At 39.6% G+C, this 271,754-nt stretch overlaps 17 protein-coding genes and 3 long non-coding RNA genes across 44 annotated transcripts; 15 read left to right on the top strand and 5 right to left on the bottom strand.

The window, feature by feature from the left end:
• Positions 1 to 24,589: 24,589 nt before the first annotated feature.
• Positions 24,590 to 42,941, top strand: LOC140358798 (hemicentin-2). Its single transcript, XM_072443846.1, has 20 exons — positions 24,590 to 24,808; positions 26,314 to 26,571; positions 26,688 to 27,002; positions 27,085 to 27,306; positions 27,427 to 27,657; positions 27,730 to 27,996; positions 30,160 to 30,414; positions 30,491 to 30,646; positions 30,888 to 31,076; positions 31,155 to 31,397; positions 32,115 to 32,319; positions 35,079 to 35,098; positions 35,579 to 35,851; positions 36,822 to 37,142; positions 37,691 to 37,936; positions 38,014 to 38,108; positions 40,683 to 40,965; positions 41,540 to 41,872; positions 42,231 to 42,482; positions 42,555 to 42,941. Exons 1-20 carry the CDS (start codon positions 24,745 to 24,747, stop codon positions 42,560 to 42,562), a joined length of 4,236 nt encoding a protein of 1,411 aa, XP_072299947.1. The 5' UTR covers positions 24,590 to 24,744; the 3' UTR covers positions 42,563 to 42,941.
• Positions 42,942 to 43,041: 100 nt separating this feature from the next.
• cmc4 (C-x(9)-C motif containing 4 homolog (S. cerevisiae)) lies at positions 43,042 to 43,623 on the top strand. Its single transcript, XM_072443155.1, has 3 exons — positions 43,042 to 43,140; positions 43,208 to 43,273; positions 43,354 to 43,623. The coding sequence occupies exons 2-3, from the start codon at positions 43,213 to 43,215 to the stop codon at positions 43,488 to 43,490; spliced, it is 198 nt and encodes a 65-aa protein (XP_072299256.1). The 5' UTR covers positions 43,042 to 43,140; positions 43,208 to 43,212; the 3' UTR covers positions 43,491 to 43,623.
• A 4,636-nt stretch (positions 43,624 to 48,259) lies between these two features.
• On the top strand, positions 48,260 to 51,268 carry LOC140358350 (hsp90 co-chaperone Cdc37). Its single transcript, XM_072443134.1, has 8 exons — positions 48,260 to 48,518; positions 49,324 to 49,605; positions 49,726 to 49,828; positions 49,899 to 50,014; positions 50,103 to 50,225; positions 50,391 to 50,573; positions 50,646 to 50,717; positions 50,957 to 51,268. The coding sequence occupies exons 1-8, from the start codon at positions 48,411 to 48,413 to the stop codon at positions 51,092 to 51,094; spliced, it is 1,125 nt and encodes a 374-aa protein (XP_072299235.1). The 5' UTR covers positions 48,260 to 48,410; the 3' UTR covers positions 51,095 to 51,268.
• Positions 51,269 to 52,029: 761 nt separating this feature from the next.
• On the top strand, positions 52,030 to 59,457 carry tyk2 (tyrosine kinase 2). The gene is made up of 24 exons (XM_072443119.1): positions 52,030 to 52,110; positions 52,735 to 52,931; positions 53,014 to 53,137; positions 53,213 to 53,345; positions 53,432 to 53,595; positions 53,688 to 54,063; positions 54,139 to 54,315; positions 55,007 to 55,164; positions 55,232 to 55,349; positions 55,435 to 55,618; positions 55,692 to 55,798; positions 56,108 to 56,260; positions 56,339 to 56,426; positions 56,553 to 56,674; positions 56,837 to 56,972; positions 57,206 to 57,357; positions 57,627 to 57,771; positions 57,849 to 57,940; positions 58,005 to 58,194; positions 58,268 to 58,386; positions 58,496 to 58,668; positions 58,825 to 58,942; positions 59,017 to 59,127; positions 59,206 to 59,457. Exons 2-24 carry the CDS (start codon positions 52,751 to 52,753, stop codon positions 59,341 to 59,343), a joined length of 3,459 nt encoding a protein of 1,152 aa, XP_072299220.1. The 5' UTR covers positions 52,030 to 52,110; positions 52,735 to 52,750; the 3' UTR covers positions 59,344 to 59,457.
• A 484-nt stretch (positions 59,458 to 59,941) lies between these two features.
• On the top strand, positions 59,942 to 67,071 carry raver1 (ribonucleoprotein, PTB-binding 1). 2 transcript variants are annotated; one of them, XM_072443125.1, is made up of 15 exons: positions 59,942 to 60,367; positions 61,148 to 61,214; positions 61,561 to 62,030; positions 62,717 to 62,908; positions 62,991 to 63,111; positions 63,183 to 63,283; positions 63,365 to 63,397; positions 63,640 to 63,721; positions 64,576 to 64,754; positions 64,838 to 64,913; positions 64,984 to 65,126; positions 65,200 to 65,265; positions 65,826 to 65,945; positions 66,449 to 66,511; positions 66,583 to 67,071. In XM_072443125.1, the coding sequence occupies exons 1-15, from the start codon at positions 60,038 to 60,040 to the stop codon at positions 66,727 to 66,729; spliced, it is 2,190 nt and encodes a 729-aa protein (XP_072299226.1). In that variant the 5' UTR covers positions 59,942 to 60,037; the 3' UTR covers positions 66,730 to 67,071. The 2 variants fall into 2 exon arrangements, with proteins under 2 accessions (XP_072299226.1, XP_072299227.1); XM_072443126.1 differs by lacking the exon at positions 63,365 to 63,397 and having other exon boundaries at positions 66,583 to 67,070.
• A 19,726-nt stretch (positions 67,072 to 86,797) lies between these two features.
• Positions 86,798 to 156,113, top strand: pde4a (phosphodiesterase 4A, cAMP-specific). Of its 3 annotated transcripts, none has more exons than XM_072443122.1 (15): positions 86,798 to 87,115; positions 138,674 to 138,853; positions 139,461 to 139,497; positions 139,660 to 139,730; positions 140,446 to 140,495; positions 141,612 to 141,724; positions 145,778 to 145,871; positions 145,981 to 146,144; positions 146,225 to 146,323; positions 146,398 to 146,562; positions 146,649 to 146,748; positions 147,561 to 147,715; positions 147,796 to 147,918; positions 151,638 to 151,820; positions 152,536 to 156,113. In XM_072443122.1, the coding sequence occupies exons 1-15, from the start codon at positions 86,826 to 86,828 to the stop codon at positions 153,013 to 153,015; spliced, it is 2,304 nt and encodes a 767-aa protein (XP_072299223.1). In that variant the 5' UTR covers positions 86,798 to 86,825; the 3' UTR covers positions 153,016 to 156,113. The 3 variants fall into 3 exon arrangements, with proteins under 3 accessions (XP_072299223.1, XP_072299224.1, XP_072299225.1); XM_072443123.1 differs by lacking the exon at positions 86,798 to 87,115 and adding an exon at positions 134,087 to 134,427; XM_072443124.1 differs by lacking the exons at positions 86,798 to 87,115; positions 138,674 to 138,853; positions 139,461 to 139,497; ... (1 more) ...; positions 140,446 to 140,495; positions 141,612 to 141,724 and adding an exon at positions 142,333 to 143,938.
• Positions 115,218 to 139,920, bottom strand: LOC140358358 (uncharacterized). Its single transcript, XR_011926706.1, has 3 exons — positions 139,439 to 139,920; positions 138,660 to 138,837; positions 115,218 to 115,271 (listed from the first exon to the last, which is right to left on the bottom strand). It is a non-coding gene; the product is annotated as an uncharacterized lncRNA (long non-coding RNA).
• LOC140358357 (uncharacterized) lies at positions 140,442 to 145,317 on the bottom strand. The gene is made up of 3 exons (XR_011926705.1): positions 145,113 to 145,317; positions 141,609 to 141,732; positions 140,442 to 140,492 (listed from the first exon to the last, which is right to left on the bottom strand). It is a non-coding gene; the product is annotated as an uncharacterized lncRNA (long non-coding RNA).
• Positions 156,114 to 156,681: 568 nt separating the features above from the next.
• Positions 156,682 to 161,260, top strand: prkcsh (PRKCSH beta subunit of glucosidase II). Its single transcript, XM_072443130.1, has 17 exons — positions 156,682 to 156,804; positions 157,249 to 157,365; positions 157,446 to 157,541; positions 157,621 to 157,678; positions 157,752 to 157,869; positions 157,942 to 158,071; positions 158,236 to 158,320; positions 158,444 to 158,522; positions 158,609 to 158,684; positions 158,767 to 158,924; positions 159,012 to 159,108; positions 159,329 to 159,398; positions 159,593 to 159,682; positions 160,046 to 160,120; positions 160,198 to 160,297; positions 160,378 to 160,525; positions 161,071 to 161,260. Exons 1-16 carry the CDS (start codon positions 156,711 to 156,713, stop codon positions 160,510 to 160,512), a joined length of 1,578 nt encoding a protein of 525 aa, XP_072299231.1. The 5' UTR covers positions 156,682 to 156,710; the 3' UTR covers positions 160,513 to 160,525; positions 161,071 to 161,260.
• A 220-nt stretch (positions 161,261 to 161,480) lies between these two features.
• On the bottom strand, positions 161,481 to 175,995 carry elavl3 (ELAV like neuron-specific RNA binding protein 3). Of its 17 annotated transcripts, none has more exons than XM_072443135.1 (7): positions 175,511 to 175,995; positions 170,479 to 170,698; positions 170,110 to 170,231; positions 168,063 to 168,215; positions 167,735 to 167,967; positions 167,081 to 167,119; positions 161,481 to 166,457 (listed from the first exon to the last, which is right to left on the bottom strand). In XM_072443135.1, exons 1-7 carry the CDS (start codon positions 175,517 to 175,519, stop codon positions 166,109 to 166,111), a joined length of 1,125 nt encoding a protein of 374 aa, XP_072299236.1. In that variant the 5' UTR covers positions 175,520 to 175,995; the 3' UTR covers positions 161,481 to 166,108. The 17 variants fall into 17 exon arrangements, with proteins under 17 accessions (XP_072299236.1, XP_072299242.1, XP_072299237.1 ...); XM_072443141.1 differs by having other exon boundaries at positions 161,481 to 166,436; positions 175,511 to 175,992; XM_072443136.1 differs by having other exon boundaries at positions 170,479 to 170,695; positions 175,511 to 175,983.
• Positions 175,996 to 184,850: 8,855 nt separating this feature from the next.
• On the top strand, positions 184,851 to 214,811 carry dock6 (dedicator of cytokinesis 6). Its single transcript, XM_072443074.1, has 50 exons — positions 184,851 to 185,041; positions 186,819 to 186,906; positions 187,708 to 187,886; positions 188,066 to 188,134; positions 188,273 to 188,399; positions 189,052 to 189,264; positions 189,986 to 190,071; positions 190,164 to 190,230; positions 190,470 to 190,619; positions 190,707 to 190,784; positions 191,391 to 191,547; positions 191,668 to 191,798; positions 191,936 to 192,029; positions 192,107 to 192,269; positions 196,845 to 196,962; positions 197,512 to 197,582; positions 197,695 to 197,833; positions 197,978 to 198,079; positions 198,163 to 198,249; positions 198,922 to 199,153; positions 199,338 to 199,502; positions 199,634 to 199,803; positions 200,427 to 200,528; positions 200,845 to 200,931; positions 201,196 to 201,291; positions 201,375 to 201,515; positions 201,585 to 201,698; positions 201,792 to 201,962; positions 202,619 to 202,758; positions 202,911 to 203,080; positions 203,586 to 203,734; positions 204,484 to 204,666; positions 204,982 to 205,108; positions 205,199 to 205,283; positions 205,354 to 205,450; positions 205,517 to 205,651; positions 206,211 to 206,363; positions 206,443 to 206,601; positions 206,679 to 206,779; positions 206,853 to 207,045; positions 207,427 to 207,570; positions 207,714 to 207,845; positions 208,140 to 208,154; positions 208,380 to 208,505; positions 208,604 to 208,693; positions 209,438 to 209,674; positions 210,324 to 210,467; positions 211,429 to 211,535; positions 211,635 to 211,808; positions 213,008 to 214,811. Exons 1-50 carry the CDS (start codon positions 184,992 to 184,994, stop codon positions 213,048 to 213,050), a joined length of 6,351 nt encoding a protein of 2,116 aa, XP_072299175.1. The 5' UTR covers positions 184,851 to 184,991; the 3' UTR covers positions 213,051 to 214,811.
• Positions 193,484 to 195,385, bottom strand: angptl8 (angiopoietin like 8). Its single transcript, XM_072442173.1, has 4 exons — positions 194,920 to 195,385; positions 194,032 to 194,181; positions 193,862 to 193,972; positions 193,484 to 193,783 (listed from the first exon to the last, which is right to left on the bottom strand). Exons 1-4 carry the CDS (start codon positions 195,223 to 195,225, stop codon positions 193,763 to 193,765), a joined length of 588 nt encoding a protein of 195 aa, XP_072298274.1. The 5' UTR covers positions 195,226 to 195,385; the 3' UTR covers positions 193,484 to 193,762.
• A 1,905-nt stretch (positions 214,812 to 216,716) lies between the features above and the next one.
• Positions 216,717 to 239,086, top strand: kank2 (KN motif and ankyrin repeat domains 2). Of its 3 annotated transcripts, XM_072443071.1 has the most exons (13): positions 216,717 to 216,867; positions 226,952 to 227,021; positions 230,526 to 230,608; positions 230,814 to 232,163; positions 232,309 to 232,518; positions 232,601 to 232,706; positions 232,783 to 233,373; positions 234,318 to 234,405; positions 234,487 to 234,706; positions 235,943 to 236,085; positions 236,832 to 237,032; positions 237,107 to 237,205; positions 237,920 to 239,086. In XM_072443071.1, the coding sequence occupies exons 3-13, from the start codon at positions 230,572 to 230,574 to the stop codon at positions 237,974 to 237,976; spliced, it is 3,102 nt and encodes a 1,033-aa protein (XP_072299172.1). In that variant the 5' UTR covers positions 216,717 to 216,867; positions 226,952 to 227,021; positions 230,526 to 230,571; the 3' UTR covers positions 237,977 to 239,086. The 3 variants fall into 3 exon arrangements, with proteins under 3 accessions (XP_072299172.1, XP_072299173.1, XP_072299174.1); XM_072443072.1 differs by lacking the exon at positions 226,952 to 227,021 and having other exon boundaries at positions 216,845 to 216,867; XM_072443073.1 differs by lacking the exons at positions 216,717 to 216,867; positions 226,952 to 227,021 and adding an exon at positions 227,809 to 227,831.
• An 845-nt stretch (positions 239,087 to 239,931) lies between these two features.
• LOC140358311 (hemoglobin subunit alpha-1-like) lies at positions 239,932 to 240,668 on the top strand. Its single transcript, XM_072443069.1, has 3 exons — positions 239,932 to 240,091; positions 240,181 to 240,388; positions 240,500 to 240,668. The coding sequence occupies exons 1-3, from the start codon at positions 239,994 to 239,996 to the stop codon at positions 240,626 to 240,628; spliced, it is 435 nt and encodes a 144-aa protein (XP_072299170.1). The 5' UTR covers positions 239,932 to 239,993; the 3' UTR covers positions 240,629 to 240,668.
• A 2,068-nt stretch (positions 240,669 to 242,736) lies between these two features.
• Positions 242,737 to 243,438, top strand: LOC140358310 (hemoglobin embryonic subunit alpha-like). Its single transcript, XM_072443068.1, has 3 exons — positions 242,737 to 242,858; positions 242,962 to 243,169; positions 243,244 to 243,438. The coding sequence occupies exons 1-3, from the start codon at positions 242,761 to 242,763 to the stop codon at positions 243,370 to 243,372; spliced, it is 435 nt and encodes a 144-aa protein (XP_072299169.1). The 5' UTR covers positions 242,737 to 242,760; the 3' UTR covers positions 243,373 to 243,438.
• Positions 243,439 to 245,884: 2,446 nt separating this feature from the next.
• On the top strand, positions 245,885 to 252,330 carry LOC140358796 (sperm flagellar protein 2-like). Its single transcript, XM_072443845.1, has 23 exons — positions 245,885 to 245,986; positions 246,357 to 246,459; positions 246,573 to 246,825; positions 246,906 to 247,070; positions 247,545 to 247,609; positions 247,729 to 247,936; positions 248,016 to 248,204; positions 248,350 to 248,537; positions 249,133 to 249,280; positions 249,354 to 249,558; positions 249,628 to 249,701; positions 249,785 to 249,821; positions 249,891 to 249,925; positions 249,994 to 250,097; positions 250,183 to 250,385; positions 250,459 to 250,489; positions 250,569 to 250,720; positions 250,962 to 251,026; positions 251,153 to 251,280; positions 251,368 to 251,494; positions 251,566 to 251,703; positions 251,816 to 251,913; positions 252,276 to 252,330. The coding sequence occupies exons 1-23, from the start codon at positions 245,929 to 245,931 to the stop codon at positions 252,328 to 252,330; spliced, it is 2,829 nt and encodes a 942-aa protein (XP_072299946.1). The 5' UTR covers positions 245,885 to 245,928.
• Positions 252,331 to 252,447: 117 nt separating this feature from the next.
• On the top strand, positions 252,448 to 252,954 carry LOC140358309 (uncharacterized). The gene is made up of 3 exons (XR_011926704.1): positions 252,448 to 252,570; positions 252,633 to 252,771; positions 252,868 to 252,954. It is a non-coding gene; the product is annotated as an uncharacterized lncRNA (long non-coding RNA).
• A 1,486-nt stretch (positions 252,955 to 254,440) lies between these two features.
• LOC140358312 (hemoglobin embryonic subunit alpha-like) lies at positions 254,441 to 256,018 on the top strand. Its single transcript, XM_072443070.1, has 3 exons — positions 254,441 to 254,698; positions 254,779 to 254,986; positions 255,826 to 256,018. The coding sequence occupies exons 1-3, from the start codon at positions 254,604 to 254,606 to the stop codon at positions 255,952 to 255,954; spliced, it is 432 nt and encodes a 143-aa protein (XP_072299171.1). The 5' UTR covers positions 254,441 to 254,603; the 3' UTR covers positions 255,955 to 256,018.
• A 553-nt stretch (positions 256,019 to 256,571) lies between these two features.
• On the top strand, positions 256,572 to 266,528 carry nprl3 (NPR3-like, GATOR1 complex subunit). 4 transcript variants are annotated; one of them, XM_072443063.1, is made up of 14 exons: positions 256,572 to 256,975; positions 257,182 to 257,251; positions 257,617 to 257,655; positions 258,211 to 258,343; positions 259,342 to 259,416; positions 260,132 to 260,285; positions 260,387 to 260,465; positions 260,539 to 260,676; positions 262,591 to 262,747; positions 262,964 to 263,070; positions 263,192 to 263,321; positions 264,044 to 264,233; positions 265,121 to 265,313; positions 266,214 to 266,528. In XM_072443063.1, exons 1-14 carry the CDS (start codon positions 256,792 to 256,794, stop codon positions 266,380 to 266,382), a joined length of 1,818 nt encoding a protein of 605 aa, XP_072299164.1. In that variant the 5' UTR covers positions 256,572 to 256,791; the 3' UTR covers positions 266,383 to 266,528. The 4 variants fall into 4 exon arrangements, with proteins under 4 accessions (XP_072299164.1, XP_072299163.1, XP_072299166.1 ...); XM_072443062.1 differs by having other exon boundaries at positions 260,384 to 260,465; XM_072443065.1 differs by lacking the exon at positions 257,617 to 257,655.
• Positions 266,529 to 267,094: 566 nt separating this feature from the next.
• mpg (N-methylpurine DNA glycosylase) lies at positions 267,095 to 269,680 on the bottom strand. The gene is made up of 3 exons (XM_072443067.1): positions 269,415 to 269,680; positions 268,708 to 268,912; positions 267,095 to 267,948 (listed from the first exon to the last, which is right to left on the bottom strand). Exons 1-3 carry the CDS (start codon positions 269,610 to 269,612, stop codon positions 267,545 to 267,547), a joined length of 807 nt encoding a protein of 268 aa, XP_072299168.1. The 5' UTR covers positions 269,613 to 269,680; the 3' UTR covers positions 267,095 to 267,544.
• Positions 269,681 to 271,754: the final 2,074 nt, after the last annotated feature.

Genomic DNA, 271,754 nt, shown 5'->3' with positions numbered 1-271,754 from the left:
TATCACAAAACCGTACGTAGCATAAATGTCTTTGAAGCTGCCTTTCCCAATTTTCAAACCGCAACAAGGAGGCTGTATCTATTTAAAGCTATGAAATCAGTCCTGGCTCTCACAAACCCTTTGGCACAATGTTAATAGTCACGATGCGTGCATAGCTTTAGATCAGTTGCTTATGGCCATATTTCCAGGGTTACAATCACCAAAATAGATTTCTTACTGGATGCAAACAGCGCAAAGCCGTCTGATTTGGGCAACATTTTCTGCTTTTACAATGTACTTTTTGGAGCTAAACACAAAATATACTAATTAACAAGCATAAAGTCAGGTATCCCAACTTTACACCAAACATTTTAAGAGATAAGATATTCCTTTATTGTCCACACATGGGGAAATTTCATTGTTGCAACGCAGGTAGATACAGAGGAAAAGGACAGATAACTTATAGGAAGTTTAAAAATCTTAAAAAAACTTTTGCAAAAACAGAATTTCATCTTTAAGAAATGTACAGTATGCATATTACTTGAAAAATAGTTACTAACACTCTCAAAATCCGCAACCAAAACAGAGGCTTTTTTCTTGGTTTGTTACTGACCTCTTTTGGTTTTGTTGCTGATGAAAAACAAAACAATGTCGGCTAAAATGACTAAGCTTCATGTCAAAAGCGTATGAGTCACAAACAACAGCAGAAGGCCGCAGTGCCCCTCGGCCTTGTGTTTGACATGTGTGCCTCAAACGAACCACTACTTTGGAAAAAACAAAGCATGAAGGCAGACATGACAGGAGGTCAGCAGGTGGGGGGCGTCTCACACGTACCTGATACTGCCCCGGGACAATATCATCATACACTTAGGCTGCACATGACCCAGACTGGTTTATACAGCCAGAGTAGTCATTACAACTTAGGAAGTGGACAAGCAACCGAGAGTTTCTGTAGACGCAAATAGAAAGCTGAGCAAAAACGTATGAACAAGGGCTGACAAGTCTCGGAAATTGATTTAAGTCAATAGTGCGATTTAGGTTTTAAAATCAAGATTTTGCTTGCATTGCACAGTTTCAACTTGTCCAACGAGCACGGAAAATAGACTGAAATATGCCAACAGATTCATTCTAGAACATGTTTTTAGCGGTCTAAACTAAAGGCAAGGCTAGGCAAGTTTATTACCGGTACACAAAGTAATTAAAAATGCTTTACGTGTCAGGAAAAGATGCACTAAAGTTACAATACAAACAGAACAAAACATAAATAAGCAATATAAACATTACTCCACTGTCCAGGGTGTACCCCGCCTAAGGCCCGAAGTCACTGGGATAGGCTCCAGTCACCCGCGACCCCAAAAAGGGAACAAGCGGTAGAAAATGGATGGATGGATGGAAACATTACTTTATAAGAGTTATTCCACAGGAGTAGTAGAGTATTTTTATTATTATACTTCTGTACCTACTCTGTGTTGCAACTCTGGACTTTCCCCATTGTGGGACAAATAAAGGATATCTTATCTTATCTAATCTTAAAAGAGAAGCGTGCAGCCATCTTGGCCAAATATTGTCAGAGTAGAAGCCTGACTCACATCTACAGGAAGAGGGTTTATGCATAACAAAACCTTATGAAGAAAGGATATTGTGTTCTTTGCTGGAAATCACCCAAATAATTACAGCCTTAGGGATTTGCTAATAAATCGTGACCATTAAAATTGGAATATCCCTTGAATCTATGATTAATCTTGCCGCATTCGTTTAAACTGTCGCGAAATGTATCATCTTACAAATAAACAAACGTAATTGGCGCAAATGTCTTTTATAGGAAGTCATTTTGAAGTTGTTTTTATTGCTTGCTTGTAACTGTCAGGTTTATTGAGCAGGCCCAGTTGTTGGTTCTCCCCTGTGGTCAGGCTGCACCCACCACCCGGGATGTGGCGCTTTGATCCTGGCACACACCACACATTTTCCCATCACCCTACCACTTATTTTTCGGAGCAAAGCGTTCATTATTGGCTACAGCTGGAACACCTCTCTCCTCCAAGGTCACGCTGACAACAAACACGACCGACACACTCGCTACAGAGGCACGCAAAACAGATTCGAACCACTTTAGCACACTGCGAATCTAATCGGACACGTTGGTCTCGGTAATCACAAGACGTGGAGTTTGGTAAAGAACTGAAAAGAAAAAAAAAAAGTGCACACCCACATCCTGCTAGTCCAGACCAAAATGAATAGAATGGGTTGGGTCAGGCAAAGCATCTGGCGTAAAAGACAACAACAAAACAATTATGCAAATAACTATGTGGAAGACACATTTTTGGATCCAATAGTTTTAATAGTCATTCATTCATGAGTCAGTAAAATGATGTGGTTTGGAGCAGATTTCAAAATAAAGGGTATTTTTGGTTTTCCACTGATTAAAAGTTTCAATAATTAAACTATTTTGACATATTGCCCAGGACTAGAGCAAAAAGTAATAGATATTTTGCAATACATAAGAACATTTTAACAAACTAACACTAAAACTAGTACCACATCAGTACCACAAACAGTTTTTAATATCACAACTTGATTAAAAGAATTATAAAAATATAAATGCTTTACCCAAAATGTAAATGTTCATGTCGGTTTTTTAGTTTGGTTTGCAGCTGCAGCAGAACACAGCAACTGCCTGAATTTCTCCCCAGTTTTAGAGCAAGACCTCATTTCCTGTAAGAAAATAGACACACCAAAAGTCAGTAGCTTTCACAAAAACATCAGTGTCAACAAAGCAGCTGTATCTAAAAATATACCCAAAAAAACATATTTTTCTAGTCATACATACACATACACATGCACACAATTGACTGACTAACAGATGTGATGGCCTTTATAGTCTTTTGTTTTTCCCTATTTTGTGCAGGCAACAAATCATGGCTTTAAAAGTAAATCTAACATCTTCGATTCAAATTCTACTTATTTTTGTTTCTATAGATTGTTTAAAATGCATTGAAATACTAGCCAATTTGAATAAATGTGGCTGCTAAAGTACCGTTGCTAGCTTATTATCTACAATTGAAGTGAAGTATCCATCTACCTCTGCTTAGATGATTCATTAAAATAACACATTTATGATAATGTTCAACTGGTTCAAAACTGTCCCTCTGGCATTTTGCAAGATCAAATTTCCCTCAATTTGCAATAAAAGTCATCTGCCAGTGTGCTGAAGGAATGATTATGAAACTGTTTTGTTGAACTGTGTAAAATAGTTTTCTTTTGAAGTTTAGGCAACCTCTGCAAAAATATATTTATATTTAGAACTTCAGGAAGTGTGTATGTAAAGTCAGCAATTCCAGCTCTCTTTGGCGCAATTGTACTTATTTCTCTTCCAACTGCAAAGGGTTACGAAGTTGAGGGAATCACTGGGAGTGTTATGGATACAGCGATTACCTCATGAAGTTGCAGGCCACATCCAATCAAATTCAGCATTACCTATGAGCCACTGCCAGGCAATTAAAGCAAAGTTGCTGCAATTTAATCTGTTTCAACACATTAAAAAACCCTTCTGCTCGATCCCCGTGTAAACAGCCAGGGCAAAAATAATAATTAACAAGAGCTACATACCCCAGACTTGGCAGCACATGCACAAGAGTCGATCACTAAATAATCAAGACAGAGCATGTCACTTTTTCCCTTGTTGACGTCCACTGTGAGCAACAATGACTAAAGAGCAACACCCTTCATTTCTCGCTCGTGCATTAGCGCAGTCAGACCATGATAGCATACACCCATAGTATTAGTAACACATGTAGACAATATTTAAGGCATTCGTCTCATTTTTTTTCATTGTAAAAAAAAAAAAAAAAAGATTCAAAACATGTGCCTGGTTTTGTGTCGTTTTGATTAGTTTAGATCATTTATTGTTCAGGCCTTAATCCAAGGGCGTCTTTGGCCTCGGCATTGACGGGTTAAGATCCCTGGCTGTGGGTAAATCCCTATGTTTTAATTCATAATTAATAATAGATTAATAAAAAATAGAGGGAGATTTAAACATATTTTAAAAATGTTCATAGAATGACATTAAGCATAATTCACCATTGATGGCACGATATATTTATAATGATGTTTATTATTATTCCTGATTACTTGATATAGAATAATAACTTGTTCTTTTCAGTGTATCTCTACAAACCTCACTCTCACTTGGCCTGGATGTCCCTTTAGCATAATATGGCAAACAAATGTGCCTATCTCTCTGTGGATAATGCTCAAAAGCATGGAACTTTCTATTCTATGGAATCTTTCATATGTGAAATGAAACCTCCAGAAAGTTATATCTAGCTGCTTTGAGTGAATTGTGAAACTTTACACATATACATCTATATTGTCTATATAACAACATGTGATTGGTTAAGAACAAAGAAAAATTGCCGTTACCTTCAGGGCGTTGGTACAGTGTGCCACGCTTTAACAGGGTCAGGCTAAAACATCAATCCATTCTAAAGCAAAATGAAGAGCTTCATTCTTAAAATCCCCAAAAATGTCTTTGTAAAATGTTCTGTATTCGTGTGTAATGTACTTGTATTGTGTTTACGTGTTTTAATGCAAACATTAATGTGCCAAATATGGTTTGAAAGGCAGTTGGTAGTTGATTCCACAGAATTGAGCATCCAGGAAGAGCAATAGAAGCATTTGGGCTGACTACTAAATCCCGCTGCTTAATGCCAGATGAGTAGGTTGTGCTTCGAGTTCAATGAGTTAAAGTCTGTTTGCGAAGAGAGACTCATTAGCAAAAGGCCAGTAGTTTTGATAGCATCTGCTGCTAACAATCATTGCTTGGAGTAATTATATCCGCTGGAGTCAAGGTAAAATGATGGGAAAGCAAAACCTGAGAGTTCATAGCCAGAGGGAGAACTCCATAGCAGCAAAGTAACTAAAATAACAAATTCTGTGTGATGTAAGGGGTCGTGTAAGGAGCACCGTGTTAAAACTAAATGGTGTTATTTTTCAGTCTGCAGTGTTGTCCTTGAATCTGTTGAAACAAAGTATCATTATGAGCTACCACAAGATTTCAATGATTTCAGGAGGGGTCGTATTTTACATGGGGATAATGTCATTCTCCCTGTTAGTGCACGAATAACTTAACTCGACCTCAGTGTGAAATAGCCGGAGGGACTCGCTTTTACGGCACAACTACCTTTTCCACTTTCACTTCTATTCCTGCTTTGTTAAACTAGATAAACACAAGTCATCCTCTGATTTGCACAGCTACAGCGACTGAACATGTTCCAATAACAGATTTAAAATGGCAGTGCTCCACCTCTCGACCTCCTGGGATCCTGACAGGCCTTGTAAGTCACCGAACCTGGCAAAAGCAAAGGACTCAATGTCCATTAGCCCCATTTAAGAGACGAATTGATTTAACGGCCGTGGTGAAATATAACTCCTATCCTGCCCTCTTGGACCGCTCTTGCCCCCTCACCCTTTTGCTGGACGACCCCACCTCCTCCTTCAGATGTTTCCAGGAAAAGATGTAGCGAGGTTCTGGCTTCCATAAATCACAGCTCCACTCCCTGCAGAGCGTCCAGCGAGACACATCATCCCTATTGGCCAAAAAAACCCCACTTTCCCCCCTCGGCCGTACACTTTTAATGCAGCGCAGAGCAGCCGGGCCACTTCCTCCACGTTTTACCAGACCTGTGTTTCACTTCCAAGTCACTCATTGCGCACTTAGATCTTTACGGCCTTGTCTGTCACACTGTGGTGGCGTCAAAGTCATGCTGCTTCCAACCAGCTCTCCTGCCCATTTACCTGTTACTGCTTCTGCATGTGGTCACGGTTAGGAGGCCTTTATTGCCGTCAATCCACACCAGTGTCTGCCTGTGTCAAGTGACTAGCTGCTGTCTGCTCCCTCCCTAGCTTGGACAACACTCAAGGGGGTTTGCTCAAGTCGCAGAATCAGACAGGAAGAGAGCAATTTATACAGGGAAAATGTTCCATGACACAACGAGAACGAATAGAAAAAAAGTCTTATACAAGTCCGTTTTTTTAATACCAGTGGAAAGCTTTTATTGATAGCCCTGTGATTACGCCTGAAACCAGTGTGCGAGTGCTTAGCTATAGCCCAACCCATGTGAGCTGCAGACCTGTTGTTGCATGCCCATTAGACATAGGCAGAATAATTATTTCAAAAGAACAGACTAGGATTGTCTCGATTATCTTGATAATCGTGTAGTGTTGTCATAATATTAAAAATTCAAACTTGATTTCAGTACCAAGGGATTGAATACTGTGCTACTCCGTACCGATTTCAATACAACAATCATAAACAACAAAAAAGAAAGACAACACGTCTTGTAGTTCTGATAAAGCTCAAGATTATTCTAAAACAGGTCACATTTTGTTCTGTATGTAATTTTTTCATGTTCAGATCAGTGTAAATATCTAGTTTTGATATTAGTTTTAATATTGGTACGTGATTGTTGATACATTTAGCAACCCAATAACAGTGATTCTTAAGGTTACAAGCAGACATAGTTCAATCTGTATTCCAAAAGAGAAAAGATGAATTCACATTTATTTTTAATCAGTCTATTTATGTCATTCAGAAGGTTTGAACAATGACGACATTACATGCTGTGAATTCAATATTTCACTGTTTTTTGGTCATGGTGTCAATCGTAACTAATTGTAAATCTGTGAAAAGTTTCTTCTCACAACATTAACATTTGATACTTTGATACAGCAGACTGACATATGCTTTTAGTTACGTTTATTTTAAAGCAGTGACTGGACCTATCCAAACCAGCACGTAAACAGTGAACATTCGTAAACAGTTTGGACAGAAGGACACTTTTTGCACTTCCAAGACCCCGTGTGGGATGGAGTGAGGACGAGGGTGAAATTCCCGAGATTCTCTGTAAGAAAAAAAGTTGTCCTTTTGGGAGGAGCAACATCAGGCAAGCTGCTCTCCTCTGGGACCTTCTGCCTGTACAAACAAACCGACCGCGGGCCCCTGGTCTAATGGGAACCAGACCTGCTCAAGGACCCAATCTCCTTCCCTCCTTTCTTGTCCACTCGCGCCCGTTCTCTCCTCAGCTCATGACCGAAACACACACCCCATCTACAGGACTCACTTCAATTATCTCCAACCGACCTGAAAATGCTCCCTATTTCTTCTCTGGCGTTTCCCACACAGAACTATACGCGTTGTGACGTACTGCATTTCCAGCACTGACCTTCTGGACTCCAAAGTAGCCAGTCCCCAATGACGCGCACTTATCAGCAGACCACTTTCACACGGGTTTCCTATCAACAACACTTATTCACACAAAAGATCCCTTATGAAAAATAAAGTTTGTATAATCTGCACACTTAATTGCACTCAAATGAAATTACAATTTAAAGCGTTACAGCTAGAGGATGATGGGTAATATCTCAATTGTTGTTCTGGAGATATGCAAACTTAGAATATCACGTATACTGTCTATTATTTAAACTATTAAAATGACAGCAAAAAGAGCTGATTCAAAATGTCTGAAGTAATCTTCCAAACAAGGGTATAAAGTGATATTTTTGCACTTTTGTGTTTCAATTCATTATAAATTCATGATGTTTTATTCTTGGGCTTCAATTAAAGACATTTACAAGCACATTTTTAGCACATTCCTGATGCATTGTTAAAATGCCTGAATATTTTTATATTATTTTTTGTCAGTACCGCTAACCCTGGTTTACAATTATCCAAGTATTTCGATTATATAATGTCCACTGCAAACAATACAAAAGGTTCAATTTTAATGAAAAATACTTGCCAGCACTGTAGTTTAAACCTTGACAAACATGTTTTAGTTAAATGTGCATCGTGAACTGAATTTGAAAACAGAAATCGCAAATCTGATTGCCAAACAGAGACAAAATCACACAGCAAGCTTGTAATTCAATATGGGGCAAACAGCAAAAAACATGTCCACGAAGTTTGAACGTTTTCGATGAGAGGTCACAGTGTATCAGGATCTGTCCTCCCAGCATCGCCGCCGTCTCTGCCAGAATGTTCCACTAATGCATGGATATCTGCACAGACTCAGACAGAATAGAAGACGCTTTTACACATCCCCCACAGCCTTCGGTGACTGTCTGATATGACCAGTGGGTGTTTTCTGTAAAGGCAAGTCTACAAATGTTAAAACCCAGTTGCACCAGCTTAACTTGCGAAATACATTGAGCATACACCCATTACAGTAATACTTAGTTTCAACTTTGAGAAGTTTTTGTGGATTGAGTGCGGGAAATGTCTTACAGAAAGAATGAAAACATGAATTATTGGCAATTGCTGTATTTTTACAGTTTTGTTCTCAAATTGACTGAACCCATTTTATCAAGTACAGAGTTTGCCTTAGACTTACTTAAATACTGATCTGAAAATGCATAACTGGCCTGATGAACTAATGTAAGTCACATGTACCACACGACGACATGGATATTATGTGAAACTGCCTCCCTGGGGTCAGTAATGGTTTAGTACTTCTATATTTACATTGAGGATATTCTATGACACGGTTGTGACTTTATATGAGCATTCAGATAAATACAAGCAGCACATCTCATGGCCTGTTTCAAAAATGTTGAAATAGTTGAAGTTGATTTCAGATTTATTTTAAACTTTCTTGAAAAGCATGTGAATTGAAGTAATAATGCTACGGTTAATGGAATGAAATACTGATGTTTTCATTTATCATACAGATATGTTATGTGATAAATTTGTAAATTTGACACCAGTTCACTATTAGGTTTGAAGAACTTCTCCAAAATGGTCTTTTTTGTGACTGCGATTCCCTCTCACTCAGCGTGCTGGACATATCAGTGGTGTCGTTTTCCTGAGAGATAAAACTGAGATAAAAATACATGTTAACACTTCCTCCTGTTCCCCTACTGCCAATGCGCTGTGCAAACAGCTCATTAATTGTGCGTGACAGAATAAGCGATCAAGTCACTGATGGCAAGAGCCTGGAAGTATGGCAGATTTATTGAGGAGAATGGACTGCCCCTGATGAGTTGGAGCACTGTGTTTGTCCCACACATCTGGGCACAATGTCCCCTTCGGCAAAAGTTTAAGTTCTGCCCAGTTCAACATTCCGCACCCACTGCTGCTCACATTTCTGTTCAGTCTTGTATTCTGTCCTTTGATTTCTACATAAAATTGCTATGGGCTTTCTGGCAGAGTATGCTTTAACACGTTGGGAGCGGCAGTGCATGACTGAAATAGAAGTGTTTTTTTTCGGCTCATAACTAATGTGCACTCAGTTGAAAAGGTTAACAGTGAAAGAGGGAGTCCCAAAGAGACATAACGAGAGTGTGGTCTTAGTGGAGTTATACTGTACAGGGCGCTCATGCTTTTAGTCCCAAGATTCGTACGAACTGCGTTCACATGATAGCTGCAGGTTACATTTAATTGCTGCTCCATTGATTTAGTGCGAACAAGCTCTCACATGCCAAAGCACTCAGGATACAGCAGCATGAGATCAATAATGTGTGAAAAGAAACATCAGACAGAAAAACGGTTTGTTTAAAAAATAAAATAAAAACTTTATTGCTGGTATTATGAATCATTATAATGATGTGCCAATTTCTACATAATCTTGCAACATAACCACAAACCAAAAACATGTAGTAGAAGTGTCGTCTCCATGTAGGCGTGGCCAGCTAAGAGCTGTATTAGTTTGAGTTTATATTCCCAATGATGTCATTGTTGAGGCAACAGAGCAAAAACAGTTGGGTCATTGACCCTGGCTCAGTGAGAAGTCACCAATCACATGTCCCTGAGGTTTCATTAATGATTATTCCTTTCACTGTATCAGAGACCAATTGTGGTTTTACACACATCATGTGCCCTTTAAATAAACACAAAGTTGAACAAAGTCATTTGTTAAAAGAGTCTTCCTCCTCTCCTCTTAATGTTCTAAATGTGATGCTTTCTGCTCATTGTTCCATTGCCACGTTGCAGTGATTCAGAGCCGGGAAGTAGAAACACCTGGATCGAACTGGAGTTCCACTGGGAATATCCAACTTCCAAATGATGCTCAAATGCCTATAAAAAGGTTTATGGTCATGAGAAAGACAATATGCTGCGGCATGGTCTCAGTGAGAATGGAGCAAAACTCCAGTCTCCACACCCCCGAGGCCCCGAGGCCCCGAGGCCCCTTAGTGCTCTGTCCAGCAGATCTGTGTGGGGTGACTCTCAGGAGGAACTTGAACCCTCCGACTTCCTGCCTGCTGATGAGCTCACTGGTCTAGGCGGGAGGGTCTGTTAAACACTGCTCAATAACAGTGGATTGACAGAAGGAGGACAAATATGAGAAGCTGAAGTTGCACTGAAGAAGGGAGTGAGGATGACAAGGGTGTGTGTGCTGAAGGCACATCGACAGACAAGGGGCGGGGGTGTGAAAGTGTGGCCAGGAAAATATTACAAAATTGCAAGAAATATTTGTTCCAACAACATTCATTATCACATATGTGTTCCGAGAGGTCAGTGATTTGAGGTCCCTTTCCCTCTAATCACACACTGCCGTTCTGGGCCAGGAGACTTTATTTGTCTGGCCTTGTTAAACACAAATGAACCAGATGATTTTTTTTATTTTTACAATGGCTGTTGATTCTTCAGGACCAAAGGATCTGGGCTATATATGGCATAATGGCTGAATATAATATCACATGCTGCTCCCTGTCAGCTGGAGCGTCTGTGCCTCTGGCTGATGTCAGAGCTCTGATTAAAGAGCCACTTGCCTGAAGGTCAAAGTGCTGAGGTAAGCATCTATAGGCTGCAGCACGCAGGGCTGCTGTGAGGCTAATGAGGCACAGCACCTGGTGCATTAGGCCTATAGGTAAGAGGGTTAGGGGAGGAAGGGAGGGGCAGGACACAAAGCCAGTTTGTTTGAGTCCAGCTCAGATGGAGCAGCTCTGTTGCCAAAGGTCCAGGGCTCTACATCCTGCCTCTGAGTCAAAGAAACACGCTTCAAACAAGTCGCATGAACAAAGAGCCATACAGGACCAGTGCTGTGCCACACGCTCTCGCACCCTCACATAAAGCAGACACTGTCCCATTAGCTATCTCTAACTATCAGATACCCATTTATAAAGAAGCAAAAGAGTTTACTGATTCTCACAAAACAATGGAACCAAGTCATCCCATTTTAAAACACACAGAGCTTGTCATGGTCTCCCTGCGTTTCAGCCTGAGGCTGCAGCAGCGTAATGCCTTCCAGATGTTGACATACTCTATTCTCTGGTCCTGCCCAAAACTCCAAACCAATGCCCTTCTCTCATGGTGTTAATGGTGCCCAGGAGGCCGATGTCGGGGGTGTGTGTGTTGGGCTGGCTGGTGGGGGTTAAAATACATTTCAAAGTCTTACTGTGCCCATGAAAAGAGTTTGGCATCCTTTCCCTTTCATAGGGTAATTACCAATCTGTCTTCTGGTGGGTTTCAACACGGGTGTGGTTAGGAAAGACATCCTGGTACGTATTTAGAATAGAAGGTGTGCTACAAATAGTATAGCAAAGTCCTTCTTCAGTCTTCTTGAAGATGTGAGACAGGCTTCTACTCTGACAATGTTCAAATCTAAGCTAAAAACAGTTTTGTTTAGCTGTGCATATGACTGAAAGGATTTTTCTTTGCACTCTTCTCTTTTGTTTGTGATTTTATTAGTTTAGACAATCAGTTGGATTGATAATTTCTAATTCAGTTAATTTTATTGTATTTCTGTTTCTGTAATTTCTTTGTGATTTGAATGCATTTTCCTGCTGTGTGAAGCACTTTGAATTGCCTTGTGTATGAAATGTGCTCTACAAATAAACTTGCCTTGCCTTGCCTTGCCTTGTGCTCTCTCCAAATGGCAGCTTGACAACACAGGTTTAATGCTTTGGTCTGGTCTTGTGGATATCTTAAGTCAGATACATCTTATCAACAATCTCTATCTGCATCCAACAAAAAAAACAATAATACTCTCTGGAGTTATAGTACCATATCCTCCCTTCTCCAATGCTAATGATCCATGTCAGGTTTATATTACTCCAAATAAAGAGCAGTCTTTTAGGCACTATCTAACTCACCACAGGACACTGACAATTACAGCCCTGGGGACATTTGTTTTACATTCTAATCACCTTTAAAAGACTGAAACACAATATTGCTGCAATACTCACCATGTTGCAACTCCTTCTGTAGAAAGTGGTGCATGATTGGTTGATGAAATGCAATCTGAGTGACTTTGAGCTACTCTGTTCATATGGCATCAGCCACACTTAAGGAAAAAAATTGCAAAGGCTAGACGACACAACAACATTGTGCCTGGCATGCGAGTCCGAGACCTCAACATTGCTCACATAATCGAGGGGATAAGAAGGAAAAAAAAGAGTGCTCTGTGAGAAAATGTCCATCTGTCGAATATTTTGGGAAAAGTCCAAAACAAACAACAAAGTTAAAATTAAACCAGAGAAAGGCAGCCAACTTTAGTGTTTAAAGAACTTATAAACAAAGGATTACCGTGAAGAAAATGCCTAAGAATTGTCAGTATTGAGGTTAGTCCAGCCACAAAACAACCAATAATCAGTGTAACTACTACACCGCAGTCGGTGAACGGCGGTGAGGTAATGATACAGTGTGTGAAGACAAACAGGCAAATGTTTTATTATGACAGGTGCTGCATTACAATTAAGACGCACACAGAGCAATATGATTAGGTCTACGTAAAATGATTTGATAAAACTTCAATAGGTTTCTTTGAAAAAGAAGTCTGATCCAGTAAATGTGTTGCTAAATATAAAAGGTACTGTTAAGTTTAAAATATTGTAAAATCTACCACTACAACGAAGATTTATTTTTATTAAAGGGAGGGTATGTAGACTACTACCACTGTTTAAAAAAAAGTCACAATCACAACTGAACCCGGACAGCCAGCACCTGCATATGGGCAGGGGCAATGTGTTTGTCATCCTTATGGACAGGCCATGTTCATGTCAGAACCTCCAGAACACCAGTCTCACTGAGCTGCAGAGGCTGCACTAGCACAGACTCATGATTGTCATTTAGATTTAGAGATCTGAACTGGCACAAATGAGGGACAAGGCGCAAAACCTTATAATTATAATAACGCACCAGAGTTGTTGCTGCTGCTCCAGCTGGTTGCTTTCAACTTGTGACGTCATCGTAAATTGGGGTAAAGTCGAACGCAAACCTACCCAGGGTGCACCGCGGTCTGATCAACGTTGACTGACACCGATCGGATAGACGCAGGTCTTGCTTATCTCCAACGCGCCAACTCCCATTAAGATAGTTCTAATTTCAGATTGGATAATTGTCTTAAGAACCAAAAATAAAATAAAATAAATAATTATAACAAAAATAACTTAATAAAATCACAATAAAAAAAAGCATTTCAATTGTTAACAGAATAAGTTATATTTGAACACAGATAAGTCATGTTTATTATTAAATTCCACCCTACCTTTAAGATAGACATGGCAAACTGTTTGTATTAACATATGATTGGGCAGAGCATAGTGCATACGTGAGACAGTAGAGGCAGACAGTTGGCATCCTGTCAAAGCTGGATTTGAACTTGTAATACAGAGGTGGATGAATGGCTCTTTTTATGGCTCTGCAGCTCTAACACTGATCCACACAATAGTATAATGTTTGCTATAAGCTGGGGAATTGCCCAACGTTCAGGTCACATTTAAGTGGTATAATCCAAATCAGATCGTGTTGCCTTTTTTGTGCGTTTACTTGGCATGTTTTGACTGGTAGGCCGATTTCCTCTACCGAAGAAATCTCTTTTTTTTAAATAGTGAAGAAAAACAAAACATCTTATTTTCATTTAGTTAAATATCGCTGCCAAAATATGAGACATAAACCAAGCCTGTATATCTGGTTCAATAATGTTTTCTTTGACTATAACTTTGTAAACAAACTACTTATTTCTAGAACACAACCTTCTGTTAAAGCAAATATTAAATGCTCGAGACAGTGGCAGTAGCTGGCTCTGACCTGTCTAATTAGATTTCGTTTTAGGCTTTGCTCTGGTCTCAGTGTGAAAGCATGTGGTCAGTGTGGTTACAAAGCTGAGGTTTCCCAAATCCATATGATACTTTCTTGTGAGCAGAAGGCCCCTTACTCCAGATTACCCAGACTAACAAGAGGGACGCATTGCAGACAGTGTTTATCCTACACTGCTCTCTAGTGGTGGCAAATAGATATTTCATACTCGAGAATCAGAATCAGAAAAGGTTTATTGCCATTTTCAACATAGGAACTTGCTCTGATAATTCAGTGCAACATACAATGATGAACAATAATAAAAACAAACATAGAATCAAATAGGGCATGCATTGAAGAAAAACTATTTAAATTTACTATAAGATAAAAATAGGCTTCCTAAGTACACAAAATGTACAGGTAAATTTAAAGTTGTAGTGTAGAAAGTGAACATTGCAGTGAGGGTTAAGGTTAGGTAGAAAGAAACTGTTATTTTGGCGGGAGATTCTGGTCCGGATGGAGTGTAGTCTCCTGCCTGAGGGGAGTGGCCTCCTTTCTGAGGGGAGTGGCCTGTTGCCTGAGGGGAGTGGCTCAAATTGTGTATAAGATTTTCACTAAATTTGACCCATATGAAGCTAAAAAGATGCCACTTAAGGACATCTTGATCAAATTATTTTGATCTCAGCCCAGAAGGACCATAGTATACTATGCATCGTCACTTGCTTTGTATACTATAATCTAATCACAATTAAGATTAGATTAAGAATATTCATTGTTTTAGTAGAATCATTTTTGATCATCGTTTCATGCAGTGTTTACCCCAAAATCTTGGCTCTCATGTTTTCTGTGATTTTTATTTGTTTTGCAGGGGCTCCAGAAATGTCTCAACTGTAGAAGTAGTAGAAGACAACCCAGATCGCCCCCTTTTTTTTGATATAACAGAAAAAGAAGGCAGAGTAAGCATTAGGCCTGCATGATATTGGAAATTATTGCAATATTTACATATTGACTGTTAGGTGCTTCGATATCAACATTGTATTGCAATGTTTGAATATATGTTTGAATGTATATTTAATACAGTTATAACAAAAACAAATATGTTCATGACTTAATGTATTAGGCAAAACTAAACTGTGTCTAAATCAAGGCAAATTTAGACTGAATAAGGAAAATCATTAATAAGAATGTACTTTTTCCAACGTTTTCATTAAAAAAACTGTACATTTCAGGACTATGGTGTTGTTGTGATATATTTAGATTGCATTAACCAATATCTTTATATTCTGATATGTTCTGATTGGTGTGATCGCCCAGAAAAACTCAATGTCTGTTCATGTCACACCAAACATGGCTGTTTACGTGTACAATAATAATAATACATTGACAACAGTTGAAACAGTGCATGTTTCCAAATCCTTCAGCAAAGCTCTAAATGCTATTGACATGAGACAAAAAAGGTTATGGATTTTGTTCTAAATGATACAAGGATATTTCAGAGGAAATGCTTTGATGCTCAAAAATCCATATTGGACCATCCCTAGATTGGACTGCCAAAAACTCGAAACAATTTGATTTCAGTGTGATGAACTGAAAATAGCTACTCAGTGTCTGTTAATTAACTTAACCAAAATATAATTAAAAAAATGTATTATTTTGAATAACTTAATTCTTCAAATGTTCCTTTGAGGAGTTTGTTGTATTTGTATGTATGCACTAATGTTTCCTTCTAAGTGTAAAACGTATTGACCCACAGTAAATTGTGTGAAAGACTTTCCACTATAACGACTTTGTTTCACTAAGCTTGAAATGGTGAAATGTATTAGAATATGCAGTAGACTGCTAAAGGGCAAATAATCACATTTTCCTCGAAATGGTGATTTAGTCGTATCTAATCATTAATGATGTGGTTGGGTCTTTTTAATAGAAAAGTACAATCCTCTGACAGTAAAAGCGTGTGGGGTGCAGCAGAGTTTAGACCTTGGGGGAACTGATTAAATGTCTGTCTTGTTAAGTTTCAGGAAATGAATACTGAAAGCAATTTTAATTAGTTTTTGAAGAGATAAAAGACAATGTAATCCCAAATCGAGATCAAGCAATATGAGAAAAACTATCACGATTATTTATTTATTTTTGGCCATATTACCCAACTCACAATGAACACATTTGTTTAGCTTTTAATTTATTTTCTTTTAATAAGGAGAGACGATTAACAAACTGTCAGTGGCAGAGGAATTACACAATGCTTATGCTACCTCTAAGTGTTTTATATCTTGGCCCTAAGCATCTACGAGATGCTCTATCTGAGCAGATAGTCACACTGGACAATGTCAGTGTAGCCTCCAGTTCTACTGTAAGAAACCTTGGAGTCTTATTTGACCAGGAGCTCTCATTTAAAGCTCATATAAATCAAGCTTGTAAAACAGCCTATTTCCATTTGCGCAACATAGCCAAAATCAGAAGAATTCTGCCTAAAAGTGATGCCGAAAAACTTATCCATGCATTTGTAACGACTAGATTAGACTACTGTAACTCCCTGCTTGCAGCGTGTCCTAAAAGCTCCATAAAAAGCTTTCAACTGGTTCAAAATGCAGCAGCAAGATTACTAACAGGAACAAAAAGAAGAGAGCACATTACGCCAGTGCTGAAGTCTCTTCACTGGCTCCCCGTCGAGTCTAGAATCAAATTCAAAATTCTACTCTTGACCTACAAAGCCATAAATGACATGGCCCCATCCTACCTCAAAGATGCTATAGAACCATATCATCCAAACAGAGCTCTTCGCTCTCAGAATGCCGGCCTTCTGGTGGTGCCAAGAGTCTCTAAAAGTACTGTAGGAGGTAGAGCGTTTAGCTACCAAGCTCCTGTGTTATGGAATCAGCTCCCGACCCATGTTAAATATGCTGACACAGTCTCTTCATTTAAGTCCAGGCTTAAAACGTTCCTCTTCGAAATCGCTTATGGTCAGACTAGTTAGGAACAGAAACATAAACCCACAGCTTTAGCTATGCTGCCCTAGGAGTAACTATGCTGGGGGAAGTATGACAGCTTGAGCACTATCCTCTTCTTCTTCTGACTACTTATGCTATCAAACAATATTTATTTTTTGATTCCACTTGCAAACTGTTCACCGCCTTCTTTTCTTTCTCTCACTCCTGAGGACCTGTGGACCCAGATGCCCCTCCCCTGGTGAAGTGGTCCCTGCCCTGTGTGGACGGTCCCTCATCTGCCTGAGGAGTGGGTCCAGCTCGCCCCCGACGGTCCCTCATCTGCCTGAAGAGTGGGTCCAGCTCGCCTCCGACGGTCCCTCATCTGCCTGAAGAGTGGGTCCAGCTCGCCTCCGACGGTCCCTCTTCTGCCTGAAGAGTGGGTCCTGCTCGACTCAGACGGTCCCTCTTCTGCCTGAAGAGTGGGTCCAGCTCGCCTCAGACGGTCCCTCATCTGCCTGAAGAGTGGGTCCAGCTCCAGTCTCCTCGTGTCCGTCTGTCCGTCTGTGAGAGTCGGATCTCTCCTTCACTGGAACTCCTCCAGGTTTCTACGCTTTTTTCCCAAAGAGGTTTTTTTTGTAGTTTTTCCTGGCCGAGAAGGAGAGTCTAAGGACAGAGGACCCTGGGACATCGTCCCTCGCCACCACAGACATTGTTGATTCATTTCTCCCTGTGGCCCTCAGAGGCAACTGTTGTTGTGATTTTGGGCCTTACAAAAAATAAATTGATTTGATTTGATTTGATATCATATCTAAATCAAATCAGTTCTTAATCTTTTGTGTTGTAGCTCAAAAAGAACAGTTTTAAATCCTCACATATGTTGTTGTGTGCCCTTATCTTAAAAAAGAGACGTGATTTATAAAAAACAAAACATACCGAGATCACTTTCTTGACCGGACTCACGGAGGCGGTAGAGGACGAGTCTCACTGGAGCACTCAAATGAACTCTGGAAGACTTTAAAACATGGCAAAATATTCAAAACTAACACATGCATTCATTATGTCTTCAAATGGAAAAGGACCACACACACATCAAGCCTGAACTGACCCAGATAAATACTGAAATATTTGAGTCACTTTTTTTTTTTTACAGGAAAAGCAATCCAAATGTTTTCAGGAATTAATCTTTCTGTGCCAATTTCAGACATGATTTCAACATCTATGCCTGATGAGTGGCTGCTTTGGTTAAAGTGCCGGTTCCCAAAGTGTGGGTCGGAAACTGAAAGTGGGTCGTTGAAAGTGGGTCATTGTTTCAGCTCAAAACAGTGCAAGAAGCTGTGAGACAGATGTTCACCCTGTGTTTGAACGGTCACAGTAAAATAATTGAAAGACCAGCTGAACTGCACCGTTTTCAAGAATGATTATAAACCCAATATAGCCTGTAGGCTGCATTTTACACACTTTTGAGTGAGAAAAACATGGCATTTCATATATTCTTGCTAAATATGTAGAGGGTTAGTTTATGTGTTTTAAAAAATAAAGCTATATCCAAGCTTTTATTTGCTTCCCCACGACCAGCCCCTAAGTGCTCCCATATGCCTATGATGTCAGCTGCTGAAGGATGATGTTTTTATGGGAACGATGGACCTGGATAATTTACATCTAGAGTAAAATTTTGAAAATACTTGGTTTAAAATCCAGCATCATGATCTTGAATACAAAAACGTAGACGTTATGAGTATACTCTACATGTATTTAATATTTTCTGGATGTATGTGTGATTAAAAGACTTTTCTTTTTCATGCCTGTGTGATTATCAGAGCACAGCAGAGAAAATGTAGTGGGCGGAATACTGTAGGGGCTGTAATGTTCTCAGGGGCCGTCTCCTCTGACTCAGCTGGACAGGAGTAAGACTCTTTGTAGTAACAATAAAACAATACAGTGTAATTACTGTGAAAAGAAGTCTAAACACTCCCTCATTTCCAGTTGAAGAGAGCTGTTGCATTTTAAAAGTGGGCTCTTAAGGGAAAAAAGACAAAGATGCAACAAAGAAGGAGTGTGGTAAAAGATCTCCACTTGCAGATGTAAGATAAGATAAGATAATCCTTTATTGTCCACACATGGGGAAATTTCATTGATACAACGCAGTAGATACAGAGGAAAAGGACAGATCACAGAATATAGGAAGTTTAAAAAACACTCTCAATAGAAGAACTCTTATAAACAAAAACTCCTATAGACAAAACCTCCCATTTCCCAACAAGGGATGGAGGGGAAAAATGAGGATGTCCGCCGGGATAACGTGACGATCTCCGGGTAAGACGATGGTTTTCCGCAGTTTCATGAGTTCCTCCTTTGTATAAACGCACCGGCACCGATCCATACGGCGGCTGTGGCCGAGGAGCGCGGTGGGGCCGGGGGGGCTAGCTCAGCTAGCGCACATCACGACGACACAACGAAAAACACTCAATAATCCAGCCGAACAAAGTCGAAACAAGTTGAATTAAGCGATTCCAGCGCGTGTCCCGATCGTACAACTAAAGTAGAAAAAATATTTACAAAATACAAAAGATAAAGCACATAAGTGTGAAAAAAGAGCGGAGCGTTGCACCGGGCTGCCAGCTGGACCGGCGCCTTTGAACAAGTAGTAAGTAGTAAGTAGTTTATTCCATTCAAATGTGTGTTAAAGCGAAGCTACAGGAGCAGATAGCTTTAGCTGAGATTACAAAAGAACCAGCAATCACAAATGGCCCGGAAAAGATTTAATATAGTTTTTCTGTTTCTTGGGATGCAGCTTCCTGTCTTTAGTCTAAATGACAAAATTGCGGCCCTGCGTAACAGCCTCCTCTAGTGCCATTTCTGTCGTCACATCACACACAGGGAAAACAAAAGGTGAATGAGGCTGCCCAATCTGAGGAATTTGATTCATATTCCCTTTGAAATGATAACACCAGACTACATGCCCCTGACCTGTGGGGGGCCCCAAGGGTCAATCTTGGGAGCCCTTCTGTTCAACCTCTACATGTTGCCGTTAGGTCAGTTGATACGCAGTGAAAATGTGTCTTATCACAATGATGCAGACGACACTCAGATCTATGTTTCACTATCGGCAGGTGACTATGGACCAGTGGATTCACTCTGTCACTGCATCCAACAGATCAGTTTGTGGAGGCAAAACAACTTTCTACAGCTGAACTCAGACAAGACTGAAATAATTGTTTTTGGCACAGAAACAAAGAGAAAGTGATAGCGGTCACCTTCAGAGTCTCGCTCTAAAACCTACAAACCAAGTAAGAAATCTGGGGGTAATAATTGACTCAGACTTGAACTTTAACAGGCACATCAAATCAATAACATCAGCAGCTTTTTACCATCTAGAAAGAGACTTTAAAGCAGTTCTGCTTGTGTACAAGTCTCTCCATGGCCTAGCACCAAAAAACATCTCGGACATGTTAGTGCCATATGAACCATCTCGGACTCTGAGGACCTCAGGAACCGGCCTCCTGCTGGTGCCCAGAGTCAGGACTAAACATGGACCGGCCTCCTGCTGGTGCCAGAGTCAGGACTAAACATGGGGAATCTGCGTTTCAGTTTTATGCAGCTAAAATCTGGAACAGTCTTCGTGAAGATGTGAGACAGGCTTCTACTCTGACAATGTTCAAATCTAAGATAAAAACAGTTTTGTTTAGCTGTGCATATGACTGAAATGATTTTCTTTGCACTCTTCTCTTTCATGTCTTAAACTGTTTTGTGATTTCTGTCATGTATTTGTAATTGTAATGCATTTTGTCCTGTTGTGTGAACTTTGAATTACATTGTGTATCAATTGTGCTCTACAAATAAACGTGCCTTGCCTATGAGCCAAGTAGTGGAGGCTTTCTGTTTCAGAATCAGAGATTACATTAAGTTGCATTCATAATAAGATAAGATATTCCTTTATTGTCCCACATGGGGAAATTTCATAATTATAATAATATTATAATAATTTCATAATATGGTATTTAAGTCAAATACAGTGGGCGGTAATGACTCAGTAGTTATAACTCTCGCCCACCCGGAGAGCTGTCATTGAAATCCATATTTACTTTTCTATTCCAGACAAGTAAATAATCAAATACATATTCCGTGCATCTTAGCTTGTAGTTATCATCCTATATCAACACTAGGGTTGTCAGAAGTATCACCCAAATGCTAATCAATATTAAAACTAGAATCAAATTTTGGATACTTATTTAAACAAGTATCAATAATTACATAAATAGTTGTAGAATGGACTTGATCTATATGAGGAGCACATGGTAATAAACTATCATTTAGTTAAAATATTGTTCTTAATTGTATGCATGCCTAATTTGATATATTTTGCTCTTATTATTATTCCTTTTTGTATGTTGCACTTTAATGCTGAAGCAAGTTCCTAGTTTGTGAAAATTGTGGCAATAAATCTCTATTGTCAAAAAAATAAGGTTTTTAGTGTTGTTTGTATTCATCATTATATTAAGCCAATTGCAACTAACAATTATTTTGCCGATTGATTTGTCTAGTAATTATTATTTCGATTAATCAGATCGAGACCAAGAGGAGGCTAAAGTGATGACGATTGTGGATGTCCTGATGAACTATATATAAAACACAAAATCTACATATTTTCCATGTAATTACAGCTCAAGATGAGTCTTTTTCTCACGGCAGGTTTTGTGGTCTTCGATTGCGGTGAACGATTAATAAATTACTAAACCAGTTAAAACCAATTATTTCAATAATCGATTCGTTGAGAAGAATCAATGAACTTGATGCAGCCTTTTTCTTCATTAGCATCATAGCAACACTAATTCACACGCAGGATTTTAATTTTGTTTGCATAAAGATTGCAGAGACTTACAGAAACCGTTCAGACTGATTGGAGATGATGTACATTTGTCTACAGTTACAGACACAAATGACCTGTGCTCAGTTTGACGAAAAGAATGTAGTGTTTGGCAGACAAATCCATCTTTTTCGGCAGGCGGTATGAGGGGTCTCGCTGAGGGGAGTCAGGGGCCCACCTAAAAAAGTGTGAGGGAAATTGACGCCATGTTTTATTTATTGTCCCTGTGATGCATTGGCAAAGACGGGACGGTAGTTCAGAGTTCACATGGTCTGCCTAATCTCATGATAAATTGCACTTTATGGACCAGACGTAGCACGTACTCTGTCATACACGTTAAAAATCTGCAGCCATTTTAAAAAACTTGCTCAAGATAGGCAGAAGAATAGAAAATGACGCACAAATGCCAGAAGAGAAACAAAGAATCGGCAGACAGAGGGGCCCATTGTGAAACTCATGCATTTTCCATGATCACGTTACAATACGCGCCTTGGTGAGTAAATGAACAACACTGATACTCTCACTGTGTCTGCGTTTTTTCTCTCTGTGTATTTTCAAATGAGTTAAACATTAAATACATGGGAAACACCATCTGGATGTGACGGATATGTAGCATTTTATCTAGCGAGTTCAAGGTCGTTATGTCGATCAAAAGGCTAGTAATCAGTTCCAGAAATGTTCTTTTTAAGTTTATTTTTTTACACTGGATACCTTTTTCTTGCATATCACAACAAACTGTCACTGCCCCCTGTTTTTCATTTGGCAGAGGCAAGAAGTGATTGCGTACACGGGCACCGCTGGGAATGAACTCAGAGGAAACAGGAAAATGCGTGTTTTCACTTTCGAGATTGAAATAAAGGGGAATGCCCAGTAGGAAGCCAGTGGCCGTTATCATTATGCAAATGAAAGTGCAATTCTTTAGTTTAGAAGTTACATTTACTCAGTTACTTTTACTTTCGAAACTTTGATTCTATGTGAGTAATATTTTGTCTGAAGTAACAATACTCCAACCGAAAGTTTTGGGTCACTCTTCTACTGTGAGTGAATCTACAAGTGTCAAAAGTGTGAACAATATCAAATTATTCAAATATTTGTCCCTTCAGATATGATATGTGTGCTCATTCTTTGGGAAATATTTGAATCCGGTTACATTTACTGATAAACCACAAATCTGATTTTACTGTTACTCAGTATTCAAGTGGTAGTTTCTGCAAATACTGTTTTACTCTTATTTATTCCACTAATATCAATTAAAGTAACACTGCGCTTACTTGAGTTCATATTTTAGCTGCCCATTTCCTGTTATAAGGTTATTATTACTGATTAATCTGTAGTGCAAATTGATTCACGGACTTTGTAGAGTTATCTCTGTTGCAAAATGTATTACCCCTATCATAAAAGTAAAAAACGAACAGTAAATACAGGTACATAGATCAAATTCTTACATTTTTACTTGGATTTATAATATGATATTTATTGCTTTATAGGGTGAATTCAAGTTAGCGGAAATACAAACATTTTTATTGCTACTCTTCAATGATTTTTTGGTACATTTTTCTTGCCTTTTATCATTTTACTTATCAAAATTAGCTACATTTACTCACTATGGACAACACTTTACTGTAGTTTCCAGTCAGTATAAATCTGTGCACGCTGCTTTAAGTATTTTGTCCTGCACATGAAGAACTGCTGGGATGTGATAATAGTGACGAGAAAATAGACGATTGAAACAAACTTCAGTCGTGTTTAAAGTAATTTAGTTTTCAGTTTATCTGCTATTGTTGCAATGAAACAAAGGTAGGTCAGTGAAAGTACATACAAGCTGAATATTGGCTTATTACCAATAGGAACAATTAGTGGAAGGAATTGATCTCATTTGATAATGTGCATTTACTTCCTGTTAAAGTGAGAGTTAGACCAGTGCATTTAGCAGTTTTAGCGGTTTTAATGGGGGGTGTAACAGCAACATGACTGGAATCTTAATGCTTGTTTTCCTTACTAAAGCTCCCTGTTTGTCTTTAAAGGCCTCCCTTGTTAAATATCATCGTCTTGCCTCCCCTGTGCTCCCATCTGATGACCTCTGACTCTGAGACAACTTGCTGCGTGCAGCTGTTTATTCTCAGCTGTCCCACTGTCTTTACTGGCACATGGTTGTCTTTATATTTTGTGTGTCACATGACAGCCAGGAAGAATCGGATTACAATGTATGTTTTCAGAAACAGTGAAGTTTCAGAAATGTAAGCACTTAAAATGCTTGTTCTGTGTATTCTGGCAAATCCTTCCTGAATCTATTAAAAACAGGATGCTGACAGCAGGCCCACTGGAAATTTGAGGTCAGTGATGACACAAAAGTATTTGTACTGCTTTTAGTAAAATATTATACACTAAAGTGAATAGTGTATTTGATATAGTAAGTAATAGTTATGTAAATGATCGAGTAAAGACAAGCTGTATAGGTCTATTAAGCAGGTGCAGAAAAGAGTGAGCTGAGAGCTGCAACTAAATAAAGTGTGGGCGTGTATCGGAATCTAGACCAGTGGCAGTAGTCTATTCATGGTATCTTAATATTTTAAAACTGTGAAAAGAGACTAGAAAAGTGATAGGTGTGTATTGGTATGTTTCAAGTTAATAATGTAAACTATTACTTCACTTGTGTCTTTTTATGAAAGACAAACAGACATGCATATTACAGAATCACAAAGTGCATATTTCCTGTAATGGGGGAATTTACAGTAAGAGTCATCCCTCCAAAGCATCTCATGACCGCTTATTCAAGATTTTCCTGAGAATATCTCTGGACAGAGTGTGCACAGTTGACCGGCCCCTCACACACTCCCTCTCTCTCTTACTTCGTCTCTCATCGGTTTACAGCGGACCAAAGCAGCTCAGTATCGGAACACAATCTGATCTGGAATACACCACAAAGGCAGACATTGTATCAGAGCCTGGAGAAAACAAGGCAAATGACCAACACCGGTTTGTTTGTGCAACTTTTCATGGGATTTCTTCTCAATGTGGCACTGGAAGGTTAGTTCTCCTACTTCTTTATGATGATCAACATAAAATCTATGGCACGATAGACTATTTGTTTGAACTGTTTTGACAACACAACAATGTGGTTATAGGTTTCAGCTTGTTGTAAAAACGTTTTCCAGTGAAGTAAATTCCTAACCAGAATGCAGCATCATGTCAGCTGTTGTTAAAATGACTCGAAATCTGTCTTTGTTAGAAAAAAAAAGTTTTTTTTTTAGACGTGTTAATTATTAAAAGTGTTCCAAGGTGAAATGATTTTTAAAAAGATCTGAAAAATACTCCCGTTTTACCAGCATCTGTTGTTGAAGCACTTTTAGCAAATAGCACTTTAAACAAAGTGCGCTCCCTAGTGTCTATCTTTAACTTACACTTTCCTGCCTTTACTTTTTTTAGTAAATAAGAATTTAATTTAAAGTGCACATGACAGGTTTTCACATTCATCCACTTATGACTATATCTAGTGGGTTAGCAACTGTGATCAACCAAGTTGCAAGTTTTTGAAGAAAAGTTGAAAAATACAAAGTTACAAGCTCTGAGTTCTAAAAAAGAGTCCCTTCATATCATTAATACGCAACGTTTCATCCAAAAATGCAGGAGCAATTTAGAAACACATTTTTCTGACAGTTTAATGGGAACATATTGTGTTAAATCAACTTTAATGAGCTTCTAACCTCATTATACCATTGTTTCCTCATAATTATGAAGGAAGGCAATTGTCCTGTTTCTATTATTAGGCCGTTTTAGATTAATACTGTGGTTTACAATGAACAAAATGTAAAACTATATTCTCTATACTTATGTTATAGTGCAATACAAGTACATGAAAAAGTATAATAAGTCTTCTTTAACAAAATCCAGGTGTTGTTGTGTATGTTTGTGCAAATTAGATGAGCTTTGGCCCCTGTTTACAGTATGGTTGCTATGTAACAGTTACGGAATTACCTAGGTTACATCTGCAGCTCCAACCAGGAAGTAAAACTCTGAACTTCATCAAAATTGTAAAATTAGACCAAAGTTGGCAAGATTTTTCGGTAAATCTTCAAATATGATCATGTTGCTGCATTTTAGTGAAATGTGTTGTCTAACTTTAAGCCTAGACCTTATGACCCAGTAGAATTACAACAAACAGGCCAAATTACAGGTCAGATCTGTGGAGAGGTGACTTATCCTCGCTGTAAGAATGTGTATTTTTCTGTGAATTACTTTAGAAATAAAAATGCAGTTGATGAATGCAAGATAGGTTTAATAATGCCATACTGTGGAGCATTTCTTTCAAAGTAATAATATCTTCAAGGGGCAAACAGATGGCGGACTAGAAAACTTTAAGTAGTGCATCTAAAAGCTAATGATAAAAATGAATAGGCCTCAATGAAACTACAACCATATGAAAAAGAAAATAAACAGTTCTGCTCAACATAAAGTCCATATTAATGGTTGCCTCTAACACATTTTTGTGCTCAGTTTGAGATGTTCTGCTTTATTTTGCTGGATTTTTTTAGGTTCCAGTTGTCCAGTGACATTAAACCCGCCTAAGGTTGTAGTGAAATATGGGGACTCGGTAGCCATCAGCTGTACAGCCCAAGCAGAGCATTATGGGATGGGATGGGAAGCTGCACGTGGTGGCACAGGACCCCAGACGGGCAACCATGTGGTGTGGAGAGTGGATAACCTCACAGACATGTCCAGGGAGGTTATGTGCTTCATCAACCCTGTGTCTCAGCCCCAGTGCCATCAAAACGCCGACATTGTTCTGTACAGTATGTGCATTTTTAAAATTTCTACTCAAGTAGTTTATTTTTATTTTATAAACAAAGATGTATTTTTGAAATAAGTCTCTAATCAGTTTCTTCCAAATGTGGTCTTTTATGTTCAGCTGTGCCAGACAAAGTCAATATCACCACCAACAGCAGTGACGGTATCATGAAAGAAGGGAAAGACTATTACTTGACATGTGAAGCGGACGTCATGGCTCCTGCTGAAAGTCTATCAGTGATGTGGTACAAAGATGGCAGACATTTCGAGACTTTTAACCAAGTCGCCCATGAAAACCTGAATGAAAGCAAGATCTATTTTACTCCAACAAAAGAGGACCAGGGAGCCGAGTTCAAATGTGAGGTCCATTTGGATCTCAGACCAGAAGGACCATATATTAATGCATCATCCCAAAATATCAAGATATATGTCTGGTGTAAGTACAACTATTGTAACTTAAGACTTTTGAAAGATTTATGCAATGTTTACTTAAAAATGTGTTTGCTGTTTTTTTGCAGTTGGTCCAGAAATGACGTGTGTCGTTGAAAAAATAGCAGAAGGCGAGACTCTGGACAGTAAATGCCCCGTACATGGAAACCCCACCCCTTTTGTTAAGTGGGTTAAAAATGGACAGGAGATAAATTCAAGTCGGCCCTTAAGACGAGAGGATGCCGGCATTTACAGTCTAAATGCGACAGGATCTGATCATATAGAAAATAATGTTACTGTCTTTGTCTTATGTAAGTTAATAACAGTGAAATTATTAAGTGAATTGATTATGACAAAATGAATGAAAGTTACAGTCCAAAAGCAATATATGAATTTCAACCAAAGCTCACTTTTTGTCTTATTTGCCCCAGATGGACCTGAACTGAATTGTGCGCCAATTCATACTGCTCTTGAACACACCACTATTAAACTCAACTGCACAGCTGGAGGCTATCCTACACCAAATGTGACTCTGTACAAAGAGGGTGAAGAGGTAGACTTGGAAAATACAACAACAACAAGAAATGATGCAGGGAATTACGCGCTTGTTGCTTCAATAGGAACCCACAATGTCACGCAAACATTTGAGGTCATTGTTTATTGTAAGTTACTACCTATTTACTATGTTTGCATTTTGATTTCTGTTCTTTCAACTTTTACTATGTTGATTTTAGATCCTCCATCACAGATAGAAGATGAGCTTCAAGACTCACGTTTCATATTAGGCTCTTCTGTGGATCTGAAGTGCGCTGCCAAAGGAAATCCAAGACCAAAGTACAAATGGATTTATTACAATACTACAAATGTGTCGGAGAAAAATGATGACGGGGTGTCGATTTTGATGATTCATAACGCCACGACATTAAACATAGGCAGCTACACGTGCTACGCATCAAATGTGCACGGAACAGTCTCCAAAACAGCAAGGCTCACTGTGAAAGGTAAGGTCAACACACGGAAGGTCAACACACATCCATTTATAACATTTATGGCTTTTTTTTGTATTGCTGAGGTTAAAGTGCGTAATATGCCAAGTTATAATATACTAATTTCACTCAAATATAGTTGATTATATTTAAGATTTTGGTATAAAACGTGCCTAGTTTTCTCAAGTTTAATAATCAAAAAGTTTATAATTGTACTTCCTGGTTGGACATATTAATTGACATGTAAATAATGATAAAGTTCAACATTTATAGAGTTTTAAGACACAAAATTATGCCTTTTGGAGTTAAGAAAGGCACCACTTTGAGGCTATTTTGAAAAAAAAATATTTCACTTTTGTTTACGGTATTCCTGCTGATAGAGAAGAGGTTGAACTTTGTGCCAGTTTTTGGTTCATGTAGATGGGCCCAGTAATTACAGTTACAGTTAAATAGCAAATTCTACCCGTCTCTATTTCCATCTCTTATGTATGGTAACAATTATTATTATCATCATTGTTATAATTATTATTGTTATAATTAACAACAACAACAACATCAACAACAATAATAATAAGTAAAAGTCAAATTACATATTTGTTTTTGTTAAATGGATGTTTAACCTGGAAGGAAATGTGAGCAAATTGTCCTGCATGTTGTGTTATTTTTAGACGTTTCAACATTTTCTGCAACTTTGACCAAAAACTGCCACTTGGCTGGTGTACAACAGTGATAAATACTAACCACATGTATTATCTCACCTAATATGAAATAATTAGAAATAGACTTAGATGAAGACCTGTGATATGCACTTTAATACGAAGAAGCAGCCTTGCTACATTTGAACTGATTAACTGATTAAAATATACTTTGAGGGAAAGAAAACTCCATTGTACACAATATATATTTGTTTTTGCCTAATATGCTTTCAGAGTTTGAAGTAACAGTTCTCTTAATTGTGTAAATGTTTTGGTTCCTCTTCCCACAGTGAGGAAATCTACAGAAGCTTTATGTTGACAGACAATATATATCCATTTAACGATTTCAACACGGTGTTTCTGGCACCGCTCCTTTAGATATTAAATGCTTTATACTTTGAGCTTTATTCTTTGAAAATACCAGCCATTATTTAATATTCAGTTAGTTGATAAATAGTGTCGCCAGTTTATTTATTTCTAACTCTTGCCCTTACTCTTACGACTACTTTTACTTGAGATTATATTATTTGTAAGTACCAATACTCTCACTGGTCCCTAGCCGAGTACTGCTTTGCTACTCACCTCTAGTTACTTTTAAACAGTAAAAGTATTCATGATGATACATGGGGCAGCTAAGTGGAGAGATTTTGTGATGCCAATGTTTACAGATCGTTTTAGATGATTGTGAATTATTATCAGTATCGTAAACACTGCCACTATAGTTCATAACAGGATGTATAGACAGATATTACACTTTTGCGTCCTGCGCGTCATTGCTGGAGGCGGGACAAGTGCCGCTTCCTCCCGCTGGTGAGGCGCCGTCTGGTGCCCGTTATGTGGCTGAGCTTTTCCCAAAGTTTTCCAGGACTATTTCCGAGCACTTTTGTGACTCTTGTGAGGGAAGGCAGCGCGTCGATTCGATAACAATACAACAATCGTGAACCCGCTCGTGCCCAAATGGATTATTGCGACTTTGTGCGCGTTTGGTTCATGTTTGCGCTGCCGACGCTTATTAACGCGGCATTAATAATGAGTAAGTAAGACGCGCAATTTGAAGTGTGACTACTGTTTGTGCAGTTATTACCGTGACGCCGTTTTTGGGAATGGACTAATGTCTGCTTGAGCGAATGAAACGTGTCTGGTCCTTTTGTGCTGAGTGATAAGAAAGCTATTTTAAACAACGGTGCGTTTGAGTGCCCTGACTTTTGAATGGGACTCTGGGAGCGTGTGGAGCTGGACATTTGTTTAACCTTTTAGTTTGCACAATATCCCTCCAAAGTGTGGTATTAGCTCACTGAAGTAGCAAGTTGTGAAGCCAAAACAGTGGTGTATGGAAATTCTTGAATCATTCTTTCGGTGGGTGTATGGGGTGGGGTATCCTTCCTGAGCCTTTTTCCTGTTAACTCCTGCCTGGGACATAGTTGTTGTTCTAAGCACAAGAAGTTGTTCAACGGTATAATCGAAATTACATCATGTATTGCAGGTTACGAGCCAGAATGTCCTCTTCGAATAACCCCGGCGGAGAGGATGGTGCTGGAATATAAGAGTGAGAGTAAGAGTGCCACATGTGAATCTGCATCTGCAAAAGAAATCTACTGGCAGGACAACGGAGAATATCATACCAGCGGTTTTGAATGGGTTGCTGATACACATAACTGGGATGCAAGGGCTGCTGTTTGTGAAGCAGTATTTCCTGGAATCGGAACATGCTCCAAGAAATTAGACATTATTCTTTACAGTATGTGTGACATAGTTTGTAACTTTATTTCAAATCTTGCTAGAGCAACTACTAACTGTGCATACATTTCCTCCAGAAAAACCCGACAGTGTTTCCATCAGCATCAAAGAAGACAAAGTCACATTAAAAGAATTAAATTTCACACTGGTTTGTGAAATCACAAATGTTGCTCCTGCAAAAAGCGTCAGTGTGCGCTTCTTCAAGGGGAATGAATCTGTCGATACTTCCGCAGGTTTGCAAACACTTTTGTTCACAATCATCTATTTTCACATGTTCATTTACATTTTCACCCATGGGAAATTTTTATTTATTATGGGCCAGCATTAGATATTTTAGGTGATAGAAATAGAATTATATGCTACTGGCACTTTAATTTATAAGTCATGAATATAAATCAGTCAGTAAAGTGTGACAGTAATATCTCAATACAAACAATTGGCAATGTCTGTACTAAATATAAGTTTTTTTTCTAGTTCATATCAGCTGCTACGGGTGTAATATCACCGAGACCAAGAGGAGTGTGAACATGTCGTTTAGCACAAGCATCAGTGCAAGCAGAGAACTCAATGGAGTGGAGTTCTCGTGCGAGGCTAAATTTGACTTACCTGAGATACAAAACATAACTTTACCGCCGTCTAGGCCGCTCAACATCACTGTCAACTGTAAGAACTCACCACAAGACACTGGATATGGTACTTGCAGCATCATTTCTGTATTGTCAATGTTGTCATCACCCACAGATCCGCCCACTATTAACACTACGAAGCTTTCAAGCCTAGTCCCGGTGTTCAGTGGTTATGCCGAAGACCTAAATTGTGAAGCAGACGGAAACCCACGTCCAGAAATCAGATGGAGCTCTAATGTAACTCTGCCACCGCAGCGCTCGGATGCCGTGCTGTCAGTGACGGAAAAGGGAATATACAGATGCACTGCAACTAATTCAATTGGATCAGACTACCATGATGTTGAAGTAGTAGTAAAAGGTAGGACAACGGCCTCATTTTTTTGTTTCATGTAGTAGGACTGAGCAATATGACCAAAAAATGTATGTGATCGATCAAAATCTTATTATTTCAATGTTGTCTTATCAAAAACGATTTTAAATGGCTTTCAATATACATTTTCTGAACGTTAACAAGACTTTTGATAAGTGCCATTTACAACATAAAAATATTTACATTTAATCCTTCAAAGTCTGAACTCTGCTCTAGAGCACATGCTTTTACTGACAAAGGACTGACCGTAGGCCTCGCCTTACACATTTAATGACATGTAGCTTTTGAAATGTTGAATAGCTATTAAAAACATGCCAAGAGGAGTAACAAGCCTGCACTACTAAGTTTTAACCTTATGCTCCAACTCCAAATTAAGAGGACTATAAAGGGCTGTCCATTAGTGATGGGTGAATCGCTTCCAGATATGATATCAATACTGACTGAGGTATCGAAAACTTGTGATTTTCATGCAAAAATATCAATACTGAAAAATTATCCTAAAATGTCAGGTTTTTTTTATAAAATGTTTGCAATACATTGTTAATATTTTAATTATATTTACTCATTGGGATCAGCATTCTTTCCATACTATAACTGGTATTGGATCTCAACAAAAATCACTGGTATCGCCCATCACTACGGACGACATGCACAAAATCCTAGTCTAGTTTCGTCTGTGGTAACGCTTCATGTTTTCTCGTACAGTGGACTACCTGCCGCTGATAGCCGGATTTGTAGCAGTCACTGTGGTCATCATCTCCATTATTTTTGTCTTCATCTACTCCATATACTACAAGAACACCAAGATGCGGCGCTATAATTTAAAAAACCCAAAGCTTGGCGCCGTCAACAATGGAAACGTGGCTAACAACGGATGGGATCTACCGCTACCGATGACCAAACTATCCTAGCATTTTATTAGTGAACATTTTAGGAAGAGTGAAGCTGACCACTGAAGTGTGATTTAATGTTGTCTGTAGATACCAAAGTAATTTCAATCACCAAAACAACCAAATAACTGATTTAATTGTGTATAATATTGTGACATTTAATCATCTTGTGGCACAGTGGAAAGACAAGATCCCTTAGTCTGGAGCTATAATTGCACATGTGTGAGGCACGACTTAGGTAATACTTTGGCACTGAGACTTTTGCACAGTACTGCATATTTGAAATAATGGAAGATTTTGTATTTAACTACTGCATTTTACCAGCTCACTGAATGGCTAAAGTACAAGAGATACATTTTGACATTTATTGTATGTCTAGGTTTACCATGACACACAGTAAGTTGCCAGTCTTGATTTAAACAAATATGCTAGCATGGATGACAGAATCTCTCCTGACATAAGACACAGGCAATAATAGACTTTTTACTATTGTATCTGTCTGTGTTTTGTGATGAGGACAAAATTGTGACTTTGGATGTTGATTATGTGCATAGTATTTATGGTTTTCTCTCCCAGGGCAGGCAGTCGCAACCTAAACATTTCAAAAGACAAAACATAAAAGCTGTGTTTGAAACCGGATCTCAATCTGAAACTACACTGTATTTTTTTTTAACTGTATTGTATTATCGAGTCATTTTATGGCAGTGAATGTGTGAAATATCTCACCTGAAGTGTTTTGTATTGTATGTTTTTCATTGAGCACATTGTATAACCTTTGTTTAGTCAAAATGCACTTTTTGTTTCACTAAATTCCTTTCTCTTGCCACACTTTTTGTGTTGAGCAACTCGTGATTGTTTTTTTTGTTTTTTTGCATTATGAATGATGTAAAGTATTTATTAATAATTTATATTAAATGTAAAACTATACAGGACTGCAAAGGGCTGAGTAACATGCAGTCAAGTGTGTTCATATTGTAGATATTTCTTTTGTAAGTAAACTTTTATATTAAGCTTGACTTGGATTTATTATTACTGTTTATAAACGTGTTTGTGTGAAGTGTCTCTCACCTAAATGCAGAAGGTTAGAACGGACCGGACAAAACCGTCTCCTGGAGATGGGAACAGCCTGATCATGGAGTCAGAGGAGATAAGAGTGTCTTTTTTAATGCCAGTGAAGATTGAGCTGAGGTTTACTTGTGGCATTCCGATGATTGTTTCACTCATCCTGGTGATCTTATTTAGAGGGCCGTTAGTCATGTCACTCGGAGAGCCAAACCATGCCAGCAGGAGCCATTAGCCTCCCACGCATGGGGGTACTGAACACCCAGGGGTAATACAAGTTTGGGAGGGTGCTACGCATTGTTTCTTATCTCTCTGTGGTTCACAAACTATGGTATGCTATCGGTACGTAGATACAGTGCACATGCTTCTTCTGGTGTTGAGCTTTTTGAGTCAAATCTTGCTTTGTCTATGAGCATCGACTATTTTAATCTCCCTAGTCCTCTCCATAGTTTAAACTACTAGTACTACTGCATACAATTAAAACTTTTACAAAACAGTATTCAGAGTCAAATTTGATCATCACTGCTCCTGACTTCCTGACTGTTTCTCTTCTACCGAGTTGAACTAAATATGTGTAAATTAATTGTCTTACCTGAATTCTCTCACTTTTCCCTTGAAGTTATGTTTGGCTGTTGTGTCATTTTATTTCTCTTTTTGTATTCTCAAGAGATAGTAGGTTAAATATGTATAATCAAGCAAATAAATCCAAAGCATATGGTCAAGGGCATTAACATAATTTCACTTTGCTTATACACCATACAATGTTTGATTGTTAATTGCTTATATGTCAGTGACAGGCATAAACAAAAATAGTACAATTTATGGCTTTCAGCTTCATGTTATGACATCTCGCTGACATTTCCCCATTCAAAAGATTGAATATTTTTTGTTTTAAATTGTTAGTATCTGAGGCAATTGATCATACTGAAACCCATAGTTAATTGTTGACAGTGGATCATTTTAACTCCCGCTGTATTAGTAAAGTGTTCCTGTTGATGTGGCTCTGAATCCAGTTCTCCCTCTTTGGTCTAATCCAGACTTCAGCAGTAATTTTTTGGGCCAAACCCTTGATTTAATCATTTAATCATTTGGGTAATAACTATCAAATGCATGTTTTTGTTTTTTATGGTAAGTCCCTAAAAGTGGCCTAGAATCTCCCCTGCCCCTAAAGTAAGAACAGTAGTAGTAGTAGTCTCCATAAATCTCCAAAATGACTCATAATCAAAACAATGGTAACAGGTTTTACCATCTCTCTCGTCCTTGAGCCGCCTTCACGTTCTGTGGTAAACCTCAAAATCCACAGCGTAAACGCCACAACGTTTCTTAAACCTCAAACTATCGCAAGTTAAATTGATTTAGAGCACGCTTACTCCTCATAAACCACATTTCTGTAACATCTCCACCATGAACCCGCCTACTTTACCACCTCTTTAAAAAAAAAAGAAGAGAAATGGGCAAAACAAGACACGCTACTGTAGTTCATGTTGATGTCCTAGCGCACGTGAAAGCAGCGCGGCCACTTCGCTTTCAGGACAATGTTCGGGACTTTCTAAGCAAATATCACGATCACAAGTGGAAGAAGTGAAAGCAACTCTTCAATCAATGCCCGCCGCCGCCACCGCAACACTTTACAATCGGAAGTCCGGATGGTTTCATTGTTCTTTGCGGCCAAATAGTAACCGAGAATGAGCAGGAGCGCGCTGTTCGTCGTGTGCAGCTGTTTACTTGTGTTCAGAGGTACGTAAATCCAAGTAATCGTGCGTTACATTGTGACTGAAGTGTGTTTAGTCTTGTCAGCCTACGCCCTTTGTGCACGATTCCGCTATCAAAGGTGAAGACACGGCGGGAAACGAAAGTGACACCTTTTATGGCGAAAAGTTGGCACAATGTTAGCGTGTGTTTGGAAAGAAAGCAGGTTATTTTGTCAGATATTAAGTGACTTTGTAGCACTAGCGGTGCGAAGGCATTTGCACAGTTCAACTTACATCTGTAAATAGGCAGCAGGCAATAATATATTTTCGGTCTGCCTGCACACAATTTGAAGTACTTGCCTTGACGTAAGCGTGGTTATTATTGTGTAATTGTAGTATTTTTTTCAATTGTAATACTATGAATTGAAAAGCATTGAAAAAAATATTTTATCCAATTTTCTGATTTATTTGTGTTGCCATTCCTGGCGCATTACATTCACTTTATCTGTTATCTGTTTTTTTGCAGGCCATTCTGTCAGTGCCTCCTGTCCCTTAGTAATGACCCCATCCAGAGTTTTGGTACCATATGGAGACCCACTAATAGTCAACTGCAACTCAACAACAAACCAAACTGAGGGAATGGGCTGGGAGTCAACCTACAAAGGCGTTCCGCTCACATCAGCAAACCATGTCCAGTTAAACATCAAGGCAATGGACAGATGGGAAATAGAGTCCAAATGCTACATCAATTTAAAAAACGGTACACAATGCCTTGAGGACCTGCCAGTCATAGTTTACAGTAAGTGGCCCTATTTTAACCCAGGTTGTTGTAATGTCTGGTTTTCAGATGGCGCAGCTCTAAGGAATATTGTTTGAATGCAGCTCGAGTGAGTTATAGGGTTTAGTTATTAATCCATGGGTATGATGAGAAAGACCATTGCCATAGTGATTAACACTTCAAAACTAAATATTGTGTCTTTAGATTGCTGCGTGTAACAAGAAGCTGAACCCGATGAATAAGAGTTTATGATTCATGAGAAAGTAGAATGTAACCGGGACAAACTGGCTCTTGCCTCACCACTTTACTGGAGAATGGGGGCGGGTGAAATTACAATGATTCATATTTAGTTGTTATATAGCGAGTTAGATTATAGAAATTACAATGATTCATATTTAGTTGTTATATAGCGAGTTAGATTATAGAAATTACAATGTTCAATATTTGTGGATTTTATTGGGGCTGGATAATAAAATTGTGATCTCCTCCCTTTGAGGATAAGCTCTTCTGGAGCATTCATGTCAGATCATGAATCACTGCTTTTCAGTAGAATTCAAGTCAAACTCGACTTTTCCCCACCCACTCCTCCTTTGGCTCAGCCTTTGTAAGGTTCTTACTTTAGGTACCTCTAAAGACAAGATAAGTACATGGATTGCAATTGTGATCTGGCTCCAAAAACATTGGGATATTTATTTATTTTGCCTATGGTCCTCCCTTAGTTTATATCAATATAGAAAAACAGCATATATCACTCTAAAGAAGTCTAAATATATTCTTTTCCATCTGGTTATGCCCTAAATGTGTTTATGTATTTTGCATGTATACTTTATTTATTTCACTTGGTAATGATTTGTTTCAATTGCTGTTTACTCCAGCCTGTTTGTTATTCAGTTATCTATGTATTTCACCACTTCAGCTAGCTCTATAATAGTCATCTCCTGTTTTTTGTTCATGTATATCGTTTTCATTTGACCTTTTTACCTTTTTGCAGAAATGGCTGACAGTATCTCTATAGTGTCTGAAAACAAACCCATGATGGAGCATAAAGAGTACAAGATGACGTGTAATGTATCCAATGTGGCACCTGGGAATACGGTGATAACATGGTACAAAGGGGACACGGTGATTAAGCAGGAGAAGCTCGATTCCACACCAGGTCCTCCACCGTACAACCAGTCCTCTACCATCCAACTAACAGCAGACAGACATGATCATGGAAAAACATTATCGTGTCGTGTCAAGTTTGACTTCGGACCGGGATGGTTAGATCTCCCTACATATAGATCGCTCCCACTGGACCTTCAAGTACTATGTAAGTCGTTCAAAAGTGACGCACCGTGTAACTTTTCTGCTTATTGTTTTGACTGAAATGGTTCACAGAAAAGCATTAAACGTATTTATCTCCATGGAGACCAACAGGTAGCAGACTCCCCCAATGGAAAAGTTACATATTATACAACTTCAATGAGCTTTTAACCTTGTTACAACATTGTTACCTCATCTTTAGTTTAGTACAAGTTGTATTTTGATTGATTGCTGCATGTTTTAATAATCCTTGCCACTGAGGCTAAACAAAATCTTGTTTTCACCCACATCCTATCCCCTCCCACAACCCTCTACGCTAGACTCAAGTGACACATGTAGGATTCTGGAATGTCACGTAGCCACTTTTCCAAAATAGAACATGTAAAAACACAATCTGCAGCTTGTTCAGTTCAATATTGATGGACACAATGAACAAAATGTAAAAATATTATATACTAAGTACCTGAAAGAAGCAGATCATGTCTCCTTTAACGTAAAATAAAAATAAAACAATTCTCTCATGCAGGTATTATACAATGTTTCTATTCATTTCAGATAAACCCGTCTTTAACGAGCCCAAAGTGGAAAATGTTGAGGTGCCTGCTAACGGTAAAATAACATTGAATTGCACCGCCCAGGGAAACCCCAAGCCTAATTACCACTGGCAGGTCCCTGTTGACCAGACGTTTGGGCATCCACCCGTTTTGGACCCTCAGGTGGCATTCCCGGGAACTTACAACTGCACTGCGTCTAATTCCCAAGGCTCCAACGTCAAGCAGTTTGTCGTCACAGATGCTCCAAGTAAGATAGTTGTCCCTTTCCCCTTGCCCGTTAATGTTTACTGTTGTATAATGCTTTTTTATACTGTTCTTCATCAGGAAGTGCCCCTGGAACCACTGCTGGAATATTAGTGGCAGTGTTTTTTGTGCTCATTGCGATTTTGGCGTGTGCAGTGTATTACAGACAGAAAAAGGTATCCTGATACACAATGACAATGTACTGCCATTTCCCACAGGAGACAAGACATTGCTAGCAGCTTTGATCGGAATCCCGGCAGCCCTGGGTCTCTTGCTCCTCATCAGTGGACTATTTATTGTGGCTAGCGATGGAACTTTTTCACTCATCAAAGGCGGCTACAGCCCAGGACAGCCATCACAACCTATATGAGGGTTTTCCCCCCTTTTCTCAGAGGACGTGCTCTGTTCTGCGTGTTTATTTGGTGGGGTTCTTTCTTTGTGATGCATGGCTAAGCTCTCATTTTGCATGCGTGATGTTATCAGCTGCCTTTAAAGCACTACTTAACTGCATTGTTTCATCGGCATTACTGTAAACATATTTATGCAGATAACATCTTCAAACCAAAAGCACATTTGGATTGGATTGGTTCCTGTTCCTGATTTTATGTATAAGTGAATTGTTTCTTTTCATATGAATTGATATCATAGGGTAAAACACCAATAGCATAATGTAAATCATCATGATCCAACGGTGCTCCTCACTACATGCAGCTATGGAATATACTGTTACTCGTGGGCCATGTTGTCTTACCATTTTCTTCTTTGTACTACACACAACACTGCAAAAATGTATTGGTAATAATAACGAGACCTACTGTATATCAGGTACATAATGCTTTTTTTACTTGTTGCACTGAAAACTGTGATTGCCTTTGTGTCTCTTGTTTCATTCTCAATGACCTGGAAATGTTTGTGTGAGCCACTAAATCGTGTTCACATCAACTTCAACGTAGAGTAAAAGGTACTATCTAAACTATAACTGTGTGGCTAATGAGGGCAGAACATATGTTGTTTTTACATTTGAATTATTTTGTTTGTAATTAAATAAAGAGCGTTACGTTTGTAACGTCCTGACTCAGAATACTGATTAAGTTAAGCTTAGCAAGGTTCTTTTTAGTCGTTTTCCTGCCGCATTATGTCATCTCAAAGGCCTGGCTTACATATACAGGGCCCGGTCTGCCATACTAATGAGCTCAGAGCACAGTAAATGTAAAGGGGAGCTGCCAATTCAAATGGGCCATTCCTAAAAGTGTGTTCCTTATGTTAGCCCTTGTCATTCCCCGCAGCGGTCCGGCCAGAGGTCTGTTTGTGTATGCTCTGACTGTGCTGCTATGGCAACCACAGGCACATTGCTCAAGTTTCTAATGGAGTTTAAATTTTAGGATTGATACTCACCTCTGTTCTTTTTGTATGAGAACAGATACAGAATATAATGAGTCTTAAGAGTATACACAACAACAGTGTTTGGCTAGTTCACATTCACAGCTGTGCCTTGAATTCGTAAATACCATGAGCATCTGATTACTCAGTACATTGCAGCGAAAGCTTGTAGCCACTTTATATGGATTTGAAGTTCTTCCAGACAAAAAAGTTCACACTCTTCTTGGATTTTGCTCTAAACGAAATGTTTTTTTTTTCTTGCAAAGGCCTACCACCTGCTACATCCCCCTCTTTCACTTCAACCCCCCACCCCCAAAGTCATCTGGGATGAAGGAGGCCCTTTTGTCCCAACATAGTTCCCTGCAGAGTTACTAAGCTTGCTCACGTCGGAACTGACTACTTCGACTTTTTTCCACGGCTAAATAGAATAAGATGGATAACTATACTCTGATTACATTCATTTTGTTTTGCATGTTTTACTCAGGTACGTTTACACAAATTAATCTACTTTCTTGGACTTTATGAAATGTGCTTTGCAATGTTAAGTAATGGATTCTAGAACATTACTGCACTTACAACTGTACGATTCCCTTAATTTTCCTTGATTACTCACTTGGCAGTAATGTAAAAACTTTATTTTAATCTTTGCTCTCTATACTCGCAAACTTATGCTTGCAAACATTCATTATAACCAACTATATCTGTTAGTCCATCATATGTCTAATGTTTATTTACTTTACAACACCACAAATGCCAGATGTGACTGAGATGAGAAGACATTAGTACAGAAGAGCAATGAAGCAATTACAGCCAAGTGGGGATCGAGGTAATGTTCGGTTCGGTTGCAAGATGATTTTAAGATATAATTCTAAAATTAGAGTTGCGCGTTGGTTGCCTGAAAAGTTTGGGAACCCCTGCATTATACACACATTCACTCAGACCACTTTTATTCTTTTGTTTTTTTTAATGCAGTTTTGATAGAGCTAATCTTGGATTAAGTTACATAATCAAATCTCGTGCACACACAAATGGTCCAGGAATGACAACCATGGGTGGGTGAAGTATCTGAAAATGTTTCAAGCGTAAAAGACCAATAACGTGTTATTTGTGCAGAACATGTACTACACAAGTAGTATGCTGTAAGATCTAATTTGTGTTTTAGAGTAATGTGATTAACCAAAAATGTATCAACTCTGGTATTTCAAAATAATAAACAACAAACACAAGGGTAGGTGCAAGGAAGTGTTTAAATTATAGAACTTATGTCAATAATAAGACTTTCTCTATGAATACAGTAACTTTTATTTAAGTCAGAAACTGAGCAGTAAAATGTCCTCTAAATCAAGTAAATGTACTGCCCACCTCTGAAGCTGCTGGATGTCTCAGTTTCAGGTGATGGGTGCTCACTGAGTCTAAAGCCCTCCAGGGTGGTGGTGGGCTTTGGAGAGGCTGTGTCTGTTCGCTGTGAAGCCACTCGGCCGGTGCGTGTCTTGGGATGGGAGTCGGCCATTGGTTCCTCACACACTCAGCAGGAGCAGTCTGTGCAGTGGAAAGTGGACAGCCTTATTGATTGGATAGAGGAACCCATTTGTTATGGAGTGTTTCACTCTGCACCAAGGCAATGTGAGGAGAAACTCAACCTTGTCTTGTACAGTAAGTCAGCTCTTTTTGATCCAGGCATTACGGTCTTTCCATGGAGAAAATATTTTTTTCTCACTAATTTCTTCTTTCAAAAGTTAAAATATATGTTTATTTGTTCAAAACATTGACTTAGTAAAAAGGCTATTTATCTGTGTTATTACATTGAGTCTAACTGAATTGAACAGAATGTAAAAACACAAAACATGCATAATAGGCAAAATCCTCCAGCAGAACAAGCCGAGCTCAAGATTTGGAGATGGGTCCCTGGATGCTGCACTGCAGCGACCACTGCACCCGAGGAGATGCCCCACTGGCTCAATTACAGAGGACAAAAGAGACTAATCTAAAATTAAGAGGATTTAATCAGGGAAGAATAATGTGATATTGTCATTCATTGCACTCAAATATATTTGCCCTTTGAAAACTGAGCCATGCAAAAACTTAAGACTTACAAGCCAGAAGCATCATCTTATGAATGGTACCATACTTTGCTTCTAAATGAAGTCTTCATATCATATTGGCCTTTGTTGATATCGTCGTCATGGACGTTGCATTAAATCTCTACAATAACGTGTTATTTGTGCAGAGACTCCTGATAGCGTCACAATTCGACCTGTAGACCACACTGGGCCCTTGGTGGAGGCAAAGAAATACCAGCTGCTCTGTGAAGTCCAGAACATTGCTGCAGTTCAGTATCTTACCCTGAAATGGTACAAAGGAGACACAATGGTCCATAACCACTCCTTTTCTTACCTCACATCTTCCTCTCCGGTCCAAGTGTCCTCTATTCTTGAGATCTTTCCAACTAGAGCTGAAAATGGTGCCAGCTACAGGTGTGTCGCTGAGCTAGAGCTGGGACCTGAGGGACCACAGCCACTTCCAAGCGTGACATCTGACTTTCTCAATGTCTCTGTCCACTGTGAGTTATTACATTATGCAACTGCACAATTATACAAAAACTCCTAATGACATCATGTAAATTATGATTACTTAAGACAACTATTTATGTACATTTAAAAGTTGACTTGTAGAGAAACAAAAGACAATGTATAGGGTAATATTTTGTGATTCATGTTTAAAAGCCACAGTAGAAAGGAGTGACTTTGCTCTAGGTTTACGGGGCAGAACGGCAGCTCAAATCATTCACATAATAATTAAATTACTGATTTCTACTATTTCTACTTATTATAAGAGCAGTATTTATAATCACCATTAAATTATATGAATTGTACAGCTCAACACTGCATTTGAACTAATTTACTGTATTTATTGTCTAGTTCCACCAACATTCATCGGGTCTGAAACAGAAGTGGTGGAGCTAATATCTGGTGCTGAAATGATGCTAAACTGCACTGCTTTGGGACACCCCTCACCTGTGTACACCTGGCAGTCACCCTCTCCCATGCAACAGACAGGGGATGAAGCAATCCTTATGTCGGCCACACTTGCACCAGGAGCCTATACATGCACTGCATCAAACTCACTGGGAAAAAAGAACAAGACTTTTATGGTGAAAGCAAAGACCAAAGGTAAGGAGAAGCTAAGTCCTGCACTGTGGTCAAATACTCATTACTAATATGTTTTCTCTTGCTTCATTTTAGGTGTTTAATGCAAGCAACTCACAATCGGAACCATACTCACAATATTCCCTTTTCATCAAAGCGGATTTTATTTGGCTGCTGTAATGGCAAATCAGAGACTATTTATGTATTCTTAACTACGTTGTTATCCAACTGAATTAGATTTTTTTTTAAACACACTAATACTATACTATTTTTATATATTAACACATAGGTACTATGGCCATTTCATTTGAGAATACAATTTGTCTTCGCTGAAACGGTCTTTTGAGTTAATTAACAAATAATAAAATAGGGCATTCAAATATATGCCAATGTACATAGACTTTTTGCTGTAGCTTTGAAATGCTATTGTAAATATATATTGCCTGAATTTCACATCTGTATAAATAAATGTGTCTATAATGTATATAACGTATGTATTCTCTCAACTAACCACAAGATGTCCCTGTTGCATTTCCGTGCGTTTCAAATCCCATTGGTTCCCATAAAGTCACGTGACCAAAACAAAGCACATGTCCCGGAAATGGCTTCAGTTTTTGTAGCTTTGTAGTTTTTTCTGCTCTTGTCCTTTTATCTCAATGTCAGCACTTATTTCTCGGCACAGGTAAGCGTAGTAACGTGTCTTTGGCAATACATTTGATGGTTCATTTGTATTAAAACGTCCTTTTCAGATAACATGCCCAAACAGAAGGACCCATGTCAAAAACAAGCGTGTGCAATACAAACATGTTTACAAGGTATTGACACCACCAGTAGTGCCGCAGTGACGCTAAACCAAAATGGAATATATACAAATGATTCTGTGCGCCCTTTGCAGCTAATAAATACCTGGAGAGCATGTGTGAGGATGTGATCAGGGACATGCGCCGCTGCTGCCAAACCCACGCGGCGAACTCCATTTGCTGCTCCGGCTTCAACAGTTCCGCGCCCACGGAAAGTAAAAATAATCCGTGATTCTTCAGAGGGGACTTTTGGTCTTTTGGTGGAGCTCATTTGGTCTTCGATGTGGTCTATTTTCTCTGTCATTTGTGTATTTGCCAGTGGCTATGACTGACATAATTTATTAATAAAAAGTACTGTCTTGTCACTTCTCACAGTTGTCAATATAAACTGTCAAAACTGCACATGTGAATTGTATGCAACGACATTCAAATTCAATTCAACATCGTTCTTGTTATAGATAATGCATGTGTTATGTACTGAATGCTCCAGATTTTATTATACCATGGTTTTATTTACTTTTTAGACCCTTAAAATTCTCTGTCATCGGAATGTCCAAGAGGATGGAGGCAAAATAAAGTGAAGTAGACCCTATGTAAAATATTTTCACTGGATAATTAGATCAAAAGGTTAATGAATTAAGTTCTGATGGACCAAAAATAGCTACAATTTCAAGTTGCAGTGTAGAAATGTAATTTAGTTTGCTTTTAAATTAAGATAACAGGTAGAGAAAAAAGATGAGGCAACAAAAGGTGGTTCTGACAGTGCGGCAAATGGACAGGAATGGGGAAGATATATTTTTATAGCCACAAATGTAATTTGTGGTAAAGTTGGCCGATATATAGCTGTGGATAAAATGGAAAATTATTGTGGGTCAATTTCTGTGTTTTTCTGAGGGGAATCCCAATCTTCTCAATTTAAATCTTCTTTGATGTTTTATGGCGGTTGGCATCCAAGTGTTACATTACCTCCACCTACTGTAGTTGTACGTCTTTAGACTTTATTCTAGACTTGTTGTTGTTGTTGTTTTATGGCGTTTGGCATCCACATATCAGGTTTACAAGAGAAGACGCTAAGGAGAATCGCTTGGCCTTTCTTGATTGTTCCACGATCAGAGGAGAGGACGGGAAACTCCAAATAGAAGTATATAGGAAACCTACACACACGGACCAGTATCTGCTCTTTGGTTCCAACCACCCACTACAGCACAAGCTGGGTGTGATCAGAACCTTACAACACAGAGCTCAAGGTGTGCCCACCAGCTCAGGGCAAGAAGAAAGAGGAAAAACATGTCCGAAATGCCCTCTCAGCCTGTGGTTACCTCGCTTGGGCTCTCAACAGAGTAAAGAGAACCAAGAAGCAGGACAAAAGGGAAACTGAACAGAGAAGGAAGGGTGTTTCTATCCCTTATGTGTCTGGCCTGTCGGAAAAACTGCAGAGAATTTTTAGACAACACGAAGTCCTGTTTATTTTAAACCAGGAAACACTTTAAGACAAAAACTGGTTCATCCTAAGGACAAGTTGCCGACTCAAAAACAGAGCAATGTAGTTTATTCGATCCAATGCAGTGAAGAAAGCTGTAAAGAACGGTACATAGGTGAGACTAAACAGCCTCTACACAAGAGGCTTTATCAGCGCAGAAGAAATACAAGTTCAGGACCTGAGAGTGCCGTGCATCTGCATCTTGAAGCCTCTAATCACTCGTTTGAAGACGGTGAGGTGAAGGTTTTAAGCAGGGAGAAAAGATGGTTTGAAAGAGGAGTCAAGGAAGCTATTTTTGTTAAAAAAGAAAGACCTTCTTTAAACAGAAATGGAGGGCTAAGATTCAATCTCCCTGGTATCTATAATGGAATACTGAACCCCTGGAAAGGTAGAGGACCAGGACCAGGACATTTAAATGCTAATCAGGTACTCAGGGTGGTTGAGCCAGGGTCTCACAAAGACAAAGAGGATTCTAATAGCCCATTAAAATTCTGAATAGGCTAGCTCGGTAGATACAAGGGGGGAGTTTCTGTTGAAACAAACAACTCTTTCTACTTCAGGAAGGCTCCGCCCAATGGGCGGGTCTTACCACAGAACAGTATTAATATCGGAGTTCTTGATCTAAATTCTTTTATTGACAATGACTCTTGGATGAGAGTCGAAACGTCTATTTTTCTAACTGAGTCCAGATGACTACAACTGAAGCTTTTTCTACTATGGAACACACCTGGACGAATGAGGGATTACACCGACGTACCTCTTTAGACTTTATTCTAGACTTGTTGTTGTTGTTTTATGGCGGTTGGCATCCAAGTGTTGCATTACCGCCACCTACTGTAGTTGTACGTCTTTAGACTTTATTCTAGACTTGTTGTTGTTGTTTTATGGCGGTTGGCATCCAAGTGTTGCATTACCGCCAGACTTTATTCTTCAGACTTTGTCGTATTCTTTAGAAGTTCTTCTTCCATTACTTTGGTGTTTCAAAGCCCATGAGTTCATGATATGTTGTGGTTGTTGTTGTTGTTGTTGTTTTATGGCGGTCGTCATCCTATGTGTTGTATTACCGCCAGACTTTATTATTCAGACTTCATTTTCCAGAGTCTTCACTCTGATCTCTCTGGTTCCCCAAAAGTAGATCTCCATCACTCCGACTCCCTTTAACGCCTTTAGCCTGTTTTCTATTTCTGCCCATTCAAGCTCTTTTGTTCCAAGGAATCTTCCTGCAGCTTTAGCAATGATCCTGATCCTTTCAGTTCTGCTTTGAGTTTGAGCAGCACAGTTTATAACATCCACCATAAAGACCATAAAATCTTCTCTATCCACAACCAAGGTATTCTCATTAATTCTGGAACCTCCACACTTTGAAACTTCACACTTCTTGGGAGCAACGCTGGCTTCTCTCACTTCGCTCTGGCTGGGAGCAGTGCTGGCTCCTCTCTGTATTTACTTCAACCTCATTACTTGGAACTTTCTGGACTGCACCCGCATAGGATATACCTTGAGAGACCTTAATTTTCTGCACCTCAGCAGCTCCGTGCTTCTTTCAGCATCAAGACACAAGAATGTCCTTTCCACCCAGACGTGTAGTTCCAATCGCCTTCCTTTGCTGAGCCGCGTCCTTGCACACGACCAGCAGCGAGCCATCCCTAAGAACAGTCGCACGCTTTATCACTCCCACAGCTACATGCAGGCTGTTTGTCAATGCCACTGCATTTCACTCCTTAAAGGACGCATTATTCTGTGCAAGCTTTATGATCACCTTACACACTTTGCGCTCATCCCCGATATCATCAGCTTCATCCTGCTGCTCACTACCAGAACCCTCGGACGAGCTAAGGGACTTCTTACGTTTCCGGGCACCAGCAGCCAGAAAAGGCTGCTCCTCCTCGCCGTCCAGAACGCCACGACCATCGATCCACTCTCCTCCGCCATCTCCTGTGTCTCCAGACTGCCCACAGCGCAGACCCGACTCTTCTTTTTCTTTGTCTTCACCAGGCTGGCCAGGGACACTGGAGCGTATACCCCAAACATCCCAGCGGGCGTTAATGGACCCGCATTTATATAATTCTTCATTGCCTTTGGCATCAGTTGGTATCCCAATGGCGGCTGTCAGTCTATCAAGCTATCTTGTTATTATGGCGGTTGGTATCAAAGTTGTTGTTGTTGTTGTTGTTGTTGTTGTTATGGCGGTTGGCATCCAATTGTTGCATTACCGCCAGACTTTATTCCTCAGACTTTTCGTAGATGTTGTTGTTGTTGTTGTTTTATGGCGGTTGGCATCCAAGTGTTGCATTGTTGTATTCTTTAGAAGTTCTTCTTCCATTACTTTGGTGTTTCAAAGCCCATGAGTTCAAAGCACCTTAGATAATAATACATCCATGCTTAGAACATGTCGGCACAGTCTCCAAGACAACAAAGTCTGAGGAATGTTGTTGTTGTTGTTGTTGTTTTATGGCGGTTGGCATCCAAGTGTTGCATTACCGCCAGACTTTATTCCTCAGACTCTGTCGTAGTCCTCAGCCTCTCCATGTGAGGGTTTCCTTCATTTGGGTCCCTGCGCATGTGGGGGTGGATGGTAACGAAATGGCTGATACACTGGCTAAACGTTCCCTTAGGCAGCCATCAATTGATGTGGCGGTTGAGTTAAGCAAATCTGAAATCAAGCCCGTTATCAAGAGTTATGTGGTCGGCCTTTGGCAGGAATTTTGGAGCCACTGTGTTACTGGACGGCATCTCTATCACAGAATGGGGTCTGGAGGTGGTGCAACACTTGGATGCCAACCGCCATAAAACAACAACAACAACAACAGTACTTTTAAGGACTACGACAGAATCTGAGGAATACGACAAAGTCTGAGGAATAAAGTCTGCCGGTAATGCAACACTTGGATGCCAACCGCCATAAAACAACAACAACAACATCAACAACAACACAGCCCAACTCTATAAACGTTGGAGACTGAGCCGAGAATGAGGAGCAAGAGGATGTTCTAACGCGCTTTGAACTCATGGGCTTAGAAACACCAAAGTGATGGAAGAAGAACTTTTAAGGACTACGACAAAGTCAGAGGAACAAAGTCTGGTGGTAATGCAACACTCGGATGCTAACCGCCATAAAACAACAACAACAACAACAACAACAACAACAACAACATCTATAAACGTTTACCCAACCCTCTGCTATAAGTAAGCAACTACAGCCTCACACAAATTCTGTGACTGGAATGTAAGAACGTTCCGCAGACTAAATTCTCAAGACTTCAATTTAAATCACATTATGTTCCACTTCACTTCTTCCTCCATCCCGGAATGTAGAATTAATTCAAACTTTTTTAAAGGCTCTATTTGATAATAACCGTTCTCTGCCATGTTAGGTACTCACAACGTAATGACGTCAGCGGAAACGCGTAGCAATTCTTTCTAGAACCCTGTAGCTCTTCTGCTAGCTCAAGCTCACGCTCGCTGGGTTGCATCAAAGTTGTTTCCAGTGCAATATCAGCAACATCAGGGGAAAAAAAAACAACAACCCACAGGGCAAATTTTTAAATCGTGCTTTTGCTTCTCCGAGTTTTGCGGATTAACGATTCTGGTAAGCCGCGTTTACCGCAGAAACTTGTCTAGTAAACCCCAGGCTAATATTGTGCTTGGCGTGAGAATCGCACTGGCACTACAATGTCCAGAATAGATTACAGCGTGTGGGACCACATCGAGGTGTCCGACGATGAAGACGAGATCCACCCAAACATCGACACCCCGAGTTTGTTCAGATGGAGACACCAGGCAAGTGCTTTGTGAGCTAACGCGGGTATATTCTCGGTACAGCGGGTTTTGTCAACATGAGGAGGTAGCTTCTTCCTAGTTTTAACGCTAGCTAATATAAATTATGTTTTTGTTTTTTTTGTTCTCGTGTATTTTATATTAAACTATAACATGCAAAGATCATTATTTTTCATTGTGTTCAATAATCGGCAATATTTATTTAAAACGGCTTAAGGATAAAAACCTGTCCACTGACTTCCTGTTCAAAGCTGAAGAACGGATATTAGCTCTCTTATTTAAAGCACTTATCCAGTTATGGTGTTTGATCGTTTAAGTCTTATCTTATAGCACTTTGACATACAAATATTAATGCACTCAACTAAAAATGTAGGTGTCAAAGTGATTCACATGCCATTCAATCGCTTAATGTAACTTATGGTTTTGCTTATCATAACTTTTCATTTATGTATTTCACATTCCAAGTTCAAATAAAACACTTTTTAATGCAATGCTTAAATGTCTTGCTGTATTTGGGGTTTTCATGCACCTCAGTTGTATATCTGCACTTGGGTGACTCAAATTGTAGAAAAAGAGGCACACATTGTTGTGGTGTGATGGACTTGGTGAGGTTAAGATCATAAATAATAACCACAAAATCACCATGTTTTAGCAATTGTAGTAAGGCACAGAGAGAGCTTGGAATTGAAATAGGTGCAAACGTGTTACAACAACCCTAAAAGCCTTTTTGTGAGGGGAAAAAATACATAAATGTGGTCTTATGGAAAACATGTACTTGTATTCAATGTTATTTCCGTGTTTAAAACAGGCACGTGTTGAACGGATGGAAGAATTTCAAAAGAAGGGTGAAGAATTCAGTAAAGGACTCGGTGATTGTCGACGCAAGCTTGCAGATACACAGAAGAAATTAAAGGAGATGAGTATATCAACATCAGATGATGCAAAAGCAGAGCTCAGCAAAGTCCAGACTGAGGAGAAGAAACTTAAAAAAGAGGAGCGGGATTGGGAGAAAAAACTAGATGACTTTAACCGAGAAGAGAAGAAAATGCCCTGGAATGTTGATACACTCAGCAAAGATGGTTTCAGTAAGGTGAGCTAAGACTTTAAAAAAGTGCATGCTTAGTTGCACACTTGCTCATTGTATACATCATTTAACCATACAAGTGAATTGTAAAAAAATGGTCCTGTCTTTTTGCTTTATGTCATCCAGAGCGTTGTAAATGTCAAACCTGACAAGGAAGAAACTGAAGAGGAGAAGGAGCAAAAGCATAAAACCTTTGTTGAGAAGTATGAAAAGGAAATTAAGCATTTTGGTAAGTTTCATGATTTTGCCCTTGATTAAAAGCAGTAAATATTAACTAAATTATACTTTATTTTTCATAGGCATGTTGCGACGTTGGGATGACAGCCAAAAGTATCTGTCTGATAACTCGCATCTAGTGTGTGAGGAAACTGCAAACTACTTAGTTATTATGTGCATTGACCTTGAAGTTGAGGAGGTGAACATTGTATAACAATATCATGGGCTTTGTTTTGAACTATATTTGTACTTTTTAGAAAGAATATTAATTAATTCTGTTTTTTTAGAAACATGCCCTAATGGAGCAAGTGGCTCATCAGACCATTGTAATGCAGTTCATTTTAGAATTGGCCAAGAGTCTTAAGGTGGATCCTCGTGGTTGCTTCCGACAGTTCTTTGCAAAAATTAAGGTATTTTGTTTTTACACTTTATGTATATTTCAAATTTCCCAAGATCGGATGGAGGGGGACTGTTTTTATTTAAATTTGTTACACCCTTTGTTGCAGTTTAATTTGACTTTGAAAATGATCAATAATATAAGATGATAAACATTGGACATTTGTTCTTGTCCTCAGACAGCGGACCAGCAATACCAAGATGCTTTCAATGATGAGCTAGAGTCGTTTAAGGAGCGTGTTCGAGGAAGGGCAAAGATTCGTATTGAAAAGGCCATGAAAGAGTATGAAGAGGAAGAGCGACAAAAACGCTTGGGGCCAGGTGGATTAGACCCTGTCGACGTTTACGAGACTCTTCCAGCTGTAGGTTTTCTTTTTAGATTCCCATTTTTTAATCTGTCAAGGTTATTAAACTTGGCATGCTCTTACTGACAGGAAATGCAGAAATGCTTCGATGAGAAGGATATCCAGATGTTGCAAGAAGTAATAAGCAAAATGGACCCAACAGTAAGTTATACGTAAAACCTCTAGAGTAATACAGACTCTTCTTATTGAAAATGCTTTAATCCAGTAAAATTCTGGAGTAAAAAACACCATTTATTACCTGTGTTTAATCAGCCATTTTGTAGCTATTGCATGTTTACAATTACACAAATGCTACACAATGTGGGTGTTATGTTGCTTGTTTTACACAATGAGGGGAAAAGGTAGCTTAACTAATTAAAAGAAATATGGCATTTTTACAGGAGGCGAAGATTCACATGAAAAAATGCATAGATTCAGGGCTTTGGGTCCCGAATTCAAAAACAGATGGTGAGGAAAAGGAGGAGGAAGCCACATACGAGGAAGTAAAAGCAGAACAAGAAGAATCAAAGAACGAGTGACCAATTGTGCTTGTTTGTAATTGTAATCCAAATGTACTCCGTGCCACCCTCGACCACATGTATGCATATTTTGTCCAACAGTTAAATACGGATGTAGTTAGAGCGTACATATTTACTGCACTGCTCCTTTTAGTCCATATTCTTGTTTTGAAATTAAGCTGCCGCTAATGTTAAGGTCTGGTTCTTTTTGTTTTACTTTTGTCACTTTTTAGTGCATATGACTAAACGTATGCTTCATCTGCCAGTATTTTATGTGTTTGTATTATTTCCTATTCACAAAGAGAATATTCAATTGAGCTGCATTCCTTTTTGAGAAACGCATCTATGATTGGGTTTCTTTTCAGTTATCTCTGATCAACTCTTTAACAAATTCATTTTATTGTCCACTCCTGTGTGTTTCTTACAATATTTCGACAGCGTAAGGACACTTCTCTGTAACGACAGCCAATGCATGGGTTATTTTAAGCATTTAAGACTCCTTACCAATGTTGCATTTGCTTTTAAAGAGTGACAGTTTCACAAATCAACGCAGTGCTGTATGATTGGGGGTTTTGCACTGCAGAAAGGGCTGTTCGCAGGTGTTAAACGTAAAAAATAAAAGTTGAGCCTTGAAGCTAACATGACTGCATTGTATAGTCCTGATTCCAAATGTTTGAGCAATAAAGACAAATGTAAATGTACCGGCATTGAAATGAAAACATGTAAAAGCAGCTGATCAAAAGATAAGACTAAAAACATGGGGCAATTTCCTTGGTATTTTGATAGAAACCGAACGCTCATATAGTGATCGTCTCTGATTGGACGCCCATATAGTGATCGTCGTTATTGGAGCACGGCAACTTGTGCGTCGTGCGTAAGTCTGTCGGGGGCGTGGTCACACTATTTTCGGGAAGTAACCCCCAGATCATGTTGACAACAAGTCAAGAGAAGGGGAATTACGCTCACGAAAAACGATCTCCTTTTTACCGTGTTCGTGCTGATTTTCATGTCACACCGGAAAGTCCCGCAGTAAATGGGTAAGACTTGCCAACTTGTTATTTTTGCTGTACTACAAATATTACGATAAAAGCACTGGCAGAGAGTTTATCCATTACTGACGAAATAGATCCGTTAAAGTCGTTACCATAGTTGAGTTGATTTGTATTAATTACCATGTTATAGTAGGGGCATATAAAGTTATGTTCCTCTGACAAGTTTAGATCAAATATTGCAAAGGCGGCACATGGTGAATTCCCGGAAGTAACGTTAGATCGATAACATTTTCTTTATTACACCAAACAGTAATTATTGAATCATATGTAAACATTTATATACATGGTACACTTGAGATAATATCCAGGTTATAATCTTTATGCCACTGCCAAACACCAAAGCCTATAATGATAAATATACAGTAGTTGTAACGTAGGTTATATATCTGTTGTAACCATCATGTGCAGTAATAACAGTCACTTCACATGTCTTTTTACTCCAGTCCAGATGCTACACTTGTACATACTAGCTTTGTAGCCGTATCTTTTTTTGTTTTTTTTTTGCTCTATTTGTGTCGGTTATGTTTAATTTTTGTTTTTTTTAACAGTATTTTTTATTGCACGTTTGTATTCTCTTATCTTTTTCTCTCTGCTCTCTCTCTCTCGAAGGGATTGTCAGTTCACAATGTTAAGAAATAGACTGTCAAAGAAGCGTTCGAGGTCTTTTCCAGGTGTGAGTGAGCCTCCTCAGGGTCCAGGGCTGCACGTGTACCTGTTCTGGACCCCTGGAGGGGAGCAGTACCTGTCCCACACATCTGGAAAGGTCACTGCAGAGGAGCTGTGCATCTCAGCTGCAAAAGCAATTGGTAAGACAACCATGTAACCGCCTATGCTAGTAGGACATATTGCCTAACGCAGTTGGCCTAAAGCGCTGATTTATTTTTGTAGGGATAACTCCTTTGTGCTGCATGCTGTATGCCCTCTATGAACCACAGTCATGTTGTTGGTATAGCCCAAATCATGTTTTCACTTTGGAGGAAAACACCCAACTAGTACTTTACTATCGGATGAGGTTGGTGTACAATATTTTATAAAGTGCGGAAGATTAATTCACCATTAATAATTTCTTTGTTGTCTTTGTGATAAGGTTTTACTTTCATAACTGGCATGGTCTTAATGAGAATGAGCCAAAAGTATCCCGTTACACTCCCAAATCTGGGACAGGCCAAGGATGTTCCCCTCTGTTTGAAATGTCTTCCTTGGAGTACTTGTTTGCACAGGTTTTATACTTTTATACACAATTACTCATACATTTGTAATTTTTTAAATATCTTTAATAATGGCCAACTTTTGATCTTGTTTAAAGGCAAAACATGAATTTGTGAATGAAGTAATACAAATAGAAGACTTGCAGTCTGAAGAAGAGTTAAGTCGCTTTAAAAATGAGAGTTTGGGAATGGCTGTACTTCACCTCTCTCACTACGCAATACGGACCAACAAAAAATTACAAGACGTTGCAGAAAAAAAGGGGTAATTTCAATTCTTGGGCTTTATTACGTGTAGCAATATGTTGTAAAAGTTGACTTGGTTTAAAACGAGCATACTTTTTTTTTCTTTTGTAGCTTCCATCACTGCATTCCAAGATCTTTTGCCGAAGAAATTTCCAAAGACAACTTCCTGACAAAATATAGAATGAAGCGAATATTTACAGACTTTGTTCTGGGATTCCAACACCAGACTGTGGATAAAGGAAAACTTGGAATGCAAGAAATAATATACAAATACATCTCAACTCTTGAACACTTGGCTCCGCGCTTTGGCACAGAAACTTACTCTGTGTCTCACCTGGACCTGCACAATGATGGGCAGGAAAGTCTTTACCCCAACTCAGATCATGATCAGAATGCTTCAAAAGACAACTACAACGCCCAAGTCAAATATGAAATAAAGATCTGTGGGTTAAAGGGCATTCAGTGGAGAAAGGTGTCCACTCAAATGGTATGCCAAAAGTCCAGACAATAATTTTACAGTCATTACTGTATTTATTTGCATGAAATGTGAAATCTTTCTTAGGCTCAATCCAACCCGTACTTCAGGAAGGATTACACGAGGAAAGCAAAACAATACTCCGGAGAAGTCGATGGAGACACTTCCAACACATGGACCACTTTCTGTGATTTCCCTGAAATCACTCATATCATCCTCACAGAAGATAAAGTGCGCATTAGTACTGAGGACAACAGCTGCATGGTGAGAAGCGTTTTCTTACCACTTTACAAACCACAACGCATTATTTCCCGAGATGCATTAAGCTTTAAGGTAAATAGTCAGTTTTAACCTATGTTTACCAAGTGACGGTTACAGCAAGGATGACTGCCACAAGTAGTAAAAGGGGGAGAAGCTGTGCAATTTGGTAGGCAAAGCTTTTAAATTAAATTTCCTGAGTTGTAGGTTAGGCTTGATACGATATGTGTCCTGATACATAGGTGTCGCTTAAAACCGGCGTTAAAAGTTTGATAAAATTATGTTTTGATTCTGTAGGATAACCAAAAGGAATTGGAATTGGAAAGTATCATCTTCAGCCCTAATTTCACCCTGAATGCAGTAGTCAATAGTTTACCAGAATAAGTGTATAACAGGGCAATTTCTATGACCGTATGTTAGACACAAAGTCTCATCATACGCATCTCTGTATAGATACACGTATAGCCAGGAAGTCCATATTGATATATTGCTGTATCAAATTCAGTTCAGGCTCATATTGAATGTACTTATTTTTCTCAAGCAGAATGGGATAAATATTTTACAACAAATGCCCTTGATTTTATATCAATTTCACGTGATATAATTTCCTGAACACAATGAAAAAATGGGACATTCTCTATATGTTTGGGAAAGGTTGAGTCAAGTAGTTTTAAGGCTGTTATTGTTTCTTATTTAGAAGGTGAACATGAGCTCCAGCCAGGAGGCCCAGTCCTTCGTATCTCTGCTTGATGGGTACTACCGACTGACTGCCGACGCCCACCACTATCTCTGCTGTGAAGTGGCACCCCCAAGAGTAGTGCTGAGTTGGGCTAATGGACTGCATGGACCTATACAGTGAGTTCATATAGACACTTGTGTAGAAGAAGAACTCCATTTTTGGTAATGTCTGGTGTCATTCTAGGGATGAATTCGTACTAATGAAGCTCAAAAAAGAAGTAGCGGAGGAAGGAGTGTTTCTTGTGCGCTGGAGTGTTATCGACTATCATCGCCTCATTCTAGCTGTTCTGAGCAAAGCTGAGGCATGTCATAAAAAGACGTTTTAAACACTGGTGTCTTATCAGGTTTTTTGGTTACATTTGTTTTTATTTGCATTGTCTTTACCAGAATGGATCTTCGCCAACCCACAAGCAGTTTCGGCTTGAACACAAGGGGTCAAGGTTCTGTCTTGAGGGTTGGGACAAAGAATTTCCCAGTATGAAAGAGCTCTTGGACAGCCTCAAAACATTTATTCTTCAATCAGGATCCGAAACTTTTACTGTAAAAAAATGCTGCTTACCCAAGCCACGAGGTATGTTTTTCAAATATATTAGTTAAGATTGTTTTTAAAATGTGTTCTTAAAATCCATATTTCTGTTTTGCAGAGTTATCCAATCTTCTGGTTACAAGGAAACCAGCGGAAAAGGACCCTCAGTTCCCAAACTTATCAGAAGTGAGGTTTATTCAAATCAAGGACAAGGAAATTGTGAAGGTATTTTTATTATGTATACTTAAAGACTATGTAAACTTTCTGGTGGAGGGTCTGCCACTTGCTTTTCTCCATAGAGATTATTGCTTTCTATAGAGGTAAGATATTTAGCAATTAATATCTGTAATTAAAGAAACGCTAGATTGATCATTTGAATGCCATACTGTCGAGTAAAGGAACTTCTCCATGGAGATAAGCAGGTGTCATGCCCTCCAACTGGAATGTTACATAGTGGACCTTTTTAAGTAATTAATTGTAAAAGCTGTGTTGAGTTATCAGAGTTTGTAATTGACTTGTTTCTTAATGCAATAGAAAAAACATCTGGGTCGTGGAACCAGAACTAACATCTACTCTGGCTCTCTGGTGCCGACCAAACAAGCTAAAGCAAAGAATGACTTTAATGACTGCAATGAAATCAAAGTTGTTCTTAAAATTCTCGACGAAATGCACAAAAACATTGCACTTGTAAGTTATACACCTTGTAACATAATAATGATATAATATAACTGTAATATGAGTAATAGAGTTCTTGTTTTTTTAAAGGAATTTTTTGGGACAGCAAGCCTTATGAGACAAGTATCCCACATTCATTTGGTCTTTGTACACGGTGTATCCGTCAAAGGATCTGAAAGTAAGATTAGGAACACTTTCCACGTAGTTTGTTGTTTTGATAAATGTATCTTCATGTTGTTTATTTAACAACATGGTTAGACTCTCGATTGGTTTTAGTACTGATTTCAAGTTTGCCTCTTGACAGACATCCTAGTTGAAGAATATGTGGAGTTTGGGCCCCTGGATGTCTTCCTTCGCAAAGAAAAGGTTTCCTCTCAGTGGAAATTACTTGTTGCAAAACAACTTGCCACTGCCCTCAGTTATCTTGTAAGTTGAAACGTTATCATATATTTCTGTATGATTAAACAAATTGATGCAAAAATAAATATTTTTTTCCAAAATGTGTTTTCTAAGTAGTACCGGTAATTTTTATCTCGCAAATAAATGGTAATGTGCTGTTTGTGCTTTTTTTTTTCTAATAAATTATAGGAGACCAAACAACTGAATCATGGGAATGTTTGTGCTAAGAATATTCTTGTTGCACGTCCTGGGCTGGAGCATGGGACCACTCCTTTTGTGAAGCTGAGTGATCCTGGAATCGCCCTTAATGTTCTTTCAAGAGAAGGTTAGAATGATGTACTTTGTCTCTATTGATGTCTCTTATCTGTTTTCACTTTTCACTTTTTTTTTTCTTTTTTTTTTTTTAAACAGGAAGCTATAATCGACCCACTTCCTTTTAATTAACTTCCTGTTGCATTTAAAGTCCTCCTCTCATTATAAATGTCAAATTGTGTGTAAAATGTGAACTAAATGCATTTCTGAATGTAATTACATTCTCTTTTTTATTTTCTGATGTAGAGCGTGTGGAGCGCATCCCATGGATTGCCCCTGAATGCGTTGAAAGTGGGGCCATTTTTGGCAGTGCCGCTGACCAGTGGAGCTTTGGAGTCACAATTCTTGAAATTTGCTATAATGGCCATCTCCCTATGAGTTCCTGGACATTGTCGGAGGTTTGCCCCCACATTATACATGAACAGTTGGCCCATGGATAGGCAGAGATTAAATAATCTAGTTTGGTTTAGTAATATGCAATCATTTGTGAATAATATAATAATGCAACTGGAATAGGGTTTATTTTATATAGACTTGCACGCTATATAAAAACGCAATTGTAAAAAAAGGTTTTATCAGTTACATTGTGTCATTACCAAACCATAATGTTCAGATACATCTGCTGATATTATACAATTGATTTTAAGATTCTAAATTCTTTAAACAGAAAGAACAATTTTACCAACAAAAAAGCAGTTTAACCCAACCATCCTCAGAGGTGCTGACCAAATTCATCGGGATGTGTTTGAGCTATGACCCTGCAGAGAGACACTGCTTCAGAACTGTGCTCAGAGAGCTCACTAAAATTGGAGGTGGGTGTATTGTTTACATTACTTTATTCTGGTGTTGGTTTAACCAAACACTAATCATTTGATTCTTGTGTGGACAGATTCTGAAATTATTCAGCCTGACCCAATGCCCATGATGGACCCAACTGTGTACCACAAACGTTACCTGAAAGAAATGAGGGAACTGGGAGCGGTATGTGATTGTGTTGATTTACTTTTGACATTTAAAAGTAAAACTTACATCTTTCTGTCACTAGGGCCACTTTGGAAAGGTTTCTCTGTACTTGTATGACCCTTCCAATGATGGGACTGGAGAATTAGTGGCAGTAAAGTCTTTGAAAGAAGATGTCGGCCACGTACCAGTCGGCTGGATGAAGGAGATTGAAACCCTGAAATCTCTCAGTCACAGCAACATTGTCAAGTACAAGGGATGTTGCACTGAACTAGGTAAATCTGTGTTTGAAGAGACTAAATACCAAAGCAAAGTTGTTTTCATATTTTTTTTTTCTGTTTCACATAGGAGGACAAATGGTACAACTAGTGATGGAGTATGTTCCTATGGGAAGTCTAATCAAGTATGTTCGTGAACGTAAGCCCAGTATGCCCAAACGCCTTCTTTTTGCTCAGCAGATCTGTGAGGTAAGAACAAACTACAGACTCTTATCTTATTACTTGCTGATTTAAAAACTTTGACTTATGTTTGGGACCTTTTAGTAATGAAGAATATGTTGTTTAATTATACATTAAGGGTATGGCATACTTACATTCTGAGCGCTACATTCACCGAGACCTTGCTGCCCGTAATGTCCTGGTAGAAAATGACAATTTAGTAAAAATTGGAGACTTTGGCTTGTCAAAATACATCCCTGAAGGGGAGGCCTACTACCGGGTCCGTGAGGATGGAGACAGTCCAGTGTACTGGTATGTTATGATCAGTGCTTTTAAACTTTGTACACATTCTTGAATAATTGAAAATTGCTTTATAAACAAAATGTATTGATAATAGTATTACTGTTAAATATGTATTATTGTATACAAAAATATAAGATATACTAATAATTATTCTGTTTTGTCTAGGTATGCAATTGAATGCTTGAAAGAGGGCATATTTTCTTTTAATTCTGACATCTGGTCCTTTGGTGTTACATTATATGAAATACTGACTCTCTGTGACCCTCGTGAAAGTCCTCCCAGTGTATGTCTTTTACTATAGACATTATAATCTCCATAAAATCCATTGTAATTCTAAATTGTGTCTGTGCTTTTAAGAAATTCAATGAAATGAAGGGACCAGACCATCCCCAGCTGACTGTGATGCTACTCATACAAATGTTGGAGAGACAAATGCGATTGCCTTGTCCCAGAGACTGTCCACATGAGGTAAAAATGCCTATTGAAAATCAACAATCATACAATAGCTGTGTTATTGATGCAAGTTCTCATTTTCATGGTCTACAGGTGAAGCTCATAATGAATCAGTGCTGGTCCACCAATCCCTTGGATCGGCCAGAATTCAGTTCACTTATTAAAAGATTTGAGGATATTGGTAAACCGTACGACTGGCAATCCAATAGCAACTTTTCAGAGATTTGTTGATTTGTGCCAGGCTGTGTTCCAGTCTTGGTAAAAGAGAATATACAGATAAAATGACATGCTGATATTTTGTTCAAAGCTACCAGGTCAACGACTTCTTTCACTATAAATATGGCATTTTTTATGTAGCTTACTATCAACAATATCTTAGTGTTAAAAGTTTTAAACATTATGCTGTATAGTCTATCTCCATATCTATGTCAACGTGTTAATACAAATATCAATTTTGGTACACTGTAATATAAATTAATGAAATGTCCTTGTATAATTTTCTTACTGTTTGAATATACTTTGATATTAAATACTGTAATAAAAAGCAAAACAAAATGATGTCATTGTCATAATTATTACAAGTTACTGTTAACATTTGTGTCGCTATGTTTGAAATGATAACTTCTGAGTTGCCTTCACATGTCGCTGACGCGTGAAAAATAGCGGAGGGTTCAAAACACTGAAATCATTCACATTTAAATGCGTTTCTGACCCCTGTGGCACCCGTGGGTGCCGCTGGCATCTGTGGCCGCTCTGTCATTGGTCAGGCGGGACTTTAACCCCACCTCCACCGTTTTTTACGTCGTCGCCCTGGAGATCGCGTCCTGTTCTCGTCCAATCAGGGGAGGCGCTGTGGGCACGTGTGTATTGTTTAAACTGCTCAAATCCGCCTGCACTTCGGACACAAACTTCCACCGAGCGAGTCATGGCGGCCGTTGTGTCTGTGAGCACCGCTCCCCAAGAAGAAACTACAGACCCCGGGCTCAGATATGCCTCTCGTCCCCAAAAGGAAAACTACGACCATACGCAGACTGAGCGTGAAAAGTGGATGCCCGGTGTAGATAGTCGCCATCCAGAGCCGGAGGCGAAAGAAGAGGACGCCGCAGCGGGACGCGAGTGTCAGCGCAGGAGCGACGAGGTCCTGACATCTCTGAGCCCCGAGGAAGTCGAGTCCCGCTTAGAAAGAACTCGTCGGGAGTTTTATAACCGGAGGAAAATCATCATTAAAAATCTCCCCTCTGACATTAGCAACCAGGTAAGTTTTAAGTTTTTTTTTTTGTTGCTAGAATAAATCTGGCTAATATTAGCATATGTCTGCTACTGCCCCCTGTCTGCCATGCTGCAGGTGTAACGTTTACCAAATATTTGGGTTTTAATTCAAAAGGATCTAAACTGTGCTCTACTTTCCCTTTTTAATCTGAATATTGGTACAAATAACTAATGTATAACTCTAGGAGTTTGGTGGGTTATAAAAGAAGATGCATGTTTTACTGGCTTATATTTTGTGTGTGTCCTTAATTCAAGCCATGGTTCAGGCAATGTTTGAATCATTTACTTTAAGTAATTTAAATCATTTTATGGCCTATCAAAAAGGGTATTTTTGGTATCAAAACTTGTTACATTGTTCGGTAAACTTTAGTTTGCTCCCGATGCCACATTTTGGGAATGTGCCTGACTCGTGGGGAGCTGTGGCCACGCCATTGTTCAGGACGAGCTGTGCAGTTCGAGATGTGAGCCATGTTACAACAAAAGCTGGAAGGCGTGTGGACAAAACATTTCAGAAAATGCTAGACCGCATCACCATTCCGTTTGTGAATGGCTAAAAGCAGCACAGAACAATTTCTCCACAAAGACTCATTCAGGTCCTTCCCCCACAGGTGTCCTGGGTTATCTCATCCACTTAACCCTCATATATATACATGTATACATATACATAAATAATGTCTAAAAGTCAAATGGCCATCACTTTAAATTAATCACAGCGATGTTCCTTTTTTGTTTGTTTTTTTGATCTTGTGTTTAATTGTATCTGCAGGAGGTCCATGAGCTGCTGGCCAACTATGACCTGAAATACTGCTTTGTTGACAAGTACAAGGGCACAGGTTGGTGTTTTGTAACACACACATTGTTGGATTCCTTGACATTTTGCTTAAATTGCTGTAGAGCACAGAGCCTGGAGATGAGCTTTGGATTTGAGTGACTTTCAAACAATAGCTGCTGGCACCAAAGGACAAAGCAACTCTGTAAATGCTCCTACATAGCAGTGTTTGCTTAGTTGTGTCCTAATGCATTTTGCCTTTTGACTTATCTTTTTAAAAGGTCAAATTTATGAAAGATTTGTAGCAAATTATTAAATCGGCAACATTTTGTAATTGGTATTCTTTACACTTTGACTTTTATCAGCAGTCCATACTAACCTATGCTTATGGTCATTTGTGCTTATCGCAGCTTTTGTGACTCTACTTAATGGTGAACAAGCCCAAAGTGCCATTAAAGAGTTCCACCTGCATATCCTACGCGAGCGGGAGATCTCTGTCCAGCTGCAGCCCACTGACTCGTTGTTGTGCATCGCAAATCTGCCCCGTACTTTCACCCAGCAGCAGTTTGAAGAGCTGGTGCGTCCCTTCGGTAACCTTGAGCGCTGCTTCCTGGTATATAGCGTCTCCACCGGACACTCCAAAGGCTATGGCTTTGTGGAATACATGAAGAAGGATTCTGCTGCCAGAGCCAAGTCAGAGCTCCTCGGGAAACAGCTGGGCACCCGCATGCTGTATGTTCACTGGACTGAGGTGGGGTCCCTCACATACCCACTGCTGCACTCAAAGTGTTTGTGTGTGGACCACCTGCCCCAGAGTCTGTTGACTGCACAGGACCTACGCAATGCTCTCTCTGACACACTTGTGCCAGTCTTTTGCCAGGTAAATATATAAAACTCTAAAGCAGTGGTTTAACTTTTTACATCAGGTACACCCAAAAATTAGATGTGGCTTTTTGAGTACTAACAGATCTAAATCGCTTCTATAACCGGATTTGTCTAGGTCTTTAGTAGGACTACACCATTGCCACAGTAAATTAAGTATACACTATAACTGAGTCGCATACCACCAGAAGGAGCTTGTGGGTCACGTACTAGTTGAGAAACACTGGCCTATAATAAACGGGACATGTTTTGGTGTTCGTTCTATAAGCCTTTTTTTTATGAACGTAGTCTCTGCATTCTTGTAACCAAGTCACTGAACACAAATGTTAGAACATCTCCTAAACTATAATTTGCGATCTAATCTTGACAATTTGTTATTGACAAAAAAAATTTAATTGCTTTTTAGCGGTACGTTTTGTTTTAATTTTTACCTTTTTTCTTTATCCTTGTTTCCACACGGGCTCTCATTTCAATAGCAAAGAACATTGTTGGTTTCTATGGCAATGACCACCTGATCCACAGGGCTGTTCTGGAATGAGAGGAGCAGAGAAAAGCACAACACAACCACAAAATGCTGCCATAGTGTTCGCTTTAGGTGTCTCGCTATCATCCTCTCAACGTTTTAAGTGTTTAAAATATTTTTGGTAAATGATAATTGCCACTTGTACTTTTGTCTTGTAATAGTTGGCCCAGGGACAAGATGGCAGCTTTCGACGTTTCGCGGTTCTAGAGTTCTCGACTGCTGAGATGACAGAGGAGGCCCAGCGTTTGTTGGATGGCAGGCTACTCTCTGGCACATACATCCGGGTGTCATTCTGTGCGCCTGGACCTCCTGGTAGAAGCATGTTGGCAGCTTTGATTGCGGCGCAGACAATGGTATTTAAGTCTTTCTGCTTTTATCAGTTTGAATCATGTTTTTACGCTAAGTTATGTTCTATATGACCATGTGACGCTTTAGGCTGTGAACCGAGGTAAAGGCCTCCTTCCAGATCCCACTGCCATGCAGATTCTCACAGGCCTCAGTAATCCTGCAGCGCTTAAAATGCTCCTCAACCCACTACCACAAGGACAAAAACAAGGTTGGAGTGGTTCACTATTTTGTGACAGTATTGAGTTGTCAACATTGAATTAAAGTTGAGCGTCTTTACAGGGATCCTGGGTGCCCCGCCGACAATGCCTCTGCTCCCCAATCCTGCCCTCTCAGTCGCCCTCCTACAGCTGCTCCTACAGAACCAAGCCAAGGCCCAGCAGGTACCGCAGTCAGCCCTATGTTTGCCTGGCACAAATTCAGACTTTATTTAATTATTGAAATGATCTGCTTGTCCACATTAGCAAGTCTTTCTGGGAAATCCTCTTCTTTGGACTGTGAGTGATAATGGGGGTTATGTTCTCCATGTGTGCAGTGAATTTGCTTTAATTCTACCGGTATAACATAACATGGCGTGCGTGCGTGTGTGTGTGGTATTAATGCTGCTGAGTGATGCAGTTAGACTACTCCAACAGCTGCAGCATGATTGCATTTGAGTATTGGCAGCAGCGGTTGGTTGAGTGCTTTTTAAAGTCTTCCCCCCCCAGTGACTGACCTCTGTCCTATGCTCTGGCTGCAGGCACCGGGGCTCATCGGGGAGAATCCTCTTGCATCTTTGCCCGGCCAGCAGGGAGTCCATCTGCTTGGAGACCTGCCCCAAGGTTTGGCATCCTCTTAATTCAGCTCTGCGTTTTAAAACCACAAATGCCACATGATCTTTAATCACTTGTTTGAAGCTTAAAAAGTGCATCTAACAGGTTTTTATTGATTTCACGTTTTGACTTCATTTGGTGTATTTATACCTGTTGTTGTAAATACAAATTAGTTCTACACCAATCCGGGAACAGTTTGTGGAGAAAAGTTAAAATCTGTTAAATTACAGGAAGTGACCTCGCACTAGTGACCATTCCAAGTGTACATCATTTACATAAAACTACTACTTTTTTTTGACCCTCTAAACATTAAGTCAACAAAATTAAAGTGCACTGATATATTTTTATTTGACATTATGAGTTTGGGCCCAGTGGTTGCTAGGTCATTTCCTAGTGTGATGTCATCATTTCAATCAAGGAAGTAAAATTATAAATTAAATGTTAAGAATTTACACAAATTTGATCCAGAATGGCATATTTAAAATGCATTTATCTTTGACTGCATTTTAGTTCAATGAGTAGTCCAGCTGGTCATAGGCATTTGATTAACCACGGTGTTAGTGGAGTGTGCTGTGTAGCTCCAGTGTCATCCAGCTGTGACACTCGTCCAGTGCTCTTGAATACTTATTCAGCTTAGACACTACTGCACAATGACACATTTCTGTAAATTGTAATTGATATATATCTCTTGAACAGACTGTAGTCATTTTCTTGAACGTGATTCAAATGGCTGATTGTTCATTTTGCTAGTTTGGGAAAAGATGGTCTTTTGCTAATCTGTCACTTCACACACATCATTTGGGAAGCAGCCCCTCTGTTGGTAGATGCTCTTAGTTTTAATTTTATCTATGGTACTGTTCCAGGTCTGGGGCTACAGACAGACCCCCTGGCCCTAAAGCCTCTGGGTAGAGCCTTGTCCAGGGAACAGGAATCTCCTACATCTGCTTGCTCTTTCCCTCAGACCCCCTCTCCCACTCTGCAGGGGCTGTCCATGCCTCTGATTGCGGCTGTGATGGGGTCAGACAGCTCCTCGCCACAAGCTGTAAGGGAGAAACAACGTTTTTTGTTTTTGTTAATGTTCTTTGCTGTTTGAAAACCTGTAACAGAGTATGTTTCCCTTTTCAGACCTCTTTACTTGGTGAACCTCCTAACGATGCCCACCTTTCCCAGGGTTCTTTTCTGAACACTGTTTTTCCTGCAGGTGCTTATTGTGTCAATTGTATTTCACTTTACATATTTTCAGTGTCTGATCTTCTGCTTCTGCTTTTTAGGGGGAAATGGCAGGTCCCATCCCTACAGAAAGAGGCCCACATTAACTAATCTATCCAACCAGACGGCTCAACAGAATATGCAGTCAAATTTCAACCTTCATTACCAGGAGCCTTATAACCCTGAATTATCTCATTTACTTGCTGTAAGTGTTCTCGTCTTTGCCCCAGCATTTTTATAATGTAAATGAAATGATTTCATTGTTTTTGCTCCCTTAGGATCCTCTGACATATTTGTATGAACAAGAGAATCTTGATTCTGGGGCATTAGGATTTGGACAACAGGTAAGGCCAGGTCTCACTTGTTGGAAAGTGTACTATGAGGATGTGATTTTTATACCACAATAAAAAAAAGTTTAGTTTAATTTAAAAAAAAATGTTTGTAAACAATTGCTGAGAATTGAGCTAGAATCTTACTATTTTCATTACAGTGATCCTCGCTATAACGCGGTTCACTTTTCGCGGTCTCGCTGATTTTCCATCATGCATTGTGTTCTGCATTCTGATTGGCGAAACAGTCTCGCCGCGTTTTCTCTACCTGTGTCAATAACGTGATGGATTAATATGTACACGTACGTAAAACCGCTTGCCAAATTGAAGTTTGCGAGGGCAGTGAGAGCGCGTGTGAGCTGCGGGACACGTCGGTGAGAGCGGCGCGCGTGAGCTTCAATGAGTATTTCATTGTATAATAACTGTAAAAAAAAATAAAGGTTTCTACTTCGCGGATTTCAACTCCCGCGGGTTCTTCTTGGAACGTAACCCCCGCGATAAACGAGGGATCATTGGGTAACATGAACTGGGCCAATATTCCTAAAGAATCTAACCTTCCTGCTTGTGTTTTGCAGGTTCTACAACACAATAATGAAAGATTTCCCCACTTCGGTTACCCACACAACCCTCCACAGACTTACTTCAGCTCAGGGTCTGATGCTGCCAACATTTGTGGCCTTCCACATTTGAACAGGGTGAGTCTCAAAGCGTATTTAAACTTTAGTGTAAAAGGAACTTTATATGTAAGATTTTGATTCAACTTTTATAAACTTGTCCACTCTGTCAAATCAAATATAGCTTTCTGCGAACATTTTATTACCTAAACATTGGACACGGTTTGTTTGTTATTTCGTGTTTTGTTCTCAAGACTACTATCCAATCAAAGCGGAATGAGCTGTACTGGTCTCATTCGGGTTGCCATTTCCTACACTTAAATCAAAACTCTCCTAAGCCCAACACCTGCAGCATTCAGTCATTCAGTGCTAGTGTAGCCTGAGAAACACTTTGCTGTGTCTCTGTCTGCAGGTTAATGCTCTGGCAACATGGGTTCAGTTGTGACTGTAGTACACTTTTTTTTATTTTTATGTTTTAAACTTGTAGGAATGCAGTCTACACAAGGTTCCATTAAACGCTAAATATTGCACGGTCACAAGTTTACCTAAATTTCACATTAATGGACATGTTTTGTCATCCATAGGCAGTAGGGATGCCTCCGAACAGTCAAAGTAACTACCCTCCGGGTATGGGAGTTGTCCCTAAGGTAACTGCTGACATTGAGATGTTGGAACGCAGCCATCTGTGATTAAGTACTAAACATTTATTTTACCTCAGACTCCCATCGGCAGCCACAAGCGCTTGTTCTCTCGGCTCATCCCATCTCCAGAGCCCAGCCCAGAGGGTAGCTACGTGGGCCAGCACTCCCAGGGACTTGGAGGCCACTACGCTGACTCCTACCTGAAGCGCAAGCGGATTTTCTAAGCTCTTAAGAACCCACTGGTTACAATGATGAACTGTGGGCAGTCAAAGGATTGTTGTGTAACCTGCAGAGGGCACTGTGGAGTCTGGGCTGTAGCTACTTTGACACATTATGTCCTACATCTTTCTGTTTTGTAAATATGATTTTTAGTGTATTGGCTATTTAAGATTTTACTTTTTATTTTTTATTTACTGTTGAAAAATATGTACAGTTGGAAAAAAAAATGTAAACTGGATTAAGTGTTTTCTTAACCTGTTTTATTTTTGTGTTGCGTATGTTCAGAGCAATATTTGGGCCATTTTACAAAAGCAGCTGCTGGTTGCTTTAATTTCAGCCTCTTCACTAAAGTGATCATGTGACTATGACAAGGCAAAAGCACACACGCTTTAGTAGAATAGGTTCTGTTTTCCTTCGGTCTGTCTTATGTAAAAAGTGAATTTGTGTGAAGGTGTCTTTTTGGGTCTTCTTTCGTCCACGGTTTTTGTTTCCTTTTCTAGATGTTAAAAAACATAGCTTTCCATCCTCAAGAGTGAAAGCTATTTATCCTAACCCTAACCCTGTTTTTTTTTTTTAAACATAAAGTCGTAATTTCAAGACTAATTTATTTTTCACTTCGTTTGTCAAATCACAGCATCCTAATGTTAAAGTCAGACACTGGTGAGAAATACACTGGTCACACTCTGTCACCTTGAACAATATACCCTTATGTTTTCCTAAAGTTCAATTTTCTGTGTTCTTGATCACATTTTGAATGTTGGGACACAAAGCCTTGGGTAGGATTAAGAAGGGTTTGTGTGTGTCTTTTTATCTGCCTACAGTGTCAACAAAACTGGGGTGAGTAAATGGCAGCTAAATTGATGGATACTTTCCTATAATTGTCTGTATGGAAGCTACTGGCTCATAATCAGCCAGTTGCATTATGGTCTTTCCCCCTCCTTTTTACTTTAACTGACAGTTTGATTGTGATAACCCATTACCTCCTCGTGCTAGAAAATGCAGCTACGGTTAACAGTATTTTTGTGATTAGTTTCTATTTACAGTATATACTTATTTGCTGTGTAAGTTTGACTGTTGCTGGAGTCTTGAGCTTTTTTTCCCCCCTATTTTCTTGAATCATACCTGCCTCTGGTCTGGTGTTTTGGGATTCATTTTGCTTCTCATTTGTGTGCGTGTTGGCTGTTTTTTGAAGCTCTTTATGAGGGCGATGTGGGGCGTGCCAAAGTAGACTGCTGATGTGTATGGACCAAGAGATGTGTATCCTCTCTCTGTACCACCAGGGTTGTCTCCGTTTGTGTGACGGTGTGCGCAAGTAAATGTTATTTAAACAACCAACAAGTTTGTACTGTTTTATTTATCGCTTTGCTTCTGGGAATTAACACTGAGATGTCATCTTGCACCGTAGTGTAGCCATGGGTCATTATGTGTGGGTCAGTGTTTAGAGGAGGAATAATTTGCTATAATGCACATGGTTTTGAAGTACAACTTAAACACTGTACTCGTGAAATATTTGTACCTTTTTTAATGCAATCAGTTTAAGACTAATTGAAAACATGTCCAGAGGCTGGTAGTTTGGTAAATGTAACTTCAAGCTGAAACTCTTTGCATGCTGTACTTTACTTTAAAGAAAAAGTCATGATCATGAATAGAAAAACTCAAGTACACATGATGCACAACTGGTTGATAGACAAACGTATGCATATGCTTATATCTAGAAGGGCTAAGTCAAAGTAAAGACTTATATCAGGGGCGTCCAAATTTTTTTCACCTAGGGCCGCATTTTGAAACATACAGAGCAGAGGGCCACAAACGACCCGACAATGTCAAACTTGCCGGATGAAATTTTGCATTTGACATAGTTTCGATGCTTCCACACCTTTTGATAAGACATGAGACATCAATATAAGGTTGGTATATCATCAAATTGCTTGAATTTTCCCCAATTTTACAGTAAAATGTACTACTATTTGTTGTTTGGACCAACTTAGCAGGAAGCCGGAGGGCCAACAAAAAATGTTCTAAGGGCTGCATTTGGCCCCGGGGCCGTAGTTTGGACATGCCTGGCTTATACAGTCTGTTCCATTATGTCTTTCCTTTTGTGGAGCAATTACAATCAGGTTTAGGTGCAGCATTTTAACATATAACCTCTACAACCTGCCTACTCAACACAGTACCCCTGACAATTCCTACTACACAAACGTGTCCCTCTAAGCTTTGTTGAGTGTGTGATCGAGAGTGAAGACTGTTGTCTCTCAGCATACTGATGTGGAGAAACAATGCTCAGTGGTTTTACTGGATTCATTAGTCTAATCTGCCAGACTAAAGGTTAGAGGTCACTGCCATGAAGACAATTATATTTCATTTTATTATTCAAGACATTGATGGTTCACTGACATGTAATTTAACTACTACTGCTTTTGAGAAGAGATTTAGCTGCTTACCTGCTTTGCCTCTAGAGTAGACTGTCCAACAATATGGCATTAAGCTTGTACTTTTATGGAGACAAGAAGGTGGCGCCACCAGATCAAGTCCTAGAGGTCAGGAGTTTCATTTATTAAATTGTACATATAGACAGATTTTCTCCTTTTTGAGCTATATTTCTGAAAGCTCACACATGCAAGGTTTATGGGCTGCACAGCTCATTTCCAAAATATGTTATAAGCTCTATAAATAACACCCCAGATCTTTGGAGAGGTGACTTTGCTCAATGTAAGAATGCATGTTTTATCGGCCAAATTAAAAAAAATGAAATTCAGACAATAGCCTATGACGGGGGTGGGCAAACTACGGCCCGCGGGCCAAATCCGGCCTGCAGCGCCTTTCAATCCGGCCCACCAAGCATATCCATGTATCCATAATAAATATGACGTGTAATGAATTAAATAATAGATTCAATCGCCTATATTTGACAGAAAAGTGATATTTTATTTGATATTTAAAGGTGGAATGGACGATTTTTTTCAGCAAATTTTTTATCATATTTTCTCGTGGCGTGGATAAATCATTTGTCCTGCCAAGTATCAATCATAAAACGCACCTATCGCTCACCTGCAGCCGCGTCAGGCTCGTCCCCACGTTTCCGCGTGCCTAAGCGCATGGATCTATCATAATATAGTAGTGTACGCAGAAGTAGACTGAAATCTACGGGAGACGAGAGATGCGATGCGCTCCGTTGCGCTAATAAACAAACGCACGTGTGTGTTGTATCAGTCCGCACGGGGGAGTGCGCATGCGCACTTCCGCCTGCGTTCTCAAATCACTGAAAAATTGTCCATTGCGCCTTTAATTTTTGGGATTTTTTTTTTCACACCAATGATCGCGGGCCGGCCCTCCGCTACTTGCCTGGATTCGAATATGTTCCTCGGACCCACCCCTGGCCTATGAGGTGACATGCCCAAAACTATGTCTGCTTTAAAATATAAAATGTACACTTCTGTCTACTGCCCAATTCATCTACCAAAGAACTAATGCTAAACCAACATCACTGTATGCAAACCAATTGTTTCAAAGCATCTCTGCAGGAAGATATAATTACACCGCTGACTCAAATTGCTTTCCCGTTCCCCCTGACAATAGCAGGTTATGAGGTTTTGTAATCTTTGAATGTCTTCACCTGCAACAGTCTAAGCGGCGCTGCTCAGACAAGGCGCAGAGGGCCAAGTGGCGCTCTTCTGCCTCCGAGCTGCCATCACGATGAAAGCTTTTGATTAGATGTTATTCTTGAGGTCCCAGCGAGCTTTGAAGTGCGCTCGGACTGGCTGATGGAGACTCCCTTGACACCAAAAAACTCTCAAATCATATTGTTTGTGCGAACGTCGTCATTCGCGCACTCTCCTTTTTTTTTTAGTCCAGATTTACTTCAGACACAAACTTTTGTCACGATTCTGCTCGGGGCCATTTAGCCAGCAGCAAATAAAAGCTACATAACCATCCAGTTTCAGACTATTATTTTGTTAGAGCAAAATTGTACTCTAATAAGAATGACCTAACCTATAGCTTACTTTTAGTTTAAAGAACCATGCGTTTAATCACATTTTAGCCAAGACATTTTATATATTTTTTCAATTTTGCCTGTTTTCTCCCCTGAAAAAAAAGAAAAAACATAAATCTTTACTATGAACGAGGCTTACTCGGTCTGGATGAGCTTGTATCCATGGAAATGTTGTCCTTTTGGCAATAATATTCCACAGTATGGCAAAGCGTATCCATCTCCATGGAGAGCCAAAGTATGGTTCTAATTTAGATTTTCATAGAAGCAGGTCATCTACGACGTCCAGAAAGTTACACTGTGTTGCTTTAAAATAAAACAGTCAAATATTACTCATGTAGTCAAAAATAGTCTTCTACTCTTAGTGTGTATAACTTCTGATCTGATTTAGACGCAACAAAAGAAAATAACTTATATTGTCGGCATGAAGCTTTTTTGATACAAATGCCTACTTCTGGTGAGACGAGTGTGGCAGGGCTAGACAAAGTGACATGACATCATAAAGGTCAGGGGTTAAGCATGTCACTTCAGGCCTGAGCACATGGTGGTGACTGGGTCTCAACAGTCCTGTGTTTTTAAAGGCTAAGTGCTGGTTGCCGTTTTGATATAGTTGTTTTATACAGTTTTATGTAGCTTATTTTAAACCTTTTTAATGTGTATTTACTAGTAATTGGTGTCGGTCCTGAGGTTGCTGGGGAGGATTGGGGCACTCCTTAGTGGGTGATTTGATTTATAGTTATTGGTGATGGTGGCACTTGTTTTGGGGTGTTTTCTGTTATGGAAATGGATTTGTTTGCTTTAATCTTGTTTGTCACTTGTAGTATGCCTCTCCCTCCCCAGCTTGGAGTGGAACGACACCAATTCTTAATCAAACCTTTTTATATTTTGTTGTAAATAAAAGCTGCATAAGGCTGTTTGACCCACACTGAGCTCACTACCTAACCAGTGTTACAAGAGTATAGTCACAAAAAAATATACATTTATATATAAAACATACAGAAGGCAATGTTTCTAAAAAGCCACTCAAGCGAAGGTAATGTGGAAATGAACCCATCGCTCCCTGATTCCAATTGCGAACTGCTTCTAGTTGTCAATAACTTCTAGTAGCTGCAAATTCATTAACCTACATTTTGACACAGTATACAAATTCCTTACATTTTAAATTAATACAAGATTTTTTTTAAACTAAACTTTGATTCAGGCCAACGTGCCTAATTGACCTGTAATGTTAGTAGTCTTGGCTTGCCACTTGTATGGAGATTCTTTAGTGGCAGATGTTGTGCTGATTGGTCTATTGTTGTTCATGAATCATGGATACAGAATCTATTTTCTGTTCACAATAGTACATTTTAATCACGCACATGCTTTCTTCCCCTGTTGGGTCAGTGTTTTTATAGGTATTTGGATTTTCTTTTCAGTATTCAGTATTCAAAAACAATGAGTTATTTGATTTGAGTTGCAAAATGGTAAAACAGAAATTAAATACCAGGCAATTTTGTAAATAAATGTACTTTTTGCATATAGTAAATAAAATAAGCAAAATCACAGACCGACAGAAATTAAAAACAAAGTTATTTTGAAATGTTTTGGAATTCTCTGGTGGTCAAAGGAAAGAAGGTTAAAATTGACACGTTTATTCTTTTTGGAGTTTAAAGCTAAGAGAGGTGAAAAGCTATTATGGGTAATATGACAAACCACCTCAAATGCATGGATAATACTTATGCAGTAGATGCACCAGACACAGGCCTCAGAGTACGCAAGAGAAAGCAGTCCAGGTGGTGCTCTTTGTCTCTGCTGCTCGGCTGCGCCTGTCCTCCCATGCCAAAGTATTCACACCTTTGCTCTTTCAATGTGTGGTGGAGTCTTGAGTATTGATCCATGACAAATCTGTCCATAATTTATAGACGCACTGAAATGTACGTGGACTTTAACTGTGTGGGGACCAGTCCAGTTTGCTAAGTTCCTCATGTCTAGCATTGAGTGAGCCATTGTTAGCCTGGGCTGCTTAACTCTCATCTGAGGAAGTGCTGTGACATCTGTCCCATACCTCAGTCTGGCTGGACCACTACACTGCAGCTCATTCCACCTTCTTCCACTGCTCCTGTTATTACTTTTAGAAACAGTTTCTCTTCATTCTACAACTTCTCCCAAAAATATTATCCTCTCCTAACAGAGGTACCTGCAGAGGTAGAAAAGCCCATTCATCCAGAGCATTTCTGTGGTCTGAACACCACTATACTCTATAATACAGAGACAATGCAGCTTCGGGACTTTCCAATACAGTTTATAATTTGGCTTTAACATCTTTTTCCGGACTATTCCGTATTTTTCCGGAGTAGAAGTCGCACCAGCCAAAAAATGGTGCGACTTATACATGTAACTGTACATATAATATCACATATAAATCACTCCGGAGTATAAGTATATAAGTATAAATATAAGTATAAGTTGCACCCCGACCAAATCTATGAAAAAAGTGCGACGTATAATCCGGAAAATACGGGTATCTTTTTGCCATAGATGGTGCTATTTCCCCCTTGACCTAAACAGAATTCGGGCTCTGTGTTTTTGCTTAGCTTGTATGTTGAGTAATAATCTATATTGAAGTTGTTTTTGAAATAATTATATTATCTACTTGAACATTAAAACAAAAAATGTGTAGTGTTTAATTTCTGTTTTTTGGCATTCTGCAATCACATTTTTATCACAAGTCAATAAATGGTTTATTTATGTTTATGGTCACTGATTCCTTTGTGCATAGATGTCTCCGGTCCTACACCGACTACCGGTCACATACTTTTGGGCTAGCGTTACGGCCACGCCCCCTTTTGAGTGAAAATAAACAGACAACAAAATGTTATCCTTTTGACCCAAAATACAACAAAATATTGATTCTGGCGACACAGCAGCCATGGACAGAGAAGTTAGTGAATATTTTAATTCGATTGAGATTGTTATAAGAAAAAACTGCGAGTAATAGTGGTCGAGAGATGTCCATTTAGCTTACCAAAATCCTTTAGGCAAAATGACCCCACTCAGAGGCCGGAGGTGTCATATCCCGCCATCTACAACTACAAATCAATCTTCAGTTAATTTGTTCGACACTATACTCCTCTATCCTTCAGGATTTAATCAAAATATTCACCAACCTTTCTCGCCTGTATCAACATTTTGTAATATTTTGGAGCAAAACGATAACATTTTAACAATTTGTATGTCCCGCCTATCTGTTAACACTTTGTTTTCACCCAAAAGGGGGCGGGGACGTTCTGGTGGCACAGGAAGTGACATTTGACCGGAGACGTCAACATGTTCGTTTGAAAAATGCCCTTGGTCACCTGCAGTCAGTCCCCACAGCGCTCTCTGCTGCATCCACGTAGCACTGACTGAACCCAGTTTCACTTCTTTAGATTTCTGCCTTTCATTCTCCGCCCACACAGTCACCCAACGCACAGTGCCGAAACCTGCAATTCTCCAAAACAGCCTGTGGAAGCAGCAAGAGGAGGAGGACAACACATCACTGCTGCACATTTGTCACATCTCCCACACAGTTAAAATTAAAAAGTACAAAGCCGTTAATGCATTCTAACTAGTGCAATGAGAAACAGTTCTTTGAGTCAAATTGTATCTTTTATTTCAGCACAGAACCAACATAGTGTAACCAAATTGGGTCTGTCACAAGGGCTGTTTATAGCTGGATTAGTCATAGCAGCCCACTCCCCCACAACAAACCATACATAAAATGTCTTGCTAGTCCATGAAATAAAGCTACAGCCTTGAAGCAGTAAAAACAGCCACTGAATTATAATGGCTCCTTCACTGTAAACCTCTCACTGAATTACACTTAACCATTTCTCTTCAGAATAACCAGTACAAACATATCTCCTTTCTCCTTTGTTAAAAATTTGTACTTTATCAATATCAATTTCTAGTAGCCTGTTTTGTTGAAGGTTGAACGTGTTCTTCTTAAACTACATCATTTTAAAAACATTGATTGTTTATTAGTCACTAGTCATTATTGTTATTATAATTTTTTGTATTATTATTATGATTATAAATAAATCGAAAATAAATGAGAATGTGATTTCATTGCGATTAACTGCAGCCCTATTTTAAGTTTAATATAGATTGTATACCATTGCAGGAGAGAGCCAAATAAACAAACTCCAACTTATGTGGGGTTAGTGAGTGTCCACTGACAGTAAAATGTGAGCTCAACACCATTACCTTTGAGCATGAGTAGAAAAAAAACTAAAAATAAATTGATTGTGCTGAAAACCTATCCCAGCCTGCATTGCCATCACGGCTCCACCAATTCATCTGGGATATTTTAGAAGCTCTAAAATCTAGTTACAGTATCATTTGAGGCCTCACTGGTCGTCTGCCTGTCCCAACAGTGAAACATTGCCCGGCTTTCCAGTTTAGCTCCTCCTCTACTTTTGGTGCACAACAATGACCCAATGCTTCGTGAGTAGACAACATTACACTCAAATTAAAACTATGTTACATCAAATTGGAGAAAAAAACATCAAATAAATAAGAGTGGAACTTTGACCCGACTGTAGCCTACATCCGCCAACACCAGGAAACACATGTAAGCCTATCAAATTATTACTCAAGTAGGAAGTATGTAAAAAATAATGTGATAATAATAAAATGTCATAACTGGATGATTGTGACTGTTGTCTAAATCAACAACAAGAAATGTAATAATGTATTTGTGAAATCTGTAAATGAAAAAAAAAAAAAGAAAAGTAACACATGTGTGTATATCTGTGTGTGTATGCATATATCGGTATTTGTGTATGTACTGGATATATATATACTTTCTAATGTATCAAAGTATCAGGATAGATGTGACGCTGTAATAAGCAGTGGCTTCAGCTTTTCACCTTTTCGGTTGATTTTGTCTTATGTAAAGAATAGAGTAATTTGTTTTACTCAACAGAAATAAACTCATATCATATCATTAACCATACGCACAAGGGAAAAACTTAATTAAACAACTTTCTTGCATTAAATAGGCCTGGGTATTGATCAAAATGGAATAGGACAAACTTTGACATCAACATCGGCATCGCAATGAGTATTTTCTTGTCCTCAAATGAAACTATGAAGGCAGCTTCTCGGAGTTGACCTAGAGTTTAATTGCAGGCAATTTTTGGCAAAAATAACACATAAATTGCAGAGGCCCATGTTGTTTTGACGTTTGACATTTCCCTGTTAGCCTGTCTGCTGCTTGCAACTATTTTCATGCAGTTAGCCTCGCTGTCCTTCTAAACGACAGGCTGAGGTATAGGAAGTCTTGCCATTTTGGTTTCACCTACACTTCACCAAGGGTATATTTCCTGGACGCAAATGATTGAACGCGTTGTCAAAATCTGACAAAGGACAAACAGACAAAACAATTGAATCCGTCGTGTAACGTCTTGGATATCACACATCTGAAATTGAAATCTGAAATCAACCTTGCTGCTGTGCATGACTCCCCCCTGCTGGGAATGAAAGCCAAATGAATAATACAGCAGTCATACAAACATTATGATCCCTGACTAGTGAATAAAACAAATGGTCTCTATGTTTTAACATCAGTTGGTGGATGGGATAGAACCAAATTGTAAGTAAGGCAGAACATTTGGTAAAAACACAATTGAGACCTTTCAAATTGCTGTAAATAAATAGTTTGATATCATAACACACACATATTTATCAGGTCAATAATGGAGACTAGGCCCTATCCCTTCTCCTCAAAATTCTCTGGACACATTTTTATTTGTTAATGTGGAAAAAGCAAGGGATTTTTCCAGCGTGTGTCACTCTTTAAACATGGTCAGGAGCGCGGTCCACCCCCACAAACTCACCTCCACAGAAAGAAAAGAGACAACCTAGAGTTATTTTCAGAAGCCAGTTAATTTGGACTCCATAGCCTTCTTATAATCTGTAAGCTTTCACCTCTAATCTTCTCCTGTACTCTTCACACACACACATACACGCACAAGCTGTCGGAACGGCGCAGCGAAAGAGGTGTCAATTAATATTTCATGCACCTTCCACCCGACTCAAAGTAGATCTATTTCCCAGCAGCCCCCCCTCTACGCCGATGGGGAGCCGGCGTAGGGCTGGAGGGCAGACAGGCAGCTGCTGACGGCCAGTGGTCCAGACACGATTCAGCGTTCACAACTTTAACGGCGGCGGTGGCGGGGGGATCAAAACGGAAAATTAACCATTTGCGAAAAGCCCAGTACTGCTCCCACATCCACAAATTACCGTGGCCTGGCATTTCAATTATTCCTCTCGATATATATGTGTGACCCGCAGAGCAGTTTGGCATTGTGCGGAATGATAAATCAGATTGCGTCTATATTAAGTGGACGCAGGGCTGCAGTTACCGGAGGAGTGTGCAGCTGCAGCAGGTGGTAATATTGCACAAGAACATGTGTCTTCGAAGCACAGGTTGTATATTATTTATAGACGACAAAGCAATTCTATGCCTGTAATAAGTTTGTGCATGTTCCACTTCCTGTGTTGAGTCCAAACTACGATCTGATAACAGTTATTTTTCTATTAAAGGTGCACTATTTGTAACTTTTCTGGTGGAGGGTTCGCCGCTTGCTTTGTCTCCGTGGCGATGTTATTGCTGTGTCTGGAATGTCAGACAGTATATGGCGTCAGATACAGGTCACATCTGTGGAGAGGAGATCCCACTCACCGTGTTTATTATTATTTTGAGTAAGAAAAACACCTTTGATAGAATACATATAATGGATGAATAAGTATATGTGGTCATTCTGTAAATCACTCCAGACAAAAGAAACAATGTGCACCTTTAAAATATCAATTTATGCTTTACAACATATACATTTTATATCGCCACTTGGAGACATAAACTTTTTTTTGTTGTGGGATCAAACTTCATCTGGAAGCTTATCATGCACTGAAAACATGTCTATATTATAGGGAATAATTTACAATGGCAATCCAAAAACATTAGAGATAAGTATAGAATGTTACTTTCAATTTGCTCCTTCGAAACAATCCTATAAAGCTTGAGACTGGCACAAAGCGTACACTATATCCATATTAATATAGCAATTGGAGAATATTGGAGAAAACAACAATAGCACATTAAGTACAACATAAGCAGATTTGTCTCTCTGAATATCATTAGTTCTAAACATACAGTAGGCATGTAGATAACAGGACTTGGAGCATGTCTAACACTGAACCCTGACTAAAATGTAAACACGAACTAACCCAAATGAGGACAAAGACACAAACTAAATCTATTCCAAATTAAACAAAGACTAAACCAGCAGAGGACACCGCCCACTGCTCCTGACTGGTTTCCCCAGCTCCAGTGAAGGTTTAATGCAGAGGACCTATTTCCCTATGTTGATCAAAAAAAGTAAACACACCTACTGCCCTAATTTGAACAAAAAGGTTATTTGCAAGGGAAAATTAAATGTCCAAATGTCTGAGGCAGGAGAAGGACCTGGCGACTTGAATACACAACACATTGCGCTAGTATTGTTTATTCATGCCTGACTATGCTTCCACACACAGAGGTTAAAATGACAGATGGAAAATTCTACAACACTTATGTAATGTAATTATAAGTAATCAGCTTTGTCTCCAGTGCAAAGTTCTATGACGTGAACACAGTTTGGGGGTAGTTATTATTCTGCTGGTCAATCCTATTCCCGGAGGGGGCTTCATGTGCTGAGGTGAAACACAGTGCGGCCACAAAGCAATAACAAAATGCAGGGGAGTAGTTTCTTTGGCTACAATCTCACGCCGCAGTGGAGCTCCCCGTGACTCTAGACCAGCTAAATAAGATGTTTAATTGTGCATAAATTCTTGTTGTTGCAGATAAATTCCTTGCAGGGCGTCTCAGCTAAAAATACCTGTTACACGGGAAAACAACCCTCTAATGTGCGATAATGATAAATAGCCTGGGGATGTTTTTTAACTCAAAGGAGCCTTTTAATAAAACAATTTTATTTTATTATTTTTTAAAAAGGGACACTTACGGACAATTGATTTCCGGAGACATACTGTCCATTTTCAAGGATGCCACAAAGGCCCAGGAAAAGCGATGATAGGAGATATTTCTTATGGGCAACTGAAGTGCAGATAACCCAGTATCCAGATCTTAACAAATGCAACACGGGGCCAAGGCAGCAAATGGTATACTAAATTTAAAGTAATGTTCAGTTCTAAAGAGACAGCAATTTTCTTTCACGAAAACTGTGTAAAAGGAAAATTCGTTTTTGGATTTATTCAGATAACGCTCAGAATAATGAGTTACTTTAAATTGCGAGTCATGTTCAAGACTGAATCACAACCACAATGCGTCAGCAAAGAAAGAACATTACTTTCCGAGGCTTTATTACAACTTTGAGGTACTGTGGGTTGCATTTATTGCTAAAAATGTCAATACTTTGGGTTGTGCTTTATTATCTGAATTAAAGGTGGACTTATGCAACATTTCTGGGGAGGGTTTGCTTGTCTTTATGGTGATGTTTATTGCTTACCTCCCGAGAGATCTGACCAGAGCCGCTGCTAGTCATTTGGGAGCCCAAAGCAGAACTTTTAGGTGGTGCCCCGATGCCCCCGCCCCCCTTGAAAGTGTAAATAAAAATACACAGAAAATACACAGGGCTTTGAAGGCTGTAATAACTTAGCCTAGTCATTTCACAAAAGACTTCCTGTATTCTGGTGCATTTTAGACATTATTTTCTGTTCTTTTCTCTTTGCGCTGTAGACAGGGGCTCAAGAAAACACGACTACCGGCTGCAAACTGTTTGTCAGGACATGTTTAAGATTTTTTCAAGAACCACTTTGCCTTCGCATGCGCCGCGGTGTTGGCTCTGCGGTTTGGCTCCACAGTGGGCGCATGGCACAGCTTGTCTTATTTGCTCTTTTTCACTGTCTCTAATTAAATATGAGAAAGATTTTATTTTTTTTAAATATAATTTCTTTTTGTTTTACAGATTTAAAATGTACATGTAGAAAAAAAAGAGAACACAGTGAAACCAAACAGGACCAAAGAGTGAACAGTAGACACAAATCAAAACCAGTAGAGAAAGAAGAGAAAATTAAGGCACAAATGAACTAAACCAAACGTCCCATTTATAGTCTTGTCCATTTTCAAATCAAGTCCAAAGGTAGTATTTTGCAGATGTTTAATAGTATAACGGTCCAGTCCTTGATTGTTGATGCAGTGTGTCATCCATTTTTGGTGAGAGACTTCTTTTTTCAGAGTATTTTCCAGATATAACTGTTTATTGTGTCCATGGCAAGAGTTTTGAGTAATTAGTCCTGAAATCTAGAGGGATGGTGATGTCAAAAACATTCTTCAGTGCAATGTTAATTTTAATATTTTTGAGCAAAAGGACAGTCCAAAAACACGTGACAGTGGTTTGCCTCCAGGCTGCCACACATGTGATGTTGTGGTCTTCCACTGGGACGTACACACATTTTTACACTCTTCGTCTGTTAAAGTGAGATTACCTTCTCTTTACCATTTGTTTTTTATATATTTAGTCGAGTTATTGTCCAGATTAGCATTGCATTAGTATAGTTTAGATATTATTTCCCTTGAAAGTTCTGATTTATAGCCTTAATACACATTTCAGTAAGCAGATTATAATTACTTTGTTTCCCTCTTTCTCTAAGTCAAAAGGATTCTTTCAACATATCAAAGATTTTCATGTGATTATCTTTTACAAACAAACTAGTTTCATACACACACAAAAACCTGTGATATAGCGCAGAATATCATGTGCAATAAATCTATTATCATATCTATCACAACATCATGATATTCTCGTATTGTATTGAACCGCGAGGGACCCTTTCATTCCTAGTCCTACAGTAGGATATGTTTCCTGGTTATTTTCAAAAGAGCAATACATCTGCTGTGCGAATAAGATCCATCATAGGCATTAGGTGTGTAATGGGAGAACTGGATCTCCCCGGTGACCAGCTGCTTGTGTCCTTGGATGGATAAGATAAACGCTATGGAACTTTCATCTGCAATTAAGGTACATTTCTGGCGGCTCTTCCACCAGAAAAGTTACACAGTGCATCTTTTACAGACATCTCTTTCCCATTTCTACTGAATGTCAGACAAGCTATTCATTTTCTTTTAAGGAAAGGGATTAGGTGCAAAAGCAGCTGCTCTGAAAACCCTAATGAATGTTAAAGGAAACTGAGGGATTAGTCACTGGCCTTTTTGAATAGGCGCTAATGGTCGACATATTGTTTGAAGCATCATATTCTCCTACCTGGTTATCTTTTGCTTTTTTTAATAATCAAACTGACAGGTCATGACTAAGAGCTGAGAAAACACTTTTAAAATTAGTGGCTTTAAGGTAAGACAAAATGATTAATGTGCTGGTGTGGAGCCACTGCAACGCGTCATGTGCACCACTTTGCTCCATAGTCAGCAGACAAGCTTTCTAAAAAAATAAAAATAACAACAACTTTGAATAAAAACTCATTATGAACAGTGAATTGCGCAGTGTGAATTTTGAGCTAATGTCTATTCATATAAACCAGGCCCATTATGCAGCATTTGGTAGTGTCCTGAATCGCTGTGAAAGACTGAATTGGGCACAAAACCATCACGCATTGACGAATTTGAAACTCTGCCTTGTACTTATTGAGGTTAAAGTCTGCTTCAAAATCAATTCATCCCATTCATAACACTGTATAGCGACTGTTCTTTCAGGCAGGATTTTATAGCAACTCTACTCTCAGACACGATTTTATTTTGCCATTGATAACGTGGTGACTGACCTTGTAGACCGAAAGCACCCCGTTATTGATTGGCCATTGTAGCTGTCATATTCCTCCTCAATTGGTATGATTAAATAAGACATATTGTGTGCTTTGGGATATTTAGTATTAAAATACAACAAACGTAGAACAGCATTTTACATATTGATCCAAAATGGCTTAACAATAGAAATGGGTCCATTGACTTTGTGTCAAAACTGCAGAACTGTGCCAGATTGTACCAGCCTCTTGTGAAATGGCACCATAGCGGGCAAAAGATTTTCATTTTCAAGTGTTTTAATTGTTGAAAAAATGGCTGAGTGGCAGTTTTGAACCCTGCACATATGACCCTGAGTCTAAATTTTGAAAATAATCGTAGATAAGTACGGAGCACTCAACCCTCAAATCACTAAAATATGCATGAATCAATCCAAAACCTTGAGTAAACTAATGATGAGGTGTTGAAACAAACTCTTGTGAAGAATAACCGAACTCCAGACTTGAGCAGTTTCAATGCAAAATAGTCTTTATTGATGAGCCACACAAGATGACAAAACACCAACAAGACCCGAGCAGTTTCTGCAGGAAAAGCCCCTGCTCTGACAGTTACACGCCATTATATCCCCCCCTTGGTTAAAAAAAATTGGGCCCTGACACTCCCCTCTTAAGATAACCTATAGCCTCCTTAGATATGGGCACGTGTAGGTCACTCCACTGGTCGCTTCATAGTTATTCTGGTTTTCCCCTTGTTAAGTTCCACCTCTGTCGACTGACCTCACCACCCCAGCTGCAGCCCCACAAAATGAACTCTATGTCCCTGTTTCTCTACTACAGTTTAAATTGTGGCCGTGAGTTCACCCTGTTGCACGTGCTCTGTGGCTGCGCTGTCCGTGTCTTTGGACTTTCATCACAGTCTATAACTTTCCCCTTGTGAAATGCCCCAAGTGGCATTTTACGGTAGTTTTCAAACGGTAAGATATTTATCAAGACGTGTCTGTTCTGCATTGAATTTTCTCTGTTAGAAAGAAAATAAATGACCATTGAGGCCAATGCCCAAAGGTTTTAGCATGAACTATAATGCAAAATAACCCTTAATGGTTACACTCTTGCAATTATAATGCTTCCTACAATGTGAGGTTTTTGGAAATGCTTCATTAGTGGGAACACTGATTTAAAAGCTAATTATAATTTACACAATATGCCCTTATTCTTTTGCCTTGTAAAATTAAACATAACAAAATACAACTTGAGCTGTGTTGGCTTTTTTCAAGTCTTATTATGCAGTGAATATCATTGATAGTATTGAATATATGGCAGATGGCCTTCCTTAAACCATTTGTACAGACATGATTAGCACACAAATGTAACCTGAGCAACCTGAGTCTGCTTATTTACTTATTGTGTACATGATATCGTCTTTTTATACATAGTGTATCTAACATTTAATTTGGAATACAACAGACTCATTTTGCAGTACACTTTTATGTCTGTTCACTACAGTTTTAGATTATGAAACAATGTGACAAAGCATCACTAGATTACATTTCTAGCGCAAACTGAACATTGTCAGTTTTTCGAGTTCCTTCACTGAGCCTTGAGGACCTTTCACATCTGCAGATTCTCTTCTTAGAGCATAAGCAATGTTTTGACAAGTTTGAGAGGGCAAGTGGGGAGGAACGAACGCACAGTTTGCTTTTCCATTCCTCCTGGTCATGTCCTTTCACGTCTGTTTAAGTCTCTCTGAGTCTGATTGATGAGAAATGAAACAAGACTGACCTCCAGAGAAAGGTGAAATGTAGTTAATTCCTCTTGTCACAATTGCTGTCTCCATATAAACAACATGGCAGAGAGGTTGATTTTATTAAAGGAGGTGAAAGCGCTTGGATGGTTGCAAGTTTGCAGAGCGTCCAAACATCCGGCTCAGTTTGTCTTTTTTTTAGCTCCTTATCTGTGTCAGGGTCAGCAGATGTCCAGTTTCCAGAAGGAAGGCTTCATTTTCATAATTCTTTATAAGGAAATGCAATTGAAAGAGAGTAATATGTGACCACAAATCTGTGCTGGTGAAAGTCCATTGTAATTGATTCAACAAGGGAGACTCCACTGTCATTGGACACAGACTGGACCAGAGCTATAATCACTGTGTAATAACGTTAGTCACGTTATAAAATGTTATAAAATACCAAGGCCAAGTTGCAAAGAGACAAGTTGGCCATATATTAATATTTGGGGAAAAACACAACAGCTAACGTTACATGAGCCCTCGTTATTTGGTCTTTCACTAGCATAATAGTGATGAAGGATCGATGATGGATAGATGAAGGATCGATGATAAGATAAGATAAGATATTCCTTTATTGTCCACACATGGGGATATTTCATTGTTGCAACGCAGGTAGATACAGAGGAAAAGGACAGATAACATAATTAAGATAACTCTTAATTGAAGAACTCTTATAAACAAAACTCTTGTAAAAACACTCTTAATAGAAGAACTCTTATAATCAAAACTCTTATAAACAAAAACTCTTATAGACAAAACCTCTCATTTCTTAATAAGGAATGGAGGGGGAAAATAAAGATAAAATAAAATAAAAACAGCTAGCGTAAGACAAGATAATACTAATAATAATGGTCAAATAAACACTCTATTTACATCAGTTATATGCACATGAATGTGATGGATCGATGATGGATCGATGATGTATCGATGATGGATCGATGATGGATCGATGATGGAATCGATCGATGATGGAATCGATCGATGATGTATCGATGATGTATCGATGATGTATCGATGATGGATCGATGATGGATCGATGATGGATCGATGATGGATTGATAATGGATTGATAATGGATTGACAATGGATTGATGATAGCTGGGTAGAGACTCGGGATGGGGGCTCCGTCTGGGGTGATCAGCCCAGCCGAGTCCAGCTCCCCTCCTTAGATGGTGATGTGTTAAGGTGAAGATGATAGAGACATGGGGTGGGAGGGTGGGGTCGAGAGAGCAGAGACAACAAGAGATGCTGGGATAGGCCTGTATAAATAGGGCTTCTGGGTAATTAGAGGTGTGGTTAAAGAGTGGAGGTGTGGTTGCTGGAGGAGTAAGAGGTTGGGGCGTGGTCCTGCTCCCGAACCCGATTAACATCGTCAACTACACATATTGAGCCCAGTTTAGTCGTGATAAGACTCTATTTGGAACTTTTCCTTGTTTAGTCCTTATTTAGACCAGGTTTTAGTTTTGATCCTGCTTTAGTCCGGATTGTGGTGAATTGTGGTTAAATCCAAAAAATTACAACAGTATAAATCATTGTCCAGACTTCAAACTCATAGAAGAAAGTCAGTCTGTGTTTAGGCGCTGCACTAATTGAACTGAACCACTGTTTTATGTAATTTTAGGCAACTGTTCCTTTTTTTTTTAAATGTTTCTTGCCATAAAACAATTTGGTTTATTTTAAAAGGACGGATACAAAATGGTCAAATTGTAGCAACATGCCTCATAATGCTTTCCATTATAGCTGCTGCAAAGACAGTAAGATATACATTTACAACAGAATATATTACTAGTTCTTTGAATGCCCTGAGCAACAACCCAAAGATGCTTTTAAAAACGAGTTAATGGTCAACGCAGTGTGATTGATGCAACATCACTTTACAAGCAGCTTCATAAAGAATGTATGAATGCCTGACACTTAGGTTATAAACAACTACAGCATGAAGCATTAGCAACATTAAATGCACATTTCCATTACTTACAAAACACTCGCAGCACCGATGCATTAGCACAGCTCAATACTTTTAGCCCAAGTGACCTTTGAAATAATGCAATATCAATAGAAGATTCATAAACTGAAACTTTGCCTGTAGTTGTTTACATGAAATGTTCAGCATGCCATAAGCAATCCTCTCCAACTAATTACCAATACAAATGTATATGCAAATGTAAATAAAACAGATATAACTGCTGTTAAATTGTTAATCAAATATAAAATAGGGATATTTCATTTAGTGGAAATGTAGTCATTTTTAGTCATTTTTGTCAATACACAATTTTACAAAAGAAAAATAAGAGTCAGTATAATAAGACCTACATTATCAATCAAGTTAATTTACAGCATATTTTAGGACGTATTGAAATCAACAAACCAAGGGTCAGAATGACAGTGATCACTGCCATGCGTCTAGTCAAATAAAGTCACCGCACCCATATTTATATTGGACTGTCAGATTCCCAAAGCTTTATCTATGAGCTCATTTGATCAAATCTTGGATGTCCCAGTTGTGTCACAGTTTAAACATAACGTGTTGCACTGTGCTATTTATATCTGAAATAACCGCACATAAATTGAAATGACGGTCTCTATACATCTTCCACTCCAAGCCAATTGAGCATCATTGTTTATTGAAATAATGCGCAATGAACTCGTGCGCACGGGATAGTTCAAAAGAAGCATTCCGGCGCTGACAAATCAGAGAGGAGAACACGCGCGTCCAACCACAGAGTCGCGTCAAGTTGAGCTGGAGGAGAGGAGAGGAGAGAGAGAGGAACCGGAGAGAGATGCGCTGGAGACGGGCTCCAACTCCAAACGCGAGGATGAGCAGATAATGGCACAAAACATCTGCAATTACAGTGCGCTCCCTCTCCTGGAGATGCATCCCGACAAAACCAAACGGAAGAGCGCGGCGTGCGGAGATCTGGCCATGTCTCACCCTGAGTGATGATGATCTGATTGCAAGGAGTGATGCTTATTGGACCGCGTTTCACCTTTGGACTAAACATGATCACATCTCCATGAAGGGAACACTGAGGAGATGTGCGGAGCGCGGGGAAGCCATACACCCTCACGGACCCGGACACATTGAGTACTTTTATGTCAATTGGTTGGGATTTTCAGTGCGACTGCCGGCAATACTCGCACAGTAGAGAAGAAGAGGCAAGGTAGGATCCGGTACCAGAGCTCTCACAGGTCTCAATAGTAAGGGACTGATCAAAAAAAGCAATAATTACAGGGAGACCGGTCGTGCGCAATGGCCAACGCGGTTCCAAACTTCAGGGGAAGCAGCGCAGGTGCCTCCAGGACTAGAGAGTATGCAAAGTGATGACTATACAACGAGGAGCTTCATGGAAGACATGACGGACAAAAAAACACTGTGACACATTTTAATGCTCTTCGAAACAACTCAAACGTGGGGATTCGGTCACTTTGATTTGGAAAGCTCGGAAAATCAAAGAGACATGAGACGCTGCGCTTTCGGTTGAGGCACATAATAGTCATATAATAGCTGTAAAAAAAAAAAAAAAAGTTGATTTTTTTTTTTTTTTTGCACTATGATGGAACCACAACCATGCCAGAAAAAGAGCCTGTCCCTGGCGCTGACGGTTCCCAGGGAGGGACAGGCGACCCTCAAGCCTCCGCAGCATCTGTGGAGGCAGCCGCGCACACCCATCAAAATCAAACACCGCGGCTACTCCGACACGGACCGGCACCGGCACATGGAGCGCTCGGACGCCATGGACACGAGCGACAGGCCCGGTCTGAAGAAGTCCCGCATGTCCTGGCCCTCCTCGTTCCACGGCACCACAAACACGTCCATTGGGAATTGTGTTGGGCACAAACGGTAAGAGCATCCCGGCAATAAAGGCGAAGTTGAATTCAGATTAAAGTGTAAAATGCAGTGTTCCTTAAAGGGTTAAACACTTTTGTTCTGTGAGGTGGGACGCGTGGGGTGTTTTTTTTTTTTTTTTTTGGTTTGCCTCATGCGTTATGCGTCTTTGGATAGAGTGTGTCAGAAGAAGCGCACAGCATTCCACCCACTCAATCCCCGTACACCGTCAACCCCGTCACTACCGGGCTCTTTCCTTTATTAAACCATAAAAAAAAGAAAATAAAAGGGTTTCTAATGGCACCAAAGGTCTGCCGCGTGCGGTGAAGCGCGCACGTCACTCCATGTCTTTATCTTTATGTTTGGAGAGGGACATCTGTGCCATTAGCGCATTCATGAGCCTCCATTTGAACTTTTACCTCTATGTTAGATTCTCCCACCCCCCTTAAGACCTTATTTGAATTTGATCTGTTGACTGTAAAATTGTGTGAAATGGAAAGCAAGAGAAGTACATCTATAAACTCATAAAACAGCCATAAAATCTGCACATGAACATGAAAGCCTATGTTAGAACAGATGATTTAACCTACATTACATGCTTTTATTATTATTCAAGGCCATTTTAAGGCTACCTGTGATTCAATGTTCTTTCTGCTCAGACTGTGAATGTGAAAGGTTATTGTGGCCTTGCTGGTTTTCGTAACGTCCTGTCCTCGAAATCTGAAATTATTTTAGTTGTCCAAACACTTTTTTTCCCAGGGGCCTCTAGATATGACAAAGATTTATTCCCCTCTCTCCTTTAGGCAGGTGTCACCACTGTCAGATAGATGTCTTTAGACGGGATCTAATTGACCCAGCAGGGCATCCATCTCATCAAATTCGACAAAGGAGGAGGATAACTGAGAACATAGCGCAAACGCACACACACACGCACACATGCACACACACACACACACACACGCACACACACACACGCACACACACACACACGCACACACACACACACACACACGCACACACGCTCACACACGCACACACACACACACACACACAGACTGAAGAGCGCGCTGATAAACCTTAATCTTGTAAAAGTATTTGATTAAGTGAGTCATGGGATGAAACAGTTTTGATAAGATTACATTGTCCTATAACAATGGCGGCATTTATACTTTTAACAAAATGCAGCATGCTCTTCCCAGTGAAAGATAGGGTTGCCATTTACAAAACAGTTTAAACGTAATGGAACTCCTCCAAAATGTATCTCTTTTCCTCCTCAGCCTTTCTGTGACCCGCTGTCCCCAGGTGTTTCTCACAAAGGCTTGGAGTACAACTTTGTGGCTCTCAATCTCACGTAATCCTAATGCACTAATTCATTTGACTGAGGCTAAAGCTAAAACAGAAGAATTATAATAGCTTTGGTCCTCCTCTCCACCCCCAGGATCTGCAGTCCGCCATTACCCGTCTTAAAAAATGAAACACATAACCAGTGAAAAAAAGCTGTGACCGCCACACAAAGCACATCTCAAAATGGTTACAAGCTGGTGCCCAGACCTGGATCGTCTTGTTCTGGGATAAATGTCTGTCACAAATGTCACAAAATATCTGAACCATGTAATAATGATCTCTTCTGATATCATACCTTGAACCTAATAAGCCTAAGCACTGGGAATTGAACCCCAAATTCACTGGTTAGTGGCTGTGTCTCTCATCAGCATCCTGTATCTTTGCCTCTTTAATTATGGTAAATGAATAAATAATACAATAAAAAAAAAGGATTGTAATTGTAATTGTAGGATGTAATTGAGATATGCTAATAGACAAACCAACAGTTAAAATATACAACAATCATGAGCAAGATCTCTAAAAATATCCAGAAGACAGCAAACTTGAGGTTTTATCAAACAAAATACTGGTTGCATTGGAAGAGACACAAAAAGCAAAATGTGCACATTTTGACAGCCCAGCGGCAGCTGAATACCCCCTGTGTAGCATACTTTCACTCTGGTCATTTATATAGAAATGGAATTGTCAAGTCTGTATTCAACTCAATACAGTCTGTGTTGGAATCTTACACCCCAAACACATAGAAAAGAAATTTCACCAGAGATACTGAAATTGAAATAAAAAGCACAGTGTATTTCTTGTTTCCAAGTCAACAGCCAATACCTCATGCAGACAGACTCACTTAAGCATGACCTTAACTCCACCCAGTCCTTCAGTCCACTGCTCATCCATCGGCGAGGGTCAAACGCTCCTTCCACCTTTTCTCCCACATTAACATAAGTGATTAATCAGTGAAAATACATCCCAGAGTGGCTGGTGTGTCCCTGGAGGACTGGTAGGGCTATTCAGCTTTGTCGATTTTCTGCAGAAATCATTTGTTTTTTTCCCCCACAATGCCACAGCCTGCCTTCCACACAAGCCCCTGGGAATGGGTCCAAGTGTAGAGGACTGGAAGAAGCCTGGCAGATTTGTAACATGCTCGCTTTGTGGACACTCCAATGTTTTAGTGCACTTGGAGATCCTCTGCCTGGCCTTTTCCTTTCCGTGGGCGGCAAACCATAAGAGGACACAGAGAGAATGAGGGGAGGGAGAGCAAAAGATAGATAGATAGATAGATATAGATAATTTGATTCTGTCAAGCTCTGAGGATGCACAAAGTTAGATTCAGCTGCACTTGGGGATGCTACACGCTTCTAAAAACGGACGCTTGTTGTTGGCAGTGTTGCTTGTGTTGAGTGAGTGGGATATAGTCTGACCTATCGCCCATTCAGGCTGCAATAGCCTTGTTTTTCATTTTATCAGCTTCAAGCCGGAGGGATCGCCATACTGTGGATTTTCGCTTATTAAACTGGCTATATATTTGTCCCTGACGTTGCTGGCTCACAAGTGTATACACATCATCTTTTCTAGCTTCATGAAGGATCACATTTATGTTGATTCTTTTGAGTGTATACTTGGCTCAAGGCTACCAGTGTTCGCCAAAAGAGATTGTCTTCACACACAACTGACTCTCACATAAACATTCACTACAGTATGGAAGTGTATTTTGAGTGAAGCTCACGGCCGGTCTGAGCCTGCGGTTAGGTTTTACACACCCCAATGATTGTCTCTCATAAAGTACTGGACAATTTGATAAGTTCACAGCTGGAGGGCGTTTAATAGGCCTCATTACCATTTGTGTTGTCCGCTCCAAGAAAAAAATAAACAGAGCTGTGTTCCAAAAGTATCCAACATAATACCAGTCAACGTCATAATCAATGAAAACTAGATGTGTTTCATGACATCTCCAAAAAGTAAAACCTAGAGCGATGCAAAACATGAAATCTACTTAATCGGTGTTTACATTTATTGACTCTTTCTGGCCATAGTTTAAACTGGTTTCTCCATCTTGCAATACTTTATTATATAGAGGTGTGAGAAACTGTGCAGTATCCTTTCTTTCACTTCTTAGACTGCCCGAGGAACACTAACGTAACACACGATCTTTCTTCAAGCATCTAATTCAGTGTTGTGAACTTTAAACCTAAGGTAAATCAATAAGTTTTGTGTTGTGGCTACAAGGCTTGTGTTTGTTAATGGAATTGCTTTTAGACACAGCCCAAAACATGTTCGGTTGAAGAAAACATACAAAAATAACTCGTAAATATGTAGACATCTTTTTGATGTGTTTCAATTACCAAAAGGATAATACTCTAAGTTACTGCACAATGAACCTTTTGTCATTTAGATGTATTGATTACACATTAAAGGACACTGGATCCTTGCTGATGACAATTACGCATCTTAATTCTCAGAGCGAGACACTGATGGATAAAAAGCACCATCATTATTATTACCATTATAAAGAATAGATTGTGTTTCACAGCCATGGGGAAGTGGAGTAGCTGTTGTTGTGCTGAAGAAGTAAGAGTAATTGGTGTTTGATTGGACTGGTGCAGTTTGACCCTGCATGTGACCCTCGCTCAGACAGAGGGGAAGCCACGCGCTCAATCACTGACGTTCAGGACCTCATCCGGGCATCCAAGACATCAATCAGTAATGAGAACGCTACTACAGACAAAAGGAACCAGGATTCACCCTGAAAAAAAGGTTCCCAAATGTGTTTTTTCAGAAAATATCGTGTATTTATGAGTTTCAGCAGTGATAATATTAAAACTAGGCCATTGAGACATTAACACTAAGACAGGATAAACTCTTCAATGTACAATATTGTAAAAAATAATAATAAAAAGGAGTTAAATAGTTAGAGTTAGTTCATAAATAGCACATTGAAACACTTAAGTAGATAGTTAGCATCGATAATGAGGCATAGACGTTAATTACTTGACCCCCCTGCAGCTCTGATCTTATCGTACAACATTAAAGGGTCCTTAGAAGAGCAAAGAAAATGCACACACTATATATATTGAGCCCTAGAATATCATGTTCCATCTATTTTTAATCAAACTAGATCTATGTCTGATATAAGCATGTTTAATAACAGCTCTTAGATCCAACAGAAGAAAAAAAATAAAATCTTGTCTTAATGGCTTGGCCCTTGAAAACCTGACTGAGCTTTTATCATCTAATGTTCCCGGCAGTGAGGTCAGCGAACCATTTGTTATTATAAACGTGTCCAGATCTCGATAAAGAACTTGGGAAGATAAAGCCTTTGCCGTGGCTGTGGAACAGTTTACCCCTGCATATCAGAATTGCTCCGTCACAACAGAGTCTTTTAAATATGCTCTTGAAACACGTGTCTTTGCTTTGGCTTTTAACACAAGCTGCATTTTGCTCAGCCGTGTTTGTATTTCTATTTGCACTCATCTTAATGTATTCTCTCGCACTGGCTTTGTATTGTTCTACCATTCATTGTGCATTTTGTTGTAAATGTGCTAGAGAAATAACATTGACATTAATCTCGGATAAACACGAGCATGACTCATTTAGATCCAAACTAGGCAGCTGAGTGACAAGAACTCTAACCTCGCAGCAGGAAGGTTTCAGGTTTGATTGTTGTGTTTGCATGCTCTGCTCGTGTCTGTGGGAGGGTTCCTATCAACCAAACACGCACAATTGACAAAAACGTACTTCTACCAAGGTCTGTATGCACCGTTGTACAATATTACACAATAGTTATCATTTGACAAATAATAATACCTGATTCATCTTGTTAACTGATTGTTTAAAACTGGCAGAATATTGTGTCCGTTGTGTTGAAATTGAGGGATTTTTAGAACACACTGCCACGTTTTCCACTTTTCTTTTCAACTTTCTTCAACTTCAACTATCTTCACTTTTTTCGTCAAACTGCACTTTGACGTATTAAAAACTGTGATAAATGTATACCACCGTTTTTTCCCCACCAAACCAAGTCATAAACAGAGAAAATATAATGTCAATGTAATGTGCACTTATCAAGGAAAACCAGCACTTATCGAGAAAAAAATTGTTGTGGGTAGAACAGCGCAACTAAAACTGACTTTAAATTACCTCCATTTGAGTGACACATTAACAACCGATGCCATCTGCACGTGTTATCATTCGTTTAGTTTACTTTGTGACGTTCCCATCAAAATGCTAGTTTCATTGGCACACTGGTAAAGCCTGCGTCGCACCCGAACCGTGCCAAGACTCTGCTCGTCTTGCCGCCCCCAGCGTCTTTTGTTCCTCCATCGTGTCATCCCTTTTGTTGTGGAGGGATGCTAATGTGAGCGTATCTGTCATCAGGTCCCATGCCCAAGTGCAAAATCCAAAGACTGGCATTCAATGAGGACTTACCGCTTATCCTCTTCCAGTTATGCTGTTGCCATGGTAACTTGTTTAGTGAATTTGTAGACAAGATAACATTATTTTTATCCCCAAAAGCTTACAGTAACAATGTGATACTTATACAAGGGAGAATGTAATTTGAACATTCGTGACATGTACATTTAATTTTTTACTGTATAGTTCATTGTAAAATATGTTTTTAATAAAGTTTATGACAAAGGTTCAGGTGAAGGTCAAGGTGAATGTTCTTTGTGTTTTGTTTCTCCCCAATCATCTAATGCCAACGCACTCACAATGGATTGTGGGATAACAACATTTGCAATTTACCTAATTTTAGGCTACCGGTACATAGAATAATTAGTTTTTATCCAAGCTAAAAGGGTTCACATTATAATATTCCTTAATTGAACAATTTAGGCTTAATGCTATGATAAAGTTCACTGAAAAAATGTTCTACACATCACATTTTCCCCCTATTAATTGAATTACACATCGTAGCTATGGTTTGGGTTGCACAATAGATAATACAATAACTTAATTGTAAAATGTAAATGTGTGAAGCTAATAATCCTTTAAATGCTCTGTCATCAGAATGCTTAAAATTGCAAAATGGAGGCAAAGTAAAGTTGACCATGAAAAAAGTTGACCATAACACATTTTCAAAGATTAACTGACATCAGATGAAAAATACAAATAGTTTTAAGAATTTCCAGGGTGCAAATGTCTGTTAGTTTACTTTTATATAACAGAAGATAGAACAAGATTGTGTTTGAGCTTCACAAAAAGCACAATTTGTGTTAAAGTATGTAATATATCTGCAGATGAAATAAACACTATTCACAGAGAACATTTCTGTATTTGTCCAGTAAAACCTGAAAATCTGGATTTTGGAGTAATCAAAAATGTGTCTTGCATCATCTCCTTTTACACAAACAGATTATGTAAAAGGCAATAGTAAATGTCTTCAAACCAGGCTCTGATATCACTCTGTATCTGAGTGTTTTTTATTTGTTAGAACCACCTTGATTAATCATATTTTGAGATATTGAGAAGTTAAAGTGAAATCACATCATGTTCCACTTCAATTTTGCCTCAATTTCAGAATTTTAAATGTTTTGTTTACACACTTTTGATGATGGACTTTCTTTGGTGAAAACGGCATCTTTGTCCTCTCACCTTATGTTTACTTTACACCTGTTTTCGCAAAGTGATAGCCCGGGGCTCATTTGTAATCTCCCCATGTGCTTGTCTAACTGGCCCGCTACCGTTATAATCCCATAATGAGCTACATCTCAACTTAATTACTGCAACGGCTCTGTTTTGTTGTCAGTCACATTGCTGTCTTTAATAAACACCATAATAATTCAATAAATGAAAGGGTCTGTACGCAGCCTCTCCCCGCACAAATGCAGTAATAGCAGTAAGTAGGGTGTTTTAACTCATTTGTGTAGTCCCACCATCTGTTTTGCCCCAGATTGCTAATTTTGCTGCTGTTTTTTCCCCGTGCTAATTAGTATCCGGAGGCAGAGCGTGTACTGGAACGTCGCATGCGATTGGTAGGCTCCTATTGAACCCACAGACCTTACATTCATATGCCTTAGAGATATTCTAGACATGACACCAAACAGGTTGTTGTCACAAGGCTGAATCGACGCGACTCTGCTTTCTGATTCCTCAAAACTCCCAAACATTTATGACAAAAAAATAAGTAAATAAATAAAATGACGACGAGTGCCAACGAGAGACACAAATTAAACTTGCACAACAAATCCACCTATTATCCACACAAAATCGGAACCATGCACTTTTATTTTTTGAAGCAGTAGTTGTCAAACGCAGCACGTCAGGGAATATTTGGGTTTTTAATCATCATTTTTAATTAACTAGGCTGGTCAAAGAGGACCACTACAAGATTAATCAGCAGAAAAACGAAGACTAAACTAACTAAAGATTAAACTGGGTGGAATCTAGAATTACTTTAAGACTTAGCCACAACCATAGCAGAAGATTGAACCAGAATAACAACAAAACTACAATCAAACTGATCAAGGATGGTTGAAATAACTCAAATGTGTAGATCAGGGTTTAAACAGTCTGAGGATGTGTTCACACTTTCAGTTCTAGTTTAGTTCTGATACTTTGTTTAGTATTTATATATTCAGACCAGTATTTTCATTTTTATGTAATTCATTTACACGTCGACGTGACCATAAGAATGGTGATTTAATGAAACTACTGGTTTGGTCCTGTACGAGACCTAGTTTAGTTCTGTCGAGTTCAGGTTTAATCGCATTTAAGTCTCAAATTTGATGTTGTGGCTGGATATTGATCACATCGTGTGCTCTAAAATCTGTATACACACTCAATTTATGTGGCCTTGCTTCCTTAATAGCAGGGGTGTCCAAACGTTTTTCACCGAAGGCCGCATTTTGAAACTTCTATGGAGCAGAGGGCCACAAACAACCCCACAATGTTGAATTTGAAATGTTTCATTTGGCATTGTTCTATGAGCCTCCACACCTTTAATAATACTTGGAACTATTAATAATAGGTTGTTATCACATAAAAATGGTTTTATTTGTCCTATTTTACAGTAAAAAGTACTACTTTTTGTTGTTTGGACCAATTTAGCAGGAAGTCGGAGGGCCAAAATAAATTGGTCTGCGGGCCGCATTTGGCCCCCGGGCCGTAGTTTGGACATGCCTGCTTTATAGAGACAAAAGTCAAGTTGGTTAAGGTCAGTATCTGTCTTCAGGAAATGAATGAGCAATAATCTCTTTAATCAGTCTGTTTTTTATTGATATGAATGAGAGCATTTATCAAATTTACTGCTTGAAATACAGCTACAGTTTTGCTGTCTTTTCAAAAATGACAATAAACATCTATCAAAGTCTATGTCTCTCTATCTATGTAGTGTCCTCAAGTGCTAGTGTGAAAGAATGAGGACAAAAAAGACAGGAAAAAAGACAGGAAATTGTCAGTCTTTCCCCACTATCTGAGCTCAGTGCGCAACAGTTCCCTCCTCTGTGGTTCGCCGTCGATGGAGTGATACCCCAGCAGTATTATAACTCGCCCATCATTCTTTTGTCCATTAAATTACTGTCTACGATGTGCACATTTCATCCCATCCATAATCCTTTATCTCCTAGCTTGAGAAAATGACTGATATCGATTGTATTGCATTTTCCGTTCGCTCTTTTGTCTGTTCTTTTGTGTGTGTGACTTGTGACTTATTCTCCTCACTGATGCGGCCTTGTTCCTGCTAACAGCGGCATTAAGCATGTACTTTCGCCTCGATCACAAATCCATCATGTCTACCCACACTCTCATTGTCATCAGGGATCATGAGCTGCTCGCAGAGTCGTTTCCCTTACAGCCATTTTGCGAACGTCTCTGTGCCCGGCGGTGGAGTCAACTGCCCACTGCTCCTGCTGCTGTCAGTTTCCCATTCTTTTCCTTCCAGGGACTTCACACGACTGTTATTTTTAATTCATTCAATTTGTGCATATATATATATATATATATATATATATATATATATATATATATATATATATATATATATATATATATATATATATATATACTGTATGTATATCAGGCCGCACGAGCACAATGAACACAAACCTGAATTGTTTATCTGCATTAAACCTCCAGTAGAAGAATAAGGAGGGTTGCACTGTTACTAGTATCAGAGTGCTGCCGAACCCAAAAAGCTGGATCAGGAATTGGCTCAAAAATATCAGTTTAGTTGGGGCTATAAATTGATGCAATAGGATTTTATTGGCTGTTGTTGGCGCACAGAGTCTCATAAAGTTTGAATTTTCTAAGCTGTTTTTCGAGTTGTGCAAAGGAAAAATAACAGTTACATAACGTATTTGGATCAGTTGTGCACATTACAACATTTGTTATAAAGAAATAAACAATATTTACAGTTTCTGTTGTGGAATTGGTTGATATCAGGAGATACTTAAAGCAAAAGTATCAAAATTGGTATCAGAACTGAAGAAGCTGGATCAGTGCATCCTTACGAATAATTAGCCCCATATTTAATACACTTCCTAATGGAATTCCATCTGGACCAGAATGAACAACCAGCAATACAAGCTACAGTTGTTTTGTGTTTAGGACTTCACAGCCCACATGCAACACCTGACTTTCATCCACCTCTACTCAATGTTGTATGTGCTGTGTGTGCTTTCTAGTATCAATTCATTTTCTTTTAAGGCAAGGCAAGTTTATTTGTACAATTTGTACACAATGTAGTAATTTACTGAACAAGAGAGGCATGTTAGAATCACAGTATAAACACAATAAAAACTTAAATAATCATTACAAAATTAGTGCTGGTAAAATCATTTCAGTCAGAAAGCCAAATAGAACTGTTTTTAGTCTAGATTTGAACATTGCGTATTGAGTAGAAGCCTGACTTACATCTTCAGGAAGACTGTTCCAGATTTTAGCTGCATAAAACTGAAACACAGATTCCCCAGGTTTAGTCCTGACTCTGGGCACCGGCAGGAGGCCGGTCCATGTTTAGTCCTGACTCTGGCACCAGCAGGAGGCCGGTCCATGTTTAGTCCTGACTCTGGGCACCAGCAGGAGGCCGGTCCATGTTTAGTCCTGACTCTGGGCACCAGCAGGAGGCCGGTCCATGTTTAGTCCTGACTCTGGGCACCAGCAGGAGGCCGGTCCATGTTTAGTCCTGACTCTGGCACCAGCAGGAGGCCGGTCCATGTTTAGTCCTGACTCTGGGCACCAGCAGGAGGCCGGTCCATGTTTAGTCCTGACTCTGGGCACCAGCAGGAGGCCGGTCCATGTTTAGTCCTGACTCTGGCACCAGCAGGAGGCCGGTCCCTGTCTAGTCCTGACTCTGGCACCAGCAGGAGGCCGGTCCATGTTTAGTCCTGACTCTGGCACCAGCAGGAGGCCGGTCCATGTTTAGTCCTGACTCTGGCACCAGCAGGAGGCCGGTCCATGTTTAGTCCTGACTCTGGCACCAGCAGGAGGCCGGTCCATGTTTAGTCCTGACTCTGGCACCAGCAGGGGGCCGGTCCATGTTTAGTCCTGACTCTGGGCACCAGCAGGAGGCCGGTCCATGTTTAGTCCTGACTCTGGGCACCAGCAGGAGGCCGGTCCATGTTTAGTCCTGACTCTGGCACCAGCAGGAGGCCGGTCCATGTTTAGTCCTGACTCTGGGCACCAGCAGGAGGCCGGTCCATGTTTAGTCCTGACTCTGGCACCAGCAGGAGGCCGGTCCATGTTTAGTCCTGACTCTGGCACCAGCAGGAGGCCGGTCCATGTCTAGTCCTGACTCTGGGCACCAGCAGGAGGCCGGTCCATGTCTAGTCCTGACTCTGGCACCAGCAGGAGGCCGGTCCATGTTTAGTCCTGACTCTGGCACCAGCAGGAGGCCGGTCCATGTTTAGTCCTGACTCTGGGCACCAGCAGGAGGCCGGTCCATGTTTAGTCCTGACTCTGGGCACCAGCAGGAGGCCGGTCCATGTTTAGTCCTGACTCTGGCACCAGCAGGAGGCCGGTCCATGTTTAGTCCTGACTCTGGCACCAGCAGGAGGCCGGTCCATGTTTAGTCCTGACTATGGGCACCAGCAGGAGGCCGGTCCATGTTTAGTCCTGACTCTGGCACCAGCAGGAGGCCGGTCCATGTTTAGTCCTGACTCTGGCACCAGCAGGAGGCCGGTCCATGTTTAGTCCTGACTCTGGCACCAGCAGGAGGCCGGTCCATGTTTAGTCCTGACTCTGGCACCAGCAGGAGGCCGGTCCATGTTTAGTCCTGACTCTGGCACCAGCAGGAGGCCGGTCCATGTTTAGTCCTGACTCTGGCACCAGCAGGAGGCCGGTCCATGTTTAGTCCTGACTCTGGCACCAGCAGGGGGCCGGTCCATGTTTAGTCCTGACTCTGGGCACCAGCAGGAGGCCGGTCCATGTTTAGTCCTGACTCTGGGCACCAGCAGGAGGCCGGTCCATGTTTAGTCCTGACTCTGGCACCAGCAGGAGGCCGGTCCATGTTTAGTCCTGACTCTGGGCACCAGCAGGAGGCCGGTCCATGTTTAGTCCTGACTCTGGCACCAGCAGGAGGCCGGTCCATGTTTAGTCCTGACTCTGGCACCAGCAGGAGGCCGGTCCATGTCTAGTCCTGACTCTGGGCACCAGCAGGAGGCCGGTCCATGTCTAGTCCTGACTCTGGCACCAGCAGGAGGCCGGTCCATGTTTAGTCCTGACTCTGGCACCAGCAGGAGGCCGGTCCATGTTTAGTCCTGACTCTGGGCACCAGCAGGAGGCCGGTCCATGTTTAGTCCTGACTCTGGGCACCAGCAGGAGGCCGGTCCATGTTTAGTCCTGACTCTGGCACCAGCAGGAGGCCGGTCCATGTTTAGTCCTGACTCTGGCACCAGCAGGAGGCCGGTCCATGTTTAGTCCTGACTATGGGCACCAGCAGGAGGCCGGTCCATGTTTAGTCCTGACTCTGGCACCAGCAGGAGGCCGGTCCATGTTTAGTCCTGACTCTGGCACCAGCAGGAGGCCGGTCCATGTTTAGTCCTGACTCTGGCACCAGCAGGAGGCCGGTCCATGTTTAGTCCTGACTCTGGCACCAGCAGGAGGCCGGTCCCTGAGGTCCTCAGAGACTTGTACACAAGCAGAGCTGTGTACAATTGTGTACAATTCTCTGAGCTGAGCACAGGACTAAAATGGTTCTAGTCAGGACCCGAGCAGCAGATATTTTTACAGATTTTTTAATGGTTTAGTTTTATCTGCAATATTTAAGTTTATATTCAAATTTAGCATATCTTTCAATATAATCTTATAGACGTCCATCAAGATCAAGCCATCATAATCTGGCCTTTGTCCTAACAGTTTAATCCCGACACTTTGAGTGCAGCGAGTTCACTAGCTGGCTTTTGAGATTGGGGCATCGTTTTTCACCACCATATTTGTTCCTAACAGAAAAAAAAAGTCTTAGTTGTAATTTATTCTTCATACCTGAGGGCACTGAAAGGAAATCCTTTTTCACTCTGATCAAGTCACCCACATTCAGTCAGGACACATGGGAGTATAAATGTCAAAATGTGTGGGGTGTTCTTGTTCAAAATAAATGTCAATCTTTCACCTATCAACAGTTACGCTTTAGAGAAAATCTTGTAATCGCATTTTCTGCTTTTGGAAGGTGTGATTTGGCCAGGAGCTACATGTGCTAATAGAATATTGTGTCCATCCCAGAAGGCACAGTAACATTATCACCATAATAATATGATCTAATGAAGAATTTGGAACTGTGAACTGTGTTCACGGGGCAACATTTAGGGAATATGATTATAAAAACATTATTCACAGGGTTTAATTTATGAGATTTTGAAAGGCTGAGGGCAGGTAATGACATATGGGTTGAGACATAGACCAAAAATTACTCCCTCAGTGAAGCAGGCTTTCACAATTAGGGCCGGACAATATGATAAAAATCAATCACAATTCTCAATTCAGTTTTATTTCTTATTAAAAATGAATTAATAAAATGCCTCAATATTCATTTTCTCTACATAAACTATACAAACCTTTAATCATTACCATTAAAAAATAACAATAATAATACATGTTCTTCCTCTAAAATCACCGTGCTCCAAACCACATGCTCGTGCTTAAAAAGCTGATCATTGAGGAGAAATGACTGACTCTCAATCATGATTAAAATGTGATTACTTCCACAGCCCTAGTTATAATCAAGTTAAAAAGAAGTCATCTGCATTGTTTGTGCAATTGAAGACTTAAGCCAAGAATTGTCTATCCTTTTCCAAAGACGTCAAACACCTGCTGAATCCTGAAGAGAGTGTGTCCATGACGTCCTCGCACCAGGAAAACAACAAGGCAGGACAAAGTGGCACCAGATGGACCACATCTGCTTTATAACACAGGAAGTGAAAGGACACGGATCTGCTATTCAATTTGAAGCCTCCATTATCACAAATTCGTGTGATAAGAACAATATAAACACCATAAGGTGCCAGAAGATCAAAAGGATCTAAAGGAATAAGAATCATCATGTCTACCAACTCAAATCCCAACGGAGAGAGAAACATGGACAGGAAAAAACAACAATATTGCTGTGCTACATTGAGCTGGCCTGAAAAGCCAAATCAAGCTTTTGTCAAAAAAAACGACTTACAATTTTATCCCAAATCAGGTTATGTGCTGACAACATTTGTAAAATACTACAAACCAAGCAATAGCAATATGGAGCTCCACAGGGACCGTCCATTTTGAGGATCACAAAGTGGATTTTCCATTCAATTTCCCCATAGAATTTAAAAAAAAAAAAACTTGTTGTTATAAGGCCACCACAAAACCTATAATGTTATTTAAAACCTGTTTCTGAAATTTTACAGACTGCAAATTTATTACAATATTTTGCAGAGTTCAAGAGTTTAAGGTTCTAGGTTGTTTTTTTTTAAACCGCAAACAGACACATAATGACATTAGTTCTCAGATACAAATTTAAGGAATTTCTCCTTGGGGATGATGAATAAAAGTAATTCTGATGCTGACATAGCTGAGCCTTCATCATACTTTCAAACGTGTTAATTTTTTCCCTAAAGTGTAGGAAAAAAACAAATAGGAAATCTACATTCGAGACCTCGCCGAGTTTTGACGTGAAGGTTTGGAGTGAGTAATACACCTTCACCTCAAAGACACAGACCACTTAACTCATTACCAGAAGGAGCTGATTAGGCTAATCATAATCCTCATGTGGGTTAACAACAACTGTCCCACCTCTCATAAAAAACATCACAGCTAATGATTACAGTGAAGGTCATAGGTTTTCCTCCACTCCAGACGATGAAGTGATAACTGCCCCATTGAAGGATATTCATGTTCTGTCTATTCATTTCAGAGCGATGAAAAATTAGCCCTGTTGTAGCAATGGACAAGTCAAACTAAACATTGTGACGTTGGAGACAGGAAGTCAAACCCTTGAATTCTTGCGTTGCAGTCGAATAAACACATTCTTGGTCGACTAAAGACATGCTCTGCCAATCAATAAGTCGACAAAAGGGAAAGCTTGCAAATGTTTTCAGCATCTCTATAATCTGACCATGTATCTGACCCAAACCGCACTCACAAGACGACAACCACATGGGAGTTCATGCAAAAACAACAATTTATACATTAAAGTACTAGGAAACAGTGTATGTAAAGAAGATTAAACTCATGATTTACTCCCAAATCAATCTTCTTTCTGCTGTTGTCTCATATAGAATCCTTATAATCAAAATGAAACGCTTAGGTGACAAAGGTGAAATATTTTGGTCATGGTTATCTAGTTTTGTATTGAGAATTCAGATTTTGCGGTGGGTGGATAAATAAAGCAGCATAATGGAAATTGACATATCTAAACTTTTTTTCGTAACTGGCATTTTGTGTGTGTTTTATTGACCTTTATTTAACCAGGATAGTCCCACTAAAATTCAGAAAGTCCAGAACCTACACAGACACGAGGAGAACATGCAAACTCCACACAGAAAAGCCCCACGTCCCCCGGGAGAACATCATTTATTAGTCAAAGTGTTTTCCATATCAGCAGTGTCCATCAACGCCTCACTGAGTAAAAATCTGTTAAATTGCATATTTGGAACGAGCGGGGGATATCACCAAAATCTGCTTTCAGCTGTCGTTGGCTCTGAACGTGTGATCAGGCTGTGAGTGACAGCTGCGTGGCGGAAGAGCCCTTCACGGACACACATCTCCACACACAGACAAACAAGTGCCTCGGAGCGGAGAGGAAAACACTGTGCACCTGTCGAGTGGAGCTTGTACGGCACTGAACCAGGCGGCAACAAATCCAACCTCCCGACGCTCTGGCCAGGGACGGAAAAATAACACCGTGCAGGAAAACCGCTGACAATGGGGTGTGTTGAAAAGCACTATATCAATATTATTCTAGATGCATCAAGCTACATTTGACAAGATACTGCAATATTTTGACACAAGAAGCAGAACTATAAAAAGAAAAGAAGAAAGAAAACATTTAGTCACCAATTGGGAAAAAGTAGCATTTGATGTAGAGATAATAGTAAGACTTTGATTCCCATTGCTGTCTGACTCAACTGTGAAGTCAAATATAGTGATGGAAGCAGACTTGTACTGCTAATAACATCAATGGTAGCTGTAAAGAAATAGAATATATAGTGTAGTCGTGTATACAACAACAAACATTGGCTATGCTTTTAAATGTAGTTCTGTTTTCATTTTTTTTCTTAAATGTCTCTAAATGTATAAATATTTGTATGATTTGTGTGCTGCTATTTTTTCACTTTGATATATTTCAAAAATAGGTTTTGATCTCAATGTGTTGTACCTGGTTAAATAAAGGTTGATAATAATAATAATGTTTACAGAAATCCTGATAATATACTGGTACTGGTTGTGATGAGTTTATTTCACCCTGGAGAGACAAAGAGACCACGAGAATGGACTGTTTAGCAAGCTTTATTCGTGAGTTATTTGGCGCTCAGACCCCGGCGGAAGACATTGCAATCATGGGCACTCCATGATCTATTTGTATTAGATGTCTCCCCCCGGAGCCTGGAGACTGGTGGTGGTAGATGTGAAGAGAAGGTAGAGGATGAGGGGAATGTAGAGGAGGAGCGGAGGTGGTGGTGGGTCGCAGTACGGTTTGAGCGGCCGAGCCATCTGCCTGAGGGCTTAAATGCGACCGCCTGGGCGATGATTGGAGCGGGGAGGAGTCACTTGAGAGCGTTGATTGGGGATGAGGAGCAGGTGTGAGGGCCATGGTACAGACGCCCCCTGACCTTTCACCCTCCTTCTTGGCCGGGAAAAACTGCATAACCTCTTTGGGATAAGCGCAGAAACCTGGGAGAGTCCATGGTGAAGTGAGGGATCTGACTCTCACAGACGGACAGGCCACGCCCGCTTGAGTGCGATGATGGCGCTGGGGAGAGGGGACCTTCCATGGAGGCCTTGATGTAGATGGGTGGAGTTAGGTCTTCCAGGCTGAATTTACACAGGCTTCATTTGTCAAATCTCACCAAAATGTGTCATAGTAATCCCAATAATAGTGGTAGTTCTCATAATAAGACAGATAAATGCATTTATTTATTTAGTGATGCAGCAGTTTATCGAGTTGTTCCAACACACTTTCGTTTACTTTTAACGTGGTTTTGGTAATGTATCTCTGACGTTTTGCACTGCTGCCAAAAAAAAAAAAACATGGCAGATTTTGTCAACACCGGTCGCTTTTTGGCGTTCAATCCCGAGTTCTAAAAATCTTTGCAACTGCTAGTCAGAAATACAACCGAAATGTGTTACAATTATCAAAATAGCACTGAAAGTAGTCACTGCACAGGCTGCATCACTTAAAGTAATAGTAAAAGCAATGATAGAAACACTACAATTTCCAGTCACATATTCGGTTTGGTCATGTTGTCACAATAATTGTAGTAGCACAGTAGTAGAAGTTGTAGTAGTAGTAGCAGCAGATGTGATAATCCATGCATTAACCCATCTCAAATGCAATCTAGATGTGTTACAGTACGCATAATAGTACTAGTAGTAGAAGCTAGTGTTGTAACCATACTAAAAAGACCATTATTAATATTATTTCTGTCTTTATGTCGCCATGTGGTCTTATACTGCAATATTTTGATCAGACAAAGCTCAAGATCATTTTAAAACTGTTCAGAAAAGTCACATTTTGTCACGTGTATGTGATTTTTTTAGTATCTATACTTGCTCAAATGCGTATCTAGTTTCGATACCAGTTTTAGTATAAATTAGTATCTGACTTTCGATATTTTCGGACAACCCTTGTAGTAATCTTCTCAACCCAGTTACATTACATAACGACTCGGGCAGTGGTTGCCGGTGTAGTAGCAGAAGTAATATCGTAGTACTCGTAGTATGAATAAATAACGGCAAAACACAGTCATAAATCCAGCCTAGATATCCACTGGCCTTGTAACTCCGGGGCCGGTGCAGATGCTGGTGTTGGACTTGTGTGTTAACCGGGTGACTTCCTTGCTCGCCGTAGCGTCCCGTTGGGGGTTGCTCTCTTTGCACACCTCGTGTCCCATGGTGCTTTTCTTGCAGGAAGTGATTGGCAGAGCGCCGGTTTGGCTGGCAGCTCCTGAAAGGGTCTTGTCCTGCTTAGAGAGGCAGACAGATGGCACGTTACGGACCAGCATATGACACGCAGGTTTTTTTTTTTTACTCACTGCAAAAATGTGACCCAAGCATAGTTCACATCTCATTTTTCAACAAATTTTACATGTTTATTCTGTATGTTTGTCATGCAATTAGGGCGGAAGAGTCACTGTTAATTTGTTCTTCCCAGATTTAGCAATTTGACTTGTTTAACAACAAAATAAGAACAAAATAAGTTGTACAAAAACACAGCTACTTCTTAGAGGAGGTGCATTAAAGCTATAAAATGCAAGTGCTGTGCTTTGTTTTTGAGTGTGCCTGTGTTATGGTGCGAACGTGATCGGAAAATAATATGAAGGCGCTATCACAGGAAACAGTAATAGCGCACAGACTGGACATATCTCAGTGTGAAAAGATTACAATGCGTAAAGAAAAAGGGGCTGCCATTTTTAAGTTTTTATGAAACTATATTCAGCCTTCCGGACATAAAGATTTAGGATAAGTGTTTAATTGCCTATATAAAGAAATAGGAAAGTATTATTAATATTGGGTGTGAAGCAATTACACCTACAGTTACTGGCTCTGGCTCTGAAGTCCAAGTGAGTGCCAAACAGTTTGGGCAGAGTGTGTCGGCGTAGCAACGGAAACAAAAAGGACAGCAATGGGAGTAGTAGTAATAGTAGTTTTGCATTTGCTATACTGTTTAGCAGGGGACTATTAGAAAAGTACTAGTAGTAACATTAGTAACAGAAGTGAACTATTATTGTATTAGATATTATACAAATTGTATAATATCTAATACAATAATAGTTCACTTTGCATCTTCTACGGTGCAGTAGTAGAAGAAGCAATAATCAAAGTACTTTTAAATAATGTAACTGGGATTTTTGACATAATCTAGAAAATGCAGCTGATTTGTTTTTGTGTTACAAATGTAAAAAGAGATACACATATTTTTGTTGTGCCCTTGGACATTGACTAGTCCAAATAAAAATACGCATCCCCTGACAAACAGTGAGCAGCTAATACTAAGCAACTAAGTGTTTTCAAAGTAAAATGTCTGGCCACAATCACAAATGGTTTAAACAAATTGTGTTGTTTACTTTTCTTTCTAAAGTACCAGAATGAGTCAGAGAAAGAAACAGATTTACCATAAAGTAGCTGATGCATTTTTACGACGTTGAGTTAAAATCTGACAATCTGTGGAGGTGCAGCAGGGTCTGCGGGCACACGCACAATTTTTGTACATAATGGGTGACACAGCCATGGTTTTATGAGCCCACCAAAGGCTAAAGTGCGCTAACGTCTCTGTAACTGCAGCTCCTGTTCCAACTCCTGACCTGCTGCAGATCAATGGGAGTGCAGCCCGACACACCGCGGGCGGGTCAGGACACTTTCGAACATTCACATTCAGGAGAAATCATTCAAATTGGAGCAGCAAGGAGAAAATGAATACAGAAGCCGTAGGGGGTGACATTATCAGTTCTGTTACATGGGTTATTCCAAGATTACATTATATTAGAACTGGCCAGACGAGAGCGCTTCCCTCCTTATCTACCACAGATTAGCGTTTAGCTTTTACTAACAGCCATTGCACTACTGACGTTCAGGTAGTAATAACATTAAGAAGGCCTACTTTTTGCTGTAGTAACATTTATCAAGTTTTAGAGTATAAGGGCATAGAGCTATCGCATATTGTTTTGTCCTTGGGCAAGACACAGCCGTAGCAGTAGTAGTAGTAGTAGTAGTAGTAGTAGTAGTAGTATCAGTAGCAGGTAGTAGTAGTAGTAGTACTAGTAGTAGTAGTAGTAGTAGTAGTAGTAGTAGTAGTTGTTGTCATAATTGTAGCAGTACCAGATAAAATAGTATTAATCACATATGTGTATGGTAATTAAAAGTTTTAGTGATTACTGCTATAAACTGTATCTGATTTTTTTTCTTTTTTTTTACAGCAGTAGGAGTGCTTTAAATGACCTTGTTTTGCTCAAGACAGTATTTTGTTAATACTTTCTGTTCAGTTTCATTCAATCAATTGGTTCATTTGAGCAACATGGATGTTAACATTAAGCTGCAGTACTGTATTCATGCTCAAAAAGGAGTAGGAAGAAGATTAAACTAATATTCTCCCATTTTATTTAATGTAACGTAACATAATGGTATGACAGTTTAGTGTTTTTACAGCTTACAATACTACAGAATATATCAATTTGCATTTGATTCACGAAAAAGATCAAAATATCATCACATGTCTATTTTCTTTGACAATCTAATATGCATCTATTTTTCTCCTCAGTCTCGTCTCATCCTTCTGCTACTTATTCTGTAAATAAGTTATGCTTGTGCAGTTGTTTGAAGCAGTATATATATACAGTATATATATATTCAAACTGTTCAACCAGGCATCACTGAGTCAAACTGATCCCTTAAATCAGGGGTGGGCAATTATTTTCCTCTGAGGGGCATATTTGAATCCAGGCCCGTAGCGGAGGCCGGCCGCCATCATTGGTGTGAAAAAAAAAAATCCCAAAAATTAAATATCAAATAAAATATAACTTTTCTGTCAAATATAGGCTATTGAATCTATTATTTAATTGATTTCACGTCATATGTATTAAGGATACACGTGCAGACAGATGCATGAGGGCAAAAAAGGAATTAAAAAAAAAATAAAATATATATATATATATTTAATATTACTTGGCAAGCTTGGCGGGCCGGATCCGGCCCGCGGGCCGTAGTTTGCCCACCCCTGCCTTAAATGATAGTTTTCTTTCTCTATCGCTTAACATGATTTGGATATTTTCTGGTAGTTGTTCGTGACTGATGGTATAAATTATTTGCAGTGTTTTGAATTTACTATACCATCTAATCGAAGTATTTAGGATTTGAAGAACAACATACAGTATTCGTGTGGTCTCTATAACCTGCTCCATGTAGAGGTAGAATTCCGTCTTGAATACTATCTAGTATTACATCTACAAAAAGAACAAAAAGCCTTTTATCCACAGAATGGTTCAAAAAGTACTAACCTTCACAACAAACACAACACAGTGGGATAAGAATTCCTGCTACAAAGGGATGAAGTGGCAGAGGTGGAGGGCAACAGACTAGACAAATGTGGCCAGGCAAAACAACAGCTGATAGTGAACACAAATCTCTTAACAAATCCAAAGCACAGTTGTTGAATCTCTCTATTTCACCTTGTACTTTTCCTTCTCTGATCGGAAAAGACCAGACAAGGCAAGAAGAAAAGAAAGCCCAAAGTTCAGAAATCTCAGACGCCGCGCAAATGATCAATCCTCCATCTCACACGGTTGTAAAAGTCTTGTAAAGACACAAACTGGTTGGATGTTTTTTTTCAATCAAAATGATTCAGCATTTATATATGATTATTCTTTACTCTTCTAACAATTATTATGTTGTTGTTTTGCAGTATAAGCAGACATGACCAGCGTTTTTTAATTAGCCACAAGCAATAAAAAACACGGCATGTATCCACCGGCGATGGAACAGTCCCTTATTTACTATTCATAGCACAAGGCTCAAAGTACACACAAAACAACGTGTGTCTCAGTTTGTAGTGTGGTTCTGTGGCATAATATTGTGTGGGATATTTAGTTTTGAAAAGGATATAAAACAAATAGGAAATTGAGAAAATCAAATCAAAGAAACAATAACGAAAGGTTTTGTGTTATGTTAGCCTGGGTTTTATATTGTATTGGAAATGATATCCTTGATAAGGTTTGGGAATTATGGAAGAATGTTTTACTTTATTTTATGTAATAATCTTAATGTCTATGTAAGTAAAAGAAGAAAAATACTTCAACTCACTAGTTTTTCAATATATTTTTTTTTTTATTGCTTTACCACATGCTTTATTTTGACTGTAAATAATAATGCTCGGCCACAAATTTTATGACTACCAAGATTAAACCCAGACTTCGTGTCAGCAAAGAACGCTCTCTCTCCCTTCAATCTCAAATCCACATTAAGAAATGGCCTTTTATCTCACAAAATTGACTTTGTAAGATTCACAAACATATTTACAAGTACTGTATGCCAATAAAAGGTTTGCATGTGAATTATATAAGAACTAGCTCAATGACTTTATGCATGTGCCCATACAATGCTGTAGGAAAAAAAATATCTGTTGATGTAAAGTAAAACACAGAACTACAATGGAACTACAATATAGCACCGTAGCTTGGTGCAAAGGCAGTACAAGCTTTCTCCAGGGTTGAAAGCTTTTTTTCACTCCTTTCATATGAACCTTGCAATGTTTGGGAACTGAATTTACTTATACAAGGCTGGTGCTGGTCCACTTATCTAGTCTTTTTTTGTGAGCGGAGCGGGCTGTGTGCTGTTGTTGATGGGCAGGGTTGTTGCGACACGAGCCCTTAGACGAAGATCTAAGAACCTCTCTATCAGCTTTTGTACCTATGAGTTTCTCATTTTGCCGTGCTGCGGTCATTTGCGGGCAGAGAATAAAGGACCGCTCCACCGCACACCACAGCAATAAACCACATGCGCTTAATCGAGTCGGCAAAGGGCTTTTGTTGAGCAGGAAAATAATGAAACTTTTAACAGGAAAACCTCAAACTCTGGTGTAAATATAATGATTCAAAGAGAGATTGACCTGTGCGCTTGTTTGGTAAAGATTCTGATGAAATAATAATAGTTATTGATTAGACTTTTGCACATAAAGAGCCAATGGCATCATTTGGTAAGCAAACACGCAAAATTAACTCATTAATTAAAACGAGTCAAAATATATAATCAATCAATATTCACCTTCTTGTTCAGTTTCATACTTTTATAATAAACATTCATCATCATCAGCTTTATTTTGGACACTTACTTAGTCCATAAAAATCCATTAAATCAACAACAAATTAATGAACAATTCTTATTTATTTGTATATTTGTACTTAGAGTGAAAAAAGCCATTATTAAAAGCCTTTATTTATGTTATTCTGGAAGCTCCACACACATTATTGCAAAGTGGCTACACTCCTGCCTCACAAAGAGAAGGTCTTGGGTTTGATTCTCGAGCTTTCTGTGTTTCCTCAACCAGCAAAACCAGTTACAGTGAGAACTACAGCGCTTGATCAGTTGTGACTTTCCTCGTCAACATGTTTGCAGTGATCTTTTCTATTAAACCAAGTATAAAGATATGAGAATACAGAACACTGCAGGCAAAACTCAACACAATTTGTTTAATGCATCAACATAATAAAATAAACTAATTCTAAACCTAAATCTATCCATTATTCACATTTATTGGACATATAGGGTGCGTTCACACTTGTTTTGAGTCCTAAAGTGGAGCTCTGGTTTTGTCCTGGTCTAGTCTTGGTTTAGTTCAGGGTTTAGTCCCAGTTTAGCCATACCATTTTCCATATGAAAACATTAAAGGTTGACAGTGTGGTATTAAACTTGTATCTCAATGAAGACAAGCAGGTGACGCTATCAGGTACAGGTATTAAACATTATGTGGAATTCTTACTAAAAGTGTACTCATGGATAAAAGACAAAACTTCCACAAACGTGCTCATTTCTCATCTCTCTGAGCACATATCGCCGTCTTACTCGTCTCGCGTCTGTACAGTTCTTATCAAAGATCGCAAACCTAACATAGAAAGTCACGTCCATAATATTTTTGTATGCACGCATGCTTTTTAAATGAGACACCAGATCTGTGAAGAGACAACCCAGCTCACTAATCCATGAAAGCAGAAAAAAATGTGGCAAAGAAACAAACAAAATCCTGTAAATGCAAGACAGATCACACCATATTGTTGAACAATCCAGGCAAAGCATAGAATTATCCAAGGAGACAAACGTGTGGCGTACTCCACTCGAAAAAGTACATGTTAAATTATGAGAAATGTTCTATATTTTTCAGTCGACATGCATTTCATTTCTAATTTAGCTAACACGTTCCCAATTCAACTGTCTACACCTGGACACGCTGGCTGTGTTGCTCCGGCTGCAGAACACAGAGGATCCTTTTGTCCTAAGGGCTGTTACTCCCCTCTAAATGCCCTGACACACTCCTGCTAAAGCGGCACTGAGACCTTTGGCAGAAACTTGAAAGGAGATTATGGAGCGCAGTGATCTTGTTTCTGCAGCTCAATTTGAATTTCTGTCGGAATTTTAAAAAAGTATCGCTCTATCAATCTCACCAATTCTAAAAGGAAACTCCTCCGCTTGCTCTTGCACGTATAGCGACTTTTTCAGGTGTGTGTCCGTCTTCACACATCACCGTCCCACTTTGTCCTGTTCGATTTGATGCTCCAGCGCCCAGTGTTGGACCATGGCCCCTGGTGTTCACAGTGGTATAGGAGCGTACATTAGAACGCCGCACGGCCCCTCTCTCTGTTTCAGGCTGCTTCTATAAATAGGGTTATAGTGGTGCCCCGGGCTTAGAGTGTAACGAGATTAAACCAAACCAGCCCGGGCTCATAGTGTGTCATTGAGCTTTATTTCAAGTGCCATTCCCTTATTTCAATTTGCATAAAACAGATATCCACGGTGTCGACGAAGTGTTTGTGTGTCCGTGTGTATTTTGTGCTGAAAGTAACTAAGATTATTTGAGAGAGGGACGCAAATCCGTCTGTTTTATGCCCTTGTTTTTTTCCTGAAGGGTAAAACATGTGTCCTGCAAACACATTTTATCATTATGCTAACGCTGGGCATTATTGCATTGTACAATCACTGAAATTTGGGTTCTGTTTCCTGTGAGATTTAAGGGTCGTTAGATGAACGTCCCACTGCAAAATGATATAAATTGATCAAATTAGCTGGACAGATGTTGGGGAATAGATTTCACAAACATGCAAATCAAAAGCGGCACGATGAAAGTGTTTCCCCGGCATACAAGAATAATGGGATGCAAATATTTTTGTGTATGTTTTTAATTTACGTGAATGCATACATAAATGAACAAAAATGATTAACCACTAAGCTAACCACTGAAATGCATCAAAAGGACAAGGCAAACAACAATCGCTCTGCATCTAGTTTATAAAAATGAGAAGTGTGAGAGTATCTGCTATATATATCACAATGACTTCAAGGTCCCCAGTCTGACATAAAGTTTCTGTTTTTATAATGAAAATAGCTCATTCTAGTCTTAATTAGCCCTGATTTTGTCTCGATTTTGTCTCAGTTAGGTTTTTATTTTGACGCTGTTTGACTAAAGGCATGTACATCTTTTAATATAACTGATTATAGTGTCAAAAAGTACATCCAAATATTGCAATACCGTTAATGCAGTACTTTGCAGGAACATGGCAATAGCTACTTTTAGTCATAATCCTAGTTGATGACTTTATATTTCGTTTTACTCAGCAAAAATATGACATTAATGAAATTTTTTGTAGAGCAACTGGCTTGTATAGGAGTGGGCGATAGGACAAATACGTATTAGTTGAGGTTTAATTATCAGACAAATGTGAAATGTCTGTGAAATTGATCACAAAATTGCAGAAATATCATCATATAACCTCATTTTTTTGTTCTCATTTTGTATTTAATCACTTCTTTTTGAAGATTTTTTCAATTATAAACGATATACTCGATATTCAACTTTTGCATATCTTCAAAACAACACCCACAATAATATCAAATTGTATATATATTGTCCAGCCCTACTCCTTTGAAAACATATGGTTTGAAGTGCACAAAATATCTCTAAGCCTTTTCCGTGTGGAGTAGCACTGTTTAACCTCAGAGGATAAAGCTTTAGCCGCGGAATCCTCTTTGGTGAAAAAAAAAAGAGCACAAAAACACAGAAAGAAGCGTCCTGGCGCCGCTATTGTGTCCAAGCATCTGTGAGTGGGGCTGTTGTTGAGGCTTGAAGCACCGGGGGCCGCGCAGAGCGAGAGACGTGCATTCTGCTCGGACATACTGCGCGCCCTGGCAATGGGCAAACGCTCCGACGGGCTCCGACTGCGATCCATAGCGCATCGCTCAGGCTTCATTACCCAGCCAGCGCTGCTCCACCACCATCATTTCGCCGTCAGTTAAGAGGCCACTTGGCGCACCACGACAACCCCATTTTCAGCAACAATGAAACTATCAGTTATTCTGCTGCTGTACTGTTTCGCAAGCTATTACAGCGATAGCATTATGGATGTCATCAGCAGCACCTCCAAAGCCCACCAGAAGCCCCCGTCTAAGTGGTCAAAGGAAGAAAAATTGAGCAATAGATGGGAAAAGACAGCAGGAGTAGGGGAGTTTTGAGTGAGAAGTAATGGGAGAAATGCATCATTGCTGTTTTAGCTGACAGATCTCCAAAGGTTATTTACAAGAGACCTTTTATTCTTATGGGAAAGTATTTGGGGGCGTAATTAAGGTGCATTAATGTACAAAAGATGAACAAAAATAGTACCGTAGTTCAGGGGCAGGGTCGTCAAATACAGTAAATTCCATTCAGGCCATACTCCAAAACAGTAAATCTAAATGTTAAGTGTCGTTTTTTGTCGCAGTACTTCACTTTATCATTTATTCATTTCATAAAATATACTTGAAGAATGGTAATGTATTAGACACTGGGAATGGAAAAAACAAAAGAAAAAAGGTTTGGTTATGGTGCAGAGAATCAAGAATAATTGTTGTTGTATAATGATGTTTCTTCTCACTATAATCGTAACATTAAATCTTATATGTGTGGCATCTCTTTAAAATGGTAAATGCTCTGCCCCTTACACCCATCCAAGCATCTCCTAGTGGAACAAAATGTGATAAAGCTGTGTTTGTCTTTCAGCGTAGCAAAGTTGGTATCTTTCAGTTAAGAATTTACTGTTACTGCATTTGACGCATTTGAGTGCCATAAATCTTGGTGAGAGCGGAAAGCAGAATTCCTGGACAGTGCCGCTCCCTGGCCTCTTGCCGAGTGACTAGTGCACATGCCAGGCTCCACGTGAGTTTGAACACAGCTCCCACAATTTCCTGCATCCCTATCCTTCCCTCGCTCATCAACTTTTCACAATGCACTATCCTGCCAATAAAGCCTATACCAATACACACAAAAAGAGCTGGTGAACACTCCTCAATCTGACCAGCGACTACATCCACACAAAATAACTGTAATGATTTTGTCCTTTGTCCGAGAAATAAAATCCCTCTTTTTATTCGAGCAATTATTTGGAGCCAGAGCCTGATTTTTCCCACTTATTTGCATTTCAAAAACAAACAAAGCAGAGGTGTCTCCAGCACTTTGTCGGCAGCAACAAGAGCCACTTGCATCATGCGCGGGACTGAGTGTCATTTTAGAGTAACCAAAGACTATTTTTGGCAGTTTTTGGCATTGTAGTAGAAGCATAAAATATATGAAATAGAGTAGTTGGATTAAACCCAAACTGGCTCAAGCTTCAGCTCCATAGAGGCACTTGGTTGGCTTGATGAGAGGAAATAAAAGCTGTCTCTCTTAAATGCCATGACTGGACAAGTTTAGATTGACATTTGAAGTGATGTATTTTGATGGTTCTGAAGGATTAAAAATACACCTCTGGAAAGTGAAGGGGCAGGAGCTGACAAAGGCTCATTTGAAAAGCTTGTCACATCCAAAGGCAATGTCCAGAGGCTTTCCAACTAATCTATTCAATATATACAATCCTTATTTTTTATGAGGACCTGACTGACTCACCATTGTTCTGCAGCTAACCTAATTTGGTCACTAATGCCTTTTATTAGAGCTGTATAATTAAGATAATTATAGTAATTATTCATTTTAATACAATATTGGATATGATTCAGTAATTGTTGGGGGATTATGGTAGAAATACTGCAGTATAAGTAGAGCAGCAGCAGCAGAAGCAGCAGTAGTAGTAGTAGTAGTAGTAGTAGTAGTAGTAGTAGTAGTAGTAGTAGTAGTAGTAGTAGTAGTAGTAGTAGTAGTAGTAATAGTAGTAAAGACCTAGTAGTAGACAGTATTATTCCTAAAATAGTTGTAGCCTTAGCCTCACTTTTAAAGATTAAACCTCAGATTGAAAAATATATATATATATATAAGATTAAAGATTGATGAATTGTTGCTATGACTCATTGTATAAAACACAAGAGGATTAGATCTCTCTTCTCTCATAATGATTTTGAAGATGAAGCGTTTGCAATTCACTGAAATGATAGTTTCATCGCTGTCGCTTGCCTTGAGATGTTTACCACACACAAAACAAAGCCATACTTTTGCCCGCCTCCAATCCCGACGGTGACAGCAACATCTCCATCTCCAAAGCCACTGAAAACACACCAAGGCAAACAGGAAGTCATCCATTGGCGTGTTTTGCCTTGAATCATGAGGAAAACGCATCAAAATAAATGAACTGTTCTGTGCGTGCTTCCTCTCTCTCTCTCGCTCCGCTCTCTCCCAGCCCATGCATTTGTTTTTGTACCATATAATATCAGTAATTATCTATCATCCTAGGGCAAGATTCAGCCGAGCGTCGTCGGAATATGGATGACAAATTGAATGCCAAGATTGCTTATGGGCTCGTGGTATTCTTTTAGATTGGATCCACGTTGACAGTGTTTTTCCATAAATAAACTGGAGATTTGTAAAGAAAGGGTATAACAAAATATATGTTATATGTTTTATTATATGTTTTATTTTTCTGTTGGAGGGTCTGCCACCTGCTTGTCTCCGTGGAGATTGTGTTTAGTTTATGTCATTTGCCATTTGTAGTTGGAAAATGATATCGGTAACAGGTACAAAAAGCTTAAAGTGCGGTGTAAAAATCGAGTAGACGTAATCCTTCATTCGTCCTGGAGTGGTGCATGGCAGTAAAGGTTTCAAAGGTAGTCATGGAGGGGCAACACCGCTTACAGTAAGAACCCATGTTTTAAAATCCACATGAAATTTACACATTAAATCAGTCTGGCAACTATGGCTTTTCATCGCACAATTCCTTACGCCACATTTCATATTTTTGTTGGATTTCTAACACAACGATTGCGATTCAAGCAGACATATTTGCTAAGCGTGGAGCGCATAGACAGATGGAGAGGTACAGAAAGACGACACAAAGGTAGAATGGATGACTCATAATATTTTTTTTCCTATGTTTCTTCTCCAGACTGGATTAAAATAAAAGAAGCCCACAGCCATGCTCACAGTAGAAAGAGGGAGGAGGCGCTCCATCTCGGAGATAGGCTAAAAATACCGCGCCTTGTGTGGGCTGGTTGGGGGTGTTGTGGGGCCCTCAGCTCGGGGAGAGGACGGAGGCTTATGGATTTGGCGTTATTGTATGTACAGACACAGTCCCGTTTCATTGCATTTGCTGCCTTTCCCCCCTCGTATTCATTCTGTCATCTACACTAATTGGTAAAAAGCGCTTTCGGGGAATTCTGATCGAGTCCATTAAGATCTAATTCATCAAGCGGAAAGTTAGTTAGGAAAAAAGCTTTTATCTCGTTGACCCATCACACACTTTCTATTTTTCCCGTTGATTCCTCCTCTCCTCGTCTCCTAGAAAACTCCATTAAACATCAAAAGCAAATCAATATCTCGCCGTGGCTTTTCCCGCACGCAGAAGACAGCCACCCCGCCGGCTTCTCAACTCCTAATTTGTCAGGACACAAGGCGGAAGCGAAACCTTTTGGCCACATTTTCGTCTGTCATCTCTCAGGATGGTTCCCCTCTTTTGACGGTCCATGAAGTCCATCAAGTTAAAGCTAAAGATATTAACCGCTGCCGTCCCGTGTGCAGTTAGGATTAAATGTGTTACCTGTGGAGTACATTTGTCCACCCCCCCACCATCACTTCAGCTTCTTTGCTCCGTTTATAATGAAATCCTATCCAATTTGTCATCCACACTAAATTCCTAACACCACACTGTGTCAAATCAAGCTTAAATTTGCAGGTTATACTTTGGTTCCCTCATTTTATTTTTCTCTACAGTGGTGAAATAGGGCAGCAAATTGTTTTTTTTTATCTGACAGCCGCTTTTGCATCCTTTAGGAATGCTCCAGCAGATGAAGAGCAGAGAAACAGAGCCTACAACATAGTAAAAGTCAGATGGATTTATTACAATTTACTATAAGATTATTAGACCGAAGGAATAAAGCAGAAATAAAACAACATTCCTTAATTACGATGCCAAGGAAAAGGCTCGATACTCAAAACCGATTTCGATACCACGCAATGATGACATTAAATGATAAAAAATAGACATTCATTCAATTGTGTATTTAAAAGAAATAGAAAAAAAATACATAAAACATGACACAAAGAGAGGTGCAAGACCAAAAGTCCAAAGTTTCATGACACAAACCCTTTTAGTTCAAAATCTGTCAGATAAGTCTATATTCAAATTGAATCCAAAGGTCATTTTGTCAATTTTACGACTGTAGTTATCACTTTGTCCAGTCCTTTATTGTTAGTTTAATTTGTGTAATCCATCTTTTTTGTGACGATCTTTTTCACTCTCGTCAAATGTATATTCCAAAAGTATCCATTTATTGTGTCCACGGCAGGAGTTTTGAGACCCAGATACATAGTTCTGAAGGTTAGCGGGGTGTAGACATTCATTTTCAATACAAATAATTGTATTTTCTTTAATATTACACCATGAAGTCTTACACTAATACTGATATAGATCAAGGTCATTTCAAAACTATTCAAGAAAGGTCCAAATTGATGCTATTTATGTGATTTTAAGCAGTTTTGATATGGTTCAAATGAGAATCTAGTATCAATTAGTATCTGCAAATATTTTTTTTCCCCACAACAGATTAGCTCAAGTCCTCCTTCAATACTGGTACAGATCTATTCGCTATCGGGTGAAATGCTCTGGACAAATTTTCCAATACAACACAGTAAAAGCAGACGCAAATCTTTATAAATGATTCAATTACACTCAAAATGAATTTCTTTGGAGTTTTGCGTCAACATATTACCAGAATTCCCTACGATATTTGGGAATGGCTTAACTGCTAACCGCCTTTGGGACCTAAAGAGGGATTTACATATAAAAGAGTACGATGATCCATAGGCGAAGGAGAAGGATGAAGATCGTGTGTGCCAAGCAGGAAGACAGAGCAGGTGTCCGGGTCCCTCACCTCCTCTGTATGCACCGGAGTGAGCTGCCAAACACAGACGCAAAGCAAAGAAATATGGCAGAGCGCTGGAGATGCTAAGTAAAATAATTTAATACAACAAGCTGCTTATGTTGTGTTTTTAATCTAGTTGACATTGGTTTTTCAGGCTTTTTCCTCATATTCTTATTTCTCACACAATTGTTAAATCCCCAGTTACAGCTCTTGCTTTGTGTGGAATAAGTTTTTAATACAATAATGCAATAAATAATCCTGGGCTAGTGGAAAATATAATGTAGGTATGGAAGGGTCATGCATTTCAGAGAGTTCAGACGGAGATAAATTACCATAACATTATCTACTGCTAAAGCCAGCGTTTCTGGTATTATCTTTTAAGTGCTCTTTTTTCCTAAATGCACCGTGTTGCCTAAACAGAATTCAAATGCCAGCTCAAATTTACATCCAACTAACATTTTTATTTCACAGCAGGGTTTGAAATGTACTTTACATTTATAATAGAATAAACTTGACAATTACAAAAGCTGCACTATTTGTACACGTAAAAACTACGACTACTACTACTACTACTACTAGCAAAAACGTATCCTAACTCACCATAATCCTATAATTCATTACATACGCTGTTAAAGGACATATAAAGTAGGCTTTTTTTGTGGAACTTACACTAAAACATCCTCATTTTACATTTTTGTTCATTGTAAAATGCAATATTCTAAAACGCTTGGCAACAGAAACTGGTCCATTGACTTCCTGTTCAAAATTGCAGAACTGATAAGCCCCGCCTCTTCATAGGGACGTTTCACTGTAACAAGCGACGGATTTTCAATGGCTACTAAAGAGTTTTAAACCCATATGTGTGACTCAGAATCTTAATTTTGTTAATTCTCTCAACTGGATACAGGGATGTGGGTGGAGATAAGGGGTATGTGAAAACAGGAACTTCCGGAGTGCTTGAGCCTCAAATGCAGGACAATACAGGATTTCTCAAACATGACTATATCAAAATACAACTTTGAGTAAGACTATGATGAAGGAACACCATTGTAAAATGTTTAAAATCTCATAAATGTTGATTTTGTCGGAAATTAATTAATTTTGTCCATTTCACAATTTTTTCAAGGCCACAGCCACTAAGTTACTTTTTTCTTCTTAAAGGCACACTTAAGCCACAAGTTCCACCTTCTGTCACTTATCCGGGGCTGGGTCACCGGTGGGGAACCATTTAATCCACATTTTCTTTAGCCAATTGACTATACAGGCTTTTGTTTTGAATGGTTTCATTGTACTAAAAATGTCCTCACTGTGAGAGGGCTTGCATCTCCACAAACCTGCCTTGTACATCCAGCTTGTTTCAATGGAAATATTGGTTCTTTAGCAATAGATAATTCAACAGTATGGCATAAAACCTATGTGGCTGCATGTAGAATGTTCCTAAGAATGGGTTTAAATGCCTATTTCCATGGAATTGTGCAGACTTTCTACCTCCAGAAAGTTATGTATGTGCTTTTAACTACTCTGCACTGTAATCCCAATTGTAAAAATAAATAAATAACATTTCCAGAAAACTTTTCCTGATCTATAATTAACATTTAGAGACAATCCCCTTGCTTATTTAACAAACATCTTTCAAACAGGCTAAGCAGCACAGCAGTGTAACCTTTAGTGCTGGAGGTAAACAACTCGACAGCTTCAGTCTGTTGACATTGAGCCAGTGTGACCTCAGCCCGGTGGAACTGGTGTGTGTGTCCATGTTCACGTGACTTTGAGGGCGTTTGTGGTCAGCGACTGTGAGGGGTCGTCGTCCTGTCCCGAGAGAGAGGCTCCGGAGATACTGTTCAAGGCAATTATCTGTGCCTCAGCGGGACGGCACAAATACAGCAGTGGGGGGTGTTACTCTGTCTATCCACATTCGTCACTCTGCCATTTAAAGGTGCTGCCAAGCATCATAAATAACTAATAATAGTTATTTTCTTATGCAAACGAGTCAGCCAGAATAATGAGTGATATCTCCTAATTTGTATGATTCATGATTGCTCTTAAAATGAAGTCTGGCTTGTCAGGTTTATGTGTGTATATGAGTTAGACAAGATTAAAAAAAAAACTGCTGGACTTTTAATCTAAACCATTAGAATGATACTGCCTAAAATGGAGAAAATACAACAAATCCATGAGTGCAGGAGAGAAAAGATTTAAACTTGTATGAATCACTCTGACAGATCTGACTGAGAAACCATTACACTTAATCTCACTCAGATTTGTTTTTTGAGAGATTCAATTTGACTCATCTTTACTGTATATTAACCTGCCATTTAGAAGAAATACTACGTTGCAATGATGTCAGTGTCATTGCTAGAATACTTATGACTTCTGAAAAATGCAAAATCATGTTGGGAAATGAGTTCCCATCTTAGGGCTAATGATTCTTTAATATAAGTTGTTTAATAAGTTATCGCACCATAATAAATGAAGGATTGTCCTTTGTGGGACTTACTTACTCCAGTCTTAGGTGTGGAGAGCTTAAAGCCCTTAGTTGCTGGGCAAGTCTTCATTCATCTGCTTATCCTGACAAGAATAAGTGAAGAAACATGAATAAGCATGAATAATTGTAAATCATATTCATAACAGATTGAGGATTAGATTGAGACATTTCCTACAATCTTAGCATAAAGACTGCTAGTCGCATGTCATGTAAAAAAGGATTCTAAAACTTAAATTGAAGTACACACAAAAAAGGTTGTCTTTGAATAAATATAGTATCTTTCTCATTATATATTTTGGGAAAATATGTAATTTTACATTTCATAATAATAGTAGTATTAGTATAAGTAGTAGTAGTAGTAGTAGTAGTAGCAGCAGTAGTAAATATAATAGAAAATACAGTGCATCCTTTTTTTCTCCACATTTTACAGCCTTATTCCAAAATTGATTAAATTCATTGTTTACCTCAAAATTCATCAAGTCATTCAAATGTCCTTGAATGACTCGGCTTACAGAGTTGTCCTGTAGCCACTGCTTTGATATCCTGGCTTAGGGTCTTTGTCTTGTTGGAAGATGAACATTTTCCCCAGTCTGAGGTCCAAGTTTTCAAGGATGTCTCTGTAACTGCTGTGACTTGTCTCCCAGTTCCTGCTGCTGAAAACATCCCCACAGCCTGATGCTGCCACCACCATGCTTCACTGTAGAGATGGTACAGAGCAGTGCCTGGTATTCAAGCCAAAGAGTTCAATCTGTTGTTTCATCAGACCAGAGATTTTTGTTTCACATGGTCTGAGAGGAGTCTTTCTGCTAACTCCAGACGGGCTGTCATGTGACTTACTGAGGAGTTTGGCCACTCTACAATACAGGCCTGATTAGTGCTGAAGTGCTGCAGTTATGGGTGTTCTTCTGGAAGGTTCTCCTCTCTCCACAGAGACACACTGGAGATGTTAAATGCCATAATGTAGAACATTCTGAACAAAGCAACGACACCTCCATAGACACAAAAAGCTGTCTGAGTTACAAAGTGCACCCTTAAAGGCAACATTTTTTTTGGAGTGTGTAGTTTAATATTGTAGAAACTACAGTCCTGACAGAGTGCTACACACCTCAGGCCTGTCCACAAGGTTTTTACTTCTGAACCTGCAAATGCGACACGTTCGTGACTTCACCTGAGGAGACACTTCTGAGGTATGCACGTCTCACTATTGTGTTGATGTTCATCTGAACTGACTCGCGCCTCTCGTGGCTTTTCCTAGAAGAAGTGTAAGACAATCCCCACTTCACCACCAGTCGTAGTAAACCACCAGGGAAACATGTGCTTAGAGCTTGTGGATGGATTGAACGGTTTTGAAAATACATTTTTCAAAACGTTTTTCTTGTCACAGTACTAGAATTTATATTTGAGAGAGAGCAGGACTTTTATGTTTCTCAAAAAGATGGTATGTGCAGCACAGGTAGTGAGTTTACACTTCTTTCCATTCCTTTTTGAGATATTTTGTACTTACTGATGGAAGTGTTATTATTAATAACTGTTCTCTCTACTACTCTCTATGTCTAATTAATGAATTAATTCATACTTTGGCCTTGTTGTCGTGGTAATTAATTTTAATTAGACCAATTTCGTTTATGTTTTATTATTTCACAGGATGAATCATTTGCAGGTTAATGTAGCAAAGTGGACTGGCGCGTTCACTATTGTACACTGTTTACATACACAAATGACCTACAACGCCACCAGAGATTTTGGCTCAGGACCAATCGAAGGCACGCGCGTTCGTTGTTGGACGACAGAGGCAAGGTTTAGTCTAAGCAGTGGCAGGGGCCCGCCTGCAGGATATCCTGCCACATTTAGATTATGTTTATATAAAGTTCAGGCAAGATTTACGTTAGGTTTAGGCCTCTGTTTGTGCTGTTTTAGAATAGTTTTTTAATGTTTGACTTTCCCTGGACCTGATGGTATTTGGGAAGCCAAATATTTCACAAGGTAGTAATTGGTATGAAAAGTTCGCGAGTTGTTAATGGATTTTGCAAGTTTTATAGCTAATAAGACTCAATAGAGACAAGCTATTTACTCAAATTGCATTTTCGACTGCGACTCGTTGCAGCCTTACTTTGTGATTCTTAAGACGCTTTACTTTCTGCACAGTGCATTAATAGATTAAGAGCTGGCTGCTGCTGGCCTTTTTTTCCCTTTTACATTATGGAGCTCGTCGCTTAGTGAAATAAATGCTGATTATCTCGTCTAGCGTGATCCTTCAAATAAATCTCCTCTGTGTTGGATTTACCAGGTACGTGTGCTTAGTCTTGAAAGGCCCTCGTCCCAAAGCGAGTGAGTCAGTGTGTGCAGTTTGGAGCTGGGACGGTCTGTGCTGGGTCGTGGAGCCCGTGGGCAGGATAATCTTCTGTAATCCTCAGCGTGGAGATCTGACCACAGTGAATGTGAGTGGTGTTTTTGTGGCGGCAGCAGAGAAGAGGGCTAAAATGTAAAGCCCTTTTGTACAGGTCATTGAAATTAAATCTTTATTATATTTATCTAATTATAGTAATTATTGTAATGAGGATCAGATGGAACCACTAACCAAGACTAATCTGTTTGTCGCCCAATGACAGCTGAGAAACTAAAACTCACCTCAAATACTACTTGGGCTGTGGGTCCTTTCTTGTTTAGGTGTTTAATCGGTTTATTGGTGCCTAAGTCAACCAAAACTGTTATTAGTTTACCAATTATCTTAGTTTTTAGGAGACGGTTTGAAGTAAGCTGGAGATTTGGGCGTGAATTATGACTTTATTTTACTTTGTACATATAGATACACAGTTTCCAAGTACTACTCTGTACAAACACTTGTTTTTGTATGATCTCCCGTGCAGTTGAAAACAAAATATTGAATAGCACCCATTTTGGTCGACTGATCAATCAGCAGGGCATGTTTTTAGTCAACTACAGCACTAAATACAACACAGCTTTAATGTTATCTTAAATTGTATAATGTAAATAAGGTTTGATTGAGTAAAGCCAGGGTTGGTGTAATAAACATGTGCCTAATCCAACTACCGGTGTAATAAATCACTCATTAAAATGTTTTGCGCCAATCTCAGGCCTGAATCTGCCACTAACTCTTATGAATCCTTGCATACAATAGTTTAGGGACGTACAATCGTGATAGATCAGATGGAAAATGTCAAATAAAGTTTCATTCATAAAGCTTAATTTGTTAAAAGATCACATTTAATTGCTTTTTACAGGTGACATTTACAGACATGATCAAGGATTTGCATAATGAATGCATAAGATTAGATGTTATTATGTTCCGTTAAAGCACAAATTTAGAATATCATTAACACACGTCTCTGATGATCATGTATAAAAGTTAAACAATTAAATATGGCTGGGTAATATGTCCAAATTGAGTTATTATATTTTATTTATTTATATAACTGGTTTATTTTATAAAAAAGAAGTGCAAATAGATTTTCAAAATGTATTTTGCAAACCTAACAATGAGCATTTAACACAAAAGACTGGTCGTGTTGCTTTTACTAACGGGGGATTAGAAATGATGATAGAAAAATTCGATTAAATGCACATCCTACAATTATGCTTGATGCTTGTCAAATAATATAGTTGTTTTTTTGCCTATGATACATTAACAGCCCACGGTTTTAATACAGTTCTAATAATATGCTGTGGGATTCATTTCTCAGACAGAATTTTTATCAGGCTTATAATTGTTTGTGGAAGGAAATAACTGTGAGTCACAGGGAGACACGCACATAGGCAGCTCTAACAGCCCTCCTCTCTTGGCAGGGAGCGTTTACCGGATGTGCAGACAATATAGAGCAAATGTTAAGGGCTTAGTGAGAGCCGGCCCTGCACAAGGTCATCCCATTTTATTCATCATTACCAACTGTAAATGGATCTTAAAATAGGGATGTCTTATTATTCCCATATATTATCTGTATTAACATATCTCTTGGTCAGCCAGACTCTGTCAAATCAGCAGGCTTCAGATGATGCATAGAAGTACTGTTTTTGTCGAGGTGGAATCATTGCTGTTCACTGTAAACAGAGCACTATGATTAAACTAAAATACACTGAGGTTGATGGGACTGGGAGCCAATTAGTTAAATAGGTCGACTGATTTAAGTAACATTATCGATTTGCTCACATAGACACTCAAAGGTCAATATTCAATTTAGAGACAAATTGACTAGTTCTGCAGTCGAAATTCAAATCAATCACTGTAATAAAAACTCACTATATGTGGACAATAAGGCTGCAATAATTATTCTAGACTGATCGACTATTCAGACAATTGCTTTTTTGATTAGTCAATTGTAAAGTGATTGTTTCTATTGTACATTGAGAAAGGTTAAAATGCTGACTGAAGACTTCTAAGAAAAGAGAATATTTCGGGGTAAAAAAAGTGTATTAATGACAAAATCTAGTGATTGTATATACTTTTTTGATAATTTAATTAGATAATTCCGCTGTCTTTGTTATAAAATGTTTTGCCATGTGCTTTAGAAACAAGGGGCCAGAAACAATAGCGTCACAAGTGAACCGCTCTAAATATTAAGTAATTGTCTAATTACTGATACTTGATGTTTATTTGGATCTATATTTTCTTAGTAAAACACATAGCAATAGACTATAAGATGTATTAGCATTTATAGGCAAAGACAGAGCACTACAAAGATTATAATTTATATCTCTCAAAAGTACGGTACCATAATTCACTTAATATTATGTTAATCCAACAGAATTCAGTCTTAGCTGAGGCTTAACTATCGGACACAGAAGGGTAGAAATATCACCTTATACTACAACAGAACTTTATATACTTTTGATGCATTAAAAAAAAAAAATCATATTACATTTTTGCATATCTTGACAGGAGCATTCACAAAATGTATCTCTAACTTCCGATATATTGCCCACCTCTTTTCTTAAAACAAGCACAACTATCAGCCAAACATCACACGAACACAACTCGGGAGATTTTCCAGCGTAAATAATTATAACATGTAGGACTGGGAGCCTCGCCTTTGCCCATCCTCCCCTTCAACACATTCTAAAGTGCATCCTACTGTAAACCCATCGCCGTCAAGCTGATTCAGGCCTGAGCGAGTTCCTCTGTTTTCCTCTGATCGCCTGAGAAGAACCGAGGGCAAGCCGAGGCAAGCGGACATGGTGGGGCTGTGGACATGCCACTGGAGATGTGTCATTCACGGCCATGTTGACCCCGGGAGCGCGTCCCCAACTGAAGCACGAACCAATTTACCCTGCCACAGATGGCGACTATCAAAATGTAAGAGGGCGTTAAAGCCGCAGACAACAAACGTATTCATGTACTTAACGGCGAAAAATGTATGGGTTTAAATAATGCAAAACAAGTCTGCAATTGAAGAGACGGACGAGGGGTTTTCAATCTTTTCACACCAATATCATGTAAAGTAGGACCAAAGTAAGTCTAAATAATATGATAAGAACTAAAGCAAGGGAAGAGTTTATTTAATCTATGGATTCAAATTGGGATTAAATAAACACAGGGTTGTTTTTGGCATATTAGTTGGGGTTTAAATGTGAAATCAATGTCAAAAATGTCTGTAAAATGAATCACAAAAGTGCAGATATACCACCTTATACCCATATTTGAAAATGTACCACATTAAGGTTTTATTTTTTATTTTAATCAGCTCTTTTTGTAGCATTATTTATGTACTTATATGTTGTGAATATATTGCCCACCTCTATCTGTACATTTAAATACAGAACTACTTTGCCAGGACTAAACTAGGACCAAACCAAGTCTAAACCATGACTTGAGCATTTTTGTTGTTGTGCAAAGAATACAATATAGTCTTTATTGTGCATTAACTGTTTATTGTCACAATTTCCAGCAAGCAAAGTGTTGAAGTATATTCCCTGAGAGTCTCACTAGTTACATTGTTTGTGCAAGAGATTTCTAATACCAGTACATGAGATGAGATACATTTGTCCACCAATATGGAAATTGAAGCGCTGCAAGATGTAGTGATAAAAACGTCGAAAGTATCAGACATTTCCAAGATAAATACGGGTTGGTGGAGGCAAATAAGCGTGAACACGTGAATATTCAGGAGACCGTAGAGACGAGAGAGTGCGAGTCCCGGAACGACTGAGTTAAGTGGCGGTTGAGATTTACGGCCTGTCTATAAAAACAGCACAGTTTCCCAATCTTCAATCCCCCAACGGCCTCCCTCAGAGCTGCCTCCCCTCGTGTGGCAATCAGGCAGGTGTTAAATGCTCTGGTGATGTGCAGCTCGTGGTGAAGCTGACGACACGGTGGAGACAGAGGGAACGCGGGGGTCTTGTGCTGTGTTGTGTGTGTTGTTGTGTGTGTTGTGAAATTGCATGTGGAAATAAGCATCTGTGCTCTCCTGGCAGAGGAGGAAGCGGGGGCAGGAAATAACTGTCATTCTCCACTGAGGCTGAGCGTGCGGAGAGGGCAGCTTAATCATTAACTTAGTGAAGGGGAGAGAATGGAGCAGAGGAGAGCCGTCCACTAAAGTTTTTTTTTTAAGTCTGCTCCTGAAGCCAATACTTTCTGCTCAATGGTCAGCTTGTTTTTGTACGTATGAAATTTTATCCACAACAGCTAGATGCGTCATGTATTCAGTAATAAATATCTACCGGTACATTTGAAAACTCGATACACTGGGGAAATTAACTATTTCTAAATAATAAAAGGTTATACAAACTTTTGAAACGTCAAATTCAAGCACATTCAATGACACTCGCAAGGTTTTTTTCCAACCTCTTTACACTTAACTCGGCCCCAACGCATCGCAGTTCTTTTGGCATTTCTAATTACACTAGCAGCAGCAACCGGTGTTGTGAGGGAAAGCGATATCCCCCGTTCAAGTAATTAATTCAAGACTAACTTGTGCCCCTCCTCCTTGAATTAACACCACAAAGCACACAAGCAGAAATTATCTTGAAGGGCTGTGGATAACATTAAAACACTGCCACAAAACGTTTTCTCAGAGAACTTTAAAACTATACATTTCAATAAAGTAAAATTCAAGCATTTTCAATTCTTGCAAGCACTTGTACAAACCCTATAAAAAGCAGCATGCTCCGATATCAAAAATAGTTGGTTTGTTACCCACAAGAAAAAATAAAAACAAAAAAACAGGAAGGGTGTATCCCCAGTTGTACACGTAAAATTACATGAATAAAACAGCGTCATATTTTTGGAATCAAACCTGGATCTCTTATGGTATACATGAACAAAGAACACTTAGTCATTTGAAACTATACACTTACATAAATACATCATTTTTGTGATGATTGAGCACAGTTTTGGAGGCAGATGTCCCTAAAAACACAGCTGGCTGAGGCCCCAGGCGACGCCACTAGCCAACAGCACTTTCCAAAAAAAACACTGTGTTGCATTTTTCAAACTTCCCTCTACTTAGTTACAAATTTCATAGGTCTTGAGATTAGACGAGTCGTTTTATCCAAAGGGTAGAATTGTGCCCTTTTTGGTGAATGACGATTAGGCTTCTCACCCTCTTTTTTCATACGAGTTCCCCCGGTTACATCAGCGGACCTGTCGTTAAGTGAACATATCTTGCTCTCGCCCTCTGAGATGGACTGATCGCCGGCGCGGCAGATTCCCCCCGCGTGTGAAGCTGAGGCGAGCTGACACGACTCAGACTTTTGGGAAAACCACTGAGGTGGCACTAAGCCTCATCCTCCCCGGTGCCGACTGCTGGTAATGAATAATCAATGGCAGCAGCGGGTCGATAGAAGAGCTGTATGTAAATCTTCTCAACACTCCGGAGTGGACTTATACGTTTAATTAAACTAATCGCTGCATTGACTGGGAGTGCCCGAGCGCTTTGAAGCCTGCCGTATTAATGACCCCGAATCAGCCGTCCCGTTTTTTGTGCCAAGACGAGAGAAAATTAAGCTGAAACTGGCCCCCAGCTTCACTCCGCACACACTGTAAGGAAAGGAGATGAATCAAGCTAATTTAATAACTGAAATTAACTCTGAAGTCAAATAACAATGAAGAATTATGTTACACTGCTGCTTGCACATTCAACAAACAAGACACGGTATCGCTCCATCTTTTAATCAGTTAAATTGATTTAAAATGAGTGGCTTCAGACTTTGATACCATAACGACCACTTAAATTATAATCTTATTACATTTACATATTGCACATACGACTAGATTGCTCACCCATAATACCTTTAATGTCAGCGCCCGACCACTTTCGCCCCTCGTCTCCATCTTCACCACAGCAGCAGAACTATCAGCCCCCTCAGCCTCTCTCCGTCTCCTCTTCTTCACCACCATCAGTCTCCATATCCTGGGGCGAATATCTTACCCTTACAAATCCATAATTCTTCCTCCCACACAAGTCCCAGTCCCAGTTTGTGTTTCTGTTTGTCGCTACACACATAAAATATGGAACAGCCTGCCCACATGGTTTAAAAAAAACGCTTTAAATATCTGCTTCTGAATAACTGTACTTTTCCATAGGCATTTCCTTTGAAATCTCTGTGTATGTAGTTCATATGGAGGTTACGACAAGTTAAGCCCCTCAAGGGTTTTTGGGTAACCTTTCCATTCTATTGAATAATGTGTCTTTTCTTTCTTTTTTACTAAGTGAAAATAAATAATTGTAATCATTTTCTAATCTAATTCTCAACCGTAATCTAATCTAACGACATTCGTTCCAAGGCCAAAAAGTGTTGTTCATTTTAGAGGATACGGCAATGTGCAATTGTGAACACACCCTGAAACTATTTATCTCACCTCGTTTAGTTGGCTTTTTAAAGGGCCCTTTGTTCGTCTAAACCGAATTTTCAATCCTGTTGCTCTGTAAAAAATACACCTAAGGTTGAGTTTTGTTTCCTTCTTGCACGTTTTTACTCAAAAATTAAACAATGAAACAAAACCTTCATATTCGGTTCCACAAGCTGATGTCATGATATGTCGCACTCCTTGTGATTTTAAAGTTTATACTTAAACTCAAACTCTAACCCTAACCCTTTTTATTGATTCATGAATTGAATAAAACTTAACTTCCTTGCACTTGCTCAGAAAATGTCTGTTTTCACCTACCCTCTAGCAACGGCCCTTTCTTTGTTACGATCATTCAAAAAATTCAGACCCGATCACACATAATGAGTTCAAAAATGTCCCTTAACCATTTTTCAACAATAAAAACACATTGAAAAATACAGCACATTGAACCTGTTTCTACTATTAAGCCGTTTTTGATCAATGAACAGTAAGTAAAATAATCTACAAATGTAAAAGTTTAACACTAAATATAAACATAAAATAGCCTGTGCTACCTTTAGGCAAGACAGAAGACACTTTTACTTTACGGTCTATGGTACAGTAAACAACACGTGTCACATCTTACAAATAGCTGATCACATGCCTCAGCAGTAGTTAACACATAAAATTACCATAATGTTTCATCAATCCAGACTCTAGTGTTACAAGGCAGTCTACAGCAGCCACCAGTCGGCAGAGACAGTTATCTACGGTAAGGCGCAATCAGTGAGCCGGCACAAATCCCCTTCCCCCCGAAACCACTGATCATCATGTCATTGTCCACAGCCAGGCACTCCAGGGATCCGAGCTCTCACCAAACACAAAAAACAACCCACCATCTGAAATACAATGTGTGTGCGCGTCTCTATTAATAAGCTTTGAAGTTAATGTTGTGTGCTTGTGTCGCTGTAAGTCGCACTGAGATTTTTCAACAGCCATTATTAAGCTGGGACTCGCTATTTAATAAGAGATGCAGTAATTATCTCTTCATCACCTCTCGGGAGATTATAAAGACAACTGCCGAGTGAATTATAAAAACCGTTGGCATGTCTGACCCGCAGTGTGCTTTTGACAGACGCAAATGAGCTGAGCGTGGAGGCTTTTTTCACGTGAGCATAAATTCACCGCTGTGTGTCCCAGGAGGATCATAAACAAATGTAAATTAAGAAAGAGGAGACTGGGGATTAAAGGCAGAAAATGGTGTATGAAGAAGCTACTGCTACAAAGAATACTGCTCCAATTACTGAAAACTGCAATATGGATCTAAAAGTGCTTATTAATAAAAACAGGGCACTTGACTTCTAAACTGGGATGTCCTGCTTCTTCATAGTAAAATTTCCCCGAAACAAAGCAAGCTAGCCTTTAAATTTGAACAGTTTTTGTTTATTATTGTTGAAAAATGGCTATGTGACATTTTTTGAACCCTACACGAATGATCGCTCATCGATGATGTTTTGAATGATCGCAAGTAAGTACAAAGAAGTGGGCGGAGATAGGGGGTAATTAGCATTTTCTGAGCACTCAAATGTGGGACTATAGAGTATCCCTCAAACGTGCATGAACCAATCAAAATACTATGAGTATACTAAAATGACTATTTTACTATTACACTTAAAACATATGGCGTCAACTGCTGTAATCGCTATTTGTCCACATCCATCAAATAATACACAATATGTCTCCTTTAAATACTTTCTACTGTGACCTTTACTGTTCCTCAATGCCAACCAGGACAAAAATACCTATATTTATACAATTCTCACACCTATGTACAAGTGCTTTCTCCTCAGGCAACCTTCCCAACTTATCAGAACTCTGCCTTATAACGTGAGTGCTTGCTTTATTGTATCTCTATGTATAACTTTAATTTCGAACCAACTTTAACTGAACAAAAGGTCTAGGGGCACTGTAATTGCGAAGAAGGGTGTGGCCCATCTCACAACGTTCAGGAGTAACTCGCTGGAGCCTTTTGTGCGTGCTCCATATCAACACAAAAAGTCGATTCCACATCTGGCTCTCGATTTAATGAGCGACACAGGAGCAGACATAATGTTTTCTGTAATTACAAAATTGATTGAACGTACATTTCTCCGCCGTATATTTTTGACAAATGTGGGACCTTTTCGAGTACGACTGCCTTCGCCGCGCGTCCCCCGTGGATCATAAACAAACGCAGACTGGGGATTAAAAAAAAGACCGAGAGGAAGAGATAGAGCGTGAGGAAGAGACACAGCTTAACGAGACATCACATCTTTACTGCGCAGGTGAAGTCAGGTGTAATGCCAGGCTCCTCTCGGCGCCTTGTTTCCACTTACAGAGAGAGACTGTAAGATGTTGTTTGTTGTTTCCTCATTTCGGCATGTGCATAGCGTACATTGAAATTGTAAGTGCGTGAATATCTTCGCTTGTCCAGTGTGGCAGACTCAAATAAGCACGTACAAATGCAGGTGCCTCCACACTCACACACAGTAATGACCAATCTGTATACCAAACAATGATGAAAGGTTATGCCCGCCAGTATAAACAAAAAAGTTTTCCACTGAGACCTGTGCAAATTGCGAATGGAGACGGGTGACTTCACCATGGAGCAATACAGAGTCAGGGGTGTGTCAAGCTGCAAAAAAAAAAAGGGTCCACGGGCAATGAATTAAAAAGCCTGAATTGTTTTAGAGGAACAATCATCTTCATATTCGCTTTAAGTGGAATGCAGATGTAGCTAAAGCGCAGAGGAAACCGCAACCACAAGTCACTCGGCGGAAAGGAAGTCATTTGCACTCGAGTAAAAATACTGTTACTTACAAGTTACAGCCCTCAAGTGAAAGTAAAAGTGCTTATATTAGTCAAAGCGTCCTACCAAACTACTCCTACTACCGACACAAGTACTATTTTCTAACCACTACCACAACTATGACTAAAACTACCACTAAATACTAAACTAAAAACTAACACTAACACAAATGCTACTTGCTAACTACGTACTACTACTACCGCCTAACTGTTATTATTACTACTGCTATAACCACAGCTGCTAACCCGGCTAAAATAACTATTACTTCTTATAAATACTCAAAATAAAATAAATACTAAAAGATTGGATACTCTGAATAAATCCTCTTGACGTCTTGTTAAAGTCGGCCGTACAATTTTAAATTCAATTTCAAAGCTTCTAAGGTTAATGAGGTACTTAGAACACACGCAATCGATACTTTCCTCTTTAAAGGCCGCCATCAACCCAGTGCGACTCAGTTTCCCCGACACCATATTTACACAGCAGTAAAACATTTATGCATTTTGATCCAGGGCCATGTGTTTGTGAGGCGTGGTGGCACAGGGCTTTTGTCTTGATTAGTGCCCGTGTCAACAATGAATTAGCTGCGGTTGAGCTCACAGACTTCAATATTTTTTGTATTTATTTCAGAATATCAAGGCAGCTTTGTGCTGGTCAGAAGGATTGCAGTAGGATGGAAAGTAAAAAAATACTGTACTTAAATTATCTTTTAAGGGGTCATTATTAAGTACAGTTTTACAACCTGCAAGGTGGATACATTTTACTTCTCTACATTTTAGCGCTGGTATGTGTACTTACATTCCACAAAATCTTTTTAACTGGACTAAAAAGTAAAAAGTACTTTCCATAAGGTTTGAGGGGTTGTTTTTTAGAATGTTACAAGTGACATTGTACCTAAAGGTTTTGAATTCAAGTCTTGGCAAACAAAAATAAACATAGAGGAATAGATTGACCAAAATAAAATCAAGATCACCACATTTCTGTCTTTAAGTTACCTAAAGTCTGCACAAAATACTTACTTTTTACTGTAAACGTAGAATATATTAGTTGAATGTGCTTCAATACTTTGACTTGAGTAGATATTTATGCTTCTGTATCCGTACTATAACAGAACAGGACTCTCTTTACTGGAAAAATGTACAAAATGTCTAAATTTAGTATTTGAGTAATTGTGTGTTTGGTTCAGCACTTATATTCTCACTTGAGTAAGAGTAAGTCATACATTACCTCACCTCAGGTCACGTGAAAAGTTGTTGAGTTAGTGTTAGTGTCTAAACACAACATATTTTGGGTGCTGGCGCTTTAGCTGTACATGTAAACATTTACACAGGGGCAAGTCAACCCAACCCAGATTTTCTTCCCCTTTTGAGCCTCTGTAGTCTTCCTCGTTACATGGCCTCAGTGTGCAGCGTCTGTTGTCTATTACCCTACACATCGACCTTCCTGTTGTGCCAAAAGGAACTGCGAGCTGTGAGATAAGGATAGAGCGAGCATTACCCAAGTACAGCAGAGGAGAAAACAGCTACACCAAGACCGAAAAACACACTAATTGGGTGAAGGAAGAAAATGAATTAGAAGCGGCTTTTGCTAATTGATTGTCCCAAGAGAAGGAGCCTGGAGCAAGGCGAGGCCGGCGGTCCAAATTTGGAGAGAATGGATCTAAATACTGCACTGGGACCGAGGAGAGAGAGCAGATACATTGGAATATCAAAGGAAACCTCCAAATAGACCAAACAAACTGCGCCGGCGAGGATTAAGAAAAACCCTGTACAAATCCAGGGAACAACATGCATGAGGAGAGAGGTGCTGGAGGTGGTGGGGCAGCAAAGTCCCGAGGATCACAGTGAGGGGTAATGCATGCTGAGTGAGAGGAGGAGAGGTTTCGGATTCGGATTGAGGACAGTTTTGCAGGTGCGCGCTGCTCCGGCTTCCTTGTGCCTGACTGGAGTGCTAAAAAAGTCCATGAAGGGGGGGCTGCGTGGGAGGAAGCCGGGATTCAGACACCACAAGTGAAGACCGGCCGGAGATATGAGTCACAGGGAGGTAACGTGGCAGTTGAGTTTGTGGGATGATCTTGAGGGACCGCCACCCGCGCCGGCGCCCGCGACCCCCCTCACCTCGCCCCTTTCCCCACCGGGAAACCACAGGAACACAGGCTCGGCGCTCTTCAGGCGGCTCAGACTCAATCGGAGTATCCAAGATCTCAAACACTATTCAAACTGGCAATCAAGGTACAACATCACGTGTTTTCCTCAGGCTTTCCACTATAGTGTGACAAAAAGTGTGACGCTTTTTCACATGCTGACGTGTGATGCATTGCTGAAGAAAATATAGACGATAAACGATACTATAGAAACAAATTCATGCTACTGACACAAAGCCTACTGCAGAATCACACCCCAAAAAAATATTCTAAATGTAAAATTATGTTTAAATGCATTGCAGAATGAAACACTTTAGTAGTTAGTTTGTATCTATAACCAGGCATAAAATGTATAACCCTAACCTTCACCCTAGAAAATATCAAAACATTCAAATCAAATCAAATCAATTTATTTTTGTAAGGCCCAAAATCACAACAACAGTTGCCTCTGAGGGCCACAGGGAAAAATGAGACATTCACTCTTATCACAATGAAAAAGTACCCACGATAAATATTGACTGCCAGAAATGATAGCTTTTTCATAAATTATTGAACGATAAGTCGATTTATAGTAATAATTGTGACTCAATTAAAAATGATGGCATCGCAAATATAAATTGTAGGGTATTAAACAATCTTTGTAACTTTTCTGGTCGGTTAAAGGCGCTCGTCTTGGTGGAGATGCAACTGCTATGCCAGGAATGTTCCACAGTAAAGCATTAAACTTATCTTGCCTGTTTTTATTATTTCAAACTGTTTTTCCTCATGCAGATAAATGTTTAATGTCACACAGTGGAAGATTTGAGGTAGAGCAATATCATCTACATAGAGAACTGCAGGTGGGCAGACCCTCCCACCATCACAATAATACAAAACAATACAGATTTCAGCGCAAATTCCCAACAACTATATTTCAGCATATTCAGACCACTGAATATTGTGCAATCCAAATTCATGAATCAATATGTTCATTATTTGATGAGAGGAAGTCAAAAGTGAGGCTGGGGACAAAGAACAAGAAAATTGAGCGTATGTTTTATTATTCCAGGCACAGCGTATATACATAGCCTATGATAGATTAGATGTTACTGAGCATGAAGAAGACTCATAATTCCTCTCACAGCTTGTTGGGAAAAAAAAGTTAAAATGTGGATTAGTGTATGGAGCTCAGAGAGGGTCCCCTAGCAAACAGTTTTGGTGCGTATTTCATTAGCGGGGAAACATTTTCAATGATAATTTGATTTGTAGTCACATTCACAAAGCCTTCTGGGTAGGAGAAGTCACTTTTAATTGGGCAATTTAGGAGGAAATTCTAAAAATATCACAATGTGTGCTCAATTTGGAAGATTAACAGACGGCTGCGCCAAACGAAATTGATCCGTAAAAGTAATTTAACATGTACTCAAAGTGACACAAGCTGCCACATGTCCTTCTGCCCTTGACGTATGACCTCAAATAAACCCCGAGTGCGCTTAAAGTTTGAAGTCAAAAGCCATCATAAATTACTGATTTCCTGTCACTATAAATATATTATCCTGGATATCAAACACTACAAGCTTGTTTAATCAATACACAGCCTGGATGTTTGATTGAATCTTCTTTCATCTCTGAGAAGTTTCTGTATCTCTTCAAGGGGCCGCTCTCTGCCTGCTGAACAACATTCGTTACTGCTGGCACTGGTGAAAAAAGATATGGTGTAAACTGATAAGTGCTGTACCCGTCGGCTAAGCTCTTCTGGCAATCGATTCGGAATCTTTTAGTATTCAATTTTGGGGGTGTATTGTTGATCAGCAATGTGCTCAGTAAACCGGAGCTTGGTTTCACAGAAAGATATACACAATGTGACTATCCAAACTGCCTCCAGTTACTTATGATGGTAATAAAACTGTTTGTTTGCACCGATTAATTTTAACCTTCAGGTGGAATGTAGATCAAATCCAAATTAAAATATCAGTGACTCAAGTCTTGTTACAGATTTGGTCCTGAGAGGAGTTGGGTCGATGTGGCGGCGTTAACACGACTTGTTCTAAAATGTGATTTGTCAGTAAAGAGGGATTCTCAGGGTAACCCGGTGGCAGTCTGCCAGCACCACAGCACTGCAGAGTCACAGCTGCAGAAATATATGCTTCAAAGCTTGTCACGTCTCACTTTCTTCAACATCAGACTTACTTTGTGGTTCTCAAAATGTGGTACAGGCACAACCGGTGACTCGTGGGTAATTTCCGGATGTATATATACATATATATCTGTAAATATATATATATATGTATCGCTAGTCTCAGTATTGACAAAAATCACATGCTGACTTAAACATGTTTCATATATATGTGGCATTCAAGACATACAAGACAGTGTGAAATGAGGTGAGGGGAGAAGGGAAAGACATTCGGTAAATAGTGAAGCGCAAGCCTGTTGATATGTATGTTTTCAATAAGCTGACATCAAAGCCATCCAGTAGCACAATTTTACAGCTTTTGCAGATCACTTAAAGTAACTAGTAATGAGTAGTAATGTTTTAACTCAGAAAAAGGCTTGATAAGCAATACGATACCACAATGATCTAGACAATGTCTGATTAGGTTCATTATGTTATAAAGTTTTAATAAGTTAAGGATTAGTTATATTCATGCCTGTAAAACACAATTCTAAAATACAGTTCTGACTATAAGAAATCCTAAAAGTAAAATGGAATGTAATTTACAAAAGAACATTCTTTGATATTACCACGTGGTCGACCCGGTTTGGGGTAAGATGTGACAGCTTGTCGGTAATGGTAACACTTGAAGGGAGGTGCCTGCCTAGTAAGGTGTTCATTGGGTACATGTGCTATAGCGTCAGGCCATATGTTCCCCCGCCCCTGCGTTGCTTTAAGTGCCAGCGCTTTGGGCATATTGCAGCGGTCTGTAGAGGGAGGCAAATGTGTGGTAAATGTGCAGGAGATCATGAGTATGGGAAGTGTGACGTGGGAGCAAAACTGAAGTGCTGTAACTGTGGGGAAGAACATAGCTCTGCCTACGGGGGATGCAGGTTTAGCAAAAGAGCTGCTGAGGTGCAGAAAATAAAGGTCTCTCAAGGTATATCCTATGCAGATGCAGTCAAGAAAGTTTCAAGTAACGAGTTTAGAGTAAATACAGAGAGAGGAGCCAGCGCTGCTCCCAGCCAGGGCGAAATGAGAAAGGCCAGCGTGGCTCCCAAGAAGTGTGAAGGTTTCAAGAGTGGAGGTCCCAAGTGTGCAGGTTCCAGAATTAATGAGAATACCCTGGTTGTGGATAGAGAGGATTTTGTACTCTTTATGGTGGATGTTGTAAACTGTGCTGCTCAGACTCAAAGCAGAACTGAAAGGATCAGGATCATTGCTAAAGCTGCAGGGAGATTCCTTGGAACAAAGGAGCTTGATTGGGCAGATATAGAAAACAGGCTAAAGGCGCTAAATGGGAGTCGGAGTGATGGGGGTCTGCTTGTGGGGAGTCAGAGTGATCAGAGTGACGAGATGGGGGTGGGGGTGGACTCCTGTCCTCGCCCAGTCTCGTAGACGCACGGCTACCAAGCGGCGACATCAGTGGACATATTAAAGCCTATAGAATGAAGCCTGAAGAATAAAGCTGTACGGTGGAAGCACCGAACGTCAAAGAAGGAGAGGAAGATGAAGAAGAGTCTCCCTGGAATAAAGCCGGTTGGTCTCTGACACAACAACTATTCTAGTCACAAAAACACATCATGACCTCATGGGCTTTGTAACGCCAAAGCAATGGGAGGAGTACTTTTACGGACTACGACAGAGTCTGAGGACAACGAAACGTCTGAGGAATAAAGTCTGGCGGTAATGCAACACTCGGATGCCAACCGCCATAAAACAACAACAACAACAACAACAACAACAACTATTCGAGTCACAAAAACACATCATGACCTCATGGGCTTTGTAACGCCAAAGCAATGGGAGGAGTACTTTTACGGACTACGACAGAGTCTGAGGACTACGAAACGTCTGAGGAATAAAGTCTGGCGGTGGTGCAACACTCGGATGCCAACCGCCATAAAACAACAACAACAACAACAACAACATAGCTCATTATAAAACTATTCAGAAAAGGCCAAATTTTGTCCAGTTTATGTGATTTTTTTCTTTATTGATACTCTGAACTGTTTAATACTCAGGCGTATTAAACATCCACAGACATACATCAGCCAAAACAAAGTATAAATAAACATTATAGTGTCAGAAAGTGTTTAGCATCTTAAATTCTCCAGTGGTTTAACATTAGGTCATCATAAGTGTGAAGTCAAAATGTCTAAATGAATGTGACTAAAATATGTTACCTTTCCCTCCTCAGCTTTGACTCTGAAAATGGCCCGTCTCCAGGCCGCAGCCCCATGGATTCGCAGGCGAGTCCCGGGCTGCACCCCTCGTTCCCCCAGAGCCAGCGCAGGGAGTCCTTCCTGTATCGCTCCGACTCAGACTACGACACCTCGCCCAAAACCATGTCCCGAAACTCCTCTGTCAACAGTGAGGGGTAAGCAATAAGCATCAGCAGTAAGTGTGCGCAATATAGACAAAAATACACACACATATATACATTCTAACAATAATCAGATCATAGTATTGCAATCCATCAGAAAAGTGCCAAAACGTGCCTGCTAATGTCTTGGTTAAGATTCAAGCGTTCCACAAAGTTGAGTTGTAATGCCTAATGAATTGGCATCAATAAAAATTTAACCAAGAAATTGACAAAATGGGTTTTATTAGAAAAACGTACCACAAATTTGATATTACCTCATAGGCAATTACCAATCCCTTTTTAGCATTATCTAAAAGAGAAAAACTCAACAAAACGCTCTTTAGCAATAACTGCATATTATCCCAATCAACCCAGCGATAGGCGTGATTGTAATTATGCAAACACTATGCAAATGAAATCATGATGAGTCTACTTAATGTTAACCGTTGCTTTGTCTTTCATTAGGATGCAACCTACTAAATCCTCCCATTAGCGGGATGCAAGCCCATTTCGCCCGCTTGGATCAACACAAGCAAACACACCACTTAAAAACATGCGCTCACACATACACAAGAAGAGATAACGTGCATTGACCCAAACTCGTTCTTCTTATCTCCTGCAGGCATGCTGAAGACTTGATTGTCACTCCTTTTGCTCAGGTATGGGCGACACGTACTTGGCTTGTTAAATTGCTCTAAATGACTAGAAACAGTAGTTAATGAGTGCAGTGAACTTGTCCCCACATTGCTTCCAACCTCTCTCACTCCTCACGCTCTCCTCACGCTCTTCCTCTCCTCCTACGATGTCCATCTATCCCTCAGGTGTTGGCCAGCCTACGAACTGTAAGAAGCAACTTCACCATCCTCGCCAATGTCACAACACCCACTAACAAGTCAGTATCATGCTTTCAAGTGCCCTTTACCCTTTGAAAAACCGGGCACACTATGTTATTTGTATGGAAGTATGTCTTTGCGTTTCTATTCGCCGTCTCAGTTACCTCTGTACCCCGAGGGAAAGCGCTATTGCCATCCCGATTAACTAGCTTATGATTACCCCTCAGCGCTGGAAGGAAAATATCATCTGGCGTCTATCCAACTTGCAGATGCATTTCTTTAACTCTCTGCCTGTGCGTACAACAAGGGAGACGATCAATAAGACTAAAATTATTCTGCTTTGTAATGAAGTAGACAGAAGGAGCTCGACTTGGCAGCATTTTAGACCAACGTCAATATGACATATAAAAAGCAATGCGCCATGGAATTATCAAGGATCTATAATTATGCCGTGGTGCCGTGGAGATGATGCCCTCTCTACAATTGTCAACATGTGATTTAGAAAGAGAGCTGCGTTGTCTGGGACTATTTTTAGATATTGAAATATTAACACTGAAAAATTGACTGTTGAATATTCACATATTCCAGCGTTCATTTATAATAATAGACTAATTTATCTTTACTGATTTTATATTTCAAATACTGCCCTTTTTGCTGTATGCTCAGTTTAGAGCAACATAAAAACTTCAGAATATATGTACGTATGATCCAGCTCAAAGGGGGTCAGTATTGATTGATGCTTTTTCTTTGATGCATTGCTGTGTTTGTCCACAGGAGGTCACCAGTGACAAGCCAGCCCACTGTTCCCCAAGCTACACTCTCTGGTATGTTGTTGATTAATTAAAACTCTGACCCACTACAGTCCCCCCCCAAAGATAATAAGGGCAAAGGAAAATCTCAGCTCACCACATGTATTATAATTAATTAAAAAGAAAGCTGAGTGGCATTCATGATTACTCAATTGAAAAATAAATCATTTAAGAATTATATTTCTATACAACAATGCATATAGAGATGCAACTAACGTTAATAATAAATGTATTGTATTTGTATGTGTACTGTATATATTTTATTTATCAGATAACACTTTTTATTTATCAGATAACACATTTTATTCATCAGATAACACATTTGTTTTGGCCAACTTGTAGATGATGTCCTGTTAGAGACAGGACATACAGAATACAGAATAATAAGAACTACATTTAATAGTGTTCTTAAAATGTAAACTGCATGTAATATTGAGATATGTTCTGCTAAAAGTCAAATTATTCCCACTATGTAATCAAATTTTGATAACAGAGACAATGCATATATAATATGTAAATAAGCATACCCCTTGCAGGTTAATTTTAGAAAAAAAATAATAATAAATAAATAAATAAATAAAACATTCACATATATATACACAGACTATGAACAGCTGAACAAAGCAGGCAAGGAAGGGACTGTAATACAATATATGTGTTAGAACAAACATTTAACGGTAACATTTTAATTAAGCCGGAGAGTGAAAAAAGACATTTACGGTAGAAGCCAATTCATTTGTATTGGACTTACTTTTATATTGCCATTTCTACTTTATGTCTGTGCTCATACAGGAGTTTTACTAAAACATTATTTTTTGTCTCTAAACGAAGGTCTGTGCAATTAAGTAGCCTATATTTTATCTCATTGTAACGTCTCTAAATTGGTACTTTCAACTCAAATGAAGAAAAAAAGTAAATAAATAAAGAATGTTGATTAAGTCAATTATTGTCTTTAATGTGCAATGATTTAACTTGATTAAAATGTAGTGGTTACATTTTTGTCATGTTTAAACATATATTTTCTTCTACGTTTCTTCACTAACTGGCCAACCGACTACAGAGTATATGACTAATTATTAGTTATAGTGAGTGACTAGTTATTGTACCTGACATGCCTGTGTCCTTCACCAGAGGAGACGTACCAGCAGATGGCTAGGGAGACTCTGGATGAGCTGGACTGGTGTCTGGACCAGCTGGAGACCATTCAGACCCACCGCTCCGTCAGCGAGATGGCCTCCAACAAGGTGCCCAACTGTCCAACAAACACATTATCAAATCCAGTGTGGCTATGTCCATTAATTAAAACATACTCCAGGATCACTACAAAAGACAATAAGAGACATGCCACACCGTTGTACCTTTCTCAATGTGAAAATTATCTTAAGCCATTGCCATTTTTGCTTATTTGCTTTTGTGTTTAATTTGCTGTGACTTTCTGAATCTCTGAAAGTGTGACAGACTGACTTCCGGAAATGTATATTTGTTTTTAGATGTTTGTTGTGAATTTCGTTTGTGGGTGCAGACAGACCCCTAGTGGCCAAAAGCGGACAGTGTTGGGTGTGTGGGAGAGCAGGGGGATTCGTGGAGGGGAGGGATGGGGTCCTGATGCTGCCGTCTCCCGTAACCTTGGTTGCTATCGAACAGCAGCAGGGTCTAGCCTTCCTTTTTAATCATTGGCTTTCCATCCTGACCACCAGCCATGTGGTTTAGGCAACAACCAATGGAATACAAGCATTTTTTCCTTTACTAGTGATGCATCTTAAAGCAGCAGTAGCAGCTATCATTGTTTGTAGTATTCTGCTTTCATTCAACTATATGCAGTAAAATACTTTGAATCATGCAAGTCTCAGTCTTTGAACTGATTATTTAGTTGAAATTTGGGTTGCCATCCAATTGGTGAGGCTACAACTGGAATGTGGGTGTGTGTGATGAGCAGTTGAAGTCTCCTGGGGTAAATAATGAGTGTGAATAAGATCTGTCTTTTAGCAGCCACAAATAAGCTCCAAAAGCGAGTGCCAAAATGGAGGTTGACACATGAATACTCCTCTCCAGTCTCTCACTCCACTCACACCCTTGCTCGCACATATTTTCGACAGACGTACATACTGTCTTGTCGCACATGCGCAGGAGCGGCAGAGCACAGACAAACACATGCACGCGCCTGCAGCCACACTGCCTGATTAGCTTGCAAGGTCTGTCTACAGCATCCAGGGAAATGGCGCAAAAGGCAGAGCATTGGAGAAGGATCAGCTGCCTATAGCATCAGCATCACACCTCAGGCGTTTTGGAGAGCTACAGCATGGATTGTGTTGAAGGAACGGACTAGGACACAGGACACGGCGCCCTGACAGGGAGTGTGAGAGCAGTGAGAGACAGCACACAGCGGGCTGATGCACCGGTAGGACTGGGCCGGGCCTGTGGAGCTGGACCGTTGGGGGAGGGGCAGCGGAGGAAGCAGAAGGAGCAGCCTGTTTTTCCCAAACATCGGCTCGACTCTCCAGCCTCTGTCTGACCACTTCAGGCCGAATCCATCTCTCTGTTTCTTGACATTGGTCCTTGTGCTTGTGTTCCTGCTCTGATGTTACGGCTGTCATATGAGCTTTCTTTGCCATCTCCACTGTTTGGTCATCTTTCCTTCCTGCCATAACAAGCTTTACATCACAAACACATTCATTGTTTGGATATTTTACTCCTTGTTAAGCTACCGATGGCTTAGAGTGGCATCATTTTATTTACACTTGTCCTTCCCACTTTCTGTGCTCTTCCCTTGTGTGCCCTTCACACAGTACATCTCACTCTGTTTTCATCCATCTTCTTTCGCAACTCTCCTCTGCGGCTCTAAGTGGATTTGGGTCAGTGTGCTCAGCAAATGGGATGAGATGTAGTCTCCAAAGTGACCAGATCCAGGGGGCTCCTGATTTCCACATCAGGAGGGGGGGATCATTGATTTCGGACCACTGACTCAGGACTGAAGGCCAGCCTGTTTTGGGGTGCTGCATGTAGGACATCAACCCTGTCCTCACCCCCTTCCCCCCACTCCTGTCACCCCCGCCGCTCTGGAGTGTCGCAGGTTCAGCAACTGTGGGCTCTCGCCACACACCCTGACGACGCCCTCATGCCACTGGGGTGCATGTGGTGCCCCAGCTCCTCTCCACTACAGGACCTCCTGCCTGTGCCCCCGGTCCAAAGCCAGTGCGGGCATCAACATGGGAGTAGTGGAGGCCATTGACCCGGCGCCGTCCCCCTGCCCTTCGCCCGTACCAGGTGGCTACAGGCTGCCCCGCTCCTCCAGCTACAGCCCGCTGCAGGGGAGGGCAGGGGCCGAGCTGGACCTTGGTGCGGCCGGAGGGGTCCTGGATGGGGGTGGGAGCGGGACTCCAGTGGAGCGCAGGACGCCTTTTGTGGATCTGTTCTGTGAGACGTGCTCCAAGCCCTGGATCATTGGCTGGTGGGATCAGGTATGGCTCAGAGGTGACACAAACTAAACATGGCCTGGAAGCAGCCATCTTGGATAGAGGCTGTGGACAGTGGATGGATCTGTTATGCTGTCATAGTTTAGGGGTAAGGGGAGTGTTCTGTCCCGAAAGATATATACGTAGTAAATAGACCTACTACTGACAAACACCTAAGTTTAATCAGCTGCATCAGTATAATGAACAACAATTTTCTGCCCCTGGCCACCAGTTCTGTTCCATTGTTTTGTGTGTGCTGAACTTGAGTAGTTGCATATTAAACTCTGGCAGTGTGAATTCTTGTCCTGGCCAGTTCAGAGGAATGCCTGAATGCACATTATAGTAGGTGTTTCTGTTCCCTTCACTGCAGGTACACCATTGTCACATCATGCCCATTTCTATCCTCCGCACCTGCGTCCCACATCTCTCTCTCCCTCTGTGCTGCCTAAGGCTGGCTTAAATGCAGACTGGAGGAGGCCAGGCCTGCTGTCAGTGAAGGACAGTGTTATTGTCTCAGTGCTGAATACAGCTTAGTTTCTTTAGGTGTGCTTACATATCAAGGATTTATAGACACTGATTCACTTTCTATTAAGTCAGTTTTTTTGTAATTTAGAAACCAAATGTATTTATTTTATTTTATTTCTGTATTAATCACTGTGAATTATATAGTTTGAATATTCAAATGGAAAGTATGTGCAGGAGTCATGAGACACTGCCCTCCTGGGTGTCTGACATATGGGATCTATACGAGTGTTGTGTGTTTGTGGTCATGCATGTGCACGTTCTCACGTTTGCTTCATTAGTCAGTGTCAGTGAAAGAGTGTTGTTTGTCCTGGCTCTCGGACTGGCACCGTGGAAGTGTTGGTTGGCAGCTATGACTCAGCGTTACAGCATTAGGGAAGGAAAGAGTGAGAGAGAGCGAGAACGAGGGGGAGGATTTGGGCTCAGACTGCTACCGAAGTGTGCCACTGGGTTTGATTGGCTGCTTTTTCAATTAGTGTTAGGGAACATCTTTAATCATGAGACTCCCACTAAATATCCCACAGATTCCCATTAAATATTTACAGATGTTCAAAGCAGTTATGATAAGTGTATTTGGGGGCAGTGGAGGAAATTGTTGTTTACATTGTGGAGGAGGGAGAGCAAAGTTAAAGCAGTGAGATACTGGAGGAGCACTGACCTTGGTAAAGGTCGGACACCTGCCTCAGATTGTCACCCGAGCAGCCACCGCTCGCATCGAGCTGAAGGACTGAGGAGGCAGTTACCACAGCAACCACTCCGGGTTTCCATGGAGACGGTTATGTGTGAAAGATCAGTCAGTGGGACACAGAGCGAGGTCCGGTCCAAACTGTGCCTTCACATGTGACAGACAACAGAAAAAGACAACAATCACCTTAGTACACACCACAATGTCTAAAATAGAAAGAAACTGCATTATCGGAACACTCGGATAACTGACTTAATCACACTGATTGTCTTTCATACACTTACATTTTCACTATTACCAGTGTATTACCAGGTATATGAAGGCAACATGGAGCAGAGCCACTGTATGTGCACTGCAGTGAATCAACGATCAAGACACTAAAAGTAACTGATGCTTTGAACAGGATGTTCCCAGCCTTGGAAATTAAGAGGAATGATTCATGATAAAAAATGTCTCACCTTTTAGTTATTACTTAAAAAAAAACCTTATGTAATGAATGCGATAACAACTAAGATGTTAAGTCAAATGTGAAAATGTATTCAGATCTAATGGAATATATGCATTATTTATACCTCGTAACCCTAAGCATTTTTTCTCTGATTTGAATCACTAACTTGTTGTTTCTGTGTTTGTCTCAGTTCAAAAGAATGCTGAACCGGGAGCTGTCCCATTTGTCAGAGATGAGTCGCTCAGGGAACCAGGTGTCAGAATACATCTCCACAACCTTTCTAGGTAAAGGCTATTCTGAGTAAACCAAGCAGAAATAACACTACACCTTCAACATTAGACAAGGTCAGATGCATCCTCTGGTGTCTGACTCCGGCCTGTTGCTCCTCCTCAGATAAGCAGAACGACGTAGAGATCCCATCGCCAACGCTGAGAGAAAGAGAAAAGCCCATGTGTCACATCAGTGGAGTGAAGAAGCTGACGCACAGCTCCAGCCTTTCCATCTCGGCCATGCCTCGCTTTGGCGTCAAAACCGAACATGAGGATGCTTTAGCTAGGGTAAACGCAGAGAAAACTATAGTTCCTCGACTGGCTATATCATACAGCATATACCAAATTGTTCTTTTTGCATTTAACAGGAGATGAATGACTTGAACAAGTGGGGCCTTAATATCTTTCGGGTGGCAGAGTTTTCTAATAACCGACCCCTCAGCTGCACCATGTTTGCCATATTCCAGGTGAGGAGAACAAATTAGAATTAAAAAGTTTTGTATTTCTTCTGCTCACTCTGGACCACTCTGAACTGTTACAGGAAAGAGATCTACTTAAGAACTTTAGGATCCCTGTGGATACATTTGTGACATACATAATGACACTAGAAGACCACTATCACGCCAACGTGGCCTACCACAACAGCCTGCACGCGGCCGATGTCACTCAGTCCACCCATGTCCTGCTGTCAACACCCGCTCTGGATGTAAATATCCCTACAAGCAGATACTTTGAACTTAAGATAACACATATGAGAGAATTGTGAAGTATAATTTGTCTTTGTTGTGACAGGCTGTTTTCACTGATCTTGAGATACTAGCTGCATTATTTGCTGCTGCCATTCATGATGTGGACCATCCAGGAGTGTCCAACCAGTTTCTCATCAACACAAGTGAGAGTAACACATTTATGACATCAAAGAGCATTTTGATGTCAACTCAAGATTCAAAATGTTACGCTCAATTTCAAGCTCTTCTACGTAATTTGGTGATTTGAGGTTACCAGAAGTTATTATTATCACTATGAGTATATTATTATTTGTTTATTTGGTCGGGACAGTACAAAAATTATACACGCTGGATTGTAGCTATGGGCTTATTTCAGTCCACTGTCCAACAATCACTCTCACAAACACACTCTCATTCATACTTGGACACTGGAGGAAAGGTGGGTGAAGTGGTCTCCCATCCAAGTACTAACCAGGCCCATCCCTGCTTAGCCTACAAGATCATTGACAAGTTGGTATGAGACAAGTGTAACTTGTAACTTAGTGTATACTACTAGAGAACGGCAGCGCCTTACTTGAAGTCATAGTCATATATTCATCATGTTTAGATTTTTACTGGAAAAGAGCATAATCATTTATCCGTACAGTTAGCATTTAGTCACTTGGTACATACAAGGTCTGCAGTCGACTAAACAAACTCTGGGTTGACTGAAGAAATGCTCTGTGTGTGCATCAATTAATTGACTAAAAATGGGCGTCCAATTCCTATAAAAATAGCCGACTAAAACATTTGGTTGACTCGGACCAGTGACCAATGAATTAACTTAACTAAAGGCGTACAGCCCTGGTACATACTTATACAGACATACGGATATTTATGGATGATTGCAATTATTCCCTACATTGAGTACAGAAAATAGGCAAATTAATTTGCTCAACAGCCAAGTTTTGACCTGTATGTTTTTCTGTCCCTTCAGACTCCGAGTTGGCCTTGATGTACAACGATGAGTCGGTGCTGGAAAACCACCACTTGGCCGTGGGATTTAAGCTGCTTCATGAGGACAACTGTGACATTTTCCAGAACCTCAGCAAAAGGCAGAGACAGAGCCTGAGGAAACTGGTTATTGATATGGTGAGTATTTGTCATCCATATTGCAAAGAAATCCCCTCTGCTCTGTTTCTAATGACTGTATTGTTCAATGTATTTCATAGGTTTTGGCCACAGATATGTCGAAGCACATGAGTTTGCTGGCAGACCTCAAAACAATGGTAGAGACCAAAAAAGTAACAAGTTCAGGCGTGCTACTTTTGGACCACTACACAGACCGCATACAGGTAAGATAATTCAATACTTCTTGACATTTTTCGAAATTAATTCATTACGAAATTAATTAATTCACATATTGTATTAATTCAACCATTATTTTATCAGGCAAAACATAATTAGGCCCGAGCGCCACAAGCTGGCGAGAGGCCTATTAATCTCGTAAGGCCGTGCGAAGCACGGCTGCAAAAGTGCGCACGTAGTGCGCACGAAATCGAGCGCGAAGCGCTCGCCCACTTCCAAACACTCACTAACGCACTCCTTCACTCACGCACGCCCCGTGCATACTAATTAATAGTAGGAAAATGGAACATTACCGTTGTAAACGGGCGAAGCCCGTGCAAAAGTGCGCACTAAACGAGCACTTTACATTGGGATGACGACCGCGAAGCGGTCGTCATCCCAATATAAAGCGTTCCCCATCTCTTGCATGTTCCGTGCATATAAGCATGTAATGCAAAAATTGAACATTATTACTGTATAGAGGGCCAAAAACACAAAGTGGGCGGAGCCCACTCAAAATTAACGAAAGTACCCGTCAGTGACCAGGGACCCACACCATGAGGTAGGAAAGCGCGAGCGCTTTCCGAAAATGTATAGTTTATGTTATTTGAAAAATGGGAAACATTGTTTTCGCATCGGAATATTTAGGCCCGAGCGCCACAAGCTGGCGAGAGGCCTATTAATCTCGTAAGGCCGTGCGAAGCACGGCTGCGAAAGTGCGCACGTAGTGCGCACGAAATCGAGCGCAAAGCGCTCGCCCACTTCCAAACACTCACTAACGCACTCCTCCACTCATGCACGCCCCGTGCATACTAATTAGTTGTAGGAAAATGGAACATTACCGTTGTAAACGGGCGAAGCCCGTGCAAAAGTTCGCACTAAACGAGCACTTTACATTGGGATGACGACCGCGAAGCGGTCGTCATCCCCATATAAAGCACTCATTTGCGCTAAGTAGCTCACGAATACGTTCCCCATCTCTTGCATGTTCCGTGCATATAAGCATGTAATGCAAAAATTGAACATTATTACTGTATAGAGGGCCAAAAACACAAAGTGGGCGGAGCCCACTCAAAATTATCGAAAGTACCCGTCAGTGACCAGGGACCCACACCATGAGGTAGGAAAGCGCGAGCGCTTTCTGAAAATGTATAGTTTATGATATTTGAAAAATGGGAAACATTGTTTTCGCATCGGAATATTATTCTTTCTTTCTTTCTTTCTTTCTTCTTCTTCTCGGGACCAACCCCCCTATTTTTCACCCAGTGAACATTGACGAAAAGTCACAAAAATGTTCACACCTCTAAAAATCGTGCCTCTCTACATTCTGGCTATTTCCCTTTTCTAAAATAAAAAAAATTGGCGCGTCAGCGCCCCCAAATGTACCAAAAATGCATTGAGAGATGGGAAATGACCCAAAAAAAATCTGATCGTAGAATCATGAAATTTGGCGCCGAGGTAGATGGTGACAAGAGAAGTAAAAAATATTATTACGGCAACGCCGTGCGCCCAACCAAATGTCGGCCATATTGCTTCAAAAATGGCTAAACATGACTTCGGAGTTTTTCCAAACGTCGTACTTTTACGAACTCCTCCCAGGGCGTTGGCCCTAAAAAGCTGAAATTTTGTGAAAATGCTACTGAGGAGTGGGACATCAAAAGTTATCCAAATTACTTTGATACCTCTCACGGTCTCGGTGCGGCGAAGCCGCAAACTGTAGCTAGAATTTCAGAAATCTCCCATATTTAAAATTTCTGCCGTTTGCGCAGATAAAGTCCGAATTGCGTCAAATTAGAATCAGTTGTTAAACTCTTTGCCCTAAACCTACTTGAAGTGAAATAAATTCATTTGGCGCCACAGCGCCCCCTACAGATTTTATATGGAGGTTAAATGTTTAGTTTTGCGAAATTATATGAAATTTGACACACAACTCAATTTTAGCATCCCCATCAAAAAAGTCAATGAGACCCATGTCATAATTGTTATGGCGTTGCCGTAACGATGACCGAAACCTTTCATGTTATTCCAATGGGGAAATCGCCAGAACATGTTTACACTTTAGACTTTCACAAACTCCTCCCAGGGCGTCAGCCCTATTAACCTGAAATTTGGTGAGACTCATCTTCAGGACCATCAAAAGTTATCCACATTTTCATTCAAAGAGTCACGGTGTCTGTGCGGCAAAGCTGCACATTTTGCCAAGAATTCAAAATAAAATAGCTTTTTGATGGTAAAACAAAGGGGAGAAGATGTGACAGCGTCACAGATTCAGCAGTAGGCGTAATAAAAGGACAATTGGGGCGCGTTAGCGCCCCCTCCTCTTGCGGCGTGGCGGCGGTGTGGCGGCGGCGTGGCGAGGGCCGATCATTGCCGCTTGCGGCTATATTTATTATTATTATTCACAATGCAGATTTTTTTTGTCAGGTTCGGTTGTTTAGGAATAGATTGTTTAAGGTTATGCTATGATTAAGTTACGTGTATTGAAGTTTGAAGTATTTATAGTTACAAAATCCCTTATAACTCATGTGCAAATTTTCTTTGATGTAAAAAGGCAACAGTGGTTTCAAAGTTTCCACTGAACGGAACTTTAGCTAAACAGACTATGGATCAGGCATTAAACTTGGAGAGATCTTGGTAAATTAATTATTGTAGCCTTTAATTGACTAAAAGCAAATAAAAATCCTGTTAACAAATGCTGATGCACTTCCGAGCTCATAAAGTGATGTCACTGTATCAGATCTACAGTATCAAGTGTCCTTCCAAGAGGGTTTAGCTCCTCTGCATTTGTTATCTCATACCATCAAACCTCCTGTGTGCTTTGCACTACTTCCACAAATTTCCATTTTAGGATTCCTTTGAGGCCTCTACTACCTCAAGATCATACAACTGAAATATTCACTGCACTTTTAACTAGGGATGTAACGGTATCCAAAACTCATGGTACAATATATTCAAATTATATTGTGATATTTAAAAGTGCCTAACATAATTTCAGAAATGCAACTTTTAAACTCTGTTTAAAATGCCTTGACAAAGACTTGGTACACTTAATTGCTGTCATAGTCTAAAGACTGTTTAGATGTGGCTGGAACAAAACAATGCATTTAAGCAAAGATAGATATATATTTTGGGAGTGTCTACAGAGCCGCGGTGCGAGGCCGAAACTGCCATGTTATTTTGTGCCGCGGCTCCTGAAACTGCTGCGCTATATGACCGTGCCGTTTTAGCGCCGAGTTAAGGTTAGGGTTAAGGCTAGGGTTAGGGTCAGGGTTAGGGTTAGGGTTAGGGTTAGGGTTAAGGTTAAGGCTAGGGTTAGAGTCAGGGTTAGGGTTAGGGTTAAGGTTAGGGTTAGGGTTAGGGTTAGGGTTAGGGTTAAGGTTAAGGTTAAGGTTAAGGTTAAGGTTAAGGTCAGGGTTAGGGTTAGGGTTAGGGTTAAGGTTAAGGTTAAGGTTAAGGTTAGGGTTAGGGTTAGGGTTAGGGTTAGGGTTAAGGTTAAGGTTAAGGTTAAGGTTAGGGTTAGGGTTAGCCATGAGGCTATATGGCAGTGCCGTGGTTCCTGAAACTGCTGGGTTATTTGACCGCGCTGCGGCTCTCCAGCCACGGCCATATATTTAAGTTTTAAAAAATTGAATGCATGTCTGTTACAAAACTAGGTTTCTCTTGTGGATAAATAAAGTCATTCTGGTATGTATTGTACTTAATCATGCTATATCTGACTTGTGCACAGGTGTTGAGGAATATGGTGCACTGTGCTGACCTGAGCAATCCAACCAAACCTTTGGCCGTGTATCGCCAGTGGACAGAGCGCATCATGGAGGAGTTCTTCAGGCAGGGAGACAAGGAGCGGGAGCGAGGGATGGAGATTAGTCCCATGTGTGACAAACATACAGCATCTGTGGAAAAGAGCCAGGTAAATTCACAAAGAACATTGTTTAACATCATTCTACAGGGCGCAAGAGATAGTGGTCAGGTTCATTTGTATTGCAGAATGAATGTGTTGGCATGGTTTATGGTTAATATCACTGTATTTACTAGGCCACATGAAATTAATAAATCAATTAATGAGAGGCAAAAAAGTAATTAAAAAAATGTCTTGTTTTATTTGTTTTAGATATGACATTCTAATAATGGTATCAGTAATTTTAGGGATGTTTCCATACATCGGCTGAACAATTAATTATAGCTCAGAAAATACATTTTGTTGTAATTTTAACAAAAACTAAAGGTTTATTTGTAAACTTAACTATGACTCAACTTCATTTTTTGTGCAAACTTCATTAACAACTGCCTAAGAAATCCTTAAGGATACTAAAAGATTTTTACAGCTGTATGCAATTTTATGGTTGGATGCAACTGTTGTGGCATGGTCTATGATTTATTTATTAGTGATTACTGGCCCTATGGTTACGTAGGGAAGGGTAGTGTAAGTGAAATTTAAAGCGTTTTCCCTCCATCTGAGATCTTAGCAACATCCTTTTTTAAATAATAAATCCAATATATTGTAGACTACTGTGATCGCTGTGGGGGCATTTCTGACTGACTACAGCTCTTCCTCAGATCCCAGCAGTCAACCCTGTGCATTTTTAATCAAGCAAAATCACATGACTGTACTTTTCTTCATGTAGGTGGGCTTCATCGACTACATCGTGCACCCGCTGTGGGAGACGTGGGGAGATCTGGTGCACCCTGATGCCCAAGAAATCCTGGACACGCTGGAGGACAACAGAGACTGGTACCAGAGCACTATCCCACAGAGCCCCTCGCCTCCGCCGCTAAAGGACACGGAGCTGAACGCCTGCATGGACAAGTTTAAGTTTGAGCTCACCGTGGAGGACAGCTCAGAGCCAGAACAGGCAGAAGACAATGATAAAACTGAGAATCATGTGGCCCAGGACAGCAGTCAGGGAGAGGAGGAGGACGGGAAAAAGGAGGAGGACATGGAGGAGACTGAGGACATCATAGAGGAGGAGGACGAGGTGGCGATGGAGGAGGAAGAGGAGCAGGAGAAAGAGCATCTGGAGGTGCGCGCTGACAAAGAGAGACTGTCTGACACGAGCCCTGTAGAGGAAGAGGAGGATTCTTCTTCACAAGCGGAAGATACATGAGATTTGCTTCAATATCTTCCTCCTCAGTTGCACACATTATTTTGCTCAACTTTTTAATGGCCAAACCAAGAACAAATAAAGACTGCAATGACATTACAGACCTTTGAATCTATTTTTCAAAAAGGGAATAAATAAGTCACTTAAAGAAAAGTTACACATCAACTGTAGATTTGGAGTGGTCACAAGTCTTTCGATGGATTTGACAGCACACAACTTTTGAGGGTTTTAAGAGAAAATGAATGAAGCGTAGCACAGAAATGCACACACATGAAGTGGCACCAAGAGTATTTCATATATAAACACCGATGCAATGTGTTTGAGCATGCATTAGACATGCAGAAAACCTATAGTCTATATACTGCATGTATACATGTACACTTGACTGTCGGTTTGTGTGTGTGCATTTGGTGAGGGACACTAATCAGTGATCTCTTTGGAAAAAGCCATCTTTTACTGGAGTACGTACTAGTGTTCAGTCAGTATTAGTAGTTCATGTCAGTAAGATTATCAACAAAACCATTCTCCTCTAAAAAGCTACTTGTCTGAGTGAATTTTTCCCATTTTTGTCAAAAAGATGAAACTCAACAGAGAAAGAAGAGGAGAATGCTGCGATGAAGGGGCCGTCCTGGTCCTCTTAACCCCTGTTTCCCTTTACATGGAGTGCTACTGGTTCAAGATGGCTCTGTGCCTTTCTGAAACACCAGCTTCCTGAACGAAGCTGTCGTGAAGCAATGCATTGTGGGACAGGAGTGTCTTGAGTTTTGTTTTGTTTCGGATTGTCTCTTGTTAGCAAATTCTCTTACTGTTCATGGTATTGTGCCGTGTATCACACACATGCATTTTTGTGGTTTAAGCTGTAAAGTCTTCCTTTGTTGCTCTTCTGGTGAAATAATAACTCAGAACTCTAGCTGCAAAGCAATCATAGCCACCTACACAACCGCCAATGAACTCTTTCCAGATTACAGTTATGTATTTTTTAAATGATTTTATTTTATTTTATGAGAATAAGCCATGTGATGCTTTGAAGCATACGTTTTGCCTATAATTTACTGTTTAGCACTTGCTAAATAATTTCAAAGGGTACAGAATTCTACCATCAGCTGATAGAAACCTTAACTTCTACCAAGTGTTACTGTTCTCTCATAATCGACCATTTTCACCAAAGTAAAGAATGGAAAACTTCAGGTGGAGCCATTGTAAGGATGGTTTATTTTGAAAATCAGGAAGGAGAATGTCAGGGAAAAAGAAGCACGACTTGGCCAAAAAGAGTGTGGCAGTACCTAATCATATTTGTTTTGTTTGATGCTTTTGCCTTAATGCTAGATGCAGGATATATTCCGCTAGTATAGATTAAAATTTTAATAGATCCTAGTATATTTATATTGTGACAGTCTGCCTATTATGTGAAAATCCATGCGTTCATTTGCATTGGAGGATGGAGGGGGAGAGAGACACTGTTGTCATCTCATTGTTGCACAAAGAATGTCTTGTTTTGTATCAATGTTGAAATGGGGACCCTATAGTTTGTTACTACCTGGAGGAAATAAGAATAGGAGTTATTCAGAATAATTTAGATGCCTTTTTATTATATTTTGCCAATGGGAAGTGTGGTGTTGATAAACAGGGAAGATGGCTAAAGGGTCCATGACATTTCTCACATGTGTTTTGTGGTCTTCAGATCTGATTGGCACTGGTTTGTTTCAGTGTTTGTTTTAACAGGGTATAAACAAAACCATCTTGTGTGTGGTTCTCTTGGAGGAAAGAGAAGTTCCTGCGGGTCAGAAACTTACTCTGTGCGACAGGAGCCTGTGTGTTTGACCAGCTCTGTCCCAGGACGGAGCAGCGCCTCAGGGCCTCCACACGCGTCCCTCTGGTGGACTGGAAATCCAGGATCACCAATACACCTGTTTTTAAATAATTGATTCCCATATGCATCAGCCTTTTACTTTTATGATGTTGCTTTGTTTTTGTGGCTTATTGTAAAATCAAAGGCTACAAAAATGTTAATATTTAATTGCCATACAAACACAATACTGTAGCAATTGTTTCTTATTAAAATTATTCAATTGATTGATTGCTGCCATTGTTTTTAAGATGAAAAGAAAACCATGGGAAGAGTTTTCTTGTTTGTGTACAGTTTATTTTTATATCATTCTGGTGGCTGGTCTGGAAACAAATCCCTTATTGACGATAATAGCTATAAGCATTATCACTCTTGTAAATAATGTAATATTGGATTGTAAAATAGAAATTTATCAAGGTCATATTAATGAATAGCCACTTGAGGTGTTAAGTGAATCACTGAAGCACTGCAGGCCACATGTTCAGCTCATTATTGATTCTTTGTTGCAAATGTCCACATTAATTGTTCGAATCAAATCTTTGTACTAGCACTTTATTTCATCAGGTTTCTAAGCAGACTGTTTGTTTCAGGTGATGTGCAGTCTGTCCTGGTGGTTTGCTCATGGTGGGCTATCCCTTGTTGATTATTATCCAATGGGCCAAATCACATGTCTTTGTGAAGTAGTCAATGATTAGGCTATCTTTTCTCAGTGCATAACAAACTTTATTTAAATGTCTATTAGAGATTTTCTTTGGGGCTACCTAAGTCAAATATGTGCTTGTGTAGTCACTATGGCTGTGACTTTCTCACATAAATGTGTCCTTAACCATGTTAGTGCTATCACCACCTCTGTTTCTTAGTAACTTTGAAAACTAACCTGATGATGTTACGCCCCCCGGTGGCCGAGCTGGCAGGTTATGTTGTCACAGACTTCTCTGGGCTTTAATTTCTGTGTTCCTTCACAAGAAAGATTATTAAAAGGGGAAAACAAAATGAAATGATTGTAATATGTGTACATGATCTTGTTGTAATGTGTAAATGTGTCCGAGTTATTTTTTATTATATTATTTTTATGAAGGTTTATCCTCTTAACAGAGCTGAGGTGTCATTTTGTGAATAAAATGCATTTAATAAGCAAACATCTATATACAAAACAATAAGATAGTATATCAGTATATTTTTCTTTTATTTCACTGTTCGGTACTGTAAAGTGTGTTAAAATACAAATAAAGAAAGAGTTTTATAATAAATCAAATTCATGTCTTCGGATTTGTCAAATGTAGTATTTTAATTTCATGTCGGATGGTAAATATAAATATTTAATGCGCTGTCTCTCAAAAAACCTGAGAAAACCTACATCCATGGAGAAAACCCTGAGAAAACCTACCTGTTGTCACGACATGGCTGCACAGCCTTCTCCCACGTTTCCTCAGCGCTTCACTCTGCACCAATCACAGCGGGCCCAGAACGCATGCGCACTAATATTAGCGGAAGTGAAAATCCTTGGAGCTGTCGACCATTTATTAGCTGTTGTTCTGTACTTCCTATGTTCTTCCTATAATAATATACTTATATCTGCTTCTCTTTGCTGATAAAATAGGTACATGCTGCGGATTCACCAATTGAATGATCGATTGAATTATTGTTTACAGTTGTTTGAAAATGTACTGGCATCTTTAAGCCATTCATTAGGTTAGCATTGTTGGATGTTCGCTATCTGTCTTATAAATATTCGAATTTTGATGCAGAGATTACTTTTGATCGTTCTGAAAGCTATGCATTAGTTATTGTAGCTACCCGTATTCATCTTGTATAACATTTCGTATTTCGTTTGTAACAGGTTCTTACCCAAATGGCAATAATGCACTGTCACTGTTTGGTGCTGCTGCTGGCTGTGGGAATGTCAGCAGTGGAAGTCCAACGACCAAGAGGTGTACCATTAACAAGTAAGAATTTAAAGCTTTAGTTTTGCCTCTGCGTGGGTTTCAGATATATGACAATATAGCACATTCCATAGCAATTAACTATTCAAAATCAAAATATATCTTTTGAATGGGCAAAAGTCCTCAAATGTCACCCATCCGTGGGTTTTAGTTTCCTGTTATATGCAACAATTTGAGAACTTTTTACCATTAAACAGGAAGAAAGTCAGTGGGTCAAGTCCTCTACAAAAAACTAATTGTTCTGTCTGTTTGTTGAAAAATACAGTTTTACCTTTTAATTTAGGCTCTAAAATGATGTTCAGCAATTCATGGGGATCTTGTATTAATTTAATGAGTTCATATTTTAAATGTAATGCTCGCTCCTGTAGTAGTAGTTTGTAATGTGCAGAATCCTACCTTTTCAATCACAACCGCAAGTTTCTGCACTGACCGCACTATTATTTTTAGAACGACCATTCTATGAAGAAGGGAAGCCTTTTACGTGCTTGGACGGTTCCCGAACAATCCTCTTCAACAGAGTGAATGACGACTATTGTGACTGCCAGGACGGTTCAGATGAGCCAGGTGACAAAATGCACCGATTGTAGTATTTGGGGAGGTAAATACAATTAAACATAACTATTCTTTTTTAACTCTACATTAAGGCACCTCTGCTTGTCCCAATGGCCATTTCCACTGCACTAATGCGGGTTTCAGACCTGCTTTCATTCCTTCCTCTCATGTCAATGATGGGATTTGTGGTAAGAATGTCTATTTCACATGATTTTGGGTTTATGTATGCTTAACAAACAACATACACTGATAATATACTATTCACAGACTGTTGTGACACCACCGATGAGTACAACAGTGGTGCTGCCTGTCAGAACACCTGCAAGTGCGTAACTGTGTGAACGCTGCATTATGCCTGTTGTTTTGTGCACCTCATCCATTCATTTATTTGTTAACAGGGATTTGGGACGCAAGGAGAGAGAAAGCCTTCAGAAACTAGCAGAAGTGGCTAAAGAGGGATTTCTGCTCAAACAACAACTTATCCAGGAAGCCAAAAGGGGTTTAGAGGAAAAGAAGGTACAATAGAAATGCTGTTAAGTTTTTTTTCTTATTGTCCTAGAGGGTAAATTGTTGTTTCTTTCCAAACAGGCCAAATTGACAGAGGTTGAAGTCAGTAAAAAGGGTATGGAGGAAAAAGTTGAGTATCTGAGAACTATCAAAGAAGATGCTGAGAAGCCAGAAAAAGAAGCTAAAGAGCGCCATCTCAAGGCTTGGGAAGGTAATTGCATGTTTTGACTTTGTAACACCTGTTGTTGTTCTTAGCCTTTAGTTGATGAGGTTTATGGGATTTGTATTATTTTATACATTATCTACAAGGCAAAAGAAATACTTACATTTTGAATATTTATTTTTGCATCATATTTTGCCCTCGGCATTTTCCAGAACAAAAGGCTGTCATTCTTATGGAAAAAGACAAGGCTAAAATGGCTGAGGTGTTTGCTGAGCTAGATGATGATGCTGATGGCAGGTAAGTGTCCACTTTTATGTACCGTGATCCCTCTTGCAAATAAGACATTAAGTCTCTAGAGGTTAACCTTTTTAAATAAAGATTATTAAGCATTTGTATCATGGCTTTATTTGCTTTTGCCAGTGTTTCAGTGGCAGAGCTTCTTACTCACTCCGAGCTTGACCCAGATGCAGACGGATCTTTTACTGAAGTGGAAGCTCAGGTAGCTTATTTTATGTCATCTTTAAATACTTTACCATAGCTGGAGATATGAAATGCAAATATTCTGACTTATTTGTATCTTTATAGGTCTTGTTGGGAGTGGACAGAGTGGATGCAGCTGCTTTTGAGGCTGTTTGGAACGGTATCAAAGACAAGTACATTTCTGAGGCAAGGCTTTATTTTAATCACTCATATAAAGTGTTTTATTTAGACTTTTTATAGTTTTAAGTTAGACCCATTTTTACTTCAGGCCAAAGCAGATACTCCCATAGAGCCACCACAGGAGGAGATCAAGGAGCCAACACCTGACAATGACTCAGAGCCATACCCTGATGAAGACGTCCCCGAGGAAGAGGATGAGGAAGAGGAAGACGAAGAAGACGAAGATTCAGATGATTATAAAGTAACGCGTTTTTTTTTTCTTCCATGAAACATCTGCGATAACGAGTTTTGTTTGTGACTCACTGCAAGGTTTGTGTTTGACATGCAGAGTCCTCCCACAACGAACACTCAAGAAAAGAAGCCCGACGAAGATGAGGAAGGAACTATGCCGCCCTATGATGAAGAAACGCAGCAGCTCATCGACGGTAGGCATGCAAAACTAAATGAGTCAGCGTTGAGTGAGTCACACTGTTCAACATCAGGGAAGGATCTGGCTGTATACTTAGTTTGACATTTAACAAAGCAAATCATTGTATAGTGCAGAGCAAAAATAAACACTGAACTATTGCAACAACAGTCTTTAAGTAAGTAGGTACGTTTCTTCATTTTTTTTTAAGTTTATTTGAATGTTAATCTTGTTTCCAGTTGCTCAGAAAGCCAGAGATGAATTTGATGCAGCAGAGAGAGCTCTCCGGGAAGTGGATGATCAGATCAGGTAAGTACTCTGTCTGCATTTAAAGGAGCTTTTTTGACAGTAATACAATCATGTGATGGTTATCCAATTACTCTTAACTTTTGTGGTGCCCATTAAATGCTTCAATGGCTAACTTTTGCTTTATTAGTATGCATTTAGTGAATTGACCAGATCCATAAAGGATTCATAGTATTTTTCTTTTTTCTTTTTTACAGAAACATTGAAAAGGAAATCTCATTTGACTTTGGACCCAGTGCAGAGTTCGGATACATGTACAGCCAATGTTACGAGTTGACGACTGGAGAGTAAGTACAATTTAGGAAGAACAAAAAACATTAAATTCTGTGTTTTCTGTGTTATTGTTTTGTCACAGAGCACTGGTGACGCTATGATAATGAATGTTTTGCATAGACCTGAAAACACACACTCTGAAGATTTTTTTATTTCAAGGGAAAATACTCTATTGTGTCCCGTAACGCTCATGTATTGCCATAAAATCAACTAAAATGACATTGGTTGTGTAGCCTGCATCTAAAATGAAAACGGCATGATATAACAGCATTCTGGATATCAATCATTCTGTCTTTGTAAACCAAACAGTAAATTACAGTATCTCGGCTGGATTTTGCATAATCTTTTGCATTGAGCATGTTCCACTTTCATTTTAGGTACGTTTACAAGCTCTGTCCATTCAATAGAGTATCCCAAAAACCCAAATTTGGTGGATCGGAAACGAACCTTGGGTAAGGAAAACTAATGCTTTGCCCAGTGTTGTACGGATCTATATACATTTCGAATGATTGTATCTTTGTAACTTCAGGACATGGGGCAAATGGGCAGGTCCCGAGGATAACATCTACGCTGTGATGAAATATGAACATGGGACTGGCTGTTGGCAGGGACCTAATAGATCCACCACCGTAAGACTCGCAGGCGTTTATGTAGCTCAAATAATTGTTCCATTGATCGCATAAGTCTATAACGTCCCTTTATGTTTCAGATAAAGTTAACTTGCGGAAAAGAGACAGTCTTAATGTCTACCTCAGAGCCTAGTCGCTGTGAATATTTAATGGAGTTCACCACACCAGCCATTTGCAAGGAGCTCAGGAGCCCAGATGAGCATGATGAACTGTAGGAACGCTGCATCGGTGAGTAGGTTTTTGTGGAGCTGAAAAAGAGAGGCCCTCAAGGGAAACGGCTGTGAACGGCGTTGCAAGAGCGACATGACGATACAATTACAGATGGCACATGTTGTACCTTTTGTGAATTGTGGTGTCTGAGCCGAGCGCTGTGTCCATTTTTTTTTTTGTGAGGAATCGGGTGAAGAAAAAGGGAGAAAACCAGGCAAAGACAACACACAAAGAACAAGATAATATCAGTTTTAAGATGCAAGTTTATTTGAAGTTGGGGTTTATCTGAGAACACAACATTGAGGTTATTTATTAAGGTTTTGATGCATATTGAATACTTTTTAATAATTCACTGTCAAGATTTCATGTAGCACTACTTGGTAATGGTTTAGTCTTATTTTCTGGTTTGGATCTGGTGATATTTGGAAAGCCAAATCCTTAAGTGATATTTAAACCGTTTGAGAACTACTGTATACCAATTAGCTAATCATTTAAACATAACTATACCATAACTACCAACCTTGCTTTTCCCATTTCCTTCAATTCAACCTTTACTCTTTCAGATTGCTCCAGCCAAAGGGACCACCGTTACTGTAGCCGCAAGTTGTTCAACCAAGATGCCATTTTAATGTCACTGTCAATAAATAATTCCATATAGCTGTAATGCATTTCCGACTTTCAAATCTGTTGTTTTTAAAATGTATTAGTGTAGTATCATTCCATTGTTTCCAATAAAACATTTTTAAAATCATCTCACCAGTGTGTTGAATTGAACCATAATTGAGCCATTATCCTTTATTCAGATTAAATAACACATAATAGCTGTGAGTTTTGATTAATATTTGACTGATTATAACAATTAGATCATTAATTATGAAGGTAGTCATTAGTCAATTTGGCTAATGGGTTTGCACTTTACCTCAGTTCACAAAGGTTTTGTAAAGATGACTTATAGTAATGAATAATACACAAGTATTTGTAACTTTTATTTTATTTTTTCTGGCATGTAAAGTACAAATAATTAAACAATTCCATGAAAAAGTCTTCAAGCGTCTTCAGCAGAAATCCCAGTAATAAATATCCTAGACTAAACTGAAAGGTTTATTTTTTCTTTGTTAAATTTTGTTCGTTTTGGTCATGTTTGGAAGTGTGAGATTTTGTAATTGTTTTTTGATCATTTTTGCCGTTTTGATTTGTTCTACCATTCCAGGCAAATGTAAGAAAAACATCACTAAGTTACTGCGTCCCCTCTAAATAAATAGACACAAAATACAGTTGGTTGAGAAACAGAAGACCACTCTACCCTTTGTCATTCTCAAAAACTCACAAGACATTTTTCCTGAAGCCAAAGCCTAAATAAATATGTTTTTGAAACGACATGATTGGCTTATTGACAATAGCAATGACAGGAATGTGTCTTGTGAGTGGCTCAAACTCGGGACATCCCTTTGGTCCTTGCTAATTGCTAGACCCAAAACTGGGCCAGCGTCTGGCTATAGGGGCTGTCCCATGTCTCAAGGGTTCTCCAAGTGGTTTGAAAAAACAAGACTGTGATTAGATTAAATAATTAAAAGATTTTCATTTAACAAGACAAACAGAACACAGGCAGTAAAGGCATAACATCTAGCACACAGCATGTATGTTTATACACTTCAATTAGTTAAATATAGCAGTGCATTCTTTGACTATGGAGAACGATTCCAAATTGTACTTCTAAAGCTGTTTTTCTATTTGTCCCCCTTTAAGAAACAAAATGGTGTAACCACAATTTTGGCAAACTTAAAATCTTTTAAACTTGCAAATATAATGAAATAAACCATAAATATACACCAAACATACTTTGTACGAGGCAATAATAATAATCATAATAAATAGTTTTTTAAGTTAACAATAAGTTAAAACTACAAGCTTAAAGTCGCCCAAATAATACAAGTTTGTTGGCGCTATTTTGAATTTTTTCAGTTTAAATTATTTTATGTTGCAACAAAAGCTACCACAGACTTTTACAAACACAATTAAACACAGTTTGATTGAAATAAAAAAATCTAACTAAGTCTAAAATCTGCATACACTGTAAAAAACTGCAACTAATTCAATAAATGGAAGAAACAGAAAGAATTGTACCCAATCAATGCAACCTAACAAAATTGTTTGATCATGTGTGTCCTCTATGGCAACATCAACAACACAAATACGCTAATTGAACAAGTGACTATTGATATGTAAATGAAAGCAATCGGTTACAGGAAATAAATTATATTTGAAATTGACATGGGCTAAGACTCATGATATATCAACAGTATCCCTTTCAACATATTTGAGGATTGGTCTAATATATAAGCCAAATATGCCGTTTCTTATTTTGCATGGACAGAGCACAAATTAGGGGCTTAAGGGAGCGATTATGTAAGTTTATCAATGAGCGCTGTCCTCAATTGCTCCTTTCACTTTTCTGCAAACCTTTTCAGCGTGACATTTAATTTTCTTTTTTAAAAATATATATCATTTGTTCTCAGTCAATATAAAAACAAAGCACATTGCACTTACTGTTCCATAGGAAAGTTTTTTTGTCTTTTTAATGATTATTGTTGTTGCTCAAGCAGTGGTACTGTTTCCTGCCATGGTCCTTGGCTCTCTACTGATCGTATACATAAGGGGTGGTATAGACTGTGTATGGCCAGTTGGGGCTGTGGTCTTTCTCTGGTCTCAGCGAGTGCTTGGTTTCCTGCCTCGATTCTAAGGGCTAGGTTTGCTGTGGTTAGCTCTGGAGACAGCAGCAACAATCATTGGGAGTGAAACAGTAGCCATCCTATTCTTCGAAATGGTGCAATGTTGACAATTTCCAAAACTTGGTCACTCAAGACAAGTGGATGATATTAATATAGGGGAAATCTCTATATGTGCATATTTTTCCCAATATTAATTTTGATATGCATTTCGATAAGTTCTGGATAAAGTGTATGCAAGTGAGGGTGCTTACAGAAGTTGTTTTAGTAGTGGCTGTAGGTTGTAATGCAAACTGATATGCGCAACTTAGGTTTTAACAACAGATGATAACTTAAATTGTAGAGGGTCCTTATTTAATATATAACATAGATTTGTACAGCGATTACAGGGAATAATATAGTTAGTCTTAATGTGTCCTTTGTACTGCCTTGCAAAGCAATTCTTTGGCTATTTGGCTAATTTTACATCTCATAAAGAATCATGCTTGATGTCCATTATGAATGTTTGTCCCTGTCTGAATCTACGTTTCACTGTTTGCAGCGTAGAGTAGTTTTCAGCCTGACAATGAGCCAGTGTCACCACAGCTTTGTCGAGGATTCTCAAGTCAAAGAACTTCGCTTCACTGCACCATCATTCAAGCAGCACTGTACACAAATTCAGGACTGAGATGTGAGCGACAAGCGCCCGCGTACAGATGTGTGTCAGGTTATACAACTAGCTGTCAATTTTCAAATGGTTGAACAGTTAAGTTTGTATGAGATACAACGTGCCTTCACCCCCTCCCTAAATCCCCACCCACACACCGCATGCTTGGTCCCCTTTGCTCTGCAAAGATCAGAGGGTTTAAAATAAAGCCATGCGATGTCCCAATTTTTACAAGCTTAAGATCTGTAAAAATTCAGCACAAGATCTTTTTCCTTTGTATGTATAAAAATAGATTTATCTCTAATGTACTCCTTTCAAAGAGATCGTCCTCTTTGGCTAACACAGCGTCATTTAGAAAAGAAAAATGTTTTGTATATATTTGACCTCATTTTATCGATGATGATGTGCAGATGTCTTGATAATGAAAGACACTAGCTCTCCCAATGGTAGATCTCACTACTGTCTGGTACAGACATTTCAGTGAGACAGGTTGGCCTTAATGCTTCATCAAGGGTGTCATAAATAATTTCCATGCAGCTGGGATATTTTAAGAAATGCTATTTTTGTGATAGTGGCTAATGGATCTGAAGCGAACAAATATGATATTGTGTACTAAACAGGAGTAAAAGATGTCAGGTGTGATGTTGTACAGTCATCTTTTGAGAGTGCAGAGAGTTCAAAGTTTTCTCTGAAGCGTTTTAGGAAAAGATTTTAAATACATTTGAAGAGCATTTGGCAAAGCTGGAGGAACTGGTCATTTTCTCCTTAAATCATTTTTAAATTGCTGTTGGCAGTTTCAAGTCGGTTCTGAATGTTTTGAACTGCAGTGCTGTTTTTGTGCACCAAGCATTTGGCTTGCAATGCCTGTGTTTTACTGAAACACATGACTGTAACCTAATTCACAATAATGCCGGTGCCCTAAATTTGTTTCACTCATCTGCAAACCTGCTGAAGACCATTTCTGTGGAGCTGTACAATGTGCACATATTTCCAATTACTTTGATATATGTGCTACTATTTTTACCAACCTGACATATATACACTGCATTTCTCCGACGATGATGACACCAGAAAATCATGTTAAAGGGATCTCTCTATGCTGTGTGATATAAAATGGTTTGTGATCTATATTAAAGGTGCGATGATAAATAATGCAAAATGTGATTGTTTTAAATTTTTGATATGGTTGCGTGGTCGTGAAATGGTTTTCCCCTCATCTTTCATAAGCCCTCCGGAGATTCATTAACAAAGGCTGTCACCATGAGAGCACTGCCACTGCTTCGTGTGCATCTTTCCCTAGGAGCCTTTCTGTTTGTGATAAATATTTATTATATCAAACTGTGATTTGTGATATGTGTGAGCTATTTGACATGTTGGCATAAGACTGTGAGGTGAACTTGATGGTTTCCCAACTACTCTTCTCTGTGACCAGTATTTTATTGAACGTAAATTGCAGGGCCTAAGCTAACAGGCTCATAAAGGGTAGAGAAACTGCCTTCACACTAGGCACCACCTAATGCAGGTCAGGAAACAGTAGTCAAAGTTTCTAGAAAAATGCTTACATACTCGGCTATTATAACCACCTTACATATTGAATATATAGTTATATTTTAATAGACGTATATAAGAGAACACTGTTTTTAATTTCATTTTCTTTGATCTAAAAAAATCGCTTCAATTCGATTCAAAATGCCCAAGTGTAAAAAAGTGACTACATTCTCTCCAGCAACATATTGGGAGAGATTGTGGTTTAAGTGTTTGGGTAAATTGCACATATTCATTTAAATTTTGATCGTTTTCTTTTTTGTTCATCATGTGTCATCATAATTTGCCTGAATTCAATCAAAGCACTAAGTACACATTCTCTGTCACATTCGTTAAACTGTCTCCTAAATAGATAGCTCTTATTATCCCTATATAACCAATCAGCTACGTACCCCCATCTAATTCAATCCAGGCAAATATACAGGGAAGGACTCTCATGTCGCATAAGAAGAAGAGAAAACAAAAACTCCATCGGTGTTGATCGGTGTTTTGCTCGTGTATGGACGATCATATGTGTGAGTGCGTCTGAATGTCTGTTTTGTGGTAATATATTATGGATTTGTGTGAGATTATGTCAGAGAGACTAAGTCCAGGCCCAAATATAGTGAAAACACAGGGAGCTCAAAGTGCCCTCCCCAAAGGTTGCAGGAGCTCGCCCCACTGGCCCCTGTCTCTCACACTTTTTCAGGCCTTATGCTGCTTGCTGGTCTTGAAGGACACCTGCAGCACCCGGTCTCCCAGGCGGTACCCGTTAAGGCTGGCGATGGCCATGGCAGCCTCGTCGTAGTTGGTCATGGTGACGAAGCCGAAGCCCTTACATTTGTTGGTGGTGAAGTCGCGAATGACCTTGACGTTGGTCACGGCGCCAAACGGTCCGAAGAGCTGCCACAGGACGCTTTCGTCGGCCTCGGGGGACAGGTTGTAGACGAAAATGCACCATCCTGCTCCGGTGGGCCCACTGAGGTTGACTCCCGCCAAGCTGGTCATGCTGTCGATGGTGATGGGCGAGAATCTGGGGAAGAGAGGGGGAGAGCTACCATGGGTGTCATTCCGAAGTTCAACGCAACTTTCAGAGCTTGTCTCATATAAAATGATCTTTAGTCAGGTATGGAGTCGAGGCCCCTCTTCAATTTCTCACTGTGGCAGCAAAACCACCTGCTCTCACACAAAATGACACGCACCCACGCAATCTGCATAATCTGCTGACCATAGCCTGTGTGTAAAAAACAAAATTAAAAACCATGAATCACAATGTCCAACTGAAACCACAGGAACAAAACACAGAAACCTATAGAGAGGGATGAAAGGCAAATCAGATTTAAAGTAAAGAACTGAGGAGACGCAAACGCCATGTCCATGCTGGTGAAAAAAGGGGACATTAAAGCACACAAAGAAACACACACAAAATACCTCTTAAATCAAATAACAAAGACGATAACGTAAACAAAGCCATGCCAGAATACTTTGCTTTTTGGACATACGCTACACGATGGCTTACGCTCAATGTTTTTTTTTTTCCTTCTGAACTATTATAATATGATGGTTGATGATAATCTATGGACATAAACGCTACAAGCAGACGGTATTCCAGTTTTTCAGGTTTGTTTGTTTGTTTTTTGGCACGGATGCTTTCGGAAGGACACCTTTGGCATTTACCTCTTGACTCCGTAGCTGGCGTTTAGTAAATTGTCGAGTCTGCAACGCAAGAGGGAGAATGAAGGGGATGCAAAGGTTAGTTATGAGATCTAAAACAAGGACAAAAAGGGCCTTCAGACGTTCAAATGTAGCTCCTTTGCCGGCTGGCCTCTAGGGGGCAACCTTCACCTCATTGCAAGCCCCAAATCATTCAACAAGCAGATGCCATGTCAAATAATAGTCTTGAGTACAGTCCATTTCCTCAAGCGTTCAGTGTGTTAGCTTTTTGTAGTATGTTTAAACTCAACACTAAATTCAGCTTCTGCAGTACGTCTGTGTCATTTCAATTCCCTTCTCTGTACTTTTGCCATTTTAGGACACACTTTGTAAATAATAAACAATAAAAACATGATGAAGGACAGACAATATTGCATAAAAAGGTTCCACAAACAATTACGGAGAAGACCAATTACAAATATCCTTTTAACCTTTGCCAGAAACTGCATTCACAAGCAAATTTCGAACGGAGTCAATGCCGTGAAGTCATTTGCATCCGCTTCCGATGGAGAACATAGTGAAGTGACCTGGGACCTTGTTTGAAAGCGATGGTTTTACAGATATGTGTGTTGTTAGTGGTGAGTCACAGAGCAGCGATACAGGTTAAAGGCTCAGTACCTGAACCGCTGAGTTTGGTGATGCAGGGGCCCCGTGTACCGTCTGGCAGCTGTCTGATACAGTTGAGTCAGTAAGGCTTGGCCCGTCTTCTGGCTGGGATTGTTGGCGAATTTGACAGTGATGGGCTCTGCGGCTCCCAATGGTTTCTGTCCGTTCAGACCTTTGATGGCCTCCTCCGCCTCGTTCCGTTTGTCAAACCGGATGAATCCCACTCCTCGAGATATGCCTGGGTCAAAAGAATGCACAGAAATGTTACTATTGGGCTGTCGTAAAACCAAAGAAATCAGAGGAAATCCAAGACAATGACGATGGAACCTCGAGGTATACCTGTAACTTGGTCGACTAAGATGCGAGATGTGATGATGCGACCATACTGGGAGAACAGTTGCTCCATGTCTTTCTGGCTCATTGTTTTGGGTAGTCCACTCACGTATAGGTTAGCGTCACGAATAGACGCTGAGCTGGGACGAGCATATGATACCTAGAGCACACAAAAAACATATATTTATAGTACGAAAGATGCACCATTTTGAAATCAGTAGCATCTTTTAACAATGTAAATGGTTACACACTGAGCTAACACTTAAGGGTGAAGAATCCAGTCATTTAAATTCTAATTATTAGCCTTTGTGCAGGCCATTGCCTTTGTGCTATCTGTGGACTTAATCAGAGCCTTGAAGCTCAGTGAAATGACACAGTGCTGCCGTGACACATAGGGATGTCTGCAGCATGTCTAGAGCTGATACCAAACTTAATCAAAAATCATCTTTGTTATACGCTGAAAAACAGTCTTAGCTTGTTTTTAATCCACCAGGGAGTTAATTAATGCTGAAGCATCTGATTTTTCTGTGATGTTTACATCCCTAATGATTCCCTGCCTGTTTGCCTCCTTTCACTTCATTTTCACTTTCCATCTTCTCGCCTCGATGTAAAGTCACACTTCTAGTCTTGTGTGAGTGGAAGCGTGTAAACTCATGTATGATGTATATAGCACTGCCTGGTCCATTGTTAGGAGTGCTGCTGTGGTTTTGCGTGATGGAGAAACAGAGTGAGTGTTGTCTGTGATAGGCTGAGCTCCTCTGTCCTGCCTTTTTCCTTTGTCTGTATCCTCCAGGGACAAAACGGCTCTACTGGCAAACAGCAAACAATGTAAGGCAAGCAGCACATAATAAGACCTAAGGATCCTTGACAACATGAAAACATTTCCCCCACATTATTTAGCAGCCTATATGTTGGGTTGAATGCAGGGGCTGATGTTTGATGTTTGTTTGTCCATAACCCATGTCTATTATGTCTGGACTTTGCAGCCTGCATAGAAGAGGGTTGTGTGGTACAGTGATTAGCGGGTGCTGGACGAGTCATGGGGGAGTTGCTGTATTCGGGGAGGCTGCCCTATAATTAACCCTCTCCCTGTCGCTCCCACAGTACAGATGGTGCCTGGAGCCCATATGGCCCCTAATCCTGTCATTGGCATTCTGCTCCCTGTGCTACCCCCTACCCATCTACAGCGGCCCACTCCCAAACCAGCTTTCACTCGCTCTCTCCATTGAAGTCCTCTTCAAAGTCAGAGGAAGAAGTAAAGTCAACATATTTTTTGCTTCTAGTGTAAACAATTAAACATAACTTTTGTTCAGTTGACAGAATTACATTTTCTTTTGCTAATTAATCATTTAACATATATTGCATTTTGTATGTGCATATAGTTGTTTCTTATAGACTTAACTATATTGCCTTTCAACAAAGCTTGCAATATTTTTAAATGTTAGAAGGGGTATTGGATCAATGAAAACATCTAACTTGAATTTCATTAAATTACAAGACAGCTCGTATTTCATTGACTTATGTTGAAATGAACCTCTCATTACACGAACAGCTGTTGAACCTGATCATTTGCTCTGCTGTTCACAGATTTGTATTTTGGGGATGCTGCACTTTGTCTCAATCTTGCTTGTCTTTGATCAGTTTTAGGGATGGGTGAACAAACAAAAAAGGGAAGTATTGTGTTATAATATGCTCCCCTTTTGCCTCATCTGATTTAGGGACAAAGGAAGGCCCTAATTAGCCAGAACTGTGGGCAGATGGGGTAACCTGGACTGACCCTTGTGCTCCACAGTCAGGCACCCTAATTACATTTCCATCACAATAACCTCTGCGTGCTGTCCGCCCCTTGCTTTCTGACCTCCACTCTCCTCGTTTTTCTCTTTTCACCCTTTCTTTCTGTTCCTTTGTTGTAGGCGCTGCACCCGTTGGCCCCCTCAAACACCCCTCCCTCTGTCACGTCTGTTACCATATCTCCGAGCTCCAGACACCAATTTCCTCTTTCTTTTATCACCCCAACACCAAAGAACGAAAAACATATAGTAAATCCTTCTTACCTTGATTGTTTTTGTTTGCAGTTTTAGACCATTGAGTGTATTGATGGCTTTGTCAGCATCATTTGGATCAACGTAATTTACAAATCCATATCCCAAACTCTGACCTGGACACAAAGGCACATCTAAAATTAGATAGATAGAACAGAGTTTTATTGGGGTGGAGAAATTGACTTAATAAACAATAAGTTAGAAAATTGTACATGCAACAAAAACATATCTAATGATAACAAAAGTAAATATGTATATATGTATTTTTTTGTAAAATAATAAAATAAATACACATATAAATAAATACAAAATAATAATCACTATCACCAAAGACATTATGATTTAACTAGCAAAATGTTATTAAAATGAATTGATTTTTACCTGTAATTTTGTCTCTGACTAGCTTGCAGGACTCAATTTCTCCGATGCTACCGAACAGACTCTTGAATTCTTCCTGGGTCATGTTCTGAGGCAGATAGTTGACGATCAGATTGGTTTTGCTGTCGTCCGTCGAACCATTGGTGCTAATGACCGGACCATTTGGCAGACTTGTTCCACATGGGCCATTGGATACCTGGGTTTCCATGGTGCTGATTATCTGCTGAGAAAGAGATGTATTTTAGATTTATAACTCAAACTGGTCATCAACATTGTCACTGTAGCCAGATGTGGGGAATCAATATTGAGTGAATGACTACATGCCCCCCCCCCCTGCATATATATTTTTTCCCTATCTTTCCAGTGCTTGCACTCCTTGCCTGTGGTCCTGCAGATGTCAAAGTGGCCGGTCCCCCTCCCCCCACGCTCTCTTCCAGGGTCAAACGCCATTACATCATTTCACAGGGACGAATAATAGTAATGAGTGCACATGCAAGGCCAAGCTAGAGACTGGGGACTGGAGAGAGCAAGAGTACTAAGAGCCATGACAGGCACAGAGAGTGTAAATAAAGACCTTATAAATATGAGATTATGTGACTTGAAATGTATCGTGTAGTTCATAGAGTTCATAATGTTTCTTAATTAGAGCTACAAAAGATTTTTCAATAACATCTGTGTGGTCTGTCCTACTTTCACTCTACTCTTTCAGACAGCATTCATCTTGAAATCAGCAAACTATAGTAATTCTGCATAATGTAATCAAGGGGTATTCTTATAACATCATTACACAAAATGGATTCTAGACTTTTGTATGTGCACAACAGGACATTTCCTAGTCTATTTTTCCTTTAGTCTATTGATTCATTTGCATCTTTATATGCCATGTTTTACCGCTGCTACATTGTACTGTTCCTTTGGGTTATTTTTAAATCCCAGTGTCCTTTTGCACTGCTTTTTCAACACGGTCTGGGAAAACACGCGCCGACCTGCCTTCTAACCTGCCATCTTCCTTTGAGTTCACCTCCACTCAGGTTGCCCAGGTAACGGTCCCTCAAAGACTGCATTGTTTCTCCAGGCTGAATATTAATTCTTCTCTCCAAGCTTTTTACTTTTAGTTTGCAGCATTATATTAAGGGCAGAAATACAGGTCATTTTTCCTCTGTGAATTAATAGTATATGACACTAGAGAAGCAAGAAGGCGCTGTTAAGTCATATTGATTATGACAAGAAGATGACATGAGAAAGACTAAAAATAAAATACTTCAAGTGAATCTAGAATGGCAGTTTTATACCAATCCGCCATATGTAAAAGCAAGAAAAAACCTTGCTGTTATGTTCTATGTGTCTTAGTATTTGATGGGGCAGAGAGAACGTGTCCTGAATATGACAAAAGGCGAAAAGTTATATTAGGGCAAATTTCTCTCGCCAACTGAAATAACCCTCAGCGTAGCAGAACACACATCCCCAGTGAACAGTGTTATGGAGTTATATAATTCACAGACCACTGAGTATAGGCCAGTAACCGAGAACGGCTGACACAAGCAGTAACTACTAGGCTTTAGAAAGAACAGCTTTAAAGTTAGAGTTGAAATAACCTACCAAATAAGGATTTAACTTGAGTTCCTCGTTATTGTTAAAATGTCAGGAACTAAATTGTGTTTAAGTTTAACCCAGTAACACTGCTGCTTCGAACTAAGACAAAATTATCACTCTAGGGAAAGCTTGTATCCATGCAACTCTGAGGTCTTATGAGTACACTCTTTCAAAGCTTCCACAACCTAACCTAACCTTTTATTTAAGCTTTGATAATTTAAGGAGTTGGCTTGGTACTTTTTTTCTATTTTGGGGCCCGGTGAGATCTCCCTTAATATTTTATGCAGTGCATCAGCGCCATCGCCTACACATAGTTCCAGACTTGCACGCAAACACCAGCCCTTCCTCCTCTGCCAAACGCATGAACCCAGACTCTCTCACGCAAACAAGAGGCCTGCCTCCTTTGCCAAGCACAGCCCATGTACCACCTACACTGCACACTATGAAATCGTGCAAACATTGAAACATACCGTAAATGTAAATGCGCTCGAAAGCTCTGTGTTTGTCTCATGCCAGCAAACAGCTTCTCAAATTAACTTCTGCTCCAAATGCAGTAATGCACTAAAGGAGAATTGTGTGCTTTGACTAGATTCTACATGGTTAGTTTCAATGCTGATACAGTGAATGAAAAACATGCTAAGAAAGACACATGTATGTATCATAATGTTTTCTATGTTATAGTATGTATTCTTGAATGTAGTCTGCATTATAATCCATTTTGCAAAGATGTGTTTTCTTTGGACGGCATGAATCAGAAGTGAATGCTAGGCTGGAGTGTAAATGAGCCTTTTAAATAACACAGATTACGGGATTATAGTGAACAAAGGGCATTAGCCACACTCTCTGCAGCTTAAGGGATCACGGTGGCAGCTGTAAAATAACACGACGACAGGAGTCACAGCTCGTGTCAGAGGTGTGCATCCGGGCCGGTCTCTGTTCCTCACTACGCAGACTAAAAATAAAGAATTCTTAAAGATTTGAGCGGCGTGAATGTGCTCCTTGTTGATAAGATGTGAGCAGACACCATCAAAAGGCTCGGGGAGACAAATCTGTCTTGCAGCAAGTCCTTGTGCACGGGGCGCTCTCCAGCGTGCTGAAAAAAAAGGGAGTGGCTTTCGGATACTTGCATTTGAAAAGCTCTTGAAAATACTTCCCATTTTATAAAATTCTGAAGCAGAATTTGCCTTTTGCAAGTAAGTTCTATGCATAACACGTTTTTGTTTTGGATTTCCAACAAACAGTCTGCAGAAAGTGCACGTTCTCTCATTTACTCGTTATTTAAAGGCAGGGCTTGTGCAGGCATTCATGAAGCGCAGCGCCTTTTTGCTGAATAAATGTATTGAAACGAGCAAACAAAAGAGCCACCCGTTCCTCCTCGTCTCCCTCACTCGGGCTATGGCAGCACTATGAATATTAATGTAAACAGTGGCGCTTTGTGTCGTGGCTAGAGGCTGCAGGACTCTCTGGGAACAATGAGTGTTACAGTTGCCAGAGATCCGAGTCAAAAACGCCACGGCCAAGTCCAGACCAAAATCTACAACTCTACTACTTATTTGCGGATGCTCATTCATAGAATTGATGCACGCGGTTTAATTTACTATGTGTAAAAACGATAACACTAAAACCAGTTGACTTATCCTTTTCTGGTTTATTTTTTTTTTCACGCTCTTAGCCACATGTGTTTTTGATTGTAAAGACAAAGGGTCCAAATAAGACGCCACATGTTGTACAGTGGCAACGTTCCACTCTTCCTGTATTTGTTTGTTGTGCGTAATTATACGAAGCTACGGGCAACAAGAGGAAAGCATGCTTACATAATTGCAATTAACATAACCGAGGCTATAAGTTGAGAGACAATTAGGTTAGCTTCAAAAATTGCCTTTGTTTTCTTTCCCCCACACGTTTGAAATGTAAAATAACACAAGTATAAAGTGTTTATCCAATCTAGTCGATGTCTGGGTGCTCTCGGTGTATTGTTTGGCGTGCTGGTAGCGGATGGCTGTCCTTGTCCTTGAATTGTGTAAGTGGAAGGTTATCTGACTCAACATTTTTATTTGCTAGGCACTGCGGTACAACGTGGAGCACTGCGGACCATGTGCAGGGGCCACTGTGGCGTGACACCGGGGCCCGCGTGGACAATAGGTAACGAGAACAAAGGAACAGAGGAGGCTTCACTGGAGGCACGTCAAGTACATTTGGACGACTCTCACACAACGAGGTCTGGCCCTTTAAGACCCGCGCGGATACTTCATAATAAACATGCTAACGCTAGCTCTCACACCCTTTGTGTGGACACGAATACCATCTGAAATGACACGTGTGCCATTTATCTCTGACTGCACAGTACATTGCTCAACTGTTTGGTCGCTGCAAAACACGAGGATGTAATGAAACAAGTCATTTTTTGGATTTATGCTATTGTTATATGTGTCACATTTTTTAACGCGAATGTGCCTTCGTTGATTTCGGCGTGATGAGAAACGCCACGCTGTCGACCATGTAAGATGTCAAGTGCTAAATCAGAGCGGGCCTTTTAGGGCTCAAAGGCCCTGGTGCGTTTGTCCGGCAGAGACACGCCCAATCCAGCCATCGGCACAGCTCTCATTTATCACCGCTCCATCTCCCCTGGTCCTGCGGGCGCGGTGCACGCGTGGATCACTCTGGCGCCTCAGAGATGCGGGAAAAAGCGCTTAAACGTGGATGTGCGTGTTGTTGCGTACACTACTATCGCCGCTACGAAGGTTTCCCGTCCCGTTTAGTCGGTTGTATCGCAACGAGAATCCTGAGGAATTTCGGACTTTGTCTGAATCAATGCAAACCAATGGATGCGTAATCGCCCCCTCCCCCCTCCCTCCCAGAGTGACTCGACCCTTTTCCTTTGCCTTGTTGGATGGGCCCTCAGCCTCCGGCATCATGTTTTGTCTCATAGAGCCGTCTTCAGCATCCTTAGCTGCGCCAAGTGGAGAAAGACAGCTTCCTCCACTGCGCGTCTCACTGTGTTTCTCTGCTTTAGCTCTGTAATGTGGCTCCTCCAAATCCTTGTCCTTTTACACGGCTCCCTTCTATTCACAGATGCGACATTTGGCAGTCCTGCTGGTTGTCACTAAAGGCTGTGATGGAAAATGGCAGGTTCCAGACTTATACATGGCAGACGACGACTGCAGTCCTGGAGCTCTCAAGCATAGCGCATCCTCCAGTGTGAGGAAGCTAATTATCACTATCATCGGTCTAATCTTATCATAGTAGCACAAGCCTGCATACTAAACAAACACTATTCAACCTTAACACCGTCTGTGTGCAGGCATGTCAACAAACCAAGCTTAATATTTGATCTGGTGTAACAATAAAAGGACACGTGTGCACATATGACCACGGCCAACACACCGTGAGGATGCCGCTCTCTCCATCACACAAGAAACAAGAGAAATAGAGGTATACGTACAGTAACCATTCTTGACGTACAATGCAAGAAATCTAGGTCCTTCTCTGCGCTGATCTTGGGCTGAAGTCTCCAAGCTCTTCGGCCTTTAGAATATTTGGCTCTTGCTCTGTGTCAGGTCTCCAAATTAAAAGAAAAAAAAGAAAAAAAGGAAAAAAAATTACAATTTCGTCCGGGAATCTCAGCCCTTTGCGATTGTAGGTGTCCTCTATAGGATGAAAATGAGGAGAAAGGGATTTTCTGCCGGATGACGATGAGGGAGTGTTTCTCTCCGAGTGGCGTGGGCGATGGTTCAGAAAAAAAGAGAAGAAGCAGTGCTCCTCAGCGGCAGGGTGTGTCCAGGGGAGGGTGTTTGACTTTGTCTGTTTTTTGTGTGTAATTCCCTGCTCCACTCTCTGTCTCCTTCTGTGCCTCTGCTGCAATGTTCTTCTTTTATGCGTCCTCCTGGCTGGCAGCGCGCGCAGCTGATTGGCTAATTGTGCAGGGAGGGTACTACACGGCAGCCATTGCAATGCGCTCTTCTCCCATTATCCCCTTTAGGAGAGATAACCAAGAGCCCCCTCCCTTGCCTCAGCATCCACCCTCCTCCTCTGTGCCCTGCCTTTCTTCCTGCCCCCCTCTTAACTCACATGCAGAGCGCAGTGAATAGGCCTCCACCTGCACTTTCAGAGCAGATGGGTGCAGTACAAGGCAGCAGACTTATTTCTCTCGCTCCTCACACTCGCCTGTCCTCTAGCAAAGCCTGATTTCCTTTTTCTCGGTTTTGAAATCACGGCAAAACACATTCACACTTTTGTCTGTGTGAATAAAAGAGCCGGACCCGACGGCAGGCATTCGTACGTCTCCATTCTCTTAGTTTCCGTCAAAGTAGTGAATTACAACAGACTGTGCCCAAAACACGCTATAATTATATGGGACTAGAAACAAAGGACATAATAAGATGAATGAGGGCAAGCTTTCTGGACCAGACAGATGGTTTACTGTAGAGTCAGGTGCAGATATGGGAATAACTAATTAGATGTATTAATCTACGTCTGGAAAGTTTAAAAATAAAGAATAATGGGGTGTTTTTCCTTGCTGTGAATGTGCTGGAATATATACCATCCTCTTGGGTCAATTTTGCCCTGTCAGGTGCAGCAGTGATTTTTGACTAACTTTACAACATCCCATGCAATTTCCTGTTCCTGAGTGTTCACTGAGACATGTTGTTTGGGTTCATCTATAATGCATCCTCTGCCCCGGGACATCATGTGTGACAAATGACCTATTTCTGTGCAGACCCCCATAGGGCCTTGACCTGGGGGGTGGGTGTGTAAATCACTGCATATTTATTAATTTGTGTCTGGTAGGTACTTTTATTTGCGTATGTTCGGATGTGATAAATTGTCTTAAGTAACTAGCTTTTTGTGTCATTGATTTAGTAGCGGACACGGAGACACACTGCAGTGAAAGCCAGGCTGGCTTTTCCCCAGCTGACCTTGAAGAGTCCTCCGATATCTGTGGCTCTCCGGCACTAAGGTGTGGGAGGAATATGTTTGCATTATTGACACTGACCACTTGTTATAATGGCAGAGTATTGATGCCTCCGTTCTCCCATCAGGACAAACGAGGCACCGACTTCCTTATATAGTGCACTTCCGCTTGTTCCTCTATACTCGGTATCGTCTTGTCATCGTCCTACAGTCCACTTCCAGTCACATTCTGAACATTTGCCTTGTGTGAAATTTTACATAATTGCCTTACATAAGTAGCAAGCTCAGCTCAGGGCTTGGGTGATATTAGTGAAGATGAATATTGCATGAGGAAAGCACTCGTTAAGCGTTAATAAGAGGATAGAGATGGAGCCCCACTGTCAGTCTGTCTTAGCCCCGCCCCCACTGTTCTGTCAAGCAGTGACTCAACTCTGCCTGGATGTGCTGGAGCCTTTGAGTCAGTCTGTGAGCAGAGTGTGCCACCGCTCCTTTTTATCAGCGTCTAAGAAGAAGAGATGGAGGGATTCAGTCATTAGGTGCTTGTGTTTTTGCCGGCTTTATGCTGCAAATAAGAGCTGCTCTTGTCACACAAAGGCACCTAGGCCCGTCGACTGACTGCAGCCCCACTTACAGTTCACACTTAATGTGAATAAATGGGCTTAATTGTGGCCCCTCATTAGAGCCCTGCTTAGTAGCACGGCAGCTGAAGCCTCCCTTTGGGTAAGAGGGCATTTGAAGCGCCTATTGTGCATCTTTGAATCAAGGATCAAGTATTGCTTTTGCTTAAAAGCCTTTTTGTTATTCCACTGATTATTTTCTTATTCTTCCTCCAGTGATTAGGAGCTTTGTTGTAATGGTCCCTTTCTTTTTGCATATTGAGGAATGCACTTAGATGTGAGGAAAAAATGTTACTTGTTTTCAAGTTCTTCAGCCAAAAAAACAATACAAACTCACCAAAATATGCTCAAAGACAAATATGGCTGAAGACCTGGCTAACAGCTTTATTTGCTTCATAAATGTTTACAAAATGTAGTTTCATTGATAATAAAATATTGGAAAAACAAGACAAAATACAACAACAAGCAAAAATATTCACTGGTTTGTAATTAAAATAGATATTCAATATTTAAAACTGTTCTACTCTGAATAATGTAATACGTTTCTGATATGTACGTAGTGGTGGACAATGAAGAAATATCATATTTTGAGAGAGTATCCTGATAACTATATTCAGTTTGTATTATGTCAATCCAACAGGAATGTGCTAAAACGTCATTATCAGACAAATGTAGAAATGACTGTAAAATAAGTGTAGAAATGTCACCATATATCATCATTTGGAAGTTAACAATATACAATATTTTTAGTCAGCTCTTTTTTGCAGCATTTTATTATAAATTGTATACTATTATAAACGATATAAAACATTTGCATACCTTCAAACAACAAACAATCCCCATTTGTTAGAATCCAGAGCAGCCTATAAACTCTTTAAATGACTACAAACTCAATTACTGTCTCTATATAATGCACTACCCTGCATAATAAAGGTGATATTAATAGAACAACCCTGTTTTATAACTAACCTATAATGGAGCAGTGTAATCAAAATGTTGGCCTATGCTGGAGATTTATGGCCTAAAGCTAAAAAGTGCAAATATCAGCTCTATATTTGATATATTGCTCACCACATCTACATGTAGTTCGCACTCATGTTCTCCACATTGCCTGTGGTAGACGGCTGGCCCAGTGCGCATGGGGAGATGGGGGTAAGAGTGACACTATAGCCCCGGCCGGCGTGTGTTCTCGGGGGAGGGGGAGTATGATTAGGCCTGCAGGTCTGGTTAATTCAGTGGCCTCTCCATCAGGCCTGGCTCTTGGCAATTCTGTGTTGGAAAGCAGACTCACTGAAGCGATCATTACTTTTAGGAAAGGATCCAAAATTAAATTAGCCTCGTTTTAAAGGACATTTGTTGGTAATGGCAACTGGCCTAATTCTAAGCTTCATGTTTTATTTGGCATATTTTCTGTGTGGTCTCCCTCAAGGTCTGCACTTTCACTGCCTAGCCTTCCCTTCTTTCTATATCTTTCTGCCAGTCTGGATGTGTTGTCTTTAGGCTATTATTAGAGTAGACAGGCCGGTGGGAGGAAGTCTCTGAAGTAATTGCTCTTGTCATTTTTGCATTTATAGATTGTATTTTGCAATTTAGTGTCCAGTTTGCTATACTGTATTTTGTCTAAACTTCATTGTAACTTTCAAAAAAACGTTGACCATATTGAAAAAAATCATGATAAAGGATTGCCACATAGATTTATCAGTTGCTTTGGTCCAAAGTGTATACTGTCGTTGTCGACTCGCTTATATTGACATATTTCAACATGTATCAATTCTCCTTTGAGTCGATTCCTGGCCTTGAGAACAATTGCCACAGTTCGGAGCTCTTCCAAAGTCAAACATGTTTCACTTAGATTCCTTTTACAGAAAGCTGCTCTTATTAATGTTTTATATTGTTATGTCTGGAGAGAGACTTTAAATACACTACACTCTCAGGCTGTCTCTTTGTTTATCTAGCACTACCCTTGCTTTAATTTCACATAGAACTACATGACAGGCACAGTAACAGAAATACTTAACAACCAGTGCAACTACTGTGCAATCTGTATGAAAAGCTGAACAAATACATTCAATACTAAAGACACGACTAATCCCTATTATGGTAGCATTGCTTTTGTGTGAGATGATGCTTCTCTACAAATGATAATAACAAAAACTACTCTAAAATGTATTTTTGTTTTGTTTTGTTCCTTTGCTACATGTTCAATCTGATTCTTTCACTCTCTGGCCCAGGCTCTTGCCCCCTCCCTTGTACTGTAATGGGAGAGTCAAAATCAATAGCACATTAGTCTGGCCGGAAACTCCTGTGGAATTAAATATGAATGACCGAGATGGCTGCTCTACCTGCTGCTGCGAGAGATGACTCTTGGGGATGTGTACAGTTTTTGTATTGTTTCTTCCTCCCTACTGTTCAGGCCATTTCGGTTATGCTTTTCCTCCAGCTTGCCGGATCACTGTTGTGTCGGACGTCGGCGTGGAGATACGATTCGCCGACGGTTTCATTTTCTCCTAGGCCTTGGGAACAGTTACCGGGCCTGATAGCACAAATGTGATATAGCAAAAAGGATATGGAACATTGCAAAGCCTGTCAGCACAGAGGCAACAACAACAACGCAACACCCATCTCCTTCATACACAGCAACAACACTTTTCGAAATGGAAAGATATTATCAGTAGATCACAGCTGACTTTTTTTCACAGTTTACATCAAAATGCAATATGCCGCTTTCTCCTTTATGGCGCTTTCGATCAGATGCTCTGTATATACACGCTAGAACTTTTTATATGCAAATACTGTACTTGCTTCCATTTTCATTAAGCGACATGAATTCTTTTAACATGCTGTTTGGCTTAAAAAGCATAATTTACAAGGTGGTTTCAGAGTGCGGGCGCAGTGGTGGGTGGTAATACGAGACAAAAAGCCACTGCGTATAGTTCTGGGAATTGGCAGAAGCATTGGCACTGGTAAGCTAATACATAGATGATATGTAGGTAGATATTTGCAAGCTATATTTCATCCCATAAGAGATGAAACAGTTTGTGACAGATGGAGTGATATTGTTCCCCTGTACTGCAAGTGAGTGCAGCCCCTCCTGCTCTCCCTCTCTGACAGATGTAGGGGGAGGACCACGGTGCACTCTTCTTTCTTTTCAATTGATTTGGGTGCTCCAACCCTCAGGGACTGGAGGAGGGTGGTGGCGGTGGCGGTGGCTGGGGGTTCTGTCATTTCCTGCAACACAGAAGCTGCTAAAACTGACTCAAGTGCCATAAAGAAATTGTAAATATATAGTAGCGTATATGCATTTATCTGCATATGTTCAAAGATGCTAATAGCGGCGTGTGGCTCTACATTTACAGGGCTATTTCCATAAATCTCAGTTCGTGAGTGACAGTGGCATGCACTCAACCATGTAATGAAAGCAATGGAGAATTTGTGGCTGCCTGCTGCTGGTGGCTGGGCCTAATGTGCAGCTTTCAGCCCATTTATTGCAAGTTATCGCCAAAGATGCAAAAACCTGATAACACGTTTTCTTTATCATTTTGGTACATTTAAAATAGCTTTATGTATAGGTTGTATGGCAGTAGGAAAAAAATATGTATGTTGGTTAGGTTATATGTATAGATATATATGTTAAATATTGCAATATTTTATATGTTTATGAAAGTAATATTATGCTCTATGTCTGTGTTACGTTTCGTATTCATTCTGTGTGGCAGCCTGTGTTTCCACAACAAATTTCCTTTTGAACAAATAAATGTATGTATCTATGTATAGTCCCTTAAGTTACTAAATGTAGGACTTAATTAAAGTTTACTTAATAATTCAAATATTTAGAGATGCTGGGTTTTTTGATCATCATTATTATCATTATTATTATTTATTTTGATTATTTTGCCAGATGTTGAAGGACCATAACTTAATATTATTTAAACACAAATACATTCCCGCAACACTGATATTTGCATCATAGTGTGCAGCTGTATAATTTTCAGCTTGACAGGAACACTTTAGAGGCTGCTGCTTTTTGTGACCAGTCATAATTAGGTAGATTTGCTGTAATTTAGCTATTAATACTTTCAGCCCCACTTCCAACCCACTTTTCTCTGAAGCGCAAACATTCATGGAGTTAACAGCTGTCTTGTGGCAGATGTGTCTTGTTGCTTTACTTTTCTCTCCATCCCTCGAGGGGAAAGGTCAAGACAGGGTTGGAGGTCAGTGCAGAGAACCTCCTAAAGATGTTTAATGTGGATGTGCATCTGCCTGCCCCATCGTCACAGAAAGGAGATTCGAATTAGCATTATTGATTACACTGCTCAGTCTGGTGAGCACTGATTTCACCATTCATCTTTGGCAGCAGCTGAAAAAGCCAAGAATCAAAGCATGTGTTACCATTACAATTCATGTTGTGATAAGCTTCCCCAGAAAACTATTACTTTCCTAATGATATTTCTTGTTGCGTCTGCTTTACTGAGCTAATATTTTCTGCTCGTCATTTTCCGCTATCTGAGTTAATGTTGTTAGTTTTTCCTTTTCTTTTTTTACTGCTGCTTGTAATGTCCTGAAAGCAGATCCCAGTAAAAAGTGGTTAATGATTTTAATGGGGCCCCGTGCAGCGGGGAGTGTGTGTAAGGGGGGGGGTTAGGGGCAGGGGAAGTGGGGCTGTGTCCATGTGTGCCGTGGGCGCGTGGCGACTGAGCAGGTGGATGACGGGCAGCTGAGTTGTGGTCTCAGGGGGGCAGGGGGCCTCCATTTTGAAGGACTCTTGGGGTTGAGAGAAGCCCTGAAAAAAAGGCAACCCCATCTGGAACTGAGGTGGGGGCCCTGGTGTGAAAGAGATCTAGTGGGTGGTGTCTGACACTCTCTCTTTTGTTCTTCGGTAACACAGCAGTGGTGGTTGTAGAGGTGGGGGCACACTCGGCTGTGGGGGCTGGGCGCTCAAACAATGGTACAGATCTAGGAATTGAAAGCCTTCGATGAACAGAAAAGCAAGTAAGCAGACAGGAAAGGTGCAGACAGACGGATGAAGACACATGGAGTAGGTATAGGAAAAAAATGCAGAAGATGTATGACTGCTTCTGCCACACATTTTACAGTATTTTCAATATAAGGATGAAAAGTTTTCCAAAATTAAAAGAATCTCTTTTTTGTGCGTGCAGGATTTGAAAAATGGTTTAGCTCTACTGAAGATTAACATTTCTTTTCCTACACTGGGGCGAAAAGCGTGACCGAGCTGCTGCTTCAAAGGGAAAAGCAGTTGCTTCATTTAGTTTTGTTAGCTTTCTTTTATGAGACAGACTAGTGCCTGCTGTGTGCCTGATGCTGCAGCCCTGCCTCTCCATACATAAACATATATCCCCAAGATGTCTGTCCCTGCTCTGCTGCAGCCAAGCCACTGTCACGCAAGGTTAATTTGGCCTGCGCTCCTCCATTTTTCACATCTCTTCTTTACAATTCATGCTATTCATCAGCCATCTCACTGAGGACAGCTCGACTACCTGCAGACGCTCTCCAGGGTGCTGAAAGGACTACTGCGGGATAGAGGCGCCGAACGATGGGGGGAGGGCTACAAAAACAGCAGCAGCAGAGCAGTATTAATTCATAGTACGATGTAAAGAGAACGTAGTAGTTGTTTGAGTTTGAGATAGGTAGGACGGTAACAATGGTCTTCTATTAATTTCACTTTGACAGGGTAATGTGTTGTTTCTCATACACAAGGATATGGTTTAGTGAAGTATAGCGTTCACGTGCTTGATTTATTTACCTCACATGTATCAGTGCTGATATTTATAGCCAAGTAATTATAGCCTAATGATTCTATCAAATCGGGGACATTTATTTAGCATTCAGTTACACTTGACAATGAACCAATGAACGCGGCTGCAAATGTCTCATCTTGTAGAGGTCACGTTTGAGGACTGAATCTTGAGGCACTTGAGGCATGGCTTTCTTTCTCTAGCTTTCATGGTAAATGGCCCCACCTGCTGGTGAAGTGGTTTTAGGACACTGTTTCAACACTGGTATAAACTTGTTCCTCCACCTGATGTCGCAGCTATTGGTTTGTGGGTTTAATGCACAGCACAAATGCACTTAAATGTATTAGGGGTGGAGACCATCCATGTTACCTCTGGATGTTGGTCAGTAGCCTAAATGTCTATGATGCTTGGTTGTTGGACTTTGATTCAAGCAAATAATACCCATGAAAAAGGGAAGTTGTACTGGAGCTGAAACGTGCGACCTTCACTGTTGTGAACTGAAACGCGTGTAATCCTAAACGGTGTTGTCTGAGCACTGTTTCCAGTGTCGGTGACAGCAAACCGGTCAGGTGAGGTTTCTGAACACGGCGCTGGGTAAAGTTGGAAAGTAGCGGAAGTAGTACTCTTGACAGTGAAAGAGAATCAACTTCATTTGAACGCGGTGCCAAACAAATATAACGAACAAAATATGCAGAATAGAGTTTTATCTTAATCAAGAACGAATGAATATTTTTTCATGCATTGTTTACTTTTTATCATTCAAAAAGGACACCTCAAAAACAATTACATTTTCCACTGGTGTTCTTTATAAATCCAGCTCAATCCAAATGTTAAAGGAGACATGTCTTTGTTCAGGTAATTAGTATTTTACATTTTGTTCATTGATAACGCTAATATTGATCTGGTAAACAGATCCACTGTCTTTCTGTTCAGAGTGGTAAACTGGCTTTGTGACATTATAGTCATGTACCACTCTTAATTTTCCAATCACAAGCAACTTCAGGGATGGGCGGGAATAGGGGGTAGGTGAAAACAGGAACTTTCTCAGCCTCGTTGCAGGACAATCCACGATTCCTCAAATAGAAAAAAAAAATCATCATCAATCTTCTTCTACTTTTGTGTGTTATGGCAGCTGGTATCCAAGTGTTACATCACCGCCAAACTTTATTCTTTAGACTTCATTCTTCAGTTCAAAGCCCACAAGTTCAAGCACATGAGATCCTCTTCTTCTTCCTTCTCCCCATCTCCCATGGTGTTTTATGGCGCCTGGTATCCAAGTGTTACATTACCGCCAGACTTTATTCTTCAGACTTTATTTTGTCCTTTCCACTTTCACAACAAGCGCTTTAAAGTTGATCTCGCTGACGACGACGGTGCAGATTTATTTTGAAGTCTAAGCGGATGTAGCTTGCGTTACAGTCGAGGCGTGCTTTACCAAACTTTTCCACGGTGTCTGCGTGTGTGTGCGTCTCCCGGCCGCTAGGAGCAACACGGAGGCTCCTGTCGGGCCCCAGCGTGGAGGAGGAGGAAGCGTCCCGAGCCCACAACACAGACGGGACAAGCCAAACCGCGGGGGGAGAAGCAGCAGCAACAGCGGCAATTTCCCTCTACTTTTACACTTTCTTCACATGGGGGAAAAGAAATGACGTCTACGGCGAGTGAAAGAAGGGCGTTTGCGCATAAAATCAACCGGTAAATGGCAAAAGTTACTGTTTAACTCTCTCTCTGGAGACAGACACTGACCCCGCTGGACACTTTTAGCCTTTAAGCTAGGATTTATTGTAACGCTTATCCTTAAACCTCTTATTTACACAGCTGTATCTCGTTTCAAATAACACGCGCGATCCCTTAATCTGCTGTGATACTGCAGTAGATCTAGATGTATTATTGGCCAGCTTTGTGGTAGTAGTAGTAGTTGTTGTTGTTGTGTGTAGTTTAGCGTTATTACTACTGCACTGGTAATCTCCCTTCTCTGCAAGTGAGAAGTGTGCATAGATTAAAACCTGGTAAAGAGGAAGCGTGTCTGATACCTGGGTTATATGTTCTGTTCCAGTGTGAGAAAACACCTTTGCAGCAAGAAAAGAACCATGGCCTGTTTCCACATGTTATAAACAGGTTCTTCTTCTTCACAGATTGAGTTGGCATCACTTGTATGGGCTGTGAACTCGGATTAATTTAGCTATAAACAGTGCAAACATGCCACATTTGACTTATTTACCATGCATTTGCTGATCAGTGAGGAGGAGGATCAGTTGTTTCCCAAAATGTGTACACAAATGGTAAAAGTGTAAGTTAGAGACATGTTTGGCCAGCTTGTTTTTAGCCGGGTGGTTGGATATTGACAAAAAATCTCAATATCAATATTCAGTGTTTTAACAATGCATCAGGAATGTGATAAACTGTGAATATGTCTTGGGTGAGGTTCAAGTGTTGCATAAAACATGAACAGACCATAAAATTAAGCACAACAAGGCAGCAATAAAACTGTGTATTTGTTATGCTTAGAAGATTTCATTAGACGTTTCTCTCTCTTTTTCAGGTCATTTTGATTAATTTTGATTATCGACAAAACACTCAATATTGTAATTTAGCATATTTCCAAACCCGCAATTGTGATGTGATGATTTTCATGTTTAAATATATATATATATATATATATATATCACCCTGTAGATTGAACTTGCATAACTTGAGTCCTCCTCTTGGTGGGACTTGCACTATTGTTTTGTGCCGGATGCAGGAAAGGGTGGGAGAGAGGGGTGTTATGGTTTTCCCCCCTACAGTTCATAGCTTTCCTTTTTCCTGTTTTAAATAGACGTGCATAAGTTTGCACACTAGTCCCCAAAGTCACAAATATTCATTTTCAATCCAAAATATCATTATGAAAACTTGAACTATACATTTGGGATATTGAAACGATGTCTTGGTGATGGCGCTATAACTGTTTAATTTCCCTTTTTAACAGCCGAAGAGAGACAAAATAAAAAGGAAAATAAAATCAATTATCCATTAGTTTGCATAACTTTGGAGTCTCTCACAGCTTTTAATGGCAAAAATGTACATTACGTTCACAGTCCACTTACCCTCCATCTGCCTATAGTTTTAGTTTGAGGGCTGTTATTCCCTGCTTTGTCTTTTTTGTGATCCTCTTTTTGCTGTTTGTCCATAAAGGCCTGGGACAGAGTTGGCGCTGTGCCTGGTCTCTGGAGCCAAGACTCCACTTTTTTTTTGCGAGATCCGTTAAACTCCCTTTCACAACAGCTGCATCAGCATCAGTGTGAGCAGCAGCTAAAAACCGTGTGAGAATCTATTCAAACTGACTGTGCTGTATAGCTGGATGTTCCAATCGCTCAATCAATGTAATTGTGAGTTAAACTAACCCAGTGGAAATGACAGACATTATGTTTTAGGACATTCTTTTTATGTAACCAGTATAATATTGTAACAAACCGCTTATACTTTGTCCCAGGACGGTTGCTTCAGAGGTCAGGAAACAAGTGACCAGAGACTATGGGTCGCCTCAGTTGTCGAAGAAGCGAGGAGCGGCACACCACCCTGTGAGTCAACAACTGTTTACAGCCCTTTTAAAGCCTGTGTTTAACCTGCTCAGAGCCCACAACCCTTTTTGGGAAGACTAATTAGTGAGACTGGGGAAAGATGTGAGGAAAGGCTTCAATTATAAACGCCAACAAGTGCACAAATTAATGTGCTTCATTTGAGTTTTATCAACCCATTGTTTAATAGAGTGGTTCTCAACCTTTTTCAGTCGTGACATCCAAAATTACAATAGTTGGCATTCCCTCAAAAACAAAAATAGACTAAATTGAGCCAGGCAGATAATCACAAACTGTATCACTGTTGCATAATTAATACTTTTAAATGTCTACAGTCTTAAGACTTTGCTCAATATTTAGTTTGTACCTGGCATCTAAAAAAGAAAACCAAGGAAACACTTGTAGAAGACCAGATAAACAACAGGAACACTACAAGCTCACAGACTTTAGAATGATACAAAAAATGTTTGTCTTTCTGTGTGTGGAGGAAATTCATTGTTGAGAGGCTACTTGAAGTGCCTTTTTTTCCTGCCTTTAGGAAACAAGCTAGCTACGTTCTGTACATTTAGAGCAACAGCAGAGAAAACTAAACTACATGTCGTGAAATAAAGTTAGTTTGAGCAAAACAAAAATTCAACAGACAAAAATGTAAAATAAATAAAGTGTGCCTTTAAAACTCATCAAAACTTTGCAGAGATCTTCAGACTTAATCATTAACACTGTAAATGTCTCAGATCTTTAATTGCTAGACGTTTTAGTTAAAGTTTGTAAGTGTAGTCTCATCTAACTTGAGTTTATTGACAGCTGCCTCTGACTGATGTGGTGGAGCCCATAGACTTCGAGGAGTATGTGAGCAGCCATGCCCCGGGGGTGGAGCCCGGGCCTCTGCGTCAGCTCCTGGAGTTTCCGCCTGACGATCTGGAGCTCCTCCATTTGGACAAAGAGTGCACTACACTGGAGCCCCCGCTGCCCGAGGAAGAAGAGTGAGTCCATGGCCAATGGCCAAGCATCCTGCCCTTTCCATTATCACACTCAGAGGAACAATATTGCTTCAGCATAGGACAAACAGTACTAAAGATGAGAGCAAAGCCTTTTCTCTCTCGCACTGAATAAACATAAATATTAAAAGCCTACTTTATTATTTATATGTTTTTCTATGTAGTCCACTGGATCCCAGAGTGAGAGATGCCTTGGCCGTCTACACAGATGACTGGCTCATCATTCAAAGAAAGTATGTTACTGTCTGATGTCAATTTTGTTGAACTAACCTCCATCACATTGTTTATTTAAGTTATACAAGACTCTGTTTATTATTCATATGATTGACAGGTCCATTAACTCTGGGCGTGTATTTTCTAATTTCCTGTAGATACCAGAAATACAGCACTGTGTACACGCCTCATAACGCCGAGCGGCAGAGAGAGAGGCAGCGAGGGCTGGTCAAACAGACTTTTGAACTGGATGAGGTCGCCGCTGCCGAGCGCCAGGATGATCAGGTAGATGAGAGAAGCACCTCATAAGGTTCTGTGGCGGACAACACCTGCATGAGTCTACAGAGATAGAAAGGTCAAACCAAACTTAAGAATATTCTCCATGAGATAGATGGAAGGTAAGAACATCTCCATGGAGACAAGCATGTGACAGACCCTTCTCCAGAAACATTACATGTCAGGTCTGTGGAAAAGGTTTTTAGTGATACAAAAACTCACAATGAACTAAATGTTTGTTTGGCTGAAATCTTACAAAGTTTGGCTTTATGTCAAAATTGTGAAGAAATGCAAATTCCCAATGATAATGAATATGACAGGCTGCAGTACATTTGCCAGGCTCTTTGTCACGAGTTTGATCACAATTAACTTAATGTCGCCCCCATTCTACACCCCGATTTCATGCTTAATTTTGTCCTGTCCATAAAGTCAGTGTGCTGAAAAATATGTAATAAAAGTGAAAACAATGGTGATGTATGTCTGTAATAATGTACAGTGACGTAGCTTACTGAAGACTGCTCATCATCTTACACGTTTTGACTCACATTTATGTTGAAGCGGCCCTTCCCCCACAGAGGAGATTAAAGCTGAAACATTCTCCTGGAGGAACAAAAACATGATCTCACTTCTGCACTTCTCTCTCTCTCTCTGCTGCTGTCAGGATGACGTAAAGCGGCGCTCCGTCAGTCTGGATGAAACCCCTCGGGGCAGCTGGGCCTCCAGTATCTTTGACCTGAAGAACTCCTCCCCTGACGCGCTGTTGCTGTCAGTGCTGGAGCGTGCAGCCGCAGAAGACCTGGATCGCCGTAACACTGAGGCGCGGCAGCGGGAACGGCACAGCGACCTGCTCGGCCTCTATGCGCCTCCGGATGAGGTCTGTATCTTAACATAAGCTTGTGACCTGTCGGACGTGTGTACTGACTGAATACACTTTGAACAGAATCCTCCTCTCTCTTCACAATGAAACTTTATGAAATAATATACACATTTTTAATTGCGATAACAGAAAACACGACATCTTTAACACAAAAACATCATAGGGCTGCAACTGATATTTATTTTAGTAGTCGACTAGTCAGTTGACTATGCAAACAATTATTTCTATTGTACATTGAGACTATTTAAATACATTATCCAAATAAAGGTTGGAATATGGTGACTGAAGGCCTCTGGAATTTACAAATGAAGTGCATTATTGATGCAAATCAGTAATAATGTATTCCTTTTTGACATTTTGATCTAATAATCCCACTGTCATTGTTAAAAAGGGTGTTTTCTTATGTGTTTTTTACAGTCTGTTAAGTCCAGATAATGATCACGATGGTCATGATAGGATTACAATGTTTTTTTTATAGTGGAGTAATGTGTTGCAGCCCTATTCTTATTATTCAGCTCGTGCCTGGATCATATGATCCTTTAAAGCAAAGGCCCAGATTGAAATCCAGCCTCTGCTAGAAACTTTGCTTTACTTTTAACCACATTCTTTGTTCCTGCGCTCATCCGTCTGCTGTCACATTGTTGTACTCCCCATTGCTTTGCTGCCGACACGTTGCCATGACGTCTGTGTAAATGTTATGCTGGTTTGTGTGTGGCAGGATGAAGCTGTTGAGAGATGCTCGGTCCCAGAAGTGCCCAAAGAACATTGTGGCCAGAGAATTATGGTCAAGTGTTTGTCTCTGAAGTGAGCGGTTTAAACGGCCATTATCCGTTTCTTTCATGCTTTTTAAGAGTTTGCTTTTTTTTTTTTTAAATTGACAACTGCGTGTGTTTTAGGTTTGAGATTGAGATCGAGCCCATTTTCGGTACGCTCGCCCTTTATGACGTCAAAGAAAAGAAAAAGGTATGTTTTTGTCGGGATAATGGCCAAGGCTAAGTTAATTTGACGAAGCAAAACCGCTTACGTAATACTGAGCTCATCCTCGACTAATTGAGTTTCCCTCGTCTTAAAAGGTCTTAAGTGGTATCAGAGTTGAGATTACTGAGTCACAACTGAATTAAAATCAATTGATGTGCATTACCTCCTCATCCGTCTCTGTGCCTCTCCCTTTTCCCTCTTAACTCGAACTCTGCCTCCAACAGATCTCAGAGAATTTCTACTTCGATCTCAACTCGGATCCAATGAAAGCGCTTCTCAAGCCTCACACGCCTCACACCGCCATCTCCACCCTGGCTCGGTCGGCCATTTTCCCCATCACGTACCCTTCCCCTGACATATTCCTCGTCATAAAGGTATGACAGCTTTACACACCACGTTACCGCGCTTGTTGACTGTGTCGTGTGTGTTGCCAAATGTGACAACTCGAGCGTGTATTGCAGCTCGAAAAAGTCCTGCAACAAGGCGACATCGGAGAGTGCTGCGAACCGTACATGCTGAAAGAGTCCGATTCTTCCAAGGTATGCGGCCAAAGTCATGCGTTTTAAATAATTGCCGGCACCGGGAGGCAAAGCACACAGGAGGGGTTTCATACTGCCAAAGCAAAAATATTAATAACGATTTGCTATCATTTATCTGTGTGTACAGTACTGTGCAAAAGCTTTAGGCAATTGGTGTGCTTTGATATCTATATTTAAAGCCATAGATAATATTTAGTACCTAATACAGGATCAAGCTGTTTTCAAGATTAACTGTTAACGAGATCCATAAACTATGAATCTGCTTTGGTGAAACATATAACAATGAGTAAAAGTAATAATAAATTAATAAAACGTCATAAATAAATGGTGTGTTACTGAAATATAATGGTGTTTGACAACATTTTTCATTATTTTGTGGAATTTTGAGGTCAAAGAAACACACTTTTCACATGACACATCATTTGTTTTATTATACTCCCTGTTGCAACCAGGCTAAGTCCAGATAAGCAAAATGAAAGAACAAGAAAACTAAAATAATGTGTGCATTTTAAACCGCATTATTTGTCCCTAATGGCTAGGACAAGTACTACAGATTTTGTAGCAGTAACGGTGAATTAATAAATATTCTAACTCTTATACTTTCAGCATAAAGAGAAGCTGGAAAAACTGAAGCAACAGGCGGAACAAGCGTGCAGTCGCTTGGGCCAATTTCGAATGCCTTTTGCCTGGACGGCCATTCACCTGCTGAACATTGTGAGCAGTGTGGGGGGCCTGGATCGACTGGACCTTGACTCTGACACCGGTAACTGTCTGACACCTCTTCCATACTGTCTGCTGCTGCTTCATGTGTTTAAAATACACATCTGCAAAGGTCTGTTTGTGTTTCGCCACCTAAGCAAATATGTCTGTGCGTGATATTTAGAGCGTAAAGGTCATGGGACGTGGAATGAAAAAAAGAAGAAGGGATTCGAGCGGATGAGTGTTGCCGAAGACATGTGCAACTTTGCTACCTTCCGTCCAGCCACACTGACTGTTACAAACTTCTTCAAACAGGTGGGACTACATATGAAGTGACCTATTGTACACTGGATTTCATCTTAAATGCAATTTAAACTAAATGAAGATGCAAAATTCACATTTTATCTATTAAAAATATATTCCGTGGCTCTGTTCTGTATGTTTTACTAAAGGAGGGAGATCGACTCAGTGATGAAGACCTTTATAAATATCTGGCGGATATGCGCCGACCGTCCTCTGTCTTGAGAAGGCTAAGACCTGTTACTGGTGACACAACATTTATTATCCAAGTTCTGTTTAATTTTGAGTGCTTGTTTTGTAAACTTTCACTGTATGCCCTTCAGCCCAGTTGAAAATTGACATTTCCCCGGCCCCAGACTCGCCTCATTACTGTTTGTCACCTGAGCTGTTGCACGTGAGGCCGTATCCAGATCCACGAGTCCGTCCGACCAAAGAGGTGCTGGAGTTCCCAGCCCGTGATGTGTACACACCTCACACCACCTACAGGTGAGAGTCCCTACAACTATATTGAGTCCCTATTTTACATTTATGTATAATAATAATAATGATAACAATTTTATCTATATATCTATATATATCTATATATCTATATATATATTAATATATATATATATATATATATATATATATATTAATGTATGTGTATATATATATATATATATATATATATTAATATACATTAATATAATATATATATATATATATATATATCTATATCTATATGTCTATTAATATATATATATATATTAATGTATGTATATATATATATATATATATATATTAATATACATTAATATAATATATATATGTGTATATTAATGTATATATATATTAATATATATTAATAAATAAATATATATATATATATATATATATTTATTTTTTTTTTTTTTGATTCGTTTTTGCCTGTATGCTCTGTGTGGAACCACTTGTCACATACTTGCTGAAAATATATAATGACTGATAGAAAAAAAGCACATGACCTTGTAGACAATAACAAGATAATAAGTTTTGAATTGTCTCTAGCCTCTGCGACTGACCTATAGACCCTGATCCATGATCTGGTTGCATTCTGCTCTGTTGGAGCAGGTCAATATTCTATGCTGAAAAGAGCTTTTTAACCCTCAAATTGCAGATCTGTTGGCTTGGCCTATTCATATGAAAGAAAACTGGCACAACGTTCAATGTCTTCTCTGAATCAATAAATAAAAGTGATTTTTTTTTAAATATTTTTTTTAACAATACTTTCAGAAAGTGTTGCCATTATTCAACTGCTAAAGCGTAATTGTTGTCAGGTGAGAGGACTTTGAGCAGTCAGATTAATAGTGGAGGTTTGTGGACCCAAACCCTAACAAATAATGGTTCAACATTTGTGGATTTCCTGTTTTGATATTTATTTTAGAAACAATAATTGTCCCAGAGTTTTGTAGACGCTTGCTATCTCTTAAAGTCAGTAGGTTGCATTTACGTTCTAGAATTTGATGTAGTTTCTGTTTTGGTGCTAAAGTAAATAAAGCCGGTTTGTAACAATACTTTTTAAAATCAAACAATTCATGAATTTTCTTTTTCTTTTCTTTTTAAGATTTTTGGCCCGTAGGCTTTATTAGACAGGAAAGACAGTGTGAAATGGGGGATGAGAGAGAAGGGAGAACATGCAGTCAATTTTAATGAAACAATTTTCATTGCAATAAATACACTTTGCATTACATTCACAAATCACATTTATACTTTACACAACATACCATTTTGTGCCTAAAAACAATAGTTCCCTCTTAAAATAGGATAACGTAATGCTTGACATTCTCTAGGGCTTCACTTTGTACATAACAGTCAAAGAGGCTGAAGTTCAGTAATATATTCAACAGCTGCATCCATGTGGACAAGTGTTCTGCATGTGCATTCATATTCTCCATGTGAAGATTTCAGGGGCGTAAGGGAGTGCAATGAGTTGAGGCTCTCGATCACGGGTTTGTCTGGTGCTAGTTCACAGACTGAGACAGCTTCTCGAGGGGGAAAGAAAATCATGTTTTTTTAATCTTGAATTTTACAATAGACTATAAATACTAACAGCGTTTTACCTTTTCCTGTAGCTTCAGAAGATGCTCATTCTGCAATTCAATGCGCTCTCTCTGGTACTGGGTTAAGAGCTCCAACCCCTGTAACGCGCTCGAATGCTCCTTTACTCTTTCCTGCAACGTAAATCGCGTTGTACTCCGGCAGGCGTCACCCCATATTTGCGTTGCGTTACCTGTAGCTCCCTGATGCTCGTGAGCAAGGCCGTGTTGAGATACGAGTCCAGTCTTTTCACTTTGGCTCTCAGCTGCTCCTCTTCCTGCTCGATGTGGGCCAGCCAGTCCCTCGTCATACTGGTCTGAGCCTCTTGCTTGGCCATCTGGTCCTGTCAAAAGAGCATCTGCCAACGTTACACTCCCCCCACCACCAGTCCCCCTCCCCAGCAGCTGCAGTGGCCCAGCCTACGCTCAAAGAACATGCACACGTCGCACATTTGTGTTTTCTTTACAATTGGACGCATTTGCATACAAGTGGGATTATATTACGAAGAAATTATGCATTAAGTAATCTCTTATCTGAGTGAAAAGAAGCACACTGATTATATAATGAGCAGAAGTTATTATTTTTTATCATAACTAATAAATGCTTTTTGTAAGTTATTTGATAACGGCATTTATAACTTAATTAAAAGTAAAGTACACTATCATTTGCAATTGTGGAATATTATTACTCTATTAAATTATAAAAAGAAAAATTAGCAAAAAGCAATTAGGTACATTTAACTTCAAAGCTCGTCTGACCTACATAGGCTTTTTAAACAAATGTGTCACAAAACATTACTAATGAAATATATCGATGTATTCTCTCTCCGGGGTAATTTTGAGAGTAGGACTGTAGCAATTATGATTCAAGTTATGAACCAACACAACTGTGATTACCGGTAACTTCCATTTTGGAGTCCTTGCCCACGAATCAGTATCCACTGCTTTAGCGTGTATGTATGAAAGTTATTCGAGCGGCTTTTTTTTTATCTTCTACACAGAATTCTCTTAACTCCATCCTGGTCTCGCACGTTTATCTCCCCGGCCCCTCGTCACATCACAGAGTTCTGCAGTTTTCTTACCTGTAGCAGTCTTATCACATCTTTTATCTGCCTCTCCACCTCTGCAGCCTTCTCAGTCTGCGCTCCCAGCTGCAGCAGGGTTTGTTCATGGCTCTTCAAAGCCTTGGTGATTTTAGCTATCTTCGCCTCAGTGGTTTCATACGCATAGTTGAGCGATTCGCTGAATTGTATCACACCAAACATCAGCACGTTGACTTCGTCCTGGGGCGCCGCACTGGGCTCCATCCTTCCCATTTTTCTGACTGGACCTGTATCGACTCTTTTGAAAACCAGAGCAAAACAAAGCACACTCAAGCTCCAGATCATCTTGATGTTTCTCTATGTTTCGTCTGGGAATCCAAATCTTGTAAATCTGTCTTCTTGCAGGAGTATATCTAAAATCGTTCTCTTTCAAACATTAAAATATTCGCTTTACTTTATAGTTGGTCTATTGCAGTTGCAGATCCGTGTGTGTCTGTGATGAGCCTTATATCTATTGTGTACATGTGGTTCCCTGGTGAAACATTAGCTCAGCTGTGAAAACCTCTGTCTCCCTATGACCTTACCTTGAAGTTTAACCCTCAGAATAGATTGGGTCATTTGGGTCACAAACACAAGCATGTGGCATACATGTGATACACTTTACGTTACATTGTTGTTTAATGCTTGTTGTAACTTAAATTATTATGTGATATCGTCTTTAAAAAGTGAATTGTTGAGATCTCATGACATAGTTTTGTAATGCGGTGCTATCTTAATGCCTAAACTTTTGTTACCTTTGCTGTTTGAATTGGAATGGACTAATTGTTAAGCAAGTCAGTTTTAATCAATACTCACTGTATGGTGTGCTCACTCTCACAAAATTCTTGTGTAAAAGTAATGATATACTATGACAGCAACGTAATGGAACATTTAGTTTATTTATGGATGTCACAATATCAAATTTTAGTGTTACATGTTACCATTCGTCAAGTTTTTGGCCAGCTTTACGAGATCCAAGTTTTTGAATGATGTAATAAAGTTAATATGACAAAACAGCCAAATAAAAGAGTATTTTGACTATAGATTGAAATAAAAAGTAGTTTTGCTTCTCAAATATTCACACTTTATTGTGACCTGAAAAATCACGATTATCCATCACCGGTAACCAAATAATCTTGACATACCTAATTTATACTTTTAACATGACTTTGTGTGAAATGCTAGTACAGTATATTGGACTGCATGGGCGGGCAGCATGTTTCCATCAATCTGCCCCAGGGATCTGTGACCTCTACTAAGTGTAACTAAGAGAGAGAGTTCTTCCTGAGTAGAGCTACTTACAACAAGTGTATTATCAGGATTAATTAGTCATTAGTCAGTAGTCAATTAAACCTGTGATCAAATTAATTACAATTAATTGCGTAGCACACTTAAAATTAAATGAAATTATGTAATTATTACACACATGCACTATATCTCTATATCTAGATCTAGGTCTAGATCTAGCCTGACATCTACAAGTGTGCTGTTTGGCCCATTTCACTCATTTTAGCCCTCACACACAGGATTTATTTTCTTCACGTGGCGCACGCTGTTCAGCTCCGGGCCTCTGCCGGTCTTGGGTTTGATCTGCCGCTCTGTGCTGGTAAACATCAGTGACGGATCACTCGGCGGGTGATGTTGACGAGTGCGAGGAGGCGAGGAGGCGGGGAGTGGGGCAGCTGGGGAGACAGTTGAGCAGTGTGCGCTCGGTGACAAAATTTGTGTGTGGTCAGACTGATTTTATGTGTAAATTGAACCATGTAATGTCAAACCTTTCTGCGTAATCTAAAGGAGCATGTTTGGTCAAAACAGACATTAATCACGTCAATCTGTGATTAATGGATACATTTTCTATGATTAATCGCAGCCCTTGTAGTCATGTAAAATTACAATTTATCTTTATATATCATTTTGTCTTTCAGGAATCTCCTTTATGTTTATCCACAAAGTCTGAACTTCAACAGTCGCCAAGGCTCTGTCAGAAACATCGCTGTAAAGGTGCAGTTCATGGCGGGAGAGGACCCAAGCCAAGCTCTCCCTGTGAGTCACTGTGGCTTATCAAATGACCAACATGTAACCCTAAGCTCCCAAAATGTAATGGTCCCCAAGCAACCAAACTGTAGAGTTTCCTTTGAAAAGTGCAAAGTTCAAAGTTCAAAGCCGTTTAGGTTGTATACTACATTATTCGGCAGTGTTTCTCAAACTGGTACGCGCGCTGCCTCCTGTTGTACACTGGGCCCTCTGCAGATTTATTTTGGAACTGATACAATCAGGGATTTATGTTTGTTAGCCCTAATTTAGCCCCGATATTGTCTGGGGTTAGATCTGATGGTACTCGGAAAGCCAAATATCATCTTGACGGGTTAAACATTTTTTGTAATTCATACTTGATGTTTTTTAATATGCTGAATAAAAGAACAGTTTCTTAATTGTGTAGTAAAATTATAAATGTGCTATCACAAAACATTGTCAATATACTACTGAATAACATCAAGAAGATAAAAGTGTTTTCTTAGTAGTATAATTCATTAGGATTTGTCGGTCAAGTCAGTTCGTTGGAAAATAAGTTTGCCCTCTTCACATTTTTAGGTAATCTTTGGGAAGTCGAGTTGTGCCGAGTTCATGAGAGAGGCTTACACTCCTATCATCTACCACAACAAGTACGACGGACACATCACAATCCCCCTCTTGGCATCTGTCCGGTCACTTCCTGTCTCCGATTGGTGTCCCCAAACATTTGAACGTATTTTTTGTTGTTTGTTTGGCCTCAAGGACGCCTGAGTTCTACGAAGAGATGAAGATGAAGATTCCCGCCAACCTGACAGACAACCACCACCTCCTGTTCACCTTCTACCACATCAGCTGCCAGCCAAAACAGAACACCCCCCTGGAGACCCCCGTGGGCTACACCGTGAGTTTAGCCTCGTTGTTTGGCCCATATTCAACTAAACTACCGCCCACATACCTGTTTGTCTGGCACTGCTTCGCCTTCCTTGCCAGGAGTGAGAGTTTGAGGGATTGTCTTGTTTGTATTGTTCTTGTTTTCTGTCTACAGTGGATTCCTCTGATGCAACATGGCCGTCTGCGCACCGGCTCCTTCACGTTGCCAGTTTCGGTGGAGAAGCCCCCGCCAAGCTATTCTGTGCTCACCCCTGATGTAAGTGCGGGCCAATAGTGTCGGCGACTGTTTCTCACTGCTCGGGTTGACTTTTGATTTAAGCGAATGTTGCACAATGACAGGTCCAGCTCCCGGGTATGAAGTGGGTGGATAATCACAAAGCAGTCTTTAACGTTGAGGTGACAGCGGCCTCCTCAGTTCACACTCAGGTACTCGGATTTCTTTCTCATTTCGCACGTTATGACTCATACTTTATGACTCCCACCTTTAGACGCAATGGATTGAGAATGTTTACTGTTTTCTTCTGTTATCATTCCCCCCCTTGCATTATTGTGTTGCAGCTTGTTGTTGGTAACGATTTCCATTTGGTACACGTCAACAGTAAAAATGTACAATATTACCTACAAATGTTTATAGAAACGTATTATGGTGCAGTCATCGCAATAGCAAAAAAGAAGAGTTGTTTCAATTAGTAGTATACAACCATTTCAATTAAACAAAAAGAGGAAAATATAGGTTATGTAATGTATCCTTCTATCTTTAAACTGGTTCTATATAGAGCAAAACTGTTAGTAGAATATACAATTGCATATTATAATTTGATTTGATTCACCATTTATGTTTTAGTTTTTATTTTAACACAAAAAGAAGACAAATACTAACCCAATTACAAGCATTTCAGGACACGTTTGTTGGGATATAGCCGGTTTTATTCCTACTAATACCTCATTGTGTTGGGACAATTAGAGGACATTCTTTTACACAAATGATATGCTAATCACGGCCATTTAAATTGCAATTCCAATTCTGGTGTGCGATTAATTTTGCCGCCCCGGTTTCTTTGCCCGTAACTATTAAAAGTTATTTCCTATCGTTTGTAGGATCCGCACCTGGACAAGTTCTTCACTCTGGTGTATGTTTTGGAGGAGTACTCCTTCCCATTTCGCCTGAAGGATGTGATCATCACCGAAGCGAACATGGAGAGCGAGCTCAAGGCCAGCATGGCGGCCCTCAAAGGGGCTCAGCTCGATATCTGTGTCAGGTTTTTACACCAGCTGCTCAACAAGCTCATTCAGCTCATTGTGTATCCGCCAGTTATTTCAGGACAAATAGGTAAGTGGAGTGTCAAACTGCTGTTATATCTCTCATTTAAAGATTTGAAGAGCCCTTTTGTGAACAATGCTGATCTAATGTTAAGTGGAAAATGTGATCGTTGACTTGCTTTAATTATTTCAAGCTTGAATTTGTAATCACCGCGTGTTATCTAATGCGCCGTCATGCTTTTGTTTATTCACAGTAAGCCTTGGTCGCGCCGCCTTTGAAGCAATGGCCTTACTGGTGAACCAGATCCACAAAAACCTGGACGGAAACCAGGACCAGCACGGTCGCAACAACCTGCTGGCCTCATACATTCAGTTCTGCTTTCATTTGCCAACTGCTGATCCCCCAATTCCTCCTTCAGGCAAGTACCCCAACAACACTATCTCAAACATAAAACAGTATTGTGCACCTGATGGTGTACACACAGTAGTAGTTAGTGCTAGCCTATCGAAGAATGTCGTTCTAACAATGTTATATTTTCCCCGCATGCAGCTGCCCAGTCTTATGAAATGCCGATGCAGTTTGCCACTTTGTCCAGAACCACTCCGCGTCCCAGCAGCCTTCATCTGTCGCGATCAAAGAGTATCAGTAACTCAAACCCAGACCTGATCACCTCCCCCATCTCTCCTGATGAGGAAGTGCAACGAATTATAGGAAACAAGGTAAGCTTTAGCCATAATGTTCAGATTTCTTTAGAACGATCTATTAATTTAGTTGATTTCGATCAACTTTCGATTATTACCCTGTGGTCTTATACTTATAACTGTTATAAAGATATTATAACTTATATAACTTAACTTTACTTACAAAGATTAAAAAAAAACAATTCTAATTATGAGATTTGTCCTTGTCAATGACACTACTTAGTATCTAGTTTCTATATTAGTTTTAGCATGATTAGTATCTGTGTATTGATTTTTTAATTTGCAGCTGCATCTCATGTCATTTAGCCTAGAGGCAGCTGTGGTTTTAGAAGTATAGTTAATGACTTGCAATGTTTGGGTATTGTAAAAGGCTATTTACATACTTTTGTTGTATTATTTCTATATTGATATATGTGTGCCACATATTTATTATGTTCACTTGAATAACGTACTGTTTTTGTTGTTTGTATCAGATGTCTTTTGGCTTCTCAGCTGTTTCCCTTATACTCCCTGCCTCCCTGTTCTGTTCAGCTTCAAAGATCCTAATTGACTCTTAATGTGCTTCTGATTGGTAATTACCTTGCCCTTGCCGCTCTGTGTCTCTGTGTGTCTCTGTGCCTCTCCTCCGGTGGCTTTGGCAGGGCATTGACCGCTCTCACTCCTGGGTAAACTCTGCTTATGCCCCCGGGGGCTCCAGATCTGTACTGCGTCGGAACCCAAACTCCAGCTGTGAGCTCAAGCAGGTGCCAAATCCCCTTTCGCCTTTTCCCACCTCGTCACTGTCCTCACCTACCTCCAAAACTGCCATCAAATCCACTCCAAGTATGTCTGTCTGTCATTTCATCGTCCAATTCTTACCGGTCAGGCTTTTATCTCGGGGCTACACCTTTTTCAAACCTGTCAAAGCTTTCCTAACAGTCTCCATCTGATATTTTCTGAGTGGCATAAGCTCTGCCAGGGTCTTGTCAGATCTCTCGTCACGGCTCATTTCATCATTCACCCATTTTCACATCACTTTGTGCTCATTTCTATGTCCATCGCACCACCACTCCATGTCAGGCAAACGTCAGCGCCGGCAATCGCATGTCTGCCTTTTTGGACAGCGTGGCCTTGTTTTCAGTGCCCACGAGGCAGATTGCCAAAAAGGTAAAACTGGAAACCACTCAAAATATGTGTGCTAACATTCATTCACCATCACTAACTTACATTGCAATTTCAGTACAAGTTTGTGTGCGATACTGTGGTAAATTTAGATTTGTTTTCCAGCTATGACAAAGGTACTGGTCTAAAATAACTGGAATGTAAAACAAAACAAAAACACTATATATATGTATTATTTTCAATGTGCCTCTGTGGACAAATCATAAATTGCACAATGCACTAACCCACCTGTGTACTGGTCTCCTGTAGTTGCTGCATGAAGAGCTGGCGTTGCAGTGGGTGGTCAGCACCAGCACAGTGAGAGAAGCAGCTCTGCAGCAGGCCTGGTTCTTCTTCCAGCTCATGGTTTGTTTGCTTTTACATCTCTCAATGATGTTAACTAAGGACTGAATCATTATTATAGCACCATATTTTATTCTCTCGTTCAGACAAAGAGCATGGCCCACCATTTATTCCTGACCTCAAAATTAGATGCTCCCAGGAAACAGCGTTTCCCAGACCGTTTTGTGGATGATATTGCTGCACTTGTCTGTGCCATCAGCGCAGACATTGCAACTCGATATCATAAGGTAAAATTTAAATCAAATAATCATCCTGTCTTTTTATATGATTGTGATAATCCCTTTTCCCACTTTCAGGATGTGGAGCTTGTGGAGAGGTTGAACAGCAGTCTGGCCTTCTTCCTGAATGACCTTCTGTCTCTCACGGACCGCGGCTTTGTTTTCAACCTCATCCGCACTTACTACAAGCAGGTGTCTGCAGCTCTTCCTTTAGTCTCACCGCTCTTGTCGTTGTTTTTTTGTTGTTGTTTTTTTCATTAAACCCTAATTCCCTGCTTTCACCAGATTTCAAACAAGCTCCACACGTCACAGAACCCCAGCACTCTGAATGCCCTGAGGATGGATTTCATGCGTATTGTCTGCAGTCACGAACACTACGTCATCCTCAACCTGCCGTGTTCAACTCTGAGCCCTCCAGCCTCTCCCTCCCCTTCCACTTCCTCTACGACCTCACAGGTACCAGTAGTTAAGGCTGCGGAATAAGATAAAAGATACATTATTTACAAAACAATTTATGTGGATAAACCTTTTTTTTTTTCTTCTCTTAAATGAGTTTATGCTGGATTACCATTTTCTTTTGTCATTTATCTAACCTGAACAAAAACAACAACAATACAATCTACTTTTGTTTAAAGATCACGTTGAAAGTCTAAATTTGGGATTTTTATGGATGCTTATTTATTTATGATTTTCCTAGTCTGCGATTTATATCTGATATCTAATACTGAATATTATTGACAAAAATGTATATCTTGATATATTCCAGACAATATTATGCAAATTACTTGAGGTTTAATTATCAGACACATGTGAAATATCTGTAGAATTAGTCACAAAATTGCTGTAATATGCCTTTATTACTGCATTTTTATTTTTTTATCAGTTTTTTGTTGCATTAATACCATAAATGATATACTCATATACACATTGCGTATATCTTCGAAACACCATTCATGATATTGATATATTGCCCAGCTCTAGTGCCATTGTATTCATTCACTTGCACAAAATATTGTACGTGGATACCTCTTTTAAGTGTCCAAATATCTACTCTAACAACATAATAGGTGATTTCTTTTATGAGGTTAATTATTGCATGTTTTCCCCCCCAGAGTTCAGCCTTCTCCAGCATGGCCCCAGACCAGAGGGTGGCCAGCATGTTCGAGCTCTCCGTCCCGTTTCGGCAGCAGCACTTCCTGTCCGGTCTGCTTCTCTGCGAGCTCTCTCTCATCCTTGACCCTGAAAGTGAAGGGTATGTTTTGTGTTTTTTTGCATCTGAACTCAAATTCACTTGAAATCCCTTGAAGGCACCATCACAATCTTTTAAATTGTGCTCAGCATGACACTAAGGGAAGTCTGAGTTGGATTAAATGGGCTGAAGCTTTCTTTTTATTCTACCCACAGGGCTTTCTTCCTCCATAAAAAGGCTATTAGCGCTGTTCACTCCCTGCTGTGCAGCCACGACGCCGACCCGCGCTTTAGCGATGCTCAGGTCAAAGCTCACGTAGCTCAGCTCTATCTGCCCCTTCTGCCCGTCGTCATGGAGAGTCTGCCCCAGCTGTACGATTTCTCCGGTTTGTACAACTTCAAAAACGCTTAGTTTATTCAGTACTACTTGATCAAAGAGTGGAACACATTTATTACACATTTTAGTACGCACAAATTGTAAATGTTTATTTATTAGAGTAACATTTTTCTAACCAAATGTACATTATCTATATAGCACAATTAGTAAAGAAAAAAACACACACATAAAACAAGAAGCAACAAATTGGATAAAGAACAATATGTACAATTACAATCGAAGCAAAAGCGCATCTGTACAAAAACAAAGTAAACTACACAAATGCCTACATATATAGTAATAATGGGGGGGGGGGGGATTAGAGGCCTAAACTGGATTAGCTGTTTTAATGACCTGTAATCGTTTTACGGTAATTAAAATAAATGCTTGAGATAATCTGACTTAAACACACACCCGGTTTCAACCTCATTTAGTCTTTACATGCACCGTTTCTAAGCTCCTTTACTTTACATTTTCACACCTAACGGAGTACATTTTCATTTTTGTATCCTCAGACTCCTCGGCTCGGCCCCGGCACGCTTCGGCCCACGCAGACGACGCTGACCCCGACGGTAGCAGCACTATCAGTCAGTCTGTTGCCATGGCGATTGCCGGCTCTCCTCTGCCACACACCAAAGCCAACCCGTTTGTGATGCCGACAGTGGTGAGTGCTATCAGCTGAGGTCAGGCTGCTCTCGCCCTCTCCCCCCTCGATCCGCCCTGGGCCCCGCGCTCTGACAGGTCACAAATCGGCCCAGATGTGGGAGGGTCTCGCTGATAAACCAGGCCCAAAAACACCCACTCAGAACACGATGACATTTTTACATGAAGTTTCATGTAGTGCCACTTCTCGTGTTCGCCTCTAGATGTCTCTCTCGTTGTATCAACATGAACTGACACACAATTAGCAATATGCAGATACTTAAAATGGGTTGTGTATCTATTTAAAAGTGAACCTTTTATGCATTCTTGTGACTTTAATTGGCTTTTAAACTTAAACCTAAATTTGATGTTGCCCTTTATAGACTACACCTCCGCTTCTAATGAGGTATTTAGGCGTTGTCATTACTATACTTATAAAGCCATGTGTTGGCTTTGAACACAAATTGACCTCAGATCGAGTTTGATGATGGGTTATGGATTAAAAAATTGCGCAGGAGAAGTCTGGACAAATTAATCTGTCTTAAAGTGATTTCTGAGGGCTCATTGAAGACGAGCTCGTAAACAAGATTATTGAAATGTATGAAAAGTGTGACTAAAGCACAACAACATTTTTTATGAAGTGACAATATAACAGAAAATAATAATAATAATACTATTATAAAAGTAATGATGATCCATAGCTCTTGTTTGATTTTTTTGTCACAGAGTAGTTGACCTCGTATTATTTCATATATTTGTCTCCTCCTTCAGCCTGGGAGGCAGTCCAGCTCGCTGTCGGCTGAGTGCAGTCGGACTCTGCTGGTGTGTTTCCTTTGGGTGCTGAAGAACGCCGACGCCGCCCTGCTGGAGAGATGGGTGTCCGACCTGTCCATCCTACAAATCAACCGCTTCCTGGATCTGCTGCATCTTTGTATATCCTGCTTTGAATACAAGGTACAGCCCTCAAGGACTTCATTGCAAATGTGCAGTTCCATAATTAAAACCAGATTATATTATTCCAGTAGTTCTAATAAGGTACAACTGGATGTGTCATCTTTTATTAATTGTGCATATTTTAAGGCCTTAGAAAATGTTTTATTTTGTTTTGCAATTATCATTTTATTATATAAGTTTTAGACAGGTTGTGGAGATGCTAAAGGCTCTCTAGCCTATCTCCTGAAATGTATTGAACCAACCACAGGTCAGCAAGATTAAAAGTTGTTGTAGTACAGTTAATAGACGCTGTATTTTTCACGGTTTATATTTCAGGGCAGAAAGGTTCTCGAACGAATGAACAGCTTGACATTTAAAAAGTCCCAGGACATGAAGGCCCGACTAGAGGAGGCCATTCTGGGGACGATCGGAGCGCGTCAAGAGATGGTTAGACGCAGCAGAGGTAAAAACTAAGTAACGCTGGATAATGGATGAGTGTTTTCAAATATTGGATTTAGTCTTCTTAACTGTTTGAGGGAATGACTTCTTGCAGAGAGGAGTCCTTACGGCAGCCAGGATAATGTGAGGTGGAGGAAAAATGTTACACACTGGAAGCAAAACACTGACAGAGTTGATAAGTATGTTGTGAATGAACTTAGTCACTATTATTTATACTATTACCAATATACCTTTTATTTTCTTTGCTAGAACAAAGGTTGGAGTAGAGCAGGAGTCTGTTGTGGATGGAAACTTGGCCACTGAGGCGTCTCTAATAGTCCTGGACACACTGGAGATTGTTGTCAAGGTAAAGAATCCGCATTGTTAAAGTAGTTTATTGATCATATTTAACCGAATGTGCTTTTGCTTTTAGACTGTGGTAGCCTCAGAGCTGAAGGAGAGTGTACTGGGCGGTGTGCTCAGAGTGCTTCTTCACAGCATGGCAGGCAACCAGAGCGCCCTCTTCCTGCAGCACTGCTTTACTACACAAAGAGCACTAGTGTATAAGGTACATTGTATATCTGAGGAGTTTTATAGCAAAAGTTGTATATGTTCCATTTAATCGGCTTTACTTTGTAGAGTTTTCAGTAATCGTCTGTATTTTAGGACAATACAAATATTAAGTTATCTTAGTTTTACAACTGTAGAATGTATTGACAAAAATAAAGTTGTTAGCTTTTGCTGCTTATTTTTGTCCAAATTGTATCGTTCTTGTTTTAATAAATTCAAACCTTGGCATATATTTAGTACGGCTGTAAAGATAAATCAACTATTTAAGACAACTCAGTAATTGTAGTTGTATTTTGATAGTTGCAATCTTTATCTGGACTCTGCAGACTAAAATAAATAAACATTCCTTTTTAAAGAAAAGGCAGTGGCATTAATACATCAAATGGTCAAAAAAAGAATAAACAATATCTGATTTTCATCAATAATACTCTTTATTCATACATTTTCTCCATCAAGATAATAGTCACCTTTATTTGGTTGATAATAATGTAAATAAAAAGTCTGAATATACAATAATAGTTTGACTAATCAACTACTAAAATCTATTGTGTGTTTAGTTTCCAGAAATGCTGTTTGAAGAGGACACAGAGCTATGTGCAGACCTGTGCTTGCGTCTCCTGCGTCACTGCAGCAGTAGTGTGGGCTCGGTCAGAAGTCATGCCTCTGCATCTCTCTACCTGCTCATGAGGCAAAACTTTGAAATAGGAAATGTAAGTTTTAAAAATTTAGTTCAGCCAAAGAAGGTCTTGACTTGCCTCCTAATTTGCTTTTTTCTTCAATGTTTTTCAGAACTTTGCACGCGTAAAGATGCAGGTCACAATGTCCCTGTCATCTTTGGTTGGCACGTCACAAAATTTCAACGAGGAGCATCTTCGTCGGTCCCTCAAGACAATACTGACCTATGCTGAAGAGGACCTGGAGCTGCGAGACACACCTTTCCCTGAACAGGTGTGTGGCAGCATCAAAGTGAAGTTCTGCAGAAATACTGCTGTAATCAATAATTAAACTTATTCCATCAAACCAAGGTTCAAGATCTTGTGTTCAACTTGCACATGATTCTCACGGACACTGTGAAGATGAAGGAGCACCAGCAGGACCCTGAGATGCTTCTTGATCTCATGTACAGGTACGGCCCACATGTGAAGTCTAGGATCAAAAATTAAGCAGGAAAAACTAAATCTTTTACATTTTTTCTACAGAATTGCCAAAGGCTACCAAAACTCCCCCGACTTGCGTCTGACGTGGCTCCAGAACATGGCAGGGAAGCACTCTGAGAGGGGGAACCACGCTGAGGCGGCCCACTGCCTGGTCCACAGTGCCGCCCTGGTGGCAGAATACCTCAACATGCTCGAGGACTGTCGTTACCTGCCCATAGGCTGTGTCACGTTTCAGGTCAGAGTCGGAAAAATAACACCATTATTTATTCATGGTGGAGTAAATATTTGTTTAATTTTGACACAATGCAATAATGAAACTTGTGCTGAAATATTGCAATATTGATAAATCATACTAAGATTGGTGATGCGGTATCCATTTGCATGCATAGTATCAAATTGTGAGGGGCGCCGTGCTTCCCATGCCTATTGTTAACGTTTAATAGTTGTATCAATGTGTCCCAAGCTAATGAGTTGCATCATTATTAGTGAACACGAAACAACAAAAGCAACAACTTTGTGTAATGAACGATTCTGAAGCAACTGCCAATTCTCAAGTCTATCATTTACGGGAATCGGCTTTTATTGTTTCCTCCTTACGCCTCTGTTTTCCCCATAGAATATCTCCTCCAACGTGCTCGAGGAGTCGGCTGTATCCGATGACGTCCTGTCCCCTGAGGAGGAGGGGATCTGTGCTGGGAAGTACTTCAGTGAATCGGGTCTGGTTGGCCTCCTGGAGCAAGCAGCTGCCTCCTTTAACATGGTAAGACTCATTTTCCCCGACCACATGGTGACAGGGCTCATGCAAAACGCAGCAGAGGGGCCTGGGCTGTTACATGGCTGAGGTGAAGTTATGTGATTGACTGCTCATGGAAATCCCGCCTCCCTGTGCCTCTGTAAACACAGGCCGGGATGTATGAAGCCATAAACGAGGTCTACAAGATCCTGCTGCCCATCCACGAAGCCAACCGCGAGTTTAAAAAGTTAGCCACTGTCCACGGAAAACTGCAAGACGCCTTCAATAAAGTCTACAATCAAGTGAGTTGGGTCCACAAAGTTCAATCTAATATGAATCCATCCCAAATGGCTTATTATTATCAGGCAAACCTTTTAAAAAAGTGAAGTGAAGTGTTTAAATACTTTGTTGAGGCCTGAAGTTAGAGAAGTGCTAAAATACTAATTTGAGATGGTAATGTTTTTTTTTTAAAGGGGTTGAACATGAGATTTGTTCATTATTTTCACAAAATTTGCCCAAAATAGTCTAATAATCAAAAGTATGTACAGAAATTATATTGATGACTAAAATTTTCTGGTTATTTTTCTGTTTTTCAGAGCTCGGGATGGGAGGTAACGACTTCATTCATCAAGATCAGTAAGATTAATAATTTGTATGCATTTGTATCTCACTGTCTTTTTCTCTTTCTCATTATTTCCTTGACCTTCTTCCGATGGCACTGAAATGGTAAGTTTGACATCCTTTAGCCAAGCTAATTTTAAACCACTGTTGAAAAACACATCACTCAAGTAAATAACGCTGAAGTGTCATTTCCTTTTAACCTTTTCAGCGCACAGAGGATGTTTGGCACCTACTTTCGGGTTGGATTTTATGGCTGTCGCTTTGGGGACCTGGACGAACAGGAGTTTGTCTACAAAGAGCCATCAATCACCAAATTAGCCGAGATCTCCCACCGACTTGAGGCATGTTAATCTTAGTCATGGAGCTAATCATCATGTACACAGGGATTTATGACTGACATATTTATTAAGGGCCATCTCTTATGTGTATATGTGTACAGGAGTTTTATTCTGAGAGGTTTGGAGATGACGTAGTGGAGATTATCAAGGACTCAAACCCAGTGGACAAACACAAACTTGATCCCAACAAGGTGATTTAACTCATAAAGCAACATTATGTATTGTTTTAACTGTGAAATAATGTTTAAGAAGTTCTTCTAGTCAATTTTCATTCACTTTAAAGCTAATTAGGGCTGGTTTTACGGTTTAAATGTGATTACTGAAGGCTTCTTGTGTATTATTGACAAAAATCAGTCTTTTTGTATGTGTTTTTAGAGTCTGTACAATCCAAATAACCAATCACAATGATCAAAATCAGATTTTTGATTGCTTTTTTGATTGCTATTTATAGTCAACAAGTCAGAATTAATTAATTAATCGTTGCTGCCCTATTGCTAATGCTAACTAAAACCTCTTTTTCTCCGTGGCATTACTACCGTTATGTGATGTGTTAATGTGTGGAACATGATAAAATTACTCAAACGCTACTTTGTTGATAGGCCAACTAGTCATCAGTTAACTAATGGCTGCATATTTTACCCCCCCAATGCAGTTCTGCCAAGACCCTAACCTAAATACCTGTTCCTAACCGAACCCTAGCACTTAACCTGATTTGAGAGATAATATAGTGTAAAAAATTAGCAAATGTTAGTCCCTTGTTTAAGATCCTTTGTAATACTATTAGGGATGTAAATATTATTAGGTTAATCGATAATTGTGCTTATTTAGGCCACAATATATTCGTAAAAAATACAATTAAAAATGAATTCATTCAATTTATAGAAAAGTGACAATTGTCGAAGTAAATTAAGTCTCTATCTCTGTTCTTCTCCTAGGCCTACCTCCAGATCACGTATGTGGAGCCTTATTTCGACACGTATGAACTGAAAGAGCGGATCACGTACTTTGACAAAAACTACAACCTGCGCACCTTCATGTACTGCACCCCGTTCACTTTGGACGGCCGCGCCCACGGAGATCTGTACGAGCAGTACAAGCGCAAAACCATCCTGACCACGTCGCACGCCTTCCCCTACATCAAGACTCGCATCAATGTGACCCACAAAGAGGAGGTGCGTCATGTCTAGTCACTGTATACTTTGATTTGGTTGATAAAAAGTCATGTTATAGTTGTCTTGGCTCCTCTTAAAGGCGCAATGGACGATTTTTCGGCGATTTGAGAACGCAGGCGGAAGTGCGCATGCCCACTCCCCCGTGCGGACTGATACAACACACACGTGCGTTTGTTTATTAGCGCTACGGATCGCATCGCATCTCTCGTCTCCTGTAGATTTCTGTCCACTTCTGAGTCAGCTCGAACTGTCTTTCTCCGTCTTCATGTTGCCCCGTACACTGAGGGAACTATATTATGATAGATCAATGCGCTTAGACACGCGGAAATGTGGGACGAGCCACACGCGGCTGCAGGTGAGCGGTAGGTGCGTTTTATGATTGATACATGGCAGGACTAATCGGCAGTCCACGCCACGAGGAAATAAGACTTAGATTTGGGCCAAAAAAATCGTCCATTCAACCTTTAACTCATTTCAACTTCTCTCGAATCAGATTTAGTCTCACTTTAACCATAATATAATCACTCACTGCACAATTCACTTTCTGCATTACATATGTAAATTCAACTGTAAATTCTGTGTGCATAGTTTTATTTTTTATTTTCTGAAAAGCAAGTTCTTAAATCCGCTGTGTTTTGCCTTTTTGCAGAATATTCTTGTCCCCATGGAGGTGGCCATTGAGGACATGCAGAAGAAAACTCAGGAGCTTGCATTTGCCACAAACCAGGACCCGGCGGATTCAAAGATGCTTCAGATGGTGCTGCAGGGCTCTGTCGGCACCACTGTCAACCAGGTGAAGAGGTTTTGTGTTTCTATGGAGGCTCGATGGAGTAGCTCTGTTGACTCCAGCTCAGTTCAGTTTGTTTCCAATGCACAAAACCGTCCATAGGTAAAACCCCTCTGTGTATGAATTTGTGAATCGTTTATTGAAACCCCCAGTTGTCCAGGTATGCTCCATAGTAAAAAAAAAAAAGTGTACAAAAGTTTTAAGGGTGAATAAGTTTTGCCGCTCATTGATGATTAAGTCAAATGTGTCGTTATTAGATCCTAAATTGAGCCCATTTTAGTCTAGATGTGGACTTGGTTTGGTCCTGTTCTAGTTCTTGTTTACTCTTGGTCTATTCCAGGTTTAGTTTCAAGTTTAGTCCTGGTTTAGTCGCAATTTTGATGTGGTGAATGTGCGTGTGAACGTGCCATTACAGTGCTTTGAGTTTTGAGTAGATGTAAAAATGCAAAATAAAAGCTGAGCTGCAAATCCCACGAGATGCACAAGAGCTTGATGATTTTGGCATAATTAATCACAAATATTGCAACATTGACCCAAATGAATAGCTCTGGGTTGTTTTGGTGTACCCTGCTAGATGACAGAAATGTGTTAAAACATGTTTTTAAACGTATTAATTGATGTTTAGTTATCAGACAAATTAATCACAAAAGTACAGACATATCTCATTATACCCCTATTTGAAAGTGTACAACATAGCTCTTTTAATAGCATTTTTTACCATAAACTGTCTTCAAAACAACATTCACGGTATTATTAAAATGTTTATATATTGCCCACCTCTAAATACAATCATAGATATTATCTTTTTAGCATTTTTATATCATGACTTGTTACTATTATCTAATTTAGTGCAGCCTTACATCGCTAAGAGCCACATAGTCTGCGTTTATTGTTCCCTGGCTGCAGATTAAACGGCAGTGACACACATTCCTGAGCTCAGATGTAACCCTCGTCTTCCCCCGCGCAGGGCCCCCTCGAGGTGGCGCAGGTCTTTCTGTCTGACATCCCAGACGACCCCAAACTCTTTCGCCATCACAACAAACTGCGCCTCTGCTTCAAAGACTTCACTAAGAGGTGACGACACACTTCTGCGCCAGATGGATCCCGCTGTGTAACTAATAACGGCGACTTAATCCCGGGCCGTACTTTACTCTGTGTGTCATTTTAACACAGGTGCGAGGATGCCCTGAAGAAGAACAAAGCTCTGATTGGCCCGGACCAGAAGGAGTACCATAAGGAGTTGGAGAGGAACAACAATAAGTTAAAAGAAGCGCTGGGGCCTCTCATCAACCGCAAAATCCCACAGTTGTACCAAGCGCTGCCGGCTCAGACAGTGCAAATACAAAGGTAACACGAGACACAAAACACTCTCGCCCACACTTGCGACACACATCATGAGCTCGTACTCCTTTTTCGCCGTAACATAATCTGAAATTGTATCGCACGCACAGCTCAGACATCTGTCGCCTGTTGAGTCAAAGAAATGTCACAACTCGAAAGTAAATCCCGGCTTGAAACCCCGCGAAACCGTCGCCTCAAACGGTGATTTATAGCTTTAACATTCAAAGTTTACCCTCGTGTGGGATTAAAGCAGAGACTTGTTTGACTTGGGAAGCTCTCGCGCCACATGTTTCTGGTTGTATCTTTGCTTGGCATCGATTCAGAATTTGCATGTGATGGTCTGCGGAGCGCTGGCTTCAAATTGAAAACATATTCAGTCCAACAGCACCTGCCAAAGAAGCACCATTTTATGACTTTGTTTCAAGATAATTATATCTATTAAAAGGATCTAGTTAGCACAGCACCTACAGTGTTTGGCATTTAAAAGATATAGCTACCTTAAAATCAAACTAAATTCTCATTGCTGTCTTTTTCACCCGTTTTCCCCCCTATCTCCGCCCACATCCCTGTACTTGGTTGCTTTTATTGAAATGTTTAGTCAAGTTTAGAACACATACGGTTCAGAAATGAGGCGTCGCAATTTTCAACAATAAAACAGAGTCAATGAAAATACACAGCTTGCTTGCTACAGTGAAATGCGTCTATTAAGAGGCGGGGCTAATCAATGTAGCATTTTTTGACAGGAAGTAATTGGTCCCGTTTCTATCATTAAGCCATTTTAGATACATTTAGCAGTTTACGACGAACAAAATGGAAGATATTAGTCTACTTATGTTGTACTAACTAACTTAAACACTGAACTGGACGAGATTTTGACCCAGTTGAGTCTCAAGAGGTGTAACTCGTTTTTAAATCAAATGTAAACGGGTGTATGTAAAAGGTAAACAATTTTAGATATTTCTTTTTGCGTCCCAGTCCTAACAGGCAGCGTAGTAGTAATGGGGTTAAACGTATGAGTACTGGCAGCCTTATCTTCAATGGAAGCTAGAGAAAATGTGTATATATGTGTTATTTCCTGCCAAATGAAACAGTAGATAACGTCACAGAGTTAACTAATTCTACATAAGTCATATTTTTTGCCTGTACTCCTTCCCCCGCTGCACACTAACGCACTGTATATTCCTATCGTCTCTCCTTTCTGGCAGGAACTCGTACGGCCGCTCCAGTCTGCGCCGGGGCGACTGCTGAAACGTCAAAGAAGTCCAACAGTTCAAATAAACAAGCTTTAAAGACGTCGCCCCGCCGCGTCCCCGTCTGCCTCACCCTCCCCCCCTCCGCCGCGCAGCAACTGTCCCGAGCATACACGCAGCACCATCCCGTCCCAGGTCGAACCCCCCACGCGCAGCCGGCCACCCAGTCTCCCCCTAATCCTTTCTGTAGCTGTCTGCGTGCACAGGCAAAACACACACTTGTCACCTATTAGCATGTTAGACCTCCACTTGACCGGTCTGCTCCCTGACAGGTTTGTAAAAACACCACTATGCTGTTTATACTGGGGTTTATCAGCACTGTAAACGCCATCATTTAGAGAAAATACCCTCCCCCCATTGAGCTGCACACCATTCTAGACGCGATATGGGATATAGCTGCTCGGCATGTCACGGTAACACCTTTTTTCATGTGAATATTGTTACAAAAAATCACGATAATGTTGAAACCAATTTATGCCACTGAAATGATAACTTAAAAGCAGAAAAATCCCAGTTATTCCAAATGAACCAGATTGTAAAAACTGAGCTTTGATGTATAAAAAGCAGATTTAAACACTAGTAGCTAGTTACTATAATTTACAAGTTGAATATATTAATAATTCAGCCGTCTAAAGCTGAAATTTTTATTTATTGCAAAAAATATTTCCTTATAGTGCAAAGCAAACACGTCAAATATTGAGTTCACCAATAAATGTTGCAGCTTTCATTTATTGAACAATGAGTCAATATAGTAATTATCTGTATCATTGTTCCTGAGCCAATCCACTGGGACGACCATAAAGAGTACATTTTAGTAAATATGAATACTTGGAGTCATGAACTGGATCAATATTCAATTTAAAAAGTAGGGAATGAATTGTGAATTTAAAGACAATTTCAATTTACTGTACAACTATTTGCAAGTATTAGTTTATCACATGGGACCATAATATTAGTGTAATACATGATGTTTTCTTGCAAACTGCCTTTATTATTGCGATGAAGCTAACTGTCCAATAGTACTCTCCGCCCTACTGTAAACATTCCAAATTGTAGCTTTAATACTCTGCTCGTAACGTTTGTAATGTCTCTATTTAGCTAACAGAAGCAGGTGTTTATATAGTGTTATACTTTGTGGCTTTTTCGCTCGTCTTTCAAATGGATTTTTTAAATATTCGACAGACCAAATATCTTGCATTCCTTCTACTCCCTGTCAGGGCCGTCTTTCTGTTCATTTTTCCCCCACATTGTCAAAGGTGGATATAACAAATCGAGCCTCAACGGGGGCTTATTCCTGCAGATCACTGAATGGGACTTGGGTGGGGACTTTATTTGTTTCTTTTACTGTGAATTATTCTATTAACGCACTGTGTCCACATAAGACATGACAAAAAGCTATGCCCTTTAACTGTTAAGTGTATACGATGCATAAACCAAGAGCTTACTGATGACTTTATCCAGTATAATGTGAGGTTTATGGCAATTTATCTTTTGACTGTTTGAAACAAGAGTCTGAAAGCACTCCAAATGTATCAGACGTATGTGTCTACGCCTCTGCAGAGCTGTGGGAGATGTAAAGAAACTGTAGTTTTTTACTGTATCTATGTATTGCACTATTAGAAATGTTTAACCGAGGCACACACTGTACTTCTAAAGGACGCGAGACATTTTTACAAGCCTGGAACTATTTTTTACTCATTAGTTAAATGTTTTATTTATTTACATTTTTACTGCTTTCTATTAAATTCTCCTTTCTACACTTTTTGAGTATTTTGTTTGAGCGACATATATTGCATTATTGTGTGTATTATTAAGCTTAGTGTCAGTTATGGCGCAAAGCAAAGGTAAATTTTTTTATAATAATGTGACGATATCAAGTTAAGTTATAAGTTTTAGTACTATTTACTAATGTACAGTAATGTAAAGAAGATTTATATGGATTATATGGCATAGGATTTGTCTCTTTTATATACCTTTTTATTTAGTTACACTCGTAGCCTTTCAAATATTCACAGCACGGCACAGCTCTTTAGCATTTCCCTCCTCATTCAAGGCCTCCCCAAATGTTTGTGGCTCTTGCTTTTACAATTACTTGAGTTAAACTAATGGGAGCGAACAAGTGAAGCAGCACTGATGAGATTAACGACTCCAGCTTTGGCTTTTGGCTGCAGACTTAAAACTTCACCAGTCTTTGTGCTCAACTATAAGGCAATCCAAAATTTACATGCGTCAAGTTCGTCAGCGTAATGGCCAGAAGGGGATTTTTGAAAAGTAGTTGTCTAAAAGTCCCACAGCATTATGACATTTAATCACAGAATAACGGACTGAATAGTTTGTAGTTCAAAATACAACCAATATCTGTTCTAGCTTTGTTATAAATGTAATTCTTGAGACTAATTTATATTCCTTGCTAATTTATTCCTTACCAATCAGATAAAGCCACTATGCACAGCAGTGTTTTCCATTAACGGGGGGATTAAAGTGTCTAAATGTGTTCCCAATTGTCTTAAAAACAACCTAGACTGCATTGGCGTTCAAAAAGGACTGTTCAAAAAGGACTTCTACTCACATTTCTATGAGGGTGGAAACGATGGCTGCGGTTACTCAAAAACACTCAAAATGTGATTCTTCTCAGATTTTTGTAGTTAAAAGATTGTAAACAGCAAAATATTTTGATTTCTTCCAGATCATAATTCCTTTGATTACTCACACCAGATTTAGCTGATTGAAATAAAAAAAAAATACATCTTAAAAAGTCCAGAAATCAGATCAAATCCATATTGTGGCATCAATGTGATCATATAGTCCCAGGACTATAGTCCTATTTATGAATCATATTCCTAGTCAAACTGTTTTTTCAGGGTGCGATGGGTAAGGTTCTGTTGGTCAATAACTGGAGCTTCCTCCGCCTTGCACAGACAATGTGGGTCAAGAGGACAGCGGGCCTGCAGAGGTCAGTGGGCCCTGCTGAGGTCAGTGGGACAGTGGGCCTGCAGAGGACAGCGGGCCTGCAGAGGTCAGTGGGCCCTGCTGAGGTCAGTGGGACAGCGGGCCTGCAGAGGACAGCGGGCCTGCAGAGGACAGCGGGCCTGCAGAGGTCAGTGGGCCCTGCTGAGGTCAGTGGGGCCTGCAGAGGACAGTGGGGCAATGGGGCCTGCACAGTGGGGCAATGGGGCCTGCAGAGGACAGCGGGGTCTGCTGAGGTCAGTGGGGCCTGCAGAGGACAGTGGGGCAATGGGGCCTGCAGAGGACAGTGGGGCAATGGGGCCTGCAGAGGACAGCGGGGTCTGCTGAGGTCAGTGGGGCCTGCAGAGGACAGTGGGGCAATGGGGCCTGCAGAGGACAGCGGGGTCTGCTGAGGTCAGTGGGGCCTGCAGAGGACAGTGGGCAATGGGGCCTGCAGAGGACAGCGGGGTCTGCTGAGGTCAGTGGGGCCTGCAGAGGACAGTGGGGCAATGGGGCCTGCAGAGGACAGCGGGGTCTGCTGAGGTCAGTGGGGCCTGCAGAGGACAGTGGGCAATGGGGCCTGCAGAGGACAGCGGGGTCTGCTGAGGTCAGTGGGGCCTGCAAAGGACAGCGGGGTCTGCAGAGGTCAGTGGGCCCTGCTGAGGTCAGCGGGGCCTGCAGCTTTGAGCCAGACGTCAGTTGCATGTGATGGAGAGAGCCGCTGAAAGCCCCGCGCGCTGCTGGCCCTTTAAGACGCACGGGAGGCGGGGGCGCGCGGGGAGCGGACGGAGCATCTTGGCTGCAGTGTTTTTGTCTCTGTCAGAGAGCGCCCCTGGCCCGAGGCGGCTGCAAGGATCTCCAGAGGACAGGTAAGGGTCGCCACTGACTTACAATTTGTCTCGTGCAAATTTGGCGCTGTTTTTGCACTTGCTTTTGTTTATTTGCGGACGATGCGCACGGCTCTGAGTGTGACTTCTTTGTAAAGCCGCGGACCAAACCCATCCGCTTTCCTCTCCTCCCTGCGCGAAGTAACGGGGCTTTTGAGCCTCAAAACACGCGGTTTTGCTTTAACTCTCATTCCTTCCTGCGCTTTGGAGTCAACGTGTTTTTGATTTTGCTCTAGTTTGTCCGAAGCGTTCAGAGGAATGTCCATCTGAGACTCGGTGCTTCGCCAGTGCGTGTCTTTTTGTTTACAGCATCCTTGGTTCAGGGGTAAAGCTGCTCATTAAACAGGCTTCACATTCACAATAGCGTTAATATAATATAATGTTGTTTTTGCACGTGGATGCGTTGGTTTGCTTTGGGCCAAGGTTTATGGAAAGAGCAGCCTATAGTTCTTCTCATTAGGTCACACTGGCCTGATTGTTTCCATTGGAGTTGTGCCTTTTCAGGGATGTTACTGTCCAGTCTGTTCATACTTTTAATGTTTTGAAAAAAATGCAAACTAACTTTTGTTCAGCCAAAGTTTGGGTGTGCAGTCTTGTTAATGTTGTTAATGTATTCCTATACTGTACTCCCATAGTCTGTGTTCTGTCTTCTGCAACAAAAAGTCTGCTGTTTGTCTGTGAAGAGGTTTCTGTTGCAATCAGATTGTTTACACATTGCACAAGAAAGCAATTTTATAATTTCATTAACAAAGAGAAAGAATGAGTGCAAGAGCTCAGGGGATAGGGTGGGTCCGCGCTTTCTGCGACTTTTCATTACTTCCAGATGTTCATCAGCTTTCCTTGTGCGTCTTGGCCACAGATTTGCCGCTGCTCTCTTCGCCTGGAGCTGGTCAGTGGTCACCGGAGGCCAATTCATATCCTGACAGGACTGTGTGTTAGGGGGTCAATGCTGAAGCTGTATTTTTAACTTTTAAAGAAAACAGAACTATTCTTGGCCATCATTTTTTAACTTGACTGATTTGTCTACACCGCTATACTCTCAGAATTTCACACGCCAAGTACAGATAACACATCAAAAGTAGCAGAAGAAAGGCCTGTATTTCAAGCCAAGTCTTAACGCTGAGAAACTTTGATGAATTCACGTCAAAGTAAAAACTAAAGACTAAAACTGGGCTTAAGTGGGCCAGACCATAACAAAAGGAATAAACCAGGACTAATAGCGAATACGTGACAACCATAACTTTGAATCAGGACAAAAAAAGGCTACAACTAGAACCAAACCAGAACAAAACTGTGATTTACTTGCACACACAACACATTAAAATTGGGATTTAACTAGGATTTAACCTGGAACTCGACATGGATAAGGCTCGGGCAGAATTAGGACTAAAAAAGGACCTAATCATGGACCTAATCAAGTCAAGATCAGAAAAAAAAAACTGGACACACAAACTGGTACCAAACAAGTTCAAGTAAGAGAGCTCACACTTGTTCACACATCACATCAAAAATGGGATTAAAATCCAGAACCAAGACTAAATCGGGACTAAAACAGGACCAAACCAGGAGTGAGAAGTGCGAGCCGTATATGGCACAGCAAAACGGCTTGTAAATACAATCAGGTCATGACAACCGCAGTGTAAACCCAGAATAAGTTACAGTACCACATTTTGAGATAACCTACTCTTAACTTAAAACTTTCGCTGCTTCGAATAACCCTGTGCGATTGTTAAGTGTCAGATAATGATCATTTTGGCAGCGGTCATTGGGGATTAAAAGTAGCCGGACTTGATGCCGTTTTGATGATGGACGGGCAGAAGTTGGCAGATTGCGGGAGAGTGTCGTCACCAGACACCGGGCTGTTACACTAGAAAACAAATCAAATCAAATCAAATCAATTTATTTTTGTAAGGCCCAAAATCACAACAACAGTTGCCTCTGAGACACAATACTCCAGTGTGAGGGCGGCTGCCGCTGTTGTGTAATGACTTTCTCACTGAATCAAATCATCTTCGAGAGGACACAACCACCTCTGGACCAGCTGCAGTGCGCTAACAGACAAACAGGACGCAGTTAAACAAGTTAGAGGTGTACAGTGTAAACTCTTCTGCTAAGGCTCCTCTTATTGATTTGCTTGCAATGTTTCACTGTGTGGCATAAAACATATCTACCTCCATGGAGGATGTTCTGCAGTACGGTTTTAACTTTGTGTTTCCATGGAATTATGCAAGGGACTTTCAACCGCCTCTGAATTACATAATGAGTCTTTAAAAAATTCATTCTTCTTCTGGTGCGTTGGGTCGCCTCTGTACAGATCTGAACTGTAACTTGGCTCGGTGGTGTCCCCTGCTTGTTTAATGTTTAATGCCATACTGTGAAACATTTCAGGCAAAGTAATTGTACAAATAGTTTTCTGTGAGGGCAAGAACAAACGAGGCGAATAAATACCGGTAATATGTAAATACAATAATTTTTTTCATGGCACTATTTTTCAACTTCCTGTTTGTTTTATTTAGCTTCATGCAGAGTCTGGCATAGCTCTTGATTTTTCATCAGATGCCCTTACGGTAGCAACTATCTTCATCCTCTAGGCAGGAGAAAGGATTACAGTCTTGTGATTTTTCAGACCTTAAACAATATATGAGATGTTAAATGTTGTTAGATACATATATTAGCATTTAAAGCAAACGTAAAGTATTGTAAAGTAAAGAAAAAGTTTATTTTCTTTTTTTTTTAAAGTGAGAACCGCTTGTAAACCGCAGCAGTGGGTATTTTGGCACTAAAGAGCTTAACTACCTTCATCGACTTTATTGGATTGTGTGCTTTTACAAGGAATAAGAACTTAAACTAAAAGAAACTGCTGAATTTGCTCTGCTTAAGCTTGCCTTTTATGCTAGTCAGAATGGCAGCCACTGAGGAAACTGTATTTACAACTGTAATTTTATAGCAGTGCATTGCATTTCACATTTGTGTGTTTAAGTCCTGAAAAAGAAACCGAAACCGAAAAAGACCCCGAAATGGAAAGAAAAGTGGTTTTCTGCGCCCTTTTGAAAATGCAATATGGAAGTATCATTACAGGTTTTATTGGATATTAGTAAATTAACAGACAGACAGTAATGCAGTCTCTACTATTAGCATGAGTCAGTTTTCCTACTGCATTTTCCAGATGTCACATTATTACAGCTGAAGACAGTGACTTCATAGATGATTGGTACCTTCCCTCAATAAATCGGCCAACATGACTACGGTACATGCCTTTGTCATTTAGGAAAACAATATAAAATCATTCTTGAGGGGAAACAAAAGCTAATAAAATGCAATCAACTGAAAAATGTAAACTTAGTAGTTAAAGGGAGCTCACTTTCAGATTTCAGAAGTGAATTTCACATTCATTTTCTCCATAAATTTTCTAAAAAAACAAAACAAAATAATAATACATGTTTGAAAGCTTGCTGGTGCTAATCAGCTGTGTAGTAATAATTAAAAACAACCATAATTGTATTTAAAAAAATCATCTGTTTCTGAAACGTTATTAAAAGATTTTGCTGATTTTTAAGATTTAATAAGATGCACTTTTTGCACTGAAAACAACCACATTATGGACATTAGTTACCGCTTGGCCTCTGTCTTGCCTTTCAATCCTTAATATTTAATTTTTTTTTTAAGTTTATGGGAAAAATGAATGGAAACTTAACTTTTAGAACCTCTGTGAGCTTTGACTGCTGAGCTTTATTGTAGTTTAACCTATATAAACAAGGAGGAGTGGCTTATGGCATGTGTTATAGTGACACGGTTGGGGTCCAATGAGATCAAAATGCCTCACATACCAGACTTGACATGGTTTCTATCCATTTACAGTCTATGGGGGTTCCTAGTAACTTGAGAACCCCCCTTTTTGCCATTGTAAAAGGTAATTTAAAGTCATAGGCCGGCTTTTCGTGTTGGTGGTAATTTGGTAATTTGCAGATGTCCAGATTTCCCCTAAGAAACCTGAGCTTCCTCTTTGGGAGAGTAAGTGCGTGTATCAGGTTAGCAGCCTATTGCAGCTGGAGACTCCTTCCTGAGGTGTTCTTGACAGCGAGGAATGTGATTTTCTCATTACAACATGTGGGCCTGGGGGTGCAGCGGGGTACAGGGGGGACTGAGGGGGAAAGAGGACCACACGCCGGGTATTAAAATGGTTTAGTGAGTCTTAATGAAATTACAGCCTAAACCTGCATTACACAGCTCTGTCACCGTCCATCATTCTGGACTGATAATGATGTTTTGGTAGTTTACCCCCATCTGCTGTCTGCAGATAAACGCTGACTGGACCAAAAGTACAGCGCAAAGCTTCAATGGACTTGAACTTCCCAAATCCAGTTTGTTTAATGGAGTAATCTTCCATATCATATTTTACCAATATCAATAAATCAAAGAAAAGATTTGGCTTTCCATGTCACTACAACTAAATCTCACCACGAAATCTAAATTGTGTCTAAAACAGGGCAAAGCCAGGTCTAAATTAGGGCTAAAACGGGGCTAAGCCATGTCTAAATTAGGGCTAAAACGGGCTAAACCAGGTCTAAATTAGGGCTAAATTAGGGCTAAGACAGGTCCGAATTGGGGCTAAGCCAGGTCCGAATTGGGGCTAAGCCAGGTCCGAATTGGGGCTAAGCCAGGTCCGAATTGGGGCTAAGCCAGGTCCGAATTGGGGCTAAGCCAGGTCCGAATTGGGGCTAAGCCAGGTCCGAATTGGGGCTAAGCCAGGTCCGAATTGGGGCTAAGCCAGGTCCGAATTGGGGCTAAGCCAGGTCCGAATTGGGGCTAAGCCAGGTCCGAATTGGGGCTAAGCCAGGTCCGAATTGGGGCTAAGCCAGGTCCGAATTGGGGCTAAACCAGGTCCGAATTGGGGCTAAACCAGGTCCGAATTGGGGCTAAACCAGGTTTTAAGTAGGAATACATCGTTGCCACAGAAATTAGGATAATAATTAAGATATTACTTAAGGAAGAGAAAAAACATGAAAAGAATATACTTTAAATGATGTAAACACTGTTCCATATACATTAACCTTAACTTATAAGAAAATAACGAAGTGTTGGGTCAGCAAAGACAATTGACTCAATCTAACTAAACTATTACAGATTATCAGAAATAATTTAAACTTGCCAGATATAAGTATCAAAAAATCACTGCAACCCAAGTTCTTTACTTATTTGCCTGATTGCTAAAAAGCAAAGTGATAATTAAAATCCTTGTCTCTCAAAACCAATATAGTAAAGACTATAACTTACCACCAGACTTCCACTAAAATAGTAAAGTATTTTATTAACTAGGTATGTTTTTACAAAGAACCCAAAACAGCTCTGTTTATATTGAACTTCTCACACCGTCTTCAGGTCCAAAACAATTAAATAAGTCAGTGCCTTGACCGTAACCTTTCTCCCAACTTCTTTTTGCAAAAACAAACAGTGGTAAGAGAAACTTTGGTCTAATGAGCAGACGATAGAGAAGTTCATTACTCCCTTTAATAGTATGTAAACAGATAGAAATCTGCATTACTCTCCTAAACTGGCTTTTGCACTTCAACACAACTTTATCTTGCCTTATAATCTCACTTGAATCAATTTAATTTGATTAGTTGTAATGTAATCTTATTGTAATCTGAAAGTATTCATCAGCGTTTGAAAGGTTTTACTCATCTTGGTGTCTTTAGGTAATCACCTGGCTTAAGTGAATTGGGAGGTAATTGGCCACTGAGAGGATGCAAAGAGATGACTTCCTGTTTCCCGCCGTGTCGGGCCACATTTTGGCCTTTTGACCCCGTTCTACCCCGGTCCAGGTTTAAGCCATCCTCAGGGCATCTTCTGGTCCATGTTGTTTTTCCCACTCCCCCTCTGCTCTGCGTCAGGCTAATCCCACCTCCCCCCCACCCCTTAAAATACACACACAGGAATTCTCCCCTAAATTACTTTTTTTCATTTTTCCGGTATGGCTCCTTACCCCTTGGACCCCACCCTCCTCGAGTTTCCTGTTAGAAGTTCAGCACAATGACCAATGGCAGATGCTTTGAGCTGTTTATTAAAGCTGGATAGCCCCTCCCTTTTAGAAATACTACAGTCGCCTGCTTAGATCATGTCCTTAAAGTTGAAAAACTGTACTTTTTACTATGGGCTGCGATCCTGCTGCCCATGACTTCACTGTCCTTAATTTTCAGCCCATATTCGGTGAAAAAGCATATTACAAAGTCCATAGTGTGTTCACATGAGATCATGAGGCTAGCTGCAGAGCTCAAGGCCCTGTCTGTCAAACGTACAGTGACGTTATACAGTAGACTGATGACACGTTGCCTTTTGTTGCTGCTACATTTCAGATTGTGCAAGATTTATTTCGCTTTTTTTTTCTTCCTATTCTTGGATTTGTTATGCGTTCAGTAGTGGCAGACTGAATTACGCCAGCTCTCAAGAAGATAAACACTCTGATGCTCTGTGCAGTTTATGTAACAAAATGTCAAATAGTCTATTGTGCTATTTTTAGGCATGTGTAACGATAACAGGCCCCTGAGGTGGAGCAGTTTGCAAAAAAAAAGAAGAAAAAATAAATGCTCTTAGAACCTTTATTTGCGCGTGTAGTGTCTAAAGAATCACTGTACATTTCACGCTGGCTACAAGAAAGAAGATGGTTGTATTAAGAGGAAGTGCATCTGGAAAAAAAAACTGATATGCATCCTACAGAACTGTATATATTGTTAATCGGGCTGGAAAAATTCAAAGGTTAATTAATACTCAAAACAATATAAGTCTTTGAGTGAATTTAGCAGTATTATAGGGTGTTTCAAACTGTACTTTTTGTGTTCGCCCTAAGCCAAAATGAAAAAGATTGTTGTATTTGCAATGGCAGACAGATTGACTTAGTATCTGACTGTGAAGAGAGAAAGGAAAAATTCTCTACTAAATTTGGTGTCGACATTTGCATGTGCTGTGAATCATACTCGAATATGAGAGAAGTCATGGTCCTCACATTTTGAGAACTTTCCACTCAAATCTCAGCTGTATTTTTAACCCCCTCTCCACCCTGTTCTTCTCCTCACGCTTTCTTTTTGCACATTCCCCCAACTCCGTTCCCCCAAACGGACTCCTCTCCGGTGCTTTCTTTGCCTTCTTCTTGTTACTCCTGAGCTCAGAGGAAGTGACTTAACTTTTTTTTTTTTTTCGAATCCTATGGGAACAAAACGCAACTCTTTTCCTGTAACCGTTTCTCCAGCCAACCTCAGCCTATTGCTTCACAGTGCAGAAACAGAACTGCAATGACACACCAGCAAAAACTCCCAAAACCCAAATGTCCTCCTATAATTGACTTGTTGACAAATTGTTGCTACTTGCGCGGCGAGCGGCGGTGACACAGAAATGAGTCACGTTTGTCAGATTAATCATGGCAGTGACGGACAGATTAAAAACGGTTCTATCACTTGTTCGTATACAGTAGTGTCCGCTGCCCTCGCTGGGGTAAATCAAGTTAAAAGCAACAGCTGCCCAAGTTAATCCGTGGGAGTTTTTAGGCATGGAGCGGCTCAGAGCTGTATGTTTTCATCTGCGCTGAGTGGGAGTCGTCGGGAGTGCGAGTTGTCTCCTGTAGAGTTTGGTGTTTGTCTGACAAAACTATTCATAATATGAAGTGGGCCCAAATATCTATTGACCTAAAGGGGACATTTAATTCATCATCCTGGTTAATGCGCCGTCCCACATCCAGTTATTTGCATTAGTTTTGATATATTTCACTCTAAAGGCCTTTCCATCCAGATGCAATGCATTTTAGTAGAATTTTTAGACTTTGAAGATGGAAATAGTGGTCTCAAGACAAAACTGGAAGTAACTGGGAGTAAGAAAGAGCAAAACTAGAAGAGTGTCTGGTCATGGGTTTCAGGCAAATGATTCCTTCCCTTTTCTTCATCAAGAGATATATCTTGATTTGCAAGATTGCACAACAGAGGAACATTGCCATAGCTTTGAAATCAATGAATAATAAGCCACACATGTTTTGTTTTTGTGTGTGTGTGTGTGTGTTTGTTTGTTTGTTTGTTTTTAACAGCCGATCCATGTTTGTGCAATACCTGAACCTCAACCAAGACATTTACAGTTGTAATTCCAATGTGTTGCAAAAATATTGGCCGTTCAAATATGTCAATACCGCCCACTCCTCCTAGAAACATTTTTACTGAAAACCATTGTTGTTTTTAAGCCCAAATATGTCCCAACAATAACATATAGCATCAAAGTGCCTTTCTTTTTAAGCACTCATCCGCAAAGGACACTATCAATTAGCACTCCGACTGTAACATCTATTGCCAGTTGTTTGTTTATTTTTGTGGCATTTCGGTCCAAACCTGGGCGCTGCTGCCGCTCTGTCCTTGGCCCGGTGCCCCTCCTTGCCTTATATTAGAACCAGCTGTGGGACTAGCCCCGAATGAATGGCTCTTTGTGATTTGGCTGACGCTCCAGTCCTGAAGGTCTGCTTCTCCCGTTTACCCCTCCACCCTCAGAGCTACTGGTATGACAGCATGGGAAACAATGCACGGACGACAACAAACACGGCTATTATGATGTAAGGAAAGGTCACTTACTGTAAAGAGGGATTTGTGACCATCCTCAAGTCTGAATTCAATTGTTAGAACTGGTATTCACTGGAGACGTAACTTCATATATTCCTTATGTATCCTTGTTTTGTTTATAATGGCATCTTTAATTCCCATTGTCTAACACATTACTATTCCTACTATGTGATTTTACTTACTGAATGAGAAAAATAATCATCAAAGTCAATGTGACAAAAACAGACAAAATAGTAATTTACATTTAGTTGCCTTTTTACTGAAGTAAAAATACTTGATTTTGCTTCCTTAATTGTCATGATTATTACGTTGTGGTTCTTATTATTATATTGTGACCCCAACAATCACAATTTTTACATTCCTACTTTCAAAAGCTACTGATGTTACTCCTCGATCAGATCCAAAACATTTGTGTCGTATTTTTGCAGGAAGGTAGATTTTTTCAAAACTAAATCGAGCGATGGTTGAACTTGTTACGTTTGAGCTGCCTTTCCAGCAACAAGAGACCAACAAACCGACATCTGCTGTTGATTTGTGTTCATTTCATCCACAGATCAGCAGAATTACAATTTACTTCACTTCAAATACCACTCCTTATTCAGGCAGCCAGACCCCCCTGACAAAATATGGAGCCGAGTGTGAGACGTATGAGAATCAGCAGACGCAGTCGTGCCGCTTATCTGTGGACAATGCACTCAGCAGTAAAAGAACAGTGACCATGAAGGGAGTGCATTATAAAGCTTATGAGAGTGGTCTGGTTTAAGGTCTTACTAGGTGATCTCTGGTGTTCCCACAAAATTAGAGGTTGTGCTTACCATGCGTTCGCCATTTGGTTTTAAAGGGTTTTAACTGATCACATGGCAGCAAAGCCCTCAGTCTTGAATTCATTAGCCATGGACTGTAAGAATGGAGTGGATTTTTTTATTTCGTTCTTGGAGTTCGAAAGGGGCTGGGTTTAGCGGGGGGTGGTGTGTCGTTCACTTGAGACATGTCAGTCCTCACCACTGGAATGTTTTCAGATGGTTTTTACATGTTACATGTTTACAGTCTGTGGGTGCACGGTTTTGTAACCTGTCATAAGTCTGTTTTTATCTCCGTGTCAACACAACGTCTCCCCTTTTAATGAACTCTGAAGGTTCTAAATCCCAGCATGCACCCTTCTCACATGTGCCATAAAGAGGATGAGAAACAGGATGGATTTACCAAAGTATAATGCCATTATTAGGCTCAAATGAATGATTCTTATGGGATTTGCAAGTTATAGAGCAGATATTTCTAACTGGTCTAATTGTAGCAGCTCATTTTGTCCTCTTATTTAGCTACAACGTTAATGCATATCCAATAAATCACTTTTAAAACTTAATTAACTGTTAACTATAATCAAAAATAATGAATAAATGACTGCCATAAACATTCTGTACTGCATTTGATGATGATCGGCTAAATACTGCATACATTTGTTTGTTTGTGTCTTTCAGGTTGTTGGACTAAAGAAGGGGAAGCAGAGAACTGGGGAGCAGTGGTCCTGTCCTGCAGCTACAGCAGCTGGTATGAAGTGGAAAAACCCTTTTTCCCAAAGCACAATCCATTAGTAAGCTTTTGCAGAGTGGCATAAGTTGGTAGATCCAGCAAGGCAGCGGAAAATTGTACGAAGATTCACTGTGTGTGGTGGGAAAACCAGTGTTTCTGACCTAAAACGCAATTATGCAGTCTAATCCTTTGTAATGGCAATAATAATAAGGTGACTCTTAGAATGGAAGCAAAGTTTGATAAACTTTGTAGCCCTGACCTCTATGTAGAGCTTGGCCTTATAAAAAGCACTTCAGGGTGGTCTGTTAAATCCAAATATAGAAACAAAATAAGGAAAGTGTACACACGCTGTGCATCAAATACAGCAAGGGAGGGGTTTTTATTTTGTTAAAGCCTATAGCCTATAGCCTTATCTATAGCCTATAAACTGTCTACTGAGCAGAGACAGATAGTACCACAGTGAAACAGTGGGATTCTTGTGACATCTTACAGGACATACCAGAAGTGTGTAATTTGTGCTGGCTGACCGGCATCATACCCCCTCCGGGCCGCGGTAGGCTTAATGGCAGGCACGCTGTTAAACTTCCGCCTGTGAGTGTGGTATGTGACTGTAGCGGGGCGGCAGCAGCGGGGTGGGTTTGGAGTGGGTGGGGTTAATTGGTGGGGGCATTTGTCCTAGATGAAACTAGTCCTAGAAAGTCACCCAAAGGAGCACACTGGGTTCTGTTCACAGCTCAAAGAGACTCTGTCTGGGCGAGGGAGGGAGGTCAACTACTCCACAGCGCCCACACTTACACACAGATGTCCCAAAGAACCACGGAGCCACTGGTGAGGAGGCACATGTGGCTTCTGCGTCGGCTTCTGTCGGCTTTTAAAGAGTGCGATGTGGGAGAAGTGTCTCGATTAGGAAAAGGTGCAGTGGTTTGAGAAAGTGGTATGAGAATCATTGATGGTGACTCTTTGACTCGCAATGGTTTTCGGGCCAGAAGCTGTTGTCATGTTTGGCAAAAGTTTAGCTGTTACGCGATCGAGGGTACTTTCCAACAACACTGCAATATGTAACTTTTCTAGTGGAGGGCCCGCTGCTTACTCGTGAGAGATGTTATTGCTTTGCCTGGAATGTAGGGCTGTAGTCGACTAAATCAATTCTTAGTCGACTGAAGGCATGACTGACCGATTAGTAGACTAAAACGAGGGCATGGCAGTATCTATATATCTGACCCAAACTGCGCACTCATTACAAGCTACTGCACTGGCATTTCTGCAAAAACAATGACTCCTGATTCACTCCCAAATCATCCCATGTGTTCTTCTTTTTACTGTTATTCCTTATAGATCCTTAAGAAATAAAAGAATTTGGTCAACTTAGACACTATCGACTGATTTATTGACTAAAGGACTACAAACCTGTTCCATAGTATGGCCTTAAACGTTTCTATCTCCATGGCGACAAGCATGTGATGCCACCAGGCCAAATTACAGGTCAGCGGCCTCATTTATAAAGTGTTTGTACGTAAAAAACTTATAAAAAGACAAATTGACATGGATGTTTGCCTAAAATGGTCCAAAAAGGTTGAGGTTTATAAAGATGAGGCAGAAGGTGATCTGAGCCATAGAGAGCTATTGAGTTTAGTCCATAATATGTACATTTTCTGTAAATAAAAATCCATTAAGTTTTATAAATGAGAGCCCGGATTAGTGCAGAAACTCCCATTTATGTATTTTTCAGCAATAAAAACTGTTTAATACCATACTGTGTACATTCCAGACAACAAAATACATTGTACCTTTAACCAATCCAATTTGGAGAATATATGCATAAATTATATCAGTGATCTCTGTCAATAGCAAAGCACGTAACATTAATAAAGCAAGAACATACATAACATAACATAACATACATTATAACTTAAAATGTATAATGATCTATTTGTTATTGACATTTGCCATGCACATTTCAACATTGTTTCCTAGAAGAGTCAGGTCTTCTGAGGTAAACTCATAATTTAGTCATATTGGCACCCCACTTATCCAGTATTTATATCATCTTTAGCTTGGTTATGTTACAAACTAGAAACACAAATGAGGCATGTTCAAGAATCAAGCGGAAATTGTCCACTGGGACGGGATGTTTGGTTGCTAAACGGCTCACTGTAATTATACCTCATCAACCGTCCCGTGTCAGCGCCGTCCCCCGCCCTCCTGGACTCTCTCACACCCCTGCCGCGCCCCTCCGCTCTCAGCTTCTCACACTTCCAGAACTGGGTCGTGCCGCTGTATAAAGCAAAGCACATCATCAGTCACACATTTCAGAGCCATGTTAAAGATAAAGCGACTCACAACTCCTCAGTTCTTCCTGATACGTGGGAAGTGTTTAAGTCTAAAATGAGCTCTCTGCATTCCTAGTACATATAAAGTACAGTTAGTATCTTCTGTTCAAACATTTATCAAGATTTAGTCTCCCCGTTCTGTAAATATAAAACTTGCAAACAAAATTGTATGGTAGTGTGATAGATGCACTTCTTCACATCTATGGGAAAGTTATTGCAGTATCTAATTCAACTTGTTCATCTTGTATTTATTCATTTTCGGTCATTTTCAGGTATTTTTGAAAACACGCATTCCTATTGTATCCTCTCCACGGATCAGACTTATAACTTGCTTGTCTCCATGGAGAGACTTGACAACATTACGGCACAGCAATTTAATGGCGAGAATGTAACAAAGGGACACAGATGGTAGAAATTGGACCAGAATTGACTCCTGAAAGTGAAAAACCATTCCAGGTCAATTTAGCCAGTGTTTCCAAGTGCCCTACTTTTCACAAGAGAGCATGCATTGACTGACCAGGGTCTGCCTCAGATCACTCTTCAGTAAGGGGTTGCAGTATTCTTTCTCACAAATACTCTTTTGTTTTAAATTAGTTTCAAATGTATTTTTTAACATGTTGTAGATTAAACATTAATTTCCCCTCTCATGCAAAGCGATGGCCTTGAAAGTTAATATTGTCCTGTATCTCGACAGCAGCTGAAGCTTGTTTGCAGCTGGGAAAGAAACAGATGTAATGATTCATTTAAAATCATTTTAAAAAGTGAAATGAGGAAATACACATTTTGCACAAGTCAAGTAAGGCATCCAAGTCAGCAATCTGTAAATCCCTCCTGATCATCAGGTGACTTTTTAAGAGCAAAACAAAGCAGAAAATGAAGAGAAACCAAGACTTCTGGGAGAGAAAGTGGGAGCAAGAAGTGAAGTTAGCGTGCGCGGATGATTCCTAATAAGGCTGAAACTGGCTGTCTCAAAGCTCCGTACTGGAATAAGCTGCCAGGAAACTTTCCTCTGTTACTCCTCTCGACTGAACGCTAAGAACAGCAACAAACACTACAGCTCTTGAGAAAATGAAGGGATGAAATTAGATAGAGGAACAGGGTGGTATAAACGATAATATTTGTCTAAATTAAACTGAGCTGCGGTGGAGATTGTATGGAATGAATGAATGTTTTCTTCTATTGTCTTTTGCAGGTGAGAGTTTGTGGACGACTCTGGGACCAGTGGCCACAAACTCAGGATGGCTGAGGTGCTGCGTATGGATCCCACTTTTCCAGGTGGGTTTTATGTCATTTTATTGAAGCAAAAATAAGACTTTACAGTGAGTACAGATTAAAGGGATTGCAGAGTACAGAGCCACTTTGTACCTAATTTGGTGATTGTCTCAGTTTACATAAATATACAAAGCTCTTTTTTCTAAAGTCTGAGCCCAAGATTAGACACAGATTTCCGTTTGTTTGAATTGATTTCCTTCCTTTTCAGGGAAACTCAACCCGCCTGCTCCCCCTTCACTTCACCGCAAGGAACAGGAGGCACCCTACTCAGTGGAGACCCCCTATGGCTATCGTCTGGACCTAGACTTCCTCAAATATGTCAATGATATTGAGAAAGGAAACACAATTAAGAAGGTGCCCATCCAGCGGCGGCCGCGGTACGGCTCGCTGCCTCGTGGCTATGGCTACGCGGGCTCATGGTGGACATCCACAGAGTCTCTGTGCTCCAACACCAGTGTAGACAGTCGGCACTCCTCATTCTCCTACTGCGCACCTGGATACCACACCACCCAGAGGAGCGGCTTCAGCGCAGCCCGCGTGGAGAAGACCCTCCAAGACGCACGCAAGAGGCTGGAGGAGGAGAAGGAGAGCCGCAGGTTCTCTAACCTGGGCAGCATGAACAGCAGTGTGTCCGGCTCCAACACCTCCATCAGCAGTGCACACAGTTTCAACAGAGCACATGGAGCAGGGGGGTCCTTCACCCCCCTGAGCTCAGGACTGTCCACCCCTGTGACCCCCACCCCAGCCCATCTGCAGCATGTGAGGGAGCAGATGGCTGCAGCCCTCCGGAAGATCAAGGAGCTGGAGGAGCAGGTCAAGACAATCCCAGTGCTGCAGGTCAAAATCTCTGTGCTACAAGAGGAGAAACGGCAGCTCAGTGTTCAGCTCAAGAGCCAGAAGTTCTTAGGTCACACTCTGAGCTTTGGCCGAGTCCGTCCCAGAGGGGAGCTCTACATCGACATCCCAGAAGAAGATGTTGGGGCTGGAGCTAAGAGTAGCAGTAAGGCGGCCGCACAGCTGTCTCCCACCTCTCCAGAAGCCTCCAAACAGGACTCAGGCTGCGAGATAGAGGACACAGTCATTGTAGGTGGGGCCCGGCCAAGTGCAAAGAGGGAAGTGCGCACCATTGGAGTAGGACCAGAGGAAGAGCAGGGTAGACAGCAGGTCGGAGTCGGGGTTCACGAGGAGGATCTGGGGCTTGTCCCAGAGACTCAGGCTTTAAAGTCCCAGGTAGGACAGCTGGAGGGACAGTTGAAGAGGACATTACAAGAGCTGCTGGCGGCACAGAGACTAGCAGAGCAGGCTCAGAGGGCCCCTATCGCAGAGCATCCCATTATGGCCACCAGCACAGGCTGGCAGGATCCACAAGGGGGCAGCCTACACACATTAGTCAGCTTCACACAGCAGCCGCAGCAGAAAGAACAGAGGACTGTGGGCATCCAGGTCTACACCCTGGAACAGCCCACTGTGGTGGAGGTGGGCACACTGCTCCGAGCTGAAACCTGCCAATCTCCATCTGCTCTACCAGAGCCAGAGGTCCAGCAGAGGCAAGCTGAAGGTCTGTATGCTCTTTTCTTTGTCCTATTTTTTTTTTTTTTAAATAAATACTATTTTTACATAGTTTTGTGTAGTAGTTTTGTTCAATTTTTGATGTACGTTTGTGTTGTACGGTCAGAATTAACTTGCTCCTACTGTGTTTTCAGATGGTCCCGTTGAGTTGCCTCTGGCTGTCAGTTCAGTCCAGGTACGAGACGTGTTGAAGAGTGAGCTTTCCACTTCAGTGCCCGTGGCTCTTCCGGTCATCACTGTTGGTGCCGCAGTGAATCAGAGCACCACAGTCAACATAAAAGAACGTGAGGTCCAAGTGATTTCCACTGCAGAAGTTCAGTCAGAAGAGAATTCATCTAAGATAGGTAATGCATCATGGCTTCATCTCTTTTTACACGTATTAAAAAAGCTATACATTTTTCTCAATCTGACTGAATATTTTTCCAGATTTGTCTCCTAATTCCTCTCTGAGGTCGATAATGAAAAGGAAAGCTGAGGTCAAACCAGATTCTCCTTTCAAGAAAAACCTACAGTTCATTGGAGTAAATGGAGGGTAGGTAAATGTCATACTGTACAAGTAGATTAATGAATATATGTCAGTGTTTTCTTACACTGTGGTTTTCTCTCAGTTATGAATCTACGTCATCAGAAGACAGCAGTAGTGAGAGCTCGGAAGAGGAGAGCGACTCCAGTGAATATCATGAAGTAAGAGAAAAACTACCAGAGTCCACAATCCCACACCAGCAGATAATGCAGACAGTAGAGCAGGAGAACAACAGTGTACCTCAACAACCAGCCTCAGACTTACCAGCCACCAGCCCGGAGGAGCAAACGCCCAGCCAGTCTCCTAATGTGGACGCAAACCTGCATGAAGAAGTCGTCCCTTCACCAGCACCTGAGGCCATAGAAGGGGCAAGCGAACCACTGCCACCTCCTCCGGATCCGAGCACACTTATTTCTGCCTCTGAGGATGTTTTCAGCCAATCGGAACCAGCGCAACAAGCCATACAAGAAATAACCACTACATCAACAACGACCACTGTATCTCAACAAGTATCTATAAGCACACTATGTCCAGAACAGCCGTGTGTTACTGAAGTCACGCAGCAATTAACTGTCCATTCAGAAACGGCCGTACTTTCTGACCAATCTGAAAGCCATTCTAGTCGCCCAGAAGGAGCTACAAGCAAGCTCACTACGCCACCAGCTAAACCTCCCAGGTACACAGCAAATATAAACTACACTTCGTAATAACTGCACTTGTATTAGCCTTAACAATGCAGGAAAAATACTTAATTCACCATGAACAAATACTTCTTAATTAATACGGTCACTCCTCCTCAAGCCTGAATCATTCTATTTTTTCAGCATGAATTAAGTCTTACATCATGAGTTATAAAGGTTATTTAATGTGTAGTTACTATAAAGTGTTGCCAATCTTTTTTTATATTTATGTATGGAATAATAAGTTTCAATAAATTTTCATTCCATTAATGGTGCAATAAGTCATATTTCTGGTGGAAGGTCCCCCATGGACATGCTGTTTCTTGGCATTTATTCAATTACGAGTGTTTTCATTGGACAAAAATAATGTGAAAAACATGCATTATTATTGTGAGCGCTTTGCCAACGATCTGAAATGTACCTTGGCCTGCTTGTCCCCATGGATATAGATAAGTTAAATTCTGTACATCATTGAGACAAGCATGCGGTAGAAGAAAAAATACATAGTGCACCTTTAAGTTAAGATAAGATATTCCTTTATTGTCAACACATGGGAAAATTTCATTGTTGCAACGCAGGTAGATACAGAGGAAAAGGACAGATAACTTATAGGAAGTTTAAAAAACACTCTTAATAGAAGAACTCTTATAAACAAAACTCTTATAAACAAAAACTCCTATAGACAAAACCTCTCATTTCCTAATAAGGAATGGAGGGGAAAAATACAGATAAAATAAAATAAAAACAGCTAACGTAAGACAAAATAATACTAATAATAATGGTAAAATAAACACTCGATTTTCATCAGTTATTTGTACATGAATGTGACATTATTGCGTGTGAGTACGACAGTAATTGCACATGAATATTTACGCACCGGTCATATAATTGATGAGTATTTGAAAACACTTGACACATCGTTTCCTGTATCTTTTATCAGGCTGGAGTTGAGCAACAGCCTCTTGTCAGCGTTGCATTCCTTGCAGAAAGCCCTGGGGGAACCGAATGCTTTCAGCCAACAAGAAGCGGTACGTACTTGATTTGAAATGTCTTTGTACGTGGCGTTTATGGGCGGTGAAGTAAAGTCTTGTCATTGTGTTTTGATTCAGCGATCAGCTTACACCGTGGTGCTACAGGAGTGGCTGCGCGTGTCCTGTCACAAAGCTGCGGACCCGCTCTCGGTCAAAGGATACATGAACACCTTCGCCTCGATGTCCCCTCAGCTGCTGGAGTTTGTCATCAACATGGCCGACGGCAACGGGAACACGGCGCTCCACTACACTGTCTCTCACTCCAACTTCCCCATCGTCAAACTACTGCTCGACACAGGTCACTTTTGCTTTCTGCATCGACACGTTAACGCTATTTTCATATATACAGTACTGTACGATCTGAGATTTTCTAAGGAATTGCATATGTGTAGATATATTTTAGACATCAATGTAATTCTTAAGAGAAATGGGTTGTTGTTGTTGTTGTTGTTGTTGTTGTTGTTGTTGTGTTACATATAATGGCGGTTGTTGACTAACTGAAAAGGTGCATTTACCGCCGCCTACTGTAGTCGTACGTCTTCAAAGTATGTGTTTTATCATTTAAAAAAAAGGAAAGAGAGAGAGAAAGAAATGGCTAATCTTTTTTAACAACACCTTTTTATAACCTTAATAAAGCATGAACAAAGACTTAATGAATAATCAACAAATAGTTGTATTAAGAAGGATTCAGGCAGTAATTAATTATTACCCTAAATCTTAACCCTAACCCCTTGATTAAGTAGTTACTGGATAATGAAACAATTGTTCATTATGAATTAAGGCTTTGTTCATGCTTTATTAGGGCTTATTAAAGTGTGGTTATTATGAAGTGATGCCACAAAATGTTACAGGTCTGAATAATCTAAAACATCTTTAACACCTTGCGTACACTGACTCCAGTGTGGGTGCGGTTCGGGACTCGTGTGGGACACCTGCAGATGCCTGTTACGCCAACTCCAATCCACTGCGGTTCATTTTTGGACAAACGCCACGCAGATTTATTCGGTTTCGCTCAAGAACACTTCTAATGACCTAGAAGCTGCACCAGACCGCTGGTCACCCAAAGGTGGATGGTTTAATTGTAGTCCAAATTAAGGGTGCGTTCACACGTTTCTTGCAAATTCTAAAATTGGTCCAAATTTGAATCTGATTTGGTCCTGTTCTTGTCCTCGTTTTGTCTAGTACAGGTTAAGGTCCTGTTGTCCCAATATTTTATGGTGGCCAGAGAGGCTGCCATATTTCTGCAGGGCAGCTGTGGCTACAATAATAACATGCCACCATCATCTGTGGGCAGTAAAGGAATAATGCACTGTGAATATTTTCAAAAACGCCATACACATTTTAATTATCATCTTTCATTTTTATCTCTTTCACAACAACTTCTTTAGTATCATATTATTGTAACTACATTTTAGTATTCCTTCTAACTCTGCTTTTACTTTGTGTTTCCTTTTGTTTACTGCGCTCATTCTTCATTACATTGCTGTTACTGTGCAGTTGTCTGCCTCACTGATTGGCCTGGTTTACTCGACAGGTTTGTGCAATGCTGACAAGCAGAACAAGGCGGGCTACACGGCCATCATGCTCACGGCTCTGGCTGCGTTCCACTCTGACACTGACCTCCAGACTGTGCTGCAGCTGCTGCGCACCGGGGACGTCAACGCAAAGGCCAGCCAGGTGCGCCCCCTGCTGCTGCTTTGTGTTACTGCAGATGTGAATGAAGAAACTATTAAAACTGTAAAACAAATCAAACTGTGTAAACTAACAGTTCACAGGGTACCACTTTATTAAAAAATACTCCTTAATTTGCCTTAATTAACCATGCACTAACAAACTTAATTCATTATGAACAAATAGTTTATTAAGAATGATTCAGGTTTGTGAAGGGGTTTGGTTATGATTTAGGGTTAGGGTGGTAATTAATTAATAAATATAAAATATATATATATATATATATATATATATATATATATATATATATATATATATATATATATATATATATATATATATATATATATATATATATATATATATATATATATATATATATATATATATATATATATATATATATATATATATATATATATATATATATATATATATATATATATATATATATATATATATATATATATATATATATATATAACCTGTATCCTTAATGTTAGGGGGCTTGCATCTCCACATTCTTACTTGGCCTGAAAGCCTCTGTCAGTTCGTTTCCAGGGAAATATTTTTCTTTGGTTAAAATATTCAATAGTTTGCCTCATAATGTATAATCTCTATGAAGAATGTTTTGTAGTATGGTTCTAACTTTCTATTTCCCCCTCCCAAAAGTTACCGTGTATTACAATCTCTTAGTTCCACCCTATATGTCAAAACCTGTTGCGCTAAATGTTGATTGTATTTGTCCGCAGGCTGGTCAGACGGCTCTGATGCTTGCGGTCAGCCACGGTCGCGGGGACATGGTGCGGGCGCTGCTCTCCTGTGGCGCTCAGGTGAATATCCGAGATGACGATGGTTCCACGGCTCTGATGTGTGCCTGCGAACACGGCCACGTTGACATCGTGCGGCAGCTTCTGTCTGTGCCGGGCTGCGACGCCACTCTCACCGACAATGTGAGTTTGGCCCTATTGAACACATTTCCCTGTGTAATGAAGTCAGACAAACTCACCATGGTTCACTTTGACAGGATGGCAGCACTGCTCTGTCCATCGCCTTGGAGGCCAGTCAAAACGACATTGCAGTGCTTCTGTATGCGCACCTCAACTTTGCAAAGCCTCCTTCTCCTGTAAGTGGTAACACAAACATTTTCAAGAAGGCAGAATGTAAAGAGATGTTTGCTCCTTTACTGTTCTAGATTTATTTTAGCTCAATTTGGTCCAACTGTATAAGCATGCATAAGGCGTGCTTTAATGTCAAGGTTTGAAGTTTGGTTCTGACAGCACTTTAGTTGTATCCACAATCATTTCAAAACAACAGTCAATGCATGAAAATTAAGATAAGATAATCCTTTATTGTCCTCACATGGGGAAATTTCATTGTTGCAACGCAGGTAGATACAGAGGAAAAGAACAGATAACATAGGAAGTTTAGAAAACACTCTCAATAGAAGAACTCCTATAGACAAAACCTCCCATTTCCCAACAAGGGATGGAGGGGAAAAAATATATAAAGATAATAAAAACAAAATATTAAAAAATAATAATAAATAATAAAGAAATAAATAAAATAAAAAACAGCTAGCGTAAGACAAGATAATACTAATAATAATAATAATGGAAAAATAAACACTCATTGAAATTGAGCAATCAACTAAAAATTAAACACATTATGGATGCATAATATTGTCTTATTATCCCTGATAACTATGTTCTAATATTAATTAAATTAAACATAGAAGAAGTTTGACTAAGGAAATACACAGCGAATCTGCCTTAAGATTGTGGTCAAACAGTAGATTGTAACTGCTGATTGTAACTGCTTATCTCTTCACTACTTGCAGGTTTCTCCAAAGTCTCCTCTTCTGGGCTCTTCTCCTCCTTCGAGTGACTTAAAGTAAACCGCCTGGCCTCTCTCCATTCTCCACTGACTCCTCATAATTGTCTGTTTGTTATCTTCGTAACATGAAGCTATGAGTTTTTACCCTGTGTAAGTTATGCACATAAATATACCAGCTTCACTTTATGTTTTAAGATAGTGTGCTGCGCTTCTGTCCGAAGTCCATAATATTATTTCTGGAAATGTTACTTTGCAATAACAATGTTGTTTCTAGCACTGTTTAAACAGCACTTAAAGCCAAACTCGTTTACTGAAGGAAATTGTTTCTTCCAAACAAAAACATTATTTACAATACATTATTACATATGTGACGCATATTTTTAAGAGTAGCATTACTTTATGTTTGAGCGTCGTCTGTCAAATTTGCAGAAACATCAGTAAGTGGCCTTGCATCAAATATCTTGGTGCTGCAACAGAAAAACGTCAGTTCAATACTAAAGCCAATTTTAAATTAGATTAAAGCTAGATTCATTTACCCAAGATTATTTTTATATTATTTTTAATTGCAATTTCAAAGATACAGTGAACGCAGTACTTTTTTACAGCTAGACTTTTTAATAAAGAGTATGTACTCTTTAAAGCCCAATATGATTTAAACCTCCAGCCTTTTTGACACTTTGACAAAGTTATGAAAACATGGTACTTTGCAATTTTATACATGATGGTATTTTCAATTATGTCTCTGGAAGGATGTATTGTTTGTAAGATTTTGTATGTTAAGAGTTTTTAGAATGTAAAAGAAAGATTGACAAATACAAAATATACTGGAAAGATTTGGCAGGGATTCAGAAAGTCTCGCAACAGGATTTGTAAGATATAAAATGGAGCAATAATATATGCCTATGTTTAGAGTCAATTTTTTTTGAAGTGATGTGCAAAGGCTATTGATGGAATAGAAATTTTTATTCTTTAAAAAAAAAAATAAACTGTTCACAATTTTCTTATCCTCTGGTTTTTTGAAATTTTTAATTTTTTAATTTAAATATCTTTTTTACATTTATAATTTTCAGAAATGTAATCGCACAGGGGCTCTAGTTTGTGAAGGTTTATGTAGGATTTATGTTTGTCAATGTTCCAATTTGTGCATTTTGGATAATAAACACTATAAACTAAGCTTTTAAATGTTGAGCATATTGTTTCTTGTGTGTATTGTAAACCCTACTAGAGTGAGCTTGGCTGTAAGTATTTTGTAAAACAGAACACAATAAATATAGGCACAAATGGCTTGGATTATAAGTAAACCTATGTTCAAATCTATTTGTTTTTAAAACCTCAGCCTACTTACTTGGAATATCATACAACTTTAAAATAGATATAAATTGTCTAAAATGAGTCAAATGCCGAAACATCTTTTTGCTGCATTTCATGGCAGTTGTCAAAATAAAAGTACTGTAAACATAACATACTAATTAAAACGAGGATTTCCTAAACTACACAAGCAGGTGACTTTGCAAGTTTGTTAGACCCTCTGACATCACATCTGGAGTGTGTGCATGCGGCTGACAAACGGGGCTTATCTTTAAAGGTGGTCCACCCAAACAATGTTTTTGATAAGGATTGTGCCTTTGTTATGGAAATAGGACATTAGTATATATTTTGAATTGCACTATATGTTAGTATTTTACTAAATATTCAATTCAATTTTATTGTTTGATTTTCAAGTCAATTATCAATCCAAAAGCTAAATACATTTTATAAGGCAACTAATTGCTTCCCAGTTTGGTTGTGTTTGGAGTAAATGTTTAAATCAGTCGCAGTGCTTGTCAGATATAAATAGGACCTAGGAAGACTGACTTTCTGCTGATTGGATCCATGTAACTAAACAAATAAACAAATGCTACTCTTTTTTTTATCTTTATCTAAAACATGTATCACTTGAAATGACCTGGACTGCATCTCATTGTTGCATTGACATCACGTGATGAGGCGTCCTGAAGATGGGTGTGTCTCATTGAGAGTATAAAAGCCAGTGTCTCCAGTAACAACAGCAGCAGCATCTCAACTGTCAAACTGTCAAGATGACGAGCCTTACCCCAAAAGACAAAGAAACGATGAGGACCTTCTGGAAGATGGCCTCATCTTACAGTGAGGACATCGGCAGGGAGGCTCTGAACAGGTAAATATCAAAAGGGTCTGAATACTATGTAATATTACCCGAACTGAACAATACTTGACAGAAGCTAACAAAGGCTGGTGTGTTTTCAGGCTGATTGTGGTGTACCCACAAACCAAAATCTACTTTTCTCACTGGAACGATGTCACCCCTGGGTCTCCCCATATCGTCAAACACGGCATTATCATTATGAATGCTGTTTCTAAAGCAGTGACCCAAATGGATGACTTAAAAGGAGAACTTTTGAGCCTTAGTGAGCTGCACGCCTTCACTCTGCGTGTGGACCCTGCTAACTTCAAGGTAAACTTCTTTCTTTTTCAGTTGAACTGTAGGACCGTGTTGTTGTTGTTGTTGTTGTTGTTGTTGTTATTATTATTATTGTTTTTTTTATTGCATTGTCCATTTGTGCAGCTCCTGGCCCACTGCACCATGGTGGTTCTTGGCATTAGGTTCCCTGAGGAATTCACTCCTGAGGTCCACATGGCTTTTGACAAGTTCATGGCTGCACTGGCCCTGGCTCTGTCTGAGAAGTACAGATAAAATAGCAGCTAAAATCAACTGCTAAAATAAAGCAAAGAAATTGAAGCAAACAAACAGTTTTCTTGTATTTGTTCTTTACTTTCTTACTCTTGAATTCCTCATATTTGATTTTATGGTTCGTAGTATTTTATGTACATATGGTGATCAAACAACTATATGAATATATCATACCAAGCAGTTTAGAAAGTTATGTAAACCTTAGTTACTGCAGGGGGCTTCCAAAGATTGTCCAAGCTTTAAGTAAATATACTAGTAAAAGAGTAAAAAGGATATCCATTTAAAAAAAAAAATACAGATCATATTCTATTATGAGGATTTTCTGATTTTGGATCAGTAGTGAAGTGTTTTCACAACTAGGAGTTCAGGGACCTGCGTACACTCACCAGGGGGTCTTGGAATTATTTCTGATTGAAAAGCAAGGTAAAACTGAATAGTATTTGAATATAAAATGTTCTGTGTAGTGCATTTTTAAAAATCAATATACCCAAAACAAGAACATAATTACTATTACAATATAGTTATAATTGGCAATTTACTAATTGTTGTATTTATAAATGCTAAAAGAAACAGTGGTACATGATTCAGGGTGCGTGGTGAGGCAACACTTTAGGGGGACATAACAGGTTGGGAACCTCTGCAGTGGTGTATTCATGGGTTTGATCTTTCTGTTTAAATGTGCTTTTTTGAGGACTTTAGCCAAGTTAAAAGATATATTATTTTGTTTTTTAATTTTAATTACTTTGGCAACGGAAACTCTAAAACCCTTGGAATCAAGGCTGCTAATCTGCACACATTGGCAGGGTGTCTGAAGTGTCTTGCCAAGGGCACAACATCTGCACTAAGCCACTGCTACTACACTCAAACCAATAAACCTTTTACATTATACAGTTTACTTGAAATGATACAGTATAATATAGGTCGCATATGTGAACAGGTCAGCACCACTGACAGGGACAGTTGCCTTGTGTTGGTCATTTGAGACATAAGAGAAGGCGCAATAAAAAATATGCTCTCACAATTTACAGCATATGTTAATATGTTAGCCCCCTGTACAGAAGTATATATATATATATATATATATATATATATATATATATATATATATATATATATATATATATATATATATATATATATATATATATATCTGCCTTTGCTGAGGTTACACCCATAAGCAGGATAGTATAGATAAGTGCAAAAGGATTATGTTGGCAACAAGTCAGAGAAAAGATTATCTTGAACTAGTTCCAGCTGATACGTATGGTGCTGTTTATAGCACAAGAGTAGTAGTAATAGTGAATTGGCAATAGCTTGTTTTTAAAATATTTGTGTTTAATGCAACTTTCTGCTGAATGTTTTTTTAAACATACAAATAAAAATATCTCAAAATAAACAATTATTTGACCAAACTCCTACAAACTAAAATAATCGTAACTAAAGATGTTTCAAAATGTCTATTGAAAGTTTAGACCACAATCGACATTATACAAACGCATTGTTCCAGCTCCTAAAATGGCTGACACAAGAACTAAAATTGATCTTGAAGCCTTTGGAGTACAAACAATTGGCTGGACTCTTTGCGAAGTTGAGACTTTATCATTTTGGCTTTTGTTGCGGAGTTTACTCCTTATTATAAGTGGAAACAAAGTCTGCACAGAGGAAAAGCATATTTCAAATCCTGCCTAGATATTCTTTGGTAAATATATGAAGGAGTAAAGCTGCTGTAAGGAGGTCTGGACTGACAGAGAGTTGAGCATTTGTTGGGTTTTCCTTTCTCAAAGCTGAAGCAATGATATCTAGGGTTATTTAGCAGAATGCCTTATTTCGTTTTTTTTTAAGAAATGTTAATTTGGCTGAAAATATCATCATCAATAAATAATTATCATATGGTGGACAAACTGGAATAAATGCAGAAAATGTCAACTGGGTCTGGACCATGGATCTATTATATTGATCAGGACTGAACCACCAGACTTTTAAGTTAAGATACTATTTTGTGGGCCCCTTTGTTGCTCCCACAGTTCTTATCTTCCTTTAGACAGACCTGAGCTCCTAGAACTTGGGTGTATCCAGTCTGTCTTACATAAAGGCCCCCACTGTTGCGCTAATAACACAAGCTCTGACATTCCACAATGACGAGCCTCTCAGAAAAGGACATCACCAGAGTCCGGGAGTTCTGGGACAAATGCCGACTAGAAACAGAGGTCATCGGCAGAGATGCTTTGGCCAGGTAATTACTACCAAAACTGACAATAATAGAAAATATGGTATGTATGCCTATTGCTGTGTATGTCAGTGGTGTAGGATGACTAACTGATTGCTTGGTGTTTTAGGTTGATTATGGTGTACCCTCAGACCAAGATTTACTTCTCTCACTGGAAAGACGTCAGCCCCAATTCCACCAATATTGCCAAGCATGGCATCACTATTATGAAAGCAGTAAGTGACGCTGTGGGGATGATTGACGACTTGAAGGGTGGACTTTTGAGTCTTAGTGAGCTGCACGCTTTCACTCTCCGTGTAGATCCTGCAAACTTCAAGGTAAACATCCCTATCTTACCAAATGACGGACACATAACATAAACCTTTGTCACATACTTATTTGTCTTTGACAGATCTTCTCCCACTGCATTATGGTGGTTTTGGCCATGCTCTTCCCGGAGGATTTTACCCCTGAGGTCCACAAGTCCTTTGACAAATTTATGGCCTTGTTGTCTCTGGCTCTGGCAGAGAAGTACAGATAAACTTTAACAGAAGAGAACAACACATTTTAATCAAGTTCTCAATAAATTAATGAATGCAAAAATACAGTTTTAAAGTCTGTTTTTTTTTTCAAATAACAAAACACACAGGTTAAGCATTGCTGCACTGGGTTGTACTCTACTATAATCAGCTGGTGGAAAGTAATTTTTACAAAAGTGAAAATACAGCTTTTAGGTAGGTAGTGTAAAGTATCTGTGAAGTTTACTTTGAAAGCAGTGTCTGTGGCTTACATTGAGCACTTTTTCCCCCGTGTAAGCTTACTTGAAATTGTATATCTGGTGGTTTGAGTACTGCTGAAATGGCAAGGGGTATTTTTGAGCAAAGTTACAAGTGTTGAATTCACTTTAAGCAAACCAAATATATATATGTAGGTGAATATAATGACTTACTACTATTTCACTAGTTTTGTTTTTGGGATTTTTAATTTCTTCTCTAACTTTTTCTGTTGACAACTTATAAATAGCTAAATTCAGTTGTCCAGTTTAGTCAGCTTAGCATAAATAAACAACAACTTTTAATTCATTTTTGTCAAAAATATGCGTGAAAAAGACATCACAATATTCTAGAATCCTATAGTTTAACATTGAGTTAAGGATAATGGTGGAATTCACTGTGAAACTGTCGGATTGCAAATGTGTTGACCTGGTTTATGGTTCAACTATAAGATATTCCTTTATTGTTTAATATCTGTCATTATTGGGCCTGTCCACATGCAACAACAACTGACACAAATTTCACCCTCGTCTCTGTCAACATTAATACAAAGTCAAATCATTTAACAATAGCCTCAGAAAGTGGTGCCATTATTCAACCATAAGATGTGATTGTTTTTTAAACCATAAGATTATTGCAGGTTTGTGAAGCCAATCCCAAACAAATAATACGGTTCATTCACATTTATGGATTTCTAGTTTGGATATTTCTTTCAAAAACAGTAAATAAGTTATCTTTATTTTTTATTTTTATTAGTTTGTTACAATCAAATTATTACAGACATTAAAAATAACATTACAATTAAAAGTAATATGACACAACTATGTAGGGGTAATTAAATCATTCAGAACGTACATTTAAATTTAAATTTATATGGATAATGTGTAAGATGCTTTTTTATTCAGAAGGTTTTCCAGTGTTTTAACATAACATTTTACAGTGCATTTAAATGGGTAAAATATTGGTTCTGGTATTATCCAATTTACAGCAAAGTAGATCATATTTTCCATATAAAATGAAAACATTAATTTATTAATTTTCAAACTTTCCTGCTTAGGGGTCGCGGGTGACTGGAGCCCGGTGACAGGTCTGGTGAGAGTGAATAATACAGACAATTCACTGTGTGTTAACCCTGCAACGAGATGGCCATTTAATACAAAAATAGAGATTAACCAAATTCTAAAACGTGAACACAACCTATTGAAGATCAACTTACAACATTAAAAGCCCAAAGTGCTGCACAGCAAAGTGCCATCATACAAATATACAACAAATTAAAGTGAATAAACTATAATGACTCATCTCAGTTGGTGTTTATCAAGGATTTAAACTGCTCTAGAGTCTCAGCAGCTCTAAACATGCAGAGGCTGTTCCAGAGCCTGGGCCCCGCCACAGAGAATGCTCGGTCCCCTCTGCTTTTCAGCTTAGATGAGTTATAACGTTATTATGGAGTAACATTTTCCATCATTATAATTAACTACATCACCCTGATTAACAAGAGACGGGTCCCGGGCTGCTCGTGATCAGTTGCCCCAGTGGCATTAAAGGAAGGGTCAAACGCAGAGGAAATATTTCTCTACAGGAAGAATAAAGTCTAATATAATTTAATCTAATTTATGTGACTTGTGTTGTTGTTGTTGTTGTTGTTGTTGTTGTTTATGGCGGTTGGCATCCAAGTGTTGCATTACCGCCAGACTTTATTCCTCAGACTTTGTTATGTGACTTGTGTACACTTGTTAACACGACAACACTACAACAACCCGACAGCCGACGTCAACTACACGGACATCAAAAAGTTTAAGCAAAACGTCTCCCGCAGCCTGACTCCCAACCTGGCAACCCCGTAACCATGACAGCGACGCAGCGCCTGGAATTCACGTTAAGGCCAGAGCTTCGCAAAGTGTGTTCTCAAACAAGGTTTGTCATATCAATGAATGCACTATTGATCCATTTTACAAATGTATGGAAAACAGTGATGCAAATGTCATGCGCTAGTAACAGTAACCGGACAAAATTGAATTCTTTATTTGTTCTTTCCTAGATCTCTGACGATTTAAAGCATACGCGAAGAGAATGTGCGCATTTGATTCTTTTCCGCTTTGATCCCGTGGGTTTTGAAGACTGTCCTCCCGCCATAAAGTCTAAAGAATAAAGTAGATGGCGGTAAATGCACCTTTGCAGTTGGCTCCCTGTCGCCATTGAAAACAACAAAAACAACAACAACAAAAACAAAAACAACGACGACATAGACATAAACACAGTGGTATGAGTCACGTACAATGTTCGCCTAAAAAATAAAGCGTTTTTGTCAGGATTAAATTAAAATGAGTTACAAATTGTGCAAGTGGCTGAATAAGGAGCTGCGCCTCTCTCTAGTAGTTGGTAAGCTACTTAACCTGCATGAATCTACACTCAAAAACAATGAATGTTAATTTAAAATATAACATTAAACTCAAATGAGGATAGATTTATAAAGTTAATATCCACGTTATTATTTTTCCTTCCATATAGTTAGCCTTGCACAGGTGATTAAGTTAGTGCAGAAGTTGGATATGTATGACTTCCTGGTTTTAGGTGATATTTGTTGTTGATATTTTTAGGACTTTTGCCCATTCAAAAGTTATCATGTGGGTTTTTTTAATCGTTGGTAGATGCATTTATTTATTTTAGTAATGTACAGGTCTACTGTGTTATACCAGCATAACGTGATTCATCCATTTTGACACTGAGTTTCTTCACCAAATCTTAACAGAGCCAAAAACCTTTCCCAGAGATTTTTCTAATGGATACCTCATTGGAGAGATTCTGCATAAATATCGCCTGCAAACTGACTTTGATATGTTTAACAACGATAAGTAAGTACAGTAGTCATATGAACAATTACTTGGTGTGTCATAATGTTAATGTTGCTTTCAATCCAGCTATTTACACATAAAAATGACAGTTATTTGTTTTTGTTTTTTTTAAGTAACAAGTCTTCAAAGGCAAACAACTTCAGCCGCCTTAAGCCATCTTTACAGATGATCGGGATGTCAATTGATGAAACCACTGCCCAGGAGCTGATGGAGAGAAAGCCAGCTGTTGCCTCACATCTCATTTATGAGCTATATGTCGCATTGGAACAGAAAAAGAAAGGAGTCTTTGGAGGATCTGTTGCAGACATGATCCCAAATGCTCCATCTACACGTCTGCGCATGAAAGAGCAAATCCAGTACTGCAAGGTCTGTGGGTGATGTCTTAACGAAACGGAATTTGAACATTACTTACTGCTCTGTGCTCTCTTTCCATGTGTGCTGTTCAGAAGCTGCACAGTGGATTTGACTTTGAAGATATCAAACCTGGTCAATTTTCTCGGTACGTCCAGGACGAAGAACAACAATTCCACTTTAAATTGCTAGAGACCGATGCTGCTCAACAAAATAAACCTCTTTCATTCAAGGAAAAAACTAAAAGAAGAATGCGTTTGGTAATATATCATAGTGTTGTTTAACTTTTTTGATACGTACTGCTTGGTTGGTGCGTCCAACACTTGCTGCATTGTCGAACCAGCTATAGCATTAATTGTGATTTTTGTACAGAACACCACTGTTCAAGAAGCAAAGGTTCTAAAAAAGCAAGAAGAGCAACATAGAAGAGAAATACAGGCACAGGTACAACACTACTACACAATGCTTTATTAGAAAATATATCCAGCTAAGGGTTGGTGTTGGTGTTGGTGTTGGTGCCACATTTGCTCAGGTGGTGGTCGTCTATAACAGTGGTTCCCAAAAGGGGGGGGTGTGGGGGCGCGAATACGAGATAATTTTAAAGCGTAACATTAAATCTATTTCATCACTCTTTAAATTGAAAACAGTATGTATTAGTGAAATTGTGTGTGTGTGTGCGCGTGTGTGTGTGTGTTTGTTTGTGTGTGTGTGTGTGTGTGTGTGTGTTTTTCCAGATTCTCCAAAATGAAATTAAAAAGTTTGAAGAAAACAAAAGGAAGTTCGCTCTTTCTGCTTCAAGGTTTGATGAAAATGAAATACATTTAAATGTTTTGTTTGGTAGCAATAAATATGACACATTTACTGAAGAGCATAATTGAGTGTTTTAGTTAATCTTAACTCATTTATGTGTGATTCAAGTCTGATTTTCCATCTTTGCAGCAACTTTAACCTGGAAGAATCAAAGTCTGAAGCTATCAATGTTAAAGATATTGATTCCAAGCAGCCCATTGAGTACATTGAGCAGATCCGACATAGACTAAAGGAGGAATCATTCACTCAAAAACAGAGGGAGAAGAGAGCAGTTCTGTTTCTTATGGAACAGTCAAAAGCCCGACTAGCTGAGCAGGTGAATGCCACACGTATCCTTCCAGTCGTCATTTACTTTAGTCACTAATTCCGTTTTCCATGGTGTTGTTTTGGCCCAGGACGAATATATGGAGGAGTCCTTGGTGAAGCGTTTGACCCGACAGACCAAAATAGAGAAGCACTTTGTGGCACAGCTTCTCCAGGTCCGCGCACAGAAGGAAGTGTTCGTGAAGAATAACTTGATTCGACAGCAGCAGTTTGCAGAGAAGAGGGAGAAAGAATTTCAAGAGGCATTAGAGAGAGAAGCGGTAATGTGATCCCATAAAATATACACTACAACATATCATATGCTAATTTACATTTTATATGATTATGAATTTCCACAAAATTGCCTTTTGAGTTTTTAAATGAAATCCATCTGTATTAAATCATTTGAATCTTGTTCAAACGTAGGCCCTAGCCCGTCAGGAAAGACTTGCCCATGCAGCAGTGATCCAGAGCAAGCTGGGCATTTGTAATAAACTTTCTGCAGAGCGAAAACAGAAGAGATATTTTAAACACTTCAGCATCTGCAAAGAAATCCTGGGACAGATCGTGGACTTGGCCACTAAAGCTGGAGATTATCGTCTTCTCACCGACAGGTACAATGTCCAACAGTAAAGCCAACACACCATAGGATAGTAGGTTGTTGTAGTTCCTCATGTTTTTTTTTTTTTTTTTGTTAGCAAATACTGAGCTGGATGGGAGACTAAAATAAAATACAATTCAGCCAAAGCATTTGTTAGCATTTAATTTGGCTCGTATTGTAAAGCTTAGTCTCGATAACAAATATTGCTGAAAAATATGTCAATGAACAACAATTTGTATATTTTATACTACAATTACTCTAAACAGAATAATACCAGTAAATCCTTTGTAAATTAATTATATTGTAAGAAACATAACTAATATAAAATAAACTAAAAAGAATACACTACTAGTCTCTAATGAGTTATAGATATGTTACACTGCACTGCTCAAATGATAACCCTACTACAAAAGATAGGAAAAAGTATTGAGCCCTAAAAGCAATACTCATGATAATTTATTAAATGCAGAGTTGATATAGTAATTATTGACACCAACCTAGTGTGACACACAAGTTTTAAGAGGTTTATACAGCAACATTATATAAAAATATCAAACTAAGACAAGTCAAAAACAATATTGCTGGTCTGATATTTATCCTTTGTTTAGTCTTATCCCAGAGAAACAGATGAAAGAGTGGAAGGAGTTCCTGCTCTGTGGTCTTCCTCTTTATGAGAATGAAGAAGACAAGCAGATCGATCCTCTGGAGCTTCGTAAGCAGGACGAACTGAACAAACTCGACTTTGAAGAATACAAGGTTTGGATTTTTTATTTTGTCAATGAATGTCTTGAACACTTTATATAATATTTGCTTATATCTTTCCTTTTAGAATATGGTTGGTGAGTGGGCGTGGCCTGAAGACGCTCAACTGACTGAGAAACCACCAACTAACCGCAAGATTTTTGACCATATGATTGTGCAAATGAAGAACACTGTGCATCCACCTCCTTCCTTTCCTCACTTCATCTTCAAAGCCTGTCTCCTGGGAAAGTCCTGCTCAGGGAAGACCACTTGTTTGGATAAGATTGCACAAGGTAAACCACAAAGACCTTTAAAAAAAACACTGAACTTAATTTAATGGTTGCATTCATTTCCACACACAGCCCATGGTTTGTACGTCCTATCCACTGACAATCTGGTTGAGGAGGTGATCAATGTATATCACAGTAAATATAAGGTAAACCTAATGGATTGTTACAGGTTTTTATTGTTACATTTACTGACACCAAATACTAGACTAGAGCATACCTGTTTTTTTAGGATACAGATCAACAGTCAAGTCCTCCCGTCAAAGATGGTAGGTAATACTCAAATACATAAACGACCCAAGTGTCCTACTTCTACTAGCTTTACGTTTTATTTTCAGATCAAGATCCTACAGAGGAAGTTACAGACACTAAGGTGAGAGTTCAAAACATTCAAAAGTGTATACAAAAAGTACAATTTGTATTAATTTGCTCTCTTTCCAGTTAGCGAAATGGCCCTTGCTTGGGGAAGCTGCAAACAAAGTGATGACAGAAGGGAAAGCAGTCCCCGCTGAGCTACTGGTGGAAATTATAACAGAGACCATCAGGTAGGCTCGTACAGTAAATTGAACACATATGACTAACTTATAACATCAAATAGACGGTAGTTACGTCTCTGTATTAAAACAACAGACAACTTCCTGCTAACTCTGGCTGGATCCTGGATGGGTTTCCAGAGGACATCGTCCAGGCACATTTGCTGGAGAAAGCCCTCGGAGGTTCTGTCGAAGACGTTGGTGAAGTTAAACCTGGAGTCTCGGCTCCCGCTCTGGACTTGGTTTTGATTTTAGACGTTTCAAATGAATGTGTTGCATCACGAGCAGCAAAACAAACAGGTCTGTTCAAGTAATGGGTCTCATTTATGGGCCTAACACCTAACGTTTGATAAAACTCTCACTTTCTTGCTAGATGAGGACGACCTGGCTGTGATTTCAAGCAGGTAATATAAAATGGAGGCAATGTTTAAATAAATACAATAAAATATGAATAATTGTATTCAATTTCACTCTCCATTAAAGCTGTGCAGCATTTGAGGAAACATGGCCACAAGTGGAAGAATGGTTTGTGGGAAAACAGAGCATGTTGGTCCATGTGAATGCAGAAGTTGATGAGCAAGAGCTTTTCAAAGCAGTGGAGTCCATCATACAGCAAGTTAAGAAACCAATAGAAGGTAACTTTAAAGTATTATTTAATTTTAACTCTCAAATGATTTACACTGAACATGATCTCACCAGTTTTTAAAACACATTGGGCTAATATGAAGTCTTAAATGTTGATAAACCTCTTATAACAGCACAAAGTCCGATAGCAGCCTAAACGTAGAGCTGGGAGAACTCAAGATTGCTTACATTTTATTCTTGTTCGATACCCTGAACCTAATAAATCTAATGAATCTTGTGTTTGTTCACAAGGGCCTTTGGAGTCATCATCTAACCATGAACGCAGACCCTTTTTTGTTGATGAACCGCTTCCGCTTGTAAGAAAAGATTCTATTTACATAAGTTTAAGAAACACATTTTAAAGTATTTACTGTTGCTTTCATTCATAAGTCTCTCGTATTGGATTCACTTTCACACATAAATCAAACACACTTTGTAAACAGGGCCTTGCAGTAGCTTTCTGCCTCCATTGGGACACAGTCTGTGAATTATATGCAAATAAAGTAAAGGCAGTGCTTCAAAAGTTAAGGTTACAGCATACTGCCTTTGACCAGCACTACTTCAATTTGAGGTACTGAAATACAACATAATCGTCAATTCTTTCCAAGTGATTTGTTATTGTTTTTCACTCATCTAAGACCTAAATATTCTTTTGCAGAGATGAATTTAAAGTTTATATGAACCGCCCAGACCCAAAGAAAGATTTGATTTCACACTGGCAGAAGGATTACAACAAAAGTCTTCATGTGATGCAAGACGAGGCCAAACTTCAGCAAAGACTAGACGTAAGACTCATGTTGATGAAACATTATGAGGCAAAAAAATGTTTCAATAACACTGCGATTTTTTGGGACAGGACCTACTTGAAGAACTATGGCATGTCAGTGATAAATGTAGAGAAGAAAATGAGCAGAAGGTGGCTCATGTAAAAGAGAATGAGAGTCTGGTGGACTACACAAATGATTTACTGCAACACCACTCAACACTCATACAGGTTTAATAAACATTTCCCCACACATCTATCTAGTCAATTGTGGCAATATAGTTGCCATTACAGTTGATCTACATGTTTTAGATGTAATTTATAGATGTGCTTGTTATTGAAGGTGGAAGTAGAGCGATTTCAGGACACACTTGGTATTTTCAAAACCTTCTATCCGAGCGTGTGCAAACAGACAATCCCTGGCAATGATCAGAAAAAAAGGTAAGATATGTTCGATAAACAAGTTGACATATGCATTTTATATATAAAGTATGCATTGTTCAACATTAAAATGTCCTTCAACTTTAAGCATGAAAAAAACACATGGAAGGACTAAGCATGCTAAGGTAATTCATCAATATTTAAATCATTCTAATAAATACTTATTAAGATAATTGTTGGTTTTGTTATTATACCTTTTTTTGGTTTGTATTTTTAAGGCACCATTACTTACCTGTATCTGTGACGCTGAAGAAGCATACACATGCATAAGCAATTTGGTATTGCTCTGTTGAAATAACACATTTAGACAATATGTTGGATCAAGACTGTTTGTAATTTGTATATGTTTTTATTCTGTTTAGATATCAGCAGAAGTCATGCTGTTCAATACAGAGGCAAAGGACAAAGAAGAGATGAATCCTTGTCCGAGCACAGACAGAAATAGTAAATGCCGTTTCAAATTAATTACTATAAAACATTATTTTGGCCTCTACGAATTGCCCTTTGGTTTACTTTGCATTGTTTTAGGTTTCCCTGCTTCAAATCAGGGTTCAGACCATGAACAAGCTGATTCAGATGTTTCTGAAACTGCAATTATTGACACCACGGTTCAGAATAGTGTATATGATGAATATTTAGCAGCACTACATCAAGAAGGTAAAATAACTATGAATTGTTCTTATCATGTTGGCTTATTTTCATCAGTGTGTGTTTTCTAGGGGATGCTACAAAGGCGCGCATAGCTCTAATAAAAGCCCACAGTTTTAAAATGCAGAATTCCCTCCAGAGCAGAGCTGATCTAGTGCTTAATACTATGGAGGAGTTTGTAAAAGAACAGTTTATTGCAGAAATGAAGAGGTTTGTGGTGCAGTTCTAGTATGTGTGGTAACATTCCTTATTTGGTAAAAAGGAAATTGAAATTATTAGCTATGTTATTGTGTATGATTTTCACAGTATTGACCAGGTGGCAGAAGCAGTGCGCCACCACATGGAGTCTGATCCTAAACTCCAGAATGGGCTTGATCTGGCAAGTACTTTATGTTGAACAGTCAATACAGTATATCATTTTATTTTAGTCTGTTGTGTTTTCCTAAACAGATCTCTACTTATTTTTTTCAGACTCTGAACAGCAATTCTGGGGTTGTACCACTTGTTACACAGTGTAAAATCAAATTTGACCAGGAATAAATTTAAATGTGACTATACACGTATGAATGTGGCATTATTTGGTGTGTCTTTAGTCCACAGGAGGGCACTCTTGTACAAAAGCCTATCTTAAAAAAACATTATTTCCTAGGAACGGTGCCAAATGTAATGTGTCAATACACTGAATTAATCACCAAATCGTACAGTTAGCCACATTTTTGATGTGATTTTGGTGTGATGCCAGATATGACTACTTTCTACTTACCTTTTTTGCAACATTCTGTAAATATAGTTAAATCTTGTGAACTGAACTTGAACCACTAGTTTAAAATATCCAATTCAAATTAATATAATTCTTGATTAGGACAACCTACCAAAAGTGTGAATAGTTTGTCTTCCAAACTTCAAACTCATATTAGAGAGAGCTAAAAAGAGACGAGCTAAAAATTATTTTAAAAAGTCACTGATCTTCAAGGAAGAAAAAATCCCACTCACATTGGTCAGTAGACCTTCATCATACCTGATATATGTGTTAACATCTCTGAATGTATCATAATACTGATGAAGATCGACTGACCAAAACGTACCCAATAAATTGGATCAAGAGAGGGAAGCTCAGCACTTACTCCAACGCACCTGTCGCCTACTTAGGTGTGCAGAGCCCTTCCCATAGCACAAAATGTTACTGTTCAAAATGTAAATGACAGAAATGTAAGTAATGGGGTAAAAGTCTGGTGATAGTAAATATACTAGCTGACTTGCACGGCTGCAGAGTCAAATAAGGTCTGTGAACGTAAAAGGAGTTATCTTGAAGTTTTGTGGCCTTCGTGGATCCACCCCTTTAGTGCAGATAAGCCCTAAACACATTTCGGACACAATCTTAACCTTGAACGACCCACAATTTTGTATAATAGATTTATATAAAATATATGTAAAATTAAGATAAAATAATAATTGTAGGACACAAACAATAAAATACAAATATGTAAAATTAAGATAAAATAATAATTGTAGGACACAAACAATAAAATACAACAATATTGATGACATTCATATCAAGTCAGTTTGTCCATCTATGATACAATACATACAGTACAGCTTGATACATTTTATATTTATTCTCTTGTGTTTATATGTATGTTCTTGATCAGTATATAGGTTATTGTGTGTGATTACGCACTGCTGATTATGTTTATTTGTAATATTTTATGGTATTATGGTATAGTATGATGATAATGTTCAATTTCTACCTATTGTGTGTGTGTGTGTGTATATGTATATATATATATATATATATATATATATATATATATATATATATATATATATATATGTAAACAGCTTTCAAATTCAATTTCAAATTTGAGGTTCAAAAATATTCTCAGGGATTTATCTCTCTCAAACTGCTTCAAATTCTGGAGCCCATCCAAGTGCCACACGACATATCTCCTTGGGGTAATGGGTGTGCCAGGCTCCCTGTCTTGTATAAAAACCCCTTCTCAAATGCCTCTGAATCTAATTCAGAAGCTCTCCAATCAATCAAGATGAGTCTCAACGCCAAGGATAAGGCTGTAGTCAAGGCCTTCTGGGCCAAGATCTCGAGCAAGGCTGACGACATTGGTGCCGATTCCCTGTCCAGGTAAAACCTTTTTGAACATAATTTAGTACTGTATGATTCAACAATGTGGACTGATCAAATGTATTTCTTTTTTGTACTAGGCTGATCGCAACATACCCTCAGACCAAGACCTACTTCGCTCACTGGAAGGATGTTACCCCAGCCTCTCCTCAGGTGAAGAAGCATGGAAGGACTATTATGGGTGGAGTGGCTTTAGCCGTGGCCAATATCGATGACCTGACTACTGGTCTCTTGAGCCTGAGCGAGCTGCATGCCTTCACCCTGCGTGTCGACCCCGTCAACTTCAAGGTACTATGTTTTTTTATGTTGGCACATACATACCCATTACACTGTTTATATGAGTATTCATGAGTTTTAGTAGCACCTTTTGAACATGACAAGGAAATACTACTATAATGCTTATAAGCAAAAAACTGAAATCCACATATGACTACAGCTCTCCTAATAAGCAACTATTTTTGCCATTTCCACAATCCAGCTTTGCATAGTACTTATTACTATTTTTATATGACTATCATACTACTATTATTGCTATACAACTACTGCGATAATTAATAATAAAAAAGTTATCAATATTATAATTTAAGTATGTTAATTATATATTCAAGATTAATTTATTTATATTTTTCTTACTTTTGTCAAGTTTAAATACTTTATGTACATTACAAAATATATGAAATGATTGTTGATCAATTGCTCGAGAGAAAAAAACAAACAAGTACTAAATCAATTATTACTACCATTGCTATTACTGCTACTGATATGATCACATAATGGTTTAATTTGACACATAATTCTAGCCAAATTCTATGATTTTTTTTATAAATTATTATACTTTATGGCTGATCAAGTTGAAAATGTTATATTGGCTTCTATTTTTTTTAATTATCGTGTGCATCAAGTGTCGTTTTGGGAACTAATATATCTGTGGGGACTATTTTGCTATACTATTGTTAGTCCTGCTCACGACATATATCTGGGAAGTACGCCGTCTTCTCTTTAGACATTACATAATCCTCCCCACATATTTACCCCACAACTTTATCCTAAAGTGCCTTGAATAATTATAACGGCAGCATTTTGTTGAAAAAATAAATACACTTGACTCACACACTTTATTATTTCAGCTCCTGGGCCACTGCCTCATGATTGTCTTTGCTATGAACTTTCCTGATGACTTCCCCCCTGAGACCCATGTGGCTGTTGACAAGTTCATCCAGGCTTTGGCCCGTGCCCTGGCTGAGAAGTACAGATAAACTGGAGAAGGCAGCTGCAGATATCAATACTCTGAATGTCATAAAATAAATAAGCAAATGAAAATATGTATTTTTCTCTCTTTTTTCAGTGGTTTATTGTTAGAAGTAGTTGTAAGTGTTAGAGCCTATTTCAGAATATATTTCCTATGATACATTTCTGTTTACTGTTTCATTGTTTAATTGAATTACAAGGCAATACAGAAGAAGACTGCTTACAATTTAAAGATGCACTATGTAACTTTTCTGGTGGAAGGTCCCCTGCCTGCTTGTCTCCATGGAAATTTTATTGCTTTGCCTGAAACGTGCCACCATATGGCACATTAAACTTCTCTATCTCCATGGAAACAAGCAGGTGACCGCACCAGGCTAAGTTACAGATAAGATGTGAAAAGACAACCCTGCTCAATTGCACATTTTGGTATTTTTGAGAAATAACACACCTATAATTGAATAAATTCAAAATAGATTTAAACTTTAGTTTAATTCCATTCTTTGGAACATTTCAGCCAGAGCAGCATTTAGCCTTAGGTGTGTGATTCACATAAATTTTAAATACTGTAACGCAACCTTTGCGGAACATTTGAATGACACCTCTGTTCCTGTCGGACACATTTCACAGTGACTCACAACAAGCAGCGTTTTGTATAAGGATGTGTTTGATAAACAGGCATCAAAGCTGAGGGAAATACGCTTTACTAAAGCGGTTTTAGGATTGCATTTCTACACCTATACACTGTGACAAGGAATAGTTTGATGTTTGTTTTTCGATTTAGATAGCGATTGTCTTTTATTTTGGTATAGCCGTGGAGTAAAGCGCTAACGTTAAATAATGCTAACATGATGTATAACCCACAAGCAGAAAGAAAATCAATGTATACTCAACCACGAAGTAATGAGTATAAAAGTAGTGACAAAACCAGTCCTATCAGCGTAATCCTGGTCAGCTCAGGCAGTCGCGGGAATAAACTACTCTTTCGTTACCCTTTCCAAAGAGTCTCTGACAATCCGTCGTCTTTGACAGGTAAGCGAAACATTAGACACAAGCTACGCCTTGTTTGGACATCACAAAAATATGTGTAAGTTAACCCAATATATTTTAATTGACAAATCATATACTTTAAATGTAAAAATAACATGGAACAGTAAATTAGTAACGAAAACAAATACATTGCATTCATTACATGCATTACATTAGAAATAAATTATGCTCAACTATGGTTTTACCAGCTAAGCAGAGAAGTCCATATGCTCTGAACACTTCTGGAGATGGGCCTGAGGATCAAGATGGAGATTCAAGGTACTGCATAGCATACACTGTACTGAATCATCAAAAGTGTGTTATTAAAATTTAAATAAAAAACTTGGATGGTGGCCATTGAATATACAACTCATACTGCTGCTAATTTGTCGTAGCAGGTTGAATACAAAGTAGTGTAATTGATGATATTATATTTAATAAAATGAAGGCTGATTAGTATTTACTATGAATAGCAACAATTTCATAAATCATTAACTTTAAAACACCTTATAGCTACAACAATATTTTAGATGCTTGCTGCAGTCGCTTAATGTCCATGTGCTGCGTTCAGCCCAACTGTGTGTGTTGCATCTCCCTATTGTTTGCTTTCTTTCTTCTTTTTTATGGCCCAAATCCCATTTCAGAGAACACTCTTCACTAACTGACGAACAGTTGGTAGCAGGGTAAGACCGAATCATTAAAACCACCTTTCCTATGCTTAGATCACCCCTTTTATCCCTTTCTTTTCCCTTTTTGTGTCCTTAAGGAACCCCAACCCTGATTTCAGAAAGTCTTGTCTCTAGCGGTCTAATTATTTACCTAATTTAACTTTCAGCTTCCCTTTGTACTTTGAGATCTTTCAAGTTCAACTTTTATTTTCTATTATCCAATAAAGCATATTTTGAAATCCCAGTCATAATTGTGGGGTAAGTCTACAGTTACTTCTTTATAAAACAAATCTTAAAATGAGCATCTTGACTTTGATCCCTTTGATTGAAGCATGTTACTTGAGCAGCATTGGCATGCTTCTTTCACAGTCTTCATTTGAGCGGAAACCTTTTCTGCAAAGTGGACAGTCTATCTTTCTACAACACAAGTTCTTGCTCTGCACTGGAGAACCATGCTTCTGATCACTGTAACATATGTTATGACCAGGAATAAGAAACCTTGCCACTTGTCTAATGATTTTCTATTTTCCTGATACGTTTCCTAACAGTTTGTGTTACAATTTTTTTTAGGTTCTCTGACATCATTCTTGCTACCATCCTGGCCACCAAATCTGACATGTGTGGAAAGAAGTTTGAGTTGAAGATTGACAATGTACGCTTTGTTGGTCATCCCACCCTCCTTCAGCATCCTCCTGTCATCCAGGTAGGCACCCCCCCTCCCCCCAGTGGACTTACACACCATTCTGTCTGCCTACAACCCATCTGGTATGTGTATATATATATATATATATATATATATATATATATATATATATATATATATATATGTGTGTATGTATATGTATGTATGTATGTATGTATGTATATGTATATATGTATGTATATATGTATGTATATGTATATATGTATATATGTATATATGTATGTATGTATGTATGTATGTATGTATGTATGTATGTATGTATATATATGTATATATGTGTATATATGTGTATATATATATATATATATAATTTTATTTTATCTTTATTTTTTACAAATAACTGATGAAAATAGAGTGTTTATTTTACCATTATTATTAGTATTATCTTGTCTTACGCTAGCTGTTTTTATTTTATTTTATCTTTATTTTTCCCCTCCATTCCTTATTAGGAAATGAGAGGTTTTGTCTATAGGAGTTTTGTTTATAAAAGTTCTTCTATTAAGAGTGTTTTTTAAACTTCCTATAAGTTATCTGTCCTTTTCCTCTGTATCTACCTGCGTTGCAACAATTAAATTTCCCCATGTGTGGACAATAAAGGAATAAAGGAATATCTTATCTTTATATATATATATATATATATATATATATATATATATATATATATATATATATATATATATATATATATATATATATATATATATATATATATATATATATATATATATATATATATATATATATATATATATATATATATATATATATATATATATATATATATATGATGATAAGACATTGAACAAATCTATCTATTTACAGTATTACATGCACCAACATAGTTTAGCTCTTTTTTCCTTCAATTTTCCGTATTTTGTTGAATTGAACATTGAATTGTTTCACATTTGTGTGTAGTTTTAACTGTATAAAACATAAATGTTAGTGGTTTAGTAATTATTGCTGAATTAAAATACAATTGCATTATTTCTTTTCTTTAGGGTTCTAAAACTGATCCTTCACCTAAACGAGAAATGCCTACAATGATCCTGTTTAATGTGGTGTTTGCCTTAAGGGTACGTATTATGTATGACATTATAATAACAATTTTTGAGCTCCTTAAAAGTAATACATGAAGGGGCCTCCTTTTGAATTGGCAGCAGCTGTTTATGGGTGGGGTATAGACCTTAATAGATAAACTCTGAAAGCGAAAGAGGGGTGTCAGTGGATGATAACATGATCTATCAGTGGAGTCTATCATGTGTTGTGAAGAGGCCGGCTCATGCTGAGTCACTACAACTCAAACAGATGATTGGGCGGGATTGAGTAAAAATGCTCTGTCATGCTTTGTAATGGTTTCTGTCTACTGAAATGTTTGTCTTTCAAAAGTTTTATGATCATAACTAAGCAATAATAGTACAAGTACCCCAATATATATTACATAGGCGAGTTGAAATGGTGATGATATTTTGTTTATCCCTTTAACTGTAGTTAGTTGTTAGTGTATCCATAACATGTGGATAAAGTAGCCAACAGTACTTACTAAAACAATTTTAGTTAAGATAAAATAGAAGTAAATAACATTTCTTATCACTTAACTGCTTATCTTAATGACGGATGAGCAAAGACTTGATCCATAATGAACAAATGTATTAAGGAGGATTCACGCTGAGTAATCAAAGTAAGGAGGTTAGGCGTTCTGGTATTAAAAATTAAGCTCTTGTTATTATTGAGTGGTACCAATAAATGTTAAGTTTAAAATTGTATGTATTTTATATGTTTTTTCTGAAGGCTAATGCTGATCCCTCAGTCATCAGCTGCATGCACAACCTGTCCCGGCGCATCGCTATAGCTCTGCAGCACGAGGAGCGCCGCTGCCAGTACCTGACCAGAGAAGCCAAATTGATGCTGTCAGTTCAGGACGAGATCACCACCATGACTGAAAGTGAGACATTTTAGTTCATATACAGTAGAATACATGTTAATACCGTTTCTTTCCTTCCCACCATTTTATTGATTTTATTGACCTCTTTTTCTGGTCTGCAGATGGAAGCCCCCAGTCCCCTTTCAGACAAATCCTTCCAAAGTGTAAGCTTGCGAGAGACCTGAAGGAGGCGTATGATAGGTGTGTGAGTTGCCTGATATGATTTGTAGAATATGCTTATGTCTCATATCACTCAATACAACATATTTTTTAGCCTTTGTACAACGGGAGTGGTGCGTCTCCATATTAACAATTGGCTGGAGGTGAGCTTCTGTTTACCCCACAAAATTCACCGGATTGGGGACTATTACATCCCACCAGAAGCCTTAGAGAGCAGTTTAAAAGCCATAAGGTAAGGATTAACATATTTGTTGTTTTGTTGAGCTTGTTTTATTCTTTTAATGAGTTTAGTCACTGAAAAAAAACAACAACCCCCCCAATACAAATACTTTTCAATTAAGATTACGTATAGAATTTTACATGGTTGTTTTAGCTCTTTTTGTTGAGCCGAGATAGGACAGTAAATGTGGCAAATAGAGCCCCTCTCACTGGTCCCCATGTACAGGAAGTATCCTGAGCAGTGTTTTTAGTGATAACGCCTTTAACATTTCCTCAATCTGCACTGCAGTTGCAGTATGCGGATAAAATATATAGTTAATAAGATTCAGATATACAGTGTGTTAAAATGCTATGCTATGCTATGCACACTGCTTATTTTTTTAATTGCATACAATGGTGACATTCTAGTTTTGCTGTAAATACAGTCATCAGAATCAGAAAAGGCTTATTGCCATTGCCAATGGTGAGATCTACGATCTTTGGAACTTTTCCATGTTTTGTCACGTCACAACCACAAACCTAAATAAATTGTATTGGCATTTTTTGCTGTCAGAAGTTTCCTGATTATTGCTGAAAGATTGTAGTGAATAGAGTCCATCTGTGTGTAATTCAATCTCAGTATAAAGATAAGATAAGATATTCCTTTATTGTCCCACATGGGGAAATTTCATTGATGCAACACAGATACAGAGGTAGATACAGAAGAAAAGAACAGATCACTTATAGGAAGTTTGAAAAACACTCTCAGTAGAAGATCTCCTATAAACAAAAACTCCTATAGACAAAACCTCCCATTTCCCAACAAGGGATGGAGGGGAAAAATAATAAATAATAAATGCAGCGGTTCTGCGAAGGCCAGAAGATTGTTGAGCGAATGTTGGGGAGCAAACAGTATCATCAAGTCCAAGGAACACACCAGACAGGTCAGGGATAAAGTTGTGGGGAGGTTTAAAGCAGGTAATAGGTTAGAAAAAAGATTTCCCAAGCTTTGAACATCTCACAGACTATTAGTCATGCACTACACAAATCTGGCCTTCGTGGAATAGTGGCAAGAAGAAAGCCATTGTTGAAAAACAGCCATAAGAAGTCTGGTTTGCAGTTTGCCAAAAGCCATGTGTGGGACACAGCAAACATGTGGAAGAAGGTGCTCTGATCAAACCAAAATTGAACTTTTTGGCCTAAATGCAAAAAGCTATGTGTTTTGGAAAACTAACAGTACCCATGACTCTGAACACACCATCCCCACTGTCAAACATGGTGGTGGGAGTAACATGTTGTGTGGCTGCTTTTCTTCAGCGGGGACAGGGAAGCCGCTCCAGAAGATGGATGGAACCGAATATAATTTTTTATTTTAAAAAGATCCTGGAAATCATGCATAATTTTCCTTTCACTTCCTAACTGTACAACTTTCTGTTGCACTTTCACAAAAAATACCAATACAATTCATTTAAGTTTGTGGTTGTGACGTGGCAAAATGTGGAAAAGTTCCAGGGTTATGAACACTGCAATGTATCAAGGTAAGAATGAAATGTGACTCCACCAGAACCACATAACAAATTAAAAATATGAGGCTAAATTTGGTGCATTTACAGTGCTGTTCATCAATGTACACAGTTCCTCATTCAAGTAAATAAATAAAAAATAAACACCCAAGGTGACCACAGATGAACACAATCCTGGAACTATTAGCTCTTACTTAGGTCGCTACTGTTGGATCCTGCAACGCTGCTCTGAAATTGTGAAATATGTGTAGATTACACTGCCCTCTAGTGTTATCTCAGAGGACCTGCACAACCCTAAACTACTTGGTGTACTACTTGATTTCACGCATGATTGCATGTTCTTTTGCAAAACCTACGCTCACCAAAATAATCCATGTGTGTTTGTGCGTGTGTTTTAACAGTTTGATGTGCTGTTTGATTTATAGACCTTATCACGCCCTGCTGCTGCTGGACAGTGAGAAGGTTTTGTTGAGTCAGCTCCCTCTGGATTGTTCTCCAGCGATGGTTCGCCTCATCAAAACTTGCTCCGCTGTGAAAAACCTGCAGCAACTGGCCCAGGACGCTGACCTGGCTCTGCTCCAGGTGCACAACTTTAATATAGCCTTTACTATGCACATTATGAAATGTATAGTTACATAATGAAGCCTGCGTGTTATTGCCATCTTGTGGACAGTAAGTGACATTGCTTAGTGTAAACAAACATTTGGGAATAAATAATTATTAACTTTACATTCTTGCATCTATCTGCACAATAGTACTGCCTTCATTAAACTATCTATATAATATTTTCTTTCTCAGATTTTTCAGATTGCTGCTCACTTGGTTTACTGGGGAAAGGCAATAATCATTTATCCACTGTGTGAGAATAATGTCTACATGCTGTCTCCTCATGCCAACATCTGCCTGTGAGCAAACTCATTTTAAACAGACACTTTGGCTTTTTTAAATGGTCATATGCCCCTTACTTATTATGTAACCATTTACACAAAGGAATGTCTTAATTACATGCCACCTTCTTATGTGTAGATACTCTCCGCTGGCTGTGCAGTTTTCCCAGCAGTTTCCTGGCAATGATTTGCCCTCAATGTTAGCCAAATTCTCACTGCCAGTGTCATTGTCTGAGTTCAGAAATCCACTGGAAGCACCAGCACAAGAGGTAATCCCTAAGCACTAATATGACACAACCACCTCAAACCATCTTTATCCAAGCATACGCTCATTTGCATTTTCATTTACAGGTTTTGTGTTACTTTCTTGAAACAACACTCTTTTATTTAGAGATGGAACTGGCACACACACTGACACTATAATTAACTGTTGTTAAAAATGTAGAGATTTACTACGTTCTGTATATTTTGTTAGCAGAGAGAGCAGCTGTTCTCATTGACCCATCATATTTTGGAGCCAAGCAGTTAGTTATGAATTATTAATATGAAAGAGACATCAGCTTTCATTTTTCAGGAGCATAAGATCAGTGACAATGTTGTTTTGTTGAGCTTTTAGGTCCATGCGTTGCCTATTTTCACATTAAACTGTACATGACCCGGTTTGAGGTTGATGTTTGTAGGCATCTACAGGAGGTCTCCAGAAGAAGACGGGTCCCATCTATGTTTTCAGTTTGTGGTTTAGATTTTGGTAAAAGTCAACTGTATGTGTAGCGCTTGGGTGCATTAACAACACTTTTGTATTATCAACATAATCCATGCTTACAATACAATTGGTAAACCTTGGTCTTGGACAATAGTCTCAGTTTAGCAGATTCTACAGTTCTTCCATTGCAGTATTGGACCAGGGTCACTTTTTCACCAGCAATTTTGGATGAATTAATTGTAGGCTTTATGTGTGCATGTTATTTATAATCACGTGTTTCTCCTGCAGGCTCAGCTGATACAGATGGTGGTGTGGATGCTCCAGCGCCGCCTGCTCATCCAGCTGCACACATACGTGTGTCTGTTGGTTCCTCCCAGTGAAGACGAGCCCAGCTTCAAAGATGAAGACCCGCTTTTGCCAGGTCGAGTCGGTGGCCGCAGCCTAAGCACGCCCAGCGCTCTCAGCTTCGGATCCCCCAGTATGTATGAGTACTGCTCATCATTATTATTGGTTCAGCAGACTTTGTACACAAACTAATTCAAACTGCTTTACATAAGACATTGAATGTAATAAATGTATTAAAATCACTGTAAAACAAATTAGAATTAGTACCGGTACATATTTTAAGTTTCCTTGTGGCTCAATATGTCCCACTACTGAGACCTATACACTTACATTATATATTACAACTTACAGTGCTAAAAACGTATATATTTGTATTGCTATTACTGTGCCAGAGTTACACTACTCTACTACACTTTTGAGTTACTTTTGCTGTTTGACAAACTTGTAGTTCCCAATTTTCTTTATAATATTGTAAGTGACATTGTATTTTTCAGTAGTCATAGAACTGTTTGCCAACTGTATTTTATAAAATTGTCCATGTTTCATCTGATTAAAACCATTTAGGCTTCATATGGTTTTCAAAATATATTAATTTATACTGAGTTTAAACTCTCTGAGCTGCACTCACAGAGCGCACGGCGAGAGTAGAGTAGAGTACTGCCCCAGTGAAATGTCCGTGCCAAAAGCAAGCACCATAATAAAATGCTCTTGTAATATATTACCCATTTTCAACTCAGTAATGCGTTATATTACTTTGTTACTGAAAAATGCAATATGTTATTGTAACTCGTTGTACCCTTGTTTAGTGCGTTTTTTCCAACTTTAAGTAATTACCGTATAACAACATATTCATGTGTCAAATTGCCGCCTCTGCTACTGCACAGCTGGACAAACATTTAGGAAAACGCAACTTATCCAGCATAGGTATATTCACTTTTCAATCAAAGGCTAAATAGTGTTTGGGAGAACCTGCATATATCAGTAGATATCTGACTGTGACATCTGTGTTGTGTTTTGCAGCCAGCAGTGATGACATGACCATGACCAGCCCCAGTATGGAGAACTCCAGTGCAGAGCTGCTGACGGGAGGAGACTCGCCACTCAACAAAAGGATGACTGAAACTCTTCTGGCCAGTCTATCAGAGCAGGAGAGGCAGGTCATTCTGAACATCCCTGCAGCACAAAACCCAGAAGATCTACGGATGTTTGCCAGGTATTAGTTATAGTTATAGTTATTTGCAATTTACTGTTGTTGTAAAAATAAAACAGACCAAAATCAGATCTAACTGAGGTAGAGCTGATTAATTCCAAGACCAGATAAACAAAATCATGGCCAAAACTGGAATAAACTAGATCTGACTGAAAATTGCCCCCCAAAAAATATAATTTCAGATCATTTTTTAAACTTAAAACTTTAATAAATCAGGCTTATAATTAGATATCAACGAATCCTTTAGTATGTTCCATCAAAATCTTGTTAAGTCCAACATTGTAATGCTTGGTGTGTAGGCGCTACATTAAAGACTTATCTTTATGTAAAAAAATACATTTAAGAAAACGGTCTTTGAAGTTACAATGTCCCATTGACATTTATGCTTACAGTGGATTCAATGAAAGAATAGAACATCTTTAGGAGCAGAATGGACAATTTTGTTTCCACATGAAACAAATTCCACATGTGTTGAGAGAGGATCAAAAAACTAAAACTAATAATACATATGTTTTGCCTGCAGTGTCTTGCCTCAAACGCATCTGTTTTTATTCCTCAAAAATACCTTGAAATAGTTACAATGACAAAGTTCTAGGCCCTGCAGACGGCAGACCCTCCACCAGAAAAGCTACAGCGCACCTTTACTTGTGAAACATTTTAAATATACAAGTTAAATTCATCATCTTACTCAAGGACGTCGTGAAAACCTTCCATTCCTAATAAATTGCGTCTGAAAGTTCCCCCGTTTTTTCCCCAAGTAACTTTGAAGAACGTCACACATTTCAATTAGAATAAAATGCTACACTGCTCCTTGTCCCCTCCATCTGTGCTGCTTGAGTGGCAGTGACAGCTCTCATCGGTAAGACGCAACTCTCAAACTGTTTTTGTCTTTGCTTGTTTTAGGCTGTTGCACTACTTCAGGGGACATCACCACCTGGAGGAGATTATGTACAATGAGAACATGAGGCGCTCCCAGCTCAAGACGCTGTTCGACAAGTTCCGAAGTGTCCTTGTGGTGACCAACCACGAAGACCCAATTATTTCAATCTTTCAGTCGCCGATGGAGAAATGACGACAAGACTGTGCTAGCTCTAGGTTTTTTGAGATACCTGCTGTTACCTTACATTTTAAATTAACAATAATAATTTTGTATCAAGATGTACATTCTCTTTACAAGCCAAATAATGTTTACACTATAAAATTATTTTTTATTTATCAGCCATGTCTCAAATTAATTTTGTAATTACAGGTAAAGTATTATACAATTAATGGGCTTTAAATCATACTTTAATGGTTTTCCCTCATCAGTAACTTATTCAGAGTTGTACTTGTTTGAGTTTGAGAAGTGTTCTGCATTTTGAGGCAATGCTCAGAAAATGTCTGCGATTATCTTCCCTCTATCAAAGGACTAGTTTCTATTATTAAGCAGTTTTAGAAAAATATAGCTGTTTGCAATGAACAAAATGCAAAATAAAGATCCACGCATGTTATAGTTTATTACTAAACACCCCAAAAAAGCATAATATGTCTTCTTTAAAAAGACATTTGACCACATTTTGTCACTGTTCCTTATATTATTACACGGTACAGAGGAATAATGATCATTCCAGACCTCAAACTACCTCTGTCCAGGAATCCCAGGGGTGAAGATTCAAGGACCCAGAAGAAGCAGAGATACTCAACATCAGACGAATTGTATTGGCTTTGAAGGAAGTACAACTTCAGGCATCTGTGAAATCACTAAAATGACACATAATGAGATTTTCATTAAAAACACAGATGCATTTTGCTCGCTGGAGTACGGGGAGTTTCATTTCAGGTTTTAATCCTTTGAAAGTACCGTTACAACCTGGTAACAGATCATTTTAAACAACCATGGGTGTTCACGGTTGTCCTGAATTGCTCTTGACATTGTACTTGGTTTGAGCCCAGTTTAGTCCTGATGTAGTCTTGATTTGGTTCTGTTCTATTCCTTGTTTAGTCAAGGATTTAGTCCAAGTTTAATCCCAATTTTGATGTAGAAGCAGTTAGTAGAAACTCATGAATAAATATAATACATCACATACACAAAGGAAAGTGTACAGAACATACTGACTATCAAAAGACCCTCTTCAGTTGTCCTGTTTCGGAGATTGTCTTTTTTCCAATGTCACTTTGAGCTCACAGACGGTCAATGGTTTTCAGGAAAATCTTTGCAGAGTCCCTTTGACCTTGTGTTGCCCTGTATCACATTCTCAGTCTGAATGGTTGGTCATCAATTCAGACTCAATCATTCTTTCTGCCTCTTTATTTCTTACACTGACACATGGATGGCCTAAAATATAATACCGTAGTGGTTTCTTGGCCCATTCCCCGTGTGACTCGATGCCAATCCGTGGTGCTGACACAATGTTGCTGACATCATCTTGATCGGCATTGGCGTCCCTCTCCAGCCAAACCTCCGGGTCTGAGGCCAGGTCCCGGCGGTCAAAGCAGCGCGGTACGTCCAGCGCCTGGCACAGCTTTGAGGGCCCGTTGCACAGCTCTTTGTCCTTCAGTTGTCTCGCTCCGTCTTTGCGCTTCGCCGTCCTCAGCTGTCTCATGTTGGACTGACCCTGCACTGGCTCCAGAGATCTCAGCAGTACAGCGGCGCCTTCTCCTGTGCAATGACGCAAACAGGCAAAGGTCAGCAATAATTCACAAGCAGCACCTCAACTGCTTTATTAAAATGTGGAAAACCCATCACTAACTTGTGTGATTAGAGCCAAAGCAATATGTTCTTGGTAAATTAAGAACATTTTTTTTTTTTTATATTACCACATGTGGTTGTCGAAAATAATAAAACTAGAATCGGAAGTTGATACGCTCTTGAGCAAATATGGCTAATAAGAAAAATACAAAAACAGGAAATGTGGACCTTTGTCTGAACGGTTTTAGAATTATCTTGAGCTTTATCTAAATTAGTATCAGACCCACACGGTAACATGAACAAAGTACTATTTAGTGTTGAAAATTACATTCTATTGTCTACAAAAGCTTTTTTTAAATTATTGTGGTATCAAAATTGGCATAGAGTAATAAGCCTTTTCTTAGAATCAAACTAGTATTGTGTCTTGTGATGAAACAGAAGTACACATTATTACCAAAACTAAAATAACAATTTGTTGTGAGGAAGGCCACACTACAATTTAAGCCAATTTTTCCCAATCAAAATCATCATCAAATTTGTGTAAAGTGTGAAATGTACATCAAAAATAGTGTGTGACTGCTAAAACTAGCCTAAATAGGGAAACGTTTTGCTTAAAGTTTTTATTTCCCCAGAGCAAATGTTATGTAAGGATTGTACTCTCTTTGTAACAACTTTAAAAGCCATTCTCCTTAATCATTTTGTAGCTTTGGTCATAATTAATGCCTTTACCCTCACTGGACACATTCATGCAGAGGTAGATGCCATAGATGGGATAGACATAGATAGTGCCAGGCTTCATAAACATTGCTGTATTTCTCTGGGTGCATTTCCCTCCAGCTGAATGAGACGCTCTATCTTCTCCACCGAGGTACGCTTCAGTCTCCACAATCTTCCCCCGCAGCTCCACTCCATCTGCACGCCTGCGGACCAACACCTGCAGGGATAAACACAAACCACTGTTTAATGCATGTCCTACACACCAAGGAACTGAAACTGTTCTCAATTCATAATTCATAGGCCTTTGGTAACTGGGCAGATCATCAAAAATATTGATAATATTGTGGATGTTGTTTTAAAGATATGAAACATTTCAATATAAAATAGTTAATGTATTCAAAAAATAATCAGGGTATAAAGTGATATTTTGCCCTTGTGTGGGCAGACATTTCACATTTGTCTACTTAAACCTCACTAATGCATTTAAAAACATGTTGCCCACCAACCCATATACATACATAATGATTTAAGGTTGTTTGGCATCATATTTAAGTATTTCAATTAATAATTTATTATTCTAATTCAAATATCTGACAACAGACAATTAAATAATGTGGAAATAAGGGTCAATCAGAATCACATTTTAAAAATATAGCTAACAAAAATATTAGTACATACTTGATACAATGGGAAATTGTAAATCAAATATTAATATTTACCTTGCCGAGGAAAGCTTTTGCCAAAGTGATGCATGGTTGCTTGAAAAAGTCTTCACCTAGTTTGAGTTTTGGATCATTTTTGATAAAGTAGTGACTTTGTTCAATTTCATTAACATTACTTGTTTTTTTGAGTTTATTTAATACTTTTGCAGGTATGTGCTCTGATTTCGATTGTATTTTTCTCTTTCTACCAGACATACCGTTTTATAACATGTAATTCACGTTTGTAAACTAGTAAAAGCCCAAAAAGTGCCTATGCCTACTGTGGCTACATAGCTAATGCTAACAGGAAGTAAGAACGCTTTTGTTGTCATTTTCTTAAAGGGACCGCGCACCATTTTTACTGAATGTGGTAAGTATCGACCTTTTCCATGCCTTTTTTAAAGGGAGTGTCTGCAGAGCCGCGGCGCGCGGCCGAAACTGCCATGTTATTTTTGTGCCGGCCGCGCGCCGCGGCTCCTGAAACTGCTGCACTATTTGACCGCGTTTTAGCGCCGTTTTACACCGCGCCGGGTTAGGGTTAGGGTTAGGGTAAGGGTTAGGGTTAGGGTTAGGGTTAGGGTAAGGGTAAGGGTAAGGGTAAGGGTTAGCCATGACGCTATAAGGGAAGTGCCGCGGTTCCTGAAACTGCTCGGCCATTTGACCGCGGGCCGCGGCTCTGCAGCCACCGCCTTTTTTAAAGGCGCGCGGCCATGTTATTTTGTTCCTGAAACTGCTGGGCTATTTGACCGCGGCGTTCAGACCGCGCCGGGTTAGGGTTAGAGTCAGGGTTAGGGTTAGGGTTAGGATTAAGGTTAGGATTAGGGTCAGGGTTAGGGTTAGAGTTAGAGTTAGAGTTAGAGTTAGAGTTAAAGTTAGAGTTAGAGTTAGGGTTAGGGTTAGGGTTAAGGTTAGGGTTAGGTTTAAGGTTAGGGTTAGCCATGAGGCTATATGGCACTGCCGCGGCTCCTGAAACTGCTGGGCCATTTCACCGCACCTAAACACTCAATCAGCTCTCATCCCAAAGTGTCCAAAACGTCATATACATTGCTCTCTCTTACAAGTTTCAAGAGATGAAATGTTTAAAAGTTAGAAAAAGCTATGATTTTTTTCCCACATACCGGTAGTTCTGCTTTTACAACAGAACTTACAAATTATGACAAAAGGTACCCCAGCTCATCTTGTGATGAGCTATGTTTCCTAAACACACATAACATAAAACATAAAACATAGTACTCTATATTATTATTTATTATTATTGAAACATTTAATGTTATTATTGTATCAAATTTGACATGAAAGTCCCCCATGTCATGGTGTCAAGAAGAATCATCTCTGGTGCTCAGGAAGTGCACATTGCCTGTTTGGCCCGAGGCACAGTGGAGCAGCGTGAGGCTCTAAAGGAAAACTCAGTGTGACACTGACGGGCCACAGGCTATTGGGCTGTAACTTCACAAAGTGTGGATTTGCTACGCTGTATACCCTACAGCAGTTCATAAAGATGTTAGAGTTACTAAGTCCTACTGTCTACACTAGGTGGCCATTCAGTGCATGAAGTATAGCCTTAAAAAGATTACCGTAGACTAATTTATCTTTATTGTATAGGTTATCCACAACAAACACAATTCAAGGAACCTTCAGCTTATATATGGCAATAGGCCATTGGGTATATTAGCAAGTATAGAATGACAAAGTTAAATGTTCCATTTGAAAAAAATATCAAATTCAATATTCTTTAAATTAACCCCATGCATTTGCAAAGATTATTTATCAACCAAATCATTGCACGGAGATGACAACCTTTCACTCCCTCTTCCCTTTATAGTGCTGAGATGAGTGTGCAGTGTGCTCTTGGTGGAGCCCAGCGCGTGATGTCTGTGGGAGGGGGACTGGGAATGGCACCATATCAGTGGATCAAGGGAAAGAAGATACACTTGAGCAGCATAAAAAGTGCCATAAAAATTCCAACTTTGTCTCACTGGTTTGAACATAACCATCTTTTATTTGGTACAGTTCTATTTTTTATTGGGATTTTACATATGTGGATGGATCTTTTAAAACATTGCTCATTAAGCACAAAAACTCATAACTTTATTTGTATAGTTTGTTTGTCCATGGCTTAAACTATATGCTTTAGATGGTAAAACAAGTTTCAAACAAATATCTATTAAGGTATCTATATCTACATCTATTTACTGCAAAAAAACGGTTACTTCAAAACTCTAGGAACACAGATTGGACTAAAATCATGTGGAGCAGAGGAGTCCTGGCATGGCTCGTGTTGACTTAGTCCTTGGCTGCTGGAGCGACTGCTGAAGACTGTTGTTTGCTTTGTGTGTTTTTGTATAAGCTGTCAGCAGC

This window comes from Eucyclogobius newberryi, unplaced genomic scaffold (genome assembly GCF_026437365.1).
Source record: "Eucyclogobius newberryi isolate DKJ021-1_F unplaced genomic scaffold, fEucNew1.0.hap1 SCAF_13, whole genome shotgun sequence".
Classification (NCBI taxonomy): domain Eukaryota; kingdom Metazoa; phylum Chordata; class Actinopteri; order Gobiiformes; family Gobiidae; genus Eucyclogobius; species Eucyclogobius newberryi.
The sequence above is the reverse complement of the archived record's forward strand: the minus strand, read 5'-3'. Positions and strand labels throughout refer to the sequence as shown.

Coding starts and splice junctions, on each gene's coding strand:
- LOC140358312 (XM_072443070.1), top strand. CDS start 254,604: ATGAGTCTCAACGCCAAGGATAAGGCTGTAGTCAAGGCCTTCTGGGCC. Junction 254,699..254,778: donor GGTGCCGATTCCCTGTCCAG/GTAAAACCTTTT, acceptor TTTTTGTACTAG/GCTGATCGCAACATACCCTC. Junction 254,987..255,825: donor TCGACCCCGTCAACTTCAAG/GTACTATGTTTT, acceptor TTATTATTTCAG/CTCCTGGGCCACTGCCTCAT.
- elavl3 (XM_072443135.1), bottom strand. Junction 170,232..170,478: donor AGTCAGAGACAAAATTACAG/GTAAAAATCAAT, acceptor ATCTAATTTTAG/ATGTGCCTTTGTGTCCAGGT. Junction 167,120..167,734: donor CACCAAACTCAGCGGTTCAG/GTACTGAGCCTT, acceptor CTTGCGTTGCAG/ACTCGACAATTTACTAAACG.
- LOC140358310 (XM_072443068.1), top strand. CDS start 242,761: ATGACGAGCCTCTCAGAAAAGGACATCACCAGAGTCCGGGAGTTCTGG. Junction 242,859..242,961: donor GGCAGAGATGCTTTGGCCAG/GTAATTACTACC, acceptor TTGGTGTTTTAG/GTTGATTATGGTGTACCCTC. Junction 243,170..243,243: donor TAGATCCTGCAAACTTCAAG/GTAAACATCCCT, acceptor TGTCTTTGACAG/ATCTTCTCCCACTGCATTAT.
- kank2 (XM_072443071.1), top strand. CDS start 230,572: ATGGCTGAGGTGCTGCGTATGGATCCCACTTTTCCAG. Junction 234,406..234,486: donor CTTTCAGCCAACAAGAAGCG/GTACGTACTTGA, acceptor GTTTTGATTCAG/CGATCAGCTTACACCGTGGT. Junction 237,206..237,919: donor TTGCAAAGCCTCCTTCTCCT/GTAAGTGGTAAC, acceptor CACTACTTGCAG/GTTTCTCCAAAGTCTCCTCT.
- tyk2 (XM_072443119.1), top strand. CDS start 52,751: ATGTTAAGAAATAGACTGTCAAAGAAGCGTTCGAGGTCTTTTCCAGGT. Junction 55,165..55,231: donor GGACTGCATGGACCTATACA/GTGAGTTCATAT, acceptor GTGTCATTCTAG/GGATGAATTCGTACTAATGA. Junction 58,669..58,824: donor GGAGACAGTCCAGTGTACTG/GTATGTTATGAT, acceptor TGTTTTGTCTAG/GTATGCAATTGAATGCTTGA.
- prkcsh (XM_072443130.1), top strand. CDS start 156,711: ATGGCAATAATGCACTGTCACTGTTTGGTGCTGCTGCTGGCTGTGGGA. Junction 157,366..157,445: donor GGACGGTTCAGATGAGCCAG/GTGACAAAATGC, acceptor CTCTACATTAAG/GCACCTCTGCTTGTCCCAAT. Junction 160,298..160,377: donor GACCTAATAGATCCACCACC/GTAAGACTCGCA, acceptor TTTATGTTTCAG/ATAAAGTTAACTTGCGGAAA.
- mpg (XM_072443067.1), bottom strand. CDS start 269,612: ATGTCTGGTAGAAAGAGAAAAATACAATCGAAATCAGAGCACATACCT. Junction 268,913..269,414: donor CAAAAGCTTTCCTCGGCAAG/GTAAATATTAAT, acceptor TTATCCCTGCAG/GTGTTGGTCCGCAGGCGTGC. Junction 267,949..268,707: donor CATGAATGTGTCCAGTGAGG/GTAAAGGCATTA, acceptor GTCATTGCACAG/GAGAAGGCGCCGCTGTACTG.
- dock6 (XM_072443074.1), top strand. CDS start 184,992: ATGACGTCTACGGCGAGTGAAAGAAGGGCGTTTGCGCATAAAATCAAC. Junction 196,963..197,511: donor ACCCAAGCCAAGCTCTCCCT/GTGAGTCACTGT, acceptor TCACATTTTTAG/GTAATCTTTGGGAAGTCGAG. Junction 211,809..213,007: donor CAGACAGTGCAAATACAAAG/GTAACACGAGAC, acceptor CCTTTCTGGCAG/GAACTCGTACGGCCGCTCCA.
- LOC140358311 (XM_072443069.1), top strand. CDS start 239,994: ATGACGAGCCTTACCCCAAAAGACAAAGAAACGATGAGGACCTTCTGG. Junction 240,092..240,180: donor GGCAGGGAGGCTCTGAACAG/GTAAATATCAAA, acceptor GTGTGTTTTCAG/GCTGATTGTGGTGTACCCAC. Junction 240,389..240,499: donor TGGACCCTGCTAACTTCAAG/GTAAACTTCTTT, acceptor CCATTTGTGCAG/CTCCTGGCCCACTGCACCAT.
- LOC140358796 (XM_072443845.1), top strand. CDS start 245,929: ATGAGTTACAAATTGTGCAAGTGGCTGAATAAGGAGCTGCGCCTCTCT. Junction 249,281..249,353: donor TCGACTTTGAAGAATACAAG/GTTTGGATTTTT, acceptor CTTTCCTTTTAG/AATATGGTTGGTGAGTGGGC. Junction 251,914..252,275: donor GGCAATGATCAGAAAAAAAG/GTAAGATATGTT, acceptor TATTCTGTTTAG/ATATCAGCAGAAGTCATGCT.
- angptl8 (XM_072442173.1), bottom strand. CDS start 195,225: ATGATCTGGAGCTTGAGTGTGCTTTGTTTTGCTCTGGTTTTCAAAAGA. Junction 194,182..194,919: donor ATGTGATAAGACTGCTACAG/GTAAGAAAACTG, acceptor CTCTTTTGACAG/GACCAGATGGCCAAGCAAGA. Junction 193,973..194,031: donor CGAGCATCAGGGAGCTACAG/GTAACGCAACGC, acceptor TTTACGTTGCAG/GAAAGAGTAAAGGAGCATTC.
- cmc4 (XM_072443155.1), top strand. CDS start 43,213: ATGCCCAAACAGAAGGACCCATGTCAAAAACAAGCGTGTGCAATACAA. Junction 43,274..43,353: donor AATACAAACATGTTTACAAG/GTATTGACACCA, acceptor CGCCCTTTGCAG/CTAATAAATACCTGGAGAGC.
- LOC140358350 (XM_072443134.1), top strand. CDS start 48,411: ATGTCCAGAATAGATTACAGCGTGTGGGACCACATCGAGGTGTCCGAC. Junction 49,829..49,898: donor AAAGGAAATTAAGCATTTTG/GTAAGTTTCATG, acceptor TATTTTTCATAG/GCATGTTGCGACGTTGGGAT. Junction 50,226..50,390: donor AGTTCTTTGCAAAAATTAAG/GTATTTTGTTTT, acceptor TCTTGTCCTCAG/ACAGCGGACCAGCAATACCA.
- raver1 (XM_072443125.1), top strand. CDS start 60,038: ATGGCGGCCGTTGTGTCTGTGAGCACCGCTCCCCAAGAAGAAACTACA. Junction 63,398..63,639: donor GAAATCCTCTTCTTTGGACT/GTGAGTGATAAT, acceptor CTCTGGCTGCAG/GCACCGGGGCTCATCGGGGA. Junction 65,127..65,199: donor AATTATCTCATTTACTTGCT/GTAAGTGTTCTC, acceptor TTGCTCCCTTAG/GATCCTCTGACATATTTGTA.
- pde4a (XM_072443122.1), top strand. CDS start 86,826: ATGATGGAACCACAACCATGCCAGAAAAAGAGCCTGTCCCTGGCGCTG. Junction 146,324..146,397: donor CCATGTTTGCCATATTCCAG/GTGAGGAGAACA, acceptor GAACTGTTACAG/GAAAGAGATCTACTTAAGAA. Junction 146,749..147,560: donor CCAGTTTCTCATCAACACAA/GTGAGAGTAACA, acceptor CTGTCCCTTCAG/ACTCCGAGTTGGCCTTGATG.
- nprl3 (XM_072443062.1), top strand. CDS start 256,792: ATGATGTATAACCCACAAGCAGAAAGAAAATCAATGTATACTCAACCA. Junction 256,976..257,181: donor CAATCCGTCGTCTTTGACAG/GTAAGCGAAACA, acceptor TGGTTTTACCAG/CTAAGCAGAGAAGTCCATAT. Junction 264,234..265,120: donor TCTCAGCTTCGGATCCCCCA/GTATGTATGAGT, acceptor TGTGTTTTGCAG/CCAGCAGTGATGACATGACC.
- LOC140358798 (XM_072443846.1), top strand. CDS start 24,745: ATGACCAACACCGGTTTGTTTGTGCAACTTTTCATGGGATTTCTTCTC. Junction 27,003..27,084: donor TATCAAGATATATGTCTGGT/GTAAGTACAACT, acceptor GTTTTTTTGCAG/TTGGTCCAGAAATGACGTGT. Junction 30,415..30,490: donor ATTAGACATTATTCTTTACA/GTATGTGTGACA, acceptor CATTTCCTCCAG/AAAAACCCGACAGTGTTTCC.